This window comes from Limanda limanda, chromosome 2, assembly GCF_963576545.1.
Source record: "Limanda limanda chromosome 2, fLimLim1.1, whole genome shotgun sequence".
Taxonomy (NCBI): domain Eukaryota; kingdom Metazoa; phylum Chordata; class Actinopteri; order Pleuronectiformes; family Pleuronectidae; genus Limanda; species Limanda limanda.
The window spans coordinates 33,628,458-33,916,815 of NC_083637.1; positions in this window are offsets into that span (position 1 = coordinate 33,628,458).

Below are 288,358 nucleotides of genomic sequence, written 5' to 3' on the forward strand. Positions count from 1 at the left end.
GTAGGCTCTACCCCCACTAAATGGGGTAGCGCGCATCGATCGGTACCATCCTTGAGCTTCTCCGACTTTCGGAAGGGTTAGGGTTAGGGTTAGGGATGAAAGCACATAGGAGAAAGAGATATTCTTGAATAACTTTTTTTGTGAAGGTCGGAGAGACTTGCAAGTAGGCTCTACCCCCACTAAATGGGGTAGCGCGCATCGATCGGTACCATCCTTGAGCTTCTCCGACTTTCGGAAGGGTTAGGGTTAGGGTTAGGGATGAAAGCACATAGGAGAAAGAGATATTCTTGAATAACTTTTTTTGTGAAGGTCGGAGAGACTTGCAAGTAGGCTCTACCCCCACTAAATGGGGTAGCGCGCATCGATCGGTACCATCCTTGAGCTTCTCCGACTTTCGGAAGGGTTAGGGTTAGGGGTAGGGATGAAAGCACATAGGAGAAAGAGATATTCTTGAATAACTTTTTTTGTGAAGGTCGGAGAGACTTGGAAAGTGGTTGCATCTGGACTAATTTGGGTCCTGCAGATCGATTGGTACCATCCCCGAGCTTGTACGACCTTCGGAAGAGGTCGACCGACGAAATTCCCCCAAATCTGAGGAGATATTCTTGAATAACTTTTTTTGTGAAGGTCGGAGAGACTTGCAAGTAGGCTCTACCCCCACTAAATGGGGTTGCGCGCATCGATCGGTACCATCCTTGAGCTTCTCCGACTTTCGGAAGGGTTAGGGTTAGGGTTAGGGATGAAAGCACATAGGAGAAAGAGATATTCTTGAATAACTTTTTTTGTGAAGGTCGGAGAGACTTGCAAGTAGGCTCTACCCCCACTAAATGGGGTAGCGCGCATCGATCGGTACCATCCTTGAGCTTCTCCGACTTTCGGAAGGGTTAGGGTTAGGGTTAGGGATGAAAGCACATAGGAGAAAGAGATATTCTTGAATAACGTTTTTTGTGAAGGTCGGAGAGACTTGCAAGTAGGCTCTACCCCCACTAAATGGGGTAGCGCGCATCGATCGGTACCATCCTTGAGCTTCTCCGACTTTCGGAAGGGTTAGGGTTAGGGTTAGGGATGAAAGCACATAGGAGAAAGAGATATTCTTGAATAACTTTTTTTGTGAAGGTCGGAGAGACTTGCAAGTAGGCTCTACCCCCACTAAATGGGGTAGCGCGCATCGATCGGTACCATCCTTGAGCTTCTCCGACTTTCGGAAGGGTTAGGGTTAGGGTTAGGGATGAAAGCACATAGGAGAAAGAGATATTCTTGAATAACTTTTTTTGTGAAGGTCGGAGAGACTTGGAAAGTGGTTGCATCTGGACTAATTTGGGTCCTGCGGATCGATTGGTACCATCCCCGAGCTTGTACGACCTTCGAAAGAGGTCGACCGACGAAATTCCCCCAAATCTGAGGAGATATTCTTGAATAACTTTTTTTGTGAAGGTCGGAGAGACTTGCAAGTAGGCTCTACCCCCACTAAATGGGGTAGCGCGCATCGATCGGTACCATCCTTGAGCTTCTCCGACTTTCGGAAGGGTTAGGGTTAGGGTTAGGGATGAAAGCACATAGGAGAAAGAGATATTCTTGAATAACGTTTTTTGTGAAGGTCGGAGAGACTTGGAAAGTGGTTGCATCTGGACTAATTTGGGTCCTGCGGATCGATTGGTACCATCCCCGAGCTTGTACGACCTTCGGAAGAGGTCGACCGACGAAATTCCCCCAAATCTGAGGAGATATTCTTGAATAACTTTTTTTGTGAAGGTCGGAGAGACTTGCAAGTAGGCTCTACCCCCACTAAATGGGGTAGCGCGCATCGATCGGTACCATCCTTGAGCTTCTCCGACTTTCGGAAGGGTTAGGGTTAGGGATGAAAGCACATAGGAGAAAGAGATATTCTTGAATAACTTTTTTTGTGAAGGTCGGAGAGACTTGCAAGTAGGCTCTACCCCCACTAAATGGGGTAGCGCGCATCGATCGGTACCATCCTTGAGCTTCTCCGACTTTCGGAAGGGTTAGGGTTAGGGTTAGGGATGAAAGCACATAGGAGAAAGAGATATTCTTGAATAACTTTTTTTGTGAAGGTCCGAGAGACTTGCAAGTAGGCTCTACCCCCACTAAATGGGGTAGCGCGCATCGATCGGTACCATCCTTGAGCTTCTCCGACTTTCGGAAGGGTTAGGGTTAGGGTTAGGGATGAAAGCACATAGGAGAAAGAGATATTCTTGAATAACTTTTTTTGTGAAGGTCGGAGAGACTTGTAAGTAGGCTCTACCCCCACTAAATGGGGTAGCGCGCATCGATCGGTACCATCCTTGAGCTTCTCCGACTTTCGGAAGGGTTAGGGTTAGGGTTAGGGATGAAAGCACATAGGAGAAAGAGATATTCTTGAATAACTTTTTTTGTGAAGGTCGGAGAGACTTGCAAGTAGGCTCTACCCCCACTAAATGGGGTAGCGCGCATCGATCGGTACCATCCTTGAGCTTCTCCGACTTTCGGAAGGGTTAGGGTTAGGGGTAGGGATGAAAGCACATAGGAGAAAGAGATATTCTTGAATAACTTTTTTTGTGAAGGTCGGAGAGACTTGGAAAGTGGTTGCATCTGGACTAATTTGGGTCCTGCAGATCGATTGGTACCATCCCCGAGCTTGTACGACCTTCGGAAGAGGTCGACCGACGAAATTCCCCCAAATCTGAGGAGATATTCTTGAATAACTTTTTTTGTGAAGGTCGGAGAGACTTGCAAGTAGGCTCTACCCCCACTAAATGGGGTTGCGCGCATCGATCGGTACCATCCTTGAGCTTCTCCGACTTTCGGAAGGGTTAGGGTTAGGGTTAGGGATGAAAGAACATAGGAGAAAGAGATATTCTTGAATAACTTTTTTTGTGAAGGTCGGAGAGACTTGCAAGTAGGCTCTACCCCCACTAAATGGGGTAGCGCGCATCGATCGGTACCATCCTTGAGCTTCTCCGACTTTCGGAAGGGTTAGGGTTAGGGTTAGGGATGAAAGCACATAGGAGAAAGAGATATTCTTGAATAACGTTTTTTGTGAAGGTCGGAGAGACTTGCAAGTAGGCTCTACCCCCACTAAATGGGGTAGCGCGCATCGATCGGTACCATCCTTGAGCTTCTCCGACTTTCGGAAGGGTTAGGGTTAGGGTTAGGGATGAAAGCACATAGGAGAAAGAGATATTCTTGAATAACTTTTTTTGTGAAGGTCGGAGAGACTTGCAAGTAGGCTCTACCCCCACTAAATGGGGTAGCGCGCATCGATCGGTACCATCCTTGAGCTTCTCCGACTTTCGGAAGGGTTAGGGTTAGGGTTAGGGATGAAAGCACATAGGAGAAAGAGATATTCTTGAATAACTTTTTTTGTGAAGGTCGGAGAGACTTGGAAAGTGGTTGCATCTGGACTAATTTGGGTCCTGCGGATCGATTGGTACCATCCCCGAGCTTGTACGACCTTCGGAAGAGGTCGACCGACGAAATTCCCCCAAATCTGAGGAGATATTCTTGAATAACTTTTTTTGTGAAGGTCGGAGAGACTTGCAAGTAGGCTCTACCCCCACTAAATGGGGTTGCGCGCATCGATCGGTACCATCCTTGAGCTTCTCCGACTTTCGGAAGGGTTAGGGTTAGGGTTAGGGATGAAAGCACATAGGAGAAAGAGATATTCTTGAATAACTTTTTTTGTGAAGGTCGGAGAGACTTGCAAGTAGGCTCTACCCCCACTAAATGGGGTTGCGCGCATCGATCGGTACCATCCTTGAGCTTCTCCGACTTTCGGAAGGGTTAGGGTTAGGGTTAGGGATGAAAGCACATAGGAGAAAGAGATATTCTTGAATAACTTTTTTTGTGAAGGTCGGAGAGACTTGCAAGTAGGCTCTACCCCCACTAAATGGGGTAGCGCGCATCGATCGGTACCATCCTTGAGCTTCTCCGACTTTCGGAAGGGTTAGGGTTAGGGTTAGGGATGAAAGCACATAGGAGAAAGAGATATTCTTGAATAACTTTTTTTGTGAAGGTCGGAGAGACTTGCAAGTAGGCTCTACCCCCACTAAATGGGGTAGCGCGCATCGATCGGTACCATCCTTGAGCTTCTCCGACTTTCGGAAGGGTTAGGGTTAGGGTTAGGGATGAAAGCACATAGGAGAAAGAGATATTCTTGAATAACTTTTTTTGTGAAGGTCGGAGAGACTTGGAAAGTGGTTGCATCTGGACTAATTTGGGTCCTGCGGATCGATTGGTACCATCCCCGAGCTTGTACGACCTTCGGAAGAGGTCGACCGACGAAATTCCCCCAAATCTGAGGAGATATTCTTGAATAACTTTTTTTGTGAAGGTCGGAGAGACTTGCAAGTAGGCTCTACCCCCACTAAATGGGGTAGCGCGCATCGATCGGTACCATCCTTGAGCTTCTCCGACTTTCGGAAGGGTTAGGGTTAGGGTTAGGGATGAAAGCACATAGGAGAAAGAGATATTCTTGAATAACGTTTTTTGTGAAGGTCGGAGAGACTTGGAAAGTGGTTGCATCTGGACTAATTTGGGTCCTGCGGATCGATTGGTACCATCCCCGAGCTTGTACGACCTTCGGAAGAGGTCGACCGACGAAATTCCCCCAAATCTGAGGAGATATTCTTGAATAACTTTTTTTGTGAAGGTCGGAGAGACTTGCAAGTAGGCTCTACCCCCACTAAATGGGGTAGCGCGCATCGATCGGTACCATCCTTGAGCTTCTCCGACTTTCGGAAGGGTTAGGGTTAGGGTTAGGGATGAAAGCACATAGGAGAAAGAGATATTCTTGAATAACTTTTTTTGTGAAGGTCGGAGAGACTTGCAAGTAGGCTCTACCCCCACTAAATGGGGTAGCGCGCATCGATCGGTACCATCCTTGAGCTTCTCCGACTTTCGGAAGGGTTAGGGTTAGGGGTAGGGATGAAAGCACATAGGAGAAAGAGATATTCTTGAATAACTTTTTTTGTGAAGGTCGGAGAGACTTGGAAAGTGGTTGCATCTGGACTAATTTGGGTCCTGCAGATCGATTGGTACCATCCCCGAGCTTGTACGACCTTCGGAAGAGGTCGACCGACGAAATTCCCCCAAATCTGAGGAGATATTCTTGAATAACTTTTTTTGTGAAGGTCGGAGAGACTTGCAAGTAGGCTCTACCCCCACTAAATGGGGTTGCGCGCATCGATCGGTACCATCCTTGAGCTTCTCCGACTTTCGGAAGGGTTAGGGTTAGGGTTAGGGATGAAAGCACATAGGAGAAAGAGATATTCTTGAATAACTTTTTTTGTGAAGGTCGGAGAGACTTGCAAGTAGGCTCTACCCCCACTAAATGGGGTAGCGCGCATCGATCGGTACCATCCTTGAGCTTCTCCGACTTTCGGAAGGGTTAGGGTTAGGGTTAGGGATGAAAGCACATAGGAGAAAGAGATATTCTTGAATAACGTTTTTTGTGAAGGTCGGAGAGACTTGGAAAGTGGTTGCATCTGGACTAATTTGGGTCCTGCGGATCGATTGGTACCATCCCCGAGCTTGTACGACCTTCGGAAGAGGTCGACCGACGAAATTCCCCCAAATCTGAGGAGATATTCTTGAATAACTTTTTTTGTGAAGGTCGGAGAGACTTGCAAGTAGGCTCTACCCCCACTAAATGGGGTAGCGCGCATCGATCGGTACCATCCTTGAGCTTCTCCGACTTTCGGAAGGGTTAGGGTTAGGGTTAGGGATGAAAGCACATAGGAGAAAGAGATATTCTTGAATAACTTTTTTTGTGAAGGTCCGAGAGACTTGCAAGTAGGCTCTACCCCCACTAAATGGGGTAGCGCGCATCGATCGGTACCATCCTTGAGCTTCTCCGACTTTCGGAAGGGTTAGGGTTAGGGTTAGGGATGAAAGCACATAGGAGAAAGAGATATTCTTGAATAACTTTTTTTGTGAAGGTCGGAGAGACTTGCAAGTAGGCTCTACCCCCACTAAATGGGGTAGCGCGCATCGATCGGTACCATCCTTGAGCTTCTCCGACTTTCGGAAGGGTTAGGGTTAGGGTTAGGGATGAAAGCACATAGGAGAAAGAGATATTCTTGAATAACTTTTTTTGTGAAGGTCGGAGAGACTTGCAAGTAGGCTCTACCCCCACTAAATGGGGTAGCGCGCATCGATCGGTACCATCCTTGAGCTTCTCCGACTTTCGGAAGGGTTAGGGTTAGGGGTAGGGATGAAAGCACATAGGAGAAAGAGATATTCTTGAATAACTTTTTTTGTGAAGGTCGGAGAGACTTGGAAAGTGGTTGCATCTGGACTAATTTGGGTCCTGCAGATCGATTGGTACCATCCCCGAGCTTGTACGACCTTCGGAAGAGGTCGACCGACGAAATTCCCCCAAATCTGAGGAGATATTCTTGAATAACTTTTTTTGTGAAGGTCGGAGAGACTTGCAAGTAGGCTCTACCCCCACTAAATGGGGTTGCGCGCATCGATCGGTACCATCCTTGAGCTTCTCCGACTTTCGGAAGGGTTAGGGTTAGGGTTAGGGATGAAAGCACATAGGAGAAAGAGATATTCTTGAATAACTTTTTTTGTGAAGGTCGGAGAGACTTGCAAGTAGGCTCTACCCCCACTAAATGGGGTAGCGCGCATCGATCGGTACCATCCTTGAGCTTCTCCGACTTTCGGAAGGGTTAGGGTTAGGGTTAGGGATGAAAGCACATAGGAGAAAGAGATATTCTTGAATAACGTTTTTTGTGAAGGTCGGAGAGACTTGCAAGTAGGCTCTACCCCCACTAAATGGGGTAGCGCGCATCGATCGGTACCATCCTTGAGCTTCTCCGACTTTCGGAAGGGTTAGGGTTAGGGTTAGGGATGAAAGCACATAGGAGAAAGAGATATTCTTGAATAACTTTTTTTGTGAAGGTCGGAGAGACTTGCAAGTAGGCTCTACCCCCACTAAATGGGGTAGCGCGCATCGATCGGTACCATCCTTGAGCTTCTCCGACTTTCGGAAGGGTTAGGGTTAGGGTTAGGGATGAAAGCACATAGGAGAAAGAGATATTCTTGAATAACTTTTTTTGTGAAGGTCGGAGAGACTTGGAAAGTGGTTGCATCTGGACTAATTTGGGTCCTGCGGATCGATTAGTACCATCCCCGAGCTTGTACGACCTTCGGAAGAGGTCGACCGACGAAATTCCCCCAAATCTGAGGAGATATTCTTGAATAACTTTTTTTGTGAAGGTCGGAGAGACTTGCAAGTAGGCTCTACCCCCACTAAATGGGGTTGCGCGCATCGATCGGTACCATCCTTGAGCTTCTCCGACTTTCGGAAGGGTTAGGGTTAGGGTTAGGGATGAAAGCACATAGGAGAAAGAGATATTCTTGAATAACTTTTTTTGTGAAGGTCGGAGAGACTTGCAAGTAGGCTCTACCCCCACTAAATGGGGTTGCGCGCATCGATCGGTACCATCCTTGAGCTTCTCCGACTTTCGGAAGGGTTAGGGTTAGGGTTAGGGATGAAAGCACATAGGAGAAAGAGATATTCTTGAATAACTTTTTTTGTGAAGGTCGGAGAGACTTGCAAGTAGGCTCTACCCCCACTAAATGGGGTAGCGCGCATCGATCGGTACCATCCTTGAGCTTCTCCGACTTTCGGAAGGGTTAGGGTTAGGGTTAGGGATGAAAGCACATAGGAGAAAGAGATATTCTTGAATAACTTTTTTTGTGAAGGTCGGAGAGACTTGCAAGTAGGCTCTACCCCCACTAAATGGGGTAGCGCGCATCGATCGGTACCATCCTTGAGCTTCTCCGACTTTCGGAAGGGTTAGGGTTAGGGTTAGGGATGAAAGCACATAGGAGAAAGAGATATTCTTGAATAACTTTTTTTGTGAAGGTCGGAGAGACTTGGAAAGTGGTTGCATCTGGACTAATTTGGGTCCTGCGGATCGATTGGTACCATCCCCGAGCTTGTACGACCTTCGGAAGAGGTCGACCGACGAAATTCCCCCAAATCTGAGGAGATATTCTTGAATAACTTTTTTTGTGAAGGTCGGAGAGACTTGCAAGTAGGCTCTACCCCCACTAAATGGGGTAGCGCGCATCGATCGGTACCATCCTTGAGCTTCTCCGACTTTCGGAAGGGTTAGGGTTAGGGTTAGGGATGAAAGCACATAGGAGAAAGAGATATTCTTGAATAACGTTTTTTGTGAAGGTCGGAGAGACTTGCAAGTAGGCTCTACCCCCACTAAATGGGGTAGCGCGCATCGATCGGTACCATCCTTGAGCTTCTCCGACTTTCGGAAGGGTTAGGGTTAGGGTTAGGGATGAAAGCACATAGGAGAAAGAGATATTCTTGAATAACTTTTTTTGTGAAGGTCGGAGAGACTTGGAAAGTGGTTGCATCTGGACTAATTTGGGTCCTGCGGATCGATTGGTACCATCCCCGAGCTTGTAAGACCTTCGGAAGAGGTCGACCGACGAAATTCCCCCAAATCTGAGGAGATATTCTTGAATAACGTTTTTTGTGAAGGTCGGAGAGACTTGCAAGTAGGCTCTACCCCCACTAAATGGGGTTGCGCGCATCGATCGGTACCATCCTTGAGCTTCTCCGACTTTCGGAAGGGTTAGGGTTAGGGTTAGGGATGAAAGCACATAGGAGAAAGAGATATTCTTGAATAACTTTTTTTGTGAAGGTCGGAGAGACTTGCAAGTTGGCTCTACCCCCACTAAATGGGGTAGCGCGCATCGATCGGTACCATCCTTGAGCTTCTCCGACTTTCGGAAGGGTTAGGGTTAGGGTTAGGGATGAAAGCACATAGGAGAAAGAGATATTCTTGAATAACTTTTTTTGTGAAGGTCGGAGAGACTTGCAAGTAGGCTCTACCCCCACTAAATGGGGTAGCGCGCATCGATCGGTACCATCCTTGAGCTTCTCCGACTTTCGGAAGGGTTAGGGTTAGGGGTAGGGATGAAAGCACATAGGAGAAAGAGATATTCTTGAATAACTTTTTTTGTGAAGGTCGGAGAGACTTGGAAAGTGGTTGCATCTGGACTAATTTGGGTCCTGCAGATCGATTGGTACCATCCCCGAGCTTGTACGACCTTCGGAAGAGGTCGACCGACGAAATTCCCCCAAATCTGAGGAGATATTCTTGAATAACTTTTTTTGTGAAGGTCGGAGAGACTTGCAAGTAGGCTCTACCCCCACTAAATGGGGTTGCGCGCATCGATCGGTACCATCCTTGAGCTTCTCCGACTTTCGGAAGGGTTAGGGTTAGGGTTAGGGATGAAAGCACATAGGAGAAAGAGATATTCTTGAATAACTTTTTTTGTGAAGGTCGGAGAGACTTGCAAGTAGGCTCTACCCCCACTAAATGGGGTAGCGCGCATCGATCGGTACCATCCTTGAGCTTCTCCGACTTTCGGAAGGGTTAGGGTTAGGGTTAGGGATGAAAGCACATAGGAGAAAGAGATATTCTTGAATAACGTTTTTTGTGAAGGTCGGAGAGACTTGCAAGTAGGCTCTACCCCCACTAAATGGGGTAGCGCGCATCGATCGGTACCATCCTTGAGCTTCTCCGACTTTCGGAAGGGTTAGGGTTAGGGTTAGGGATGAAAGCACATAGGAGAAAGAGATATTCTTGAATAACTTTTTTTGTGAAGGTCGGAGAGACTTGCAAGTAGGCTCTACCCCCACTAAATGGGGTAGCGCGCATCGATCGGTACCATCCTTGAGCTTCTCCGACTTTCGGAAGGGTTAGGGTTAGGGTTAGGGATGAAAGCACATAGGAGAAAGAGATATTCTTGAATAACTTTTTTTGTGAAGGTCGGAGAGACTTGGAAAGTGGTTGCATCTGGACTAATTTGGGTCCTGCGGATCGATTAGTACCATCCCCGAGCTTGTACGACCTTCGGAAGAGGTCGACCGACGAAATTCCCCCAAATCTGAGGAGATATTCTTGAATAACTTTTTTTGTGAAGGTCGGAGAGACTTGCAAGTAGGCTCTACCCCCACTAAATGGGGTTGCGCGCATCGATCGGTACCATCCTTGAGCTTCTCCGACTTTCGGAAGGGTTAGGGTTAGGGATGAAAGCACATAGGAGAAAGAGATATTCTTGAATAACTTTTTTTGTGAAGGTCGGAGAGACTTGCAAGTAGGCTCTACCCCCACTAAATGGGGTTGCGCGCATCGATCGGTACCATCCTTGAGCTTCTCCGACTTTCGGAAGGGTTAGGGTTAGGGTTAGGGATGAAAGCACATAGGAGAAAGAGATATTCTTGAATAACTTTTTTTGTGAAGGTCGGAGAGACTTGCAAGTAGGCTCTACCCCCACTAAATGGGGTAGCGCGCATCGATCGGTACCATCCTTGAGCTTCTCCGACTTTCGGAAGGGTTAGGGTTAGGGTTAGGGATGAAAGCACATAGGAGAAAGAGATATTCTTGAATAACGTTTTTTGTGAAGGTCGGAGAGACTTGCAAGTAGGCTCTACCCCCACTAAATGGGGTAGCGCGCATCGATCGGTACCATCCTTGAGCTTCTCCGACTTTCGGAAGGGTTAGGGTTAGGGGTAGGGATGAAAGCACATAGGAGAAAGAGATATTCTTGAATAACTTTTTTTGTGAAGGTCGGAGAGACTTGGAAAGTGGTTGCATCTGGACTAATTTGGGTCCTGCAGATCGATTGGTACCATCCCCGAGCTTGTACGACCTTCGGAAGAGGTCGACCGACGAAATTCCCCCAAATCTGAGGAGATATTCTTGAATAACTTTTTTTGTGAAGGTCGGAGAGACTTGCAAGTAGGCTCTACCCCCACTAAATGGGGTTGCGCGCATCGATCGGTACCATCCTTGAGCTTCTCCGACTTTCGGAAGGGTTAGGGTTAGGGTTAGGGATGAAAGAACATAGGAGAAAGAGATATTCTTGAATAACTTTTTTTGTGAAGGTCGGAGAGACTTGCAAGTAGGCTCTACCCCCACTAAATGGGGTAGCGCGCATCGATCGGTACCATCCTTGAGCTTCTCCGACTTTCGGAAGGGTTAGGGTTAGGGTTAGGGATGAAAGCACATAGGAGAAAGAGATATTCTTGAATAACGTTTTTTGTGAAGGTCGGAGAGACTTGCAAGTAGGCTCTACCCCCACTAAATGGGGTAGCGCGCATCGATCGGTACCATCCTTGAGCTTCTCCGACTTTCGGAAGGGTTAGGGTTAGGGTTAGGGATGAAAGCACATAGGAGAAAGAGATATTCTTGAATAACTTTTTTTGTGAAGGTCGGAGAGACTTGCAAGTAGGCTCTACCCCCACTAAATGGGGTAGCGCGCATCGATCGGTACCATCCTTGAGCTTCTCCGACTTTCGGAAGGGTTAGGGTTAGGGTTAGGGATGAAAGCACATAGGAGAAAGAGATATTCTTGAATAACTTTTTTTGTGAAGGTCGGAGAGACTTGGAAAGTGGTTGCATCTGGACTAATTTGGGTCCTGCGGATCGATTGGTACCATCCCCGAGCTTGTACGACCTTCGGAAGAGGTCGACCGACGAAATTCCCCCAAATCTGAGGAGATATTCTTGAATAACTTTTTTTGTGAAGGTCGGAGAGACTTGCAAGTAGGCTCTACCCCCACTAAATGGGGTTGCGCGCATCGATCGGTACCATCCTTGAGCTTCTCCGACTTTCGGAAGGGTTAGGGTTAGGGTTAGGGATGAAAGCACATAGGAGAAAGAGATATTCTTGAATAACTTTTTTTGTGAAGGTCGGAGAGACTTGCAAGTAGGCTCTACCCCCACTAAATGGGGTTGCGCGCATCGATCGGTACCATCCTTGAGCTTCTCCGACTTTCGGAAGGGTTAGGGTTAGGGTTAGGGATGAAAGCACATAGGAGAAAGAGATATTCTTGAATAACTTTTTTTGTGAAGGTCGGAGAGACTTGCAAGTAGGCTCTACCCCCACTAAATGGGGTAGCGCGCATCGATCGGTACCATCCTTGAGCTTCTCCGACTTTCGGAAGGGTTAGGGTTAGGGTTAGGGATGAAAGCACATAGGAGAAAGAGATATTCTTGAATAACTTTTTTTGTGAAGGTCGGAGAGACTTGCAAGTAGGCTCTACCCCCACTAAATGGGGTAGCGCGCATCGATCGGTACCATCCTTGAGCTTCTCCGACTTTCGGAAGGGTTAGGGTTAGGGTTAGGGATGAAAGCACATAGGAGAAAGAGATATTCTTGAATAACTTTTTTTGTGAAGGTCGGAGAGACTTGGAAAGTGGTTGCATCTGGACTAATTTGGGTCCTGCGGATCGATTGGTACCATCCCCGAGCTTGTACGACCTTCGGAAGAGGTCGACCGACGAAATTCCCCCAAATCTGAGGAGATATTCTTGAATAACTTTTTTTGTGAAGGTCGGAGAGACTTGCAAGTAGGCTCTACCCCCACTAAATGGGGTAGCGCGCATCGATCGGTACCATCCTTGAGCTTCTCCGACTTTCGGAAGGGTTAGGGTTAGGGTTAGGGATGAAAGCACATAGGAGAAAGAGATATTCTTGAATAACGTTTTTTGTGAAGGTCGGAGAGACTTGGAAAGTGGTTGCATCTGGACTAATTTGGGTCCTGCGGATCGATTGGTACCATCCCCGAGCTTGTACGACCTTCGGAAGAGGTCGACCGACGAAATTCCCCCAAATCTGAGGAGATATTCTTGAATAACTTTTTTTGTGAAGGTCGGAGAGACTTGCAAGTAGGCTCTACCCCCACTAAATGGGGTAGCGCGCATCGATCGGTACCATCCTTGAGCTTCTCCGACTTTCGGAAGGGTTAGGGTTAGGGTTAGGGATGAAAGCACATAGGAGAAAGAGATATTCTTGAATAACTTTTTTTGTGAAGGTCCGAGAGACTTGCAAGTAGGCTCTACCCCCACTAAATGGGGTAGCGCGCATCGATCGGTACCATCCTTGAGCTTCTCCGACTTTCGGAAGGGTTAGGGTTAGGGTTAGGGATGAAAGCACATAGGAGAAAGAGATATTCTTGAATAACTTTTTTTGTGAAGGTCGGAGAGACTTGCAAGTAGGCTCTACCCCCACTAAATGGGGTAGCGCGCATCGATCGGTACCATCCTTGAGCTTCTCCGACTTTCGGAAGGGTTAGGGTTAGGGTTAGGGATGAAAGCACATAGGAGAAAGAGATATTCTTGAATAACTTTTTTTGTGAAGGTCGGAGAGACTTGCAAGTAGGCTCTACCCCCACTAAATGGGGTAGCGCGCATCGATCGGTACCATCCTTGAGCTTCTCCGACTTTCGGAAGGGTTAGGGTTAGGGGTAGGGATGAAAGCACATAGGAGAAAGAGATATTCTTGAATAACTTTTTTTGTGAAGGTCGGAGAGACTTGGAAAGTGGTTGCATCTGGACTAATTTGGGTCCTGCAGATCGATTGGTACCATCCCCGAGCTTGTACGACCTTCGGAAGAGGTCGACCGACGAAATTCCCCCAAATCTGAGGAGATATTCTTGAATAACTTTTTTTGTGAAGGTCGGAGAGACTTGCAAGTAGGCTCTACCCCCACTAAATGGGGTTGCGCGCATCGATCGGTACCATCCTTGAGCTTCTCCGACTTTCGGAAGGGTTAGGGTTAGGGTTAGGGATGAAAGCACATAGGAGAAAGAGATATTCTTGAATAACTTTTTTTGTGAAGGTCGGAGAGACTTGCAAGTAGGCTCTACCCCCACTAAATGGGGTAGCGCGCATCGATCGGTACCATCCTTGAGCTTCTCCGACTTTCGGAAGGGTTAGGGTTAGGGTTAGGGATGAAAGCACATAGGAGAAAGAGATATTCTTGAATAACGTTTTTTGTGAAGGTCGGAGAGACTTGCAAGTAGGCTCTACCCCCACTAAATGGGGTAGCGCGCATCGATCGGTACCATCCTTGAGCTTCTCCGACTTTCGGAAGGGTTAGGGTTAGGGTTAGGGATGAAAGCACATAGGAGAAAGAGATATTCTTGAATAACTTTTTTTGTGAAGGTCGGAGAGACTTGCAAGTAGGCTCTACCCCCACTAAATGGGGTAGCGCGCATCGATCGGTACCATCCTTGAGCTTCTCCGACTTTCGGAAGGGTTAGGGTTAGGGTTAGGGATGAAAGCACATAGGAGAAAGAGATATTCTTGAATAACTTTTTTTGTGAAGGTCGGAGAGACTTGGAAAGTGGTTGCATCTGGACTAATTTGGGTCCTGCGGATCGATTAGTACCATCCCCGAGCTTGTACGACCTTCGGAAGAGGTCGACCGACGAAATTCCCCCAAATCTGAGGAGATATTCTTGAATAACTTTTTTTGTGAAGGTCGGAGAGACTTGCAAGTAGGCTCTACCCCCACTAAATGGGGTTGCGCGCATCGATCGGTACCATCCTTGAGCTTCTCCGACTTTCGGAAGGGTTAGGGTTAGGGTTAGGGATGAAAGCACATAGGAGAAAGAGATATTCTTGAATAACTTTTTTTGTGAAGGTCGGAGAGACTTGCAAGTAGGCTCTACCCCCACTAAATGGGGTTGCGCGCATCGATCGGTACCATCCTTGAGCTTCTCCGACTTTCGGAAGGGTTAGGGTTAGGGTTAGGGATGAAAGCACATAGGAGAAAGAGATATTCTTGAATAACTTTTTTTGTGAAGGTCGGAGAGACTTGCAAGTAGGCTCTACCCCCACTAAATGGGGTAGCGCGCATCGATCGGTACCATCCTTGAGCTTCTCCGACTTTCGGAAGGGTTAGGGTTAGGGTTAGGGATGAAAGCACATAGGAGAAAGAGATATTCTTGAATAACTTTTTTTGTGAAGGTCGGAGAGACTTGCAAGTAGGCTCTACCCCCACTAAATGGGGTAGCGCGCATCGATCGGTACCATCCTTGAGCTTCTCCGACTTTCGGAAGGGTTAGGGTTAGGGTTAGGGATGAAAGCACATAGGAGAAAGAGATATTCTTGAATAACTTTTTTTGTGAAGGTCGGAGAGACTTGGAAAGTGGTTGCATCTGGACTAATTTGGGTCCTGCGGATCGATTGGTACCATCCCCGAGCTTGTACGACCTTCGGAAGAGGTCGACCGACGAAATTCCCCCAAATCTGAGGAGATATTCTTGAATAACTTTTTTTGTGAAGGTCGGAGAGACTTGCAAGTAGGCTCTACCCCCACTAAATGGGGTAGCGCGCATCGATCGGTACCATCCTTGAGCTTCTCCGACTTTCGGAAGGGTTAGGGTTAGGGTTAGGGATGAAAGCACATAGGAGAAAGAGATATTCTTGAATAACGTTTTTTGTGAAGGTCGGAGAGACTTGCAAGTAGGCTCTACCCCCACTAAATGGGGTAGCGCGCATCGATCGGTACCATCCTTGAGCTTCTCCGACTTTCGGAAGGGTTAGGGTTAGGGTTAGGGATGAAAGCACATAGGAGAAAGAGATATTCTTGAATAACTTTTTTTGTGAAGGTCGGAGAGACTTGGAAAGTGGTTGCATCTGGACTAATTTGGGTCCTGCGGATCGATTGGTACCATCCCCGAGCTTGTAAGACCTTCGGAAGAGGTCGACCGACGAAATTCCCCCAAATCTGAGGAGATATTCTTGAATAACGTTTTTTGTGAAGGTCGGAGAGACTTGCAAGTAGGCTCTACCCCCACTAAATGGGGTTGCGCGCATCGATCGGTACCATCCTTGAGCTTCTCCGACTTTCGGAAGGGTTAGGGTTAGGGTTAGGGATGAAAGCACATAGGAGAAAGAGATATTCTTGAATAACTTTTTTTGTGAAGGTCGGAGAGACTTGCAAGTTGGCTCTACCCCCACTAAATGGGGTAGCGCGCATCGATCGGTACCATCCTTGAGCTTCTCCGACTTTCGGAAGGGTTAGGGTTAGGGTTAGGGATGAAAGCACATAGGAGAAAGAGATATTCTTGAATAACTTTTTTTGTGAAGGTCGGAGAGACTTGCAAGTAGGCTCTACCCCCACTAAATGGGGTAGCGCGCATCGATCGGTACCATCCTTGAGCTTCTCCGACTTTCGGAAGGGTTAGGGTTAGGGTTAGGGATGAAAGCACATAGGAGAAAGAGATATTCTTGAATAACTTTTTTTGTGAAGGTCGGAGAGACTTGCAAGTAGGCTCTACCCCCACTAAATGGGGTAGCGCGCATCGATCGGTACCATCCTTGAGCTTCTCCGACTTTCGGAAGGGTTAGGGTTAGGGTTAGGGATGAAAGCACATAGGAGAAAGAGATATTCTTGAATAACTTTTTTTGTGAAGGTCGGAGAGACTTGGAAAGTGGTTGCATCTGGACTAATTTGGGTCCTGCGGATCGATTGGTACCATCCCCGAGCTTGTACGACCTTCGGAAGAGGTCGACCGACGAAATTCCCCCAAATCTGAGGAGATATTCTTGAATAACTTTTTTTGTGAAGGTCGGAGAGACTTGCAAGTAGGCTCTACCCCCACTAAATGGGGTAGCGCGCATCGATCGGTACCATCCTTGAGCTTCTCCGACTTTCGGAAGGGTTAGGGTTAGGGTTAGGGATGAAAGCACATAGGAGAAAGAGATATTCTTGAATAACGTTTTTTGTGAAGGTCGGAGAGACTTGCAAGTAGGCTCTACCCCCACTAAATGGGGTAGCGCGCATCGATCGGTACCATCCTTGAGCTTCTCCGACTTTCGGAAGGGTTAGGGTTAGGGTTAGGGATGAAAGCACATAGGAGAAAGAGATATTCTTGAATAACTTTTTTTGTGAAGGTCGGAGAGACTTGGAAAGTGGTTGCATCTGGACTAATTTGGGTCCTGCGGATCGATTGGTACCATCCCCGAGCTTGTAAGACCTTCGGAAGAGGTCGACCGACGAAATTCCCCCAAATCTGAGGAGATATTCTTGAATAACGTTTTTTGTGAAGGTCGGAGAGACTTGCAAGTAGGCTCTACCCCCACTAAATGGGGTTGCGCGCATCGATCGGTACCATCCTTGAGCTTCTCCGACTTTCGGAAGGGTTAGGGTTAGGGTTAGGGATGAAAGCACATAGGAGAAAGAGATATTCTTGAATAACTTTTTTTGTGAAGGTCGGAGAGACTTGCAAGTTGGCTCTACCCCCACTAAATGGGGTAGCGCGCATCGATCGGTACCATCCTTGAGCTTCTCCGACTTTCGGAAGGGTTAGGGTTAGGGTTAGGGATGAAAGCACATAGGAGAAAGAGATATTCTTGAATAACTTTTTTTGTGAAGGTCGGAGAGACTTGCAAGTAGGCTCTACCCCCACTAAATGGGGTAGCGCGCATCGATCGGTACCATCCTTGAGCTTCTCCGACTTTCGGAAGGGTTAGGGTTAGGGGTAGGGATGAAAGCACATAGGAGAAAGAGATATTCTTGAATAACTTTTTTTGTGAAGGTCGGAGAGACTTGGAAAGTGGTTGCATCTGGACTAATTTGGGTCCTGCAGATCGATTGGTACCATCCCCGAGCTTGTACGACCTTCGGAAGAGGTCGACCGACGAAATTCCCCCAAATCTGAGGAGATATTCTTGAATAACTTTTTTTGTGAAGGTCGGAGAGACTTGCAAGTAGGCTCTACCCCCACTAAATGGGGTTGCGCGCATCGATCGGTACCATCCTTGAGCTTCTCCGACTTTCGGAAGGGTTAGGGTTAGGGTTAGGGATGAAAGCACATAGGAGAAAGAGATATTCTTGAATAACTTTTTTTGTGAAGGTCGGAGAGACTTGCAAGTAGGCTCTACCCCCACTAAATGGGGTAGCGCGCATCGATCGGTACCATCCTTGAGCTTCTCCGACTTTCGGAAGGGTTAGGGTTAGGGTTAGGGATGAAAGCACATAGGAGAAAGAGATATTCTTGAATAACGTTTTTTGTGAAGGTCGGAGAGACTTGCAAGTAGGCTCTACCCCCACTAAATGGGGTAGCGCGCATCGATCGGTACCATCCTTGAGCTTCTCCGACTTTCGGAAGGGTTAGGGTTAGGGTTAGGGATGAAAGCACATAGGAGAAAGAGATATTCTTGAATAACTTTTTTTGTGAAGGTCGGAGAGACTTGCAAGTAGGCTCTACCCCCACTAAATGGGGTAGCGCGCATCGATCGGTACCATCCTTGAGCTTCTCCGACTTTCGGAAGGGTTAGGGTTAGGGTTAGGGATGAAAGCACATAGGAGAAAGAGATATTCTTGAATAACTTTTTTTGTGAAGGTCGGAGAGACTTGGAAAGTGGTTGCATCTGGACTAATTTGGGTCCTGCGGATCGATTAGTACCATCCCCGAGCTTGTACGACCTTCGGAAGAGGTCGACCGACGAAATTCCCCCAAATCTGAGGAGATATTCTTGAATAACTTTTTTTGTGAAGGTCGGAGAGACTTGCAAGTAGGCTCTACCCCCACTAAATGGGGTTGCGCGCATCGATCGGTACCATCCTTGAGCTTCTCCGACTTTCGGAAGGGTTAGGGTTAGGGTTAGGGATGAAAGCACATAGGAGAAAGAGATATTCTTGAATAACTTTTTTTGTGAAGGTCGGAGAGACTTGCAAGTAGGCTCTACCCCCACTAAATGGGGTTGCGCGCATCGATCGGTACCATCCTTGAGCTTCTCCGACTTTCGGAAGGGTTAGGGTTAGGGTTAGGGATGAAAGCACATAGGAGAAAGAGATATTCTTGAATAACTTTTTTTGTGAAGGTCGGAGAGACTTGCAAGTAGGCTCTACCCCCACTAAATGGGGTAGCGCGCATCGATCGGTACCATCCTTGAGCTTCTCCGACTTTCGGAAGGGTTAGGGTTAGGGTTAGGGATGAAAGCACATAGGAGAAAGAGATATTCTTGAATAACTTTTTTTGTGAAGGTCGGAGAGACTTGCAAGTAGGCTCTACCCCCACTAAATGGGGTAGCGCGCATCGATCGGTACCATCCTTGAGCTTCTCCGACTTTCGGAAGGGTTAGGGTTAGGGTTAGGGATGAAAGCACATAGGAGAAAGAGATATTCTTGAATAACTTTTTTTGTGAAGGTCGGAGAGACTTGGAAAGTGGTTGCATCTGGACTAATTTGGGTCCTGCGGATCGATTGGTACCATCCCCGAGCTTGTACGACCTTCGGAAGAGGTCGACCGACGAAATTCCCCCAAATCTGAGGAGATATTCTTGAATAACTTTTTTTGTGAAGGTCGGAGAGACTTGCAAGTAGGCTCTACCCCCACTAAATGGGGTAGCGCGCATCGATCGGTACCATCCTTGAGCTTCTCCGACTTTCGGAAGGGTTAGGGTTAGGGTTAGGGATGAAAGCACATAGGAGAAAGAGATATTCTTGAATAACGTTTTTTGTGAAGGTCGGAGAGACTTGCAAGTAGGCTCTACCCCCACTAAATGGGGTAGCGCGCATCGATCGGTACCATCCTTGAGCTTCTCCGACTTTCGGAAGGGTTAGGGTTAGGGTTAGGGATGAAAGCACATAGGAGAAAGAGATATTCTTGAATAACTTTTTTTGTGAAGGTCGGAGAGACTTGGAAAGTGGTTGCATCTGGACTAATTTGGGTCCTGCGGATCGATTGGTACCATCCCCGAGCTTGTAAGACCTTCGGAAGAGGTCGACCGACGAAATTCCCCCAAATCTGAGGAGATATTCTTGAATAACGTTTTTTGTGAAGGTCGGAGAGACTTGCAAGTAGGCTCTACCCCCACTAAATGGGGTTGCGCGCATCGATCGGTACCATCCTTGAGCTTCTCCGACTTTCGGAAGGGTTAGGGTTAGGGTTAGGGATGAAAGCACATAGGAGAAAGAGATATTCTTGAATAACTTTTTTTGTGAAGGTCGGAGAGACTTGCAAGTTGGCTCTACCCCCACTAAATGGGGTAGCGCGCATCGATCGGTACCATCCTTGAGCTTCTCCGACTTTCGGAAGGGTTAGGGTTAGGGTTAGGGATGAAAGCACATAGGAGAAAGAGATATTCTTGAATAACTTTTTTTGTGAAGGTCGGAGAGACTTGCAAGTAGGCTCTACCCCCACTAAATGGGGTAGCGCGCATCGATCGGTACCATCTTTGAGCTTCTCCGACTTTCGGAAGGGTTAGGGTTAGGGTTAGGGATGAAAGCACATAGGAGAAAGAGATATTCTTGAATAACGTTTTTTGTGAAGGTCGGAGAGACTTGGAAAGTGGTTGCATCTGGACTAATTTGGGTCCTGCGGATCGATTGGTACCATCCCCGAGCTTGTACGACCTTCGGAAGAGGTCGACCGACGAAATTCCCCCAAATCTGAGGAGATATTCTTGAATAACGTTTTTTGTGAAGGTCGGAGAGACTTGCAAGTAGGCTCTACCCCCACTAAATGGGGTTGCGCGCATCGATCGGTACCATCCTTGAGCTTCTCCGACTTTCGGAAGGGTTAGGGTTAGGGTTAGGGATGAAAGCACATAGGAGAAAGAGATATTCTTGAATAACTTTTTTTGTGAAGGTCGGAGAGACTTGCAAGTAGGCTCTACCCCCACTAAATGGGGTAACGCGCATCGATCGGTACCATCCTTGAGCTTCTCCGACTTTCGGAAGGGTTAGGGTTAGGGTTAGGGATGAAAGCACATAGGAGAAAGAGATATTCTTGAATAACTTTTTTTGTGAAGGTCGGAGAGACTTGCAAGTTGGCTCTACCCCCACTAAATGGGGTAGCGCGCATCGATCGGTACCATCCTTGAGCTTCTCCGACTTTCGGAAGGGTTAGGGTTAGGGTTAGGGATGAAAGCACATAGGAGAAAGAGATATTCTTGAATAACTTTTTTTGTGAAGGTCGGAGAGACTTGCAAGTAGGCTCTACCCCCACTAAATGGGGTAGCGCGCATCGATCGGTACCATCCTTGAGCTTCTCCGACTTTCGGAAGGGTTAGGGTTAGGGTTAGGGATGAAAGCACATAGGAGAAAGAGATATTCTTGAATAACGTTTTTTGTGAAGGTCGGAGAGACTTGCAAGTAGGCTCTACCCCCACTAAATGGGGTAGCGCGCATCGATCGGTACCATCCTTGAGCTTCTCCGACTTTCGGAAGGGTTAGGGTTAGGGTTAGGGATGAAAGCACATAGGAGAAAGAGATATTCTTGAATAACTTTTTTTGTGAAGGTCGGAGAGACTTGGAAAGTGGTTGCATCTGGACTAATTTGGGTCCTGCGGATCGATTGGTACCATCCCCGAGCTTGTACGACCTTCGAAAGAGGTCGACCGACGAAATTCCCCCAAATCTGAGGAGATATTCTTGAATAACTTTTTTTGTGAAGGTCGGAGAGACTTGCAAGTAGGCTCTACCCCCACTAAATGGGGTTGCGCGCATCGATCGGTACCATCCTTGAGCTTCTCCGACTTTCGGAAGGGTTAGGGTTAGGGTTAGGGATGAAAGCACATAGGAGAAAGAGATATTCTTGAATAACTTTTTTTGTGAAGGTCGGAGAGACTTGCAAGTAGGCTCTACCCCCACTAAATGGGGTAGCGCGCATCGATCGGTACCATCCTTGAGCTTCTCCGACTTTCGGAAGGGTTAGGGTTAGGGTTAGGGATGAAAGCACATAGGAGAAAGAGATATTCTTGAATAACTTTTTTTGTGAAGGTCGGAGAGACTTGCAAGTAGGCTCTACCCCCACTAAATGGGGTAGCGCGCATCGATCGGTACCATCCTTGAGCTTCTCCGACTTTCGGAAGGGTTAGGGTTAGGGTTAGGGATGAAAGCACATAGGAGAAAGAGATATTCTTGAATAACTTTTTTTGTGAAGGTCGGAGAGACTTGCAAGTAGGCTCTACCCCCACTAAATGGGGTAGCGCGCATCGATCGGTACCATCCTTGAGCTTCTCCGACTTTCGGAAGGGTTAGGGTTAGGGATGAAAGCACATAGGAGAAAGAGATATTCTTGAATAACTTTTTTTGTGAAGGTCGGAGAGACTTGGAAAGTGGTTGCATCTGGACTAATTTGGGTCCTGCGGATCGATTGGTACCATCCCCGAGCTTGTACGACCTTCGGAAGAGGTCGACCGACGAAATTCCCCCAAATCTGAGGAGATATTCTTGAATAACTTTTTTTGTGAAGGTCGGAGAGACTTGCAAGTAGGCTCTACCCCCACTAAATGGGGTAGCGCGCATCGATCGGTACCATCCTTGAGCTTCTCCGACTTTCGGAAGGGTTAGGGTTAGGGTTAGGGATGAAAGCACATAGGAGAAAGAGATATTCTTGAATAACGTTTTTTGTGAAGGTCGGAGAGACTTGCAAGTAGGCTCTACCCCCACTAAATGGGGTAGCGCGCATCGATCGGTACCATCCTTGAGCTTCTCCGACTTTCGGAAGGGTTAGGGTTAGGGTTAGGGATGAAAGCACATAGGAGAAAGAGATATTCTTGAATAACTTTTTTTGTGAAGGTCGGAGAGACTTGGAAAGTGGTTGCATCTGGACTAATTTGGGTCCTGCGGATCGATTGGTACCATCCCCGAGCTTGTACGACCTTCGAAAGAGGTCGACCGACGAAATTCCCCCAAATCTGAGGAGATATTCTTGAATAACGTTTTTTGTGAAGGTCGGAGAGACTTGCAAGTAGGCTCTACCCCCACTAAATGGGGTTGCGCGCATCGATCGGTACCATCCTTGAGCTTCTCCGACTTTCGGAAGGGTTAGGGTTAGGGTTAGGGATGAAAGCACATAGGAGAAAGAGATATTCTTGAATAACTTTTTTTGTGAAGGTCGGAGAGACTTGCAAGTAGGCTCTACCCCCACTAAATGGGGTAACGCACATCGATCGGTACCATCCTTGAGCTTCTCCGACTTTCGGAAGGGTTAGGGTTAGGGTTAGGGATGAAAGCACATAGGAGAAAGAGATATTCTTGAATAACTTTTTTTGTGAAGGTCGGAGAGACTTGCAAGTTGGCTCTACCCCCACTAAATGGGGTAGCGCGCATCGATCGGTACCATCCTTGAGCTTCTCCGACTTTCGGAAGGGTTAGGGTTAGGGATGAAAGCACATAGGAGAAAGAGATATTCTTGAATAACTTTTTTTGTGAAGGTCGGAGAGACTTGGAAAGTGGTTGCATCTGGACTAATTTGGGTCCTGCGGATCGATTGGTACCATCCCCGAGCTTGTACGACCTTCGGAAGAGGTCGACCGACGAAATTCCCCCAAATCTGAGGAGATATTCTTGAATAACTTTTTTTGTGAAGGTCGGAGAGACTTGCAAGTAGGCTCTACCCCCACTAAATGGGGTAGCGCGCATCGATCGGTACCATCCTTGAGCTTCTCCGACTTTCGGAAGGGTTAGGGTTAGGGTTAGGGATGAAAGCACATAGGAGAAAGAGATATTCTTGAATAACGTTTTTTGTGAAGGTCGGAGAGACTTGCAAGTAGGCTCTACCCCCACTAAATGGGGTAGCGCGCATCGATCGGTACCATCCTTGAGCTTCTCCGACTTTCGGAAGGGTTAGGGTTAGGGTTAGGGATGAAAGCACATAGGAGAAAGAGATATTCTTGAATAACTTTTTTTGTGAAGGTCGGAGAGACTTGGAAAGTGGTTGCATCTGGACTAATTTGGGTCCTGCGGATCGATTGGTACCATCCCCGAGCTTGTACGACCTTCGAAAGAGGTCGACCGACGAAATTCCCCCAAATCTGAGGAGATATTCTTGAATAACGTTTTTTGTGAAGGTCGGAGAGACTTGCAAGTAGGCTCTACCCCCACTAAATGGGGTTGCGCGCATCGATCGGTACCATCCTTGAGCTTCTCCGACTTTCGGAAGGGTTAGGGTTAGGGTTAGGGATGAAAGCACATAGGAGAAAGAGATATTCTTGAATAACTTTTTTTGTGAAGGTCGGAGAGACTTGCAAGTAGGCTCTACCCCCACTAAATGGGGTAGCGCGCATCGATCGGTACCATCCTTGAGCTTCTCCGACTTTCGGAAGGGTTAGGGTTAGGGTTAGGGATGAAAGCACATAGGAGAAAGAGATATTCTTGAATAACGTTTTTTGTGAAGGTCGGAGAGACTTGCAAGTAGGCTCTACCCCCACTAAATGGGGTAGCGCGCATCGATCGGTACCATCCTTGAGCTTCTCCGACTTTCGGAAGGGTTAGGGTTAGGGTTAGGGATGAAAGCACATAGGAGAAAGAGATATTCTTGAATAACTTTTTTTGTGAAGGTCGGAGAGACTTGGAAAGTGGTTGCATCTGGACTAATTTGGGTCCTGCGGATCGATTGGTACCATCCCCGAGCTTGTACGACCTTCGGAAGAGGTCGACCGACGAAATTCCCCCAAATCTGAGGAGATATTCTTGAATAACTTTTTTTGTGAAGGTCGGAGAGACTTGCAAGTAGGCTCTACCCCCACTAAATGGGGTAGCGCGCATCGATCGGTACCATCCTTGAGCTTCTCCGACTTTCGGAAGGGTTAGGGTTAGGGTTAGGGATGAAAGCACATAGGAGAAAGAGATATTCTTGAATAACGTTTTTTGTGAAGGTCGGAGAGACTTGCAAGTAGGCTCTACCCCCACTAAATGGGGTAGCGCGCATCGATCGGTACCATCCTTGAGCTTCTCCGACTTTCGGAAGGGTTAGGGTTAGGGTTAGGGATGAAAGCACATAGGAGAAAGAGATATTCTTGAATAACTTTTTTTGTGAAGGTCGGAGAGACTTGGAAAGTGGTTGCATCTGGACTAATTTGGGTCCTGCGGATCGATTGGTACCATCCCCGAGCTTGTACGACCTTCGGAAGAGGTCGACCGACGAAATTCCCCCAAATCTGAGGAGATATTCTTGAATAACGTTTTTTGTGAAGGTCGGAGAGACTTGCAAGTAGGCTCTACCCCCACTAAATGGGGTTGCGCGCATCGATCGGTACCATCCTTGAGCTTCTCCGACTTTCGGAAGGGTTAGGGTTAGGGTTAGGGATGAAAGCACATAGGAGAAAGAGATATTCTTGAATAACTTTTTTTGTGAAGGTCGGAGAGACTTGCAAGTAGGCTCTACCCCCACTAAATGGGGTAACGCGCATCGATCGGTACCATCCTTGAGCTTCTCCGACTTTCGGAAGGGTTAGGGTTAGGGTTAGGGATGAAAGCACATAGGAGAAAGAGATATTCTTGAATAACTTTTTTTGTGAAGGTCGGAGAGACTTGCAAGTTGGCTCTACCCCCACTAAATGGGGTAGCGCGCATCGATCAGTACCATCCTTGAGCTTCTCCGACTTTCGGAAGGGTTAGGGTTAGGGTTAGGGATGAAAGCACATAGGAGAAAGAGATATTCTTGAATAACTTTTTTTGTGAAGGTCGGAGAGACTTGCAAGTAGGCTCTACCCCCACTAAATGGGGTAACGCGCATCGATCGGTACCATCCTTGAGCTTCTCCGACTTTCGGAAGGGTTAGGGTTAGGGTTAGGGATGAAAGCACATAGGAGAAAGAGATATTCTTGAATAACTTTTTTTGTGAAGGTCGGAGAGACTTGCAAGTTGGCTCTACCCCCACTAAATGGGGTAGCGCGCATCGATCAGTACCATCCTTGAGCTTCTCCGACTTTCGGAAGGGTTAGGGTTAGGGTTAGGGATGAAAGCACATAGGAGAAAGAGATATTCTTGAATAACTTTTTTTGTGAAGGTCGGAGAGACTTGGAAAGTGGTTGCATCTGGACTAATTTGGGTCCTGCGGATCGATTGGTACCATCCCCGAGCTTGTACGACCTTCGGAAGAGGTCGACCGACGAAATTCCCCCAAATCTGAGGAGATATTCTTGAATAACGTTTTTTGTGAAGGTCGGAGAGACTTGCAAGTAGGCTCTACCCCCACTAAATGGGGTTGCGCGCATCGATCGGTACCATCCTTGAGCTTCTCCGACTTTCGGAAGGGTTAGGGTTAGGGTTAGGGATGAAAGCACATAGGAGAAAGAGATATTCTTGAATAACTTTTTTTGTGAAGGTCGGAGAGACTTGCAAGTAGGCTCTACCCCCACTAAATGGGGTAACGCGCATCGATCGGTACCATCCTTGAGCTTCTCCGACTTTCGGAAGGGTTAGGGTTAGGGTTAGGGATGAAAGCACATAGGAGAAAGAGATATTCTTGAATAACTTTTTTTGTGAAGGTCGGAGAGACTTGCAAGTTGGCTCTACCCCCACTAAATGGGGTAGCGCGCATCGATCAGTACCATCCTTGAGCTTCTCCGACTTTCGGAAGGGTTAGGGTTAGGGTTAGGGATGAAAGCACATAGGAGAAAGAGATATTCTTGAATAACTTTTTTTGTGAAGGTCGGAGAGACTTGCAAGTAGGCTCTACCCCCACTAAATGGGGTAGCGCGCATCGATCGGTACCATCCTTGAGCTTCTCCGACTTTCGGAAGGGTTAGGGTTAGGGTTAGGGATGAAAGCACATAGGAGAAAGAGATATTCTTGAATAACTTTTTTTGTGAAGGTCGGAGAGACTTGGAAAGTGGTTGCATCTGGACTAATTTGGGTCCTGCAGATCGATTGGTACCATCCCCGAGCTTGTACGACCTTCGGAAGAGGTCGACCGACGAAATTCCCCCAAATCTGAGGAGATATTCTTGAATAACTTTTTTTGTGAAGGTCGGAGAGACTTGCAAGTAGGCTCTACCCCCACTAAATGGGGTAGCGCGCATCGATCGGTACCATCCTTGAGCTTCTCCGACTTTCGGAAGGGTTAGGGTTAGGGTTAGGGATGAAAGCACATAGGAGAAAGAGATATTCTTGAATAACTTTTTTTGTGAAGGTCGGAGAGACTTGCAAGTAGGCTTTACCCCCACTAAATGGGGTAGCGCGCATCGATCGGTACCATCCTTGAGCTTCTCCGACTTTCGGAAGGGTTAGGGTTAGGGTTAGGGATGAAAGCACATAGGAGAAAGAGATATTCTTGAATAACTTTTTTTGTGAAGGTCGGAGAGACTTGGAAAGTGGTTGCATGTGGACTAATTTGGGTCCTGCGGATCGATTGGTACCATCCCCGAGCTTGTACGACCTTCGGAAGAGGTCGACCGACGAAATTCCCCCAAATCTGAGGAGATATTCTTGAATAACTTTTTTTGTGAAGGTCGGAGAGACTTGCAAGTAGGCTCTACCCCCACTAAATGGGGTTGCGCGCATCGACCAGTACCATCCTTGAGCTTCTCCGACTTTCGGAAGGGTTAGGGTTAGGGTTAGGGATGAAAGCACATAGGAGAAAGAGATATTCTTGAATAACTTTTTTTGTGAAGGTCGGAGAGACTTGCAAGTAGGCTCTACCCCCACTAAATGGGGTAGCGCACATCGATCGGTACCATCCTTGAGCTTCTCCGACTTTCGGAAGGGTTAGGGTTAGGGTTAGGGATGAAAGCACATAGGAGAAAGAGATATTCTTGAATAACTTTTTTTGTGAAGGTCGGAGAGACTTGCAAGTAGGCTCTACCCCCACTAAATGGGGTAGCGCGCATCGATCGGTACCATCTTTGAGCTTCTCCGACTTTCGGAAGGGTTAGGGTTAGGGTTAGGGATGAAAGCACATAGGAGAAAGAGATATTCTTGAATAACTTTTTTTGTGAAGGTCGGAGAGACTTGCAAGTAGGCTCTACCCCCACTAAATGGGGTAGCGCGCATCGATCAGTACCATCCTTGAGCTTCTCCGACTTTCGGAAGGATTAGGGTTAGGGTTAGGGATGAAAGCACATAGGAGAAAGAGATATTCTTGAATAACTTTTTTTGTGAAGGTCGGAGAGACTTGGAAAGTGGTTGCATCTGGACTAATTTGGGTCCTGCGGATCGATTGGTACCATCCCCGAGCTTGTACAACCTTCGGAAGAGGTCGACCGACGAAATTCCCCCAAATCTGAGGAGATATTCTTGAATAACTTTTTTTGTGAAGGTCGGAGAGACTTGCAAGTAGGCTCTACCCCCACTAAATGGGGTAGCGCGCATCGATCGGTACCATCCTTGAGCTTCTCCGACTTTCGGAAGGGTTAGGGTTAGGGTTAGGGATGAAAGCACATAGGAGAAAGAGATATTCTTGAATAACTTTTTTTGTGAAGGTCGGAGAGACTTGCAAGTAGGCTCTACCCCCACTAAATGGGGTAGCGCGCATCGATCGGTACCATCCTTGAGCTTCTCCGACTTTCGGAAGGGTTAGGGTTAGGGTTAGGGATGAAAGCACATAGGAGAAAGAGATATTCTTGAATAACTTTTTTTGTGAAGGTCGGAGAGACTTGGAAAGTGGTTGCATCTGGACTAATTTGGGTCCTGCGGATCGATTGGTACCATCCCCGAGCTTGTACGACCTTCGAAAGAGGTCGACCGACGAAATTCCCCCAAATCTGAGGAGATATTCTTGAATAACTTTTTTTGTGAAGGTCGGAGAGACTTGCAAGTAGGCTCTACCCCCACTAAATGGGGTTGCGCGCATCGATCGGTACCATCCTTGAGCTTCTCCGACTTTCGGAAGGGTTAGGGTTAGGGTTAGGGATGAAAGCACATAGGAGAAAGAGATATTCTTGAATAACTTTTTTTGTGAAGGTCGGAGAGACTTGCAAGTAGGCTCTACCCCCACTAAATGGGGTAGCGCGCATCGATCGGTACCATCCTTGAGCTTCTCCGACTTTCGGAAGGGTTAGGGTTAGGGTTAGGGATGAAAGCACATAGGAGAAAGAGATATTCTTGAATAACTTTTTTTGTGAAGGTCGGAGAGACTTGGAAAGTGGTTGCATCTGGACTAATTTGGGTCCTGCGGATCGATTGGTACCATCCCCGAGCTTGTACGACCTTCGGAAGAGGTCGACCGACGAAATTCCCCCAAATCTGAGGAGATATTCTTGAATAACTTTTTTTGTGAAGGTCGGAGAGACTTGCAAGTAGGCTCTACCCCCACTAAATGGGGTTGCGCACATCGATCGGTACCATCCTTGAGCTTCTCCGACTTTCGGAAGGGTTAGGGTTAGGGTTAGGGATGAAAGCACATAGGAGAAAGAGATATTCTTGAATAACTTTTTTTGTGAAGGTCGGAGAGACTTGCAAGTAGGCTCTACCCCCACTAAATGGGGTAGCGCGCATCGATCGGTACCATCCTTGAGCTTCTCCGACTTTCGGAAGGGTTAGGGTTAGGGTTAGGGATGAAAGCACATAGGAGAAAGAGATATTCTTGAATAACGTTTTTTGTGAAGGTCGGAGAGACTTGCAAGTAGGCTCTACCCCCACTAAATGGGGTAGCGCGCATCGATCGGTACCATCCTTGAGCTTCTCCGACTTTCGGAAGGGTTAGGGTTAGGGTTAGGGATGAAAGCACATAGGAGAAAGAGATATTCTTGAATAACTTTTTTTGTGAAGGTCGGAGAGACTTGGAAAGTGGTTGCATCTGGACTAATTTGGGTCCTGCGGATCGATTGGTACCATCCCCGAGCTTGTACGACCTTCGGAAGAGGTCGACCGACGAAATTCCCCCAAATCTGAGGAGATATTCTTGAATAACTTTTTTTGTGAAGGTCGGAGAGACTTGCAAGTAGGCTCTACCCCCACTAAATGGGGTAGCGCGCATCGATCGGTACCATCCTTGAGCTTCTCCGACTTTCGGAAGGGTTAGGGTTAGGGTTAGGGATGAAAGCACATAGGAGAAAGAGATATTCTTGAATAACCTTTTTTGTGAAGGTCGGAGAGACTTGCAAGTAGGCTCTACCCCCACTAAATGGGGTAGCGCGCATCGATCGGTACCATCCTTGAGCTTCTCCGACTTTCGGAAGGGTTAGGGTTAGGGTTAGGGATGAAAGCACATAGGAGAAAGAGATATTCTTGAATAACTTTTTTTGTGAAGGTCGGAGAGACTTGCAAGTAGGCTCTACCCCCACTAAATGGGGTTGCGCGCATCGATCGGTACCATCCTTGAGCTTCTCCGACTTTCGGAAGGGTTAGGGTTAGGGTTAGGGATGAAAGCACATAGGAGAAAGAGATATTCTTGAATAACTTTTTTTGTGAAGGTCGGAGAGACTTGGAAAGTGGTTGCATCTGGACTAATTTGGGTCCTGCGGATCGATTGGTACCATCCCCGAGCTTGTACGACCTTCGGAAGAGGTCGACCGACGAAATTCCCCCAAATCTGAGGAGATATTCTTGAATAACTTTTTTTGTGAAGGTCGGAGAGACTTGCAAGTAGGCTCTACCCCCACTAAATGGGGTAGCGCGCATCGATCGGTACCATCCTTGAGCTTCTCCGACTTTCGGAAGGGTTAGGGTTAGGGTTAGGGATGAAAGCACATAGGAGAAAGAGATATTCTTGAATAACTTTTTTTGTGAAGGTCGGAGAGACTTGGAAAGTGGTTGCATCTGGACTAATTTGGGTCCTGCGGATCGATTGGTACCATCCCCGAGCTTGTACGACCTTCGGAAGAGGTCGACCAACGAAATTCCCCCAAATCTGAGGAGATATTCTTGAATAACTTTTTTTGTGAAGGTCGGAGAGACTTGCAAGTAGGCTCTACCCCCACTAAATGGGGTTGCGCGCATCGACCAGTACCATCCTTGAGCTTCTCCGACTTTCGGAAGGGTTAGGGTTAGGGTTAGGGATGAAAGCACATAGGAGAAAGAGATATTCTTGAATAACTTTTTTTGTGAAGGTCGGAGAGACTTGCAAGTAGGCTCTACCCCCACTAAATGGGGTAGCGCGCATCGATCGGTACCATCCTTGAGCTTCTCCGACTTTCGGAAGGGTTAGGGTTAGGGATGAAAGCACATAGGAGAAAGAGATATTCTTGAATAACTTTTTTTGTGAAGGTCGGAGAGACTTGCAAGTAGGCTCTACCCCCACTAAATGGGGTAGCGCGCATCGATCGGTACCATCCTTGAGCTTCTCCGACTTTCGGAAGGGTTAGGGTTAGGGTTAGGGATGAAAGCACATAGGAGAAAGAGATATTCTTGAATAACTTTTTTTGTGAAGGTCGGAGAGACTTGCAAGTAGGCTCTACCCCCACTAAATGGGGTTGCGCGCATCGATCGGTACCATCCTTGAGCTTCTCCGACTTTCGGAAGGGTTAGGGTTAGGGTTAGGGATGAAAGCACATAGGAGAAAGAGATATTCTTGAATAACTTTTTTTGTGAAGGTCGGAGAGACTTGGAAAGTGGTTGCATCTGGACTAATTTGGGTCCTGCGGATCGATTGGTACCATCCCCGAGCTTGTACGACCTTCGGAAGAGGTCGACCGACGAAATTCCCCCAAATCTGAGGAGATATTCTTGAATAACTTTTTTTGTGAAGGTCGGAGAGACTTGCAAGTAGGCTCTACCCCCACTAAATGGGGTAGCGCGCATCGATCAGTACCATCCTTGAGCTTCTCCGACTTTCGGAAGGGTTAGGGTTAGGGTTAGGGATGAAAGCACATAGGAGAAAGAGATATTCTTGAATAACTTTTTTTGTGAAGGTCGGAGAGACTTGCAAGTAGGCTCTACCCCCACTAAATGGGGTAGCGCGCATCGATCGGTACCATCCTTGAGCTTCTCCGACTTTCGGAAGGGTTAGGGTTAGGGTTAGGGATGAAAGCACATAGGAGAAAGAGATATTCTTGAATAACTTTTTTTGTGAAGGTCGGAGAGACTTGCAAGTAGGCTCTACCCCCACTAAATGGGGTAGCGCACATCGATCGGTACCATCCTTGAGCTTCTCCGACTTTCGGAAGGGTTAGGGTTAGGGTTAGGGATGAAAGCACATAGGAGAAAGAGATATTCTTGAATAACTTTTTTTGTGAAGGTCGGAGAGACTTGGAAAGTGGTTGCATCTGGACTAATTTGGGTCCTGCGGATCGATTGGTACCATCCCCGAGCTTGTACGACCTTCGGAAGAGGTCGACCGACGAAATTCCCCCAAATCTGAGGAGATATTCTTGAATAACTTTTTTTGTGAAGGTCGGAGAGACTTGCAAGTAGGCTCTACCCCCACTAAATGGGGTAGCGCGCATCGATCAGTACCATCCTTGAGCTTCTCCGACTTTCGGAAGGGTTAGGGTTAGGGTTAGGGATGAAAGCACATAGGAGAAAGAGATATTCTTGAATAACTTTTTTTGTGAAGGTCGGAGAGACTTGCAAGTAGGCTCTACCCCCACTAAATGGGGTAGCGCGCATCGATCGGTACCATCCTTGAGCTTCTCCGACTTTCGGAAGGGTTAGGGTTAGGGTTAGGGATGAAAGCACATAGGAGAAAGAGATATTCTTGAATAACTTTTTTTGTGAAGGTCGGAGAGACTTGCAAGTAGGCTCTACCCCCACTAAATGGGGTAGCGCACATCGATCGGTACCATCCTTGAGCTTCTCCGACTTTCGGAAGGGTTAGGGTTAGGGTTAGGGATGAAAGCACATAGGAGAAAGAGATATTCTTGAATAACTTTTTTTGTGAAGGTCGGAGAGACTTGGAAAGTGGTTGCATCTGGACTAATTTGGGTCCTGCGGATCGATTGGTACCATCCCCGAGCTTGTACGACCTTCGGAAGAGGTCGACCGACGAAATTCCCCCAAATCTGAGGAGATATTCTTGAATAACTTTTTTTGTGAAGGTCGGAGAGACTTGCAAGTAGGCTCTACCCCCACTAAATGGGGTAGCGCGCATCGATCGGTACCATCCTTGAGCTTCTCCGACTTTCGGAAGGGTTAGGGTTAGGGTTAGGGATGAAAGCACATAGGAGAAAAAGATATTCTTGAATAACTTTTTTTGTGAAGGTCGGAGAGACTTGCAAGTAGGCTCTACCCCCACTAAATGGGGTAGCGCGCATCGATCGGTACCATCCTTGAGCTTCTCCGACTTTCGGAAGGGTTAGGGTTAGGGTTAGGGATGAAAGCACATAGGAGAAAGAGATATTCTTGAATAACTTTTTTTGTGAAGGTCGGAGAGACTTGCAAGTAGGCTCTACCCCCACTAAATGGGGTTGCGCGCATCGATCGGTACCATCTTTGAGCTTCTCCGACTTTCGGAAGGGTTAGGGTTAGGGTTAGGGATGAAAGCACATAGGAGAAAGAGATATTCTTGAATAACTTTTTTTGTGAAGGTCGGAGAGACTTGGAAAGTGGTTGCATCTGGACTAATTTGGGTCCTGCGGATCGATTGGTACCATCCCCGAGCTTGTACGACCTTCGGAAGAGGTCGACCGACGAAATTCCCCCAAATCTGAGGAGATATTCTTGAATAACTTTTTTTGTGAAGGTCGGAGAGACTTGCAAGTAGGCTCTACCCCCACTAAATGGGGTAGCGCGCATCGATCAGTACCATCCTTGAGCTTCTCCGACTTTCGGAAGGGTTAGGGTTAGGGTTAGGGATGAAAGCACATAGGAGAAAAAGATATTCTTGAATAACTTTTTTTGTGAAGGTCGGAGAGACTTGCAAGTAGGCTCTACCCCCACTAAATGGGGTAGCGCGCATCGATCGGTACCATCCTTGAGCTTCTCCGACTTTCGGAAGGGTTAGGGTTAGGGTTAGGGATGAAAGCACATAGGAGAAAGAGATATTCTTGAATAATTTTTTTGTGAAGGTCGGAGAGACTTGCAAGTAGGCTCTACCCCCACTAAATGGGGTTGCGCGCATCGATCGGTACCATCTTTGAGCTTCTCCGACTTTCGGAAGGGTTAGGGTTAGGGTTAGGGATGAAAGCACATAGGAGAAAGAGATATTCTTGAATAACTTTTTTTGTGAAGGTCGGAGAGACTTGGAAAGTGGTTGCATCTGGACTAATTTGGGTCCTGCGGATCGATTGGTACCATCCCCGAGCTTGTACGACCTTCGGAAGAGGTCGACAAACGAAATTCCCCCAAATCTGAGGAGATATTCTTGAATAACTTTTTTTGTGAAGGTCGGAGAGACTTGCAAGTAGGCTCTACCCCCACTAAATGGGGTAGCGCGCATCGATCGGTACCATCCTTGAGCTTCTCCGACTTTCGGAAGGGTTAGGGTTAGGGTTAGGGATGAAAGCACATAGGAGAAAAAGATATTCTTGAATAACTTTTTTTGTGAAGGTCGGAGAGACTTGCAAGTAGGCTCTACCCCCACTAAATGGGGTAGCGCGCATCGATCGGTACCATCCTTGAGCTTCTCCGACTTTCGGAAGGGTTAGGGTTAGGGTTAGGGATGAAAGCACATAGGAGAAAGAGATATTCTTGAATAACTTTTTTTGTGAAGGTCGGAGAGACTTGCAAGTAGGCTCTACCCCCACTAAATGGGGTTGCGCGCATCGATCGGTACCATCCTTGAGCTTCTCCGACTTTCGGAAGGGTTAGGGTTAGGGTTAGGGATGAAAGCACATAGGAGAAAGAGATATTCTTGAATAACTTTTTTTGTGAAGGTCGGAGAGACTTGGAAAGTGGTTGCATCTGGACTAATTTGGGTCCTGCGGATCGATTGGTACCATCCCCGAGCTTGTACGACCTTCGGAAGAGGTCGACCGACGAAATTCCCCCAAATCTGAGGAGATATTCTTGAATAACTTTTTTTGTGAAGGTCGGAGAGACTTGCAAGTAGGCTCTACCCCCACTAAATGGGGTAGCGCGCATCGATCGGTACCATCCTTGAGCTTCTCCGACTTTCGGAAGGGTTAGGGTTAGGGATGAAAGCACATAGGAGAAAGAGATATTCTTGAATAACTTTTTTTGTGAAGGTCGGAGAGACTTGCAAGTAGGCTCTACCCCCACTAAATGGGGTTGCGCGCATCGATCGGTACCATCCTTGAGCTTCTCCGACTTTCGGAAGGGTTAGGGTTAGGGTTAGGGATGAAAGCACATAGGAGAAAGAGATATTCTTGAATAACTTTTTTTGTGAAGGTCGGAGAGACTTGGAAAGTGGTTGCATCTGGACTAATTTGGGTCCTGCGGATCGATTGGTACCATCCTAGAGCTTGTACGACCTTCGGAAGAGGTCGACCGACGAAATTCCCCCAAATCTGAGGAGATATTCTTGAATAACTTTTTTTGTGAAGGTCGGAGAGACTTGCAAGTAGGCTCTACCCCCACTAAATGGGGTAGCGCGCATCGATCGGTACCATCCTTGAGCTTCTCCGACTTTCGGAAGGGTTAGGGTTAGGGTTAGGGATGAAAGCACATAGGAGAAAGAGATATTCTTGAATAACTTTTTTTGTGAAGGTCGGAGAGACTTGCAAGTAGGCTCTACCCCCACTAAATGGGGTAGCGCGCATCGATCGGTACCATCCTTGAGCTTCTCCGACTTTCGGAAGGGTTAGGGTTAGGGTTAGGGATGAAAGCACATAGGAGAAAGAGATATTCTTGAATAACTTTTTTTGTGAAGGTCGGAGAGACTTGGAAAGTGGTTGCATCTGGACTAATTTGGGTCCTGCGGATCGATTGGTACCATCCCCGAGCTTGTACGACCTTCGGAAGAGGTCGACCGACGAAATTCCCCCAAATCTGAGGAGATATTCTTGAATAACTTTTTTTGTGAAGGTCGGAGAGACTTGCAAGTAGGCTCTACCCCCACTAAATGGGGTAGCGCGCATCGATCGGTACCATCCTTGAGCTTCTCCGACTTTCGGAAGGGTTAGGGTTAGGGTTAGGGATGAAAGCACATAGGAGAAAGAGATATTCTTGAATAACGTTTTTTGTGAAGGTCGGAGAGACTTGGAAAGTGGTTGCATCTGGACTAATTTGGGTCCTGCGGATCGATTGGTACCATCCCCGAGCTTGTACGACCTTCGGAAGAGGTCGACCGACGAAATTCCCCCAAATCTGAGGAGATATTCTTGAATAACTTTTTTTGTGAAGGTCGGAGAGACTTGCAAGTAGGCTCTACCCCCACTAAATGGGGTAGCGCGCATCGATCGGTACCATCCTTGAGCTTCTCCGACTTTCGGAAGGGTTAGGGTTAGGGATAGGGATGAAAGCACATAGGAGAAAGAGATATTCTTGAATAACTTTTTTTGTGAAGGTCCGAGAGACTTGCAAGTAGGCTCTACCCACACTAAATGGGGTAGCGCGCATCGATCGGTACCATCCTTGAGCTTCTCCGACTTTCGGAAGGGTTAGGGTTAGGGTTAGGGATGAAAGCACATAGGAGAAAGAGATATTCTTGAATAACTTTTTTTGTGAAGGTCGGAGAGACTTGCAAGTAGGCTTTACCCCCACTAAATGGGGTAGCGCGCATCGATCGGTACCATCCTTGAGCTTCTCCGACTTTCGGAAGGGTTAGGGTTAGGGTTAGGGATGAAAGCACATAGGAGAAAGAGATATTCTTGAATAACTTTTTTTGTGAAGGTCGGAGAGACTTGCAAGTAGGCTCTACCCCCACTAAATGGGGTAGCGCGCATCGATCGGTACCATCCTTGAGCTTCTCCGACTTTCGGAAGGGTTAGGGTTAGGGTTAGGGATGAAAGCACATAGGAGAAAGAGATATTCTTGAATAACTTTTTTTGTGAAGGTCGGAGAGACTTGGAAAGTGGTTGCATCTGGACTAATTTGGGTCCTGCAGATCGATTGGTACCATCCCCGAGCTTGTACGACCTTCGGAAGAGGTCGACCGACGAAATTCCCCCAAATCTGAGGAGATATTCTTGAATAACTTTTTTTGTGAAGGTCGGAGAGACTTGCAAGTAGGCTCTACCCCCACTAAATGGGGTTGCGCGCATCGATCGGTACCATCCTTGAGCTTCTCCGACTTTCGGAAGGGTTAGGGTTAGGGTTAGGGATGAAAGCACATAGGAGAAAGAGATATTCTTGAATAACTTTTTTTGTGAAGGTCGGAGAGACTTGCAAGTAGGCTCTACCCCCACTAAATGGGGTAGCGCGCATCGATCGGTACCATCTTTGAGCTTCTCCGACTTTCGGAAGGGTTAGGGTTAGGGTTAGGGATGAAAGCACATAGGAGAAAGAGATATTCTTGAATAACTTTTTTTGTGAAGGTCGGAGAGACTTGGAAAGTGGTTGCATCTGGACTAATTTGGGTCCTGCGGATCGATTGGTACCATCCCCGAGCTTGTACGACCTTCGGAAGAGGTCGACCGACGAAATTCCCCCAAATCTGAGGAGATATTCTTGAATAACTTTTTTTGTGAAGGTCGGAGAGACTTGCAAGTAGGCTCTACCCCCACTAAATGGGGTAGCGCGCATCGATCGGTACCATCTTTGAGCTTCTCCGACTTTCGGAAGGGTTAGGGTTAGGGTTAGGGATGAAAGCACATAGGAGAAAGAGATATTCTTGAATAACTTTTTTTGTGAAGGTCGGAGAGACTTGGAAAGTGGTTGCATCTGGACTAATTTGGGTCCTGCGGATCGATTGGTACCATCCCCGAGCTTGTACGACCTTCGGAAGAGGTCGACCGACGAAATTCCCCCAAATCTGAGGAGATATTCTTGAATAACTTTTTTTGTGAAGGTCGGAGAGACTTGCAAGTAGGCTCTACCCCCACTAAATGGGGTTGCGCGCATCGATCGGTACCATCCTTGAGCTTCTCCGACTTTCGGAAGGGTTAGGGTTAGGGTTAGGGATGAAAGCACATAGGAGAAAGAGATATTCTTGAATAACTTTTTTTGTGAAGGTCGGAGAGACTTGCAAGTAGGCTCTACCCCCACTAAATGGGGTAGCGCGCATCGATCGGTACCATCCTTGAGCTTCTCCGACTTTCGGAAGGGTTAGGGTTAGGGTTAGGGATGAAAGCACATAGGAGAAAGAGATATTCTTGAATAACTTTTTTTGTGAAGGTCGGAGAGACTTGCAAGTAGGCTCTACCCCCACTAAATGGGGTAGCGCGCATCGATCGGTACCATCCTTGAGCTTCTCCGACTTTCGGAAGGGTTAGGGTTAGGGTTAGGGATGAAAGCACATAGGAGAAAGAGATATTCTTGAATAACTTTTTTTGTGAAGGTCGGAGAGACTTGCAAGTAGGCTCTACCCCCACTAAATGGGGTAGCGCGCATCGATCGGTACCATCCTTGAGCTTCTCCGACTTTCGGAAGGGTTAGGGTTAGGGTTAGGGATGAAAGCACATAGGAGAAAGAGATATTCTTGAATAACTTTTTTTGTGAAGGTCGGAGAGACTTGGAAAGTGGTTGCATCTGGACTAATTTGGGTCCTGCGGATCGATTGGTACCATCCCCGAGCTTGTACGACCTTCGGAAGAGGTCGACCGACGAAATTCCCCCAAATCTGAGGAGATATTCTTGAATAACGTTTTTTGTGAAGGTCGGAGAGACTTGCAAGTAGGCTCTACCCCCACTAAATGGGGTTGCGCGCATCGATCGGTACCATCCTTGAGCTTCTCCGACTTTCGGAAGGGTTAGGGTTAGGGTTAGGGATGAAAGCACATAGGAGAAAGAGATATTCTTGAATAACTTTTTTTGTGAAGGTCGGAGAGACTTGCAAGTTGGCTCTACCCCCACTAAATGGGGTAGCGCGCATCGATCGGTACCATCCTTGAGCTTCTCCGACTTTCGGAAGGGTTAGGGTTAGGGTTAGGGATGAAAGCACATAGGAGAAAGAGATATTCTTGAATAACTTTTTTTGTGAAGGTCGGAGAGACTTGCAAGTAGGCTCTACCCCCACTAAATGGGGTAGCGCGCATCGATCGGTACCATCCTTGAGCTTCTCCGACTTTCGGAAGGGTTAGGGTTAGGGTTAGGGATGAAAGCACATAGGAGAAAGAGATATTCTTGAATAACTTTTTTTGTGAAGGTCGGAGAGACTTGCAAGTAGGCTCTACCCCCACTAAATGGGGTAGCGCGCATCGATCGGTACCATCCTTGAGCTTCTCCGACTTTCGGAAGGGTTAGGGTTAGGGTTAGGGATGAAAGCACATAGGAGAAAGAGATATTCTTGAATAACTTTTTTTGTGAAGGTCGGAGAGACTTGGAAAGTGGTTGCATCTGGACTAATTTGGGTCCTGCGGATCGATTGGTACCATCCCCGAGCTTGTACGACCTTCGGAAGAGGTCGACCGACGAAATTCCCCCAAATCTGAGGAGATATTCTTGAATAACGTTTTTTGTGAAGGTCGGAGAGACTTGCAAGTAGGCTCTACCCCCACTAAATGGGGTTGCGCGCATCGATCGGTACCATCCTTGAGCTTCTCCGACTTTCGGAAGGGTTAGGGTTAGGGTTAGGGATGAAAGCACATAGGAGAAAGAGATATTCTTGAATAACTTTTTTTGTGAAGGTCGGAGAGACTTGCAAGTTGGCTCTACCCCCACTAAATGGGGTAGCGCGCATCGATCGGTACCATCCTTGAGCTTCTCCGACTTTCGGAAGGGTTAGGGTTAGGGATGAAAGCACATAGGAGAAAGAGATATTCTTGAATAACTTTTTTTGTGAAGGTCGGAGAGACTTGCAAGTAGGCTCTACCCCCACTAAATGGGGTAGCGCGCATCGATCGGTACCATCCTTGAGCTTCTCCGACTTTCGGAAGGGTTAGGGTTAGGGTTAGGGATGAAAGCACATAGGAGAAAGAGATATTCTTGAATAACGTTTTTTGTGAAGGTCGGAGAGACTTGGAAAGTGGTTGCATCTGGACTAATTTGGGTCCTGCAGATCGATTGGTACCATCCCCGAGCTTGTACGACCTTCGGAAGAGGTCGACCGACGAAATTCCCCCAAATCTGAGGAGATATTCTTGAATAACGTTTTTTGTGAAGGTCGGAGAGACTTGCAAGTAGGCTCTACCCCCACTAAATGGGGTTGCGCGCATCGATCGGTACCATCCTTGAGCTTCTCCGACTTTCGGAAGGGTTAGGGTTAGGGTTAGGGATGAAAGCACATAGGAGAAAGAGATATTCTTGAATAACTTTTTTTGTGAAGGTCGGAGAGACTTGCAAGTAGGCTCTACCCCCACTAAATGGGGTAACGCGCATCGATCGGTACCATCCTTGAGCTTCTCCGACTTTCGGAAGGGTTAGGGTTAGGGTTAGGGATGAAAGCACATAGGAGAAAGAGATATTCTTGAATAACTTTTTTTGTGAAGGTCGGAGAGACTTGCAAGTTGGCTCTACTCCCACTAAATGGGGTAGCGCGCATCGATCGGTACCATCCTTGAGCTTCTCCGACTTTCGGAAGGGTTAGGGTTAGGGTTAGGGATGAAAGCACATAGGAGAAAGAGATATTCTTGAATAACTTTTTTTGTGAAGGTCGGAGAGACTTGCAAGTAGGCTCTACCCCCACTAAATGGGGTAGCGCGCATCGATCGGTACCATCTTTGAGCTTTTCCGACTTTCGGAAGGGTTAGGGTTAGGGTTAGGGATGAAAGCACATAGGAGAAAGAGATATTCTTGAATAACGTTTTTTGTGAAGGTCGGAGAGACTTGCAAGTAGGCTCTACCCCCACTAAATGGGGTAGCGCGCATCGATCGGTACCATCCTTGAGCTTCTCCGACTTTCGGAAGGGTTAGGTTTAGGGTTAGGGATGAAAGCACATAGGAGAAAGAGATATTCTTGAATAACTTTTTTTGTGAAGGTCGGAGAGACTTGGAAAGTGGTTGCATCTGGACTAATTTGGGTCCTGCGGATCGATTGGTACCATCCCCGAGCTTGTACGACCTTCGGAAGAGGTCGACCGACGAAATTCCCCCAAATCTGAGGAGATATTCTTGAATAACTTTTTTTGTGAAGGTCGGAGAGACTTGCAAGTAGGCTCTACCCCCACTAAATGGGGTTGCGCGCATCGATCGGTACCATCCTTGAGCTTCTCCGACTTTCGGAAGGGTTAGGGTTAGGGTTAGGGATGAAAGCACATAGGAGAAAGAGATATTCTTGAATAACTTTTTTTGTGAAGGTCGGAGAGACTTGCAAGTAGGCTCTACCCCCACTAAATGGGGTAGCGCGCATCGATCGGTACCATCCTTGAGCTTCTCCGACTTTCGGAAGGGTTAGGGTTAGGGTTAGGGATGAAAGCACATAGGAGAAAGAGATATTCTTGAATAACTTTTTTTGTGAAGGTCGGAGAGACTTGCAAGTAGGCTCTACCCCCACTAAATGGGGTAGCGCGCATCGATCGGTACCATCCTTGAGCTTCTCCGACTTTCGGAAGGGTTAGGGTTAGGGTTAGGGATGAAAGCACATAGGAGAAAGAGATATTCTTGAATAACTTTTTTTGTGAAGGTCGGAGAGACTTGCAAGTAGGCTCTACCCCCACTAAATGGGGTAGCGCGCATCGATCGGTACCATCCTTGAGCTTCTCCGACTTTCGGAAGGGTTAGGGTTAGGGTTAGGGATGAAAGCACATAGGAGAAAGAGATATTCTTGAATAACTTTTTTTGTGAAGGTCGGAGAGACTTGGAAAGTGGTTGCATCTGGACTAATTTGGGTCCTGCGGATCGATTGGTACTATCCCCGAGCTTGTACGACCTTCGGAAGAGGTCGACCGACGAAATTCCCCCAAATCTGAGGAGATATTCTTGAATAACTTTTTTTGTGAAGGTCGGAGAGACTTGCAAGTAGGCTCTACCCCCACTAAATGGGGTAGCGCGCATCGATCGGTACCATCCTTGAGCTTCTCCGACTTTCGGAAGGGTTAGGGTTAGGGTTAGGGATGAAAGCACATAGGAGAAAGAGATATTCTTGAATAACGTTTTTTGTGAAGGTCGGAGAGACTTGCAAGTAGGCTCTACCCCCACTAAATGGGGTAGCGCGCATCGATCGGTACCATCCTTGAGCTTCTCCGACTTTCGGAAGGGTTAGGGTTAGGGTTAGGGATGAAAGCACATAGGAGAAAGAGATATTCTTGAATAACTTTTTTTGTGAAGGTCGGAGAGACTTGGAAAGTGGTTGCATCTGGACTAATTTGGGTCCTGCGGATCGATTGGTACCATCCCCGAGCTTGTACGACCTTCGGAAGAGGTCGACCGACGAAATTCCCCCAAATCTGAGGAGATATTCTTGAATAACGTTTTTTGTGAAGGTCGGAGAGACTTGCAAGTAGGCTCTACCCCCACTAAATGGGGTTGCGCGCATCGATCGGTACCATCCTTGAGCTTCTCCGACTTTCGGAAGGGTTAGGGTTAGGGTTAGGGATGAAAGCACATAGGAGAAAGAGATATTCTTGAATAACTTTTTTTGTGAAGGTCGGAGAGACTTGCAAGTAGGCTCTACCCCCACTAAATGGGGTAGCGCGCATCGATCGGTACCATCCTTGAGCTTCTCCGACTTTCGGAAGGGTTAGGGTTAGGGTTAGGGATGAAAGCACATAGGAGAAAGAGATATTCTTGAATAACGTTTTTTGTGAAGGTCGGAGAGACTTGCAAGTAGGCTCTACCCCCACTAAATGGGGTAGCGCGCATCGATCGGTACCATCCTTGAGCTTCTCCGACTTTCGGAAGGGTTAGGGTTAGGGATGAAAGCACATAGGAGAAAGAGATATTCTTGAATAACTTTTTTTGTGAAGGTCGGAGAGACTTGGAAAGTGGTTGCATCTGGACTAATTTGGGTCCTGCGGATCGATTGGTACCATCCTTGAGCTTGTACGACCTTCGGAAGAGGTCGACCGACGAAATTCCCCCAAATCTGAGGAGATATTCTTGAATAACTTTTTTTGTGAAGGTCGGAGAGACTTGCAAGTAGGCTCTACCCCCACTAAATGGGGTAGCGCGCATCGATCGGTACCATCCTTGAGCTTCTCCGACTTTCGGAAGGGTTAGGGTTAGGGTTAGGGATGAAAGCACATAGGAGAAAGAGATATTCTTGAATAACGTTTTTTGTGAAGGTCGGAGAGACTTGCAAGTAGGCTCTACCCCCACTAAATGGGGTAGCGCGCATCGATCGGTACCATCCTTGAGCTTCTCCGACTTTCGGAAGGGTTAGGGTTAGGGTTAGGGATGAAAGCACATAGGAGAAAGAGATATTCTTGAATAACTTTTTTTGTGAAGGTCGGAGAGACTTGGAAAGTGGTTGCATCTGGACTAATTTGGGTCCTGCGGATCGATTGGTACCATCCCCGAGCTTGTACGACCTTCGGAAGAGGTCGACCGACGAAATTCCCCCAAATCTGAGGAGATATTCTTGAATAACGTTTTTTGTGAAGGTCGGAGAGACTTGCAAGTAGGCTCTACCCCCACTAAATGGGGTTGCGCGCATCGATCGGTACCATCCTTGAGCTTCTCCGACTTTCGGAAGGGTTAGGGTTAGGGTTAGGGATGAAAGCACATAGGAGAAAGAGATATTCTTGAATAACTTTTTTTGTGAAGGTCGGAGAGACTTGCAAGTAGGCTCTACCCCCACTAAATGGGGTAGCGCGCATCGATCGGTACCATCCTTGAGCTTCTCCGACTTTCGGAAGGGTTAGGGTTAGGGTTAGGGATGAAAGCACATAGGAGAAAGAGATATTCTTGAATAACTTTTTTTGTGAAGGTCGGAGAGACTTGCAAGTAGGCTCTACCCCCACTAAATGGGGTAGCGCGCATCGATCGGTACCATCCTTGAGCTTCTCCGACTTTCGGAAGGGTTAGGGTTAGGGTTAGGGATGAAAGCACATAGGAGAAAGAGATATTCTTGAATAACTTTTTTTGTGAAGGTCGGAGAGACTTGCAAGTAGGCTCTACCCCCACTAAATGGGGTAGCGCGCATCGATCGGTACCATCCTTGAGCTTCTCCGACTTTCGGAAGGGTTAGGGTTAGGGTTAGGGATGAAAGCACATAGGAGAAAGAGATATTCTTGAATAACTTTTTTTGTGAAGGTCGGAGAGACTTGGAAAGTGGTTGCATCTGGACTAATTTGGGTCCTGCGGATCGATTGGTACTATCCCCGAGCTTGTACGACCTTCGGAAGAGGTCGACCGACGAAATTCCCCCAAATCTGAGGAGATATTCTTGAATAACTTTTTTTGTGAAGGTCGGAGAGACTTGCAAGTAGGCTCTACCCCCACTAAATGGGGTAGCGCGCATCGATCGGTACCATCCTTGAGCTTCTCCGACTTTCGGAAGGGTTAGGGTTAGGGTTAGGGATGAAAGCACATAGGAGAAAGAGATATTCTTGAATAACGTTTTTTGTGAAGGTCGGAGAGACTTGCAAGTAGGCTCTACCCCCACTAAATGGGGTAGCGCGCATCGATCGGTACCATCCTTGAGCTTCTCCGACTTTCGGAAGGGTTAGGGTTAGGGTTAGGGATGAAAGCACATAGGAGAAAGAGATATTCTTGAATAACTTTTTTTGTGAAGGTCGGAGAGACTTGGAAAGTGGTTGCATCTGGACTAATTTGGGTCCTGCGGATCGATTGGTACCATCCCCGAGCTTGTACGACCTTCGGAAGAGGTCGACCGACGAAATTCCCCCAAATCTGAGGAGATATTCTTGAATAACGTTTTTTGTGAAGGTCGGAGAGACTTGCAAGTAGGCTCTACCCCCACTAAATGGGGTTGCGCGCATCGATCGGTACCATCCTTGAGCTTCTCCGACTTTCGGAAGGGTTAGGGTTAGGGTTAGGGATGAAAGCACATAGGAGAAAGAGATATTCTTGAATAACTTTTTTTGTGAAGGTCGGAGAGACTTGCAAGTAGGCTCTACCCCCACTAAATGGGGTAGCGCGCATCGATCGGTACCATCCTTGAGCTTCTCCGACTTTCGGAAGGGTTAGGGTTAGGGTTAGGGATGAAAGCACATAGGAGAAAGAGATATTCTTGAATAACGTTTTTTGTGAAGGTCGGAGAGACTTGCAAGTAGGCTCTACCCCCACTAAATGGGGTAGCGCGCATCGATCGGTACCATCCTTGAGCTTCTCCGACTTTCGGAAGGGTTAGGGTTAGGGATGAAAGCACATAGGAGAAAGAGATATTCTTGAATAACTTTTTTTGTGAAGGTCGGAGAGACTTGGAAAGTGGTTGCATCTGGACTAATTTGGGTCCTGCGGATCGATTGGTACCATCCTTGAGCTTGTACGACCTTCGGAAGAGGTCGACCGACGAAATTCCCCCAAATCTGAGGAGATATTCTTGAATAACTTTTTTTGTGAAGGTCGGAGAGACTTGCAAGTAGGCTCTACCCCCACTAAATGGGGTAGCGCGCATCGATCGGTACCATCCTTGAGCTTCTCCGACTTTCGGAAGGGTTAGGGTTAGGGTTAGGGATGAAAGCACATAGGAGAAAGAGATATTCTTGAATAACGTTTTTTGTGAAGGTCGGAGAGACTTGCAAGTAGGCTCTACCCCCACTAAATGGGGTAGCGCGCATCGATCGGTACCATCCTTGAGCTTCTCCGACTTTCGGAAGGGTTAGGGTTAGGGTTAGGGATGAAAGCACATAGGAGAAAGAGATATTCTTGAATAACTTTTTTTGTGAAGGTCGGAGAGACTTGGAAAGTGGTTGCATCTGGACTAATTTGGGTCCTGCGGATCGATTGGTACCATCCCCGAGCTTGTACGACCTTCGGAAGAGGTCGACCGACGAAATTCCCCCAAATCTGAGGAGATATTCTTGAATAACGTTTTTTGTGAAGGTCGGAGAGACTTGCAAGTAGGCTCTACCCCCACTAAATGGGGTTGCGCGCATCGATCGGTACCATCCTTGAGCTTCTCCGACTTTCGGAAGGGTTAGGGTTAGGGTTAGGGATGAAAGCACATAGGAGAAAGAGATATTCTTGAATAACTTTTTTTGTGAAGGTCGGAGAGACTTGCAAGTAGGCTCTACCCCCACTAAATGGGGTAGCGCGCATCGATCGGTACCATCCTTGAGCTTCTCCGACTTTCGGAAGGGTTAGGGTTAGGGTTAGGGATGAAAGCACATAGGAGAAAGAGATATTCTTGAATAACTTTTTTTGTGAAGGTCGGAGAGACTTGCAAGTAGGCTCTACCCCCACTAAATGGGGTAGCGCGCATCGATCGGTACCATCCTTGAGCTTCTCCGACTTTCGGAAGGGTTAGGGTTAGGGATGAAAGCACATAGGAGAAAGAGATATTCTTGAATAACTTTTTTTGTGAAGGTCGGAGAGACTTGCAAGTAGGCTCTACCCCCACTAAATGGGGTAGCGCGCATCGATCGGTACCATCCTTGAGCTTCTCCGACTTTCGGAAGGGTTAGGGTTAGGGTTAGGGATGAAAGCACATAGGAGAAAGAGATATTCTTGAATAACTTTTTTTGTGAAGGTCGGAGAGACTTGGAAAGTGGTTGCATCTGGACTAATTTGGGTCCTGCGGATCGATTGGTACCATCCCCGAGCTTGTACGACCTTCGGAAGAGGTCGACCGACGAAATTCCCCCAAATCTGAGGAGATATTCTTGAATAACGTTTTTTGTGAAGGTCGGAGAGACTTGCAAGTAGGCTCTACCCCCACTAAATGGGGTTGCGCGCATCGATCGGTACCATCCTTGAGCTTCTCCGACTTTCGGAAGGGTTAGGGTTAGGGTTAGGGATGAAAGCACATAGGAGAAAGAGATATTCTTGAATAACTTTTTTTGTGAAGGTCGGAGAGACTTGCAAGTTGGCTCTACCCCCACTAAATGGGGTAGCGCGCATCGATCGGTACCATCCTTGAGCTTCTCCGACTTTCGGAAGGGTTAGGGTTAGGGTTAGGGATGAAAGCACATAGGAGAAAGAGATATTCTTGAATAACTTTTTTTGTGAAGGTCGGAGAGACTTGCAAGTAGGCTCTACCCCCACTAAATGGGGTAGCGCGCATCGATCGGTACCATCCTTGAGCTTCTCCGACTTTCGGAAGGGTTAGGGTTAGGGTTAGGGATGAAAGCACATAGGAGAAAGAGATATTCTTGAATAACTTTTTTTGTGAAGGTCGGAGAGACTTGCAAGTAGGCTCTACCCCCACTAAATGGGGTAGCGCGCATCGATCGGTACCATCCTTGAGCTTCTCCGACTTTCGGAAGGGTTAGGGTTAGGGTTAGGGATGAAAGCACATAGGAGAAAGAGATATTCTTGAATAACTTTTTTTGTGAAGGTCGGAGAGACTTGGAAAGTGGTTGCATCTGGACTAATTTGGGTCCTGCGGATCGATTGGTACCATCCCCGAGCTTGTACGACCTTCGGAAGAGGTCGACCGACGAAATTCCCCCAAATCTGAGGAGATATTCTTGAATAACGTTTTTTGTGAAGGTCGGAGAGACTTGCAAGTAGGCTCTACCCCCACTAAATGGGGTTGCGCGCATCGATCGGTACCATCCTTGAGCTTCTCCGACTTTCGGAAGGGTTAGGGTTAGGGTTAGGGATGAAAGCACATAGGAGAAAGAGATATTCTTGAATAACTTTTTTTGTGAAGGTCGGAGAGACTTGCAAGTTGGCTCTACCCCCACTAAATGGGGTAGCGCGCATCGATCGGTACCATCCTTGAGCTTCTCCGACTTTCGGAAGGGTTAGGGTTAGGGATGAAAGCACATAGGAGAAAGAGATATTCTTGAATAACTTTTTTTGTGAAGGTCGGAGAGACTTGCAAGTAGGCTCTACCCCCACTAAATGGGGTAGCGCGCATCGATCGGTACCATCCTTGAGCTTCTCCGACTTTCGGAAGGGTTAGGGTTAGGGTTAGGGATGAAAGCACATAGGAGAAAGAGATATTCTTGAATAACGTTTTTTGTGAAGGTCGGAGAGACTTGGAAAGTGGTTGCATCTGGACTAATTTGGGTCCTGCAGATCGATTGGTACCATCCCCGAGCTTGTACGACCTTCGGAAGAGGTCGACCGACGAAATTCCCCCAAATCTGAGGAGATATTCTTGAATAACGTTTTTTGTGAAGGTCGGAGAGACTTGCAAGTAGGCTCTACCCCCACTAAATGGGGTTGCGCGCATCGATCGGTACCATCCTTGAGCTTCTCCGACTTTCGGAAGGGTTAGGGTTAGGGTTAGGGATGAAAGCACATAGGAGAAAGAGATATTCTTGAATAACTTTTTTTGTGAAGGTCGGAGAGACTTGCAAGTAGGCTCTACCCCCACTAAATGGGGTAACGCGCATCGATCGGTACCATCCTTGAGCTTCTCCGACTTTCGGAAGGGTTAGGGTTAGGGTTAGGGATGAAAGCACATAGGAGAAAGAGATATTCTTGAATAACTTTTTTTGTGAAGGTCGGAGAGACTTGCAAGTTGGCTCTACCCCCACTAAATGGGGTAGCGCGCATCGATCGGTACCATCCTTGAGCTTCTCCGACTTTCGGAAGGGTTAGGGTTAGGGTTAGGGATGAAAGCACATAGGAGAAAGAGATATTCTTGAATAACTTTTTTTGTGAAGGTCGGAGAGACTTGCAAGTAGGCTCTACCCCCACTAAATGGGGTAGCGCGCATCGATCGGTACCATCTTTGAGCTTTTCCGACTTTCGGAAGGGTTAGGGTTAGGGTTAGGGATGAAAGCACATAGGAGAAAGAGATATTCTTGAATAACGTTTTTTGTGAAGGTCGGAGAGACTTGCAAGTAGGCTCTACCCCCACTAAATGGGGTAGCGCGCATCGATCGGTACCATCCTTGAGCTTCTCCGACTTTCGGAAGGGTTAGGTTTAGGGTTAGGGATGAAAGCACATAGGAGAAAGAGATATTCTTGAATAACTTTTTTTGTGAAGGTCGGAGAGACTTGGAAAGTGGTTGCATCTGGACTAATTTGGGTCCTGCGGATCGATTGGTACCATCCCCGAGCTTGTACGACCTTCGGAAGAGGTCGACCGACGAAATTCCCCCAAATCTGAGGAGATATTCTTGAATAACTTTTTTTGTGAAGGTCGGAGAGACTTGCAAGTAGGCTCTACCCCCACTAAATGGGGTTGCGCGCATCGATCGGTACCATCCTTGAGCTTCTCCGACTTTCGGAAGGGTTAGGGTTAGGGTTAGGGATGAAAGCACATAGGAGAAAGAGATATTCTTGAATAACTTTTTTTGTGAAGGTCGGAGAGACTTGCAAGTAGGCTCTACCCCCACTAAATGGGGTAGCGCGCATCGATCGGTACCATCCTTGAGCTTCTCCGACTTTCGGAAGGGTTAGGGTTAGGGTTAGGGATGAAAGCACATAGGAGAAAGAGATATTCTTGAATAACTTTTTTTGTGAAGGTCGGAGAGACTTGCAAGTAGGCTCTACCCCCACTAAATGGGGTAGCGCGCATCGATCGGTACCATCCTTGAGCTTCTCCGACTTTCGGAAGGGTTAGGGTTAGGGTTAGGGATGAAAGCACATAGGAGAAAGAGATATTCTTGAATAACTTTTTTTGTGAAGGTCGGAGAGACTTGCAAGTAGGCTCTACCCCCACTAAATGGGGTAGCGCGCATCGATCGGTACCATCCTTGAGCTTCTCCGACTTTCGGAAGGGTTAGGGTTAGGGTTAGGGATGAAAGCACATAGGAGAAAGAGATATTCTTGAATAACTTTTTTTGTGAAGGTCGGAGAGACTTGGAAAGTGGTTGCATCTGGACTAATTTGGGTCCTGCGGATCGATTGGTACTATCCCCGAGCTTGTACGACCTTCGGAAGAGGTCGACCGACGAAATTCCCCCAAATCTGAGGAGATATTCTTGAATAACTTTTTTTGTGAAGGTCGGAGAGACTTGCAAGTAGGCTCTACCCCCACTAAATGGGGTAGCGCGCATCGATCGGTACCATCCTTGAGCTTCTCCGACTTTCGGAAGGGTTAGGGTTAGGGTTAGGGATGAAAGCACATAGGAGAAAGAGATATTCTTGAATAACGTTTTTTGTGAAGGTCGGAGAGACTTGCAAGTAGGCTCTACCCCCACTAAATGGGGTAGCGCGCATCGATCGGTACCATCCTTGAGCTTCTCCGACTTTCGGAAGGGTTAGGGTTAGGGTTAGGGATGAAAGCACATAGGAGAAAGAGATATTCTTGAATAACTTTTTTTGTGAAGGTCGGAGAGACTTGGAAAGTGGTTGCATCTGGACTAATTTGGGTCCTGCGGATCGATTGGTACCATCCCCGAGCTTGTACGACCTTCGGAAGAGGTCGACCGACGAAATTCCCCCAAATCTGAGGAGATATTCTTGAATAACGTTTTTTGTGAAGGTCGGAGAGACTTGCAAGTAGGCTCTACCCCCACTAAATGGGGTTGCGCGCATCGATCGGTACCATCCTTGAGCTTCTCCGACTTTCGGAAGGGTTAGGGTTAGGGTTAGGGATGAAAGCACATAGGAGAAAGAGATATTCTTGAATAACTTTTTTTGTGAAGGTCGGAGAGACTTGCAAGTAGGCTCTACCCCCACTAAATGGGGTAGCGCGCATCGATCGGTACCATCCTTGAGCTTCTCCGACTTTCGGAAGGGTTAGGGTTAGGGTTAGGGATGAAAGCACATAGGAGAAAGAGATATTCTTGAATAACGTTTTTTGTGAAGGTCGGAGAGACTTGCAAGTAGGCTCTACCCCCACTAAATGGGGTAGCGCGCATCGATCGGTACCATCCTTGAGCTTCTCCGACTTTCGGAAGGGTTAGGGTTAGGGATGAAAGCACATAGGAGAAAGAGATATTCTTGAATAACTTTTTTTGTGAAGGTCGGAGAGACTTGGAAAGTGGTTGCATCTGGACTAATTTGGGTCCTGCGGATCGATTGGTACCATCCTTGAGCTTGTACGACCTTCGGAAGAGGTCGACCGACGAAATTCCCCCAAATCTGAGGAGATATTCTTGAATAACTTTTTTTGTGAAGGTCGGAGAGACTTGCAAGTAGGCTCTACCCCCACTAAATGGGGTAGCGCGCATCGATCGGTACCATCCTTGAGCTTCTCCGACTTTCGGAAGGGTTAGGGTTAGGGTTAGGGATGAAAGCACATAGGAGAAAGAGATATTCTTGAATAACTTTTATGTGAAGGTCGGAGAGACTTGCAAGTAGGCTCTACCCCCACTAAATGGGGTAGCGCGCATCGATCGGTACCATCCTTGAGCTTCTCCGACTTTCGGAAGGGTTAGGGTTAGGGTTAGGGATGAAAGCACATAGGAGAAAGAGATATTCTTGAATAACTTTTTTTGTGAAGGTCGGAGAGACTTGGAAAGTGGTTGCATCTGGACTAATTTGGGTCCTGCAGATCGATTGGTACCATCCCCGAGCTTGTACGACCTTCGGAAGAGGTCGACCGACGAAATTCCCCCAAATCTGAGGAGATATTCTTGAATAACTTTTTTTGTGAAGGTCGGAGAGACTTGCAAGTAGGCTCTACTCCCACTAAATGGGGTCGCGCGCATCGATCGGTACCATCCTTGAGCTTCTCCGACTTTCGGAAGGGTTAGGGTTAGGGTTAGGGATGAAAGCACATAGGAGAAAGAGATATTCTTGAATAACTTTTTTTGTGAAGGTCGGAGAGACTTGCAAGTAGGCTTTACCCCCACTAAATGGGGTAGCGCGCATCGATCGGTACCATCCTTGAGCTTCTCCGACTTTCGGAAGGGTTAGGGTTAGGGTTAGGGATGAAAGCACATAGGAGAAAGAGATATTCTTGAATAACTTTTTTTGTGAAGGTCGGAGAGACTTGGAAAGTGGTTGCATGTGGACTAATTTGGGTCCTGCGGATCGATTGGTACCATCCCCGAGCTTGTACGACCTTCGGAAGAGGTCGACCGACGAAATTCCCCCAAATCTGAGGAGATATTCTTGAATAACTTTTTTTGTGAAGGTCGGAGAGACTTGCAAGTAGGCTCTACCCCCACTAAATGGGGTTGCGCGCATCGACCAGTACCATCCTTGAGCTTCTCCGACTTTCGGAAGGGTTAGGGTTAGGGTTAGGGATGAAAGCACATAGGAGAAAGAGATATTCTTGAATAACTTTTTTTGTGAAGGTCGGAGAGACTTGCAAGTAGGCTCTACCCCCACTAAATGGGGTAGCGCACATCGATCGGTACCATCCTTGAGCTTCTCCGACTTTCGGAAGGGTTAGGGTTAGGGTTAGGGATGAAAGCACATAGGAGAAAGAGATATTCTTGAATAACTTTTTTTGTGAAGGTCGGAGAGACTTGCAAGTAGGCTCTACCCCCACTAAATGGGGTAGCGCGCATCGATCGGTACCATCTTTGAGCTTCTCCGACTTTCGGAAGGGTTAGGGTTAGGGTTAGGGATGAAAGCACATAGGAGAAAGAGATATTCTTGAATAACTTTTTTTGTGAAGGTCGGAGAGACTTGCAAGTAGGCTCTACCCCCACTAAATGGGGTAGCGCGCATCGATCAGTACCATCCTTGAGCTTCTCCGACTTTCGGAAGGATTAGGGTTAGGGTTAGGGATGAAAGCACATAGGAGAAAGAGATATTCTTGAATAACTTTTTTTGTGAAGGTCGGAGAGACTTGGAAAGTGGTTGCATCTGGACTAATTTGGGTCCTGCGGATCGATTGGTACCATCCCCGAGCTTGTACAACCTTCGGAAGAGGTCGACCGACGAAATTCCCCCAAATCTGAGGAGATATTCTTGAATAACTTTTTTTGTGAAGGTCGGAGAGACTTGCAAGTAGGCTCTACCCCCACTAAATGGGGTAGCGCGCATCGATCGGTACCATCCTTGAGCTTCTCCGACTTTCGGAAGGGTTAGGGTTAGGGTTAGGGATGAAAGCACATAGGAGAAAGAGATATTCTTGAATAACTTTTTTTGTGAAGGTCGGAGAGACTTGCAAGTAGGCTCTACCCCCACTAAATGGGGTAGCGCACATCGATCGGTACCATCCTTGAGCTTCTCCGACTTTCGGAAGGGTTAGGGTTAGGGTTAGGGATGAAAGCACATAGGAGAAAGAGATATTCTTGAATAACTTTTTTTGTGAAGGTCGGAGAGACTTGGAAAGTGGTTGCATCTGGACTAATTTGGGTCCTGCGGATCGATTGGTACCATCCCCGAGCTTGTACGACCTTCGAAAGAGGTCGACCGACGAAATTCCCCCAAATCTGAGGAGATATTCTTGAATAACTTTTTTTGTGAAGGTCGGAGAGACTTGCAAGTAGGCTCTACCCCCACTAAATGGGGTTGCGCGCATCGATCGGTACCATCCTTGAGCTTCTCCGACTTTCGGAAGGGTTAGGGTTAGGGTTAGGGATGAAAGCACATAGGAGAAAGAGATATTCTTGAATAACTTTTTTTGTGAAGGTCGGAGAGACTTGCAAGTAGGCTCTACCCCCACTAAATGGGGTAGCGCGCATCGATCGGTACCATCCTTGAGCTTCTCCGACTTTCGGAAGGGTTAGGGTTAGGGTTAGGGATGAAAGCACATAGGAGAAAGAGATATTCTTGAATAACTTTTTTTGTGAAGGTCGGAGAGACTTGGAAAGTGGTTGCATCTGGACTAATTTGGGTCCTGCGGATCGATTGGTACCATCCCCGAGCTTGTACGACCTTCGGAAGAGGTCGACCGACGAAATTCCCCCAAATCTGAGGAGATATTCTTGAATAACTTTTTTTGTGAAGGTCGGAGAGACTTGCAAGTAGGCTCTACCCCCACTAAATGGGGTTGCGCACATCGATCGGTACCATCCTTGAGCTTCTCCGACTTTCGGAAGGGTTAGGGTTAGGGTTAGGGATGAAAGCACATAGGAGAAAGAGATATTCTTGAATAACTTTTTTTGTGAAGGTCGGAGAGACTTGCAAGTAGGCTCTACCCCCACTAAATGGGGTAGCGCGCATCGATCGGTACCATCCTTGAGCTTCTCCGACTTTCGAAAGGGTTAGGGTTAGGGTTAGGGATGAAAGCACATAGGAGAAAGAGATATTCTTGAATAACTTTTTTTGTGAAGGTCGGAGAGACTTGCAAGTAGGCTCTACCCCCACTAAATGGGGTAGCGCGCATCGATCGGTACCATCCTTGAGCTTCTCCGACTTTCGGAAGGGTTAGGGTTAGGGTTAGGGCTGAAAGCACATAGGAGAAAGAGATATTCTTGAATAACTTTTTTTGTGAAGGTCGGAGAGACTTGCAAGTAGGCTCTACCCCCACTAAATGGGGTAGCGCGCATCGCTCGGTACCATCCTTGAGCTTCTCCGACTTTCGGAAGGGTTAGGGTTAGGGTTAGGGATGAAAGCACATAGGAGAAAGAGATATTCTTGAATAACTTTTTTTGTGAAGGTCGGAGAGACTTGGAAAGTGGTTGCATCTGGACTAATTTGGGTCCTGCGGATCGATTGGTACCATCCCCGAGCTTGTACGACCTTCGGAAGAGGTCGACCGACGAAATTCCCCCAAATCTGAGGAGATATTCTTGAATAACTTTTTTTGTGAAGGTCGGAGAGACTTGCAAGTAGGCTCTACCCCCACTAAATGGGGTAGCGCGCATCGATCGGTACCATCCTTGAGCTTCTCCGACTTTCGGAAGGGTTAGGGTTAGGGTTAGGGATGAAAGCACATAGGAGAAAGAGATATTCTTGAATAACGTTTTTTGTGAAGGTCGGAGAGACTTGCAAGTAGGCTCTACCCCCACTAAATGGGGTAGCGCGCATCGATCAGTACCATCCTTGAGCTTCTCCGACTTTCGGAAGGGTTAGGGTTAGGGTTAGGGATGAAAGCACATAGGAGAAAGAGATATTCTTGAATAACTTTTTTTGTGAAGGTCGGAGAGACTTGCAAGTAGGCTCTACCCCCAGTAAATGGGGTAGCGCGCATCGATCGGTACCATCCTTGAGCTTCTCCGACTTTCGGAAGGGTTAGGGTTAGGGTTAGGGATGAAAGCACATAGGAGAAAGAGATATTCTTGAATAACTTTTTTTGTGAAGGTCGGAGAGACTTGCAAGTAGGCTCTACCCCCACTAAATGGGGTAGCGCGCATCGATCGGTACCATCCTTGAGCTTCTCCGACTTTCGGAAGGGTTAGGGTTAGGGTTAGGGATGAAAGCACATAGGAGAAAGAGATATTCTTGAATAACTTTTTTTGTGAAGGTCGGAGAGACTTGCAAGTAGGCTCTACCCCCACTAAATGGGGTAGCGCGCATCGATCGGTACCATCCTTGAGCTTCTCCGACTTTCGGAAGGGTTAGGGTTAGGGTTAGGGATGAAAGCACATAGGAGAAAGAGATATTCTTGAATAACTTTTTTTGTGAAGGTCGGAGAGACTTGCAAGTAGGCTGTACCCCCACTAAATGGGGTAGCGCGCATCGATCGGTACCATCATTGAGCTTCTCCGACTTTCGGAAGGGTTAGGGTTAGGGTTAGGGATGAAAGCACATAGGAGAAAGAGATATTCTTGAATAACGTTTTTTGTGAAGGTCGGAGAGACTTGCAAGTAGGCTCTACCCCCACTAAATGGGGTAGCGCGCATCGATCGGTACCATCCTTGAGCTTCTCCGACTTTCGGAAGGGTTAGGGTTAGGGTTAGGGATGAAAGCACATAGGAGAAAGAGATATTCTTGAATAACTTTTTTTGTGAAGGTCGGAGAGACTTGGAAAGTGGTTGCATCTGGACTAATTTGGGTCCTGCGGATCGATTGGTACCATCCCCGAGCTTGTACGACCTTCGGAAGAGGTCGACCGACGAAATTCCCCCAAATCTGAGGAGATATTCTTGAATAACTTTTTTTGTGAAGGTCGGAGAGACTTGCAAGTAGGCTCTACCCCCACTAAATGGGGTAGCGCGCATCGATCGGTACCATCCTTGAGCTTCTCCGACTTTCGGAAGGGTTAGGGTTAGGGTTAGGGATGAAAGCACATAGGAGAAAGAGATATTCTTGAATAACTTTTTTTGTGAAGGTCCGAGAGACTTGCAAGTAGGCTCTACCCCCACTAAATGGGGTAGCGCACATCGATCGGTACCATCCTTGAGCTTCTCCGACTTTCGGAAGGGTTAGGGTTAGGGTTAGGGATGAAAGCACATAGGAGAAAGAGATATTCTTGAATAACTTTTTTTGTGAAGGTCGGAGAGACTTGGAAAGTGGTTGCATCTGGACTAATTTGGGTCCTGCGGATCGATTGGTACCATCCCCGAGCTTGTACGACCTTCGGAAGAGGTCGACCGACGAAATTCCCCCAAATCTGAGGAGATATTCTTGAATAACTTTTTTTGTGAAGGTCAGAGAGACTTGCAAGTAGGCTCTACCCCCACTAAATGGGGTTGCGCGCATCGACCAGTACCATCCTTGAGCTTCTCCGACTTTCGGAAGGGTTAGGGTTAGGGTTAGGGATGAAAGCACATAGGAGAAAGAGATATTCTTGAATAACTTTTTTTGTGAAGGTCGGAGAGACTTGCAAGTAGGCTCTACCCCCACTAAATGGGGTAGCGCGCATCGATCGGTACCATCCTTGAGCTTCTCCGACTTTCGGAAGGGTTAGGGTTAGGGATGAAAGCACATAGGAGAAAGAGATATTCTTGAATAACTTTTTTTGTGAAGGTCGGAGAGACTTGCAAGTAGGCTCTACCCCCACTAAATGGGGTAGCGCACATCGATCGGTACCATCCTTGAGCTTCTCCGACTTTCGGAAGGGTTAGGGTTAGGGTTAGGGATGAAAGCACATAGGAGAAAGAGATATTCTTGAATAACTTTTTTTGTGAAGGTCGGAGAGACTTGGAAAGTGGTTGCATCTGGACTAATTTGGGTCCTGCGGATCGATTGGTACCATCCCCGAGCTTGTACGACCTTCGGAAGAGGTCGACCGACGAAATTCCCCCAAATCTGAGGAGATATTCTTGAATAACTTTTTTGTGAAGGTCAGAGAGACTTGCAAGTAGGCTCTACCCCCACTAAATGGGGTTGCGCGCATCGACCAGTACCATCCTTGAGCTTCTCCGACTTTCGGAAGGGTTAGGGTTAGGGTTAGGGATGAAAGCACATAGGAGAAAGAGATATTCTTGAATAACTTTTTTTGTGAAGGTCGGAGAGACTTGCAAGTAGGCTCTACCCCCACTAAATGGGGTAGCGCGCATCGATCGGTACCATCCTTGAGCTTCTCCGACTTTCGGAAGGGTTAGGGTTAGGGTTAGGGATGAAAGCACATAGGAGAAAGAGATATTCTTGAATAACTTTTTTTGTGAAGGTCGGAGAGACTTGCAAGTAGGCTCTACCCCCACTAAATGGGGTAGCGCGCATCGATCGGTACCATCCTTGAGCTTCTCCGACTTTCGGAAGGGTTAGGGTTAGGGTTAGGGATGAAAGCACATAGGAGAAAGAGATATTCTTGAATAACTTTTTTTGTGAAGGTCGGAGAGACTTGGAAAGTGGTTGCATCTGGACTAATTTGGGTCCTGCGGATCGATTGGTACCATCCCCGAGCTTGTACGACCTTCGAAAGAGGTCGACCGACGAAATTCCCCCAAATCTGAGGAGATATTCTTGAATAACTTTTTTTGTGAAGGTCGGAGAGACTTGCAAGTAGGCTCTACCCCCACTAAATGGGGTTGCGCGCATCGATCAGTACCATCCTTGAGCTTCTCCGACTTTCGGAAGGGTTAGGGTTAGGGTTAGGGATGAAAGCACATAGGAGAAAGAGATATTCTTGAATAACTTTTTTTGTGAAGGTCGGAGAGACTTGGAAAGTGGTTGCATCTGGACTAATTTGGGTCCTGCGGATCGATTGGTACCATCCCCGAGCTTGTACGACCTTCGGAAGAGGTCGACCGACGAAATTCCCCCAAATCTGAGGAGATATTCTTGAATAACTTTTTTTGTGAAGGTCGGAGAGACTTGCAAGTAGGCTCTACCCCCACTAAATGGGGTAGCGCGCATCGATCGGTACCATCCTTGAGCTTCTCCGACTTTCGGAAGGGTTAGGGTTAGGGTTAGGGATGAAAGCACATAGGAGAAAGAGATATTCTTGAATAACTTTTTTTGTGAAGGTCGGAGAGACTTGCAAGTAGGCTCTACCCCCACTAAATGGGGTAGCGCGCATCGATCGGTACCATCCTTGAGCTTCTCCGACTTTCGGAAGGGTTAGGGTTAGGGTTAGGGATGAAAGCACATAGGAGAAAGAGATATTCTTGAATAACTTTTTTTGTGAAGGTCGGAGAGACTTGGAAAGTGGTTGCATCTGGACTAATTTGGGTCCTGCAGATCGATTGGTACCATCCCCGAGCTTGTACGACCTTCGGAAGAGGTCGACCGACGAAATTCCCCCAAATCTGAGGAGATATTCTTGAATAACTTTTTTTGTGAAGGTCGGAGAGACTTGCAAGTAGGCTCTACTCCCACTAAATGGGGTAGCGCGCATCGATCGGTACCATCCTTGAGCTTCTCCGACTTTCGGAAGGGTTAGGGTTAGGGTTAGGGATGAAAGCACATAGGAGAAAGAGATATTCTTGAATAACTTTTTTTGTGAAGGTCGGAGAGACTTGCAAGTAGGCTTTACCCCCACTAAATGGGGTAGCGCGCATCGATCGGTACCATCCTTGAGCTTCTCCGACTTTCGGAAGGGTTAGGGTTAGGGTTAGGGATGAAAGCACATAGGAGAAAGAGATATTCTTGAATAACTTTTTTTGTGAAGGTCGGAGAGACTTGGAAAGTGGTTGCATGTGGACTAATTTGGGTCCTGCGGATCGATTGGTACCATCCCCGAGCTTGTACGACCTTCGGAAGAGGTCGACCGACGAAATTCCCCCAAATCTGAGGAGATATTCTTGAATAACTTTTTTTGTGAAGGTCGGAGAGACTTGCAAGTAGGCTTTACCCCCACTAAATGGGGTTGCGCGCATCGACCAGTACCATCCTTGAGCTTCTCCGACTTTCGGAAGGGTTAGGGTTAGGGTTAGGGATGAAAGCACATAGGAGAAAGAGATATTCTTGAATAACTTTTTTTGTGAAGGTCGGAGAGACTTGCAAGTAGGCTCTACCCCCACTAAATGGGGTAGCGCACATCGATCGGTACCATCCTTGAGCTTCTCCGACTTTCGGAAGGGTTAGGGTTAGGGTTAGGGATGAAAGCACATAGGAGAAAGAGATATTCTTGAATAACTTTTTTTGTGAAGGTCGGAGAGACTTGCAAGTAGGCTCTACCCCCACTAAATGGGGTAGCGCGCATCGATCGGTACCATCTTTGAGCTTCTCCGACTTTCGGAAGGGTTAGGGTTAGGGTTAGGGATGAAAGCACATAGGAGAAAGAGATATTCTTGAATAACTTTTTTTGTGAAGGTCGGAGAGACTTGCAAGTAGGCTCTACCCCCACTAAATGGGGTAGCGCGCATCGATCAGTACCATCCTTGAGCTTCTCCGACTTTCGGAAGGATTAGGGTTAGGGTTAGGGATGAAAGCACATAGGAGAAAGAGATATTCTTGAATAACTTTTTTTGTGAAGGTCGGAGAGACTTGGAAAGTGGTTGCATCTGGACTAATTTGGGTCCTGCAGATCGATTGGTACCATCCCCGAGCTTGTACAACCTTCGGAAGAGGTCGACCGACGAAATTCCCCCAAATCTGAGGAGATATTCTTGAATAACTTTTTTTGTGAAGGTCGGAGAGACTTGCAAGTAGGCTCTACCCCCACTAAATGGGGTAGCGCGCATCGATCGGTACCATCCTTGAGCTTCTCCGACTTTCGGAAGGGTTAGGGTTAGGGTTAGGGATGAAAGCACATAGGAGAAAGAGATATTCTTGAATAACTTTTTTTGTGAAGGTCGGAGAGACTTGCAAGTAGGCTCTACCCCCACTAAATGGGGTAGCGCGCATCGATCGGTACCATCCTTGAGCTTCTCCGACTTTCGGAAGGGTTAGGGTTAGGGTTAGGGATGAAAGCACATAGGAGAAAGAGATATTCTTGAATAACTTTTTTTGTGAAGGTCGGAGAGACTTGGAAAGTGGTTGCATCTGGACTAATTTGGGTCCTGCGGATCGATTGGTACCATCCCCGAGCTTGTACGACCTTCGAAAGAGGTCGACCGACGAAATTCCCCCAAATCTGAGGAGATATTCTTGAATAACTTTTTTTGTGAAGGTCGGAGAGACTTGCAAGTAGGCTCTACCCCCACTAAATGGGGTTGCGCGCATCGATCGGTACCATCCTTGAGCTTCTCCGACTTTCGGAAGGGTTAGGGTTAGGGTTAGGGATGAAAGCACATAGGAGAAAGAGATATTCTTGAATAACTTTTTTTGTGAAGGTCGGAGAGACTTGCAAGTAGGCTCTACCCCCACTAAATGGGGTAGCGCGCATCGATCGGTACCATCCTTGAGCTTCTCCGACTTTCGGAAGGGTTAGGGTTAGGGTTAGGGATGAAAGCACATAGGAGAAAGAGATATTCTTGAATAACTTTTTTTGTGAAGGTCGGAGAGACTTGGAAAGTGGTTGCATCTGGACTAATTTGGGTCCTGCGGATCGATTGGTACCATCCCCGAGCTTGTACGACCTTCGAAAGAGGTCGACCGACGAAATTCCCCCAAATCTGAGGAGATATTCTTGAATAACTTTTTTTGTGAAGGTCGGAGAGACTTGCAAGTAGGCTCTACCCCCACTAAATGGGGTTGCGCGCATCGATCAGTACCATCCTTGAGCTTCTCCGACTTTCGGAAGGGTTAGGGTTAGGGTTAGGGATGAAAGCACATAGGAGAAAGAGATATTCTTGAATAACTTTTTTTGTGAAGGTCGGAGAGACTTGGAAAGTGGTTGCATCTGGACTAATTTGGGTCCTGCGGATCGATTGGTACCATCCCCGAGCTTGTACGACCTTCGGAAGAGGTCGACCGACGAAATTCCCCCAAATCTGAGGAGATATTCTTGAATAACTTTTTTTGTGAAGGTCGGAGAGACTTGCAAGTAGGCTCTACCCCCACTAAATGGGGTAGCGCGCATCGATCGGTACCATCCTTGAGCTTCTCCGACTTTCGGAAGGGTTAGGGTTAGGGTTAGGGATGAAAGCACATAGGAGAAAGAGATATTCTTGAATAACTTTTTTTGTGAAGGTCGGAGAGACTTGCAAGTAGGCTCTACCCCCACTAAATGGGGTAGCGCGCATCGATCGGTACCATCCTTGAGCTTCTCCGACTTTCGGAAGGGTTAGGGTTAGGGTTAGGGATGAAAGCACATAGGAGAAAGAGATATTCTTGAATAACTTTTTTTGTGAAGGTCGGAGAGACTTGGAAAGTGGTTGCATCTGGACTAATTTGGGTCCTGCAGATCGATTGGTACCATCCCCGAGCTTGTACGACCTTCGGAAGAGGTCGACCGACGAAATTCCCCCAAATCTGAGGAGATATTCTTGAATAACTTTTTTTGTGAAGGTCGGAGAGACTTGCAAGTAGGCTCTACTCCCACTAAATGGGGTAGCGCGCATCGATCGGTACCATCCTTGAGCTTCTCCGACTTTCGGAAGGGTTAGGGTTAGGGTTAGGGATGAAAGCACATAGGAGAAAGAGATATTCTTGAATAACTTTTTTTGTGAAGGTCGGAGAGACTTGCAAGTAGGCTTTACCCCCACTAAATGGGGTAGCGCGCATCGATCGGTACCATCCTTGAGCTTCTCCGACTTTCGGAAGGGTTAGGGTTAGGGTTAGGGATGAAAGCACATAGGAGAAAGAGATATTCTTGAATAACTTTTTTTGTGAAGGTCGGAGAGACTTGGAAAGTGGTTGCATGTGGACTAATTTGGGTCCTGCGGATCGATTGGTACCATCCCCGAGCTTGTACGACCTTCGGAAGAGGTCGACCGACGAAATTCCCCCAAATCTGAGGAGATATTCTTGAATAACTTTTTTTGTGAAGGTCGGAGAGACTTGCAAGTAGGCTTTACCCCCACTAAATGGGGTTGCGCGCATCGACCAGTACCATCCTTGAGCTTCTCCGACTTTCGGAAGGGTTAGGGTTAGGGTTAGGGATGAAAGCACATAGGAGAAAGAGATATTCTTGAATAACTTTTTTTGTGAAGGTCGGAGAGACTTGCAAGTAGGCTCTACCCCCACTAAATGGGGTAGCGCACATCGATCGGTACCATCCTTGAGCTTCTCCGACTTTCGGAAGGGTTAGGGTTAGGGTTAGGGATGAAAGCACATAGGAGAAAGAGATATTCTTGAATAACTTTTTTTGTGAAGGTCGGAGAGACTTGCAAGTAGGCTTTACCCCCACTAAATGGGGTAGCGCGCATCGATCGGTACCATCTTTGAGCTTCTCCGACTTTCGGAAGGGTTAGGGTTAGGGTTAGGGATGAAAGCACATAGGAGAAAGAGATATTCTTGAATAACTTTTTTTGTGAAGGTCGGAGAGACTTGCAAGTAGGCTCTACCCCCACTAAATGGGGTAGCGCGCATCGATCAGTACCATCCTTGAGCTTCTCCGACTTTCGGAAGGATTAGGGTTAGGATTAGGGATGAAAGCACATAGGAGAAAGAGATATTCTTGAATAACTTTTTTTGTGAAGGTCGGAGAGACTTGGAAAGTGGTTGCATCTGGACTAATTTGGGTCCTGCGGATCGATTGGTACCATCCCCGAGCTTGTACAACCTTCGGAAGAGGTCGACCGACGAAATTCCCCCAAATCTGAGGAGATATTCTTGAATAACTTTTTTTGTGAAGGTCGGAGAGACTTGCAAGTAGGCTCTACCCCCACTAAATGGGGTAGCGCGCATCGATCGGTACCATCCTTGAGCTTCTCCGACTTTCGGAAGGGTTAGGGTTAGGGTTAGGGATGAAAGCACATAGGAGAAAGAGATATTCTTGAATAACTTTTTTTGTGAAGGTCGGAGAGACTTGCAAGTAGGCTCTACCCCCACTAAATGGGGTAGCGCGCATCGATCGGTACCATCCTTGAGCTTCTCCGACTTTCGGAAGGGTTAGGGTTAGGGTTAGGGATGAAAGCACATAGGAGAAAGAGATATTCTTGAATAACTTTTTTTGTGAAGGTCGGAGAGACTTGGAAAGTGGTTGCATCTGGACTAATTTGGGTCCTGCGGATCGATTGGTACCATCCCCGAGCTTGTACGACCTTCGAAAGAGGTCGACCGACGAAATTCCCCCAAATCTGAGGAGATATTCTTGAATAACTTTTTTTGTGAAGGTCGGAGAGACTTGCAAGTAGGCTCTACCCCCACTAAATGGGGTTGCGCGCATCGATCGGTACCATCCTTGAGCTTCTCCGACTTTCGGAAGGGTTAGGGTTAGGGTTAGGGATGAAAGCACATAGGAGAAAGAGATATTCTTGAATAACTTTTTTTGTGAAGGTCGGAGAGACTTGCAAGTAGGCTCTACCCCCACTAAATGGGGTAGCGCGCATCGATCGGTACCATCCTTGAGCTTCTCCGACTTTCGGAAGGGTTAGGGTTAGGGTTAGGGATGAAAGCACATAGGAGAAAGAGATATTCTTGAATAACTTTTTTTGTGAAGGTCGGAGAGACTTGGAAAGTGGTTGCATCTGGACTAATTTGGGTCCTGCGGATCGATTGGTACCATCCCCGAGCTTGTACGACCTTCGGAAGAGGTCGACCGACGAAATTCCCCCAAATCTGAGGAGATATTCTTGAATAACTTTTTTTGTGAAGGTCGGAGAGACTTGCAAGTAGGCTCTACCCCCACTAAATGGGGTTGCGCGCATCGATCGGTACCATCCTTGAGCTTCTCCGACTTTCGGAAGGGTTAGGGTTAGGGTTAGGGATGAAAGCACATAGGAGAAAGAGATATTCTTGAATAACTTTTTTTGTGAAGGTCGGAGAGACTTGCAAGTAGGCTCTACCCCCACTAAATGGGGTAGCGCGCATCGATCGGTACCATCCTTGAGCTTCTCCGACTTTCGGAAGGGTTAGGGTTAGGGTTAGGGATGAAAGCACATAGGAGAAAGAGATATTCTTGAATAACTTTTTTTGTGAAGGTCGGAGAGACTTGGAAAGTGGTTGCATCTGGACTAATTTGGGTCCTGCGGATCGATTGGTACCATCCCCGAGCTTGTACGACCTTCGGAAGAGGTCGACCGACGAAATTCCCCCAAATCTGAGGAGATATTCTTGAATAACTTTTTTTGTGAAGGTCGGAGAGACTTGCAAGTAGGCTCTACCCCCACTAAATGGGGTTGCGCACATCGATCGGTACCATCCTTGAGCTTCTCCGACTTTCGGAAGGGTTAGGGTTAGGGTTAGGGATGAAAGCACATAGGAGAAAGAGATATTCTTGAATAACTTTTTTTGTGAAGGTCGGAGAGACTTGCAAGTAGGCTCTACCCCCACTAAATGGGGTAGCGCGCATCGCTCGGTACCATCCTTGAGCTTCTCCGACTTTCGGAAGGGTTAGGGTTAGGGTTAGGGATGAAAGCACATAGGAGAAAGAGATATTCTTGAATAACTTTTTTTGTGAAGGTCGGAGAGACTTGCAAGTAGGCTCTACCCCCACTAAATGGGGTAGCGCGCATCGCTCGGTACCATCCTTGAGCTTCTCCGACTTTCGGAAGGGTTAGGGTTAGGGTTAGGGATGAAAGCACATAGGAGAAAGAGATATTCTTGAATAACTTTTTTTGTGAAGGTCGGAGAGACTTGCAAGTAGGCTCTACCCCCACTAAATGGGGTAGCGCGCATCGATCGGTACCATCCTTGAGCTTCTCCGACTTTCGGAAGGGTTAGGGTTAGGGTTAGGGCTGAAAGCACATAGGAGAAAGAGATATTCTTGAATAACTTTTTTTGTGAAGGTCGGAGAGACTTGCAAGTAGGCTCTACCCCCACTAAATGGGGTAGCGCGCATCGCTCGGTACCATCCTTGAGCTTCTCCGACTTTCGGAAGGGTTAGGGTTAGGGTTAGGGATGAAAGCACATAGGAGAAAGAGATATTCTTGAATAACTTTTTTTGTGAAGGTCGGAGAGACTTGGAAAGTGGTTGCATCTGGACTAATTTGGGTCCTGCGGATCGATTGGTACCATCCCCGAGCTTGTACGACCTTCGGAAGAGGTCGACCGACGAAATTCCCCCAAATCTGAGGAGATATTCTTGAATAACGTTTTTTGTGAAGGTCGGAGAGACTTGCAAGTAGGCTCTACCCCCACTAAATGGGGTAGCGCGCATCGATCAGTACCATCCTTGAGCTTCTCCGACTTTCGGAAGGGTTAGGGTTAGGGTTAGGGATGAAAGCACATAGGAGAAAGAGATATTCTTGAATAACTTTTTTTGTGAAGGTCGGAGAGACTTGCAAGTAGGCTCTACCCCCACTAAATGGGGTAGCGCGCATCGATCGGTACCATCCTTGAGCTTCTCCGACTTTCGGAAGGGTTAGGGTTAGGGTTAGGGATGAAAGCACATAGGAGAAAGAGATATTCTTGAATAACTTTTTTTGTGAAGGTCGGAGAGACTTGCAAGTAGGCTCTACCCCCACTAAATGGGGTAGCGCGCATCGATCGGTACCATCCTTGAGCTTCTCCGACTTTCGGAAGGGTTAGGGTTAGGGTTAGGGATGAAAGCACATAGGAGAAAGAGATATTCTTGAATAACTTTTTTTGTGAAGGTCGGAGAGACTTGCAAGTAGGCTCTACCCCCACTAAATGGGGTAGCGCGCATCGATCGGTACCATCCTTGAGCTTCTCCGACTTTTGGAAGGGTTAGGGTTAGGGTTAGGGATGAAAGCACATAGGAGAAAGAGATATTCTTGAATAACTTTTTTTGTGAAGGTCGGAGAGACTTGCAAGTAGGCTGTACCCCCACTAAATGGGGTAGCGCGCATCGATCGGTACCATCATTGAGCTTCTCCGACTTTCGGAAGGGTTAGGGTTAGGGTTAGGGATGAAAGCACATAGGAGAAAGAGATATTCTTGAATAACTTTTTTTGTGAAGGTCGGAGAGACTTGGAAAGTGGTTGCATCTGGACTAATTTGGGTCCTGCGGATCGATTGGTACCATCCCCGAGCTTGTACGACCTTCGGAAGAGGTCGACCGACGAAATTCCCCCAAATCTGAGGAGATATTCTTGAATAACTTTTTTTGTGAAGGTCGGAGAGACTTGCAAGTAGGCTCTACCCCCACTAAATGGGGTAGCGCGCATCGATCGGTACCATCTTTGAGCTTCTCCGACTTTCGGAAGGGTTAGGGTTAGGGTTAGGGATGAAAGCACATAGGAGAAAGAGATATTCTTGAATAACGTTTTTTGTGAAGGTCGGAGAGACTTGCAAGTAGGCTCTACCCCCACTAAATGGGGTAGCGCGCATCGATCGGTACCATCCTTGAGCTTCTCCGACTTTCGGAAGGGTTAGGGTTAGGGTTAGGGATGAAAGCACATAGGAGAAAGAGATATTCTTGAATAACTTTTTTTGTGAAGGTCGGAGAGACTTGGAAAGTGGTTGCATCTGGACTAATTTGGGTCCTGCGGATCGATTGGTACCATCCCCGAGCTTGTACGACCTTCGGAAGAGGTCGACCGACGAAATTCCCCCAAATCTGAGGAGATATTCTTGAATAACTTTTTTTGTGAAGGTCGGAGAGACTTGCAAGTAGGCTCTACCCCCACTAAATGGGGTAGCGCGCATCGATCGGTACCATCCTTGAGCTTCTCCGACTTTCGGAAGGGTTAGGGTTAGGGTTAGGGATGAAAGCACATAGGAGAAAGAGATATTCTTGAATAACTTTTTTTGTGAAGGTCCGAGAGACTTGCAAGTAGGCTCTACCCCCACTAAATGGGGTAGCGCACATCGATCGGTACCATCCTTGAGCTTCTCCGACTTTCGGAAGGGTTAGGGTTAGGGTTAGGGTTAGGGATGAAAGCACATAGGAGAAAGAGATATTCTTGAATAACTTTTTTTGTGAAGGTCGGAGAGACTTGGAAAGTGGTTGCATCTGGACTAATTTGGGTCCTGCGGATCGATTGGTACCATCCCCGAGCTTGTACGACCTTCGGAAGAGGTCGACCGACGAAATTCCCCCAAATCTGAGGAGATATTCTTGAATAACTTTTTTTGTGAAGGTCAGAGAGACTTGCAAGTAGGCTCTACCCCCACTAAATGGGGTTGCGCGCATCGACCAGTACCATCCTTGAGCTTCTCCGACTTTCAGAAGGGTTAGGGTTAGGGTTAGGGATGAAAGCACATAGGAGAAAGAGATATTCTTGAATAACTTTTTTTGTGAAGGTCGGAGAGACTTGCAAGTAGGCTCTACCCCCACTAAATGGGGTAGCGCGCATCGATCGGTACCATCCTTGAGCTTCTCCGACTTTCGGAAGGGTTAGGGTTAGGGATGAAAGCACATAGGAGAAAGAGATATTCTTGAATAACGTTTTTTGTGAAGGTCGGAGAGACTTGCAAGTAGGCTCTACCCCCACTAAATGGGGTAGCGCGCATCGATCGGTACCATCCTTGAGCTTCTCCGACTTTCGGAAGGGTTAGGGTTAGGGTTAGGGATGAAAGCACATAGGAGAAAGAGATATTCTTGAATAACTTTTTTTGTGAAGGTCGGAGAGACTTGGAAAGTGGTTGCATCTGGACTAATTTGGGTCCTGCGGATCGATTGGTACCATCCCCGAGCTTGTACGACCTTCGGAAGAGGTCGACCGACGAAATTCCCCCAAATCTGAGGAGATATTCTTGAATAACTTTTTTTGTGAAGGTCGGAGAGACTTGCAAGTAGGCTCTACCCCCACTAAATGGGGTAGCGCGCATCGATCGGTACCATCCTTGAGCTTCTCCGACTTTCGAAAGGGTTAGGGTTAGGGTTAGGGATGAAAGCACATAGGAGAAAGAGATATTCTTGAATAACTTTTTTTGTGAAGGTCCGAGAGACTTGCAAGTAGGCTCTACCCCCACTAAATGGGGTAGCGCACATCGATCGGTACCATCCTTGAGCTTCTCCGACTTTCGGAAGGGTTAGGGTTAGGGTTAGGGATGAAAGCACATAGGAGAAAGAGATATTCTTGAATAACTTTTTTTGTGAAGGTCGGAGAGACTTGGAAAGTGGTTGCATCTGGACTAATTTGGGTCCTGCGGATCGATTGGTACCATCCCCGAGCTTGTACGACCTTCGGAAGAGGTCGACCGACGAAATTCCCCCAAATCTGAGGAGATATTCTTGAATAACTTTTTTTGTGAAGGTCAGAGAGACTTGCAAGTAGGCTCTACCCCCACTAAATGGGGTTGCGCGCATCGACCAGTACCATCCTTGAGCTTCTCCGACTTTCGGAAGGGTTAGGGTTAGGGTTAGGGATGAAAGCACATAGGAGAAAGAGATATTCTTGAATAACTTTTTTTGTGAAGGTCGGAGAGACTTGCAAGTAGGCTCTACCCCCACTAAATGGGGTAACGCGCATCGATCGGTACCATCCTTGAGCTTCTCCGACTTTCGGAAGGGTTAGGGTTAGGGTTAGGGATGAAAGCACATAGGAGAAAGAGATATTCTTGAATAACTTTTTTTGTGAAGGTCGGAGAGACTTGCAAGTAGGCTCTACCCCCACTAAATGGGGTAGCGCGCATCGATCGGTACCATCCTTGAGCTTCTCCGACTTTCGGAAGGGTTAGGGTTAGGGTTAGGGATGAAAGCACATAGGAGAAAGAGATATTCTTGAATAACTTTTTTTGTGAAGGTCGGAGAGACTTGGAAAGTGGTTGCATCTGGACTAATTTGGGTCCTGCGGATCGATTGGTACCATCCCCGAGCTTGTACGACCTTCGAAAGAGGTCGACCGACGAAATTCCCCCAAATCTGAGGAGATATTCTTGAATAACTTTTTTTGTGAAGGTCGGAGAGACTTGCAAGTAGGCTCTACCCCCACTAAATGGGGTTGCGCGCATCGATCAGTACCATCCTTGAGCTTCTCCGACTTTCGGAAGGGTTAGGGTTAGGGTTAGGGATGAAAGCACATAGGAGAAAGAGATATTCTTGAATAACTTTTTTTGTGAAGGTCGGAGAGACTTGGAAAGTGGTTGCATCTGGACTAATTTGGGTCCTGCGGATCGATTGGTACCATCCCCGAGCTTGTACGACCTTCGGAAGAGGTCGACCGACGAAATTCCCCCAAATCTGAGGAGATATTCTTGAATAACTTTTTTTGTGAAGGTCGGAGAGACTTGCAAGTAGGCTCTACCCCCACTAAATGGGGTAGCGCGCATCGATCGGTACCATCCTTGAGCTTCTCCGACTTTCGGAAGGGTTAGGGTTAGGGTTAGGGATGAAAGCACATAGGAGAAAGAGATATTCTTGAATAACGTTTTTTGTGAAGGTCGGAGAGACTTGCAAGTAGGCTCTACCCCCACTAAATGGGGTAGCGCGCATCGATCGGTACCATCCTTGAGCTTCTCCGACTTTCGGAAGGGTTAGGGTTAGGGTTAGGGATGAAAGCACATAGGAGAAAGAGATATTCTTGAATAACTTTTTTTGTGAAGGTCGGAGAGACTTGGAAAGTGGTTGCATCTGGACTAATTTGGGTCCTGCGGATCGATTGGTACCATCCCCGAGCTTGTACGACCTTCGGAAGAGGTCGACCGACGAAATTCCCCCAAATCTGAGGAGATATTCTTGAATAACTTTTTTTGTGAAGGTCGGAGAGACTTGCAAGTAGGCTCTACACCCACTAAATGGGGTAGCGCGCATCGATCGGTACCATCCTTGAGCTTCTCCGACTTTCGGAAGGGTTAGGGTTAGGGTTAGGGATGAAAGCACATAGGAGAAAGAGATATTCTTGAATAACTTTTTTTGTGAAGGTCCGAGAGACTTGCAAGTAGGCTCTACCCCCACTAAATGGGGTAGCGCACATCGATCGGTACCATCCTTGAGCTTCTCCGACTTTCGGAAGGGTTAGGGTTAGGGTTAGGGATGAAAGCACATAGGAGAAAGAGATATTCTTGAATAACTTTTTTTGTGAAGGTCGGAGAGACTTGCAAGTAGGCTCTACCCCCACTAAATGGGGTAGCGCGCATCGATCGGTACCATCCTTGAGCTTCTCCGACTTTCGGAAGGGTTAGGGTTAGGGTTAGGGATGAAAGCACATAGGAGAAAGAGATATTCTTGAATAACTTTTTTTGTGAAGGTCGGAGAGACTTGCAAGTAGGCTGTACCCCCACTAAATGGGGTAGCGCGCATCGATCGGTACCATCATTGAGCTTCTCCGACTTTCGGAAGGGTTAGGGTTAGGGTTAGGGATGAAAGCACATAGGAGAAAGAGATATTCTTGAATAACTTTTTTTGTGAAGGTCGGAGAGACTTGGAAAGTGGTTGCATCTGGACTAATTTGGGTCCTGCGGATCGATTGGTACCATCCCCGAGCTTGTACGACCTTCGGAAGAGGTCGACCGACGAAATTCCCCCAAATCTGAGGAGATATTCTTGAATAACTTTTTTTGTGAAGGTCGGAGAGACTTGCAAGTAGGCTCTACCCCCACTAAATGGGGTAGCGCGCATCGATCGGTACCATCCTTGAGCTTCTCCGACTTTCGGAAGGGTTAGGGTTAGGGTTAGGGATGAAAGCACATAGGAGAAAGAGATATTCTTGAATAACGTTTTTTGTGAAGGTCGGAGAGACTTGCAAGTAGGCTCTACCCCCACTAAATGGGGTAGCGCGCATCGATCGGTACCATCCTTGAGCTTCTCCGACTTTCGGAAGGGTTAGGGTTAGGGTTAGGGATGAAAGCACATAGGAGAAAGAGATATTCTTGAATAACTTTTTTTGTGAAGGTCGGAGAGACTTGCAAGTAGGCTCTACCCCCACTAAATGGGGTAGCGCGCATCGATCGGTACCATCCTTGAGCTTCTCCGACTTTCGGAAGGGTTAGGGTTAGGGTTAGGGATGAAAGCACATAGGAGAAAGAGATATTCTTGAATAACTTTTTTTGTGAAGGTCCGAGAGACTTGCAAGTAGGCTCTACCCCCACTAAATGGGGTAGCGCACATCGATCGGTACCATCCTTGAGCTTCTCCGACTTTCGGAAGGGTTAGGGTTAGGGTTAGGGATGAAAGCACATAGGAGAAAGAGATATTCTTGAATAACTTTTTTTGTGAAGGTCGGAGAGACTTGGAAAGTGGTTGCATCTGGACTAATTTGGGTCCTGCGGATCGATTGGTACCATCCCCGAGCTTGTACGACCTTCGGAACGGGTCGACCGACGAAATTCCCCCAAATCTGAGGAGATATTCTTGAATAACTTTTTTTGTGAAGGTCAGAGAGACTTGCAAGTAGGCTCTACCCCCACTAAATGGGGTTGCGCGCATCGACCAGTACCATCCTTGAGCTTCTCCGACTTTCGGAAGGGTTAGGGTTAGGGTTAGGGATGAAAGCACATAGGAGAAAGAGATATTCTTGAATAACTTTTTTTGTGAAGGTCGGAGAGACTTGCAAGTAGGCTCTACCCCCACTAAATGGGGTAGCGCGCATCGATCGGTACCATCCTTGAGCTTCTCCGACTTTCGGAAGGGTTAGGGTTAGGGATGAAAGCACATAGGAGAAAGAGATATTCTTGAATAACGTTTTTTGTGAAGGTCGGAGAGACTTGCAAGTAGGCTCTACCCCCACTAAATGGGGTAGCGCGCATCGATCGGTACCATCCTTGAGCTTCTCCGACTTTCGGAAGGGTTAGGGTTAGGGTTAGGGATGAAAGCACATAGGAGAAAGAGATATTCTTGAATAACTTTTTTTGTGAAGGTCGGAGAGACTTGGAAAGTGGTTGCATCTGGACTAATTTGGGTCCTGCGGATCGATTGGTACCATCCCCGAGCTTGTACGACCTTCGGAAGAGGTCGACCGACGAAATTCCCCCAAATCTGAGGAGATATTCTTGAATAACTTTTTTTGTGAAGGTCGGAGAGACTTGCAAGTAGGCTCTACCCCCACTAAATGGGGTAGCGCGCATCGATCGGTACCATCCTTGAGCTTCTCCGACTTTCGGAAGGGTTAGGGTTAGGGTTAGGGATGAAAGCACATAGGAGAAAGAGATATTCTTGAATAACTTTTTTTGTGAAGGTCCGAGAGACTTGCAAGTAGGCTCTACCCCCACTAAATGGGGTAGCGCACATCGATCGGTACCATCCTTGAGCTTCTCCGACTTTCGGAAGGGTTAGGGTTAGGGTTAGGGATGAAAGCACATAGGAGAAAGAGATATTCTTGAATAACTTTTTTTGTGAAGGTCGGAGAGACTTGGAAAGTGGTTGCATCTGGACTAATTTGGGTCCTGCGGATCGATTGGTACCATCCCCGAGCTTGTACGACCTTTGGAAGAGGTCGACCGACGAAATTCCCCCAAATCTGAGGAGATATTCTTGAATAACTTTTTTTGTGAAGGTCAGAGAGACTTGCAAGTAGGCTCTACCCCCACTAAATGGGGTTGCGCGCATCGACCAGTACCATCCTTGAGCTTCTCCGACTTTCGGAAGGGTTAGGGTTAGGGTTAGGGATGAAAGCACATAGGAGAAAGAGATATTCTTGAATAACTTTTTTTGTGAAGGTCGGAGAGACTTGCAAGTAGGCTCTACCCCCACTAAATGGGGTAGCGCGCATCGATCGGTACCATCCTTGAGCTTCTCCGACTTTCGGAAGGGTTAGGGTTAGGGTTAGGGATGAAAGCACATAGGAGAAAGAGATATTCTTGAATAACTTTTTTTGTGAAGGTCGGAGAGACTTGCAAGTAGGCTCTACCCCCACTAAATGGGGTAGCGCGCATCGATCGGTACCATCCTTGAGCTTCTCCGACTTTCGGAAGGGTTAGGGTTAGGGATGAAAGCACATAGGAGAAAGAGATATTCTTGAATAACTTTTTTTGTGAAGGTCGGAGAGACTTGGAAAGTGGTTGCATCTGGACTAATTTGGGTCCTGCGGATCGATTGGTACCATCCCCGAGCTTGTACGACCTTCGGAAGAGGTCGACCGACGAAATTCCCCCAAATCTGAGGAGATATTCTTGAATAACTTTTTTTGTGAAGGTCGGAGAGACTTGCAAGTAGGCTCTACCCCCACTAAATGGGGTTGCGCACATCGATCGGTACCATCCTTGAGCTTCTCCGACTTTCGGAAGGGTTAGGGTTAGGGTTAGGGATGAAAGCACATAGGAGAAAGAGATATTCTTGAATAACTTTTTTTGTGAAGGTCGGAGAGACTTGCAAGTAGGCTCTACCCCCACTAAATGGGGTAGCGCGCATCGATCAGTACCATCCTTGAGCTTCTCCGACTTTCGAAAGGGTTAGGGTTAGGGTTAGGGATGAAAGCACATAGGAGAAAGAGATATTCTTGAATAACTTTTTTTGTGAAGGTCGGAGAGACTTGCAAGTAGGCTCTACCCCCACTAAATGGGGTAGCGCGCATCGATCGGTACCATCCTTGAGCTTCTCCGACTTTCGGAAGGGTTAGGGTTAGGGTTAGGGCTGAAAGCACATAGGAGAAAGAGATATTCTTGAATAACTTTTTTTGTGAAGGTCGGAGAGACTTGCAAGTAGGCTCTACCCCCACTAAATGGGGTAGCGCGCATCGCTCGGTACCATCCTTGAGCTTCTCCGACTTTCGGAAGGGTTAGGGTTAGGGTTAGGGATGAAAGCACATAGGAGAAAGAGATATTCTTGAATAACTTTTTTTGTGAAGGTCGGAGAGACTTGGAAAGTGGTTGCATCTGGACTAATTTGGGTCCTGCGGATCGATTGGTACCATCCCCGAGCTTGTACGACCTTCGGAAGAGGTCGACCGACGAAATTCCCCCAAATCTGAGGAGATATTCTTGAATAACTTTTTTTGTGAAGGTCGGAGAGACTTGCAAGTAGGCTCTACCCCCACTAAATGGGGTAGCGCGCATCGATCGGTACCATCCTTGAGCTTCTCCGACTTTCGGAAGGGTTAGGGTTAGGGTTAGGGATGAAAGCACATAGGAGAAAGAGATATTCTTGAATAACGTTTTTTGTGAAGGTCGGAGAGACTTGCAAGTAGGCTCTACCCCCACTAAATGGGGTAGCGCGCATCGATCAGTACCATCCTTGAGCTTCTCCGACTTTCGGAAGGGTTAGGGTTAGGGTTAGGGATGAAAGCACATAGGAGAAAGAGATATTCTTGAATAACTTTTTTTGTGAAGGTCGGAGAGACTTGCAAGTAGGCTCTACCCCCACTAAATGGGGTAGCGCGCATCGATCGGTACCATCCTTGAGCTTCTCCGACTTTCGGAAGGGTTAGGGTTAGGGTTAGGGATGAAAGCACATAGGAGAAAGAGATATTCTTGAATAACTTTTTTTGTGAAGGTCGGAGAGACTTGCAAGTAGGCTCTACCCCCACTAAATGGGGTAGCGCGCATCGATCGGTACCATCCTTGAGCTTCTCCGACTTTCGGAAGGGTTAGGGTTAGGGTTAGGGATGAAAGCACATAGGAGAAAGAGATATTCTTGAATAACTTTTTTTGTGAAGGTCGGAGAGACTTGGAAAGTGGTTGCATCTGGACTAATTTGGGTCCTGCGGATCGATTGGTACCATCCCCGAGCTTGTACGACCTTCGGAAGAGGTCGACCGACGAAATTCCCCCAAATCTGAGGAGATATTCTTGAATAACTTTTTTTGTGAAGGTCGGAGAGACTTGCAAGTAGGCTCTACCCCCACTAAATGGGGTAGCGCGCATCGATCGGTACCATCCTTGAGCTTCTCCGACTTTCGGAAGGGTTAGGGTTAGGGTTAGGGATGAAAGCACATAGGAGAAAGAGATATTCTTGAATAACGTTTTTTGTGAAGGTCGGAGAGACTTGCAAGTAGGCTCTACCCCCACTAAATGGGGTAGCGCGCATCGATCGGTACCATCCTTGAGCTTCTCCGACTTTCGGAAGGGTTAGGGTTAGGGTTAGGGATGAAAGCACATAGGAGAAAGAGATATTCTTGAATAACTTTTTTTGTGAAGGTCGGAGAGACTTGGAAAGTGGTTGCATCTGGACTAATTTGGGTCCTGCGGATCGATTGGTACCATCCCCGAGCTTGTACGACCTTCGGAAGAGGTCGACCGACGAAATTCCCCCAAATCTGAGGAGATATTCTTGAATAACTTTTTTTGTGAAGGTCGGAGAGACTTGCAAGTAGGCTCTACCCCCACTAAATGGGGTAGCGCACATCGATCGGTACCATCCTTGAGCTTCTCCGACTTTCGGAAGGGTTAGGGTTAGGGTTAGGGATGAAAGCACATAGGAGAAAGAGATATTCTTGAATAACTTTTTTTGTGAAGGTCCGAGAGACTTGCAAGTAGGCTCTACCCCCACTAAATGGGGTAGCGCACATCGATCGGTACCATCCTTGAGCTTCTCCGACTTTCGGAAGGGTTAGGGTTAGGGTTAGGGATGAAAGCACATAGGAGAAAGAGATATTCTTGAATAACTTTTTTTGTGAAGGTCGGAGAGACTTGGAAAGTGGTTGCATCTGGACTAATTTGGGTCCTGCGGATCGATTGGTACCATCCCCGAGCTTGTACGACCTTCGGAAGAGGTCGACCGACGAAATTCCCCCAAATCTGAGGAGATATTCTTGAATAACTTTTTTTGTGAAGGTCAGAGAGACTTGCAAGTAGGCTCTACCCCCACTAAATGGGGTTGCGCGCATCGACCAGTACCATCCTTGAGCTTCTCCGACTTTCGGAAGGGTTAGGGTTAGGGTTAGGGATGAAAGCACATAGGAGAAAGAGATATTCTTGAATAACTTTTTTTGTGAAGGTCGGAGAGACTTGCAAGTAGGCTCTACCCCCACTAAATGGGGTAGCGCGCATCGATCGGTACCATCCTTGAGCTTCTCCGACTTTCGGAAGGGTTAGGGTTAGGGATGAAAGCACATAGGAGAAAGAGATATTCTTGAATAACGTTTTTTGTGAAGGTCGGAGAGACTTGCAAGTAGGCTCTACCCCCACTAAATGGGGTAGCGCGCATCGATCGGTACCATCCTTGAGCTTCTCCGACTTTCGGAAGGGTTAGGGTTAGGGTTAGGGATGAAAGCACATAGGAGAAAGAGATATTCTTGAATAACTTTTTTTGTGAAGGTCGGAGAGACTTGAAAAGTGGTTGCATCTGGACTAATTTGGGTCCTGCGGATCGATTGGTACCATCCCCGAGCTTGTACGACCTTCGGAAGAGGTCGACCGACGAAATTCCCCCAAATCTGAGGAGATATTCTTGAATAACTTTTTTTGTGAAGGTCGGAGAGACTTGCAAGTAGGCTCTACCCCCACTAAATGGGGTAGCGCGCATCGATCGGTACCATCCTTGAGCTTCTCCGACTTTCGGAAGGGTTAGGGTTAGGGTTAGGGATGAAAGCACATAGGAGAAAGAGATATTCTTGAATAACTTTTTTTGTGAAGGTCCGAGAGACTTGCAAGTAGGCTCTACCCCCACTAAATGGGGTAGCGCACATCGATCGGTACCATCCTTGAGCTTCTCCGACTTTCGGAAGGGTTAGGGTTAGGGTTAGGGATGAAAGCACATAGGAGAAAGAGATATTCTTGAATAACTTTTTTTGTGAAGGTCGGAGAGACTTGGAAAGTGGTTGCATCTGGACTAATTTGGGTCCTGCGGATCGATTGGTACCATCCCCGAGCTTGTACGACCTTCGGAAGAGGTCGACCGACGAAATTCCCCCAAATCTGAGGAGATATTCTTGAATAACTTTTTTTGTGAAGGTCAGAGAGACTTGCAAGTAGGCTCTACCCCCACTAAATGGGGTTGCGCGCATCGACCAGTACCATCCTTGAGCTTCTCCGACTTTCGGAAGGGTTAGGGTTAGGGTTAGGGATGAAAGCACATAGGAGAAAGAGATATTCTTGAATAACTTTTTTTGTGAAGGTCGGAGAGACTTGCAAGTAGGCTCTACCCCCACTAAATGGGGTAGCGCGCATCGATCGGTACCATCCTTGAGCTTCTCCGACTTTCGGAAGGGTTAGGGTTAGGGTTAGGGATGAAAGCACATAGGAGAAAGAGATATTCTTGAATAACTTTTTTTGTGAAGGTCGGAGAGACTTGCAAGTAGGCTCTACCCCCACTAAATGGGGTAGCGCGCATCGATCGGTACCATCCTTGAGCTTCTCCGACTTTCGGAAGGGTTAGGGTTAGGGTTAGGGATGAAAGCACATAGGAGAAAGAGATATTCTTGAATAACTTTTTTTGTGAAGGTCGGAGAGACTTGCAAGTAGGCTCTACCCCCACTAAATGGGGTAGCGCGCATCGATCGGTACCATCCTTGAGCTTCTCCGACTTTCGGAAGGGTTAGGGTTAGGGTTAGGGATGAAAGCACATAGGAGAAAGAGATATTCTTGAATAACTTTTTTTGTGAAGGTCGGAGAGACTTGGAAAGTGGTTGCATCTGGACTAATTTGGGTCCTGCGGATCGATTGGTACCATCCCCGAGCTTGTACGACCTTCGAAAGAGGTCGACCGACGAAATTCCCCCAAATCTGAGGAGATATTCTTGAATAATTTTTTTGTGAAGGTCGGAGAGACTTGCAAGTAGGCTCTACCCCCACTAAATGGGGTTGCGCGCATCGATCAGTACCATCCTTGAGCTTCTCCGACTTTCGGAAGGGTTAGGGTTAGGGTTAGGGATGAAAGCACATAGGAGAAAGAGATATTCTTGAATAACTTTTTTTGTGAAGGTCGGAGAGACTTGGAAAGTGGTTGCATCTGGACTAATTTGGGTCCTGCGGATCGATTGGTACCATCCCCGAGCTTGTACGACCTTCGGAAGAGGTCGACCGACGAAATTCCCCCAAATCTGAGGAGATATTCTTGAATAACTTTTTTTGTGAAGGTCGGAGAGACTTGCAAGTAGGCTCTACCCCCACTAAATGGGGTAGCGCGCATCGATCGGTACCATCCTTGAGCTTCTCCGACTTTCGGAAGGGTTAGGGTTAGGGTTAGGGATGAAAGCACATAGGAGAAAGAGATATTCTTGAATAACGTTTTTTGTGAAGGTCGGAGAGACTTGCAAGTAGGCTCTACCCCCACTAAATGGGGTAGCGCACATCGATCGGTACCATCCTTGAGCTTCTCCGACTTTCGGAAGGGTTAGGGTTAGGGTTAGGGATGAAAGCACATAGGAGAAAGAGATATTCTTGAATAACTTTTTTTGTGAAGGTCGGAGAGACTTGGAAAGTGGTTGCATCTGGACTAATTTGGGTCCTGCGGATCGATTGGTACCATCCCCGAGCTTGTACGACCTTCGGAAGAGGTCGACCGACGAAATTCCCCCAAATCTGAGGAGATATTCTTGAATAACTTTTTTTGTGAAGGTCGGAGAGACTTGCAAGTAGGCTCTACCCCCACTAAATGGGGTAGCGCGCATCGATCGGTACCATCCTTGAGCTTCTCCGACTTTCGGAAGGGTTAGGGTTAGGGTTAGGGATGAAAGCACATAGGAGAAAGAGATATTCTTGAATAACTTTTTTTGTGAAGGTCCGAGAGACTTGCAAGTAGGCTCTACCCCCACTAAATGGGGTAGCGCACATCGATCGGTACCATCCTTGAGCTTCTCCGACTTTCGGAAGGGTTAGGGTTAGGGTTAGGGATGAAAGCACATAGGAGAAAGAGATATTCTTGAATAACTTTTTTTGTGAAGGTCGGAGAGACTTGGAAAGTGGTTGCATCTGGACTAATTTGGGTCCTGCGGATCGATTGGTACCATCCCCGAGCTTGTACGACCTTCGGAAGAGGTCGACCGACGAAATTCCCCCAAATCTGAGGAGATATTCTTGAATAACTTTTTTTGTGAAGGTCAGAGAGACTTGCAAGTAGGCTCTACCCCCACTAAATGGGGTTGCGCGCATCGACCAGTACCATCCTTGAGCTTCTCCGACTTTCGGAAGGGTTAGGGTTAGGGTTAGGGATGAAAGCACATAGGAGAAAGAGATATTCTTGAATAACTTTTTTTGTGAAGGTCGGAGAGACTTGCAAGTAGGCTCTACCCCCACTAAATGGGGTAGCGCGCATCGATCGGTACCATCCTTGAGCTTCTCCGACTTTCGGAAGGGTTAGGGTTAGGGTTAGGGATGAAAGCACATAGGAGAAAGAGATATTCTTGAATAACTTTTTTTGTGAAGGTCGGAGAGACTTGCAAGTAGGCTCTACCCCCACTAAATGGGGTAGCGCGCATCGATCGGTACCATCCTTGAGCTTCTCCGACTTTCGGAAGGGTTAGGGTTAGGGTTAGGGATGAAAGCACATAGGAGAAAGAGATATTCTTGAATAACTTTTTTTGTGAAGGTCGGAGAGACTTGGAAAGTGGTTGCATCTGGACTAATTTGGGTCCTGCGGATCGATTGGTACCATCCCCGAGCTTGTACGACCTTCGGAAGAGGTCGACCGACGAAATTCCCCCAAATCTGAGGAGATATTCTTGAATAACTTTTTTTGTGAAGGTCGGAGAGACTTGCAAGTAGGCTCTACCCCCACTAAATGGGGTAGCGCGCATCGATCGGTACCATCCTTGAGCTTCTCCGACTTTCGGAAGGGTTAGGGTTAGGGTTAGGGATGAAAGCACATAGGAGAAAGAGATATTCTTGAATAACGTTTTTTGTGAAGGTCGGAGAGACTTGCAAGTAGGCTCTACCCCCACTAAATGGGGTAGCGCGCATCGATCGGTACCATCCTTGAGCTTCTCCGACTTTCGGAAGGGTTAGGGTTAGGGTTAGGGATGAAAGCACATAGGAGAAAGAGATATTCTTGAATAACTTTTTTTGTGAAGGTCGGAGAGACTTGGAAAGTGGTTGCATCTGGACTAATTTGGGTCCTGCGGATCGATTGGTACCATCCCCGAGCTTGTACGACCTTCGGAAGAGGTCGACCGACGAAATTCCCCCAAATCTGAGGAGATATTCTTGAATAACTTTTTTTGTGAAGGTCGGAGAGACTTGCAAGTAGGCTCTACCCCCACTAAATGGGGTAGCGCGCATCGATCGGTACCATCCTTGAGCTTCTCCGACTTTCGGAAGGGTTAGGGTTAGGGTTAGGGATGAAAGCACATAGGAGAAAGAGATATTCTTGAATAACTTTTTTTGTGAAGGTCCGAGAGACTTGCAAGTAGGCTCTACCCCCACTAAATGGGGTAGCGCACATCGATCGGTACCATCCTTGAGCTTCTCCGACTTTCGGAAGGGTTAGGGTTAGGGTTAGGGATGAAAGCACATAGGAGAAAGAGATATTCTTGAATAACTTTTTTTGTGAAGGTCGGAGAGACTTGGAAAGTGGTTGCATCTGGACTAATTTGGGTCCTGCGGATCGATTGGTACCATCCCCGAGCTTGTACGACCTTCGGAAGAGGTCGACCGACGAAATTCCCCCAAATCTGAGGAGATATTCTTGAATAACTTTTTTTGTGAAGGTCAGAGAGACTTGCAAGTAGGCTCTACCCCCACTAAATGGGGTTGCGCGCATCGACCAGTACCATCCTTGAGCTTCTCCGACTTTCGGAAGGGTTAGGGATAGGGTTAGGGATGAAAGCACATAGGAGAAAGAGATATTCTTGAATAACTTTTTTTGTGAAGGTCGGAGAGACTTGCAAGTAGGCTCTACCCCCACTAAATGGGGTAGCGCGCATCGATCGGTACCATCCTTGAGCTTCTCCGACTTTCGGAAGGGTTAGGGTTAGGGATGAAAGCACATAGGAGAAAGAGATATTCTTGAATAACGTTTTTTGTGAAGGTCGGAGAGACTTGCAAGTAGGCTCTACCCCCACTAAATGGGGTAGCGCGCATCGATCGGTACCATCCTTGAGCTTCTCCGACTTTCGGAAGGGTTAGGGTTAGGGTTAGGGATGAAAGCACATAGGAGAAAGAGATATTCTTGAATAACTTTTTTTGTGAAGGTCGGAGAGACTTGAAAAGTGGTTGCATCTGGACTAATTTGGGTCCTGCGGATCGATTGGTACCATCCCCGAGCTTGTACGACCTTCGGAAGAGGTCGACCGACGAAATTCCCCCAAATCTGAGGAGATATTCTTGAATAACTTTTTTTGTGAAGGTCGGAGAGACTTGCAAGTAGGCTCTACCCCCACTAAATGGGGTAGCGCGCATCGATCGGTACCATCCTTGAGCTTCTCCGACTTTCGGAAGGGTTAGGGTTAGGGTTAGGGATGAAAGCACATAGGAGAAAGAGATATTCTTGAATAACTTTTTTTGTGAAGGTCCGAGAGACTTGCAAGTAGGCTCTACCCCCACTAAATGGGGTAGCGCACATCGATCGGTACCATCCTTGAGCTTCTCCGACTTTCGGAAGGGTTAGGGTTAGGGTTAGGGATGAAAGCACATAGGAGAAAGAGATATTCTTGAATAACTTTTTTTGTGAAGGTCGGAGAGACTTGGAAAGTGGTTGCATCTGGACTAATTTGGGTCCTGCGGATCGATTGGTACCATCCCCGAGCTTGTACGACCTTCGGAAGAGGTCGACCGACGAAATTCCCCCAAATCTGAGGAGATATTCTTGAATAACTTTTTTTGTGAAGGTCAGAGAGACTTGCAAGTAGGCTCTACCCCCACTAAATGGGGTTGCGCGCATCGACCAGTACCATCCTTGAGCTTCTCCGACTTTCGGAAGGGTTAGGGTTAGGGTTAGGGATGAAAGCACATAGGAGAAAGAGATATTCTTGAATAACTTTTTTTGTGAAGGTCGGAGAGACTTGCAAGTAGGCTCTACCCCCACTAAATGGGGTAGCGCGCATCGATCGGTACCATCCTTGAGCTTCTCCGACTTTCGGAAGGGTTAGGGTTAGGGTTAGGGATGAAAGCACATAGGAGAAAGAGATATTCTTGAATAACTTTTTTTGTGAAGGTCGGAGAGACTTGCAAGTAGGCTCTACCCCCACTAAATGGGGTAGCGCGCATCGATCGGTACCATCCTTGAGCTTCTCCGACTTTCGGAAGGGTTAGGGTTAGGGTTAGGGATGAAAGCACATAGGAGAAAGAGATATTCTTGAATAACTTTTTTTGTGAAGGTCGGAGAGACTTGGAAAGTGGTTGCATCTGGACTAATTTGGGTCCTGCGGATCGATTGGTACCATCCCCGAGCTTGTACGACCTTCGAAAGAGGTCGACCGACGAAATTCCCCCAAATCTGAGGAGATATTCTTGAATAACTTTTTTTGTGAAGGTCGGAGAGACTTGCAAGTAGGCTCTACCCCCACTAAATGGGGTTGCGCGCATCGATCAGTACCATCCTTGAGCTTCTCCGACTTTCGGAAGGGTTAGGGTTAGGGTTAGGGATGAAAGCACATAGGAGAAAGAGATATTCTTGAATAACTTTTTTTGTGAAGGTCGGAGAGACTTGGAAAGTGGTTGCATCTGGACTAATTTGGGTCCTGCGGATCGATTGGTACCATCCCCGAGCTTGTACGACCTTCGGAAGAGGTCGACCGACGAAATTCCCCCAAATCTGAGGAGATATTCTTGAATAACTTTTTTTGTGAAGGTCGGAGAGACTTGCAAGTAGGCTCTACCCCCACTAAATGGGGTAGCGCGCATCGATCGGTACCATCCTTGAGCTTCTCCGACTTTCGGAAGGGTTAGGGTTAGGGTTAGGGATGAAAGCACATAGGAGAAAGAGATATTCTTGAATAACGTTTTTTGTGAAGGTCGGAGAGACTTGCAAGTAGGCTCTACCCCCACTAAATGGGGTAGCGCGCATCGATCGGTACCATCCTTGAGCTTCTCCGACTTTCGGAAGGGTTAGGGTTAGGGTTAGGGATGAAAGCACATAGGAGAAAGAGATATTCTTGAATAACTTTTTTTGTGAAGGTCGGAGAGACTTGGAAAGTGGTTGCATCTGGACTAATTTGGGTCCTGCGGATCGATTGGTACCATCCCCGAGCTTGTACGACCTTCGGAAGAGGTCGACCGACGAAATTCCCCCAAATCTGAGGAGATATTCTTGAATAACTTTTTTTGTGAAGGTCGGAGAGACTTGCAAGTAGGCTCTACCCCCACTAAATGGGGTAGCGCGCATCGATCGGTACCATCCTTGAGCTTCTCCGACTTTCGGAAGGGTTAGGGTTAGGGTTAGGGATGAAAGCACATAGGAGAAAGAGATATTCTTGAATAACTTTTTTTGTGAAGGTCCGAGAGACTTGCAAGTAGGCTCTACCCCCACTAAATGGGGTAGCGCACATCGATCGGTACCATCCTTGAGCTTCTCCGACTTTCGGAAGGGTTAGGGTTAGGGATGAAAGCACATAGGAGAAAGAGATATTCTTGAATAACTTTTTTTGTGAAGGTCGGAGAGACTTGCAAGTAGGCTCTACCCCCACTAAATGGGGTAGCGCGCATCGATCGGTACCATCCTTGAGCTTCTCCGACTTTCGGAAGGGTTAGGGTTAGGGTTAGGGATGATAGCACATAGGAGAAAGAGATATTCTTGAATAACTTTTTTTGTGAAGGTCGGAGAGACTTGCAAGTAGGCTGTACCCCCACTAAATGGGGTAGCGCGCATCGATCGGTACCATCATTGAGCTTCTCCGACTTTCGGAAGGGTTAGGGTTAGGGTTAGGGATGAAAGCACATAGGAGAAAGAGATATTCTTGAATAACTTTTTTTGTGAAGGTCGGAGAGACTTGGAAAGTGGTTGCATCTGGACTAATTTGGGTCCTGCGGATCGATTGGTACCATCCCCGAGCTTGTACGACCTTCGGAAGAGGTCGACCGACGAAATTCCCCCAAATCTGAGGAGATATTCTTGAATAACTTTTTTTGTGAAGGTCGGAGAGACTTGCAAGTAGGCTCTACCCCCACTAAATGGGGTAGCGCGCATCGATCGGTACCATCCTTGAGCTTCTCCGACTTTCGGAAGGGTTAGGGTTAGGGTTAGGGATGAAAGCACATAGGAGAAAGAGATATTCTTGAATAACGTTTTTTGTGAAGGTCGGAGAGACTTGCAAGTAGGCTCTACCCCCACTAAATGGGGTAGCGCGCATCGATCGGTACCATCCTTGAGCTTCTCCGACTTTCGGAAGGGTTAGGGTTAGGGATGAAAGCACATAGGAGAAAGAGATATTCTTGAATAACTTTTTTTGTGAAGGTCGGAGAGACTTGGAAAGTGGTTGCATCTGGACTAATTTGGGTCCTGCGGATCGATTGGTACCATCCCCGAGCTTGTACGACCTTCGGAAGAGGTCGACCGACGAAATTCCCCCAAATCTGAGGAGATATTCTTGAATAACTTTTTTTGTGAAGGTCGGAGAGACTTGCAAGTAGGCTCTACCCCCACTAAATGGGGTAGCGCGCATCGATCGGTACCATCCTTGAGCTTCTCCGACTTTCGGAAGGGTTAGGGTTAGGGTTAGGGATGAAAGCACATAGGAGAAAGAGATATTCTTGAATAACTTTTTTTGTGAAGGTCCGAGAGACTTGCAAGTAGGCTCTACCCCCACTAAATGGGGTAGCGCACATCGATCGGTACCATCCTTGAGCTTCTCCGACTTTCGGAAGGGTTAGGGTTAGGGATGAAAGCACATAGGAGAAAGAGATATTCTTGAATAACTTTTTTTGTGAAGGTCGGAGAGACTTGCAAGTAGGCTCTACCCCCACTAAATGGGGTAGCGCGCATCGATCGGTACCATCCTTGAGCTTCTCCGACTTTCGGAAGGGTTAGGGTTAGGGTTAGGGATGAAAGCACATAGGAGAAAGAGATATTCTTGAATAACTTTTTTTGTGAAGGTCGGAGAGACTTGCAAGTAGGCTGTACCCCCACTAAATGGGGTAGCGCGCATCGATCGGTACCATCATTGAGCTTCTCCGACTTTCGGAAGGGTTAGGGTTAGGGTTAGGGATGAAAGCACATAGGAGAAAGAGATATTCTTGAATAACTTTTTTTGTGAAGGTCGGAGAGACTTGGAAAGTGGTTGCATCTGGACTAATTTGGGTCCTGCGGATCGATTGGTACCATCCCCGAGCTTGTACGACCTTCGGAAGAGGTCGACCGACGAAATTCCCCCAAATCTGAGGAGATATTCTTGAATAACTTTTTTTGTGAAGGTCGGAGAGACTTGCAAGTAGGCTCTACCCCCACTAAATGGGGTAGCGCGCATCGATCGGTACCATCCTTGAGCTTCTCCGACTTTCGGAAGGGTTAGGGTTAGGGTTAGGGATGAAAGCACATAGGAGAAAGAGATATTCTTGAATAACGTTTTTTGTGAAGGTCGGAGAGACTTGCAAGTAGGCTCTACCCCCACTAAATGGGGTAGCGCGCATCGATCGGTACCATCCTTGAGCTTCTCCGACTTTCGGAAGGGTTAGGGTTAGGGTTAGGGATGAAAGCACATAGGAGAAAGAGATATTCTTGAATAACTTTTTTTGTGAAGGTCGGAGAGACTTGGAAAGTGGTTGCATCTGGACTAATTTGGGTCCTGCGGATCGATTGGTACCATCCCCGAGCTTGTACGACCTTCGGAAGAGGTCGACCGACGAAATTCCCCCAAATCTGAGGAGATATTCTTGAATAACTTTTTTTGTGAAGGTCGGAGAGACTTGCAAGTAGGCTCTACCCCCACTAAATGGGGTAGCGCGCATCGATCGGTACCATCCTTGAGCTTCTCCGACTTTCGGAAGGGTTAGGGTTAGGGTTAGGGATGAAAGCACATAGGAGAAAGAGATATTCTTGAATAACTTTTTTTGTGAAGGTCCGAGAGACTTGCAAGTAGGCTCTACCCCCACTAAATGGGGTAGCGCACATCGATCGGTACCATCCTTGAGCTTCTCCGACTTTCGGAAGGGTTAGGGTTAGGGTTAGGGATGAAAGCACATAGGAGAAAGAGATATTCTTGAATAACTTTTTTTGTGAAGGTCGGAGAGACTTGGAAAGTGGTTGCATCTGGACTAATTTGGGTCCTGCGGATCGATTGGTACCATCCCCGAGCTTGTACGACCTTCGGAACGGGTCGACCGACGAAATTCCCCCAAATCTGAGGAGATATTCTTGAATAACTTTTTTTGTGAAGGTCAGAGAGACTTGCAAGTAGGCTCTACCCCCACTAAATGGGGTTGCGCGCATCGACCAGTACCATCCTTGAGCTTCTCCGACTTTCGGAAGGGTTAGGGTTAGGGTTAGGGATGAAAGCACATAGGAGAAAGAGATATTCTTGAATAACTTTTTTTGTGAAGGTCGGAGAGACTTGCAAGTAGGCTCTACCCCCACTAAATGGGGTAGCGCGCATCGATCGGTACCATCCTTGAGCTTCTCCGACTTTCGGAAGGGTTAGGGTTAGGGATGAAAGCACATAGGAGAAAGAGATATTCTTGAATAACGTTTTTTGTGAAGGTCGGAGAGACTTGCAAGTAGGCTCTACCCCCACTAAATGGGGTAGCGCGCATCGATCGGTACCATCCTTGAGCTTCTCCGACTTTCGGAAGGGTTAGGGTTAGGGTTAGGGATGAAAGCACATAGGAGAAAGAGATATTCTTGAATAACTTTTTTTGTGAAGGTCGGAGAGACTTGGAAAGTGGTTGCATCTGGACTAATTTGGGTCCTGCGGATCGATTGGTACCATCCCCGAGCTTGTACGACCTTCGGAAGAGGTCGACCGACGAAATTCCCCCAAATCTGAGGAGATATTCTTGAATAACTTTTTTTGTGAAGGTCGGAGAGACTTGCAAGTAGGCTCTACCCCCACTAAATGGGGTAGCGCGCATCGATCGGTACCATCCTTGAGCTTCTCCGACTTTCGGAAGGGTTAGGGTTAGGGTTAGGGATGAAAGCACATAGGAGAAAGAGATATTCTTGAATAACTTTTTTTGTGAAGGTCCGAGAGACTTGCAAGTAGGCTCTACCCCCACTAAATGGGGTAGCGCACATCGATCGGTACCATCCTTGAGCTTCTCCGACTTTCGGAAGGGTTAGGGTTAGGGTTAGGGATGAAAGCACATAGGAGAAAGAGATATTCTTGAATAACTTTTTTTGTGAAGGTCGGAGAGACTTGGAAAGTGGTTGCATCTGGACTAATTTGGGTCCTGCGGATCGATTGGTACCATCCCCGAGCTTGTACGACCTTTGGAAGAGGTCGACCGACGAAATTCCCCCAAATCTGAGGAGATATTCTTGAATAACTTTTTTTGTGAAGGTCAGAGAGACTTGCAAGTAGGCTCTACCCCCACTAAATGGGGTTGCGCGCATCGACCAGTACCATCCTTGAGCTTCTCCGACTTTCGGAAGGGTTAGGGTTAGGGTTAGGGATGAAAGCACATAGGAGAAAGAGATATTCTTGAATAACTTTTTTTGTGAAGGTCGGAGAGACTTGCAAGTAGGCTCTACCCCCACTAAATGGGGTAGCGCGCATCGATCGGTACCATCCTTGAGCTTCTCCGACTTTCGGAAGGGTTAGGGTTAGGGTTAGGGATGAAAGCACATAGGAGAAAGAGATATTCTTGAATAACTTTTTTTGTGAAGGTCGGAGAGACTTGCAAGTAGGCTCTACCCCCACTAAATGGGGTAGCGCGCATCGATCGGTACCATCCTTGAGCTTCTCCGACTTTCGGAAGGGTTAGGGTTAGGGTTAGGGATGAAAGCACATAGGAGAAAGAGATATTCTTGAATAACTTTTTTTGTGAAGGTCGGAGAGACTTGGAAAGTGGTTGCATCTGGACTAATTTGGGTCCTGCGGATCGATTGGTACCATCCCCGAGCTTGTACGACCTTCGAAAGAGGTCGACCGACGAAATTCCCCCAAATCTGAGGAGATATTCTTGAATAACTTTTTTTGTGAAGGTCGGAGAGACTTGCAAGTAGGCTCTACCCCCACTAAATGGGGTTGCGCGCATCGATCAGTACCATCCTTGAGCTTCTCCGACTTTCGGAAGGGTTAGGGTTAGGGTTAGGGATGAAAGCACATAGGAGAAAGAGATATTCTTGAATAACTTTTTTTGTGAAGGTCGGAGAGACTTGGAAAGTGGTTGCATCTGGACTAATTTGGGTCCTGCGGATCGATTGGTACCATCCCCGAGCTTGTACGACCTTCGGAAGAGGTCGACCGACGAAATTCCCCCAAATCTGAGGAGATATTCTTGAATAACTTTTTTTGTGAAGGTCGGAGAGACTTGCAAGTAGGCTCTACCCCCACTAAATGGGGTAGCGCGCATCGATCGGTACCATCCTTGAGCTTCTCCGACTTTCGGAAGGGTTAGGGTTAGGGTTAGGGATGAAAGCACATAGGAGAAAGAGATATTCTTGAATAACGTTTTTTGTGAAGGTCGGAGAGACTTGCAAGTAGGCTCTACCCCCACTAAATGGGGTAGCGCGCATCGATCGGTACCATCCTTGAGCTTCTCCGACTTTCGGAAGGGTTAGGGTTAGGGTTAGGGATGAAAGCACATAGGAGAAAGAGATATTCTTGAATAACTTTTTTTGTGAAGGTCGGAGAGACTTGGAAAGTGGTTGCATCTGGACTAATTTGGGTCCTGCGGATCGATTGGTACCATCCCCGAGCTTGTACGACCTTCGGAAGAGGTCGACCGACGAAATTCCCCCAAATCTGAGGAGATATTCTTGAATAACTTTTTTTGTGAAGGTCGGAGAGACTTGCAAGTAGGCTCTACCCCCACTAAATGGGGTAGCGCGCATCGATCGGTACCATCCTTGAGCTTCTCCGACTTTCGGAAGGGTTAGGGTTAGGGTTAGGGATGAAAGCACATAGGAGAAAGAGATATTCTTGAATAACTTTTTTTGTGAAGGTCCGAGAGACTTGCAAGTAGGCTCTACCCCCACTAAATGGGGTAGCGCACATCGATCGGTACCATCCTTGAGCTTCTCCGACTTTCGGAAGGGTTAGGGTTAGGGTTAGGGATGAAAGCACATAGGAGAAAGAGATATTCTTGAATAACTTTTTTTGTGAAGGTCGGAGAGACTTGGAAAGTGGTTGCATCTGGACTAATTTGGGTCCTGCGGATCGATTGGTACCATCCCCGAGCTTGTACGACCTTTGGAAGAGGTCGACCGACGAAATTCCCCCAAATCTGAGGAGATATTCTTGAATAACTTTTTTTGTGAAGGTCAGAGAGACTTGCAAGTAGGCTCTACCCCCACTAAATGGGGTTGCGCGCATCGACCAGTACCATCCTTGAGCTTCTCCGACTTTCGGAAGGGTTAGGGTTAGGGTTAGGGATGAAAGCACATAGGAGAAAGAGATATTCTTGAATAACTTTTTTTGTGAAGGTCGGAGAGACTTGCAAGTAGGCTCTACCCCCACTAAATGGGGTAGCGCGCATCGATCGGTACCATCCTTGAGCTTCTCCGACTTTCGGAAGGGTTAGGGTTAGGGTTAGGGATGAAAGCACATAGGAGAAAGAGATATTCTTGAATAACTTTTTTTGTGAAGGTCGGAGAGACTTGCAAGTAGGCTCTACCCCCACTAAATGGGGTAGCGCGCATCGATCGGTACCATCCTTGAGCTTCTCCGACTTTCGGAAGGGTTAGGGTTAGGGTTAGGGATGAAAGCACATAGGAGAAAGAGATATTCTTGAATAACTTTTTTTGTGAAGGTCGGAGAGACTTGGAAAGTGGTTGCATCTGGACTAATTTGGGTCCTGCGGATCGATTGGTACCATCCCCGAGCTTGTACGACCTTCGAAAGAGGTCGACCGACGAAATTCCCCCAAATCTGAGGAGATATTCTTGAATAACTTTTTTTGTGAAGGTCGGAGAGACTTGCAAGTAGGCTCTACCCCCACTAAATGGGGTTGCGCGCATCGATCAGTACCATCCTTGAGCTTCTCCGACTTTCGGAAGGGTTAGGGTTAGGGTTAGGGATGAAAGCACATAGGAGAAAGAGATATTCTTGAATAACTTTTTTTGTGAAGGTCGGAGAGACTTGGAAAGTGGTTGCATCTGGACTAATTTGGGTCCTGCGGATCGATTGGTACCATCCCCGAGCTTGTACGACCTTCGGAAGAGGTCGACCGACGAAATTCCCCCAAATCTGAGGAGATATTCTTGAATAACTTTTTTTGTGAAGGTCGGAGAGACTTGCAAGTAGGCTCTACCCCCACTAAATGGGGTAGCGCGCATCGATCGGTACCATCCTTGAGCTTCTCCGACTTTCGGAAGGGTTAGGGTTAGGGTTAGGGATGAAAGCACATAGGAGAAAGAGATATTCTTGAATAACGTTTTTTGTGAAGGTCGGAGAGACTTGCAAGTAGGCTCTACCCCCACTAAATGGGGTAGCGCGCATCGATCGGTACCATCCTTGAGCTTCTCCGACTTTCGGAAGGGTTAGGGTTAGGGTTAGGGATGAAAGCACATAGGAGAAAGAGATATTCTTGAATAACTTTTTTTGTGAAGGTCGGAGAGACTTGGAAAGTGGTTGCATCTGGACTAATTTGGGTCCTGCGGATCGATTGGTACCATCCCCGAGCTTGTACGACCTTCGGAAGAGGTCGACCGACGAAATTCCCCCAAATCTGAGGAGATATTCTTGAATAACTTTTTTTGTGAAGGTCGGAGAGACTTGCAAGTAGGCTCTACCCCCACTAAATGGGGTAGCGCGCATCGATCGGTACCATCCTTGAGCTTCTCCGACTTTCGGAAGGGTTAGGGTTAGGGTTAGGGATGAAAGCACATAGGAGAAAGAGATATTCTTGAATAACTTTTTTTGTGAAGGTCCAAGAGACTTGCAAGTAGGCTCTACCCCCACTAAATGGGGTAGCGCACATCGATCGGTACCATCCTTGAGCTTCTCCGACTTTCGGAAGGGTTAGGGTTAGGGTTAGGGATGAAAGCACATAGGAGAAAGAGATATTCTTGAATAACTTTTTTTGTGAAGGTCGGAGAGACTTGCAAGTAGGCTCTACCCCCACTAAATGGGGTAGCGCGCATCGATCGGTACCATCCTTGAGCTTCTCCGACTTTCGGAAGGGTTAGGGTTAGGGTTAGGGATGAAAGCACATAGGAGAAAGAGATATTCTTGAATAACTTTTTTTGTGAAGGTCGGAGAGACTTGCAAGTAGGCTGTACCCCCACTAAATGGGGTAGCGCGCATCGATCGGTACCATCATTGAGCTTCTCCGACTTTCGGAAGGGTTAGGGTTAGGGTTAGGGATGAAAGCACATAGGAGAAAGAGATATTCTTGAATAACTTTTTTTGTGAAGGTCGGAGAGACTTGGAAAGTGGTTGCATCTGGACTAATTTGGGTCCTGCGGATCGATTGGTACCATCCCCGAGCTTGTACGACCTTCGGAAGAGGTCGACCGACGAAATTCCCCCAAATCTGAGGAGATATTCTTGAATAACTTTTTTTGTGAAGGTCGGAGAGACTTGCAAGTAGGCTCTACCCCCACTAAATGGGGTAGCGCGCATCGATCGGTACCATCCTTGAGCTTCTCCGACTTTCGGAAGGGTTAGGGTTAGGGTTAGGGATGAAAGCACATAGGAGAAAGAGATATTCTTGAATAACGTTTTTTGTGAAGGTCGGAGAGACTTGCAAGTAGGCTCTACCCCCACTAAATGGGGTAGCGCGCATCGATCGGTACCATCCTTGAGCTTCTCCGACTTTTGGAAGGGTTAGGGTTAGGGTTAGGGATGAAAGCACATAGGAGAAAGAGATATTCTTGAATAACTTTTTTTGTGAAGGTCGGAGAGACTTGGAAAGTGGTTGCATCTGGACTAATTTGGGTCCTGCGGATCGATTGGTACCATCCCCGAGCTTGTACGACCTTCGGAAGAGGTCGACCGACGAAATTCCCCCAAATCTGAGGAGATATTCTTGAATAACTTTTTTTGTGAAGGTCGGAGAGACTTGCAAGTAGGCTCTACCCCCACTAAATGGGGTAGCGCGCATCGATCGGTACCATCCTTGAGCTTCTCCGACTTTCGGAAGGGTTAGGGTTAGGGTTAGGGATGAAAGCACATAGGAGAAAGAGATATTCTTGAATAACTTTTTTTGTGAAGGTCCGAGAGACTTGCAAGTAGGCTCTACCCCCACTAAATGGGGTAGCGCACATCGATCGGTACCATCCTTGAGCTTCTCCGACTTTCGGAAGGGTTAGGGTTAGGGTTAGGGATGAAAGCACATAGGAGAAAGAGATATTCTTGAATAACTTTTTTTGTGAAGGTCGGAGAGACTTGGAAAGTGGTTGCATCTGGACTAATTTGGGTCCTGCGGATCGATTGGTACCATCCCCGAGCTTGTACGACCTTCGGAAGAGGTCGACCGACGAAATTCCCCCAAATCTGAGGAGATATTCTTGAATAACTTTTTTTGTGAAGGTCAGAGAGACTTGCAAGTAGGCTCTACCCCCACTAAATGGGGTTGCGCGCATCGACCAGTACCATCCTTGAGCTTCTCCGACTTTCGGAAGGGTTAGGGTTAGGGTTAGGGATGAAAGCACATAGGAGAAAGAGATATTCTTGAATAACTTTTTTTGTGAAGGTCGGAGAGACTTGCAAGTAGGCTCTACCCCCACTAAATGGGGTAGCGCGCATCGATCGGTACCATCCTTGAGCTTCTCCGACTTTCGGAAGGGTTAGGGTTAGGGATGAAAGCACATAGGAGAAAGAGATATTCTTGAATAACTTTTTTTGTGAAGGTCGGAGAGACTTGCAAGTAGGCTCTACCCCCACTAAATGGGGTAGCGCGCATCGATCGGTACCATCCTTGAGCTTCTCCGACTTTCGGAAGGGTTAGGGTTAGGGTTAGGGATGAAAGCACATAGGAGAAAGAGATATTCTTGAATAACTTTTTTTGTGAAGGTCGGAGAGACTTGGAAAGTGGTTGCATCTGGACTAATTTGGGTCCTGCGGATCGATTGGTACCATCCCCGAGCTTGTACGACCTTCGGAAGAGGTCGACCGACGAAATTCCCCCAAATCTGAGGAGATATTCTTGAATAACTTTTTTTGTGAAGGTCGGAGAGACTTGCAAGTAGGCTCTACCCCCACTAAATGGGGTAGCGCGCATCGATCGGTACCATCCTTGAGCTTCTCCGACTTTCGGAAGGGTTAGGGTTAGGGTTAGGGATGAAAGCACATAGGAGAAAGAGATATTCTTGAATAACTTTTTTTGTGAAGGTCCGAGAGACTTGCAAGTAGGCTCTACCCCCACTAAATGGGGTAGCGCACATCGATCGGTACCATCCTTGAGCTTCTCCGACTTTCGGAAGGGTTAGGGTTAGGGTTAGGGATGAAAGCACATAGGAGAAAGAGATATTCTTGAATAACTTTTTTTGTGAAGGTCGGAGAGACTTGGAAAGTGGTTGCATCTGGACTAATTTGGGTCCTGCGGATCGATTGGTACCATCCCCGAGCTTGTACGACCTTCGGAAGAGGTCGACCGACGAAATTCCCCCAAATCTGAGGAGATATTCTTGAATAACTTTTTTTGTGAAGGTCAGAGAGACTTGCAAGTAGGCTCTACCCCCACTAAATGGGGTTGCGCGCATCGACCAGTACCATCCTTGAGCTTCTCCGACTTTCGGAAGGGTTAGGGTTAGGGTTAGGGATGAAAGCACATAGGAGAAAGAGATATTCTTGAATAACTTTTTTTGTGAAGGTCGGAGAGACTTGGAAAGTGGTTGCATCTGGACTAATTTGGGTCCTGCGGATCGATTGGTACCATCCCCGAGCTTGTACGACCTTCGGAAGAGGTCGACCGACGAAATTCCCCCAAATCTGAGGAGATATTCTTGAATAACTTTTTTTGTGAAGGTCGGAGAGACTTGCAAGTAGGCTCTACCCCCACTAAATGGGGTAGCGCGCATCGATCGGTACCATCCTTGAGCTTCTCCGACTTTCGGAAGGGTTAGGGTTAGGGTTAGGGATGAAAGCACATAGGAGAAAGAGATATTCTTGAATAACGTTTTTTGTGAAGGTCGGAGAGACTTGCAAGTAGGCTCTACCCCCACTAAATGGGGTAGCGCGCATCGATCGGTACCATCCTTGAGCTTCTCCGACTTTCGGAAGGGTTAGGGTTAGGGTTAGGGATGAAAGCACATAGGAGAAAGAGATATTCTTGAATAACTTTTTTTGTGAAGGTCGGAGAGACTTGGAAAGTGGTTGCATCTGGACTAATTTGGGTCCTGCGGATCGATTGGTACCATCCCCGAGCTTGTACGACCTTCGGAAGAGGTCGACCGACGAAATTCCCCCAAATCTGAGGAGATATTCTTGAATAACTTTTTTTGTGAAGGTCGGAGAGACTTGCAAGTAGGCTCTACCCCCACTAAATGGGGTAGCGCGCATCGATCGGTACCATCCTTGAGCTTCTCCGACTTTCGGAAGGGTTAGGGTTAGGGTTAGGGATGAAAGCACATAGGAGAAAGAGATATTCTTGAATAACTTTTTTTGTGAAGGTCCGAGAGACTTGCAAGTAGGCTCTACCCCCACTAAATGGGGTAGCGCGCATCGATCGGTACCATCCTTGAGCTTCTCCGACTTTCGGAAGGGTTAGGGTTAGGGTTAGGGATGAAAGCACATAGGAGAAAGAGATATTCTTGAATAACTTTTTTTGTGAAGGTCGGAGAGACTTGGAAAGTGGTTGCATCTGGACTAATTTGGGTCCTGCGGATCGATTGGTACCATCCCCGAGCTTGTACGACCTTCGGAAGAGGTCGACCGACGAAATTCCCCCAAATCTGAGGAGATATTCTTGAATAACTTTTTTTGTGAAGGTCGGAGAGACTTGCAAGTAGGCTCTACCCCCACTAAATGGGGTAGCGCACATCGATCGGTACCATCCTTGAGCTTCTCCGACTTTCGGAAGGGTTAGGGTTAGGGTTAGGGATGAAAGCACATAGGAGAAAGAGATATTCTTGAATAACTTTTTTTGTGAAGGTCCGAGAGACTTGCAAGTAGGCTCTACCCCCACTAAATGGGGTAGCGCACATCGATCGGTACCATCCTTGAGCTTCTCCGACTTTCGGAAGGGTTAGGGTTAGGGATGAAAGCACATAGGAGAAAGAGATATTCTTGAATAACTTTTTTTGTGAAGGTCGGAGAGACTTGGAAAGTGGTTGCATCTGGACTAATTTGGGTCCTGCGGATCGATTGGTACTATCCCCGAGCTTGTACGACCTTCGGAAGAGGTCGACCGACGAAATTCCCCCAAATCTGAGGAGATATTCTTGAATAACTTTTTTTGTGAAGGTCAGAGAGACTTGCAAGTAGGCTCTACCCCCACTAAATGGGGTTGCGCGCATCGACCAGTACCATCCTTGAGCTTCTCCGACTTTCGGAAGGGTTAGGGTTAGGGTTAGGGATGAAAGCACATAGGAGAAAGAGATATTCTTGAATAACTTTTTTTGTGAAGGTCGGAGAGACTTGCAAGTAGGCTCTACCCCCACTAAATGGGGTAACGCGCATCGATCGGTACCATCCTTGAGCTTCTCCGACTTTCGGAAGGGTTAGGGTTAGGGTTAGGGATGAAAGCACATAGGAGAAAGAGATATTCTTGAATAACTTTTTTTGTGAAGGTCGGAGAGACTTGCAAGTAGGCTCTACCCCCACTAAATGGGGTAGCGCGCATCGATCGGTACCATCCTTGAGCTTCTCCGACTTTCGGAAGGGTTAGGGTTAGGGTTAGGGATGAAAGCACATAGGAGAAAGAGATATTCTTGAATAACTTTTTTTGTGAAGGTCGGAGAGACTTGGAAAGTGGTTGCATCTGGACTAATTTGGGTCCTGCGGATCGATTGGTACCATCCCCGAGCTTGTACGACCTTCGAAAGAGGTCGACCGACGAAATTCCCCCAAATCTGAGGAGATATTCTTGAATAACTTTTTTTGTGAAGGTCGGAGAGACTTGCAAGTAGGCTCTACCCCCACTAAATGGGGTTGCGCGCATCGATCAGTACCATCCTTGAGCTTCTCCGACTTTCGGAAGGGTTAGGGTTAGGGTTAGGGATGAAAGCACATAGGAGAAAGAGATATTCTTGAATAACTTTTTTTGTGAAGGTCGGAGAGACTTGGAAAGTGGTTGCATCTGGACTAATTTGGGTCCTGCGGATCGATTGGTACCATCCCCGAGCTTGTACGACCTTCGGAAGAGGTCGACCGACGAAATTCCCCCAAATCTGAGGAGATATTCTTGAATAACTTTTTTTGTGAAGGTCGGAGAGACTTGCAAGTAGGCTCTACCCCCACTAAATGGGGTAGCGCGCATCGATCGGTACCATCCTTGAGCTTCTCCGACTTTCGGAAGGGTTAGGGTTAGGGTTAGGGATGAAAGCACATAGGAGAAAGAGATATTCTTGAATAACGTTTTTTGTGAAGGTCGGAGAGACTTGCAAGTAGGCTCTACCCCCACTAAATGGGGTAGCGCGCATCGATCGGTACCATCCTTGAGCTTCTCCGACTTTCGGAAGGGTTAGGGTTAGGGTTAGGGATGAAAGCACATAGGAGAAAGAGATATTCTTGAATAACTTTTTTTGTGAAGGTCCGAGAGACTTGCAAGTAGGCTCTACCCCCACTAAATGGGGTAGCGCACATCGATCGGTACCATCCTTGAGCTTCTCCGACTTTCGGAAGGGTTAGGGTTAGGGTTAGGGATGAAAGCACATAGGAGAAAGAGATATTCTTGAATAACTTTTTTTGTGAAGGTCGGAGAGACTTGGAAAGTGGTTGCATCTGGACTAATTTGGGTCCTGCGGATCGATTGGTACCATCCCCGAGCTTGTACGACCTTCTGAAGAGGTCGACCGACGAAATTCCCCCAAATCTGAGGAGATATTCTTGAATAACTTTTTTTGTGAAGGTCAGAGAGACTTGCAAGTAGGCTCTACCCCCACTAAATGGGGTTGCGCGCATCGACCAGTACCATCCTTGAGCTTCTCCGACTTTCGGAAGGGTTAGGGTTAGGGTTAGGGATGAAAGCACATAGGAGAAAGAGATATTCTTGAATAACTTTTTTTGTGAAGGTCGGAGAGACTTGAAAAGTGGTTGCATCTGGACTAATTTGGGTCCTGCGGATCGATTGGTACCATCCCCGAGCTTGTACGACCTTCGGAAGAGGTCGACCGACGAAATTCCCCCAAATCTGAGGAGATATTCTTGAATAACTTTTTTTGTGAAGGTCGGAGAGACTTGCAAGTAGGCTCTACCCCCACTAAATGGGGTAGCGCGCATCGATCGGTACCATCATTGAGCTTCTCCGACTTTCGGAAGGGTTAGGGTTAGGGTTAGGGATGAAAGCACATAGGAGAAAGAGATATTCTTGAATAACGTTTTTTGTGAAGGTCGGAGAGACTTGCAAGTAGGCTCTACCCCCACTAAATGGGGTAGCGCGCATCGATCGGTACCATCCTTGAGCTTCTCCGACTTTCGGAAGGGTTAGGGTTAGGGTTAGGGATGAAAGCACATAGGAGAAAGAGATATTCTTGAATAACTTTTTTTGTGAAGGTCGGAGAGACTTGGAAAGTGGTTGCATCTGGACTAATTTGGGTCCTGCGGATCGATTGGTACCATCCCCGAGCTTGTACGACCTTCGGAAGAGGTCGACCGACGAAATTCCCCCAAATCTGAGGAGATATTCTTGAATAACTTTTTTTGTGAAGGTCGGAGAGACTTGCAAGTAGGCTCTACCCCCACTAAATGGGGTAGCGCGCATCGATCGGTACCATCCTTGAGCTTCTCCGACTTTCGGAAGGGTTAGGGTTAGGGTTAGGGATGAAAGCACATAGGAGAAAGAGATATTCTTGAATAACTTTTTTTGTGAAGGTCCGAGAGACTTGCAAGTAGGCTCTACTCCCACTAAATGGGGTAGCGCACATCGATCGGTACCATCCTTGAGCTTCTCCGACTTTCGGAAGGGTTAGGGTTAGGGTTAGGGATGAAAGCACATAGGAGAAAGAGATATTCTTGAATAACTTTTTTTGTGAAGGTCGGAGAGACTTGGAAAGTGGTTGCATCTGGACTAATTTGGGTCCTGCGGATCGATTGGTACCATCCCCGAGCTTGTACGACCTTCGGAAGAGGTCGACCGACGAAATTCCCCCAAATCTGAGGAGATATTCTTGAATAACTTTTTTTGTGAAGGTCAGAGAGACTTGCAAGTAGGCTCTACCCCCACTAAATGGGGTTGCGCGCATCGACCAGTACCATCCTTGAGCTTCTCCGACTTTCGGAAGGGTTAGGGTTAGGGTTAGGGATGAAAGCACATAGGAGAAAGAGATATTCTTGAATAACTTTTTTTGTGAAGGTCGGAGAGACTTGCAAGTAGGCTCTACCCCCACTAAATGGGGTAGCGCGCATCGATCGGTACCATCCTTGAGCTTCTCCGACTTTCGGAAGGGTTAGGGTTAGGGATGAAAGCACATAGGAGAAAGAGATATTCTTGAATAACTTTTTTTGTGAAGGTCGGAGAGACTTGCAAGTAGGCTCTACCCCCACTAAATGGGGTAGCGCGCATCGATCGGTACCATCCTTGAGCTTCTCCGACTTTCGGAAGGGTTAGGGTTAGGGTTAGGGATGAAAGCACATAGGAGAAAGAGATATTCTTGAATAACTTTTTTTGTGAAGGTCGGAGAGACTTGGAAAGTGGTTGCATCTGGACTAATTTGGGTCCTGCGGATCGATTGGTACCATCCCCGAGCTTGTACGACCTTCGAAAGAGGTCGACCGACGAAATTCCCCCAAATCTGAGGAGATATTCTTGAATAACTTTTTTTGTGAAGGTCGGAGAGACTTGCAAGTAGGCTCTACCCCCACTAAATGGGGTTGCGCGCATCGATCAGTACCATCCTTGAGCTTCTCCGACTTTCGGAAGGGTTAGGGTTAGGGTTAGGGATGAAAGCACATAGGAGAAAGAGATATTCTTGAATAACTTTTTTTGTGAAGGTCGGAGGGACTTGCAAGTAGGCTCTACCCCCACTAAATGGGGTAGCGCGCATCGATCGGTACCATCCTTGAGCTTCTCCGACTTTCGGAAGGGTTAGGGTTAGGGTTAGGGATGAAAGCACATAGGAGAAAGAGATATTCTTGAATAACTTTTTTTGTGAAGGTCGGAGAGACTTGGAAAGTGGTTGCATCTGGACTAATTTGGGTCCTGCAGATCGATTGGTACCATCCCCGAGCTTGTACGACCTTCGGAAGAGGTCGACCGACGAAATTCCCCCAAATCTGAGGAGATATTCTTGAATAACTTTTTTTGTGAAGGTCGGAGAGACTTGCAAGTAGGCTCTACCCCCACTAAATGGGGTTGCGCGCATCGATCGGTACCATCCTTGAGCTTCTCCGACTTTTGGAAGGGTTAGGGTTAGGGTTAGGGATGAAAGCACATAGGAGAAAGAGATATTCTTGAATAACATTTTTTGTGAAGGTCGGAGAGACTTGCAAGTAGGCTCTACCCCCACTAAATGGGGTAGCGCGCATCGATCGGTACCATCCTTGAGCTTCTCCGACTTTCGGAAGGGTTAGGGTTAGGGTTAGGGATGAAAGCACATAGGAGAAAGAGATATTCTTGAATAACTTTTTTTGTGAAGGTCGGAGAGACTTGCAAGTAGGCTCTACCCCCACTAAATGGGGTAGCGCGCATCGATCGGTACCATCCTTGAGCTTCTCCGACTTTCGGAAGGGTTAGGGTTAGGGTTAGGGATGAAAGCACATAGGAGAAAGAGATATTCTTGAATAACTTTTTTTGTGAAGGTCGGAGAGACTTGGAAAGTGGTTGCATCTGGACTAATTTGGGTCCTTCAGATCGATTGGTACCATCCCCGAGCTTGTACGACCTTCGGAAGAGGTCGACCGACGAAATTCCCCCAAATCTGAGGAGATATTCTTGAATAACTTTTTTTTTGAAGGTCGGAGAGACTTGCAAGTAGGCTCTACCCCCACTAAATGGGGTAGCGCGCATCGATCGGTACCATCCTTGAGCTTCTCCGACTTTCGGAAGGGTTAGGGTTAGGGTTAGGGATGAAAGCACATAGGAGAAAGAGATATTCTTGAATAACTTTTTTTGTGAAGGTCGGAGAGACTTGGAAAGTGGTTGCATCTGGACTAATTTGGGTCCTGCGGATCGATTGGTACCATCCCCGAGCTTGTACGACCTTCGGAAGAGGTCGACCGACGAAATTCCCCCATATCTGAGGAGATATTCTTGAATAACTTTTTTTGTGAAGGTCGGAGAGACTTGCAAGTAGGCTCTACCCCCACTAAATGGGGTAGCGCGCATCGATCGGTACCATCCTTGAGCTTCTCCGACTTTCGGAAGGGTTAGGGTTAGGGTTAGGGATGAAAGCACATAGGAGAAAGAGATATTCTTGAATAACTTTTTTTGTGAAGGTCCGAGAGACTTGCATGTAGGCTCTACCCCCACTAAATGGGGTAGCGCGCATCGATCGGTACCATCCTTGAGCTTCTCCGACTTTCGGAAGGGTTAGGGTTAGGGTTAGGGATGAAAGCACATAGGAGAAAGAGATATTCTTGAATAACTTTTTTTGTGAAGGTCGGAGAGACTTGCAAGTAGGCTCTACCCCCACTAAATGGGGTAGCGCGCATCGATCGGTACCATCCTTGAGCTTCTCCGACTTTCGGAAGGGTTAGGGTTAGGGTTAGGGATGAAAGCACATAGGAGAAAGAGATATTCTTGAATAACTTTTTTTGTGAAGGTCGGAGAGACTTGCAAGTAGGCTCTACCCCCACTAAATGGGGTAGCGCGCATCGATCGGTACCATCCTTGAGCTTCTCCGACTTTCGGAAGGGTTAGGGTTAGGGATGAAAGCACATAGGAGAAAGAGATATTCTTGAATAACTTTTTTTGTGAAGGTCGGAGAGACTTGGAAAGTGGTTGCATCTGGACTAATTTGGGTCCTGCAGATCGATTGGTACCATCCCCGAGCTTGTACGACCTTCGGATGAGGTCGACCGACGAAATTCCCCCAAATCTGAGGAGATATTCTTGAATAACTTTTTTTGTGAAGGTCGGAGAGACTTGCAAGTAGGCTCTACCCCCACTAAATGGGGTTGCGCTCATCGATCGGTACCATCCTTGAGCTTCTCCGACTTTCGGAAGGGTTAGGGTTAGGGTTAGGGATGAAAGCACATAGGAGAAAGAGATATTCTTGAATAACTTTTTTTGTGAAGGTCGGAGAGACTTGCAAGTAGGCTCTACCCCCACTAAATGGGGTAGCGCGCATCGATCGGTACCATCCTTGAGCTTCTCCGACTTTCGGAAGGGTTAGGGTTAGGGTTAGGGATGAAAGCACATAGGAGAAAGAGATATTCTTGAATAACTTTTTTTGTGAAGGTCGGAGAGACTTGCAAGTAGGCTCTACCCCCACTAAATGGGGTAGCGCGCATCGATCGGTACCATCCTTGAGCTTCTCCGACTTTCGGAAGGGTTAGGGTTAGGGTTAGGGATGAAAGCACATAGGAGAAAGAGATATTCTTGAATAACTTTTTTTGTGAAGGTCGGAGAGACTTGCAAGTAGGCTCTACCCCCACTAAATGGGGTAGCGCGCATCGATCGGTACCATCCTTGAGCTTCTCCGACTTTCGGAAGGGTTAGGGTTAGGGTTAGGGATGAAAGCACATAGGAGAAAGAGATATTCTTGAATAACTTTTTTTGTGAAGGTCGGAGAGACTTGGAAAGTGGTTGCATCTGGACTAATTTGGGTCCTGCAGATCGATTGGTACCATCCCCGAGCTTTTACGACCTTCGGAAGAGGTCGACCGACGAAATTCCCCCAAATCTGAGGAGATATTCTTGAATAACTTTTTTTGTGAAGGTCGGAGAGACTTGCAAGTAGGCTCTACCCCCACTAAATGGGGTTGCGCGCATCGATCGGTACCATCCTTGAGCTTCTCCGACTTTCGGAAGGGTTAGGGTTAGGGTTAGGGATGAAAGCACATAGGAGAAAGAGATATTCTTGAATAACATTTTTTGTGAAGGTCGGAGAGACTTGCAAGTAGGCTCTACCCCCACTAAATGGGGTAGCGCGCATCGATCGGTACCATCCTTGAGCTTCTCCGACTTTCGGAAGGGTTAGGGTTAGGGTTAGGGATGAAAGCACATAGGAGAAAGAGATATTCTTGAATAACTTTTTTTGTGAAGGTCGGAGAGACTTGCAAGTAGGCTCTACCCCCACTAAATGGGGTAGCGCGCATCGATCAGTACCATCCTTGAGCTTCTCCGACTTTCGGAAGGGTTAGGGTTAGGGTTAGGGATGAAAGCACATAGGAGAAAGAGATATTCTTGAATAACTTTTTTTGTGAAGGTCGGAGAGACTTGGAAAGTGGTTGCATCTGGACTAATTTGGGTCCTGCGGATCGATTGGTACCATCCCCGAGCTTGTACGACCTTCGAAAGAGGTCGACCGACGAAATTCCCCCAAATCTGAGGAGATATTCTTGAATAACTTTTTTTGTGAAGGTCGGAGAGACTTGCAAGTAGGCTCTACCCCCACTAAATGGGGTTGCGCGCATCGATCGGTACCATCCTTGAGCTTCTCCGACTTTCGGAAGGGTTAGGGTTAGGGTTAGGGATGAAAGCACATAGGAGAAAGAGATATTCTTGAATAACTTTTTTTGTGAAGGTCGGAGAGACTTGCAAGTAGGCTCTACCCCCACTAAATGGGGTAGCGCGCATCGATCGGTACCATCCTTGAGCTTCTCCGACTTTCGGAAGGGTTAGGGTTAGGGTTAGGGATGAAAGCACATAGGAGAAAGAGATATTCTTGAATAACTTTTTTTGTGAAGGTCGGAGAGACTTGGAAAGTGGTTGCATCTGGACTAATTTGGGTCCTGCAGATCGATTGGTACCATCCCCGAGCTTGTACGACCTTCGGAAGAGGTCGACCGACGAAATTCCCCCAAATCTGAGGAGATATTCTTGAATAACTTTTTTTGTGAAGGTCGGAGAGACTTGCAAGTAGGCTCTACCCCCACTAAATGGGGTAGCGCGCATCGATCGGTACCATCCTTGAGCTTCTCCGACTTTCGGAAGGGTTAGGGTTAGGGTTAGGGATGAAAGCACATAGGAGAAAGAGATATTCTTGAATAACTTTTTTTGTGAAGGTCGGAGAGACTTGGAAAGTGGTTGCATCTGGACTAATTTGGGTCCTGCGGATCGATTGGTACCATCCCCGAGCTTGTACGACCTTCGGAAGAGGTCGACCGACGAAATTCCCCCAAATCTGAGGAGATATTCTTGAATAACTTTTTTTGTGAAGGTCGGAGAGACTTGCAAGTAGGCTCTACCCCCACTAAATGGGGTAGCGCGCATCGATCGGTACCATCCTTGAGCTTCTCCGACTTTCGGAAGGGTTAGGGTTAGGGTTAGGGATGAAAGCACATAGGAGAAAGAGATATTCTTGAATAACTTTTTTTGTGAAGGTCCGAGAGACTTGCAAGTAGGCTCTACCCCCACTAAATGGGGTAGCGCGCATCGATCGGTACCATCTTTGAGCTTCTCCGACTTTCGGAAGGGTTAGGGTTAGGGTTAGGGATGAAAGCACATAGGAGAAAGAGATATTCTTGAATAACTTTTTTTGTGAAGGTCGGAGAGACTTGCCAGTAGGCTCTACCCCCACTAAATGGGGTAGCGCGCATCGATCGGTACCATCCTTGAGCTTCTCCGACTTTCGGAAGGGTTAGGGTTAGGGTTAGGGATGAAAGCACATAGGAGAAAGAGATATTCTTGAATAACTTTTTTTGTGAAGGTCGGAGAGACTTGCAAGTAGGCTCTACCCCCACTAAATGGGGTAGCGCGCATCGATCGGTACCATCCTTGAGCTTCTCCGACTTTCGGAAGGGTTAGGGTTAGGGTTAGGGATGAAAGCACATAGGAGAAAGAGATATTCTTGAATAACTTTTTTTGTGAAGGTCGGAGAGACTTGGAAAGTGGTTGCATCTGGACTAATTTGGGTCCTGCAGATCGATTGGTACCATCCCCGAGCTTGTACGACCTTCGGAAGAGGTCGACCGACGAAATTCCCCCAAATCTGAGGAGATATTCTTGAATAACTTTTTTTGTGAAGGTCGGAGAGACTTGCAAGTAGGCTCTACCCCCACTAAATGGGGTAGCGCGCATCGATCGGTACCATCCTTGAGCTTCTCCGACTTTCGGAAGGGTTAGGGTTAGGGTTAGGGATGAAAGCACATAGGAGAAAGAGATATTCTTGAATAACTTTTTTTGTGAAGGTCGGAGAGACTTGGAAAGTGGTTGCATCTGGACTAATTTGGGTCCTGCAGATCGATTGGTACCATCCCCGAGCTTGTACGACCTTCGGAAGAGGTCGACCGACGAAATTCCCCCAAATCTGAGGAGATATTCTTGAATAACTTTTTTTGTGAAGGTCGGAGAGACTTGCAAGTAGGCTCTACCCCCACTAAATGGGGTTGCGCGCATCGATCGGTACCATCCTTGAGCTTCTCCGACTTTCGGAAGGGTTAGGGTTAGGGTTAGGGATGAAAGCACATAGGAGAAAGAGATATTCTTGAATAACTTTTTTTGTGAAGGTCGGAGAGACTTGCAAGTAGGCTCTACCCCCACTAAATGGGGTAGCGCGCATCGATCGGTACCATCCTTGAGCTTCTCCGACTTTCGGAAGGGTTAGGGTTAGGGTTAGGGATGAAAGCACATAGGAGAAAGAGATATTCTTGAATAACTTTTTTTGTGAAGGTCGGAGAGACTTGCAAGTAGGCTCTACCCCCACTAAATGGGGTAGCGCGCATCGATCGGTACCATCCTTGAGCTTCTCCGACTTTCGGAAGGGTTAGGGTTAGGGTTAGGGATGAAAGCACATAGGAGAAAGAGATATTCTTGAATAACTTTTTTTGTGAAGGTCGGAGAGACTTGCAAGTAGGCTCTACCCCCACTAAATGGGGTAGCGCGCATCGATCGGTACCATCCTTGAGCTTCTCCGACTTTCGGAAGGGTTAGGGTTAGGGTTAGGGATGAAAGCACATAGGAGAAAGAGATATTCTTGAATAACTTTTTTTGTGAAGGTCGGAGAGACTTGGAAAGTGGTTGCATCTGGACTAATTTGGGTCCTGCAGATCGATTGGTACCATCCCCGAGCTTTTACGACCTTCGGAAGAGGTCGACCGACGAAATTCCCCCAAATCTGAGGAGATATTCTTGAATAACTTTTTTTGTGAAGGTCGGAGAGACTTGCAAGTAGGCTCTACCCCCACTAAATGGGGTTGCGCGCATCGATCGGTACCATCCTTGAGCTTCTCCGACTTTCGGAAGGGTTAGGGTTAGGGTTAGGGATGAAAGCACATAGGAGAAAGAGATATTCTTGAATAACATTTTTTGTGAAGGTCGGAGAGACTTGCAAGTAGGCTCTACCCCCACTAAATGGGGTAGCGCGCATCGATCGGTACCATCCTTGAGCTTCTCCGACTTTCGGAAGGGTTAGGGTTAGGGTTAGGGATGAAAGCACATAGGAGAAAGAGATATTCTTGAATAACTTTTTTTGTGAAGGTCGGAGAGACTTGCAAGTAGGCTCTACCCCCACTAAATGGGGTAGCGCGCATCGATCAGTACCATCCTTGAGCTTCTCCGACTTTCGGAAGGGTTAGGGTTAGGGTTAGGGATGAAAGCACATAGGAGAAAGAGATATTCTTGAATAACTTTTTTTGTGAAGGTCGGAGAGACTTGGAAAGTGGTTGCATCTGGACTAATTTGGGTCCTGCGGATTGATTGGTACCATCCCCGAGCTTGTACGACCTTCGAAAGAGGTCGACCGACGAAATTCCCCCAAATCTGAGGAGATATTCTTGAATAACTTTTTTTGTGAAGGTCGGAGAGACTTGCAAGTAGGCTCTACCCCCACTAAATGGGGTTGCGCGCATCGATCGGTACCATCCTTGAGCTTCTCCGACTTTCGGAAGGGTTAGGGTTAGGGTTAGGGATGAAATCACATAGGAGAAAGAGATATTCTTGAATAACTTTTTTTGTGAAGGTCGGAGAGACTTGCAAGTAGGCTCTACCCCCACTAAATGGGGTAGCGCGCATCGATCGGTACCATCCTTGAGCTTCTCCGACTTTCGGAAGGGTTAGGGTTAGGGTTAGGGATGAAAGCACATAGGAGAAAGAGATATTCTTGAATAACTTTTTTTGTGAAGGTCGGAGAGACTTGGAAAGTGGTTGCATCTGGACTAATTTGGGTCCTGCAGATCGATTGGTACCATCCCCGAGCTTGTACGACCTTCGGAAGAGGTCGACCGACGAAATTCCCCCAAATCTGAGGAGATATTCTTGAATAACTTTTTTTGTGAAGGTCGGAGAGACTTGCAAGTAGGCTCTACCCCCACTAAATGGGGTAGCGCGCATCGATCGGTACCATCCTTGAGCTTCTCCGACTTTCGGAAGGGTTAGGGTTAGGGTTAGGGATGAAAGCACATAGGAGAAAGAGATATTCTTGAATAACTTTTTTTGTGAAGGTCGGAGAGACTTGGAAAGTGGTTGCATCTGGACTAATTTGGGTCCTGCGGATCGATTGGTACCATCCCCGAGCTTGTACGACCTTCGGAAGAGGTCGACCGACGAAATTCCCCCAAATCTGAGGAGATATTCTTGAATAACTTTTTTTGTGAAGGTCGGAGAGACTTGCAAGTAGGCTCTACCCCCACTAAATGGGGTAGCGCGCATCGATCGGTACCATCCTTGAGCTTCTCCGACTTTCGGAAGGGTTAGGGTTAGGGTTAGGGATGAAAGCACATAGGAGAAAGAGATATTCTTGAATAACTTTTTTTGTGAAGGTCCGAGAGACTTGCAAGTAGGCTCTACCCCCACTAAATGGGGTAGCGCGCATCGATCGGTACCATCCTTGAGCTTCTCCGACTTTCGGAAGGGTTAGGGTTAGGGTTAGGGATGAAAGCACATAGGAGAAAGAGATATTCTTGAATAACTTTTTTTGTGAAGGTCGGAGAGACTTGCCAGTAGGCTCTACCCCCACTAAATGGGGTAGCGCGCATCGATCGGTACCATCCTTGAGCTTCTCCGACTTTCGGAAGGGTTAGGGTTAGGGTTAGGGATGAAAGCACATAGGAGAAAGAGATATTCTTGAATAACTTTTTTTGTGAAGGTCGGAGAGACTTGCAAGTAGGCTCTACCCCCACTAAATGGGGTAGCGCGCATCGATCGGTACCATCCTTGAGCTTCTCCGACTTTCGGAAGGGTTAGGGTTAGGGTTAGGGATGAAAGCACATAGGAGAAAGAGATATTCTTGAATAACTTTTTTTGTGAAGGTCGGAGAGACTTGGAAAGTGGTTGCATCTGGACTAATTTGGGTCCTGCAGATCGATTGGTACCATCCCCGAGCTTGTACGACCTTCGGAAGAGGTCGACCGACGAAATTCCCCCAAATCTGAGGAGATATTCTTGAATAACTTTTTTTGTGAAGGTCGGAGAGACTTGCAAGTAGGCTCTACCCCCACTAAATGGGGTTGCGCGCATCGATCGGTACCATCCTTGAGCTTCTCCGACTTTCGGAAGGGTTAGGGTTAGGGTTAGGGATGAAAGCACATAGGAGAAAGAGATATTCTTGAATAACTTTTTTTGTGAAGGTCGGAGAGACTTGCAAGTAGGCTCTACCCCCACTAAATGGGGTAGCGCGCATCGATCGGTACCATCCTTGAGCTTCTCCGACTTTCGGAAGGGTTAGGGTTAGGGATGAAAGCACATTGGAGAAAGAGATATTCTTGAATAACTTTTTTTGTGAAGGTCGGAGAGACTTGCAAGTAGGCTCTACCCCCACTAAATGGGGTAGCGCGCATCGATCGGTACCATCCTTGAGCTTCTCCGACTTTCGGAAGGGTTAGGGTTAGGGTTAGGGATGAAAGCACATAGGAGAAAGAGATATTCTTGAATAACTTTTTTTGTGAAGGTCGGAGAGACTTGCAAGTAGGCTCTACCCCCACTAAATGGGGTAGCGCGCATCGATCGGTACCATCCTTGAGCTTCTCCGACTTTCGGAAGGGTTAGGGTTATGGTTAGGGATGAAAGCACATAGGAGAAAGAGATATTCTTGAATAACTTTTTTTGTGAAGGTCGGAGAGACTTGGAAAGTGGTTGCATCTGGACTAATTTGGGTCCTGCGGATCGATTGGTACCATCCTTGAGCTTGTACGACCTTCGGAAGAGGTCGACCGACGAAATTCCCCCAAATCTGAGGAGATATTCTTGAATAACTTTTTTTGTGAAGGTCGGAGAGACTTGCAAGTAGGCTCTACCCCCACTAAATGGGGTAGTGCGCATCGATCGGTACCATCCTTGAGCTTCTCCGACTTTCGGAAGGGTTAGGGTTAGGGTTAGGGATGAAAGCACATAGGAGAAAGAGATATTCTTGAATAACGTTTTTTGTGAAGGTCGGAGAGACTTGCAAGTAGGCTCTACCCCCACTAAATGGGGTAGCGCGCATCGATCGGTACCATCCTTGAGCTTCTCCGACTTTCGGAAGGGTTAGGGTTAGGGTTAGGGATGAAAGCACATAGGAGAAAGAGATATTCTTGAATAACTTTTTTTGTGAAGGTCCGAGAGACTTGCAAGTAGGCTCTACCCCCACTAAATGGGGTAGCGCGCATCGATCGGTACCATCCTTGAGCTTCTCCGACTTTCGGAAGGGTTAGGGTTAGGGTTAGGGATGAAAGCACATAGGAGAAAGAGATATTCTTGAATAACTTTTTTTGTGAAGGTCGGAGAGACTTGCCAGTAGGCTCTACCCCCACTAAATGGGGTAGCGCGCATCGATCGGTACCATCCTTGAGCTTCTCCGACTTTCGGAAGGGTTAGGGTTAGGGTTAGGGATGAAAGCACATAGGAGAAAGAGATATTCTTGAATAACTTTTTTTGTGAAGGTCGGAGAGACTTGCAAGTAGGCTCTACCCCCACTAAATGGGGTAGCGCGCATCGATCGGTACCATCCTTGAGCTTCTCCGACTTTCGGAAGGGTTAGGGTTAGGGTTAGGGATGAAAGCACATAGGAGAAAGAGATATTCTTGAATAACTTTTTTTGTGAAGGTCGGAGAGACTTGGAAAGTGGTTGCATCTGGACTAATTTGGGTCCTGCAGATCGATTGGTACCATCCCCGAGCTTGTACGACCTTCGGAAGAGGTCGACCGACGAAATTCCCCCAAATCTGAGGAGATATTCTTGAATAACTTTTTTTGTGAAGGTCGGAGAGACTTGCAAGTAGGCTCTACCCCCACTAAATGGGGTTGCGCGCATCGATCGGTACCATCCTTGAGCTTCTCCGACTTTCGGAAGGGTTAGGGTTAGGGTTAGGGATGAAAGCACATAGGAGAAAGAGATATTCTTGAATAACTTTTTTTGTGAAGGTCTGAGAGACTTGCAAGTAGGCTCTACCCCCACTAAATGGGGTAGCGCGCATCGATCGGTACCATCCTTGAGCTTCTCCGACTTTCGGAAGGGTTAGGGTTAGGGATGAAAGCACATTGGAGAAAGAGATATTCTTGAATAACTTTTTTTGTGAAGGTCGGAGAGACTTGCAAGTAGGCTCTACCCCCACTAAATGGGGTAGCGCGCATCGATCGGTACCATCCTTGAGCTTCTCCGACTTTCGGAAGGGTTAGGGTTAGGGTTAGGGATGAAAGCACATAGGAGAAAGAGATATTCTTGAATAACTTTTTTTGTGAAGGTCGGAGAGACTTGCAAGTAGGCTCTACCCCCACTAAATGGGGTAGCGCGCATCGATCGGTACCATCCTTGAGCTTCTCCGACTTTCGGAAGGGTTAGGGTTATGGTTAGGGATGAAAGCACATAGGAGAAAGAGATATTCTTGAATAACTTTTTTTGTGAAGGTCGGAGAGACTTGGAAAGTGGTTGCATCTGGACTAATTTGGGTCCTGCGGATCGATTGGTACCATCCTTGAGCTTGTACGACCTTCGGAAGAGGTCGACCGACGAAATTCCCCCAAATCTGAGGAGATATTCTTGAATAACTTTTTTTGTGAAGGTCGGAGAGACTTGCAAGTAGGCTCTACCCCCACTAAATGGGGTAGTGCGCATCGATCGGTACCATCCTTGAGCTTCTCCGACTTTCGGAAGGGTTAGGGTTAGGGTTAGGGATGAAAGCACATAGGAGAAAGAGATATTCTTGAATAACGTTTTTTGTGAAGGTCGGAGAGACTTGCAAGTAGGCTCTACCCCCACTAAATGGGGTAGCGCGCATCGATCGGTACCATCCTTGAGCTTCTCCGACTTTCGGAAGGGTTAGGGTTAGGGTTAGGGATGAAAGCACATAGGAGAAAGAGATATTCTTGAATAACTTTTTTTGTGAAGGTCGGAGAGACTTGGAAAGTGGTTGCATCTGGACTAATTTGGGTCCTGCGGATCGATTGGTACCATCCCCGAGCTTGTACGACCTTCGGAAGAGGTCGACCGACGAAATTCCCCCAAATCTGAGGAGATATTCTTGAATAACTTTTTTTGTGAAGGTCGGAGAGACTTGCAAGTAGGCTCTACCCCCACTAAATGGGGTAGCGCGCATCGATCGGTACCATCCTTGAGCTTCTCCGACTTTCGGAAGGGTTAGGGTTAGGGTTAGGGATGAAAGCACATAGGAGAAAGAGATATTCTTGAATAACTTTTTTTGTGAAGGTCGGAGAGACTTGGAAAGTGGTTGCATCTGGACTAATTTGGGTCCTGCGGATCGATTGGTACCATCCCCGAGCTTGTACGACCTTCGGAAGAGGTCGACCGACGAAATTCCCCCAAATCTGAGGAGATATTCTTGAATAACTTTTTTTGTGAAGGTCGGAGAGACTTGCAAGTAGGCTCTACCCCCACTAAATGGGGTAGCGCGCATCGATCGGTACCATCCTTGAGCTTCTCCGACTTTCGGAAGGGTTAGGGTTAGGGTTAGGGATGAAAGCACATAGGAGAAAGAGATATTCTTGAATAACTTTTTTTGTGAAGGTCGGAGAGACTTGCCAGTAGGCTCTACCCCCACTAAATGGGGTAGCGCGCATCGATCGGTACCATCCTTGAGCTTCTCCGACTTTCGGAAGGGTTAGGGTTAGGGTTAGGGATGAAAGCACATAGGAGAAAGAGATATTCTTGAATAACTTTTTTTGTGAAGGTCGGAGAGACTTGCAAGTAGGCTCTACCCCCACTAAATGGGGTAGCGCGCATCGATCGGTACCATCCTTGAGCTTCTCCGACTTTCGGAAGGGTTAGGGTTAGGGTTAGGGATGAAAGCACATAGGAGAAAGAGATATTCTTGAATAACTTTTTTTGTGAAGGTCGGAGAGACTTGGAAAGTGGTTGCATCTGGACTAATTTGGGTCCTGCAGATCGATTGGTACCATCCCCGAGCTTGTACGACCTTCGGAAGAGGTCGACCGACGAAATTCCCCCAAATCTGAGGAGATATTCTTGAATAACTTTTTTTGTGAAGGTCGGAGAGACTTGCAAGTAGGCTCTACCCCCACTAAATGGGGTTGCGCGCATCGATCGGTACCATCCTTGAGCTTCTCCGACTTTCGGAAGGGTTAGGGTTAGGGTTAGGGATGAAAGCACATAGGAGAAAGAGATATTCTTGAATAACTTTTTTTGTGAAGGTCGGAGAGACTTGCAAGTAGGCTCTACCCCCACTAAATGGGGTAGCGCGCATCGATCGGTACCATCCTTGAGCTTCTCCGACTTTCGGAAGGGTTAGGGTTAGGGATGAAAGCACATTGGAGAAAGAGATATTCTTGAATAACTTTTTTTGTGAAGGTCGGAGAGACTTGCAAGTAGGCTCTACCCCCACTAAATGGGGTAGCGCGCATCGATCGGTACCATCCTTGAGCTTCTCCGACTTTCGGAAGGGTTAGGGTTAGGGTTAGGGATGAAAGCACATAGGAGAAAGAGATATTCTTGAATAACTTTTTTTGTGAAGGTCGGAGAGACTTGCAAGTAGGCTCTACCCCCACTAAATGGGGTAGCGCGCATCGATCGGTACCATCTTTGAGCTTCTCCGACTTTCGGAAGGGTTAGGGTTAGGGTTAGGGATGAAAGCACATAGGAGAAAGAGATATTCTTGAATAACTTTTTTTGTGAAGGTCGGAGAGACTTGGAAAGTGGTTGCATCTGGACTAATTTGGGTCCTGCGGATCGATTGGTACCATCCTTGAGCTTGTACGACCTTCGGAAGAGGTCGACCGACGAAATTCCCCCAAATCTGAGGAGATATTCTTGAATAACTTTTTTTGTGAAGGTCGGAGAGACTTGCAAGTAGGCTCTACCCCCACTAAATGGGGTAGTGCGCATCGATCGGTACCATCCTTGAGCTTCTCCGACTTTCGGAAGGGTTAGGGTTAGGGTTAGGGATGAAAGCACATAGGAGAAAGAGATATTCTTGAATAACGTTTTTTGTGAAGGTCGGAGAGACTTGCAAGTAGGCTCTACCCCCACTAAATGGGGTAGCGCGCATCGATCGGTACCATCCTTGAGCTTCTCCGACTTTCGGAAGGGTTAGGGTTAGGGTTAGGGATGAAAGCACATAGGAGAAAGAGATATTCTTGAATAACTTTTTTTGTGAAGGTCGGAGAGACTTGGAAAGTGGTTGCATCTGGACTAATTTGGGTCCTGCGGATCGATTGGTACCATCCCCGAGCTTGTACGACCTTCGGAAGAGGTCGACCGACGAAATTCCCCCAAATCTGAGGAGATATTCTTGAATAACTTTTTTTGTGAAGGTCGGAGAGACTTGCAAGTAGGCTCTACCCCCACTAAATGGGGTAGCGCGCATCGATCGGTACCATCCTTGAGCTTCTCCGACTTTCGGAAGGGTTAGGGTTAGGGTTAGGGATGAAAGCACATAGGAGAAAGAGATATTCTTGAATAACTTTTTTTGTGAAGGTCCGAGAGACTTGCAAGTAGGCTCTACCCCCACTAAATGGGGTAGCGCGCATCGATCGGTACCATCCTTGAGCTTCTCCGACTTTCGGAAGGGTTAGGGTTAGGGTTAGGGATGAAAGCACATAGGAGAAAGAGATATTCTTGAATAACTTTTTTTGTGAAGGTCCGAGAGACTTGCAAGTAGGCTCTACCCCCACTAAATGGGGTAGCGCGCATCGATCGGTACCATCCTTGAGCTTCTCCGACTTTCGGAAGGGTTAGGGTTAGGGTTAGGGATGAAAGCACATAGGAGAAAGAGATATTCTTGAATAACTTTTTTTGTGAAGGTCGGAGAGACTTGCAAGTAGGCTCTACCCCCACTAAATGGGGTTGCGCGCATCGATCGGTACCATCCTTGAGCTTCTCCGACTTTCGGAAGGGTTAGGGTTAGGGTTAGGGATGAAAGCACATAGGAGAAAGAGATATTCTTGAATAACTTTTTTTGTGAAGGTCGGAGAGACTTGGAAAGTGGTTGCATCTGGACTAATTTGGGTCCTGCAGATCGATTGGTACCATCCCCGAGCTTGTACGACCTTCGGAAGAGGTCGACCGACGAAATTCCCCCAAATCTGAGGAGATATTCTTGAATAACTTTTTTTGTGAAGGTCGGAGAGACTTGCAAGTAGGCTCTACCCCCACTAAATGGGGTTGCGCGCATCGATCGGTACCATCCTTGAGCTTCTCCGACTTTCGGAAGGGTTAGGGTTAGGGTTAGGGATGAAAGCACATAGGAGAAAGAGATATTCTTGAATAACTTTTTTTGTGAAGGTCGGAGAGACTTGGAAAGTGGTTGCATCTGGACTAATTTGGGTCCTGCAGATCGATTGGTACCATCCCCGAGCTTGTACGACCTTCGGAAGAGGTCGACCGACGAAATTCCCCCAAATCTGAGGAGATATTCTTGAATAACTTTTTTTGTGAAGGTCGGAGAGACTTGCAAGTAGGCTCTACCCCCACTAAATGGGGTTGCGCGCATCGATCGGTACCATCCTTGAGCTTCTCCGACTTTCGGAAGGGTTAGGGTTAGGGTTAGGGATGAAAGCACATAGGAGAAAGAGATATTCTTGAATAACTTTTTTTGTGAAGGTCGGAGAGACTTGCAAGTAGGCTCTACCCCCACTAAATGGGGTAGCGCGCATCGATCGGTACCATCCTTGAGCTTCTCCGACTTTCGGAAGGGTTAGGGTTAGGGTTAGGGATGAAAGCACATAGGAGAAAGAGATATTCTTGAATAACTTTTTTTGTGAAGGTCGGAGAGACTTGCAAGTAGGCTCTACCCCCACTAAATGGGGTAGCGCGCATCGATCGGTACCATCCTTGAGCTTCTCCGACTTTCGGAAGGGTTAGGGTTAGGGTTAGGGATGAAAGCACATAGGAGAAAGAGATATTCTTGAATAACTTTTTTTGTGAAGGTCGGAGAGACTTGCAAGTAGGCTCTACCCCCACTAAATGGGGTAGCGCGCATCGATCGGTACCATCCTTGAGCTTCTCCGACTTTCGGAAGGGTTAGGGTTAGGGTTAGGGATGAAAGCACATAGGAGAAAGAGATATTCTTGAATAACTTTTTTTGTGAAGGTCGGAGAGACTTGGAAAGTGGTTGCATCTGGACTAATTTGGGTCCTGCAGATCGATTGGTACCATCCCCGAGCTTGTACGACCTTCGGAAGAGGTCGACCGACGAAATTCCCCCAAATCTGAGGAGATATTCTTGAATAACTTTTTTTGTGAAGGTCGGAGAGACTTGCAAGTAGGCTCTACCCCCACTAAATGGGGTTGCGCGCATCGATCGGTACCATCCTTGAGCTTCTCCGACTTTCGGAAGGGTTAGGGTTAGGGTTAGGGATGAAAGCACATAGGAGAAAGAGATATTCTTGAATAACATTTTTTGTGAAGGTCGGAGAGACTTGCAAGTAGGCTCTACCCCCACTAAATGGGGTAGCGCGCATCGATCGGTACCATCCTTGAGCTTCTCCGACTTTCGGAAGGGTTAGGGTTAGGGATGAAAGCACATAGGAGAAAGAGATATTCTTGAATAACTTTTTTTGTGAAGGTCGGAGAGACTTGCAAGTAGGCTCTACCCCCACTAAATGGGGTAGCGCGCATCGATCAGTACCATCCTTGAGCTTCTCCGACTTTCGGAAGGGTTAGGGTTAGGGTTAGGGATGAAAGCACATAGGAGAAAGAGATATTCTTGAATAACTTTTTTTGTGAAGGTCGGAGAGACTTAGAAAGTGGTTGCATCTGGACTAATTTGGGTCCTGCGGATCGATTGGTACCATCCCCGAGCTTGTACGACCTTCGAAAGAGGTCGACCGACGAAATTCCCCCAAATCTGAGGAGATATTCTTGAATAACTTTTTTTGTGAAGGTCGGAGAGACTTGCAAGTAGGCTCTACCCCCACTAAATGGGGTTGCGCGCATCGATCGGTACCATCCTTGAGCTTCTCCGACTTTCGGAAGGGTTAGGGTTAGGGTTAGGGATGAAAGCACATAGGAGAAAGAGATATTCTTGAATAACTTTTTTTGTGAAGGTCGGAGAGACTTGCAAGTAGGCTCTACCCCCACTAAATGGGGTAGCGCGCATCGATCGGTACCATCCTTGAGCTTCTCCGACTTTCGGAAGGGTTAGGGTTAGGGTTAGGGATGAAAGCACATAGGAGAAAGAGATATTCTTGAATAACTTTTTTTGTGAAGGTCGGAGAGACTTGGAAAGTGGTTGCATCTGGACTAATTTGGGTCCTGCAGATCGATTGGTACCATCCCTGAGCTTGTACGACCTTCGGAAGAGGTCGACCGACGAAATTCCCCCAAATCTGAGGAGATATTCTTGAATAACTTTTTTTGTGAAGGTCGGAGAGACTTGCAAGTAGGCTCTACCCCCACTAAATGGGGTAGCGCGCATCGATCGGTACCATCCTTGAGCTTCTCCGACTTTCGGAAGGGTTAGGGTTAGGGTTAGGGATGAAAGCACATAGGAGAAAGAGATATTCTTGAATAACTTTTTTTGTGAAGGTCGGAGAGACTTGGAAAGTGGTTGCATCTGGACTAATTTGGGTCCTGCGGATCGATTGGTACCATCCCCGAGCTTGTACGACCTTCGGAAGAGGTCGACCGACGAAATTCCCCCAAATCTGAGGAGATATTCTTGAATAACTTTTTTTGTGAAGGTCGGAGAGACTTGCAAGTAGGCTCTACCCCCACTAAATGGGGTAGCGCGCATCGATCGGTACCATCCTTGAGCTTCTCCGACTTTCGGAAGGGTTAGGGTTAGGGTTAGGGATGAAAGCACATAGGAGAAAGAGATATTCTTGAATAACTTTTTTTGTGAAGGTCGGAGAGACTTGCCAGTAGGCTCTACCCCCACTAAATGGGGTAGCGCGCATCGATCGGTACCATCCTTGAGCTTCTCCGACTTTCGGAAGGGTTAGGGTTAGGGTTAGGGATGAAAGCACATAGGAGAAAGAGATATTCTTGAATAACTTTTTTTGTGAAGGTCGGAGAGACTTGCAAGTAGGCTCTACCCCCACTAAATGGGGTAGCGCGCATCGATCGGTACCATCCTTGAGCTTCTCCGACTTTCGGAAGGGTTAGGGTTAGGGTTAGGGATGAAAGCACATAGGAGAAAGAGATATTCTTGAATAACTTTTTTTGTGAAGGTCGGAGAGACTTGGAAAGTGGTTGCATCTGGACTAATTTGGGTCCTGCAGATCGATTGGTACCATCCCCGAGCTTGTACGACCTTCGGAAGAGGTCGACCGACGAAATTCCCCCAAATCTGAGGAGATATTCTTGAATAACTTTTTTTGTGAAGGTCGGAGAGACTTGCAAGTAGGCTCTACCCCCACTAAATGGGGTTGCGCGCATCGATCGGTACCATCCTTGAGCTTCTCCGACTTTCGGAAGGGTTAGGGTTAGGGTTAGGGATGAAAGCACATAGGAGAAAGAGATATTCTTGAATAACTTTTTTTGTGAAGGTCGGAGAGACTTGCAAGTAGGCTCTACCCCCACTAAATGGGGTAGCGCGCATCGATCGGTACCATCCTTGAGCTTCTCCGACTTTCGGAAGGGTTAGGGTTAGGGATGAAAGCACATTGGAGAAAGAGATATTCTTGAATAACTTTTTTTGTGAAGGTCGGAGAGACTTGCAAGTAGGCTCTACCCCCACTAAATGGGGTAGCGCGCATCGATCGGTACCATCCTTGAGCTTCTCCGACTTTCGGAAGGGTTAGGGTTAGGGTTAGGGATGAAAGCACATAGGAGAAAGAGATATTCTTGAATAACTTTTTTTGTGAAGGTCGGAGAGACTTGCAAGTAGGCTCTACCCCCACTAAATGGGGTAGCGCGCATCGATCGGTACCATCCTTGAGCTTCTCCGACTTTCGGAAGGGTTAGGGTTAGGGTTAGGGATGAAAGCACATAGGAGAAAGAGATATTCTTGAATAACTTTTTTTGTGAAGGTCGGAGAGACTTGGAAAGTGGTTGCATCTGGACTAATTTGGGTCCTGCGGATCGATTGGTACCATCCTTGAGCTTGTACGACCTTCGGAAGAGGTCGACCGACGAAATTCCCCCAAATCTGAGGAGATATTCTTGAATAACTTTTTTTGTGAAGGTCGGAGAGACTTGCAAGTAGGCTCTACCCCCACTAAATGGGGTAGTGCGCATCGATCGGTACCATCCTTGAGATTCTCCGACTTTCGGAAGGGTTAGGGTTAGGGTTAGGGATGAAAGCACATAGGAGAAAGAGATATTCTTGAATAACGTTTTTTGTGAAGGTCGGAGAGACTTGCAAGTAGGCTCTACCCCCACTAAATGGGGTAGCGCGCATCGATCGGTACCATCCTTGAGCTTCTCCGACTTTCGGAAGGGTTAGGGTTAGGGTTAGGGATGAAAGCACATAGGAGAAAGAGATATTCTTGAATAACTTTTTTTGTGAAGGTCGGAGAGACTTGGAAAGTGGTTGCATCTGGACTAATTTGGGTCCTGCGGATCGATTGGTACCATCCCCGAGCTTGTACGACCTTCGGAAGAGGTCGACCGACGAAATTCCCCCAAATCTGAGGAGATATTCTTGAATAACTTTTTTTGTGAAGGTCGGAGAGACTTGCAAGTAGGCTCTACCCCCACTAAATGGGGTAGCGCGCATCGATCGGTACCATCCTTGAGCTTCTCCGACTTTCGGAAGGGTTAGGGTTAGGGTTAGGGATGAAAGCACATAGGAGAAAGAGATATTCTTGAATAACTTTTTTTGTGAAGGTCCGAGAGACTTGCAAGTAGGCTCTACCCCCACTAAATGGGGTAGCGCGCATCGATCGGTACCATCCTTGAGCTTCTCCGACTTTCGGAAGGGTTAGGGTTAGGGTTAGGGATGAAAGCACATAGGAGAAAGAGATATTCTTGAATAACTTTTTTTGTGAAGGTCCGAGAGACTTGCAAGTAGGCTCTACCCCCACTAAATGGGGTAGCGCGCATCGATCGGTACCATCCTTGAGCTTCTCCGACTTTCGGAAGGGTTAGGGTTAGGGTTAGGGATGAAAGCACATAGGAGAAAGAGATATTCTTGAATAACTTTTTTTGTGAAGGTCGGAGAGACTTGCAAGTAGGCTCTACCCCCACTAAATGGGGTTGCGCGCATCGATCGGTACCATCCTTGAGCTTCTCCGACTTTCGGAAGGGTTAGGGTTAGGGTTAGGGATGAAAGCACATAGGAGAAAGAGATATTCTTGAATAACTTTTTTTGTGAAGGTCGGAGAGACTTGGAAAGTGGTTGCATCTGGACTAATTTGGGTCCTGCAGATCGATTGGTACCATCCCCGAGCTTGTACGACCTTCGGAAGAGGTCGACCGACGAAATTCCCCCAAATCTGAGGAGATATTCTTGAATAACTTTTTTTGTGAAGGTCGGAGAGACTTGCAAGTAGGCTCTACCCCCACTAAATGGGGTTGCGCGCATCGATCGGTACCATCCTTGAGCTTCTCCGACTTTCGGAAGGGTTAGGGTTAGGGTTAGGGATGAAAGCACATAGGAGAAAGAGATATTCTTGAATAACTTTTTTTGTGAAGGTCGGAGAGACTTGGAAAGTGGTTGCATCTGGACTAATTTGGGTCCTGCAGATCGATTGGTACCATCCCCGAGCTTGTACGACCTTCGGAAGAGGTCGACCGACGAAATTCCCCCAAATCTGAGGAGATATTCTTGAATAACTTTTTTTGTGAAGGTCGGAGAGACTTGCAAGTAGGCTCTACCCCCACTAAATGGGGTTGCGCGCATCGATCGGTACCATCCTTGAGCTTCTCCGACTTTCGGAAGGGTTAGGGTTAGGGTTAGGGATGAAAGCACATAGGAGAAAGAGATATTCTTGAATAACTTTTTTTGTGAAGGTCGGAGAGACTTGCAAGTAGGCTCTACCCCCACTAAATGGGGTAGCGCGCATCGATCGGTACCATCCTTGAGCTTCTCCGACTTTCGGAAGGGTTAGGGTTAGGGTTAGGGATGAAAGCACATAGGAGAAAGAGATATTCTTGAATAACTTTTTTTGTGAAGGTCGGAGAGACTTGCAAGTAGGCTCTACCCCCACTAAATGGGGTAGCGCGCATCGATCGGTACCATCCTTGAGCTTCTCCGACTTTCGGAAGGGTTAGGGTTAGGGTTAGGGATGAAAGCACATAGGAGAAAGAGATATTCTTGAATAACTTTTTTTGTGAAGGTCGGAGAGACTTGCAAGTAGGCTCTACCCCCACTAAATGGGGTAGCGCGCATCGATCGGTACCATCCTTGAGCTTCTCCGACTTTCGGAAGGGTTAGGGTTAGGGTTAGGGATGAAAGCACATAGGAGAAAGAGATATTCTTGAATAACTTTTTTTGTGAAGGTCGGAGAGACTTGGAAAGTGGTTGCATCTGGACTAATTTGGGTCCTGCAGATCGATTGGTACCATCCCCGAGCTTGTACGACCTTCGGAAGAGGTCGACCGACGAAATTCCCCCAAATCTGAGGAGATATTCTTGAATAACTTTTTTTGTGAAGGTCGGAGAGACTTGCAAGTAGGCTCTACCCCCACTAAATGGGGTTGCGCGCATCGATCGGTACCATCCTTGAGCTTCTCCGACTTTCGGAAGGGTTAGGGTTAGGGTTAGGGATGAAAGCACATAGGAGAAAGAGATATTCTTGAATAACATTTTTTGTGAAGGTCGGAGAGACTTGCAAGTAGGCTCTACCCCCACTAAATGGGGTAGCGCGCATCGATCGGTACCATCCTTGAGCTTCTCCGACTTTCGGAAGGGTTAGGGTTAGGGATGAAAGCACATAGGAGAAAGAGATATTCTTGAATAACTTTTTTTGTGAAGGTCGGAGAGACTTGCAAGTAGGCTCTACCCCCACTAAATGGGGTAGCGCGCATCGATCAGTACCATCCTTGAGCTTCTCCGACTTTCGGAAGGGTTAGGGTTAGGGTTAGGGATGAAAGCACATAGGAGAAAGAGATATTCTTGAATAACTTTTTTTGTGAAGGTCGGAGAGACTTAGAAAGTGGTTGCATCTGGACTAATTTGGGTCCTGCGGATCGATTGGTACCATCCCCGAGCTTGTACGACCTTCGAAAGAGGTCGACCGACGAAATTCCCCCAAATCTGAGGAGATATTCTTGAATAACTTTTTTTGTGAAGGTCGGAGAGACTTGCAAGTAGGCTCTACCCCCACTAAATGGGGTTGCGCGCATCGATCGGTACCATCCTTGAGCTTCTCCGACTTTCGGAAGGGTTAGGGTTAGGGTTAGGGATGAAAGCACATAGGAGAAAGAGATATTCTTGAATAACTTTTTTTGTGAAGGTCGGAGAGACTTGCAAGTAGGCTCTACCCCCACTAAATGGGGTAGCGCGCATCGATCGGTACCATCCTTGAGCTTCTCCGACTTTCGGAAGGGTTAGGGTTAGGGTTAGGGATGAAAGCACATAGGAGAAAGAGATATTCTTGAATAACTTTTTTTGTGAAGGTCGGAGAGACTTGGAAAGTGGTTGCATCTGGACTAATTTGGGTCCTGCAGATCGATTGGTACCATCCCTGAGCTTGTACGACCTTCGGAAGAGGTCGACCGACGAAATTCCCCCAAATCTGAGGAGATATTCTTGAATAACTTTTTTTGTGAAGGTCGGAGAGACTTGCAAGTAGGCTCTACCCCCACTAAATGGGGTAGCGCGCATCGATCGGTACCATCCTTGAGCTTCTCCGACTTTCGGAAGGGTTAGGGTTAGGGTTAGGGATGAAAGCACATAGGAGAAAGAGATATTCTTGAATAACTTTTTTTGTGAAGGTCGGAGAGACTTGGAAAGTGGTTGCATCTGGACTAATTTGGGTCCTGCGGATCGATTGGTACCATCCCCGAGCTTGTACGACCTTCGGAAGAGGTCGACCGACGAAATTCCCCCAAATCTGAGGAGATATTCTTGAATAACTTTTTTTGTGAAGGTCGGAGAGACTTGCAAGTAGGCTCTACCCCCACTAAATGGGGTAGCGCGCATCGATCGGTACCATCCTTGAGCTTCTCCGACTTTCGGAAGGGTTAGGGTTAGGGTTAGGGATGAAAGCACATAGGAGAAAGAGATATTCTTGAATAACTTTTTTTGTGAAGGTCTGAGAGACTTGCAAGTAGGCTCTACCCCCACTAAATGGGGTAGCGCGCATCGATCGGTACCATCCTTGAGCTTCTCCGACTTTCGGAAGGGTTAGGGTTAGGGTTAGGGATGAAAGCACATAGGAGAAAGAGATATTCTTGAATAACTTTTTTTGTGAAGGTCGGAGAGACTTGCCAGTAGGCTCTACCCCCACTAAATGGGGTAGCGCGCATCGATCGGTACCATCCTTGAGCTTCTCCGACTTTCGGAAGGGTTAGGGTTAGGGTTAGGGATGAAAGCACATAGGAGAAAGAGATATTCTTGAATAACTTTTTTTGTGAAGGTCGGAGAGACTTGCAAGTAGGCTCTACCCCCACTAAATGGGGTAGCGCGCATCGATCGGTACCATCCTTGAGCTTCTCCGACTTTCGGAAGGGTTAGGGTTAGGGTTAGGGATGAAAGCACATAGGAGAAAGAGATATTCTTGAATAACTTTTTTTGTGAAGGTCGGAGAGACTTGGAAAGTGGTTGCATCTGGACTAATTTGGGTCCTGCAGATCGATTGGTACCATCCCCGAGCTTGTACGACCTTCGGAAGAGGTCGACCGACGAAATTCCCCCAAATCTGAGGAGATATTCTTGAATAACTTTTTTTGTGAAGGTCGGAGAGACTTTCAAGTAGGCTCTACCCCCACTAAATGGGGTTGCGCGCATCGATCGGTACCATCCTTGAGCTTCTCCGACTTTCGGAAGGGTTAGGGTTAGGGTTAGGGATGAAAGCACATAGGAGAAAGAGATATTCTTGAATAACTTTTTTTGTGAAGGTCGGAGAGACTTGCAAGTAGGCTCTACCCCCACTAAATGGGGTAGCGCGCATCGATCGGTACCATCCTTGAGCTTCTCCGACTTTCGGAAGGGTTAGGGTTAGGGATGAAAGCACATAGGAGAAAGAGATATTCTTGAATAACTTTTTTTGTGAAGGTCGGAGAGACTTGCAAGTAGGCTCTACCCCCACTAAATGGGGTAGCGCGCATCGATCGGTACCATCCTTGAGCTTCTCCGACTTTCGGAAGGGTTAGGGTTAGGGTTAGGGATGAAAGCACATAGGAGAAAGAGATATTCTTGAATAACTTTTTTTGTGAAGGTCGGAGAGACTTGCAAGTAGGCTCTACCCCCACTAAATGGGGTAGCGCGCATCGATCGGTACCATCCTTGAGCTTCTCCGACTTTCGGAAGGGTTAGGGTTAGGGTTAGGGATGAAAGCACATAGGAGAAAGAGATATTCTTGAATAACTTTTTTTGTGAAGGTCGGAGAGACTTGGAAAGTGGTTGCATCTGGACTAATTTGGGTCCTGCGGATCGATTGGTACCATCCTTGAGCTTGTACGACCTTCGGAAGAGGTCGACCGACGAAATTCCCCCAAATCTGAGGAGATATTCTTGAATAACTTTTTTTGTGAAGGTCGGAGAGACTTGCAAGTAGGCTCTACCCCCACTAAATGGGGTAGTGCGCATCGATCGGTACCATCCTTGAGCTTCTCCGACTTTCGGAAGGGTTAGGGTTAGGGTTAGGGATGAAAGCACATAGGAGAAAGAGATATTCTTGAATAACTTTTTTTGTGAAGGTCGGAGAGACTTAGAAAGTGGTTGCATCTGGACTAATTTGGGTCCTGCGGATCGATTGGTACCATCCCCGAGCTTGTACGACCTTCGAAAGAGGTCGACCGACGAAATTCCCCCAAATCTGAGGAGATATTCTTGAATAACTTTTTTTGTGAAGGTCGGAGAGACTTGCAAGTAGGCTCTACCCCCACTAAATGGGGTTGCGCGCATCGATCGGTACCATCCTTGAGCTTCTCCGACTTTCGGAAGGGTTAGGGTTAGGGTTAGGGATGAAAGCACATAGGAGAAAGAGATATTCTTGAATAACTTTTTTTGTGAAGGTCGGAGAGACTTGCAAGTAGGCTCTACCCCCACTAAATGGGGTAGCGCGCATCGATCGGTACCATCCTTGAGCTTCTCCGACTTTCGGAAGGGTTAGGGTTAGGGTTAGGGATGAAAGCACATAGGAGAAAGAGATATTCTTGAATAACTTTTTTTGTGAAGGTCGGAGAGACTTGGAAAGTGGTTGCATCTGGACTAATTTGGGTCCTGCAGATCGATTGGTACCATCCCTGAGCTTGTACGACCTTCGGAAGAGGTCGACCGACGAAATTCCCCCAAATCTGAGGAGATATTCTTGAATAACTTTTTTTGTGAAGGTCGGAGAGACTTGCAAGTAGGCTCTACCCCCACTAAATGGGGTAGCGCGCATCGATCGGTACCATCCTTGAGCTTCTCCGACTTTCGGAAGGGTTAGGGTTAGGGTTAGGGATGAAAGCACATAGGAGAAAGAGATATTCTTGAATAACTTTTTTTGTGAAGGTCGGAGAGACTTGGAAAGTGGTTGCATCTGGACTAATTTGGGTCCTGCGGATCGATTGGTACCATCCCCGAGCTTGTACGACCTTCGGAAGAGGTCGACCGACGAAATTCCCCCAAATCTGAGGAGATATTCTTGAATAACTTTTTTTGTGAAGGTCGGAGAGACTTGCAAGTAGGCTCTACCCCCACTAAATGGGGTAGCGCGCATCGATCGGTACCATCCTTGAGCTTCTCCGACTTTCGGAAGGGTTAGGGTTAGGGTTAGGGATGAAAGCACATAGGAGAAAGAGATATTCTTGAATAACTTTTTTTGTGAAGGTCGGAGAGACTTGGAAAGTGGTTGCATCTGGACTAATTTGGGTCCTGCGGATCGATTGGTACCATCCTTGAGCTTGTACGACCTTCGGAAGAGGTCGACCGACGAAATTCCCCCAAATCTGAGGAGATATTCTTGAATAACTTTTTTTGTGAAGGTCGGAGAGACTTGCAAGTAGGCTCTACCCCCACTAAATGGGGTAGTGCGCATCGATCGGTACCATCCTTGAGCTTCTCCGACTTTCGGAAGGGTTAGGGTTAGGGTTAGGGATGAAAGCACATAGGAGAAAGAGATATTCTTGAATAACTTTTTTTGTGAAGGTCGGAGAGACTTAGAAAGTGGTTGCATCTGGACTAATTTGGGTCCTGCGGATCGATTGGTACCATCCCCGAGCTTGTACGACCTTCGAAAGAGGTCGACCGACGAAATTCCCCCAAATCTGAGGAGATATTCTTGAATAACTTTTTTTGTGAAGGTCGGAGAGACTTGCAAGTAGGCTCTACCCCCACTAAATGGGGTTGCGCGCATCGATCGGTACCATCCTTGAGCTTCTCCGACTTTCGGAAGGGTTAGGGTTAGGGTTAGGGATGAAAGCACATAGGAGAAAGAGATATTCTTGAATAACTTTTTTTGTGAAGGTCGGAGAGACTTGCAAGTAGGCTCTACCCCCACTAAATGGGGTAGCGCGCATCGATCGGTACCATCCTTGAGCTTCTCCGACTTTCGGAAGGGTTAGGGTTAGGGTTAGGGATGAAAGCACATAGGAGAAAGAGATATTCTTGAATAACTTTTTTTGTGAAGGTCGGAGAGACTTGGAAAGTGGTTGCATCTGGACTAATTTGGGTCCTGCAGATCGATTGGTACCATCCCTGAGCTTGTACGACCTTCGGAAGAGGTCGACCGACGAAATTCCCCCAAATCTGAGGAGATATTCTTGAATAACTTTTTTTGTGAAGGTCGGAGAGACTTGCAAGTAGGCTCTACCCCCACTAAATGGGGTAGCGCGCATCGATCGGTACCATCCTTGAGCTTCTCCGACTTTCGGAAGGGTTAGGGTTAGGGTTAGGGATGAAAGCACATAGGAGAAAGAGATATTCTTGAATAACTTTTTTTGTGAAGGTCGGAGAGACTTGGAAAGTGGTTGCATCTGGACTAATTTGGGTCCTGCGGATCGATTGGTACCATCCCCGAGCTTGTACGACCTTCGGAAGAGGTCGACCGACGAAATTCCCCCAAATCTGAGGAGATATTCTTGAATAACTTTTTTTGTGAAGGTCGGAGAGACTTGCAAGTAGGCTCTACCCCCACTAAATGGGGTAGCGCGCATCGATCGGTACCATCCTTGAGCTTCTCCGACTTTCGGAAGGGTTAGGGTTAGGGTTAGGGATGAAAGCACATAGGAGAAAGAGATATTCTTGAATAACTTTTTTTGTGAAGGTCTGAGAGACTTGCAAGTAGGCTCTACCCCCACTAAATGGGGTAGCGCGCATCGATCGGTACCATCCTTGAGCTTCTCCGACTTTCGGAAGGGTTAGGGTTAGGGTTAGGGATGAAAGCACATAGGAGAAAGAGATATTCTTGAATAACTTTTTTTGTGAAGGTCGGAGAGACTTGCCAGTAGGCTCTACCCCCACTAAATGGGGTAGCGCGCATCGATCGGTACCATCCTTGAGCTTCTCCGACTTTCGGAAGGGTTAGGGTTAGGGTTAGGGATGAAAGCACATAGGAGAAAGAGATATTCTTGAATAACTTTTTTTGTGAAGGTCGGAGAGACTTGCAAGTAGGCTCTACCCCCACTAAATGGGGTAGCGCGCATCGATCGGTACCATCCTTGAGCTTCTCCGACTTTCGGAAGGGTTAGGGTTAGGGTTAGGGATGAAAGCACATAGGAGAAAGAGATATTCTTGAATAACTTTTTTTGTGAAGGTCGGAGAGACTTGGAAAGTGGTTGCATCTGGACTAATTTGGGTCCTGCAGATCGATTGGTACCATCCCCGAGCTTGTACGACCTTCGGAAGAGGTCGACCGACGAAATTCCCCCAAATCTGAGGAGATATTCTTGAATAACTTTTTTTGTGAAGGTCGGAGAGACTTTCAAGTAGGCTCTACCCCCACTAAATGGGGTTGCGCGCATCGATCGGTACCATCCTTGAGCTTCTCCGACTTTCGGAAGGGTTAGGGTTAGGGTTAGGGATGAAAGCACATAGGAGAAAGAGATATTCTTGAATAACTTTTTTTGTGAAGGTCGGAGAGACTTGCAAGTAGGCTCTACCCCCACTAAATGGGGTAGCGCGCATCGATCGGTACCATCCTTGAGCTTCTCCGACTTTCGGAAGGGTTAGGGTTAGGGATGAAAGCACATAGGAGAAAGAGATATTCTTGAATAACTTTTTTTGTGAAGGTCGGAGAGACTTGCAAGTAGGCTCTACCCCCACTAAATGGGGTAGCGCGCATCGATCGGTACCATCCTTGAGCTTCTCCGACTTTCGGAAGGGTTAGGGTTAGGGTTAGGGATGAAAGCACATAGGAGAAAGAGATATTCTTGAATAACTTTTTTTGTGAAGGTCGGAGAGACTTGCAAGTAGGCTCTACCCCCACTAAATGGGGTAGCGCGCATCGATCGGTACCATCCTTGAGCTTCTCCGACTTTCGGAAGGGTTAGGGTTAGGGTTAGGGATGAAAGCACATAGGAGAAAGAGATATTCTTGAATAACTTTTTTTGTGAAGGTCGGAGAGACTTGGAAAGTGGTTGCATCTGGACTAATTTGGGTCCTGCGGATCGATTGGTACCATCCTTGAGCTTGTACGACCTTCGGAAGAGGTCGACCGACGAAATTCCCCCAAATCTGAGGAGATATTCTTGAATAACTTTTTTTGTGAAGGTCGGAGAGACTTGCAAGTAGGCTCTACCCCCACTAAATGGGGTAGTGCGCATCGATCGGTACCATCCTTGAGCTTCTCCGACTTTCGGAAGGGTTAGGGTTAGGGTTAGGGATGAAAGCACATAGGAGAAAGAGATATTCTTGAATAACGTTTTTTGTGAAGGTCGGAGAGACTTGCAAGTAGGCTCTACCCCCACTAAATGGGGTAGCGCGCATCGATCGGTACCATCCTTGAGCTTCTCCGACTTTCGGAAGGGTTAGGGTTAGGGTTAGGGATGAAAGCACATAGGAGAAAGAGATATTCTTGAATAACTTTTTTTGTGAAGGTCGGAGAGACTTGGAAAGTGGTTGCATCTGGACTAATTTGGGTCCTGCGGATCGATTGGTACCATCCCCGAGCTTGTACGACCTTCGGAAGAGGTCGACCGACGAAATTCCCCCAAATCTGAGGAGATATTCTTGAATAACTTTTTTTGTGAAGGTCGGAGAGACTTGCAAGTAGGCTCTACCCCCACTAAATGGGGTAGCGCGCATCGATCGGTACCATCCTTGAGCTTCTCCGACTTTCGGAAGGGTTAGGGTTAGGGTTAGGGATGAAAGCACATAGGAGAAAGAGATATTCTTGAATAACTTTTTTTGTGAAGGTCCGAGAGACTTGCAAGTAGGCTCTACCCCCACTAAATGGGGTAGCGCGCATCGATCGGTACCATCCTTGAGCTTCTCCGACTTTCGGAAGGGTTAGGGTTAGGGTTAGGGATGAAAGCACATAGGAGAAAGACATATTCTTGAATAACTTTTTTTGTGAAGGTCGGAGAGACTTGCAAGTAGGCTCTACCCCCACTAAATGGGGTAGCGCGCATCGATCAGTACCATCCTTGAGCTTCTCCGACTTTCGGAAGGGTTAGGGTTAGGGTTAGGGATGAAAGCACATAGGAGAAAGAGATATTCTTGAATAACTTTTTTTGTGAAGGTCGGAGAGACTTGCAAGTAGGCTCTACCCCCACTAAATGGGGTTGCGCGCATCGATCGGTACCATCCTTGAGCTTCTCCGACTTTCGGAAGGGTTAGGGTTAGGGTTAGGGATGAAAGCACATAGGAGAAAGAGATATTCTTGAATAACTTTTTTTGTGAAGGTCGGAGAGACTTGGAAAGTGGTTGCATCTGGACTAATTTGGGTCCTGCGGATCGATTGGTACCATCCCCGAGCTTGTACGACCTTCGGAAGAGGTCGACCGACGAAATTCCCCCAAATCTGAGGAGATATTCTTGAATAACTTTTTTTGTGAAGGTCGGAGAGACTTGCAAGTAGGCTTTACCCCCACTAAATGGGGTAGCGCGCATCGATCGGTACCATCCTTGAGCTTCTCCGACTTTCGGAAGGGTTAGGGTTAGGGTTAGGGATGAAAGCACATAGGAGAAAGAGATATTCTTGAATAACTTTTTTTGTGAAGGTCGGAGAGACTTGCAAGTAGGCTCTACCCCCACTAAATGGGGTAGCGCGCATCGATCGGTACCATCCTTGAGCTTCTCCGACTTTCGGAAGGGTTAGGGTTAGGGTTAGGGATGAAAGCACATAGGAGAAAGAGATATTCTTGAATAACTTTTTTTGTGAAGGTCGGAGAGACTTGCAAGTAGGCTCTACCCCCACTAAATGGGGTAGCGCGCATCGATCGGTACCATCCTTGAGCTTCTCCGACTTTCGGAAGGGTTAGGGTTAGGGTTAGGGATGAAAGCACATAGGAGAAAGAGATATTCTTGAATAACTTTTTTTGTGAAGGTCGGAGAGACTTGGAAAGTGGTTGCATCTGGACTAATTTGGGTCCTGCAGATCGATTGGTACCATCCCCGAGCTTGTACGACCTTCGGAAGAGGTCGACCGACGAAATTCCCCCAAATCTGAGGAGATATTCTTGAATAACTTTTTTTGTGAAGGTCAGAGAGACTTGCAAGTAGGCTCTACCCCCACTAAATGGGGTAGCGGGCATCGATCGGTACCATCCTTGAGCTTCTCCGACTTTCGGAAGGGTTAGGGTTAGGGATGAAAGCACATAGGAGAAAGAGATATTCTTGAATAACTTTTTTTGTGAAGGTCGGAGAGACTTGCAAGTAGGCTCTACCCCCACTAAATGGGGTAGCGCGCATCGATCGGTACCATCCTTGAGCTTCTCCGACTTTCGGAAGGGTTAGGGTTAGGGTTAGGGATGAAAGCACATAGGAGAAAGAGATATTCTTGAATAACTTTTTTTGTGAAGGTCGGAGAGACTTGCAAGTAGGCTCTACCCCCACTAAATGGGGTAGCGCGCATCGATCGGTACCATCCTTGAGCTTCTCCGACTTTCGGAAGGGTTAGGGTTAGGGTTAGGGATGAAAGCACATAGGAGAAAGAGATATTCTTGAATAACTTTTTTTGTGAAGGTCGGAGAGACTTGGAAAGTGGTTGCATCTGGACTAATTTGGGTCCTGCGGATCGATTGGTACCATCCTTGAGCTTGTACGACCTTCGGAAGAGGTCGACCGACGAAATTCCCCCAAATCTGAGGAGATATTCTTGAATAACTTTTTTTGTGAAGGTCGGAGAGACTTGCAAGTAGGCTCTACCCCCACTAAATGGGGTAGTGCGCATCGATCGGTACCATCCTTGAGCTTCTCCGACTTTCGGAAGGGTTAGGGTTAGGGTTAGGGATGAAAGCACATAGGAGAAAGAGATATTCTTGAATAACGTTTTTTGTGAAGGTCGGAGAGACTTGCAAGTAGGCTCTACCCCCACTAAATGGGGTAGCGCGCATCGATCGGTACCATCCTTGAGCTTCTCCGACTTTCGGAAGGGTTAGGGTTAGGGTTAGGGATGAAAGCACATAGGAGAAAGAGATATTCTTGAATAACTTTTTTTGTGAAGGTCGGAGAGACTTGGAAAGTGGTTGCATCTGGACTAATTTGGGTCCTGCGGATCGATTGGTACCATCCCCGAGCTTGTACGACCTTCGGAAGAGGTCGACCGACGAAATTCCCCCAAATCTGAGGAGATATTCTTGAATAACTTTTTTTGTGAAGGTCGGAGAGACTTGCAAGTAGGCTCTACCCCCACTAAATGGGGTAGCGCGCATCGATCGGTACCATCCTTGAGCTTCTCCGACTTTCGGAAGGGTTAGGGTTAGGGTTAGGGATGAAAGCACATAGGAGAAAGAGATATTCTTGAATAACTTTTTTTGTGAAGGTCCGAGAGACTTGCAAGTAGGCTCTACCCCCACTAAATGGGGTAGCGCGCATCGATCGGTACCATCCTTGAGCTTCTCCGACTTTCGGAAGGGTTAGGGTTAGGGTTAGGGATGAAAGCACATAGGAGAAAGACATATTCTTGAATAACTTTTTTTGTGAAGGTCGGAGAGACTTGCAAGTAGGCTCTACCCCCACTAAATGGGGTAGCGCGCATCGATCAGTACCATCCTTGAGCTTCTCCGACTTTCGGAAGGGTTAGGGTTAGGGTTAGGGATGAAAGCACATAGGAGAAAGAGATATTCTTGAATAACTTTTTTTGTGAAGGTCGGAGAGACTTGGAAAGTGGTTGCATCTGGACTAATTTGGGTCCTGCGGATCGATTGGTACCATCCCCGAGCTTGTACGACCTTCGGAAGAGGTCGACCGACGAAATTCCCCCAAATCTGAGGAGATATTCTTGAATAACTTTTTTTGTGAAGGTCGGAGAGACTTGCAAGTAGGCTTTACCCCCACTAAATGGGGTAGCGCGCATCGATCGGTACCATCCTTGAGCTTCTCCGACTTTCGGAAGGGTTAGGGTTAGGGTTAGGGATGAAAGCACATAGGAGAAAGAGATATTCTTGAATAACTTTTTTTGTGAAGGTCGGAGAGACTTGCAAGTAGGCTCTACCCCCACTAAATGGGGTAGCGCGCATCGATCGGTACCATCCTTGAGCTTCTCCGACTTTCGGAAGGGTTAGGGTTAGGGTTAGGGATGAAAGCACATAGGAGAAAGAGATATTCTTGAATAACTTTTTTTGTGAAGGTCGGAGAGACTTGCAAGTAGGCTCTACCCCCACTAAATGGGGTAGCGCGCATCGATCGGTACCATCCTTGAGCTTCTCCGACTTTCGGAAGGGTTAGGGTTAGGGTTAGGGATGAAAGCACATAGGAGAAAGAGATATTCTTGAATAACTTTTTTTGTGAAGGTCGGAGAGACTTGGAAAGTGGTTGCATCTGGACTAATTTGGGTCCTGCAGATCGATTGGTACCATCCCCGAGCTTGTACGACCTTCGGAAGAGGTCGACCGACGAAATTCCCCCAAATCTGAGGAGATATTCTTGAATAACTTTTTTTGTGAAGGTCAGAGAGACTTGCAAGTAGGCTCTACCCCCACTAAATGGGGTAGCGGGCATCGATCGGTACCATCCTTGAGCTTCTCCGACTTTCGGAAGGGTTAGGGTTAGGGTTAGGGATGAAAGCACATAGGAGAAAGAGATATTCTTGAATAACGTTTTTTGTGAAGGTCGGAGAGACTTGCAAGTAGGCTCTACCCCCACTAAATGGGGTAGCGCGCATCGATCGGTACCATCCTTGAGCTTCTCCGACTTTCGGAAGGGTTAGGGTTAGGGTTAGGGATGAAAGCACATAGGAGAAAGAGATATTCTTGAATAACTTTTTTTGTGAAGGTCGGAGAGACTTGGAAAGTGGTTGCATCTGGACTAATTTGGGTCCTGCAGATCGATTGGTACCATCCCCGAGCTTGTACGACCTTCGGAAGAGGTCGACCGACGAAATTCCCCCAAATCTGAGGAGATATTCTTGAATAACTTTTTTTGTGAAGGTCGGAGAGACTTGCAAGTAGGCTCTACCCCCACTAAATGGGGTAGCGCGCATCGATCGGTACCATCCTTGAGCTTCTCCGACTTTCGGAAGGGTTAGGGTTAGGGTTAGGGATGAAAGCACATAGGAGAAAGAGATATTCTTGAATAACTTTTTTTGTGAAGGTCCGAGAGACTTGCAAGTAGGCTCTACCCCCACTAAATGGGGTAGCGCGCATCGATCGGTACCATCCTTGAGCTTCTCCGACTTTCGGAAGGGTTAGGGTTAGGGTTAGGGATGAAAGCACATAGGAGAAAGACATATTCTTGAATAACTTTTTTTGTGAAGGTCGGAGAGACTTGCAAGTAGGCTCTACCCCCACTAAATGGGGTAGCGCGCATCGATCAGTACCATCCTTGAGCTTCTCCGACTTTCGGAAGGGTTAGGGTTAGGGTTAGGGATGAAAGCACATAGGAGAAAGAGATATTCTTGAATAACTTTTTTTGTGAAGGTCGGAGAGACTTGCAAGTAGGCTCTACCCCCACTAAATGGGGTTGCGCGCATCGATCGGTACCATCCTTGAGCTTCTCCGACTTTCGGAAGGGTTAGGGTTAGGGTTAGGGATGAAAGCACATAGGAGAAAGAGATATTCTTGAATAACTTTTTTTGTGAAGGTCGGAGAGACTTGGAAAGTGGTTGCATCTGGACTAATTTGGGTCCTGCGGATCGATTGGTACCATCCCCGAGCTTGTACGACCTTCGGAAGAGGTCGACCGACGAAATTCCCCCAAATCTGAGGAGATATTCTTGAATAACTTTTTTTGTGAAGGTCGGAGAGACTTGCAAGTAGGCTTTACCCCCACTAAATGGGGTAGCGCGCATCGATCGGTACCATCCTTGAGCTTCTCCGACTTTCGGAAGGGTTAGGGTTAGGGTTAGGGATGAAAGCACATAGGAGAAAGAGATATTCTTGAATAACTTTTTTTGTGAAGGTCGGAGAGACTTGCAAGTAGGCTCTACCCCCACTAAATGGGGTAGCGCGCATCGATCGGTACCATCCTTGAGCTTCTCCGACTTTCGGAAGGGTTAGGGTTAGGGTTAGGGATGAAAGCACATAGGAGAAAGAGATATTCTTGAATAACTTTTTTTGTGAAGGTCGGAGAGACTTGCAAGTAGGCTCTACCCCCACTAAATGGGGTAGCGCGCATCGATCGGTACCATCCTTGAGCTTCTCCGACTTTCGGAAGGGTTAGGGTTAGGGTTAGGGATGAAAGCACATAGGAGAAAGAGATATTCTTGAATAACTTTTTTTGTGAAGGTCGGAGAGACTTGGAAAGTGGTTGCATCTGGACTAATTTGGGTCCTGCAGATCGATTGGTACCATCCCCGAGCTTGTACGACCTTCGGAAGAGGTCGACCGACGAAATTCCCCCAAATCTGAGGAGATATTCTTGAATAACTTTTTTTGTGAAGGTCAGAGAGACTTGCAAGTAGGCTCTACCCCCACTAAATGGGGTAGCGGGCATCGATCGGTACCATCCTTGAGCTTCTCCGACTTTCGGAAGGGTTAGGGTTAGGGTTAGGGATGAAAGCACATAGGAGAAAGAGATATTCTTGAATAACGTTTTTTGTGAAGGTCGGAGAGACTTGCAAGTAGGCTCTACCCCCACTAAATGGGGTAGCGCGCATCGATCGGTACCATCCTTGAGCTTCTCCGACTTTCGGAAGGGTTAGGGTTAGGGTTAGGGATGAAAGCACATAGGAGAAAGAGATATTCTTGAATAACTTTTTTTGTGAAGGTCGGAGAGACTTGGAAAGTGGTTGCATCTGGACTAATTTGGGTCCTGCTGATTGATTGGTACCATCCCCGAGCTTGTACGACCTTCGGAAGAGGTCGACCGACGAAATTCCCCCAAATCTGAGGAGATATTCTTGAATAACTTTTTTTGTGAAGGTCGGAGAGACTTGCAAGTAGGCTCTACCCCCACTAAATGGGGTAGCGCACATCGATCGGTACCATCCTTGAGCTTCTCCGACTTTCGGAAGGGTTAGGGTTAGGGTTAGGGATGAAAGCACATAGGAGAAAGAGATATTCTTGAATAACGTTTTTTGTGAAGGTCGGAGAGACTTGCAAGTAGGCTCTACCCCCACTAAATGGGGTAGCGCGCATCGATCGGTACCATCCTTGAGCTTCTCCGACTTTCGGAAGGGTTAGGGTTAGGGATGAAAGCACATAGGAGAAAGAGATATTCTTGAATAACTTTTTTTGTGAAGGTCGGAGAGACTTGCAAGTAGGCTCTACCCCCACTAAATGGGGTAGCGCGCATCGATCGGTACCATCCTTGAGCTTCTCCGACTTTCGGAAGGGTTAGGGTTAGGGTTAGGGATGAAAGCACATAGGAGAAAGAGATATTCTTGAATAACTTTTTTTGTGAAGGTCGGAGAGACTTGGAAAGTGGTTGCATCTGGACTAATTTGGGTCCTGCGGATCGATTGGTACCATCCCCGAGCTTGTACGACCTTCGGAAGAGGTCGACCGACGAAATTCCCCCAAATCTGAGGAGATATTCTTGAATAACTTTTTTTGTGAAGGTCGGAGAGACTTGCAAGTAGGCTCTACCCCCACTAAATGGGGTTGCGCGCATCGATCGGTACCATCCTTGAGCTTCTCCGACTTTCGGAAGGGTTAGGGTTAGGGTTAGGGATGAAAGCACATAGGAGAAAGAGATATTCTTGAATAACATTTTTTGTGAAGGTCGGAGAGACTTGCAAGTAGGCTCTACCCCCACTAAATGGGGTAGCGCGCATCGATCGGTACCATCCTTGAGCTTCTCCGACTTTCGGAAGGGTTAGGGTTAGGGTTAGGGATGAAAGCACATAGGAGAAAGAGATATTCTTGAATAACTTTTTTTGTGAAGGTCGGAGAGACTTGCAAGTAGGCTCTACCCCCACTAAATGGGGTAGCGCGCATCGATCGGTACCATCCTTGAGCTTCTCCGACTTTCGGAAGGGTTAGGGTTAGGGTTAGGGATGAAAGCACATAGGAGAAAGAGATATTCTTGAATAACTTTTTTTGTGAAGGTCGGAGAGACTTGGAAAGTGGTTGCATCTGGACTAATTTGGGTCCTGCAGATCGATTGGTACCATCCCCGAGCTTGTACGACCTTCGGAAGAGGTCGACCGACGAAATTCCCCCAAATCTGAGGAGATATTCTTGAATAACTTTTTTTGTGAAGGTCGGAGAGACTTGCAAGTAGGCTCTACTCCCACTAAATGGGGTTGCGCGCATCGATCGGTACCATCCTTGAGCTTCTCCGACTTTCGGAAGGGTTAGGGTTAGGGATGAAAGCACATAGGAGAAAGAGATATTCTTGAATAACTTTTTTTGTGAAGGTCGGAGAGACTTGGAAAGTGGTTGCATCTGGACTAATTTGGGTCCTGCGGATCGATTGGTACCATCCCCGAGCTTGTACGACCTTCGAAAGAGGTCGACCGACGAAATTCCCCCAAATCTGAGGAGATATTCTTGAATAACTTTTTTTGTGAAGGTCGGAGAGACTTGCAAGTAGGCTCTACCCCCACTAAATGGGGTTGCGCGCATCGATCGGTACCATCCTTGAGCTTCTCCGACTTTCGGAAGGGTTAGGGTTAGGGTTAGGGATGAAAGCACATAGGAGAAAGAGATATTCTTGAATAACTTTTTTTGTGAAGGTCGGAGAGACTTGCAAGTAGGCTCTACCCCCACTAAATGGGGTAGCGCGCATCGATCGGTACCATCCTTGAGCTTCTCCGACTTTCGGAAGGGTTAGGGTTAGGGTTAGGGATGAAAGCACATAGGAGAAAGAGATATTCTTGAATAACGTTTTTTGTGAAGGTCGGAGAGACTTGCAAGTAGGCTCTACCCCCACTAAATGGGGTAGCGCGCATCGATCGGTACCATCCTTGAGCTTCTCCGACTTTCGGAAGGGTTAGGGTTAGGGTTAGGGATGAAAGCACATAGGAGAAAGAGATATTCTTGAATAACTTTTTTTGTGAAGGTCGGAGAGACTTGGAAAGTGGTTGCATCTGGACTAATTTGGGTCCTGCGGATCGATTGGTACCATCCCCGAGCTTGTACGACCTTCGGAAGAGGTCGACCGACGAAATTCCCCCAAATCTGAGGAGATATTCTTGAATATTTTTTTTTGTGAAGGTCGGAGAGACTTGCAAGTAGGCTCTACCCCCACTAAATGGGGTAGCGCGCATCGATCGGTACCATCCTTGAGCTTCTCCGACTTTCGGAAGGGTTAGGGTTAGGGTTAGGGATGAAAGCACATAGGAGAAAGAGATATTCTTGAATAACTTTTTTTGTGAAGGTCGGAGAGACTTGCAAGTAGGCTCTACCCCCACTAAATGGGGTAGCGCGCATCGATCGGTACCATCCTTGAGCTTCTCCGACTTTCGGAAGGGTTAGGGTTAGGGATGAAAGCACATAGGAGAAAGAGATATTCTTGAATAACTTTTTTTGTGAAGGTCGGAGAGACTTGCAAGTAGGCTCTACCCCCACTAAATGGGGTTGCGCGCATCGATCGGTACCATCCTTGAGCTTCTCCGACTTTCGGAAGGGTTAGGGTTAGGGTTAGGGATGAAAGCACATAGGAGAAAGAGATATTCTTGAATAACTTTTTTTGTGAAGGTCGGAGAGACTTGCAAGTAGGCTCTACCCCCACTAAATGGGGTAGCGCGCATCGATCGGTACCATCCTTGAGCTTCTCCGACTTTCGGAAGGGTTAGGGTTAGGGTTAGGGATGAAAGCACATAGGAGAAAGAGATATTCTTGAATAACTTTTTTTGTGAAGGTCGGAGAGACTTGGAAAGTGGTTGCATCTGGACTAATTTGGGTCCTGCGGATCGATTGGTACCATCCCCGAGCTTGTACGACCTTCGTAAGAGGTCGACCGACGAAATTCCCCCAAATCTGAGGAGATATTCTTGAATAACTTTTTTTGTGAAGGTCGGAGAGACTTGCAAGTAGGCTCTACCCCCACTAAATGGGGTAGCGCGCATCGATCGGTACTATCCTTGAGCTTCTCCGACTTTCGGAAGGGTTAGGGTTAGGGTTAGGGATGAAAGCACATAGGAGAAAGAGATATTCTTGAATAACTTTTTTTGTGAAGGTCCGAGAGACTTGCAAGTAGGCTCTACCCCCACTAAATGGGGTAGCGCGCATCGATCGGTACCATCCTTGAGCTTCTCCGACTTTCGAAAGGGTTAGGGTTAGGGTTAGGGATGAAAGCACATAGGAGAAAGAGATATTCTTGAATAACTTTTTTTGTGAAGGTCGGAGAGACTTGCAAGTAGGCTCTACCCCCACTAAATGGGGTAGCGCGCATCGATCGGTACCATCCTTGAGCTTCTCCGACTTTCGGAAGGGTTAGGGTTAGGGTTAGGGATGAAAGCACATAGGAGAAAGAGATATTCTTGAATAACTTTTTTTGTGAAGGTCGGAGAGACTTGCAAGTAGGCTCTACCCCCACTAAATGGGGTAGCGCGCATCGATCGGTACCATCCTTGAGCTTCTCCGACTTTCGGAAGGGTTAGGGTTAGGGTTAGGGATGAAAGCACATAGGAGAAAGAGATATTCTTGAATAACTTTTTTTGTGAAGGTCGGAGAGACTTGGAAAGTGGTTGCATCTGGACTAATTTGGGTCCTGCAGATCGATTGGTACCATCCCCGAGCTTGTACGACCTTCGGAAGAGGTCGACCGACGAAATTCCCCCAAATCTGAGGAGATATTCTTGAATAACTTTTTTTGTGAAGGTCGGAGAGACTTGCAAGTAGGCTCTACTCCCACTAAATGGGGTTGCGCGCATCGATCGGTACCATCCTTGAGCTTCTCCGACTTTCGGAAGGGTTAGGGTTAGGGATGAAAGCACATAGGAGAAAGAGATATTCTTGAATAACTTTTTTTGTGAAGGTCGGAGAGACTTGCAAGTAGGCTCTACCCCCACTAAATGGGGTAGCGCGCATCGATCGGTACCATCCTTGAGCTTCTCCGACTTTCGGAAGGGTTAGGGTTAGGGATGAAAGCACATAGGAGAAAGAGATATTCTTGAATAACTTTTTTTGTGAAGGTCGGAGAGACTTGCAAGTAGGCTCTACCCCCACTAAATGGGGTAGCGCGCATCGATCGGTACCATCCTTGAGCTTCTCCGACTTTCGGAAGGGTTAGGGTTAGGGTTAGGGATGAAAGCACATAGGAGAAAGAGATATTCTTGAATAACTTTTTTTGTGAAGGTCGGAGAGACTTGCAAGTAGGCTCTACCCCCACTAAATGGGGTAGCGCGCATCGATCGGTACCATCCTTGAGCTTCTCCGACTTTCGGAAGGGTTAGGGTTAGGGATGAAAGCACATAGGAGAAAGAGATATTCTTGAATAACTTTTTTTGTGAAGGTCGGAGAGACTTGGAAAGTGGTTGCATCTGGACTAATTTGGGTCCTGCGGATCGATTGGTACCATCCTTGAGCTTGTACGACCTTCGGAAGAGGTCGACCGACGAAATTCCCCCAAATCTGAGGAGATATTCTTGAATAACTTTTTTTGTGAAGGTCGGAGAGACATGCAAGTAGGCTCTACCCCCACTAAATGGGGTAGCGCGCATCGATCGGTACCATCCTTGAGCTTCTCCGACTTTCGGAAGGGTTAGGGTTAGGGTTAGGGATGAAAGCACATAGGAGAAAGAGATATTCTTGAATAACGTTTTTTGTGAAGGTCGGAGAGACTTGCAAGTAGGCTCTACCCCCACTAAATGGGGTAGCGCGCATCGATCGGTACCATCCTTGAGCTTCTCCGACTTTCGGAAGGGTTAGGGTTAGGGTTAGGGATGAAAGCACATAGGAGAAAGAGATATTCTTGAATAACTTTTTTTGTGAAGGTCGGAGAGACTTGGAAAGTGGTTGCATCTGGACTAATTTGGGTCCTGCGGATCGATTGGTACCATCCCCGAGCTTGTACGACCTTCGGAAGAGGTCGACCGACGAAATTCCCCCAAATCTGAGGAGATATTCTTGAATAACTTTTTTTGTGAAGGTCGGAGAGACTTGCAAGTAGGCTCTACCCCCACTAAATGGGGTAGCGCGCATCGATCGGTACCATCCTTGAGCTTCTCCGACTTTCGGAAGGGTTAGGGTTAGGGTTAGGGATGAAAGCACATAGGAGAAAGAGATATTCTTGAATAACTTTTTTTGTGAAGGTCGGAGAGACTTGCAAGTAGGCTCTACCCCCACTAAATGGGGTAGCGCGCATCGATCGGTACCATCCTTGAGCTTCTCCGACTTTCGGAAGGGTTAGGGTTAGGGTTAGGGATGAAAGCACATAGGAGAATGAGATATTCTTGAATAACTTTTTTTGTGAAGGTCGGAGAGACTTGCAAGTAGGCTCTACCCCCACTAAATGGGGTTGCGCGCATCGATCGGTACCATCCTTGAGCTTCTCCGACTTTCGGAAGGGTTAGGGTTAGGGTTAGGGATGAAAGCACATAGGAGAAAGAGATATTCTTGAATAACTTTTTTTGTGAAGGTCGGAGAGACTTGGAAAGTGGTTGCATCTGGACTAATTTGGGTCCTGCGGATCGATTGGTACCATCCCCGAGCTTGTACGACCTTCGGAAGAGGTCGACCGACGAAATTCCCCCAAATCTGAGGAGATATTCTTGAATAACTTTTTTTGTGAAGGTCGGAGAGACTTGCAAGTAGGCTCTACCCCCACTAAATGGGGTAGCGCGCATCGATCGGTACCATCCTTGAGCTTCTCCGACTTTCGGAAGGGTTAGGGTTAGGGTTAGGGATGAAAGCACATAGGAGAATGAGATATTCTTGAATAACTTTTTTTGTGAAGGTCGGAGAGACTTGCAAGTAGGCTCTACCCCCACTAAATGGGGTTGCGCGCATCGATCGGTACCATCCTTGAGCTTCTCCGACTTTCGGAAGGGTTAGGGTTAGGGTTAGGGATGAAAGCACATAGGAGAAAGAGATATTCTTGAATAACTTTTTTTGTGAAGGTCGGAGAGACTTGGAAAGTGGTTGCATCTGGACTAATTTGGGTCCTGCGGATCGATTGGTACCATCCCCGAGCTTGTACGACCTTCGGAAGAGGTCGACCGACGAAATTCCCCCAAATCTGAGGAGATATTCTTGAATAACTTTTTTTGTGAAGGTCGGAGAGACTTGCAAGTAGGCTCTACCCCCACTAAATGGGGTAGCGCGCATCGATCGGTACCATCCTTGAGCTTCTCCGACTTTCGGAAGGGTTAGGGTTAGGGTTAGGGATGAAAGCACATAGGAGAAAGAGATATTCTTGAATAACTTTTTTTGTGAAGGTCGGAGAGACTTGGAAAGTGGTTGCATCTGGACTAATTTGGGTCCTGCGGATCGATTGGTACCATCCCCGAGCTTGTACGACCTTCGGAAGAGGTCGACCGACGAAATTCCCCCAAATCTGAGGAGATATTCTTGAATAACTTTTTTTGTGAAGGTCGGAGAGACTTGCAAGTAGGCTCTACCCCCACTAAATGGGGTTGCGCGCATCGACCAGTACCATCCTTGAGCTTCTCCGACTTTCGGAAGGGTTAGGGTTAGGGTTAGGGATGAAAGCACATAGGAGAAAGAGATATTCTTGAATAACTTTTTTTGTGAAGGTCGGAGAGACTTGCAAGTAGGCTCTACCCCCACTAAATGGGGTAGCGCGCATCGATCGGTACCATCCTTGAGCTTCTCCGACTTTCGGAAGGGTTAGGGTTAGGGATGAAAGCACATAGGAGAAAGAGATATTCTTGAATAACTTTTTTTGTGAAGGTCGGAGAGACTTGCAAGTAGGCTCTATCCCCACTAAATGGGGTAGCGCGCATCGATCGGTACCATCCTTGAGCTTCTCCGACTTTCGGAAGGGTTAGGGTTAGGGTTAGGGATGAAAGCACATAGGAGAAAGAGATATTCTTGAATAACTTTTTTTGTGAAGGTCGGAGAGACTTGCAAGTAGGCTCTACCCCCACTAAATGGGGTTGCGCGCATCGATCGGTACCATCCTTGAGCTTCTCCGACTTTCGGAAGGGTTAGGGTTAGGGTTAGGGATGAAAGCACATAGGAGAAAGAGATATTCTTGAATAACTTTTTTTGTGAAGGTCGGAGAGACTTGGAAAGTGGTTGCATCTGGACTAATTTGGGTCCTGCGGATCGATTGGTACCATCCCCGAGCTTGTACGACCTTCGGAAGAGGTCGACCGACGAAATTCCCCCAAATCTGAGGAGATATTCTTGAATAACTTTTTTTGTGAAGGTCGGAGAGACTTGCAAGTAGGCTCTACCCCCACTAAATGGGGTAGCGCGCATCGATCGGTACCATCCTTGAGCTTCTCCGACTTTCGGAAGGGTTAGGGTTAGGGTTAGGGATGAAAGCACATAGGAGAAAGAGATATTCTTGAATAACTTTTTTTGTGAAGGTCGGAGAGACTTGCAAGTAGGCTTTACCCCCACTAAATGGGGTAGCGCGCATCGATCGGTACCATCCTTGAGCTTCTCCGACTTTCGGAAGGGTTAGGGTTAGGGTTAGGGATGAAAGCACATAGGAGAAAGAGATATTCTTGAATAACTTTTTTTGTGAAGGTCGGAGAGACTTGCAAGTAGGCTCTACCCCCACTAAATGGGGTAGCGCGCATCGATCGGTACCATCCTTGAGCTTCTCCGACTTTCGGAAGGGTTAGGGTTAGGGTTAGGGATGAAAGCACATAGGAGAAAGAGATATTCTTGAATAACTTTTTTTGTGAAGGTCGGAGAGACTTGCAAGTAGGCTCTACCCCCACTAAATGGGGTTGCGCGCATCGATCGGTACCATCCTTGAGCTTCTCCGACTTTCGGAAGGGTTAGGGTTAGGGTTAGGGATGAAAGCACATAGGAGAAAGAGATATTCTTGAATAACTTTTTTTGTGAAGGTCGGAGAGACTTGGAAAGTGGTTGCATCTGGACTAATTTGGGTCCTGCGGATCGATTGGTACCATCCCCGAGCTTGTACGACCTTCGGAAGAGGTCGACCGACGAAATTCCCCCAAATCTGAGGAGATATTCTTGAATAACTTTTTTTGTGAAGGTCGGAGAGACTTGCAAGTAGGCTCTACCCCCACTAAATGGGGTAGCGCGCATCGATCGGTACCATCCTTGAGCTTCTCCGACTTTCGGAAGGGTTAGGGTTAGGGTTAGGGTTAGGGATGAAAGCACATAGGAGAAAGAGATATTCTTGAATAACTTTTTTTGTGAAGGTCGGAGAGACTTGCAAGTAGGCTCTACCCCCACTAAATGGGGTAGCGCGCATCGATCGGTACCATCCTTGAGCTTCTCCGACTTTCGGAAGGGTTAGGGTTAGGGTTAGGGATGAAAGCACATAGGAGAAAGAGATATTCTTGAATAACTTTTTTTGTGAAGGTCGGAGAGACTTGCAAGTAGGCTCTACCCCCACTAAATGGGGTAGCGCGCATCGATCGGTACCATCCTTGAGCTTCTCCGACTTTCGGAAGGGTTAGGGTTAGGGTTAGGGATGAAAGCACATAGGAGAAAGAGATATTCTTGAATAACTTTTTTTGTGAAGGTCGGAGAGACTTGGAAAGTGGTTGCATCTGGACTAATTTGGGTCCTGCGGATCGATTGGTACCATCCCCGAGCTTGTACGACCTTCGGAAGAGGTCGACCGACGAAATTCCCCCAAATCTGAGGAGATATTCTTGAATAACTTTTTTTGTGAAGGTCGGAGAGACTTGCAAGTAGGCTCTACCCCCACTAAATGGGGTAGCGCGCATCGATCGGTACCATCCTTGAGCTTCTCCGACTTTCGGAAGGGTTAGGGTTAGGGTTAGGGATGAAAGCACATAGGAGAAAGAGATATTCTTGAATAACTTTTTTTGTGAAGGTCGGAGAGACTTGCAAGTAGGCTCTACCCCCACTAAATGGGGTAGCGCGCATCGATCGGTACCATCCTTGAGCTTCTCCGACTTTCGGAAGGGTTAGGGTTAGGGTTAGGGATGAAAGCACATAGGAGAAAGAGATATTCTTGAATAACTTTTTTTGTGAAGGTCGGAGAGACTTGCAAGTAGGCTCTACCCCCACTAAATGGGGTTGCGCGCATCGATCGGTACCATCCTTGAGCTTCTCCGACTTTCGGAAGGGTTAGGGTTAGGGTTAGGGATGAAAGCACATAGGAGAAAGAGATATTCTTGAATAACTTTTTTTGTGAAGGTCGGAGAGACTTGGAAAGTGGTTGCATCTGGACTAATTTGGGTCCTGCGGATCGATTGGTACCATCCCCGAGCTTGTACGACCTTCGGAAGAGGTCGACCGACGAAATTCCCCCAAATCTGAGGAGATATTCTTGAATAACTTTTTTTGTGAAGGTCGGAGAGACTTGCAAGTAGGCTCTACCCCCACTAAATGGGGTAGCGCATATCGATCGGTACCATCCTTGAGCTTCTCCGACTTTCGGAAGGGTTAGGGTTAGGGATGAAAGCACATAGGAGAAAGAGATATTCTTGAGTAACTTTTTTTATGAAGGTCGGAGAGACTTGCAAGTAGGCTCTACCCCCACTAAATGGGGTTGCGCGCATCGATCGGTACCATCCTTGAGCTTCTCCGACTTTCGGAAGGGTTAGGGTTAGGGTTAGGGATGAAAGCACATAGGAGAAAGAGATATTCTTGAATAACTTTTTTTGTGAAGGTCGGAGAGACTTGGAAAGTGGTTGCATCTGGACTAATTTGGGTCCTGCGGATCGATTGGTACCATCCCCGAGCTTGTACGACCTTCGGAAGAGGTCGACCGACGAAATTCCCCCAAATCTGAGGAGATATTCTTGAATAACTTTTTTTGTGAAGGTCGGAGAGACTTGCAAGTAGGCTCTACCCCCACTAAATGGGGTAGCGCGCATCGATCGGTACCATCCTTGAGCTTCTCCGACTTTCGGAAGGGTTAGGGTTAGGGTTAGGGATGAAAGCACATAGGAGAAAGAGATATTCTTGAATAACTTTTTTTGTGAAGGTCGGAGAGACTTGCAAGTAGGCTCTACCCCCACTAAATGGGGTAGCGCGCATCGATCGGTACCATCCTTGAGCTTCTCCGACTTTCGGAAGGGTTAGGGTTAGGGTTAGGGATGAAAGCACATAGGAGAAAGAGATATTCTTGAATAACTTTTTTTGTGAAGGTCGGAGAGACTTGCAAGTAGGCTCTACCCCCACTAAATGGGGTTGCGCGCATCGATCGGTACCATCCTTGAGCTTCTCCGACTTTCGGAAGGGTTAGGGTTAGGGTTAGGGATGAAAGCACATAGGAGAAAGAGATATTCTTGAATAACTTTTTTTGTGAAGGTCGGAGAGACTTGGAAAGTGGTTGCATCTGGACTAATTTGGGTCCTGCGGATCGATTGGTACCATCCCCGAGCTTGTACGACCTTCGGAAGAGGTCGACCGACGAAATTCCCCCAAATCTGAGGAGATATTCTTGAATAACTTTTTTTGTGAAGGTCGGAGAGACTTGCAAGTAGGCTCTACCCCCACTAAATGGGGTAGCGCGCATCGATCGGTACCATCCTTGAGCTTCTCCGACTTTCGGAAGGGTTAGGGTTAGGGATGAAAGCACATAGGAGAAAGAGATATTCTTGAATAACTTTTTTTGTGAAGGTCGGAGAGACTTGCAAGTAGGCTCTACCCCCACTAAATGGGGTTGCGCGCATCGATCGGTACCATCCTTGAGCTTCTCCGACTTTCGGAAGGGTTAGGGTTAGGGTTAGGGATGAAAGCACATAGGAGAAAGAGATATTCTTGAATAACTTTTTTTGTGAAGGTCGGAGAGACTTGCAAGTAGGCTCTACCCCCACTAAATGGGGTAGCGCGCATCGATCGGTACCATCCTTGAGCTTCTCCGACTTTCGGAAGGGTTAGGGTTAGGGTTAGGGATGAAAGCACATAGGAGAAAGAGATATTCTTGAATAACTTTTTTTGTGAAGGTCGGAGAGACTTGGAAAGTGGTTGCATCTGGACTAATTTGGGTCCTGCGGATCGATTGGTACCATCCCCGAGCTTGTACGACCTTCGAAAGAGGTCGACCGACGAAATTCCCCCAAATCTGAGGAGATATTCTTGAATAACTTTTTTTGTGAAGGTCGGAGAGACTTGCAAGTAGGCTCTACCCCCACTAAATGGGGTAGCGCGCATCGATCGGTACCATCCTTGAGCTTCTCCGACTTTCGGAAGGGTTAGGGTTAGGGTTAGGGATGAAAGCACATAGGAGAAAGAGATATTCTTGAATAACTTTTTTTGTGAAGGTCGGAGAGACTTGCAAGTAGGCTCTACCCCCACTAAATGGGGTAGCGCGCATCGATCGGTACCATCCTTGAGCTTCTCCGACTTTCGGAAGGGTTAGGGTTAGGGTTAGGGATGAAAGCACATAGGAGAAAGAGATATTCTTGAATAACTTTTTTTGTGAAGGTCGGAGAGACTTGGAAAGTGGTTGCATCTGGACTAATTTGGGTCCTGCAGATCGATTGGTACCATCCCCGAGCTTGTACGACCTTCGGAAGAGGTCGACCGACGAAATTCCCCCAAATCTGAGGAGATATTCTTGAATAACTTTTTTTGTGAAGGTCGGAGAGACTTGCAAGTAGGCTCTACCCCCACTAAATGGGGTAGCGCGCATCGATCGGTACCATCCTTGAGCTTCTCCGACTTTCGGAAGGGTTAGGGTTAGGGATGAAAGCACATAGGAGAAAGAGATATTCTTGAATAACTTTTTTTGTGAAGGTCGGAGAGACTTGGAAAGTGGTTGCATCTGGACTAATTTGGGTCCTGCGGATCGATTGGTACCATCCCCGAGCTTGTACGACCTTCGGAAAAGGTCGACCGACGAAATTCCCCCAAATCTGAGGAGATATTCTTGAATAACTTTTTTTGTGAAGGTCGGAGAGACTTGCAAGTAGGCTCTACCCCCACTAAATGGGGTAGCGCGCATCGATCGGTACCATCCTTGAGCTTCTCCGACTTTCGGAAGGGTTAGGGTTAGGGTTAGGGATGAAAGCACATAGGAGAAAGAGATATTCTTGAATAACTTTTTTTGTGAAGGTCGGAGAGACTTGCAAGTAGGCTCTACCCCCACTAAATGGGGTAGCGCGCATCGATCGGTACCATCCTTGAGCTTCTCCGACTTTCGGAAGGGTTAGGGTTAGGGTTAGGGATGAAAGCACATAGGAGAAAGAGATATTCTTGAATAACTTTTTTTGTGAAGGTCGGAGAGACTTGGAAAGTGGTTGCATCTGGACTAATTTGGGTCCTGCAGATCGATTGGTACCATCCCCGAGCTTGTACGACCTTCGGAAGAGGTCGACCGACGAAATTCCCCCAAATCTGAGGAGATATTCTTGAATAACTTTTTTTGTGAAGGTCGGAGAGACTTGCAAGTAGGCTCTACCCCCACTAAATGGGGTAGCGCGCATCGATCGGTACCATCCTTGAGCTTCTCCGACTTTCGGAAGGGTTAGGGTTAGGGTTAGGGATGAAAGCACATAGGAGAAAGAGATATTCTTGAATAACTTTTTTTGTGAAGGTCGGAGAGACTTGCAAGTAGGCTCTACCCCCACTAAATGGGGTTGCGCGCATCGATCGGTACCATCCTTGAGCTTCTCCGACTTTCGGAAGGGTTAGGGTTAGGGTTAGGGATGAAAGCACATAGGAGAAAGAGATATTCTTGAATAACTTTTTTTGTGAAGGTCGGAGAGACTTGGAAAGTGGTTGCATCTGGACTAATTTGGGTCCTGCGGATCGATTGGTACCATCCCCGAGCTTGTACGACCTTCGGAAGAGGTCGACCGACGAAATTCCCCCAAATCTGAGGAGATATTCTTGAATAACTTTTTTTGTGAAGGTCGGAGAGACTTGCAAGTAGGCTCTACCCCCACTAAATGGGGTAGCGCATATCGATCGGTACCATCCTTGAGCTTCTCCGACTTTCGGAAGGGTTAGGGTTAGGGATGAAAGCACATAGGAGAAAGAGATATTCTTGAGTAACTTTTTTTATGAAGGTCGGAGAGACTTGCAAGTAGGCTCTACCCCCACTAAATGGGGTTGCGCGCATCGATCGGTACCATCCTTGAGCTTCTCCGACTTTCGGAAGGGTTAGGGTTAGGGTTAGGGATGAAAGCACATAGGAGAAAGAGATATTCTTGAATAACTTTTTTTGTGAAGGTCGGAGAGACTTGGAAAGTGGTTGCATCTGGACTAATTTGGGTCCTGCGGATCGATTGGTACCATCCCCGAGCTTGTACGACCTTCGGAAGAGGTCGACCGACGAAATTCCCCCAAATCTGAGGAGATATTCTTGAATAACTTTTTTTGTGAAGGTCGGAGAGACTTGCAAGTAGGCTCTACCCCCACTAAATGGGGTAGCGCGCATCGATCGGTACCATCCTTGAGCTTCTCCGACTTTCGGAAGGGTTAGGGTTAGGGTTAGGGATGAAAGCACATAGGAGAAAGAGATATTCTTGAATAACTTTTTTTGTGAAGGTCGGAGAGACTTGCAAGTAGGCTCTACCCCCACTAAATGGGGTAGCGCGCATCGATCGGTACCATCCTTGAGCTTCTCCGACTTTCGGAAGGGTTAGGGTTAGGGTTAGGGATGAAAGCACATAGGAGAAAGAGATATTCTTGAATAACTTTTTTTGTGAAGGTCGGAGAGACTTGCAAGTAGGCTCTACCCCCACTAAATGGGGTTGCGCGCATCGATCGGTACCATCCTTGAGCTTCTCCGACTTTCGGAAGGGTTAGGGTTAGGGTTAGGGATGAAAGCACATAGGAGAAAGAGATATTCTTGAATAACTTTTTTTGTGAAGGTCGGAGAGACTTGGAAAGTGGTTGCATCTGGACTAATTTGGGTCCTGCGGATCGATTGGTACCATCCCCGAGCTTGTACGACCTTCGGAAGAGGTCGACCGACGAAATTCCCCCAAATCTGAGGAGATATTCTTGAATAACTTTTTTTGTGAAGGTCGGAGAGACTTGCAAGTAGGCTCTACCCCCACTAAATGGGGTAGCGCGCATCGATCGGTACCATCCTTGAGCTTCTCCGACTTTCGGAAGGGTTAGGGTTAGGGATGAAAGCACATAGGAGAAAGAGATATTCTTGAATAACTTTTTTTGTGAAGGTCGGAGAGACTTGCAAGTAGGCTCTACCCCCACTAAATGGGGTTGCGCGCATCGATCGGTACCATCCTTGAGCTTCTCCGACTTTCGGAAGGGTTAGGGTTAGGGTTAGGGATGAAAGCACATAGGAGAAAGAGATATTCTTGAATAACTTTTTTTGTGAAGGTCGGAGAGACTTGCAAGTAGGCTCTACCCCCACTAAATGGGGTAGCGCGCATCGATCGGTACCATCCTTGAGCTTCTCCGACTTTCGGAAGGGTTAGGGTTAGGGTTAGGGATGAAAGCACATAGGAGAAAGAGATATTCTTGAATAACTTTTTTTGTGAAGGTCGGAGAGACTTGGAAAGTGGTTGCATCTGGACTAATTTGGGTCCTGCGGATCGATTGGTACCATCCCCGAGCTTGTACGACCTTCGAAAGAGGTCGACCGACGAAATTCCCCCAAATCTGAGGAGATATTCTTGAATAACTTTTTTTGTGAAGGTCGGAGAGACTTGCAAGTAGGCTCTACCCCCACTAAATGGGGTAGCGCGCATCGATCGGTACCATCCTTGAGCTTCTCCGACTTTCGGAAGGGTTAGGGTTAGGGTTAGGGATGAAAGCACATAGGAGAAAGAGATATTCTTGAATAACTTTTTTTGTGAAGGTCGGAGAGACTTGCAAGTAGGCTCTACCCCCACTAAATGGGGTAGCGCGCATCGATCGGTACCATCCTTGAGCTTCTCCGACTTTCGGAAGGGTTAGGGTTAGGGTTAGGGATGAAAGCACATAGGAGAAAGAGATATTCTTGAATAACTTTTTTTGTGAAGGTCGGAGAGACTTGGAAAGTGGTTGCATCTGGACTAATTTGGGTCCTGCAGATCGATTGGTACCATCCCCGAGCTTGTACGACCTTCGGAAGAGGTCGACCGACGAAATTCCCCCAAATCTGAGGAGATATTCTTGAATAACTTTTTTTGTGAAGGTCGGAGAGACTTGCAAGTAGGCTCTACCCCCACTAAATGGGGTAGCGCGCATCGATCGGTACCATCCTTGAGCTTCTCCGACTTTCGGAAGGGTTAGGGTTAGGGTTAGGGATGAAAGCACATAGGAGAAAGAGATATTCTTGAATAACTTTTTTTGTGAAGGTCGGAGAGACTTGGAAAGTGGTTGCATCTGGACTAATTTGGGTCCTGCGGATCGATTGGTACCATCCCCGAGCTTGTACGACCTTCGGAAAAGGTCGACCGACGAAATTCCCCCAAATCTGAGGAGATATTCTTGAATAACTTTTTTTGTGAAGGTCGGAGAGACTTGCAAGTAGGCTCTACCCCCACTAAATGGGGTAGCGCGCATCGATCGGTACCATCCTTGAGCTTCTCCGACTTTCGGAAGGGTTAGGGTTAGGGTTAGGGATGAAAGCACATAGGAGAAAGAGATATTCTTGAATAACTTTTTTTGTGAAGGTCGGAGAGACTTGCAAGTAGGCTCTACCCCCACTAAATGGGGTAGCGCGCATCGATCGGTACCATCCTTGAGCTTCTCCGACTTTCGGAAGGGTTAGGGTTAGGGTTAGGGATGAAAGCACATAGGAGAAAGAGATATTCTTGAATAACTTTTTTTGTGAAGGTCGGAGAGACTTGGAAAGTGGTTGCATCTGGACTAATTTGGGTCCTGCAGATCGATTGGTACCATCCCCGAGCTTGTACGACCTTCGGAAGAGGTCGACCGACGAAATTCCCCCAAATCTGAGGAGATATTCTTGAATAACTTTTTTTGTGAAGGTCGGAGAGACTTGCAAGTAGGCTCTACCCCCACTAAATGGGGTTGCGCGCATCGATCGGTACCATCCTTGAGCTTCTCCGACTTTCGGAAGGGTTAGGGTTAGGGTTAGGGATGAAAGCACATAGGAGAAAGAGATATTCTTGAATAACTTTTTTTTTGAAGGTCGGAGAGACTTGCAAGTAGGCTCTACCCCCACTAAATGGGGTAGCGCGCATCGATCGGTACCATCCTTGAGCTTCTCCGACTTTCGGAAGGGTTAGGGTTAGGGATGAAAGCACATAGGAGAAAGAGATATTCTTGAATAACTTTTTTTGTGAAGGTCGGAGAGACTTGCAAGTAGGCTCTACCCCCACTAAATGGGGTAGCGCGCATCGATCGGTACCATCCTTGAGCTTCTCCGACTTTCGGAAGGGTTAGGGTTAGGGTTAGGGATGAAAGCACATAGGAGAAAGAGATATTCTTGAATAACTTTTTTTGTGAAGGTCGGAGAGACTTGCAAGTAGGCTCTACCCCCACTAAATGGGGTAGCGCGCATCGATCGGTACCATCCTTGAGCTTCTCCGACTTTCGGAAGGGTTAGGGTTAGGGTTAGGGATGAAAGCACATAGGAGAAAGAGATATTCTTGAATAACTTTTTTTGTGAAGGTCGGAGAGACTTGGAAAGTGGTTGCATCTGGACTAATTTGGGTCCTGCGGATCGATTGGTACCATCCTTGAGCTTGTACGACCTTCGGAAGAGGTCGACCGACGAAATTCCCCCAAATCTGAGGAGATATTCTTGAATAACTTTTTTTGTGAAGGTCGGAGAGACTTGCAAGTAGGCTCTACCCCCACTAAATGGGGTAGCGCGCATCGATCGGTACCATCCTTGAGCTTCTCCGACTTTCGGAAGGGTTAGGGTTAGGGTTAGGGATGAAAGCACATAGGAGAAAGAGATATTCTTGAATAACGTTTTTTGTGAAGGTCGGAGAGACTTGCAAGTAGGCTCTACCCCCACTAAATGGGGTAGCGCGCATCGATCGGTACCATCCTTGAGCTTCTCCGACTTTCGGAAGGGTTAGGGTTAGGGTTAGGGATGAAAGCACATAGGAGAAAGAGATATTCTTGAATAACTTTTTTTGTGAAGGTCGGAGAGACTTGGAAAGTGGTTGCATCTGGACTAATTTGGGTCCTGCGGATCGATTGGTACCATCCCCGAGCTTGTACGATCTTCGGAAGAGGTCGACCGACGAAATTCCCCCAAATCTGAGGAGATATTCTTGAATAACTTTTTTTGTGAAGGTCGGAGAGACTTGCAAGTAGGCTCTACCCCCACTAAATGGGGTAGCGCGCATCGATCGGTACCATCCTTGAGCTTCTCCGACTTTCGGAAGGGTTAGGGTTAGGGTTAGGGATGAAAGCACATAGGAGAAAGAGATATTCTTGAATAACTTTTTTTGTGAAGGTCGGAGAGACTTGCAAGTAGGCTCTACCCCCACTAAATGGGGTAGCGCGCATCGATCGGTACCATCCTTGAGCTTCTCCGACTTTCGGAAGGGTTAGGGTTAGGGATGAAAGCACATAGGAGAAAGAGATATTCTTGAATAACTTTTTTTGTGAAGGTCGGAGAGACTTGCAAGTAGGCTCTACCCCCACTAAATGGGGTTGCGCGCATCGATCGGTACCATCCTTGAGCTTCTCCGACTTTCGGAAGGGTTAGGGTTAGGGTTAGGGATGAAAGCACATAGGAGAAAGAGATATTCTTGAATAACTTTTTTTGTGAAGGTCGGAGAGACTTGCAAGTAGGCTCTACCCCCACTAAATGGGGTAGCGCGCATCGATCGGTACCATCCTTGAGCTTCTCCGACTTTCGGAAGGGTTAGGGTTAGGGTTAGGGATGAAAGCACATAGGAGAAAGAGATATTCTTGAATAACTTTTTTTGTGAAGGTCGGAGAGACTTGGAAAGTGGTTGCATCTGGACTAATTTGGGTCCTGCGGATCGATTGGTACCATCCCCGAGCTTGTACGACCTTCGAAAGAGGTCGACCGACGAAATTCCCCCAAATCTGAGGAGATATTCTTGAATAACTTTTTTTGTGAAGGTCGGAGAGACTTGCAAGTAGGCTCTACCCCCACTAAATGGGGTTGCGCGCATCGATCGGTACCATCTTTGAGCTTCTCCGACTTTCGGAAGGGTTAGGGTTAGGGTTAGGGATGAAAGCACATAGGAGAAAGAGATATTCTTGAATAACTTTTTTTGTGAAGGTCGGAGAGACTTGCAAGTAGGCTCTACCCCCACTAAATGGGGTAGCGCGCATCGATCGGTACCATCCTTGAGCTTCTCCGACTTTCGGAAGGGTTAGGGTTAGGGTTAGGGATGAAAGCACATAGGAGAAAGAGATATTCTTGAATAACTTTTTTTGTGAAGGTCGGAGAGACTTGGAAAGTGGTTGCATCTGGACTAATTTGGGTCCTGCAGATCGATTGGTACCATCCCCGAGCTTGTACGACCTTCGGAAGAGGTCGACCGACGAAATTCCCCCAAATCTGAGGAGATATTCTTGAATAACTTTTTTTGTGAAGGTCGGAGAGACTTGCAAGTAGGCTCTACCCCCACTAAATGGGGTAGCGCGCATCGATCGGTACCATCCTTGAGCTTCTCCGACTTTCGGAAGGGTTAGGGTTAGGGTTAGGGATGAAAGCACATAGGAGAAAGAGATATTCTTGAATAACTTTTTTTGTGAAGGTCGGAGAGACTTGGAAAGTGGTTGCATCTGGACTAATTTGGGTCCTGCGGATCGATTGGTACCATCCCCGAGCTTGTACGACCTTCGGAAGAGGTCGACCGACGAAATTCCCCCAAATCTGAGGAGATATTCTTGAATAACTTTTTTTGTGAAGGTCGGAGAGACTTGCAAGTAGGCTCTACCCCCACTAAATGGGGTAGCGCGCATCGATCGGTACCATCCTTGAGCTTCTCCGACTTTCGGAAGGGTTAGGGTTAGGGTTAGGGATGAAAGCACATAGGAGAAAGAGATATTCTTGAATAACTTTTTTTGTGAAGGTCGGAGAGACTTGCAAGTAGGCTCTACCCCCACTAAATGGGGTAGCGCGCATCGATCGGTACCATCCTTGAGCTTCTCCGACTTTCGGAAGGGTTAGGGTTAGGGTTAGGGATGAAAGCACATAGGAGAAAGAGATATTCTTGAATAACTTTTTTTGTGAAGGTCGGAGAGACTTGGAAAGTGGTTGCATCTGGACTAATTTGGGTCCTGCAGATCGATTGGTACCATCCCCGAGCTTGTACGACCTTCGGAAGAGGTCGACCGACGAAATTCCCCCAAATCTGAGGAGATATTCTTGAATAACTTTTTTTGTGAAGGTCGGAGAGACTTGCAAGTAGGCTCTACCCCCACTAAATGGGGTAGCGCGCATCGATCGGTACCATCCTTGAGCTTCTCCGACTTTCGGAAGGGTTAGGGTTAGGGTTAGGGATGAAAGCACATAGGAGAAAGAGATATTCTTGAATAACTTTTTTTGTGAAGGTCGGAGAGACTTGCAAGTAGGCTCTACCCCCACTAAATGGGGTAGCGCGCATCGATCGGTACCATCCTTGAGCTTCTCCGACTTTCGGAAGGGTTAGGGTTAGGGTTAGGGATGAAAGCACATAGGAGAAAGAGATATTCTTGAATAACTTTTTTTGTGAAGGTCGGAGAGACTTGGAAAGTGGTTGCATCTGGACTAATTTGGGTCCTGCAGATCGATTGGTACCATCCCCGAGCTTGTACGACCTTCGGAAGAGGTCGACCGACGAAATTCCCCCAAATCTGAGGAGATATTCTTGAATAACTTTTTTTGTGAAGGTCGGAGAGACTTGCAAGTAGGCTCTACCCCCACTAAATGGGGTAGCGCGCATCGATCGGTACCATCCTTGAGCTTCTCCGACTTTCGGAAGGGTTAGGGTTAGGGTTAGGGATGAAAGCACATAGGAGAAAGAGATATTCTTGAATAACTTTTTTTGTGAAGGTCGGAGAGACTTGGAAAGTGGTTGCATCTGGACTAATTTGGGTCCTGCGGATCGATTGGTACCATCCCCGAGCTTGTACGACCTTCGGAAGAGGTCGACCGACGAAATTCCCCCAAATCTGAGGAGATATTCTTGAATAACTTTTTTTGTGAAGGTCGGAGAGACTTGCAAGTAGGCTCTACCCCCACTAAATGGGGTAGCGCGCATCGATCGGTACCATCCTTGAGCTTCTCCGACTTTCGGAAGGGTTAGGGTTAGGGTTAGGGATGAAAGCACATAGGAGAAAGAGATATTCTTGAATAACTTTTTTTGTGAAGGTCGGAGAGACTTGGAAAGTGGTTGCATCTGGACTAATTTGGGTCCTGCAGATCGATTGGTACCATCCCCGAGCTTGTACGACCTTCGGAAGAGGTCGACCGACGAAATTCCCCCAAATCTGAGGAGATATTCTTGAATAACTTTTTTTGTGAAGGTCGGAGAGACTTGCAAGTAGGCTCTACCCCCACTAAATGGGGTAGCGCGCATCGATCGGTACCATCCTTGAGCTTCTCCGACTTTCGGAAGGGTTAGGGTTAGGGTTAGGGATGAAAGCACATAGGAGAAAGAGATATTCTTGAATAACTTTTTTTGTGAAGGTCGGAGAGACTTGGAAAGTGGTTGCATCTGGACTAATTTGGGTCCTGCGGATCGATTGGTACCATCCCCGAGCTTGTACGACCTTCGGAAGAGGTCGACCGACGAAATTCCCCCAAATCTGAGGAGATATTCTTGAATAACTTTTTTTGTGAAGGTCGGAGAGACTTGCAAGTAGGCTCTACCCCCACTAAATGGGGTAGCGCGCATCGATCGGTACCATCCTTGAGCTTCTCCGACTTTCGGAAGGGTTAGGGTTAGGGTTAGGGATGAAAGCACATAGGAGAAAGAGATATTCTTGAATAACTTTTTTTGTGAAGGTCGGAGAGACTTGGAAAGTGGTTGCATCTGGACTAATTTGGGTCCTGCAGATCGATTGGTACCATCCCTGAGCTTGTACGACCTTCGGAAGAGGTCGACCGACGAAATTCCCCCAAATCTGAGGAGATATTCTTGAATAACTTTTTTTGTGAAGGTCGGAGAGACTTGCAAGTAGGCTCTACCCCCACTAAATGGGGTAGCGCGCATCGATCGGTACCATCCTTGAGCTTCTCCGACTTTCGGAAGGGTTAGGGTTAGGGTTAGGGATGAAAGCACATAGGAGAAAGAGATATTCTTGAATAACTTTTTTTGTGAAGGTCGGAGAGACTTGGAAAGTGGTTGCATCTGGACTAATTTGGGTCCTGCGGATCGATTGGTACCATCCCCGAGCTTGTACGACCTTCGGAAGAGGTCGACCGACGAAATTCCCCCAAATCTGAGGAGATATTCTTGAATAACTTTTTTTGTGAAGGTCGGAGAGACTTGCAAGTAGGCTCTACCCCCACTAAATGGGGTAGCGCGCATCGATCGGTACCATCCTTGAGCTTCTCCGACTTTCGGAAGGGTTAGGGTTAGGGTTAGGGATGAAAGCACATAGGAGAAAGAGATATTCTTGAATAACTTTTTTTGTGAAGGTCGGAGAGACTTGCAAGTAGGCTCTACCCCCACTAAATGGGGTAGCGCGCATCGATCGGTACCATCCTTGAGCTTCTCCGACTTTCGGAAGGGTTAGGGTTAGGGTTAGGGATGAAAGCACATAGGAGAAAGAGATATTCTTGAATAACTTTTTTTGTGAAGGTCGGAGAGACTTGGAAAGTGGTTGCATCTGGACTAATTTGGGTCCTGCAGATCGATTGGTACCATCCCCGAGCTTGTACGACCTTCGGAAGAGGTCGACCGACGAAATTCCCCCAAATCTGAGGAGATATTCTTGAATAACTTTTTTTGTGAAGGTCGGAGAGACTTGCAAGTAGGCTCTACCCCCACTAAATGGGGTAGCGCGCATCGATCGGTACCATCCTTGAGCTTCTCCGACTTTCGGAAGGGTTAGGGTTAGGGTTAGGGATGAAAGCACATAGGAGAAAGAGATATTCTTGAATAACTTTTTTTGTGAAGGTCGGAGAGACTTGGAAAGTGGTTGCATCTGGACTAATTTGGGTCCTGCGGATCGATTGGTACCATCCCCGAGCTTGTACGACCTTCGGAAGAGGTCGACCGACGAAATTCCCCCAAATCTGAGGAGATATTCTTGAATAACTTTTTTTGTGAAGGTCGGAGAGACTTGCAAGTAGGCTCTACCCCCACTAAATGGGGTAGCGCGCATCGATCGGTACCATCCTTGAGCTTCTCCGACTTTCGGAAGGGTTAGGGTTAGGGTTAGGGATGAAAGCACATAGGAGAAAGAGATATTCTTGAATAACTTTTTTTGTGAAGGTCGGAGAGACTTGCAAGTAGGCTCTACCCCCACTAAATGGGGTAGCGCGCATCGATCGGTACCATCCTTGAGCTTCTCCGACTTTCGGAAGGGTTAGGGTTAGGGTTAGGGATGAAAGCACATAGGAGAAAGAGATATTCTTGAATAACTTTTTTTGTGAAGGTCGGAGAGACTTGGAAAGTGGTTGCATCTGGACTAATTTGGGTCCTGCAGATCGATTGGTACCATCCCCGAGCTTGTACGACCTTCGGAAGAGGTCGACCGACGAAATTCCCCCAAATCTGAGGAGATATTCTTGAATAACTTTTTTTGTGAAGGTCGGAGAGACTTGCAAGTAGGCTCTACCCCCACTAAATGGGGTTGCGCGCATCGATCGGTACCATCCTTGAGCTTCTCCGACTTTCGGAAGGGTTAGGGTTAGGGTTAGGGATGAAAGCACATAGGAGAAAGAGATATTCTTGAATAACTTTTTTTGTGAAGGTCGGAGAGACTTGCAAGTAGGCTCTACCCCCACTAAATGGGGTAGCGCGCATCGATCGGTACCATCCTTGAGCTTCTCCGACTTTCGGAAGGGTTAGGGTTAGGGATGAAAGCACATAGGAGAAAGAGATATTCTTGAATAACTTTTTTTGTGAAGGTCGGAGAGACTTGCAAGTAGGCTCTACCCCCATTAAATGGGGTAGCGCGCATCGATCGGTACCATCCTTGAGCTTCTCCGACTTTCGGAAGGGTTAGGGTTAGGGTTAGGGATGAAAGCACATAGGAGAAAGAGATATTCTTGAATAACGTTTTTTGTGAAGGTCGGAGAGACTTGCAAGTAGGCTCTACCCCCACTAAATGGGGTAGCGCGCATCGATCGGTACCATCCTTGAGCTTCTCCGACTTTCGGAAGGGTTAGGGTTAGGGTTAGGGATGAAAGCACATAGGAGAAAGAGATATTCTTGAATAACTTTTTTTGTGAAGGTCGGAGAGACTTGGAAAGTGGTTGCATCTGGACTAATTTGGGTCCTGCGGATCGATTGGTACCATCCTTGAGCTTGTACGACCTTCGGAAGAGGTCGACCGACGAAATTCCCCCAAATCTGAGGAGATATTCTTGAATAACTTTTTTTGTGAAGGTCGGAGAGACTTGCAAGTAGGCTCTACCCCCACTAAATGGGGTAGCGCGCATCGATCGGTACCATCCTTGAGCTTCTCCGACTTTCGGAAGGGTTAGGGTTAGGGTTAGGGATGAAAGCACATAGGAGAAAGAGATATTCTTGAATAACGTTTTTTGTGAAGGTCGGAGAGACTTGCAAGTAGGCTCTACCCCCACTAAATGGGGTAGCGCGCATCGATCGGTACCATCCTTGAGCTTCTCCGACTTTCGGAAGGGTTAGGGTTAGGGTTAGGGATGAAAGCACATAGGAGAAAGAGATATTCTTGAATAACTTTTTTTGTGAAGGTCGGAGAGACTTGGAAAGTGGTTGCATCTGGACTAATTTGGGTCCTGCAGATCGATTGGTACCATCCCCGAGCTTGTACGACCTTCGGAAGAGGTCGACCGACGAAATTCCCCCAAATCTGAGGAGATATTCTTGAATAACTTTTTTTGTGAAGGTCGGAGAGACTTGCAAGTAGGCTCTACCCCCACTAAATGGGGTAGCGCGCATCGATCGGTACCATCCTTGAGCTTCTCCGACTTTCGGAAGGGTTAGGGTTAGGGTTAGGGATGAAAGCACATAGGAGAAAGAGATATTCTTGAATAACTTTTTTTGTGAAGGTCGGAGAGACTTGCAAGTAGGCTCTACCCCCACTAAATGGGGTAGCGCGCATCGATCGGTACCATCCTTGAGCTTCTCCGACTTTCGGAAGGGTTAGGGTTAGGGTTAGGGATGAAAGCACATAGGAGAATGAGATATTCTTGAATAACTTTTTTTGTGAAGGTCGGAGAGACTTGCAAGTAGGCTCTACCCCCACTAAATGGGGTTGCGCGCATCGATCGGTACCATCCTTGAGCTTCTCCGACTTTCGGAAGGGTTAGGGTTAGGGTTAGGGATGAAAGCACATAGGAGAAAGAGATATTCTTGAATAACTTTTTTTGTGAAGGTCGGAGAGACCTGGAAAGTGGTTGCATCTGGACTAATTTGGGTCCTGCAGATCGATTGGTACTATCCCCGAGCTTGTACGACCTTCGGAAGAGGTCGACCGACGAAATTCCCCCAAATCTGAGGAGATATTCTTGAATAACTTTTTTTGTGAAGGTCGGAGAGACTTGCAAGTAGGCTCTACCCCCACTAAATGGGGTAGCGCGCATCGATCGGTACCATCCTTGAGCTTCTCCGACTTTCGGAAGGGTTAGGGTTAGGGTTAGGGATGAAAGCACATAGGAGAAAGAGATATTCTTGAATAACTTTTTTTGTGAAGGTCGGAGAGACTTGGAAAGTGGTTGCATCTGGACTAATTTGGGTCCTGCGGATCGATTGGTACCATCCCCGAGCTTGTACGACCTTCGGAAGAGGTCGACCGACGAAATTCCCCCAAATCTGAGGAGATATTCTTGAATAACTTTTTTTGTGAAGGTCGGAGAGACTTGCAAGTAGGCTCTACCCCCACTAAATGGGGTTGCGCGCATCGACCAGTACCATCCTTGAGCTTCTCCGACTTTCGGAAGGGTTAGGGTTAGGGTTAGGGATGAAAGCACATAGGAGAAAGAGATATTCTTGAATAACTTTTTTTGTGAAGGTCGGAGAGACTTGCAAGTAGGCTCTACCCCCACTAAATGGGGTAGCGCGCATCGATCGGTACCATCCTTGAGCTTCTCCGACTTTCGGAAGGGTTAGGGTTAGGGTTAGGGATGAAAGCACATAGGAGAAAGAGATATTCTTGAATAACTTTTTTTGTGAAGGTCGGAGAGACTTGCAAGTAGGCTCTACCCCCACTAAATGGGGTAGCGCGCATCGATCGGTACCATCCTTGAGCTTCTCCGACTTTCGGAAGGGTTAGGGTTAGGGATGAAAGCACATAGGAGAAAGAGATATTCTTGAATAACTTTTTTTGTGAAGGTCGGAGAGACTTGCAAGTAGGCTCTACCCCCACTAAATGGGGTAGCGCGCATCGATCGGTACCATCCTTGAGCTTCTCCGACTTTCGGAAGGGTTAGGGTTAGGGTTAGGGATGAAAGCACATAGGAGAAAGAGATATTCTTGAATAACTTTTTTTGTGAAGGTCGGAGAGACTTGCAAGTAGGCTCTACCCCCACTAAATGGGGTTGCGCGCATCGATCGGTACCATCCTTGAGCTTCTCCGACTTTCGGAAGGGTTAGGGTTAGGGTTAGGGATGAAAGCACATAGGAGAAAGAGATATTCTTGAAAAACTTTTTTTGTGAAGGTCGGAGAGACTTGGAAAGTGGTTGCATCTGGACTAATTTGGGTCCTGCGGATCGATTGGTACCATCCCCGAGCTTGTACGACCTTCGGAAGAGGTCGACCGACGAAATTCCCCCAAATCTGAGGAGATATTCTTGAATAACTTTTTTTGTGAAGGTCGGAGAGACTTGCAAGTAGGCTCTACCCCCACTAAATGGGGTAGCGCGCATCGATCGGTACCATCCTTGAGCTTCTCCGACTTTCGGAAGGGTTAGGGTTAGGGTTAGGGATGAAAGCACATAGGAGAAAGAGATATTCTTGAATAACTTTTTTTGTGAAGGTCGGAGAGACTTGCAAGTAGGCTCTACCCCCACTAAATGGGGTAGCGCGCATCGATCGGTACCATCCTTGAGCTTCTCCGACTTTCGGAAGGGTTAGGGTTAGGGTTAGGGATGAAAGCACATAGGAGAAAGAGATATTCTTGAATAACTTTTTTTGTGAAGGTCGGAGAGACTTGCAAGTAGGCTCTACCCCCACTAAATGGGGTAGCGCGCATCGATCGGTACCATCCTTGAGCTTCTCCGACTTTCGGAAGGGTTAGGGTTAGGGTTAGGGATGAAAGCACATAGGAGAAAGAGATATTCTTGAATAACTTTTTTTGTGAAGGTCGGAGAGACTTGCAAGTAGGCTCTACCCCCACTAAATGGGGTTGCGCGCATCGATCGGTACCATCCTTGAGCTTCTCCGACTTTCGGAAGGGTTAGGGTTAGGGTTAGGGATGAAAGCACATAGGAGAAAGAGATATTCTTGAATAACTTTTTTTGTGAAGGTCGGAGAGACTTGGAAAGTGGTTGCATCTGGACTAATTTGGGTCCTGCGGATCGATTGGTACCATCCCCGAGCTTGTACGACCTTCGGAAGAGGTCGACCGACGAAATTCCCCCAAATCTGAGGAGATATTCTTGAATAACTTTTTTTGTGAAGGTCGGAGAGACTTGCAAGTAGGCTCTACCCCCACTAAATGGGGTAGCGCGCATCGATCGGTACCATCCTTGAGCTTCTCCGACTTTCGGAAGGGTTAGGGTTAGGGTTAGGGATGAAAGCACATAGGAGAAAGAGATATTCTTGAATAACTTTTTTTGTGAAGGTCGGAGAGACTTGCAAGTAGGCTCTACCCCCACTAAATGGGGTAGCGCGCATCGATCGGTACCATCCTTGAGCTTCTCCGACTTTCGGAAGGGTTAGGGTTAGGGTTAGGGATGAAAGCACATAGGAGAAAGAGATATTCTTGAATAACTTTTTTTGTGAAGGTCGGAGAGACTTGCAAGTAGGCTCTACCCCCACTAAATGGGGTAGCGCGCATCGATCGGTACCATCCTTGAGCTTCTCCGACTTTCGGAAGGGTTAGGGTTAGGGTTAGGGATGAAAGCACATAGGAGAAAGAGATATTCTTGAATAACTTTTTTTGTGAAGGTCGGAGAGACTTGCAAGTAGGCTCTACCCCCACTAAATGGGGTAGCGCGCATCGATCGGTACCATCCTTGAGCTTCTCCGACTTTCGGAAGGGTTAGGGTTAGGGTTAGGGATGAAAGCACATAGGAGAAAGAGATATTCTTGAATAACTTTTTTTGTGAAGGTCGGAGAGACTTGCAAGTAGGCTCTACCCCCACTAAATGGGGTAGCGCGCATCGATCGGTACCATCCTTGAGCTTCTCCGACTTTCGGAAGGGTTAGGGTTAGGGTTAGGGATGAAAGCACATAGGAGAAAGAGATATTCTTGAATAACTTTTTTTGTGAAGGTCGGAGAGACTTGCAAGTAGGCTCTACCCCCACTAAATGGGGTTGCGCGCATCGATCGGTACCATCCTTGAGCTTCTCCGACTTTCGGAAGGGTTAGGGTTAGGGTTAGGGATGAAAGCACATAGGAGAAAGAGATATTCTTGAATAACTTTTTTTGTGAAGGTCGGAGAGACTTGGAAAGTGGTTGCATCTGGACTAATTTGGGTCCTGCGGATCGATTGGTACCATCCCCGAGCTTGTACGACCTTCGGAAGAGGTCGACCGACGAAATTCCCCCAAATCTGAGGAGATATTCTTGAATAACTTTTTTTGTGAAGGTCGGAGAGACTTGCAAGTAGGCTCTACCCCCACTAAATGGGGTAGCGCGCATCGATCGGTACCATCCTTGAGCTTCTCCGACTTTCGGAAGGGTTAGGGTTAGGGTTAGGGATGAAAGCACATAGGAGAAAGAGATATTCTTGAATAACTTTTTTTGTGAAGGTCGGAGAGACTTGCAAGTAGGCTCTACCCCCACTAAATGGGGTAGCGCGCATCGATCGGTACCATCCTTGAGCTTCTCCGACTTTCGGAAGGGTTAGGGTTAGGGTTAGGGATGAAAGCACATAGGAGAAAGAGATATTCTTGAATAACTTTTTTTGTGAAGGTCGGAGAGACTTGCAAGTAGGCTCTACCCCCACTAAATGGGGTAGCGCGCATCGATCGGTACCATCCTTGAGCTTCTCCGACTTTCGGAAGGGTTAGGGTTAGGGTTAGGGATGAAAGCACATAGGAGAAAGAGATATTCTTGAATAACTTTTTTTGTGAAGGTCGGAGAGACTTGGAAAGTGGTTGCATCTGGACTAATTTGGGTCCTGCGGATCGATTGGTACCATCCCCGAGCTTGTACAACCTTCGGAAGAGGTCGACCGACGAAATTCCCCCAAATCTGAGGAGATATTCTTGAATAACTTTTTTTGTGAAGGTCGGAGAGACTTGCAAGTAGGCTCTACCCCCACTAAATGGGGTAGCGCGCATCGATCGGTACCATCCTTGAGCTTCTCCGACTTTCGGAAGGGTTAGGGTTAGGGTTAGGGATGAAAGCACATAGGAGAAAGAGATATTCTTGAATAACTTTTTTTGTGAAGGTCGGAGAGACTTGCAAGTAGGCTCTACCCCCACTAAATGGGGTAGCGCGCATCGATCGGTACCATCCTTGAGCTTCTCCGACTTTCGGAAGGGTTAGGGTTAGGGTTAGGGATGAAAGCACATAGGAGAAAGAGATATTCTTGAATAACTTTTTTTGTGAAGGTCGGAGAGACTTGCAAGTAGGCTCTACCCCCACTAAATGGGGTTGCGCGCATCGATCGGTACCATCCTTGAGCTTCTCCGACTTTCGGAAGGGTTAGGGTTAGGGTTAGGGATGAAAGCACATAGGAGAAAGAGATATTCTTGAATAACTTTTTTTGTGAAGGTCGGAGAGACTTGGAAAGTGGTTGCATCTGGACTAATTTGGGTCCTGCAGATCGATTGGTACCATCCCCGAGCTTGTACGACCTTCGGAAGAGGTCGACCGACGAAATTCCCCCAAATCTGAGGAGATATTCTTGAATAACTTTTTTTGTGAAGGTCGGAGAGACTTGCAAGTAGGCTCTACCCCCACTAAATGGGGTAGCGCATATCGATCAGTACCATCCTTGAGCTTCTCCGACTTTCGGAAGGGTTAGGGTTAGGGATGAAAGCACATAGGAGAAAGAGATATTCTTGAGTAACTTTTTTTATGAAGGTCGGAGAGACTTGCAAGTAGGCTCTACCCCCACTAAATGGGGTTGCGCGCATCGATCGGTACCATCCTTGAGCTTCTCCGACTTTCGGAAGGGTTAGGGTTAGGGTTAGGGATGAAAGCACATAGGAGAAAGAGATATTCTTGAATAACTTTTTTTGTGAAGGTCGGAGAGACTTGGAAAGTGGTTGCATCTGGACTAATTTGGGTCCTGCGGATCGATTGGTACCATCCCCGAGCTTGTACGACCTTCGGAAGAGGTCGACCGACGAAATTCCCCCAAATCTGAGGAGATATTCTTGAATAACTTTTTTTGTGAAGGTCGGAGAGACTTGCAAGTAGGCTCTACCCCCACTAAATGGGGTAGCGCGCATCGATCGGTACCATCCTTGAGCTTCTCCGACTTTCGGAAGGGTTAGGGTTAGGGATGAAAGCACATAGGAGAAAGAGATATTCTTGAATAACTTTTTTTGTGAAGGTCGGAGAGACTTGCAAGTAGGCTCTACCCCCACTAAATGGGGTAGCGCGCATCGATCGGTACCATCCTTGAGCTTCTCCGACTTTCGGAAGGGTTAGGGTTAGGGTTAGGGATGAAAGCACATAGGAGAAAGAGATATTCTTGAATAACTTTTTTTGTGAAGGTCGGAGAGACTTGCAAGTAGGCTCTACCCCCACTAAATGGGGTTGCGCGCATCGATCGGTACCATCCTTGAGCTTCTCCGACTTTCGGAAGGGTTAGGGTTAGGGTTAGGGATGAAAGCACATAGGAGAAAGAGATATTCTTGAATAACTTTTTTTGTGAAGGTCGGAGAGACTTGGAAAGTGGTTGCATCTGGACTAATTTGGGTCCTGCGGATCGATTGGTACCATCCCCGAGCTTGTACGACCTTCGGAAGAGGTCGACCGACGAAATTCCCCCAAATCTGAGGAGATATTCTTGAATAACTTTTTTTGTGAAGGTCGGAGAGACTTGCAAGTAGGCTCTACCCCCACTAAATGGGGTAGCGCGCATCGATCGGTACCATCCTTGAGCTTCTCCGACTTTCGGAAGGGTTAGGGTTAGGGATGAAAGCACATAGGAGAAAGAGATATTCTTGAATAACTTTTTTTGTGAAGGTCGGAGAGACTTGCAAGTAGGCTCTACCCCCACTAAATGGGGTAGCGCGCATCGATCGGTACCATCCTTGAGCTTCTCCGACTTTCGGAAGGGTTAGGGTTAGGGTTAGGGATGAAAGCACATAGGAGAAAGAGATATTCTTGAATAACTTTTTTTGTGAAGGTCGGAGAGACTTGGAAAGTGGTTGCATCTGGACTAATTTGGGTCCTGCGGATCGATTGGTACCATCCCCGAGCTTGTACGATCTTCGGAAGAGGTCGACCGACGAAATTCCCCCAAATCTGAGGAGATATTCTTGAATAACTTTTTTTGTGAAGGTCGGAGAGACTTGCAAGTAGGCTCTACCCCCACTAAATGGGGTAGCGCGCATCGATCGGTACCATCCTTGAGCTTCTCCGACTTTCGGAAGGGTTAGGGTTAGGGTTAGGGATGAAAGCACATAGGAGAAAGAGATATTCTTGAATAACTTTTTTTGTGAAGGTCGGAGAGACTTGCAAGTAGGCTCTACCCCCACTAAATGGGGTAGCGCGCATCGATCGGTACCATCCTTGAGCTTCTCCGACTTTCGGAAGGGTTAGGGTTAGGGATGAAAGCACATAGGAGAAAGAGATATTCTTGAATAACTTTTTTTGTGAAGGTCGGAGAGACTTGCAAGTAGGCTCTACCCCCACTAAATGGGGTTGCGCGCATCGATCGGTACCATCCTTGAGCTTCTCCGACTTTCGGAAGGGTTAGGGTTAGGGTTAGGGATGAAAGCACATAGGAGAAAGAGATATTCTTGAATAACTTTTTTTGTGAAGGTCGGAGAGACTTGCAAGTAGGCTCTACCCCCACTAAATGGGGTAGCGCGCATCGATCGGTACCATCCTTGAGCTTCTCCGACTTTCGGAAGGGTTAGGGTTAGGGTTAGGGATGAAAGCACATAGGAGAAAGAGATATTCTTGAATAACTTTTTTTGTGAAGGTCGGAGAGACTTGGAAAGTGGTTGCATCTGGACTAATTTGGGTCCTGCGGATCGATTGGTACCATCCCCGAGCTTGTACGACCTTCGAAAGAGGTCGACCGACGAAATTCCCCCAAATCTGAGGAGATATTCTTGAATAACTTTTTTTGTGAAGGTCGGAGAGACTTGCAAGTAGGCTCTACCCCCACTAAATGGGGTTGCGCGCATCGATCGGTACCATCTTTGAGCTTCTCCGACTTTCGGAAGGGTTAGGGTTAGGGTTAGGGATGAAAGCACATAGGAGAAAGAGATATTCTTGAATAACTTTTTTTGTGAAGGTCGGAGAGACTTGCAAGTAGGCTCTACCCCCACTAAATGGGGTAGCGCGCATCGATCGGTACCATCCTTGAGCTTCTCCGACTTTCGGAAGGGTTAGGGTTAGGGTTAGGGATGAAAGCACATAGGAGAAAGAGATATTCTTGAATAACTTTTTTTGTGAAGGTCGGAGAGACTTGGAAAGTGGTTGCATCTGGACTAATTTGGGTCCTGCAGATCGATTGGTACCATCCCCGAGCTTGTACGACCTTCGGAAGAGGTCGACCGACGAAATTCCCCCAAATCTGAGGAGATATTCTTGAATAACTTTTTTTGTGAAGGTCGGAGAGACTTGCAAGTAGGCTCTACCCCCACTAAATGGGGTAGCGCGCATCGATCGGTACCATCCTTGAGCTTCTCCGACTTTCGGAAGGGTTAGGGTTAGGGTTAGGGATGAAAGCACATAGGAGAAAGAGATATTCTTGAATAACTTTTTTTGTGAAGGTCGGAGAGACTTGGAAAGTGGTTGCATCTGGACTAATTTGGGTCCTGCGGATCGATTGGTACCATCCCCGAGCTTGTACGACCTTCGGAAGAGGTCGACCGACGAAATTCCCCCAAATCTGAGGAGATATTCTTGAATAACTTTTTTTGTGAAGGTCGGAGAGACTTGCAAGTAGGCTCTACCCCCACTAAATGGGGTAGCGCGCATCGATCGGTACCATCCTTGAGCTTCTCCGACTTTCGGAAGGGTTAGGGTTAGGGTTAGGGATGAAAGCACATAGGAGAAAGAGATATTCTTGAATAACTTTTTTTGTGAAGGTCGGAGAGACTTGCAAGTAGGCTCTACCCCCACTAAATGGGGTAGCGCGCATCGATCGGTACCATCCTTGAGCTTCTCCGACTTTCGGAAGGGTTAGGGTTAGGGTTAGGGATGAAAGCACATAGGAGAAAGAGATATTCTTGAATAACTTTTTTTGTGAAGGTCGGAGAGACTTGGAAAGTGGTTGCATCTGGACTAATTTGGGTCCTGCAGATCGATTGGTACCATCCCCGAGCTTGTACGACCTTCGGAAGAGGTCGACCGACGAAATTCCCCCAAATCTGAGGAGATATTCTTGAATAACTTTTTTTGTGAAGGTCGGAGAGACTTGCAAGTAGGCTCTACCCCCACTAAATGGGGTAGCGCGCATCGATCGGTACCATCCTTGAGCTTCTCCGACTTTCGGAAGGGTTAGGGTTAGGGTTAGGGATGAAAGCACATAGGAGAAAGAGATATTCTTGAATAACTTTTTTTGTGAAGGTCGGAGAGACTTGCAAGTAGGCTCTACCCCCACTAAATGGGGTAGCGCGCATCGATCGGTACCATCCTTGAGCTTCTCCGACTTTCGGAAGGGTTAGGGTTAGGGTTAGGGATGAAAGCACATAGGAGAAAGAGATATTCTTGAATAACTTTTTTTGTGAAGGTCGGAGAGACTTGGAAAGTGGTTGCATCTGGACTAATTTGGGTCCTGCAGATCGATTGGTACCATCCCCGAGCTTGTACGACCTTCGGAAGAGGTCGACCGACGAAATTCCCCCAAATCTGAGGAGATATTCTTGAATAACTTTTTTTGTGAAGGTCGGAGAGACTTGCAAGTAGGCTCTACCCCCACTAAATGGGGTAGCGCGCATCGATCGGTACCATCCTTGAGCTTCTCCGACTTTCGGAAGGGTTAGGGTTAGGGTTAGGGATGAAAGCACATAGGAGAAAGAGATATTCTTGAATAACTTTTTTTGTGAAGGTCGGAGAGACTTGGAAAGTGGTTGCATCTGGACTAATTTGGGTCCTGCGGATCGATTGGTACCATCCCCGAGCTTGTACGACCTTCGGAAGAGGTCGACCGACGAAATTCCCCCAAATCTGAGGAGATATTCTTGAATAACTTTTTTTGTGAAGGTCGGAGAGACTTGCAAGTAGGCTCTACCCCCACTAAATGGGGTAGCGCGCATCGATCGGTACCATCCTTGAGCTTCTCCGACTTTCGGAAGGGTTAGGGTTAGGGTTAGGGATGAAAGCACATAGGAGAAAGAGATATTCTTGAATAACTTTTTTTGTGAAGGTCGGAGAGACTTGGAAAGTGGTTGCATCTGGACTAATTTGGGTCCTGCAGATCGATTGGTACCATCCCCGAGCTTGTACGACCTTCGGAAGAGGTCGACCGACGAAATTCCCCCAAATCTGAGGAGATATTCTTGAATAACTTTTTTTGTGAAGGTCGGAGAGACTTGCAAGTAGGCTCTACCCCCACTAAATGGGGTAGCGCGCATCGATCGGTACCATCCTTGAGCTTCTCCGACTTTCGGAAGGGTTAGGGTTAGGGTTAGGGATGAAAGCACATAGGAGAAAGAGATATTCTTGAATAACTTTTTTTGTGAAGGTCGGAGAGACTTGGAAAGTGGTTGCATCTGGACTAATTTGGGTCCTGCGGATCGATTGGTACCATCCCCGAGCTTGTACGACCTTCGGAAGAGGTCGACCGACGAAATTCCCCCAAATCTGAGGAGATATTCTTGAATAACTTTTTTTGTGAAGGTCGGAGAGACTTGCAAGTAGGCTCTACCCCCACTAAATGGGGTAGCGCGCATCGATCGGTACCATCCTTGAGCTTCTCCGACTTTCGGAAGGGTTAGGGTTAGGGTTAGGGATGAAAGCACATAGGAGAAAGAGATATTCTTGAATAACTTTTTTTGTGAAGGTCGGAGAGACTTGGAAAGTGGTTGCATCTGGACTAATTTGGGTCCTGCAGATCGATTGGTACCATCCCTGAGCTTGTACGACCTTCGGAAGAGGTCGACCGACGAAATTCCCCCAAATCTGAGGAGATATTCTTGAATAACTTTTTTTGTGAAGGTCGGAGAGACTTGCAAGTAGGCTCTACCCCCACTAAATGGGGTAGCGCGCATCGATCGGTACCATCCTTGAGCTTCTCCGACTTTCGGAAGGGTTAGGGTTAGGGTTAGGGATGAAAGCACATAGGAGAAAGAGATATTCTTGAATAACTTTTTTTGTGAAGGTCGGAGAGACTTGGAAAGTGGTTGCATCTGGACTAATTTGGGTCCTGCGGATCGATTGGTACCATCCCCGAGCTTGTACGACCTTCGGAAGAGGTCGACCGACGAAATTCCCCCAAATCTGAGGAGATATTCTTGAATAACTTTTTTTGTGAAGGTCGGAGAGACTTGCAAGTAGGCTCTACCCCCACTAAATGGGGTAGCGCGCATCGATCGGTACCATCCTTGAGCTTCTCCGACTTTCGGAAGGGTTAGGGTTAGGGTTAGGGATGAAAGCACATAGGAGAAAGAGATATTCTTGAATAACTTTTTTTGTGAAGGTCGGAGAGACTTGCAAGTAGGCTCTACCCCCACTAAATGGGGTAGCGCGCATCGATCGGTACCATCCTTGAGCTTCTCCGACTTTCGGAAGGGTTAGGGTTAGGGTTAGGGATGAAAGCACATAGGAGAAAGAGATATTCTTGAATAACTTTTTTTGTGAAGGTCGGAGAGACTTGGAAAGTGGTTGCATCTGGACTAATTTGGGTCCTGCAGATCGATTGGTACCATCCCCGAGCTTGTACGACCTTCGGAAGAGGTCGACCGACGAAATTCCCCCAAATCTGAGGAGATATTCTTGAATAACTTTTTTTGTGAAGGTCGGAGAGACTTGCAAGTAGGCTCTACCCCCACTAAATGGGGTAGCGCGCATCGATCGGTACCATCCTTGAGCTTCTCCGACTTTCGGAAGGGTTAGGGTTAGGGTTAGGGATGAAAGCACATAGGAGAAAGAGATATTCTTGAATAACTTTTTTTGTGAAGGTCGGAGAGACTTGGAAAGTGGTTGCATCTGGACTAATTTGGGTCCTGCGGATCGATTGGTACCATCCCCGAGCTTGTACGACCTTCGGAAGAGGTCGACCGACGAAATTCCCCCAAATCTGAGGAGATATTCTTGAATAACTTTTTTTGTGAAGGTCGGAGAGACTTGCAAGTAGGCTCTACCCCCACTAAATGGGGTAGCGCGCATCGATCGGTACCATCCTTGAGCTTCTCCGACTTTCGGAAGGGTTAGGGTTAGGGTTAGGGATGAAAGCACATAGGAGAAAGAGATATTCTTGAATAACTTTTTTTGTGAAGGTCGGAGAGACTTGCAAGTAGGCTCTACCCCCACTAAATGGGGTAGCGCGCATCGATCGGTACCATCCTTGAGCTTCTCCGACTTTCGGAAGGGTTAGGGTTAGGGTTAGGGATGAAAGCACATAGGAGAAAGAGATATTCTTGAATAACTTTTTTTGTGAAGGTCGGAGAGACTTGGAAAGTGGTTGCATCTGGACTAATTTGGGTCCTGCAGATCGATTGGTACCATCCCCGAGCTTGTACGACCTTCGGAAGAGGTCGACCGACGAAATTCCCCCAAATCTGAGGAGATATTCTTGAATAACTTTTTTTGTGAAGGTCGGAGAGACTTGCAAGTAGGCTCTACCCCCACTAAATGGGGTTGCGCGCATCGATCGGTACCATCCTTGAGCTTCTCCGACTTTCGGAAGGGTTAGGGTTAGGGTTAGGGATGAAAGCACATAGGAGAAAGAGATATTCTTGAATAACTTTTTTTGTGAAGGTCGGAGAGACTTGCAAGTAGGCTCTACCCCCACTAAATGGGGTAGCGCGCATCGATCGGTACCATCCTTGAGCTTCTCCGACTTTCGGAAGGGTTAGGGTTAGGGATGAAAGCACATAGGAGAAAGAGATATTCTTGAATAACTTTTTTTGTGAAGGTCGGAGAGACTTGCAAGTAGGCTCTACCCCCATTAAATGGGGTAGCGCGCATCGATCGGTACCATCCTTGAGCTTCTCCGACTTTCGGAAGGGTTAGGGTTAGGGTTAGGGATGAAAGCACATAGGAGAAAGAGATATTCTTGAATAACGTTTTTTGTGAAGGTCGGAGAGACTTGCAAGTAGGCTCTACCCCCACTAAATGGGGTAGCGCGCATCGATCGGTACCATCCTTGAGCTTCTCCGACTTTCGGAAGGGTTAGGGTTAGGGTTAGGGATGAAAGCACATAGGAGAAAGAGATATTCTTGAATAACTTTTTTTGTGAAGGTCGGAGAGACTTGGAAAGTGGTTGCATCTGGACTAATTTGGGTCCTGCGGATCGATTGGTACCATCCTTGAGCTTGTACGACCTTCGGAAGAGGTCGACCGACGAAATTCCCCCAAATCTGAGGAGATATTCTTGAATAACTTTTTTTGTGAAGGTCGGAGAGACTTGCAAGTAGGCTCTACCCCCACTAAATGGGGTAGCGCGCATCGATCGGTACCATCCTTGAGCTTCTCCGACTTTCGGAAGGGTTAGGGTTAGGGTTAGGGATGAAAGCACATAGGAGAAAGAGATATTCTTGAATAACGTTTTTTGTGAAGGTCGGAGAGACTTGCAAGTAGGCTCTACCCCCACTAAATGGGGTAGCGCGCATCGATCGGTACCATCCTTGAGCTTCTCCGACTTTCGGAAGGGTTAGGGTTAGGGTTAGGGATGAAAGCACATAGGAGAAAGAGATATTCTTGAATAACTTTTTTTGTGAAGGTCGGAGAGACTTGGAAAGTGGTTGCATCTGGACTAATTTGGGTCCTGCAGATCGATTGGTACCATCCCCGAGCTTGTACGACCTTCGGAAGAGGTCGACCGACGAAATTCCCCCAAATCTGAGGAGATATTCTTGAATAACTTTTTTTGTGAAGGTCGGAGAGACTTGCAAGTAGGCTCTACCCCCACTAAATGGGGTAGCGCGCATCGATCGGTACCATCCTTGAGCTTCTCCGACTTTCGGAAGGGTTAGGGTTAGGGTTAGGGATGAAAGCACATAGGAGAAAGAGATATTCTTGAATAACTTTTTTTGTGAAGGTCGGAGAGACTTGCAAGTAGGCTCTACCCCCACTAAATGGGGTAGCGCGCATCGATCGGTACCATCCTTGAGCTTCTCCGACTTTCGGAAGGGTTAGGGTTAGGGTTAGGGATGAAAGCACATAGGAGAATGAGATATTCTTGAATAACTTTTTTTGTGAAGGTCGGAGAGACTTGCAAGTAGGCTCTACCCCCACTAAATGGGGTTGCGCGCATCGATCGGTACCATCCTTGAGCTTCTCCGACTTTCGGAAGGGTTAGGGTTAGGGTTAGGGATGAAAGCACATAGGAGAAAGAGATATTCTTGAATAACTTTTTTTGTGAAGGTCGGAGAGACCTGGAAAGTGGTTGCATCTGGACTAATTTGGGTCCTGCAGATCGATTGGTACTATCCCCGAGCTTGTACGACCTTCGGAAGAGGTCGACCGACGAAATTCCCCCAAATCTGAGGAGATATTCTTGAATAACTTTTTTTGTGAAGGTCGGAGAGACTTGCAAGTAGGCTCTACCCCCACTAAATGGGGTAGCGCGCATCGATCGGTACCATCCTTGAGCTTCTCCGACTTTCGGAAGGGTTAGGGTTAGGGTTAGGGATGAAAGCACATAGGAGAAAGAGATATTCTTGAATAACTTTTTTTGTGAAGGTCGGAGAGACTTGGAAAGTGGTTGCATCTGGACTAATTTGGGTCCTGCGGATCGATTGGTACCATCCCCGAGCTTGTACGACCTTCGGAAGAGGTCGACCGACGAAATTCCCCCAAATCTGAGGAGATATTCTTGAATAACTTTTTTTGTGAAGGTCGGAGAGACTTGCAAGTAGGCTCTACCCCCACTAAATGGGGTTGCGCGCATCGACCAGTACCATCCTTGAGCTTCTCCGACTTTCGGAAGGGTTAGGGTTAGGGTTAGGGATGAAAGCACATAGGAGAAAGAGATATTCTTGAATAACTTTTTTTGTGAAGGTCGGAGAGACTTGCAAGTAGGCTCTACCCCCACTAAATGGGGTAGCGCGCATCGATCGGTACCATCCTTGAGCTTCTCCGACTTTCGGAAGGGTTAGGGTTAGGGTTAGGGATGAAAGCACATAGGAGAAAGAGATATTCTTGAATAACTTTTTTTGTGAAGGTCGGAGAGACTTGCAAGTAGGCTCTACCCCCACTAAATGGGGTAGCGCGCATCGATCGGTACCATCCTTGAGCTTCTCCGACTTTCGGAAGGGTTAGGGTTAGGGATGAAAGCACATAGGAGAAAGAGATATTCTTGAATAACTTTTTTTGTGAAGGTCGGAGAGACTTGCAAGTAGGCTCTACCCCCACTAAATGGGGTAGCGCGCATCGATCGGTACCATCCTTGAGCTTCTCCGACTTTCGGAAGGGTTAGGGTTAGGGTTAGGGATGAAAGCACATAGGAGAAAGAGATATTCTTGAATAACTTTTTTTGTGAAGGTCGGAGAGACTTGCAAGTAGGCTCTACCCCCACTAAATGGGGTTGCGCGCATCGATCGGTACCATCCTTGAGCTTCTCCGACTTTCGGAAGGGTTAGGGTTAGGGTTAGGGATGAAAGCACATAGGAGAAAGAGATATTCTTGAAAAACTTTTTTTGTGAAGGTCGGAGAGACTTGGAAAGTGGTTGCATCTGGACTAATTTGGGTCCTGCGGATCGATTGGTACCATCCCCGAGCTTGTACGACCTTCGGAAGAGGTCGACCGACGAAATTCCCCCAAATCTGAGGAGATATTCTTGAATAACTTTTTTTGTGAAGGTCGGAGAGACTTGCAAGTAGGCTCTACCCCCACTAAATGGGGTAGCGCGCATCGATCGGTACCATCCTTGAGCTTCTCCGACTTTCGGAAGGGTTAGGGTTAGGGTTAGGGATGAAAGCACATAGGAGAAAGAGATATTCTTGAATAACTTTTTTTGTGAAGGTCGGAGAGACTTGCAAGTAGGCTCTACCCCCACTAAATGGGGTAGCGCGCATCGATCGGTACCATCCTTGAGCTTCTCCGACTTTCGGAAGGGTTAGGGTTAGGGTTAGGGATGAAAGCACATAGGAGAAAGAGATATTCTTGAATAACTTTTTTTGTGAAGGTCGGAGAGACTTGCAAGTAGGCTCTACCCCCACTAAATGGGGTAGCGCGCATCGATCGGTACCATCCTTGAGCTTCTCCGACTTTCGGAAGGGTTAGGGTTAGGGTTAGGGATGAAAGCACATAGGAGAAAGAGATATTCTTGAATAACTTTTTTTGTGAAGGTCGGAGAGACTTGCAAGTAGGCTCTACCCCCACTAAATGGGGTTGCGCGCATCGATCGGTACCATCCTTGAGCTTCTCCGACTTTCGGAAGGGTTAGGGTTAGGGTTAGGGATGAAAGCACATAGGAGAAAGAGATATTCTTGAATAACTTTTTTTGTGAAGGTCGGAGAGACTTGGAAAGTGGTTGCATCTGGACTAATTTGGGTCCTGCGGATCGATTGGTACCATCCCCGAGCTTGTACGACCTTCGGAAGAGGTCGACCGACGAAATTCCCCCAAATCTGAGGAGATATTCTTGAATAACTTTTTTTGTGAAGGTCGGAGAGACTTGCAAGTAGGCTCTACCCCCACTAAATGGGGTAGCGCGCATCGATCGGTACCATCCTTGAGCTTCTCCGACTTTCGGAAGGGTTAGGGTTAGGGTTAGGGATGAAAGCACATAGGAGAAAGAGATATTCTTGAATAACTTTTTTTGTGAAGGTCGGAGAGACTTGCAAGTAGGCTCTACCCCCACTAAATGGGGTAGCGCGCATCGATCGGTACCATCCTTGAGCTTCTCCGACTTTCGGAAGGGTTAGGGTTAGGGTTAGGGATGAAAGCACATAGGAGAAAGAGATATTCTTGAATAACTTTTTTTGTGAAGGTCGGAGAGACTTGCAAGTAGGCTCTACCCCCACTAAATGGGGTAGCGCGCATCGATCGGTACCATCCTTGAGCTTCTCCGACTTTCGGAAGGGTTAGGGTTAGGGTTAGGGATGAAAGCACATAGGAGAAAGAGATATTCTTGAATAACTTTTTTTGTGAAGGTCGGAGAGACTTGCAAGTAGGCTCTACCCCCACTAAATGGGGTAGCGCGCATCGATCGGTACCATCCTTGAGCTTCTCCGACTTTCGGAAGGGTTAGGGTTAGGGTTAGGGATGAAAGCACATAGGAGAAAGAGATATTCTTGAATAACTTTTTTTGTGAAGGTCGGAGAGACTTGCAAGTAGGCTCTACCCCCACTAAATGGGGTAGCGCGCATCGATCGGTACCATCCTTGAGCTTCTCCGACTTTCGGAAGGGTTAGGGTTAGGGTTAGGGATGAAAGCACATAGGAGAAAGAGATATTCTTGAATAACTTTTTTTGTGAAGGTCGGAGAGACTTGCAAGTAGGCTCTACCCCCACTAAATGGGGTTGCGCGCATCGATCGGTACCATCCTTGAGCTTCTCCGACTTTCGGAAGGGTTAGGGTTAGGGTTAGGGATGAAAGCACATAGGAGAAAGAGATATTCTTGAATAACTTTTTTTGTGAAGGTCGGAGAGACTTGGAAAGTGGTTGCATCTGGACTAATTTGGGTCCTGCGGATCGATTGGTACCATCCCCGAGCTTGTACGACCTTCGGAAGAGGTCGACCGACGAAATTCCCCCAAATCTGAGGAGATATTCTTGAATAACTTTTTTTGTGAAGGTCGGAGAGACTTGCAAGTAGGCTCTACCCCCACTAAATGGGGTAGCGCGCATCGATCGGTACCATCCTTGAGCTTCTCCGACTTTCGGAAGGGTTAGGGTTAGGGTTAGGGATGAAAGCACATAGGAGAAAGAGATATTCTTGAATAACTTTTTTTGTGAAGGTCGGAGAGACTTGCAAGTAGGCTCTACCCCCACTAAATGGGGTAGCGCGCATCGATCGGTACCATCCTTGAGCTTCTCCGACTTTCGGAAGGGTTAGGGTTAGGGTTAGGGATGAAAGCACATAGGAGAAAGAGATATTCTTGAATAACTTTTTTTGTGAAGGTCGGAGAGACTTGCAAGTAGGCTCTACCCCCACTAAATGGGGTAGCGCGCATCGATCGGTACCATCCTTGAGCTTCTCCGACTTTCGGAAGGGTTAGGGTTAGGGTTAGGGATGAAAGCACATAGGAGAAAGAGATATTCTTGAATAACTTTTTTTGTGAAGGTCGGAGAGACTTGGAAAGTGGTTGCATCTGGACTAATTTGGGTCCTGCGGATCGATTGGTACCATCCCCGAGCTTGTACAACCTTCGGAAGAGGTCGACCGACGAAATTCCCCCAAATCTGAGGAGATATTCTTGAATAACTTTTTTTGTGAAGGTCGGAGAGACTTGCAAGTAGGCTCTACCCCCACTAAATGGGGTAGCGCGCATCGATCGGTACCATCCTTGAGCTTCTCCGACTTTCGGAAGGGTTAGGGTTAGGGTTAGGGATGAAAGCACATAGGAGAAAGAGATATTCTTGAATAACTTTTTTTGTGAAGGTCGGAGAGACTTGCAAGTAGGCTCTACCCCCACTAAATGGGGTAGCGCGCATCGATCGGTACCATCCTTGAGCTTCTCCGACTTTCGGAAGGGTTAGGGTTAGGGTTAGGGATGAAAGCACATAGGAGAAAGAGATATTCTTGAATAACTTTTTTTGTGAAGGTCGGAGAGACTTGCAAGTAGGCTCTACCCCCACTAAATGGGGTTGCGCGCATCGATCGGTACCATCCTTGAGCTTCTCCGACTTTCGGAAGGGTTAGGGTTAGGGTTAGGGATGAAAGCACATAGGAGAAAGAGATATTCTTGAATAACTTTTTTTGTGAAGGTCGGAGAGACTTGGAAAGTGGTTGCATCTGGACTAATTTGGGTCCTGCAGATCGATTGGTACCATCCCCGAGCTTGTACGACCTTCGGAAGAGGTCGACCGACGAAATTCCCCCAAATCTGAGGAGATATTCTTGAATAACTTTTTTTGTGAAGGTCGGAGAGACTTGCAAGTAGGCTCTACCCCCACTAAATGGGGTAGCGCATATCGATCAGTACCATCCTTGAGCTTCTCCGACTTTCGGAAGGGTTAGGGTTAGGGATGAAAGCACATAGGAGAAAGAGATATTCTTGAGTAACTTTTTTTATGAAGGTCGGAGAGACTTGCAAGTAGGCTCTACCCCCACTAAATGGGGTTGCGCGCATCGATCGGTACCATCCTTGAGCTTCTCCGACTTTCGGAAGGGTTAGGGTTAGGGTTAGGGATGAAAGCACATAGGAGAAAGAGATATTCTTGAATAACTTTTTTTGTGAAGGTCGGAGAGACTTGGAAAGTGGTTGCATCTGGACTAATTTGGGTCCTGCGGATCGATTGGTACCATCCCCGAGCTTGTACGACCTTCGGAAGAGGTCGACCGACGAAATTCCCCCAAATCTGAGGAGATATTCTTGAATAACTTTTTTTGTGAAGGTCGGAGAGACTTGCAAGTAGGCTCTACCCCCACTAAATGGGGTAGCGCGCATCGATCGGTACCATCCTTGAGCTTCTCCGACTTTCGGAAGGGTTAGGGTTAGGGATGAAAGCACATAGGAGAAAGAGATATTCTTGAATAACTTTTTTTGTGAAGGTCGGAGAGACTTGCAAGTAGGCTCTACCCCCACTAAATGGGGTAGCGCGCATCGATCGGTACCATCCTTGAGCTTCTCCGACTTTCGGAAGGGTTAGGGTTAGGGTTAGGGATGAAAGCACATAGGAGAAAGAGATATTCTTGAATAACTTTTTTTGTGAAGGTCGGAGAGACTTGCAAGTAGGCTCTACCCCCACTAAATGGGGTTGCGCGCATCGATCGGTACCATCCTTGAGCTTCTCCGACTTTCGGAAGGGTTAGGGTTAGGGTTAGGGATGAAAGCACATAGGAGAAAGAGATATTCTTGAATAACTTTTTTTGTGAAGGTCGGAGAGACTTGGAAAGTGGTTGCATCTGGACTAATTTGGGTCCTGCGGATCGATTGGTACCATCCCCGAGCTTGTACGACCTTCGGAAGAGGTCGACCGACGAAATTCCCCCAAATCTGAGGAGATATTCTTGAATAACTTTTTTTGTGAAGGTCGGAGAGACTTGCAAGTAGGCTCTACCCCCACTAAATGGGGTAGCGCGCATCGATCGGTACCATCCTTGAGCTTCTCCGACTTTCGGAAGGGTTAGGGTTAGGGATGAAAGCACATAGGAGAAAGAGATATTCTTGAATAACTTTTTTTGTGAAGGTCGGAGAGACTTGCAAGTAGGCTCTACCCCCACTAAATGGGGTAGCGCGCATCGATCGGTACCATCCTTGAGCTTCTCCGACTTTCGGAAGGGTTAGGGTTAGGGTTAGGGATGAAAGCACATAGGAGAAAGAGATATTCTTGAATAACTTTTTTTGTGAAGGTCGGAGAGACTTGCAAGTAGGCTCTACCCCCACTAAATGGGGTTGCGCGCATCGATCGGTACCATCCTTGAGCTTCTCCGACTTTCGGAAGGGTTAGGGTTAGGGTTAGGGATGAAAGCACATAGGAGAAAGAGATATTCTTGAAAAACTTTTTTTGTGAAGGTCGGAGAGACTTGGAAAGTGGTTGCATCTGGACTAATTTGGGTCCTGCGGATCGATTGGTACCATCCCCGAGCTTGTACGACCTTCGGAAGAGGTCGACCGACGAAATTCCCCCAAATCTGAGGAGATATTCTTGAATAACTTTTTTTGTGAAGGTCGGAGAGACTTGCAAGTAGGCTCTACCCCCACTAAATGGGGTAGCGCGCATCGATCGGTACCATCCTTGAGCTTCTCCGACTTTCGGAAGGGTTAGGGTTAGGGTTAGGGATGAAAGCACATAGGAGAAAGAGATATTCTTGAATAACTTTTTTTGTGAAGGTCGGAGAGACTTGCAAGTAGGCTCTACCCCCACTAAATGGGGTAGCGCGCATCGATCGGTACCATCCTTGAGCTTCTCCGACTTTCGGAAGGGTTAGGGTTAGGGTTAGGGATGAAAGCACATAGGAGAAAGAGATATTCTTGAATAACTTTTTTTGTGAAGGTCGGAGAGACTTGCAAGTAGGCTCTACCCCCACTAAATGGGGTAGCGCGCATCGATCGGTACCATCCTTGAGCTTCTCCGACTTTCGGAAGGGTTAGGGTTAGGGTTAGGGATGAAAGCACATAGGAGAAAGAGATATTCTTGAATAACTTTTTTTGTGAAGGTCGGAGAGACTTGCAAGTAGGCTCTACCCCCACTAAATGGGGTTGCGCGCATCGATCGGTACCATCCTTGAGCTTCTCCGACTTTCGGAAGGGTTAGGGTTAGGGTTAGGGATGAAAGCACATAGGAGAAAGAGATATTCTTGAATAACTTTTTTTGTGAAGGTCGGAGAGACTTGGAAAGTGGTTGCATCTGGACTAATTTGGGTCCTGCGGATCGATTGGTACCATCCCCGAGCTTGTACGACCTTCGGAAGAGGTCGACCGACGAAATTCCCCCAAATCTGAGGAGATATTCTTGAATAACTTTTTTTGTGAAGGTCGGAGAGACTTGCAAGTAGGCTCTACCCCCACTAAATGGGGTAGCGCGCATCGATCGGTACCATCCTTGAGCTTCTCCGACTTTCGGAAGGGTTAGGGTTAGGGTTAGGGATGAAAGCACATAGGAGAAAGAGATATTCTTGAATAACTTTTTTTGTGAAGGTCGGAGAGACTTGCAAGTAGGCTCTACCCCCACTAAATGGGGTAGCGCGCATCGATCGGTACCATCCTTGAGCTTCTCCGACTTTCGGAAGGGTTAGGGTTAGGGTTAGGGATGAAAGCACATAGGAGAAAGAGATATTCTTGAATAACTTTTTTTGTGAAGGTCGGAGAGACTTGCAAGTAGGCTCTACCCCCACTAAATGGGGTAGCGCGCATCGATCGGTACCATCCTTGAGCTTCTCCGACTTTCGGAAGGGTTAGGGTTAGGGTTAGGGATGAAAGCACATAGGAGAAAGAGATATTCTTGAATAACTTTTTTTGTGAAGGTCGGAGAGACTTGGAAAGTGGTTGCATCTGGACTAATTTGGGTCCTGCGGATCGATTGGTACCATCCCCGAGCTTGTACGACCTTCGGAAGAGGTCGACCGACGAAATTCCCCCAAATCTGAGGAGATATTCTTGAATAACTTTTTTTGTGAAGGTCGGAGAGACTTGCAAGTAGGCTCTACCCCCACTAAATGGGGTAGCGCGCATCGATCGGTACCATCCTTGAGCTTCTCCGACTTTCGGAAGGGTTAGGGTTAGGGTTAGGGATGAAAGCACATAGGAGAAAGAGATATTCTTGAATAACTTTTTTTGTGAAGGTCGGAGAGACTTGCAAGTAGGCTCTACCCCCACTAAATGGGGTAGCGCGCATCGATCGGTACCATCTTTGAGCTTCTCCGACTTTCGGAAGGGTTAGGGTTAGGGTTAGGGATGAAAGCACATAGGAGAAAGAGATATTCTTGAATAACTTTTTTTGTGAAGGTCGGAGAGACTTGCAAGTAGGCTCTACCCCCACTAAATGGGGTTGCGCGCATCGATCGGTACCATCCTTGAGCTTCTCCGACTTTCGGAAGGGTTAGGGTTAGGGTTAGGGATGAAAGCACATAGGAGAAAGAGATATTCTTGAATAACTTTTTTTGTGAAGGTCGGAGAGACTTGGAAAGTGGTTGCATCTGGACTAATTTGGGTCCTGCAGATCGATTGGTACCATCCCCGAGCTTGTACGACCTTCGGAAGAGGTCGACCGACGAAATTCCCCCAAATCTGAGGAGATATTCTTGAATAACTTTTTTTGTGAAGGTCGGAGAGACTTGCAAGTAGGCTCTACCCCCACTAAATGGGGTAGCGCATATCGATCAGTACCATCCTTGAGCTTCTCCGACTTTCGGAAGGGTTAGGGTTAGGGATGAAAGCACATAGGAGAAAGAGATATTCTTGAGTAACTTTTTTTATGAAGGTCGGAGAGACTTGCAAGTAGGCTCTACCCCCACTAAATGGGGTTGCGCGCATCGATCGGTACCATCCTTGAGCTTCTCCGACTTTCGGAAGGGTTAGGGTTAGGGTTAGGGATGAAAGCACATAGGAGAAAGAGATATTCTTGAATAACTTTTTTTGTGAAGGTCGGAGAGACTTGGAAAGTGGTTGCATCTGGACTAATTTGGGTCCTGCGGATCGATTGGTACCATCCCCGAGCTTGTACGACCTTCGGAAGAGGTCGACCGACGAAATTCCCCCAAATCTGAGGAGATATTCTTGAATAACTTTTTTTGTGAAGGTCGGAGAGACTTGCAAGTAGGCTCTACCCCCACTAAATGGGGTAGCGCGCATCGATCGGTACCATCCTTGAGCTTCTCCGACTTTCGGAAGGGTTAGGGTTAGGGATGAAAGCACATAGGAGAAAGAGATATTCTTGAATAACTTTTTTTGTGAAGGTCGGAGAGACTTGCAAGTAGGCTCTACCCCCACTAAATGGGGTAGCGCGCATCGATCGGTACCATCCTTGAGCTTCTCCGACTTTCGGAAGGGTTAGGGTTAGGGTTAGGGATGAAAGCACATAGGAGAAAGAGATATTCTTGAATAACTTTTTTTGTGAAGGTCGGAGAGACTTGCAAGTAGGCTCTACCCCCACTAAATGGGGTTGCGCGCATCGATCGGTACCATCCTTGAGCTTCTCCGACTTTCGGAAGGGTTAGGGTTAGGGTTAGGGATGAAAGCACATAGGAGAAAGAGATATTCTTGAATAACTTTTTTTGTGAAGGTCGGAGAGACTTGGAAAGTGGTTGCATCTGGACTAATTTGGGTCCTGCGGATCGATTGGTACCATCCCCGAGCTTGTACGACCTTCGGAAGAGGTCGACCGACGAAATTCCCCCAAATCTGAGGAGATATTCTTGAATAACTTTTTTTGTGAAGGTCGGAGAGACTTGCAAGTAGGCTCTACCCCCACTAAATGGGGTAGCGCGCATCGATCGGTACCATCCTTGAGCTTCTCCGACTTTCGGAAGGGTTAGGGTTAGGGATGAAAGCACATAGGAGAAAGAGATATTCTTGAATAACTTTTTTTGTGAAGGTCGGAGAGACTTGCAAGTAGGCTCTACCCCCACTAAATGGGGTAGCGCGCATCGATCGGTACCATCCTTGAGCTTCTCCGACTTTCGGAAGGGTTAGGGTTAGGGATGAAAGCACATAGGAGAAAGAGATATTCTTGAATAACTTTTTTTGTGAAGGTCGGAGAGACTTGCAAGTAGGCTCTACCCCCACTAAATGGGGTAGCGCGCATCGATCGGTACCATCCTTGAGCTTCTCCGACTTTCGGAAGGGTTAGGGTTAGGGTTAGGGATGAAAGCACATAGGAGAAAGAGATATTCTTGAATAACTTTTTTTGTGAAGGTCGGAGAGACTTGCAAGTAGGCTCTACCCCCACTAAATGGGGTTGCGCGCATCGATCGGTACCATCCTTGAGCTTCTCCGACTTTCGGAAGGGTTAGGGTTAGGGTTAGGGATGAAAGCACATAGGAGAAAGAGATATTCTTGAATAACTTTTTTTGTGAAGGTCGGAGAGACTTGGAAAGTGGTTGCATCTGGACTAATTTGGGTCCTGCGGATCGATTGGTACCATCCCCGAGCTTGTACGACCTTCGGAAGAGGTCGACCGACGAAATTCCCCCAAATCTGAGGAGATATTCTTGAATAACTTTTTTTGTGAAGGTCGGAGAGACTTGCAAGTAGGCTCTACCCCCACTAAATGGGGTAGCGCGCATCGATCGGTACCATCCTTGAGCTTCTCCGACTTTCGGAAGGGTTAGGGTTAGGGTTAGGGATGAAAGCACATAGGAGAAAGAGATATTCTTGAATAACTTTTTTTGTGAAGGTCGGAGAGACTTGCAAGTAGGCTCTACCCCCACTAAATGGGGTAGCGCGCATCGATCGGTACCATCCTTGAGCTTCTCCGACTTTCGGAAGGGTTAGGGTTAGGGTTAGGGATGAAAGCACATAGGAGAAAGAGATATTCTTGAATAACTTTTTTTGTGAAGGTCGGAGAGACTTGCAAGTAGGCTCTACCCCCACTAAATGGGGTAGCGCGCATCGATCGGTACCATCCTTGAGCTTCTCCGACTTTCGGAAGGGTTAGGGTTAGGGTTAGGGATGAAAGCACATAGGAGAAAGAGATATTCTTGAATAACTTTTTTTGTGAAGGTCGGAGAGACTTGGAAAGTGGTTGCATCTGGACTAATTTGGGTCCTGCGGATCGATTGGTACCATCCCCGAGCTTGTACGACCTTCGGAAGAGGTCGACCGACGAAATTCCCCCAAATCTGAGGAGATATTCTTGAATAACTTTTTTTGTGAAGGTCGGAGAGACTTGCAAGTAGGCTCTACCCCCACTAAATGGGGTAGCGCGCATCGATCGGTACCATCCTTGAGCTTCTCCGACTTTCGGAAGGGTTAGGGTTAGGGTTAGGGATGAAAGCACATAGGAGAAAGAGATATTCTTGAATAACTTTTTTTGTGAAGGTCGGAGAGACTTGCAAGTAGGCTCTACCCCCACTAAATGGGGTAGCGCGCATCGATCGGTACCATCTTTGAGCTTCTCCGACTTTCGGAAGGGTTAGGGTTAGGGTTAGGGATGAAAGCACATAGGAGAAAGAGATATTCTTGAATAACTTTTTTTGTGAAGGTCGGAGAGACTTGCAAGTAGGCTCTACCCCCACTAAATGGGGTTGCGCGCATCGATCGGTACCATCCTTGAGCTTCTCCGACTTTCGGAAGGGTTAGGGTTAGGGTTAGGGATGAAAGCACATAGGAGAAAGAGATATTCTTGAATAACTTTTTTTGTGAAGGTCGGAGAGACTTGGAAAGTGGTTGCATCTGGACTAATTTGGGTCCTGCAGATCGATTGGTACCATCCCCGAGCTTGTACGACCTTCGGAAGAGGTCGACCGACGAAATTCCCCCAAATCTGAGGAGATATTCTTGAATAACTTTTTTTGTGAAGGTCGGAGAGACTTGCAAGTAGGCTCTACCCCCACTAAATGGGGTAGCGCATATCGATCAGTACCATCCTTGAGCTTCTCCGACTTTCGGAAGGGTTAGGGTTAGGGATGAAAGCACATAGGAGAAAGAGATATTCTTGAGTAACTTTTTTTATGAAGGTCGGAGAGACTTGCAAGTAGGCTCTACCCCCACTAAATGGGGTTGCGCGCATCGATCGGTACCATCCTTGAGCTTCTCCGACTTTCGGAAGGGTTAGGGTTAGGGTTAGGGATGAAAGCACATAGGAGAAAGAGATATTCTTGAATAACTTTTTTTGTGAAGGTCGGAGAGACTTGGAAAGTGGTTGCATCTGGACTAATTTGGGTCCTGCGGATCGATTGGTACCATCCCCGAGCTTGTACGACCTTCGGAAGAGGTCGACCGACGAAATTCCCCCAAATCTGAGGAGATATTCTTGAATAACTTTTTTTGTGAAGGTCGGAGAGACTTGCAAGTAGGCTCTACCCCCACTAAATGGGGTAGCGCGCATCGATCGGTACCATCCTTGAGCTTCTCCGACTTTCGGAAGGGTTAGGGTTAGGGATGAAAGCACATAGGAGAAAGAGATATTCTTGAATAACTTTTTTTGTGAAGGTCGGAGAGACTTGCAAGTAGGCTCTACCCCCACTAAATGGGGTAGCGCGCATCGATCGGTACCATCCTTGAGCTTCTCCGACTTTCGGAAGGGTTAGGGTTAGGGTTAGGGATGAAAGCACATAGGAGAAAGAGATATTCTTGAATAACTTTTTTTGTGAAGGTCGGAGAGACTTGCAAGTAGGCTCTACCCCCACTAAATGGGGTTGCGCGCATCGATCGGTACCATCCTTGAGCTTCTCCGACTTTCGGAAGGGTTAGGGTTAGGGTTAGGGATGAAAGCACATAGGAGAAAGAGATATTCTTGAATAACTTTTTTTGTGAAGGTCGGAGAGACTTGGAAAGTGGTTGCATCTGGACTAATTTGGGTCCTGCGGATCGATTGGTACCATCCCCGAGCTTGTACGACCTTCGGAAGAGGTCGACCGACGAAATTCCCCCAAATCTGAGGAGATATTCTTGAATAACTTTTTTTGTGAAGGTCGGAGAGACTTGCAAGTAGGCTCTACCCCCACTAAATGGGGTAGCGCGCATCGATCGGTACCATCCTTGAGCTTCTCCGACTTTCGGAAGGGTTAGGGTTAGGGATGAAAGCACATAGGAGAAAGAGATATTCTTGAATAACTTTTTTTGTGAAGGTCGGAGAGACTTGCAAGTAGGCTCTACCCCCACTAAATGGGGTTGCGCGCATCGATCGGTACCATCCTTGAGCTTCTCCGACTTTCGGAAGGGTTAGGGTTAGGGTTAGGGATGAAAGCACATAGGAGAAAGAGATATTCTTGAATAACTTTTTTTGTGAAGGTCGGAGAGACTTGGAAAGTGGTTGCATCTGGACTAATTTGGGTCCTGCAGATCGATTGGTACCATCCCCGAGCTTGTACGACCTTCGGAAGAGGTCGACCGACGAAATTCCCCCAAATCTGAGGAGATATTCTTGAATAACTTTTTTTGTGAAGGTCGGAGAGACTTGCAAGTAGGCTCTACCCCCACTAAATGGGGTAGCGCGCATCGATCGGTACCATCCTTGAGCTTCTCCGACTTTCGGAAGGGTTAGGGTTAGGGTTAGGGATGAAAGCACATAGGAGAAAGAGATATTCTTGAATAACTTTTTTTGTGAAGGTCGGAGAGACTTGCAAGTAGGCTCTACCCCCACTAAATGGGGTAGCGCGCATCGATCGGTACCATCCTTGAGCTTCTCCGACTTTCGGAAGGGTTAGGGTTAGGGTTAGGGATGAAAGCACATAGGAGAAAGAGATATTCTTGAATAACTTTTTTTGTGAAGGTCGGAGAGACTTGCAAGTAGGCTCTACCCCCACTAAATGGGGTTGCGCGCATCGATCGGTACCATCCTTGAGCTTCTCCGACTTTCGGAAGGGTTAGGGTTAGGGTTAGGGATGAAAGCACATAGGAGAAAGAGATATTCTTGAATAACTTTTTTTGTGAAGGTCGGAGAGACTTGGAAAGTGGTTGCATCTGGACTAATTTGGGTCCTGCGGATCGATTGGTACCATCCCCGAGCTTGTACGACCTTCGGAAGAGGTCGACCGACGAAATTCCCCCAAATCTGAGGAGATATTCTTGAATAACTTTTTTTGTGAAGGTCGGAGAGACTTGCAAGTAGGCTCTACCCCCACTAAATGGGGTAGCGCGCATCGATCGGTACCATCCTTGAGCTTCTCCGACTTTCGGAAGGGTTAGGGTTAGGGATGAAAGCACATAGGAGAAAGAGATATTCTTGAATAACTTTTTTTGTGAAGGTCGGAGAGACTTGCAAGTAGGCTCTACCCCCACTAAATGGGGTTGCGCGCATCGATCGGTACCATCCTTGAGCTTCTCCGACTTTCGGAAGGGTTAGGGTTAGGGTTAGGGATGAAAGCACATAGGAGAAAGAGATATTCTTGAATAACTTTTTTTGTGAAGGTCGGAGAGACTTGGAAAGTGGTTGCATCTGGACTAATTTGGGTCCTGCAGATCGATTGGTACCATCCCCGAGCTTGTACGACCTTCGGAAGAGGTCGACCGACGAAATTCCCCCAAATCTGAGGAGATATTCTTGAATAACTTTTTTTGTGAAGGTCGGAGAGACTTGCAAGTAGGCTCTACCCCCACTAAATGGGGTAGCGCGCATCGATCGGTACCATCCTTGAGCTTCTCCGACTTTCGGAAGGGTTAGGGTTAGGGTTAGGGATGAAAGCACATAGGAGAAAGAGATATTCTTGAATAACTTTTTTTGTGAAGGTCGGAGAGACTTGGAAAGTGGTTGCATCTGGACTAATTTGGGTCCTGCGGATCGATTGGTACCATCCCCGAGCTTGTACGACCTTCGGAAGAGGTCGACCGACGAAATTCCCCCAAATCTGAGGAGATATTCTTGAATAACTTTTTTTGTGAAGGTCGGAGAGACTTGCAAGTAGGCTCTACCCCCACTAAATGGGGTAGCGCGCATCGATCGGTACCATCCTTGAGCTTCTCCGACTTTCGGAAGGGTTAGGGTTAGGGTTAGGGATGAAAGCACATAGGAGAAAGAGATATTCTTGAATAACTTTTTTTGTGAAGGTCGGAGAGACTTGCAAGTAGGCTCTACCCCCACTAAATGGGGTAGCGCGCATCGATCGGTACCATCCTTGAGCTTCTCCGACTTTCGGAAGGGTTAGGGTTAGGGTTAGGGATGAAAGCACATAGGAGAAAGAGATATTCTAGAATAACTTTTTTTGTGAAGGTCGGAGAGACTTGCAAGTAGGCTCTACCCCCACTAAATGGGGTTGCGCGCATCGATCGGTACCATCCTTGAGCTTCTCCGACTTTCGGAAGGGTTAGGGTTAGGGTTAGGGATGAAAGCACATAGGAGAAAGAGATATTCTTGAATAACTTTTTTTGTGAAGGTCGGAGAGACTTGGAAAGTGGTTGCATCTGGACTAATTTGGGTCCTGCAGATCGATTGGTACCATCCCCGAGCTTGTACGACCTTCGGAAGAGGTCGACCGACGAAATTCCCCCAAATCTGAGGAGATATTCTTGAATAACTTTTTTTGTGAAGGTCGGAGAGACTTGCAAGTAGGCTCTACCCCCACTAAATGGGGTAGCGCGCATCGATCGGTACCATCCTTGAGCTTCTCCGACTTTCGGAAGGGTTAGGGTTAGGGTTAGGGATGAAAGCACATAGGAGAAAGAGATATTCTTGAATAACTTTTTTTGTGAAGGTCGGAGAGACTTGCAAGTAGGCTCTACTCCCACTAAATGGGGTAGCGCGCATCGATCGGTACCATCCTTGAGCTTCTCCGACTTTCGGAAGGGTTAGGGTTAGGGTTAGGGATGAAAGCACATAGGAGAAAGAGATATTCTAGAATAACTTTTTTTGTGAAGGTCGGAGAGACTTGCAAGTAGGCTCTACCCCCACTAAATGGGGTTGCGCGCATCGATCGGTACCATCCTTGAGCTTCTCCGACTTTCGGAAGGGTTAGGGTTAGGGTTAGGGATGAAAGCACATAGGAGAAAGAGATATTCTTGAATAACTTTTTTTGTGAAGGTCGGAGAGACTTGGAAAGTGGTTGCATCTGGACTAATTTGGGTCCTGCGGATCGATTGGTACCATCCCCGAGCTTGTACGACCTTCGGAAGAGGTCGACCGACGAAATTCCCCCAAATCTGAGGAGATATTCTTGAATAACTTTTTTTGTGAAGGTCGGAGAGACTTGCAAGTAGGCTCTACCCCCACTAAATGGGGTAGCGCGCATCGATCGGTACCATCCTTGAGCTTCTCCGACTTTCGGAAGGGTTAGGGTTAGGGTTAGGGATGAAAGCACATAGGAGAAAGAGATATTCTTGAATAACTTTTTTTGTGAAGGTCGGAGAGACTTGCAAGTAGGCTCTACCCCCACTAAATGGGGTAGCGCGCATCGATCGGTACCATCCTTGAGCTTCTCCGACTTTCGGAAGGGTTAGGGTTAGGGTTAGGGATGAAAGCACATAGGAGAAAGAGATATTCTTGAATAACTTTTTTTGTGAAGGTCGGAGAGACTTGCAAGTAGGCTCTACCCCCACTAAATGGGGTAGCGCGCATCGATCGGTACCATCCTTGAGCTTCTCCGACTTTCGGAAGGGTTAGGGTTAGGGTTAGGGCTGAAAGCACATAGGAGAAAGAGATATTCTTGAATAACTTTTTTTGTGAAGGTCGGAGAGACTTGCAAGTAGGCTCTACCCCCACTAAATGGGGTTGCGCGCATCGATCGGTACCATCCTTGAGCTTCTCCGACTTTCGGAAGGGTTAGGGTTAGGGTTAGGGATGAAAGCACATAGGAGAAAGAGATATTCTTGAATAACTTTTTTTGTGAAGGTCGGAGAGACTTGGAAAGTGGTTGCATCTGGACTAATTTGGGTCCTGCGGATCGATTGGTACCATCCCCGAGCTTGTACGACCTTCGGAAGAGGTCGACCGACGAAATTCCCCCAAATCTGAGGAGATATTCTTGAATAACTTTTTTTGTGAAGGTCGGAGAGACTTGCAAGTAGGCTCTACCCCCACTAAATGGGGTAGCGCGCATCGATCGGTACCATCCTTGAGCTTCTCCGACTTTCGGAAGGGTTAGGGTTAGGGATGAAAGCACATAGGAGAAAGAGATATTCTTGAATAACTTTTTTTGTGAAGGTCGGAGAGACTTGCAAGTAGGCTCTACCCCCACTAAATGGGGTTGCGCGCATCGATCGGTACCATCCTTGAGCTTCTCCGACTTTCGGAAGGGTTAGGGTTAGGGTTAGGGATGAAAGCACATAGGAGAAAGAGATATTCTTGAATAACTTTTTTTGTGAAGGTCGGAGAGACTTGGAAAGTGGTTGCATCTGGACTAATTTGGGTCCTGCAGATCGATTGGTACCATCCCCGAGCTTGTACGACCTTCGGAAGAGGTCGACCGACGAAATTCCCCCAAATCTGAGGAGATATTCTTGAATAACTTTTTTTGTGAAGGTCGGAGAGACTTGCAAGTAGGCTCTACCCCCACTAAATGGGGTAGCGCGCATCGATCGGTACCATCCTTGAGCTTCTCCGACTTTCGGAAGGGTTAGGGTTAGGGTTAGGGATGAAAGCACATAGGAGAAAGAGATATTCTTGAATAACTTTTTTTGTGAAGGTCGGAGAGACTTGCAAGTAGGCTCTACCCCCACTAAATGGGGTAGCGCGCATCGATCGGTACCATCCTTGAGCTTCTCCGACTTTCGGAAGGGTTAGGGTTAGGGTTAGGGATGAAAGCACATAGGAGAAAGAGATATTCTTGAATAACTTTTTTTGTGAAGGTCGGAGAGACTTGCAAGTAGGCTCTACCCCCACTAAATGGGGTTGCGCGCATCGATCGGTACCATCCTTGAGCTTCTCCGACTTTCGGAAGGGTTAGGGTTAGGGTTAGGGATGAAAGCACATAGGAGAAAGAGATATTCTTGAATAACTTTTTTTGTGAAGGTCGGAGAGACTTGGAAAGTGGTTGCATCTGGACTAATTTGGGTCCTGCGGATCGATTGGTACCATCCCCGAGCTTGTACGACCTTCGGAAGAGGTCGACCGACGAAATTCCCCCAAATCTGAGGAGATATTCTTGAATAACTTTTTTTGTGAAGGTCGGAGAGACTTGCAAGTAGGCTCTACCCCCACTAAATGGGGTAGCGCGCATCGATCGGTACCATCCTTGAGCTTCTCCGACTTTCGGAAGGGTTAGGGTTAGGGATGAAAGCACATAGGAGAAAGAGATATTCTTGAATAACTTTTTTTGTGAAGGTCGGAGAGACTTGCAAGTAGGCTCTACCCCCACTAAATGGGGTTGCGCGCATCGATCGGTACCATCCTTGAGCTTCTCCGACTTTCGGAAGGGTTAGGGTTAGGGTTAGGGATGAAAGCACATAGGAGAAAGAGATATTCTTGAATAACTTTTTTTGTGAAGGTCGGAGAGACTTGGAAAGTGGTTGCATCTGGACTAATTTGGGTCCTGCAGATCGATTGGTACCATCCCCGAGCTTGTACGACCTTCGGAAGAGGTCGACCGACGAAATTCCCCCAAATCTGAGGAGATATTCTTGAATAACTTTTTTTGTGAAGGTCGGAGAGACTTGCAAGTAGGCTCTACCCCCACTAAATGGGGTAGCGCGCATCGATCGGTACCATCCTTGAGCTTCTCCGACTTTCGGAAGGGTTAGGGTTAGGGTTAGGGATGAAAGCACATAGGAGAAAGAGATATTCTTGAATAACTTTTTTTGTGAAGGTCGGAGAGACTTGGAAAGTGGTTGCATCTGGACTAATTTGGGTCCTGCGGATCGATTGGTACCATCCCCGAGCTTGTACGACCTTCGGAAGAGGTCGACCGACGAAATTCCCCCAAATCTGAGGAGATATTCTTGAATAACTTTTTTTGTGAAGGTCGGAGAGACTTGCAAGTAGGCTCTACCCCCACTAAATGGGGTAGCGCGCATCGATCGGTACCATCCTTGAGCTTCTCCGACTTTCGGAAGGGTTAGGGTTAGGGTTAGGGATGAAAGCACATAGGAGAAAGAGATATTCTTGAATAACTTTTTTTGTGAAGGTCGGAGAGACTTGCAAGTAGGCTCTACCCCCACTAAATGGGGTAGCGCGCATCGATCGGTACCATCCTTGAGCTTCTCCGACTTTCGGAAGGGTTAGGGTTAGGGTTAGGGATGAAAGCACATAGGAGAAAGAGATATTCTAGAATAACTTTTTTTGTGAAGGTCGGAGAGACTTGCAAGTAGGCTCTACCCCCACTAAATGGGGTTGCGCGCATCGATCGGTACCATCCTTGAGCTTCTCCGACTTTCGGAAGGGTTAGGGTTAGGGTTAGGGATGAAAGCACATAGGAGAAAGAGATATTCTTGAATAACTTTTTTTGTGAAGGTCGGAGAGACTTGGAAAGTGGTTGCATCTGGACTAATTTGGGTCCTGCAGATCGATTGGTACCATCCCCGAGCTTGTACGACCTTCGGAAGAGGTCGACCGACGAAATTCCCCCAAATCTGAGGAGATATTCTTGAATAACTTTTTTTGTGAAGGTCGGAGAGACTTGCAAGTAGGCTCTACCCCCACTAAATGGGGTAGCGCGCATCGATCGGTACCATCCTTGAGCTTCTCCGACTTTCGGAAGGGTTAGGGTTAGGGTTAGGGATGAAAGCACATAGGAGAAAGAGATATTCTTGAATAACTTTTTTTGTGAAGGTCGGAGAGACTTGGAAAGTGGTTGCATCTGGACTAATTTGGGTCCTGCGGATCGATTGGTACCATCCCCGAGCTTGTACGACCTTCGGAAGAGGTCGACCGACGAAATTCCCCCAAATCTGAGGAGATATTCTTGAATAACTTTTTTTGTGAAGGTCGGAGAGACTTGCAAGTAGGCTCTACCCCCACTAAATGGGGTAGCGCGCATCGATCGGTACCATCCTTGAGCTTCTCCGACTTTCGGAAGGGTTAGGGTTAGGGTTAGGGATGAAAGCACATAGGAGAAAGAGATATTCTTGAATAACTTTTTTTGTGAAGGTCGGAGAGACTTGCAAGTAGGCTCTACTCCCACTAAATGGGGTAGCGCGCATCGATCGGTACCATCCTTGAGCTTCTCCGACTTTCGGAAGGGTTAGGGTTAGGGTTAGGGATGAAAGCACATAGGAGAAAGAGATATTCTAGAATAACTTTTTTTGTGAAGGTCGGAGAGACTTGCAAGTAGGCTCTACCCCCACTAAATGGGGTTGCGCGCATCGATCGGTACCATCCTTGAGCTTCTCCGACTTTCGGAAGGGTTAGGGTTAGGGTTAGGGATGAAAGCACATAGGAGAAAGAGATATTCTTGAATAACTTTTTTTGTGAAGGTCGGAGAGACTTGGAAAGTGGTTGCATCTGGACTAATTTGGGTCCTGCGGATCGATTGGTACCATCCCCGAGCTTGTACGACCTTCGGAAGAGGTCGACCGACGAAATTCCCCCAAATCTGAGGAGATATTCTTGAATAACTTTTTTTGTGAAGGTCGGAGAGACTTGCAAGTAGGCTCTACCCCCACTAAATGGGGTAGCGCGCATCGATCGGTACCATCCTTGAGCTTCTCCGACTTTCGGAAGGGTTAGGGTTAGGGTTAGGGATGAAAGCACATAGGAGAAAGAGATATTCTTGAATAACTTTTTTTGTGAAGGTCGGAGAGACTTGCAAGTAGGCTCTACCCCCACTAAATGGGGTAGCGCGCATCGATCGGTACCATCCTTGAGCTTCTCCGACTTTCGGAAGGGTTAGGGTTAGGGTTAGGGATGAAAGCACATAGGAGAAAGAGATATTCTTGAATAACTTTTTTTGTGAAGGTCGGAGAGACTTGCAAGTAGGCTCTACCCCCACTAAATGGGGTAGCGCGCATCGATCGGTACCATCCTTGAGCTTCTCCGACTTTCGGAAGGGTTAGGGTTAGGGTTAGGGCTGAAAGCACATAGGAGAAAGAGATATTCTTGAATAACTTTTTTTGTGAAGGTCGGAGAGACTTGCAAGTAGGCTCTACCCCCACTAAATGGGGTTGCGCGCATCGATCGGTACCATCCTTGAGCTTCTCCGACTTTCGGAAGGGTTAGGGTTAGGGTTAGGGATGAAAGCACATAGGAGAAAGAGATATTCTTGAATAACTTTTTTTGTGAAGGTCGGAGAGACTTGGAAAGTGGTTGCATCTGGACTAATTTGGGTCCTGCGGATCGATTGGTACCATCCCCGAGCTTGTACGACCTTCGGAAGAGGTCGACCGACGAAATTCCCCCAAATCTGAGGAGATATTCTTGAATAACTTTTTTTGTGAAGGTCGGAGAGACTTGCAAGTAGGCTCTACCCCCACTAAATGGGGTAGCGCGCATCGATCGGTACCATCCTTGAGCTTCTCCGACTTTCGGAAGGGTTAGGGTTAGGGATGAAAGCACATAGGAGAAAGAGATATTCTTGAATAACTTTTTTTGTGAAGGTCGGAGAGACTTGCAAGTAGGCTCTACCCCCACTAAATGGGGTTGCGCGCATCGATCGGTACCATCCTTGAGCTTCTCCGACTTTCGGAAGGGTTAGGGTTAGGGTTAGGGATGAAAGCACATAGGAGAAAGAGATATTCTTGAATAACTTTTTTTGTGAAGGTCGGAGAGACTTGGAAAGTGGTTGCATCTGGACTAATTTGGGTCCTGCGGATCGATTGGTACCATCCCCGAGCTTGTACGACCTTCGGAAGAGGTCGACCGACGAAATTCCCCCAAATCTGAGGAGATATTCTTGAATAACTTTTTTTGTGAAGGTCGGAGAGACTTGCAAGTAGGCTCTACCCCCACTAAATGGGGTAGCGCGCATCGATCGGTACCATCCTTGAGCTTCTCCGACTTTCGGAAGGGTTAGGGTTAGGGTTAGGGATGAAAGCACATAGGAGAAAGAGATATTCTTGAATAACTTTTTTTGTGAAGGTCGGAGAGACTTGCAAGTAGGCTCTACCCCCACTAAATGGGGTAGCGCGCATCGATCGGTACCATCCTTGAGCTTCTCCGACTTTCGGAAGGGTTAGGGTTAGGGTTAGGGATGAAAGCACATAGGAGAAAGAGATATTCTTGAATAACTTTTTTTGTGAAGGTCGGAGAGACTTGGAAAGTGGTTGCATCTGGACTAATTTGGGTCCTGCGGATCGATTGGTACCATCCCCGAGCTTGTACGACCTTCGGAAGAGGTCGACCGACGAAATTCCCCCAAATCTGAGGAGATATTCTTGAATAACTTTTTTTGTGAAGGTCGGAGAGACTTGCAAGTAGGCTCTACCCCCACTAAATGGGGTAGCGCGCATCGATCGGTACCATCCTTGAGCTTCTCCGACTTTCGGAAGGGTTAGGGTTAGGGTTAGGGATGAAAGCACATAGGAGAAAGAGATATTCTTGAATAACGTTTTTTGTGAAGGTCGGAGAGAGTTGGAAAGTGGTTGCATCTGGACTAATTTGGGTCCTGCGGATCGATTGGTACCATCCCCGAGCTTGTACGACCTTCGGAAGAGGTCGACCGACGAAATTCCCCCAAATCTGAGGAGATATTCTTGAATAACTTTTTTTGTGAAGGTCGGAGAGACTTGCAAGTAGGCTCTACCCCCACTAAATGGGGTAGCGCGCATCGATCGGTACCATCCTTGAGCTTCTCCGACTTTCGGAAGGGTTAGGGTTAGGGTTAGGGATGAAAGCACATAGGAGAAAGAGATATTCTTGAATAACTTTTTTTGTGAAGGTCCGAGAGACTTGCAAGTAGGCTCTACCCCCACTAAATGGGGTAGCGCGCATCGATCGGTACCATCCTTGAGCTTCTCCGACTTTCGGAAGGGTTAGGGTTAGGGTTAGGGATGAAAGCACATAGGAGAAAGAGATATTCTTGAATAACTTTTTTTGTGAAGGTCGGAGAGACTTGCAAGTAGGCTCTACCCCCACTAAATGGGGTAGCGCGCATCGATCGGTACCATCCTTGAGCTTCTCCGACTTTCGGAAGGGTTAGGGTTAGGGTTAGGGATGAAAGCACATAGGAGAAAGAGATATTCTTGAATAACTTTTTTTGTGAAGGTCGGAGAGACTTGCAAGTAGGCTCTACCCCCACTAAATGGGGTAGCGCGCATCGATCGGTACCATCCTTGAGCTTCTCCGACTTTCGGAAGGGTTAGGGTTAGGGTTAGGGATGAAAGCACATAGGAGAAAGAGATATTCTTGAATAACTTTTTTTGTGAAGGTCGGAGAGACTTGGAAAGTGGTTGCATCTGGACTAATTTGGGTCCTGCAGATCGATTGGTACCATCCCCGAGCTTGTACGACCTTCGGAAGAGGTCGACCGACGAAATTCCCCCAAATCTGAGGAGATATTCTTGAATAACTTTTTTTGTGAAGGTCGGAGAGACTTGCAAGTAGGCTCTACCCCCACTAAATGGGGTTGCGCGCATCGATCGGTACCATCCTTGAGCTTCTCCGACTTTCGGAAGGGTTAGGGTTAGGGTTAGGGATGAAAGCACATAGGAGAAAGAGATATTCTTGAATAACTTTTTTTGTGAAGGTCGGAGAGACTTGCAAGTAGGCTCTACCCCCACTAAATGGGGTAGCGCGCATCGATCGGTACCATCCTTGAGCTTCTCCGACTTTCGGAAGGGTTAGGGTTAGGGATGAAAGCACATAGGAGAAAGAGATATTCTTGAATAACTTTTTTTGTGAAGGTCGGAGAGACTTGCAAGTAGGCTCTACCCCCACTAAATGGGGTAGCGCGCATCGATCGGTACCATCCTTGAGCTTCTCCGACTTTCGGAAGGGTTAGGGTTAGGGTTAGGGATGAAAGCACATAGGAGAAAGAGATATTCTTGAATAACTTTTTTTGTGAAGGTCGGAGAGACTTGCAAGTAGGCTCTACCCCCACTAAATGGGGTAGCGCGCATCGATCGGTACCATCCTTGAGCTTCTCCGACTTTCGGAAGGGTTAGGGTTAGGGATGAAAGCACATAGGAGAAAGAGATATTCTTGAATAACTTTTTTTGTGAAGGTCGGAGAGACTTGGAAAGTGGTTGCATCTGGACTAATTTGGGTCCTGCGGATCGATTGGTACCATCCTTGAGCTTGTACGACCTTCGGAAGAGGTCGACCGACGAAATTCCCCCAAATCTGAGGAGATATTCTTGAATAACTTTTTTTGTGAAGGTCGGAGAGACTTGCAAGTAGGCTCTACCCCCACTAAATGGGGTAGCGCGCATCGATCGGTACCATCCTTGAGCTTCTCCGACTTTCGGAAGGGTTAGGGTTAGGGTTAGGGATGAAAGCACATAGGAGAAAGAGATATTCTTGAATAACGTTTTTTGTGAAGGTCGGAGAGACTTGCAAGTAGGCTCTACCCCCACTAAATGGGGTAGCGCGCATCGATCGGTACCATCCTTGAGCTTCTCCGACTTTCGGAAGGGTTAGGGTTAGGGTTAGGGATGAAAGCACATAGGAGAAAGAGATATTCTTGAATAACTTTTTTTGTGAAGGTCGGAGAGACTTGGAAAGTGGTTGCATCTGGACTAATTTGGGTCCTGCGGATCGATTGGTACCATCCCCGAGCTTGTACGACCTTCGGAAGAGGTCGACCGACGAAATTCCCCCAAATCTGAGGAGATATTCTTGAATAACTTTTTCTGTGAAGGTCGGAGAGACTTGCAAGTAGGCTCTACCCCCACTAAATGGGGTAGCGCGCATCGATCGGTACCATCCTTGAGCTTCTCCGACTTTCGGAAGGGTTAGGGTTAGGGTTAGGGATGAAAGCACATAGGAGAAAGAGATATTCTTGAATAACTTTTTTTGTGAAGGTCGGAGAGACTTGCAAGTAGGCTCTACCCCCACTAAATGGGGTAGCGCGCATCGATCGTTACCATCCTTGAGCTTCTCCAACTTTCGGAAGGGTTAGGGTTAGGGTTAGGGATGAAAGCACATAGGAGAAAGAGATATTCTTGAATAACTTTTTTTGTGAAGGTCGGAGAGACTTGCAAGTAGGCTCTACCCCCACTAAATGGGGTTGCGCGCATCGATCGGTACCATCCTTGAGCTTCTCCGACTTTCGGAAGGGTTAGGGTTAGGGTTAGGGATGAAAGCACATAGGAGAAAGAGATATTCTTGAATAACTTTTTTTGTGAAGGTCGGAGAGACTTGGAAAGTGGTTGCATCTGGACTAATTTGGGTCCTGCAGATCGATTGGTACCATCCCCGAGCTTGTACGACCTTCGGAAGAGGTCGACCGACGAAATTCCCCCAAATCTGAGGAGATATTCTTGAATAACTTTTTTTGTGAAGGTCGGAGAGACTTGCAAGTAGGCTCTACCCCCACTAAATGGGGTAGCGCACATCGATCGGTACCATCCTTGAGCTTCTCCGACTTTCGGAAGGGTTAGGGTTAGGGTTAGGGATGAAAGCACATAGGAGAAAGAGATATTCTTGAATAACTTTTTTTGTGAAGGTCGGAGAGACTTGGAAAGTGGTTGCATCTGGACTAATTTGGGTCCTGCGGATCGATTGGTACTATCCCCGAGCTTGTACGACCTTCGGAAGAGGTCGACCGACGAAATTCCCCCAAATCTGAGGAGATATTCTTGAATAACTTTTTTTGTGAAGGTCGGAGAGACTTGCAAGTAGGCTCTACCCCCACTAAATGGGGTAGCGCGCATCGATCGGTACCATCCTTGAGCTTCTCCGACTTTCGGAAGGGTTAGGGTTAGGGTTAGGGATGAAAGCACATAGGAGAAAGAGATATTCTTGAATAACTTTTTTTGTGAAGGTCGGAGAGACTTGCAAGTAGGCTCTACCCCCACTAAATGGGGTAACGCGCATCGATCGGTACCATCCTTGAGCTTCTCCGACTTTCGGAAGGGTTAGGGTTAGGGTTAGGGATGAAAGCACATAGGAGAAAGAGATATTCTTGAATAACTTTTTTTGTGAAGGTCGGAGAGACTTGCAAGTAGGCTCTACCCCCACTAAATGGGGTTGCGCGCATCGATCGGTACCATCCTTGAGCTTCTCCGACTTTCGGAAGGGTTAGGGTTAGGGTTAGGGATGAAAGCACATAGGAGAAAGAGATATTCTTGAATAACTTTTTTTGTGAAGGTCGGAGAGACTTGGAAAGTGGTTGCATCTGGACTAATTTGGGTCCTGCGGATCGATTGGTACCATCCCCGAGCTTGTACGACCTTCGGAAGAGGTCGACCGACGAAATTCCCCCAAATCTGAGGAGATATTCTTGAATAACTTTTTTTGTGAAGGTCGGAGAGACTTGCAAGTAGGCTCTACCCCCACTAAATGGGGTAGCGCGCATCGATCGGTACCATCCTTGAGCTTCTCCGACTTTCGGAAGGGTTAGGGTTAGGGTTAGGGATGAAAGCACATAGGAGAAAGAGATATTCTTGAATAACTTTTTTTGTGAAGGTCGGAGAGACTTGCAAGTAGGCTCTACCCCCACTAAATGGGGTAACGCGCATCGATCGGTACCATCCTTGAGCTTCTCCGACTTTCGGAAGGGTTAGGGTTAGGGTTAGGGATGAAAGCACATAGGAGAAAGAGATATTCTTGAATAACTTTTTTTGTGAAGGTCGGAGAGACTTGCAAGTAGGCTCTACCCCCACTAAATGGGGTTGCGCGCATCGATCGGTACCATCCTTGAGCTTCTCCGACTTTCGGAAGGGTTAGGGTTAGGGTTAGGGATGAAAGCACATAGGAGAAAGAGATATTCTTGAATAACTTTTTTTGTGAAGGTCGGAGAGACTTGGAAAGTGGTTGCATCTGGACTAATTTGGGTCCTGCAGATCGATTGGTACCATCCCCGAGCTTGTACGACCTTCGGAAGAGGTCGACCGACGAAATTCCCCCAAATCTGAGGAGATATTCTTGAATAACTTTTTTTGTGAAGGTCGGAGAGACTTGCAAGTAGGCTCTACCCCCACTAAATGGGGTAGCGCGCATCGATCGGTACCATCCTTGAGCTTCTCCGACTTTCGGAAGGGTTAGGGTTAGGGTTAGGGATGAAAGCACATAGGAGAAAGAGATATTCTTGAATAACTTTTTTTGTGAAGGTCGGAGAGACTTGCAAGTAGGCTCTACCCCCACTAAATGGGGTAGCGCGCATCGATCGGTACCATCCTTGAGCTTCTCCGACTTTCGGAAGGGTTAGGGTTAGGGTTAGGGATGAAAGCACATAGGAGAAAGAGATATTCTTGAATAACTTTTTTTGTGAAGGTCGGAGAGACTTGGAAAGTGGTTGCATCTGGACTAATTTGGGTCCTGCGGATCGATTGGTACTATCCCCGAGCTTGTACGACCTTCGGAAGAGGTCGACCGACGAAATTCCCCCAAATCTGAGGAGATATTCTTGAATAACTTTTTTTGTGAAGGTCGGAGAGACTTGCAAGTAGGCTCTACCCCCACTAAATGGGGTAGCGCGCATCGATCGGTACCATCCTTGAGCTTCTCCGACTTTCGGAAGGGTTAGGGTTAGGGTTAGGGATGAAAGCACATAGGAGAAAGAGATATTCTTGAATAACTTTTTTTGTGAAGGTCGGAGAGACTTGCAAGTAGGCTCTACCCCCACTAAATGGGGTAACGCGCATCGATCGGTACCATCCTTGAGCTTCTCCGACTTTCGGAAGGGTTAGGGTTAGGGATGAAAGCACATAGGAGAAAGAGATATTCTTGAATAACTTTTTTTGTGAAGGTCGGAGAGACTTGCAAGTAGGCTCTACCCCCACTAAATGGGGTTGCGCGCATCGATCGGTACCATCCTTGAGCTTCTCCGACTTTCGGAAGGGTTAGGGTTAGGGTTAGGGATGAAAGCACATAGGAGAAAGAGATATTCTTGAATAACTTTTTTTGTGAAGGTCGGAGAGACTTGGAAAGTGGTTGCATCTGGACTAATTTGGGTCCTGCGGATCGATTGGTACCATCCCCGAGCTTGTACGACCTTCGGAAGAGGTCGACCGACGAAATTCCCCCAAATCTGAGGAGATATTCTTGAATAACTTTTTTTGTGAAGGTCGGAGAGACTTGCAAGTAGGCTCTACCCCCACTAAATGGGGTAGCGCGCATCGATCGGTACCATCCTTGAGCTTCTCCGACTTTCGGAAGGGTTAGGGTTAGGGTTAGGGATGAAAGCACATAGGAGAAAGAGATATTCTTGAATAACTTTTTTTGTGAAGGTCGGAGAGACTTGCAAGTAGGCTCTACCCCCACTAAATGGGGTAACGCGCATCGATCGGTACCATCCTTGAGCTTCTCCGACTTTCGGAAGGGTTAGGGTTAGGGTTAGGGATGAAAGCACATAGGAGAAAGAGATATTCTTGAATAACTTTTTTTGTGAAGGTCGGAGAGACTTGCAAGTAGGCTCTACCCCCACTAAATGGGGTTGCGCGCATCGATCGGTACCATCCTTGAGCTTCTCCGACTTTCGGAAGGGTTAGGGTTAGGGTTAGGGATGAAAGCACATAGGAGAAAGAGATATTCTTGAATAACTTTTTTTGTGAAGGTCGGAGAGACTTGGAAAGTGGTTGCATCTGGACTAATTTGGGTCCTGCAGATCGATTGGTACCATCCCCGAGCTTGTACGACCTTCGGAAGAGGTCGACCGACGAAATTCCCCCAAATCTGAGGAGATATTCTTGAATAACTTTTTTTGTGAAGGTCGGAGAGACTTGCAAGTAGGCTCTACCCCCACTAAATGGGGTAGCGCGCATCGATCGGTACCATCCTTGAGCTTCTCCGACTTTCGGAAGGGTTAGGGTTAGGGTTAGGGATGAAAGCACATAGGAGAAAGAGATATTCTTGAATAACTTTTTTTGTGAAGGTCGGAGAGACTTGCAAGTAGGCTCTACCCCCACTAAATGGGGTAGCGCGCATCGATCGGTACCATCCTTGAGCTTCTCCGACTTTCGGAAGGGTTAGGGTTAGGGTTAGGGATGAAAGCACATAGGAGAAAGAGATATTCTTGAATAACTTTTTTTGTGAAGGTCGGAGAGACTTGGAAAGTGGTTGCATCTGGACTAATTTGGGTCCTGCGGATCGATTGGTACCATCCCCGAGCTTGTACGACCTTCGGAAGAGGTCGACCGACGAAATTCCCCCAAATCTGAGGAGATATTCTTGAATAACTTTTTTTGTGAAGGTCGGAGAGACTTGCAAGTAGGCTCTACCCCCACTAAATGGGGTAGCGCGCATCGATCGGTACCATCCTTGAGCTTCTCCGACTTTCGGAAGGGTTAGGGTTAGGGTTAGGGATGAAAGCACATAGGAGAAAGAGATATTCTTGAATAACTTTTTTTGTGAAGGTCGGAGAGACTTGGAAAGTGGTTGCATCTGGACTAATTTGGGTCCTGCAGATCGATTGGTACCATCCCCGAGCTTGTACGACCTTCGGAAGAGGTCGACCGACGAAATTCCCCCAAATCTGAGGAGATATTCTTGAATAACTTTTTTTGTGAAGGACGGAGAGACTTGCAAGTAGGCTCTACCCCCACTAAATGGGGTAGCGCACATCGATCGGTACCATCCTTGAGCTTCTCCGACTTTCGGAAGGGTTAGGGTTAGGGTTAGGGATGAAAGCACATAGGAGAAAGACATATTCTTGAATAACTTTTTTTGTGAAGGTCGGAGAGACTTGGAAAGTGGTTGCATCTGGACTAATTTGGGTCCTGCGGATCGATTGGTACCATACCGGAGCTTGTACGACCTTCGGAAGAGGTCGACCGACGAAATTCCCCCAAATCTGAGGAGATATTCTTGAATAACTTTTTTTGTGAAGGTCGGAGAGACTTGCAAGTAGGCTCTACCCCCACTAAATGGGGTAGCGCATCGATCGGTACCATCCTTGAGCTTCTCCGACTTTCGGAAGGGTTAGGGTTAGGGTTAGGGATGAAAGCACATAGGAGAAAGAGATATTCTTGAATAACTTTTTTTGTGAAGGTCGGAGAGACTTGGAAAGTGGTTGCATCTGGACTAATTTGGGTCCTGCGGATCGATTGGTACCATCCCCGAGCTTGTACGACCTTCGGAAGAGGTCGACCGACGAAATTCCCCCAAATCTGAGGAGATATTCTTGAATAACTTTTTTTGTGAAGGTCGGAGAGACTTGCAAGTAGGCTCTACCCCCACTAAATGGGGTAGCGCGCATCGATCGGTACCATCCTTGAGCTTCTCCGACTTTCGGAAGGGTTAGGGTTAGGGTTAGGGATGAAAGCACATAGGAGAAAGAGATATTCTTGAATAACTTTTTTTGTGAAGGTCGGAGAGACTTGCAAGTAGGCTCTACCCCCACTAAATGGGGTAACGCGCATCGATCGGTACCATCCTTGAGCTTCTCCGACTTTCGGAAGGGTTAGGGTTAGGGTTAGGGATGAAAGCACATAGGAGAAAGAGATATTCTTGAATAACTTTTTTTGTGAAGGTCGGAGAGACTTGCAAGTAGGCTCTACCCCCACTAAATGGGGTTGCGCGCATCGATCGGTACCATCCTTGAGCTTCTCCGACTTTCGGAAGGGTTAGGGTTAGGGTTAGGGATGAAAGCACATAGGAGAAAGAGATATTCTTGAATAACTTTTTTTGTGAAGGTCGGAGAGACTTGGAAAGTGGTTGCATCTGGACTAATTTGGGTCCTGCGGATCGATTGGTACCATCCCCGAGCTTGTACGACCTTCGGAAGAGGTCGACCGACGAAATTCCCCCAAATCTGAGGAGATATTCTTGAATAACTTTTTTTGTGAAGGTCGGAGAGACTTGCAAGTAGGCTCTACCCCCACTAAATGGGGTAGCGCGCATCGATCGGTACCATCCTTGAGCTTCTCCGACTTTCGGAAGGGTTAGGGTTAGGGTTAGGGATGAAAGCACATAGGAGAAAGAGATATTCTTGAATAACTTTTTTTGTGAAGGTCGGAGAGACTTGCAAGTAGGCTCTACCCCCACTAAATGGGGTAACGCGCATCGATCGGTACCATCCTTGAGCTTCTCCGACTTTCGGAAGGGTTAGGGTTAGGGTTAGGGATGAAAGCACATAGGAGAAAGAGATATTCTTGAATAACTTTTTTTGTGAAGGTCGGAGAGACTTGCAAGTAGGCTCTACCCCCACTAAATGGGGTTGCGCGCATCGATCGGTACCATCCTTGAGCTTCTCCGACTTTCGGAAGGGTTAGGGTTAGGGTTAGGGATGAAAGCACATAGGAGAAAGAGATATTCTTGAATAACTTTTTTTGTGAAGGTCGGAGAGACTTGGAAAGTGGTTGCATCTGGACTAATTTGGGTCCTGCGGATCGATTGGTACCATCCCCGAGCTTGTACGACCTTCGGAAGAGGTCGACCGACGAAATTCCCCCAAATCTGAGGAGATATTCTTGAATAACTTTTTTTGTGAAGGTCGGAGAGACTTGCAAGTAGGCTCTACCCCCACTAAATGGGGTAGCGCGCATCGATCGGTACCATCCTTGAGCTTCTCCGACTTTCGGAAGGGTTAGGGTTAGGGTTAGGGATGAAAGCACATAGGAGAAAGAGATATTCTTGAATAACTTTTTTTGTGAAGGTCGGAGAGACTTGCAAGTAGGCTCTACCCCCACTAAATGGGGTAGCGCGCATCGATCGGTACCATCCTTGAGCTTCTCCGACTTTCGGAAGGGTTAGGGTTAGGGTTAGGGATGAAAGCACATAGGAGAAAGAGATATTCTTGAATAACTTTTTTTGTGAAGGTCGGAGAGACTTGGAAAGTGGTTGCATCTGGACTAATTTGGGTCCTGCGGATCGATTGGTACCATCCCCGAGCTTGTACGACCTTCGGAAGAGGTCGACCGACGAAATTCCCCCAAATCTGAGGAGATATTCTTGAATAACTTTTTTTGTGAAGGTCGGAGAGACTTGCAAGTAGGCTCTACCCCCACTAAATGGGGTAGCGCGCATCGATCGGTACCATCCTTGAGCTTCTCCGACTTTCGGAAGGGTTAGGGTTAGGGTTAGGGATGAAAGCACATAGGAGAAAGAGATATTCTTGAATAACTTTTTTTGTGAAGGTCGGAGAGACTTGCAAGTAGGCTCTACCCCCACTAAATGGGGTAGCGCGCATCGATCGGTACCATCTTTGAGCTTCTCCGACTTTCGGAAGGGTTAGGGTTAGGGTTAGGGATGAAAGCACATAGGAGAAAGAGATATTCTTGAATAACTTTTTTTGTGAAGGTCGGAGAGACTTGGAAAGTGGTTGCATCTGGACTAATTTGGGTCCTGCGGATCGATTGGTACCATCCCCGAGCTTGTACGACCTTCGGAAGAGGTCGACCGACGAAATTCCCCCAAATCTGAGGAGATATTCTTGAATAACTTTTTTTGTGAAGGTCGGAGAGACTTGCAAGTAGGCTCTACCCCCACTAAATGGGGTAGCGCGCATCGATCGGTACCATCCTTGAGCTTCTCCGACTTTCGGAAGGGTTAGGGTTAGGGTTAGGGATGAAAGCACATAGGAGAAAGAGATATTCTTGAATAACGTTTTTTGTGAAGGTCGGAGAGACTTGGAAAGTGGTTGCATCTGGACTAATTTGGGTCCTGCGGATCGATTGGTACCATCCCCGAGCTTGTACGACCTTCGGAAGAGGTCGACCGACGAAATTCCCCCAAATCTGAGGAGATATTCTTGAATAACTTTTTTTGTGAAGGTCGGAGAGACTTGCAAGTAGGCTCTACCCCCACTAAATGGGGTAGCGCGCATCGATCGGTACCATCCTTGAGCTTCTCCGACTTTCGGAAGGGTTAGGGTTAGGGTTAGGGATGAAAGCACATAGGAGAAAGAGATATTCTTGAATAACTTTTTTTGTGAAGGTCCGAGAGACTTGCAAGTAGGCTCTACCCCCACTAAATGGGGTAGCGCGCATCGATCGGTACCATCTTTGAGCTACTCCGACTTTCGGAAGGGTTAGGGTTAGGGTTAGGGATGAAAGCACATAGGAGAAAGAGATATTCTTGAATAACTTTTTTTGTGAAGGTCGGAGAGACTTGCAAGTAGGCTCTACCCCCACTAAATGGGGTAGCGCGCATCGATCGGTACCATCCTTGAGCTTCTCCGACTTTCGGAAGGGTTAGGGTTAGGGTTAGGGATGAAAGCACATAGGAGAAAGAGATATTCTTGAATAACTTTTTTTGTGAAGGTCGGAGAGACTTGCAAGTAGGCTCTACCCCCACTAAATGGGGTAGCGCGCATCGATCGGTACCATCCTTGAGCTTCTCCGACTTTCGGAAGGGTTAGGGTTAGGGATGAAAGCACATAGGAGAAAGAGATATTCTTGAATAACTTTTTTTGTGAAGGTCGGAGAGACTTGCAAGTAGGCTCTACCCCCACTAAATGGGGTAGCGCGCATCGATCGTTACCATCCTTGAGCTTCTCCAACTTTCGGAAGGGTTAGGGTTAGGGTTAGGGATGAAAGCACATAGGAGAAAGAGATATTCTTGAATAACTTTTTTTGTGAAGGTCGGAGAGACTTGCAAGTAGGCTCTACCCCCACTAAATGGGGTTGCGCGCATCGATCGGTACCATCCTTGAGCTTCTCCGACTTTCGGAAGGGTTAGGGTTAGGGTTAGGGATGAAAGCACATAGGAGAAAGAGATATTCTTGAATAACTTTTTTTGTGAAGGTCGGAGAGACTTGGAAAGTGGTTGCATCTGGACTAATTTGGGTCCTGCAGATCGATTGGTACCATCCCCGAGCTTGTACGACCTTCGGAAGAGGTCGACCGACGAAATTCCCCCAAATCTGAGGAGATATTCTTGAATAACTTTTTTTGTGAAGGTCGGAGAGACTTGCAAGTAGGCTCTACCCCCACTAAATGGGGTAGCGCGCATCGATCGGTACCATCCTTGAGCTTCTCCGACTTTCGGAAGGGTTAGGGTTAGGGTTAGGGATGAAAGCACATAGGAGAAAGAGATATTCTTGAATAACTTTTTTTGTGAAGGTCGGAGAGACTTGGAAAGTGGTTGCATCTGGACTAATTTGGGTCCTGCGGATCGATTGGTACCATCCCCGAGCTTGTACGACCTTCGGAAGAGGTCGACCGACGAAATTCCCCCAAATCTGAGGAGATATTCTTGAATAACTTTTTTTGTGAAGGTCGGAGAGACTTGCAAGTAGGCTCTACCCCCACTAAATGGGGTAGCGCGCATCGATCGGTACCATCCTTGAGCTTCTCCGACTTTCGGAAGGGTTAGGGTTAGGGTTAGGGATGAAAGCACATAGGAGAAAGAGATATTCTTGAATAACTTTTTTTGTGAAGGTCGGAGAGACTTGCAAGTAGGCTCTACCCCCACTAAATGGGGTAACGCGCATCGATCGGTACCATCCTTGAGCTTCTCCGACTTTCGGAAGGGTTAGGGTTAGGGTTAGGGATGAAAGCACATAGGAGAAAGAGATATTCTTGAATAACTTTTTTTGTGAAGGTCGGAGAGACTTGCAAGTAGGCTCTACCCCCACTAAATGGGGTTGCGCGCATCGATCGGTACCATCCTTGAGCTTCTCCGACTTTCGGAAGGGTTAGGGTTAGGGTTAGGGATGAAAGCACATAGGAGAAAGAGATATTCTTGAATAACTTTTTTTGTGAAGGTCGGAGAGACTTGGAAAGTGGTTGCATCTGGACTAATTTGGGTCCTGCGGATCGATTGGTACCATCCCCGAGCTTGTACGACCTTCGGAAGAGGTCGACCGACGAAATTCCCCCAAATCTGAGGAGATATTCTTGAATAACTTTTTTTGTGAAGGTCGGAGAGACTTGCAAGTAGGCTCTACCCCCACTAAATGGGGTAGCGCGCATCGATCGGTACCATCCTTGAGCTTCTCCGACTTTCGGAAGGGTTAGGGTTAGGGTTAGGGATGAAAGCACATAGGAGAAAGAGATATTCTTGAATAACTTTTTTTGTGAAGGTCGGAGAGACTTGCAAGTAGGCTCTACCCCCACTAAATGGGGTAGCGCGCATCGATCGGTACCATCCTTGAGCTTCTCCGACTTTCGGAAGGGTTAGGGTTAGGGTTAGGGATGAAAGCACATAGGAGAAAGAGATATTCTTGAATAACTTTTTTTGTGAAGGTCGGAGAGACTTGGAAAGTGGTTGCATCTGGACTAATTTGGGTCCTGCGGATCGATTGGTACTATCCCCGAGCTTGTACGACCTTCGGAAGAGGTCGACCGACGAAATTCCCCCAAATCTGAGGAGATATTCTTGAATAACTTTTTTTGTGAAGGTCGGAGAGACTTGCAAGTAGGCTCTACCCCCACTAAATGGGGTAGCGCGCATCGATCGGTACCATCCTTGAGCTTCTCCGACTTTCGGAAGGGTTAGGGTTAGGGTTAGGGATGAAAGCACATAGGAGAAAGAGATATTCTTGAATAACTTTTTTTGTGAAGGTTGGAGAGACTTGCAAGTAGGCTCTACCCCCACTAAATGGGGTAGCGCGCATCGATCGGTACCATCCTTGAGCTTCTCCGACTTTCGGAAGGGTTAGGGTTAGGGTTAGGGATGAAAGCACATAGGAGAAAGAGATATTCTTGAATAACTTTTTTTGTGAAGGTCGGAGAGACTTGGAAAGTGGTTGCATCTGGACTAATTTGGGTCCTGCGGATCGATTGGTACCATCCCCGAGCTTGTACGACCTTCGGAAGAGGTCGACCGACGAAATTCCCCCAAATCTGAGGAGATATTCTTGAATAACTTTTTTTGTGAAGGTCGGAGAGACTTGCAAGTAGGCTCTACCCCCACTAAATGGGGTAGCGCGCATCGATCGGTACCATCCTTGAGCTTCTCCGACTTTCGGAAGGGTTAGGGTTAGGGTTAGGGATGAAAGCACATAGGAGAAAGAGATATTCTTGAATAACGTTTTTTGTGAAGGTCGGAGAGACTTGGAAAGTGGTTGCATCTGGACTAATTTGGGTCCTGCGGATCGATTGGTACCATCCCCGAGCTTGTACGACCTTCGGAAGAGGTCGACCGACGAAATTCCCCCAAATCTGAGGAGATATTCTTGAATAACTTTTTTTGTGAAGGTCGGAGAGACTTGCAAGTAGGCTCTACCCCCACTAAATGGGGTAGCGCGCATCGATCGGTACCATCCTTGAGCTTCTCCGACTTTCGGAAGGGTTAGGGTTAGGGTTAGGGATGAAAGCACATAGGAGAAAGAGATATTCTTGAATAACTTTTTTTGTGAAGGTCCGAGAGACTTGCAAGTAGGCTCTACCCCCACTAAATGGGGTAGCGCGCATCGATCGGTACCATCTTTGAGCTTCTCCGACTTTCGGAAGGGTTAGGGTTAGGGTTAGGGATGAAAGCACATAGGAGAAAGAGATATTCTTGAATAACTTTTTTTGTGAAGGTCGGAGAGACTTGCAAGTAGGCTCTACCCCCACTAAATGGGGTAGCGCGCATCGATCGGTACCATCCTTGAGCTTCTCCGACTTTCGGAAGGGTTAGGGTTAGGGTTAGGGATGAAAGCACATAGGAGAAAGAGATATTCTTGAATAACTTTTTTTGTGAAGGTCGGAGAGACTTGCAAGTAGGCTCTACCCCCACTAAATGGGGTAGCGCGCATCGATCGGTACCATCCTTGAGCTTCTCCGACTTTCGGAAGGGTTAGGGTTAGGGATGAAAGCACATAGGAGAAAGAGATATTCTTGAATAACTTTTTTTGTGAAGGTCGGAGAGACTTGCAAGTAGGCTCTACCCCCACTAAATGGGGTAGCGCGCATCGATCGTTACCATCCTTGAGCTTCTCCAACTTTCGGAAGGGTTAGGGTTAGGGTTAGGGATGAAAGCACATAGGAGAAAGAGATATTCTTGAATAACTTTTTTTGTGAAGGTCGGAGAGACTTGCAAGTAGGCTCTACCCCCACTAAATGGGGTTGCGCGCATCGATCGGTACCATCCTTGAGCTTCTCCGACTTTCGGAAGGGTTAGGGTTAGGGTTAGGGATGAAAGCACATAGGAGAAAGAGATATTCTTGAATAACTTTTTTTGTGAAGGTCGGAGAGACTTGGAAAGTGGTTGCATCTGGACTAATTTGGGTCCTGCAGATCGATTGGTACCATCCCCGAGCTTGTACGACCTTCGGAAGAGGTCGACCGACGAAATTCCCCCAAATCTGAGGAGATATTCTTGAATAACTTTTTTTGTGAAGGTCGGAGAGACTTGCAAGTAGGCTCTACCCCCACTAAATGGGGTAGCGCGCATCGATCGGTACCATCCTTGAGCTTCTCCGACTTTCGGAAGGGTTAGGGTTAGGGTTAGGGATGAAAGCACATAGGAGAAAGAGATATTCTTGAATAACTTTTTTTGTGAAGGTCGGAGAGACTTGGAAAGTGGTTGCATCTGGACTAATTTGGGTCCTGCGGATCGATTGGTACCATCCCCGAGCTTGTACGACCTTCGGAAGAGGTCGACCGACGAAATTCCCCCAAATCTGAGGAGATATTCTTGAATAACTTTTTTTGTGAAGGTCGGAGAGACTTGCAAGTAGGCTCTACCCCCACTAAATGGGGTAGCGCGCATCGATCGGTACCATCCTTGAGCTTCTCCGACTTTCGGAAGGGTTAGGGTTAGGGTTAGGGATGAAAGCACATAGGAGAAAGAGATATTCTTGAATAACTTTTTTTGTGAAGGTCGGAGAGACTTGCAAGTAGGCTCTACCCCCACTAAATGGGGTAACGCGCATCGATCGGTACCATCCTTGAGCTTCTCCGACTTTCGGAAGGGTTAGGGTTAGGGTTAGGGATGAAAGCACATAGGAGAAAGAGATATTCTTGAATAACTTTTTTTGTGAAGGTCGGAGAGACTTGCAAGTAGGCTCTACCCCCACTAAATGGGGTTGCGCGCATCGATCGGTACCATCCTTGAGCTTCTCCGACTTTCGGAAGGGTTAGGGTTAGGGTTAGGGATGAAAGCACATAGGAGAAAGAGATATTCTTGAATAACTTTTTTTGTGAAGGTCGGAGAGACTTGGAAAGTGGTTGCATCTGGACTAATTTGGGTCCTGCGGATCGATTGGTACCATCCCCGAGCTTGTACGACCTTCGGAAGAGGTCGACCGACGAAATTCCCCCAAATCTGAGGAGATATTCTTGAATAACTTTTTTTGTGAAGGTCGGAGAGACTTGCAAGTAGGCTCTACCCCCACTAAATGGGGTAGCGCGCATCGATCGGTACCATCCTTGAGCTTCTCCGACTTTCGGAAGGGTTAGGGTTAGGGTTAGGGATGAAAGCACATAGGAGAAAGAGATATTCTTGAATAACTTTTTTTGTGAAGGTCGGAGAGACTTGCAAGTAGGCTCTACCCCCACTAAATGGGGTAGCGCGCATCGATCGGTACCATCCTTGAGCTTCTCCGACTTTCGGAAGGGTTAGGGTTAGGGTTAGGGATGAAAGCACATAGGAGAAAGAGATATTCTTGAATAACTTTTTTTGTGAAGGTCGGAGAGACTTGGAAAGTGGTTGCATCTGGACTAATTTGGGTCCTGCGGATCGATTGGTACTATCCCCGAGCTTGTACGACCTTCGGAAGAGGTCGACCGACGAAATTCCCCCAAATCTGAGGAGATATTCTTGAATAACTTTTTTTGTGAAGGTCGGAGAGACTTGCAAGTAGGCTCTACCCCCACTAAATGGGGTAGCGCGCATCGATCGGTACCATCCTTGAGCTTCTCCGACTTTCGGAAGGGTTAGGGTTAGGGTTAGGGATGAAAGCACATAGGAGAAAGAGATATTCTTGAATAACTTTTTTTGTGAAGGTTGGAGAGACTTGCAAGTAGGCTCTACCCCCACTAAATGGGGTAGCGCGCATCGATCGGTACCATCCTTGAGCTTCTCCGACTTTCGGAAGGGTTAGGGTTAGGGTTAGGGATGAAAGCACATAGGAGAAAGAGATATTCTTGAATAACTTTTTTTGTGAAGGTCGGAGAGACTTGGAAAGTGGTTGCATCTGGACTAATTTGGGTCCTGCGGATCGATTGGTACCATCCCCGAGCTTGTACGACCTTCGGAAGAGGTCGACCGACGAAATTCCCCCAAATCTGAGGAGATATTCTTGAATAACTTTTTTTGTGAAGGTCGGAGAGACTTGCAAGTAGGCTCTACCCCCACTAAATGGGGTAGCGCGCATCGATCGGTACCATCCTTGAGCTTCTCCGACTTTCGGAAGGGTTAGGGTTAGGGTTAGGGATGAAAGCACATAGGAGAAAGAGATATTCTTGAATAACGTTTTTTGTGAAGGTCGGAGAGACTTGGAAAGTGGTTGCATCTGGACTAATTTGGGTCCTGCGGATCGATTGGTACCATCCCCGAGCTTGTACGACCTTCGGAAGAGGTCGACCGACGAAATTCCCCCAAATCTGAGGAGATATTCTTGAATAACTTTTTTTGTGAAGGTCGGAGAGACTTGCAAGTAGGCTCTACCCCCACTAAATGGGGTAGCGCGCATCGATCGGTACCATCCTTGAGCTTCTCCGACTTTCGGAAGGGTTAGGGTTAGGGTTAGGGATGAAAGCACATAGGAGAAAGAGATATTCTTGAATAACTTTTTTTGTGAAGGTCCGAGAGACTTGCAAGTAGGCTCTACCCCCACTAAATGGGGTAGCGCGCATCGATCGGTACCATCTTTGAGCTTCTCCGACTTTCGGAAGGGTTAGGGTTAGGGTTAGGGATGAAAGCACATAGGAGAAAGAGATATTCTTGAATAACTTTTTTTGTGAAGGTCGGAGAGACTTGCAAGTAGGCTCTACCCCCACTAAATGGGGTAGCGCGCATCGATCGGTACCATCCTTGAGCTTCTCCGACTTTCGGAAGGGTTAGGGTTAGGGTTAGGGATGAAAGCACATAGGAGAAAGAGATATTCTTGAATAACTTTTTTTGTGAAGGTCGGAGAGACTTGCAAGTAGGCTCTACCCCCACTAAATGGGGTAGCGCGCATCGATCGGTACCATCCTTGAGCTTCTCCGACTTTCGGAAGGGTTAGGGTTAGGGATGAAAGCACATAGGAGAAAGAGATATTCTTGAATAACTTTTTTTGTGAAGGTCGGAGAGACTTGCAAGTAGGCTCTACCCCCACTAAATGGGGTAGCGCGCATCGATCGGTACCATCCTTGAGCTTCTCCGACTTTCGGAAGGGTTAGGGTTAGGGTTAGGGATGAAAGCACATAGGAGAAAGAGATATTCTTGAATAACTTTTTTTGTGAAGGTCGGAGAGACTTGCAAGTAGGCTCTACCCCCACTAAATGGGGTAGCGCGCATCGATCGGTACCATCCTTGAGCTTCTCCGACTTTCGGAAGGGTTAGGGTTAGGGTTAGGGATGAAAGCACATAGGAGAAAGAGATATTCTTGAATAACTTTTTTTGTGAAGGTCGGAGAGACTTGGAAAGTGGTTGCATCTGGACTAATTTGGGTCCTGCGGATCGATTGGTACCATCCTTGAGCTTGTACGACCTTCGGAAGAGGTCGACCGACGAAATTCCCCCAAATCTGAGGAGATATTCTTGAATAACTTTTTTTGTGAAGGTCGGAGAGACTTGCAAGTAGGCTCTACCCCCACTAAATGGGGTAGCGCGCATCGATCGGTACCATCCTTGAGCTTCTCCGACTTTCGGAAGGGTTAGGGTTAGGGTTAGGGATGAAAGCACATAGGAGAAAGAGATATTCTTGAATAACGTTTTTTGTGAAGGTCGGAGAGACTTGCAAGTAGGCTCTACCCCCACTAAATGGGGTAGCGCGCATCGATCGGTACCATCCTTGAGCTTCTCCGACTTTCGGAAGGGTTAGGGTTAGGGTTAGGGATGAAAGCACATAGGAGAAAGAGATATTCTTGAATAACTTTTTTTGTGAAGGTCGGAGAGACTTGGAAAGTGGTTGCATCTGGACTAATTTGGGTCCTGCGGATCGATTGGTACCATCCCCGAGCTTGTACGACCTTCGGAAGAGGTCGACCGACGAAATTCCCCCAAATCTGAGGAGATATTCTTGAATAACTTTTTCTGTGAAGGTCGGAGAGACTTGCAAGTAGGCTCTACCCCCACTAAATGGGGTAGCGCGCATCGATCGGTACCATCCTTGAGCTTCTCCGACTTTCGGAAGGGTTAGGGTTAGGGTTAGGGATGAAAGCACATAGGAGAAAGAGATATTCTTGAATAACTTTTTTTGTGAAGGTCGGAGAGACTTGCAAGTAGGCTCTACCCCCACTAAATGGGGTAGCGCGCATCGATCGTTACCATCCTTGAGCTTCTCCGACTTTCGGAAGGGTTAGGGTTAGGGTTAGGGATGAAAGCACATAGGAGAAAGAGATATTCTTGAATAACTTTTTTTGTGAAGGTCGGAGAGACTTGCAAGTAGGCTCTACCCCCACTAAATGGGGTTGCGCGCATCGATCGGTACCATCCTTGAGCTTCTCCGACTTTCGGAAGGGTTAGGGTTAGGGTTAGGGATGAAAGCACATAGGAGAAAGAGATATTCTTGAATAACTTTTTTTGTGAAGGTCGGAGAGACTTGGAAAGTGGTTGCATCTGGACTAATTTGGGTCCTGCAGATCGATTGGTACCATCCCCGAGCTTGTACGACCTTCGGAAGAGGTCGACCGACGAAATTCCCCCAAATCTGAGGAGATATTCTTGAATAACTTTTTTTGTGAAGGTCGGAGAGACTTGCAAGTAGGCTCTACCCCCACTAAATGGGGTAGCGCGCATCGATCGGTACCATCCTTGAGCTTCTCCGACTTTCGGAAGGGTTAGGGTTAGGGTTAGGGATGAAAGCACATAGGAGAAAGAGATATTCTTGAATAACTTTTTTTGTGAAGGTCGGAGAGACTTGGAAAGTGGTTGCATCTGGACTAATTTGGGTCCTGCGGATCGATTGGTACCATCCCCGAGCTTGTACGACCTTCGGAAGAGGTCGACCGACGAAATTCCCCCAAATCTGAGGAGATATTCTTGAATAACTTTTTTTGTGAAGGTCGGAGAGACTTGCAAGTAGGCTCTACCCCCACTAAATGGGGTAGCGCGCATCGATCGGTACCATCCTTGAGCTTCTCCGACTTTCGGAAGGGTTAGGGTTAGGGTTAGGGATGAAAGCACATAGGAGAAAGAGATATTCTTGAATAACTTTTTTTGTGAAGGTCGGAGAGACTTGCAAGTAGGCTCTACCCCCACTAAATGGGGTAGCGCGCATCGATCGGTACCATCCTTGAGCTTCTCCGACTTTCGGAAGGGTTAGGGTTAGGGTTAGGGATGAAAGCACATAGGAGAAAGAGATATTCTTGAATAACTTTTTTTGTGAAGGTCGGAGAGACTTGCAAGTAGGCTCTACCCCCACTAAATGGGGTTGCGCGCATCGATCGGTACCATCCTTGAGCTTCTCCGACTTTCGGAAGGGTTAGGGTTAGGGTTAGGGATGAAAGCACATAGGAGAAAGAGATATTCTTGAATAACTTTTTTTGTGAAGGTCGGAGAGACTTGGAAAGTGGTTGCATCTGGACTAATTTGGGTCCTGCGGATCGATTGGTACCATCCCCGAGCTTGTACGACCTTCGGAAGAGGTCGACCGACGAAATTCCCCCAAATCTGAGGAGATATTCTTGAATAACTTTTTTTGTGAAGGTCGGAGAGACTTGCAAGTAGGCTCTACCCCCACTAAATGGGGTAGCGCGCATCGATCGGTACCATCCTTGAGCTTCTCCGACTTTCGGAAGGGTTAGGGTTAGGGTTAGGGATGAAAGCACATAGGAGAAAGAGATATTCTTGAATAACTTTTTTTGTGAAGGTCGGAGAGACTTGCAAGTAGGCTCTACCCCCACTAAATGGGGTAGCGCGCATCGATCGGTACCATCCTTGAGCTTCTCCGACTTTCGGAAGGGTTAGGGTTAGGGTTAGGGATGAAAGCACATAGGAGAAAGAGATATTCTTGAATAACTTTTTTTGTGAAGGTCGGAGAGACTTGCAAGTAGGCTCTACCCCCACTAAATGGGGTAGCGCGCATCGATCGGTACCATCCTTGAGCTTCTCCGACTTTCGGAAGGGTTAGGGTTAGGGTTAGGGATGAAAGCACATAGGAGAAAGAGATATTCTTGAATAACTTTTTTTGTGAAGGTCGGAGAGACTTGGAAAGTGGTTGCATCTGGACTAATTTGGGTCCTGCGGATCGATTGGTACCATCCTTGAGCTTGTACGACCTTCGGAAGAGGTCGACCGACGAAATTCCCCCAAATCTGAGGAGATATTCTTGAATAACTTTTTTTGTGAAGGTCGGAGAGACTTGCAAGTAGGCTCTACCCCCACTAAATGGGGTAGCGCGCATCGATCGGTACCATCCTTGAGCTTCTCCGACTTTCGGAAGGGTTAGGGTTAGGGTTAGGGATGAAAGCACATAGGAGAAAGAGATATTCTTGAATAACGTTTTTTGTGAAGGTCGGAGAGACTTGCAAGTAGGCTCTACCCCCACTAAATGGGGTAGCGCGCATCGATCGGTACCATCCTTGAGCTTCTCCGACTTTCGGAAGGGTTAGGGTTAGGGTTAGGGATGAAAGCACATAGGAGAAAGAGATATTCTTGAATAACTTTTTTTGTGAAGGTCGGAGAGACTTGGAAAGTGGTTGCATCTGGACTAATTTGGGTCCTGCGGATCGATTGGTACCATCCCCGAGCTTGTACGACCTTCGGAAGAGGTCGACCGACGAAATTCCCCCAAATCTGAGGAGATATTCTTGAATAACTTTTTCTGTGAAGGTCGGAGAGACTTGCAAGTAGGCTCTACCCCCACTAAATGGGGTAGCGCGCATCGATCGGTACCATCCTTGAGCTTCTCCGACTTTCGGAAGGGTTAGGGTTAGGGTTAGGGATGAAAGCACATAGGAGAAAGAGATATTCTTGAATAACTTTTTTTGTGAAGGTCGGAGAGACTTGCAAGTAGGCTCTACCCCCACTAAATGGGGTAGCGCGCATCGATCGTTACCATCCTTGAGCTTCTCCGACTTTCGGAAGGGTTAGGGTTAGGGTTAGGGATGAAAGCACATAGGAGAAAGAGATATTCTTGAATAACTTTTTTTGTGAAGGTCGGAGAGACTTGCAAGTAGGCTCTACCCCCACTAAATGGGGTTGCGCGCATCGATCGGTACCATCCTTGAGCTTCTCCGACTTTCGGAAGGGTTAGGGTTAGGGTTAGGGATGAAAGCACATAGGAGAAAGAGATATTCTTGAATAACTTTTTTTGTGAAGGTCGGAGAGACTTGGAAAGTGGTTGCATCTGGACTAATTTGGGTCCTGCAGATCGATTGGTACCATCCCCGAGCTTGTACGACCTTCGGAAGAGGTCGACCGACGAAATTCCCCCAAATCTGAGGAGATATTCTTGAATAACTTTTTTTGTGAAGGTCGGAGAGACTTGCAAGTAGGCTCTACCCCCACTAAATGGGGTAGCGCGCATCGATCGGTACCATCCTTGAGCTTCTCCGACTTTCGGAAGGGTTAGGGTTAGGGTTAGGGATGAAAGCACATAGGAGAAAGAGATATTCTTGAATAACTTTTTTTGTGAAGGTCGGAGAGACTTGGAAAGTGGTTGCATCTGGACTAATTTGGGTCCTGCGGATCGATTGGTACCATCCCCGAGCTTGTACGACCTTCGGAAGAGGTCGACCGACGAAATTCCCCCAAATCTGAGGAGATATTCTTGAATAACTTTTTTTGTGAAGGTCGGAGAGACTTGCAAGTAGGCTCTACCCCCACTAAATGGGGTAGCGCGCATCGATCGGTACCATCCTTGAGCTTCTCCGACTTTCGGAAGGGTTAGGGTTAGGGTTAGGGATGAAAGCACATAGGAGAAAGAGATATTCTTGAATAACTTTTTTTGTGAAGGTCGGAGAGACTTGCAAGTAGGCTCTACCCCCACTAAATGGGGTTGCGCGCATCGATCGGTACCATCCTTGAGCTTCTCCGACTTTCGGAAGGGTTAGGGTTAGGGTTAGGGATGAAAGCACATAGGAGAAAGAGATATTCTTGAATAACTTTTTTTGTGAAGGTCGGAGAGACTTGGAAAGTGGTTGCATCTGGACTAATTTGGGTCCTGCGGATCGATTGGTACCATCCCCGAGCTTGTACGACCTTCGGAAGAGGTCGACCGACGAAATTCCCCCAAATCTGAGGAGATATTCTTGAATAACTTTTTTTGTGAAGGTCGGAGAGACTTGCAAGTAGGCTCTACCCCCACTAAATGGGGTAGCGCGCATCGATCGGTACCATCCTTGAGCTTCTCCGACTTTCGGAAGGGTTAGGGTTAGGGTTAGGGATGAAAGCACATAGGAGAAAGAGATATTCTTGAATAACTTTTTTTGTGAAGGTCGGAGAGACTTGCAAGTAGGCTCTACCCCCACTAAATGGGGTAGCGCGCATCGATCGGTACCATCCTTGAGCTTCTCCGACTTTCGGAAGGGTTAGGGTTAGGGTTAGGGATGAAAGCACATAGGAGAAAGAGATATTCTTGAATAACTTTTTTTGTGAAGGTCGGAGAGACTTGCAAGTAGGCTCTACCCCCACTAAATGGGGTTGCGCGCATCGATCGGTACCATCCTTGAGCTTCTCCGACTTTCGGAAGGGTTAGGGTTAGGGTTAGGGATGAAAGCACATAGGAGAAAGAGATATTCTTGAATAACTTTTTTTGTGAAGGTCGGAGAGACTTGGAAAGTGGTTGCATCTGGACTAATTTGGGTCCTGCGGATCGATTGGTACCATCCCCGAGCTTGTACGACCTTCGGAAGAGGTCGACCGACGAAATTCCCCCAAATCTGAGGAGATATTCTTGAATAACTTTTTTTGTGAAGGTCGGAGAGACTTGCAAGTAGGCTCTACCCCCACTAAATGGGGTAGCGCGCATCGATCGGTACCATCCTTGAGCTTCTCCGACTTTCGGAAGGGTTAGGGTTAGGGTTAGGGATGAAAGCACATAGGAGAAAGAGATATTCTTGAATAACTTTTTTTGTGAAGGTCGGAGAGACTTGCAAGTAGGCTCTACCCCCACTAAATGGGGTTGCGCGCATCGATCGGTACCATCCTTGAGCTTCTCCGACTTTCGGAAGGGTTAGGGTTAGGGTTAGGGATGAAAGCACATAGGAGAAAGAGATATTCTTGAATAACTTTTTTTGTGAAGGTCGGAGAGACTTGGAAAGTGGTTGCATCTGGACTAATTTGGGTCCTGCGGATCGATTGGTACCATCCCCGAGCTTGTACGACCTTCGGAAGAGGTCGACCGACGAAATTCCCCCAAATCTGAGGAGATATTCTTGAATAACTTTTTTTGTGAAGGTCGGAGAGACTTGCAAGTAGGCTCTACCCCCACTAAATGGGGTAGCGCGCATCGATCGGTACCATCCTTGAGCTTCTCCGACTTTCGGAAGGGTTAGGGTTAGGGTTAGGGATGAAAGCACATAGGAGAAAGAGATATTCTTGAATAACTTTTTTTGTGAAGGTCGGAGAGACTTGCAAGTAGGCTCTACCCCCACTAAATGGGGTAGCGCGCATCGATCGGTACCATCCTTGAGCTTCTCCGACTTTCGGAAGGGTTAGGGTTAGGGTTAGGGATGAAAGCACATAGGAGAAAGAGATATTCTTGAATAACTTTTTTTGTGAAGGTCGGAGAGACTTGCAAGTAGGCTCTACCCCCACTAAATGGGGTTGCGCGCATCGATCGGTACCATCCTTGAGCTTCTCCGACTTTCGGAAGGGTTAGGGTTAGGGTTAGGGATGAAAGCACATAGGAGAAAGAGATATTCTTGAATAACTTTTTTTGTGAAGGTCGGAGAGACTTGGAAAGTGGTTGCATCTGGACTAATTTGGGTCCTGCGGATCGATTGGTACCATCCCCGAGCTTGTACGACCTTCGGAAGAGGTCGACCGACGAAATTCCCCCAAATCTGAGGAGATATTCTTGAATAACTTTTTTTGTGAAGGTCGGAGAGACTTGCAAGTAGGCTCTACCCCCACTAAATGGGGTAGCGCGCATCGATCGGTACCATCCTTGAGCTTCTCCGACTTTCGGAAGGGTTAGGGTTAGGGTTAGGGATGAAAGCACATAGGAGAAAGAGATATTCTTGAATAACTTTTTTTGTGAAGGTCGGAGAGACTTGCAAGTAGGCTCTACCCCCACTAAATGGGGTAGCGCGCATCGATCGGTACCATCCTTGAGCTTCTCCGACTTTCGGAAGGGTTAGGGTTAGGGTTAGGGATGAAAGCACATAGGAGAAAGAGATATTCTTGAATAACTTTTTTTGTGAAGGTCGGAGAGACTTGGAAAGTGGTTGCATCTGGACTAATTTGGGTCCTGCGGATCGATTGGTACCATCCCCGAGCTTGTACGACCTTCGGAAGAGGTCGACCGACGAAATTCCCCCAAATCTGAGGAGATATTCTTGAATAACTTTTTTTGTGAAGGTCGGAGAGACTTGCAAGTAGGCTCTACCCCCACTAAATGGGGTAGCGCGCATCGATCGGTACCATCCTTGAGCTTCTCCGACTTTCGGAAGGGTTAGGGTTAGGGTTAGGGATGAAAGCACATAGGAGAAAGAGATATTCTTGAATAACTTTTTTTGTGAAGGTCAGAGAGACTTGCAAGTAGGCTCTACCCCCACTAAATGGGGTAGCGCGCATCGATCGGTACCATCCTTGAGCTTCTCCGACTTTCGGAAGGGTTAGGGTTAGGGATGAAAGCACATAGGAGAAAGAGATATTCTTGAATAACTTTTTTTGTGAAGGTCGGAGAGACTTGGAAAGTGGTTGCATCTGGACTAATTTGGGTCCTGCGGATCGATTGGTACCATCCCCGAGCTTGTACGACCTTCGGAAGAGGTCGACCGACGAAATTCCCCCAAATCTGAGGAGATATTCTTGAATAACTTTTTTTGTGAAGGTCGGAGAGACTTGCAAGTAGGCTCTACCCCCACTAAATGGGGTAGCGCGCATCGATCGGTACCATCCTTGAGCTTCTCCGACTTTCGGAAGGGTTAGGGTTAGGGTTAGGGATGAAAGCACATAGGAGAAAGAGATATTCTTGAATAACGTTTTTTGTGAAGGTCGGAGAGACTTGGAAAGTGGTTGCATCTGGACTAATTTGGGTCCTGCGGATCGATTGGTACCATCCCCGAGCTTGTACGACCTTCGGAAGAGGACGACCGACGAAATTCCCCCAAATCTGAGGAGATATTCTTGAATAACTTTTTTTGTGAAGGTCGGAGAGACTTGCAAGTAGGCTCTACCCCCACTAAATGGGGTAGCGCGCATCGATCGGTACCATCCTTGAGCTTCTCCGACTTTCGGAAGGGTTAGGGTTAGGGTTAGGGATGAAAGCACATAGGAGAAAGAGATATTCTTGAATAACTTTTTTTGTGAAGGTCCGAGAGACTTGCAAGTAGGCTCTACCCCCACTAAATGGGGTAGCGCGCATCGATCGGTACCATCCTTGAGCTTCTCCGACTTTCGGAAGGGTTAGGGTTAGGGTTAGGGATGAAAGCACATAGGAGAAAGAGATATTCTTGAATAACTTTTTTTGTGAAGGTCGGAGAGACTTGCAAGTAGGCTCTACCCCCACTAAATGGGGTAGCGCGCATCGATCGGTACCATCCTTGAGCTTCTCCGACTTTCGGAAGGGTTAGGGTTAGGGTTAGGGATGAAAGCACATAGGAGAAAGAGATATTCTTGAATAACTTTTTTTGTGAAGGTCGGAGAGACTTGCAAGTAGGCTCTACCCCCACTAAATGGGGTTGCGCGCATCGATCGGTACCATCCTTGAGCTTCTCCGACTTTCGGAAGGGTTAGGGTTAGGGTTAGGGATGAAAGCACATAGGAGAAAGAGATATTCTTGAATAACTTTTTTTGTGAAGGTCGGAGAGACTTGAAAAGTGGTTGCATCTGGACTAATTTGGGTCCTGCAGATCGATTGGTACCATCCCCGAGCTTGTACGACCTTCGGAAGAGGTCGACCGACGAAATTCCCCCAAATCTGAGGAGATATTCTTGAATAACTTTTTTTGTGAAGGTCGGAGAGACTTGCAAGTAGGCTCTACCCCCACTAAATGGGGTTGCGCGCATCGATCGGTACCATCCTTGAGCTTCTCCGACTTTCGGAAGGGTTAGGGTTAGGGTTAGGGATGAAAGCACATAGGAGAAAGAGATATTCTTGAATAACTTTTTTTGTGAAGGTCGGAGAGACTTGCAAGTAGGCTCTACCCCCACTAAATGGGGTAGCGCGCATCGATCGGTACCATCCTTGAGCTTCTCCGACTTTCGGAAGGGTTAGGGTTAGGGTTAGGGATGAAAGCACATAGGAGAAAGAGATATTCTTGAATAACGTTTTTTGTGAAGGTCGGAGAGACTTGCAAGTAGGCTCTACCCCCACTAAATGGGGTAGCGCGCATCGATCGGTACCATCCTTGAGCTTCTCCGACTTTCGGAAGGGTTAGGGTTAGGGTTAGGGATGAAAGCACATAGGAGAAAGAGATATTCTTGAATAACTTTTTTTGTGAAGGTCGGAGAGACTTGGAAAGTGGTTGCATCTGGACTAATTTGGGTCCTGCGGATCGATTGGTACCATCCCCGAGCTTGTACGACCTTCGGAAGAGGTCGACCGACGAAATTCCCCCAAATCTGAGGAGATATTCTTGAATAACTTTTTTTGTGAAGGTCGGAGAGACTTGCAAGTAGGCTCTACCCCCACTAAATGGGGTTGCGCGCATCGATCGGTACCATCCTTGAGCTTCTCCGACTTTCGGAAGGGTTAGGGTTAGGGTTAGGGATGAAAGCACATAGGAGAAAGAGATATTCTTGAATAACTTTTTTTGTGAAGGTCGGAGAGACTTGCAAGTAGGCTCTACCCCCACTAAATGGGGTAGCGCGCATCGATCGGTACCATCCTTGAGCTTCTCCGACTTTCGGAAGGGTTAGGGTTAGGGATGAAAGCACATAGGAGAAAGAGATATTCTTGAATAACTTTTTTTGTGAAGGTCGGAGAGACTTGCAAGTAGGCTCTACCCCCACTAAATGGGGTAGCGCGCATCGATCGGTACCATCCTTGAGCTTCTCCGACTTTCGGAAGGGTTAGGGTTAGGGTTAGGGATGAAAGCACATAGGAGAAAGAGATATTCTTGAATAACTTTTTTTGTGAAGGTCGGAGAGACTTGCAAGTAGGCTCTACCCCCACTAAATGGGGTAGCGCGCATCGATCGGTACCATCCTTGAGCTTCTCCGACTTTCGGAAGGGTTAGGGTTAGGGTTAGGGATGAAAGCACATAGGAGAAAGAGATATTCTTGAATAACTTTTTTTGTGAAGGTCGGAGAGACTTGGAAAGTGGTTGCATCTGGACTAATTTGGGTCCTGCGGATCGATTGGTACCATCCCCGAGCTTGTACGACCTTCGGAAGAGGTCGACCGACGAAATTCCCCCAAATCTGAGGAGATATTCTTGAATAACTTTTTTTGTGAAGGTCGGAGAGACTTGCAAGTAGGCTCTACCCCCACTAAATGGGGTAGCGCGCATCGATCGGTACCATCCTTGAGCTTCTCCGACTTTCGGAAGGGTTAGGGTTAGGGTTAGGGATGAAAGCACATAGGAGAAAGAGATATTCTTGAATAACGTTTTTTGTGAAGGTCGGAGAGACTTGCAAGTAGGCTCTACCCCCACTAAATGGGGTAGCGCGCATCGATCGGTACCATCCTTGAGCTTCTCCGACTTTCGGAAGGGTTAGGGTTAGGGTTAGGGATGAAAGCACATAGGAGAAAGAGATATTCTTGAATAACTTTTTTTGTGAAGGTCGGAGAGACTTGGAAAGTGGTTGCATCTGGACTAATTTGGGTCCTGCGGATCGATTGGTACCATCCCCGAGCTTGTACGACCTTCGGAAGAGGTCGACCGACGAAATTCCCCCAAATCTGAGGAGATATTCTTGAATAACTTTTTTTGTGAAGGTCGGAGAGACTTGCAAGTAGGCTCTACCCCCACTAAATGGGGTAGCGCGCATCGATCGGTACCATCCTTGAGCTTCTCCGACTTTCGGAAGGGTTAGGGTTAGGGTTAGGGATGAAAGCACATAGGAGAAAGAGATATTCTTGAATAACGTTTTTTGTGAAGGTCGGAGAGACTTGCAAGTAGGCTCTACCCCCACTAAATGGGGTAGCGCGCATCGATCGGTACCATCCTTGAGCTTCTCCGACTTTCGGAAGGGTTAGGGTTAGGGTTAGGGATGAAAGCACATAGGAGAAAGAGATATTCTTGAATAACTTTTTTTGTGAAGGTCGGAGAGACTTGGAAAGTGGTTGCATCTGGACTAATTTGGGTCCTGCGGATCGATTGGTACCATCCCCGAGCTTGTACGACCTTCGGAAGAGGTCGACCGACGAAATTCCCCCAAATCTGAGGAGATATTCTTGAATAACTTTTTTTGTGAAGGTCGGAGAGACTTGCAAGTAGGCTCTACCCCCACTAAATGGGGTTGCGCGCATCGATCGGTACCATCCTTGAGCTTCTCCGACTTTCGGAAGGGTTAGGGTTAGGGTTAGGGATGAAAGCACATAGGAGAAAGAGATATTCTTGAATAACTTTTTTTGTGAAGGTCGGAGAGACTTGCAAGTAGGCTCTACCCCCACTAAATGGGGTAGCGCGCATCGATCGGTACCATCCTTGAGCTTCTCCGACTTTCGGAAGGGTTAGGGTTAGGGTTAGGGATGAAAGCACATAGGAGAAAGAGATATTCTTGAATAACTTTTTTTGTGAAGGTCGGAGAGACTTGGAAAGTGGTTGCATCTGGACTAATTTGGGTCCTGCGGATCGATTGGTACCATCCCCGAGCTTGTACGACCTTCGGAAGAGGTCGACCGACGAAATTCCCCCAAATCTGAGGAGATATTCTTGAATAACGTTTTTTGTGAAGGTCGGAGAGACTTGCAAGTAGGCTCTACCCCCACTAAATGGGGTAGCGCGCATCGATCGGTACCATCCTTGAGCTTCTCCGACTTTCGGAAGGGTTAGGGTTAGGGTTAGGGATGAAAGCACATAGGAGAAAGAGATATTCTTGAATAACTTTTTTTGTGAAGGTCGGAGAGACTTGCAAGTAGGCTCTACCCCCACTAAATGGGGTAGCGCGCATCGATCGGTACCATCCTTGAGCTTCTCCGACTTTCGGAAGGGTTAGGGTTAGGGTTAGGGATGAAAGCACATGGGAGAAAGAGATATTCTTGAATAACTTTTTTTGTGAAGGTCGGAGAGACTTGCAAGTAGGCTCTACCCCCACTAAATGGGGTAGCGCGCATCGATCGGTACCATCCTTGAGCTTCTCCGACTTTCGGAAGGGTTAGGGTTAGGGTTAGGGATGAAAGCACATAGGAGAAAGAGATATTCTTGAATAACGTTTTTTGTGAAGGTCGGAGAGACTTGGAAAGTGGTTGCATCTGGACTAATTTGGGTCCTGCGGATCGATTGGTACCATCCCCGAGCTTGTACGACCTTCGGAAGAGGTCGACCGACGAAATTCCCCCAAATCTGAGGAGATATTCTTGAATAACTTTTTTTGTGAAGGTCGGAGAGACTTGCAAGTAGGCTCTACCCCCACTAAATGGGGTTGCGCGCATCGATCGGTACCATCCTTGAGCTTCTCCGACTTTCGGAAGGGTTAGGGTTAGGGTTAGGGATGAAAGCACATAGGAGAAAGAGATATTCTTGAATAACTTTTTTTGTGAAGGTCGGAGAGACTTGCAAGTAGGCTCTACCCCCACTAAATGGGGTTGCGCGCATCGATCGGTACCATCCTTGAGCTTCTCCGACTTTCGGAAGGGTTAGGGTTAGGGTTAGGGATGAAAGCACATAGGAGAAAGAGATATTCTTGAATAACTTTTTTTGTGAAGGTCGGAGAGACTTGAAAAGTGGTTGCATCTGGACTAATTTGGGTCCTGCAGATCGATTGGTACCATCCCCGAGCTTGTACGACCTTCGGAAGAGGTCGACCGACGAAATTCCCCCAAATCTGAGGAGATATTCTTGAATAACTTTTTTTGTGAAGGTCGGAGAGACTTGCAAGTAGGCTCTACCCCCACTAAATGGGGTTGCGCGCATCGATCGGTACCATCCTTGAGCTTCTCCGACTTTCGGAAGGGTTAGGGTTAGGGTTAGGGATGAAAGCACATAGGAGAAAGAGATATTCTTGAATAACTTTTTTTGTGAAGGTCGGAGAGACTTGCAAGTAGGCTCTACCCCCACTAAATGGGGTAGCGCGCATCGATCGGTACCATCCTTGAGCTTCTCCGACTTTCGGAAGGGTTAGGGTTAGGGTTAGGGATGAAAGCACATAGGAGAAAGAGATATTCTTGAATAACGTTTTTTGTGAAGGTCGGAGAGACTTGCAAGTAGGCTCTACCCCCACTAAATGGGGTAGCGCGCATCGATCGGTACCATCCTTGAGCTTCTCCGACTTTCGGAAGGGTTAGGGTTAGGGTTAGGGATGAAAGCACATAGGAGAAAGAGATATTCTTGAATAACTTTTTTTGTGAAGGTCGGAGAGACTTGGAAAGTGGTTGCATCTGGACTAATTTGGGTCCTGCGGATCGATTGGTACCATCCCCGAGCTTGTACGACCTTCGGAAGAGGTCGACCGACGAAATTCCCCCAAATCTGAGGAGATATTCTTGAATAACTTTTTTTGTGAAGGTCGGAGAGACTTGCAAGTAGGCTCTACCCCCACTAAATGGGGTTGCGCGCATCGATCGGTACCATCCTTGAGCTTCTCCGACTTTCGGAAGGGTTAGGGTTAGGGTTAGGGATGAAAGCACATAGGAGAAAGAGATATTCTTGAATAACTTTTTTTGTGAAGGTCGGAGAGACTTGCAAGTAGGCTCTACCCCCACTAAATGGGGTAGCGCGCATCGATCGGTACCATCCTTGAGCTTCTCCGACTTTCGGAAGGGTTAGGGTTAGGGATGAAAGCACATAGGAGAAAGAGATATTCTTGAATAACTTTTTTTGTGAAGGTCGGAGAGACTTGCAAGTAGGCTCTACCCCCACTAAATGGGGTAGCGCGCATCGATCGGTACCATCCTTGAGCTTCTCCGACTTTCGGAAGGGTTAGGGTTAGGGTTAGGGATGAAAGCACATAGGAGAAAGAGATATTCTTGAATAACTTTTTTTGTGAAGGTCGGAGAGACTTGCAAGTAGGCTCTACCCCCACTAAATGGGGTAGCGCGCATCGATCGGTACCATCCTTGAGCTTCTCCGACTTTCGGAAGGGTTAGGGTTAGGGTTAGGGATGAAAGCACATAGGAGAAAGAGATATTCTTGAATAACTTTTTTTGTGAAGGTCGGAGAGACTTGGAAAGTGGTTGCATCTGGACTAATTTGGGTCCTGCGGATCGATTGGTACCATCCCCGAGCTTGTACGACCTTCGGAAGAGGTCGACCGACGAAATTCCCCCAAATCTGAGGAGATATTCTTGAATAACTTTTTTTGTGAAGGTCGGAGAGACTTGCAAGTAGGCTCTACCCCCACTAAATGGGGTAGCGCGCATCGATCGGTACCATCCTTGAGCTTCTCCGACTTTCGGAAGGGTTAGGGTTAGGGTTAGGGATGAAAGCACATAGGAGAAAGAGATATTCTTGAATAACGTTTTTTGTGAAGGTCGGAGAGACTTGCAAGTAGGCTCTACCCCCACTAAATGGGGTAGCGCGCATCGATCGGTACCATCCTTGAGCTTCTCCGACTTTCGGAAGGGTTAGGGTTAGGGTTAGGGATGAAAGCACATAGGAGAAAGAGATATTCTTGAATAACTTTTTTTGTGAAGGTCGGAGAGACTTGGAAAGTGGTTGCATCTGGACTAATTTGGGTCCTGCGGATCGATTGGTACCATCCCCGAGCTTGTACGACCTTCGGAAGAGGTCGACCGACGAAATTCCCCCAAATCTGAGGAGATATTCTTGAATAACTTTTTTTGTGAAGGTCGGAGAGACTTGCAAGTAGGCTCTACCCCCACTAAATGGGGTAGCGCGCATCGATCGGTACCATCCTTGAGCTTCTCCGACTTTCGGAAGGGTTAGGGTTAGGGTTAGGGATGAAAGCACATAGGAGAAAGAGATATTCTTGAATAACGTTTTTTGTGAAGGTCGGAGAGACTTGCAAGTAGGCTCTACCCCCACTAAATGGGGTAGCGCGCATCGATCGGTACCATCCTTGAGCTTCTCCGACTTTCGGAAGGGTTAGGGTTAGGGTTAGGGATGAAAGCACATAGGAGAAAGAGATATTCTTGAATAACTTTTTTTGTGAAGGTCGGAGAGACTTGGAAAGTGGTTGCATCTGGACTAATTTGGGTCCTGCGGATCGATTGGTACCATCCCCGAGCTTGTACGACCTTCGGAAGAGGTCGACCGACGAAATTCCCCCAAATCTGAGGAGATATTCTTGAATAACTTTTTTTGTGAAGGTCGGAGAGACTTGCAAGTAGGCTCTACCCCCACTAAATGGGGTTGCGCGCATCGATCGGTACCATCCTTGAGCTTCTCCGACTTTCGGAAGGGTTAGGGTTAGGGTTAGGGATGAAAGCACATAGGAGAAAGAGATATTCTTGAATAACTTTTTTTGTGAAGGTCGGAGAGACTTGCAAGTAGGCTCTACCCCCACTAAATGGGGTAGCGCGCATCGATCGGTACCATCCTTGAGCTTCTCCGACTTTCGGAAGGGTTAGGGTTAGGGTTAGGGATGAAAGCACATAGGAGAAAGAGATATTCTTGAATAACTTTTTTTGTGAAGGTCGGAGAGACTTGGAAAGTGGTTGCATCTGGACTAATTTGGGTCCTGCGGATCGATTGGTACCATCCCCGAGCTTGTACGACCTTCGGAAGAGGTCGACCGACGAAATTCCCCCAAATCTGAGGAGATATTCTTGAATAACGTTTTTTGTGAAGGTCGGAGAGACTTGCAAGTAGGCTCTACCCCCACTAAATGGGGTAGCGCGCATCGATCGGTACCATCCTTGAGCTTCTCCGACTTTCGGAAGGGTTAGGGTTAGGGTTAGGGATGAAAGCACATAGGAGAAAGAGATATTCTTGAATAACTTTTTTTGTGAAGGTCGGAGAGACTTGCAAGTAGGCTCTACCCCCACTAAATGGGGTAGCGCGCATCGATCGGTACCATCCTTGAGCTTCTCCGACTTTCGGAAGGGTTAGGGTTAGGGTTAGGGATGAAAGCACATGGGAGAAAGAGATATTCTTGAATAACTTTTTTTGTGAAGGTCGGAGAGACTTGCAAGTAGGCTCTACCCCCACTAAATGGGGTAGCGCGCATCGATCGGTACCATCCTTGAGCTTCTCCGACTTTCGGAAGGGTTAGGGTTAGGGTTAGGGATGAAAGCACATAGGAGAAAGAGATATTCTTGAATAACGTTTTTTGTGAAGGTCGGAGAGACTTGGAAAGTGGTTGCATCTGGACTAATTTGGGTCCTGCGGATCGATTGGTACCATCCCCGAGCTTGTACGACCTTCGGAAGAGGTCGACCGACGAAATTCCCCCAAATCTGAGGAGATATTCTTGAATAACTTTTTTTGTGAAGGTCGGAGAGACTTGCAAGTAGGCTCTACTCCCACTAAATGGGGTTGCGCGCATCGATCGGTACCATCCTTGAGCTTCTCCGACTTTCGGAAGGGTTAGGGTTAGGGTTAGGGATGAAAGCACATAGGAGAAAGAGATATTCTTGAATAACTTTTTTTGTGAAGGTCGGAGAGACTTGCAAGTAGGCTCTACCCCCACTAAATGGGGTAGCGCGCATCGATCGGTACCATCCTTGAGCTTCTCCGACTTTCGGAAGGGTTAGGGTTAGGGTTAGGGATGAAAGCACATAGGAGAAAGAGATATTCTTGAATAACTTTTTTTGTGAAGGTCGGAGAGACTTGGAAAGTGGTTGCATCTGGACTAATTTGGGTCCTGCGGATCGATTGGTACCATCCCCGAGCTTGTACGACCTTCGGAAGAGGTCGACCGACGAAATTCCCCCAAATCTGAGGAGATATTCTTGAATAACTTTTTTTGTGAAGGTCGGAGAGACTTGCAAGTAGGCTCTACCCCCACTAAATGGGGTTGCGCGCATCGATCGGTACCATCCTTGAGCTTCTCCGACTTTCGGAAGGGTTAGGGTTAGGGTTAGGGATGAAAGCACATAGGAGAAAGAGATATTCTTGAATAACTTTTTTTGTGAAGGTCGGAGAGACTTGCAAGTAGGCTCTACCCCCACTAAATGGGGTAGCGCGCATCGATCGGTACCATCCTTGAGCTTCTCCGACTTTCGGAAGGGTTAGGGTTAGGGTTAGGGATGAAAGCACATAGGAGAAAGAGATATTCTTGAATAACTTTTTTTGTGAAGGTCGGAGAGACTTGCAAGTAGGCTCTACCCCCACTAAATGGGGTAGCGCGCATCGATCGGTACCATCCTTGAGCTTCTCCGACTTTCGGAAGGGTTAGGGTTAGGGTTAGGGATGAAAGCACATAGGAGAAAGAGATATTCTTGAATAACTTTTTTTGTGAAGGTCGGAGAGACTTGCAAGTAGGCTCTACCCCCACTAAATGGGGTAGCGCGCATCGATCGGTACCATCCTTGAGCTTCTCCGACTTTCGGAAGGGTTAGGGTTAGGGTTAGGGATGAAAGCACATAGGAGAAAGAGATATTCTTGAATAACTTTTTTTGTGAAGGTCGGAGAGACTTGGAAAGTGGTTGCATCTGGACTAATTTGGGTCCTGCGGATCGATTGGTACCATCCCCGAGCTTGTACGACCTTCGGAAGAGGTCGACCGACGAAATTCCCCCAAATCTGAGGAGATATTCTTGAATAACTTTTTTTGTGAAGGTCGGAGAGACTTGCAAGTAGGCTCTACCCCCACTAAATGGGGTAGCGCGCATCGATCGGTACCATCCTTGAGCTTCTCCGACTTTCGGAAGGGTTAGGGTTAGGGTTAGGGATGAAAGCACATAGGAGAAAGAGATATTCTTGAATAACGTTTTTTGTGAAGGTCGGAGAGACTTGCAAGTAGGCTCTACCCCCACTAAATGGGGTAGCGCGCATCGATCGGTACCATCCTTGAGCTTCTCCGACTTTCGGAAGGGTTAGGGTTAGGGATGAAAGCACATAGGAGAAAGAGATATTCTTGAATAACTTTTTTTGTGAAGGTCGGAGAGACTTGGAAAGTGGTTGCATCTGGACTAATTTGGGTCCTGCGGATCGATTGGTACCATCCCCGAGCTTGTACGACCTTCGGAAGAGGTCGACCGACGAAATTCCCCCAAATCTGAGGAGATATTCTTGAATAACGTTTTTTGTGAAGGTCGGAGAGACTTGCAAGTAGGCTCTACCCCCACTAAATGGGGTTGCGCGCATCGATCGGTACCATCCTTGAGCTTCTCCGACTTTCGGAAGGGTTAGGGTTAGGGTTAGGGATGAAAGCACATAGGAGAAAGAGATATTCTTGAATAACGTTTTTTGTGAAGGTCGGAGAGACTTGCAAGTAGGCTCTACCCCCACTAAATGGGGTAGCGCGCATCGATCGGTACCATCCTTGAGCTTCTCCGACTTTCGGAAGGGTTAGGGTTAGGGTTAGGGATGAAAGCACATAGGAGAAAGAGATATTCTTGAATAACTTTTTTTGTGAAGGTCGGAGAGACTTGCAAGTAGGCTCTACCCCCACTAAATGGGGTAGCGCGCATCGATCGGTACCATCCTTGAGCTTCTCCGACTTTCGGAAGGGTTAGGGTTAGGGTTAGGGATGAAAGCACATAGGAGAAAGAGATATTCTTGAATAACGTTTTTTGTGAAGGTCGGAGAGACTTGCAAGTAGGCTCTACCCCCACTAAATGGGGTAGCGCGCATCGATCGGTACCATCCTTGAGCTTCTCCGACTTTCGGAAGGGTTAGGGTTAGGGTTAGGGATGAAAGCACATAGGAGAAAGAGATATTCTTGAATAACGTTTTTTGTGAAGGTCGGAGAGACTTGCAAGTAGGCTCTACCCCCACTAAATGGGGTAGCGCGCATCGATCGGTACCATCCTTGAGCTTCTCCGACTTTCGGAAGGGTTAGGGTTAGGGTTAGGGATGAAAGCACATAGGAGAAAGAGATATTCTTGAATAACTTTTTTTGTGAAGGTCGGAGAGACTTGGAAAGTGGTTGCATCTGGACTAATTTGGGTCCTGCGGATCGATTGGTACCATCCCCGAGCTTGTACGACCTTCGGAAGAGGTCGACCGACGAAATTCCCCCAAATCTGAGGAGATATTCTTGAATAACTTTTTTTGTGAAGGTCGGAGAGACTTGCAAGTAGGCTCTACCCCCACTAAATGGGGTTGCGCGCATCGATCGGTACCATCCTTGAGCTTCTCCGACTTTCGGAAGGGTTAGGGTTAGGGTTAGGGATGAAAGCACATAGGAGAAAGAGATATTCTTGAATAACTTTTTTTGTGAAGGTCGGAGAGACTTGCAAGTAGGCTCTACCCCCACTAAATGGGGTAGCGCGCATCGATCGGTACCATCCTTGAGCTTCTCCGACTTTCGGAAGGGTTAGGGTTAGGGTTAGGGATGAAAGCACATAGGAGAAAGAGATATTCTTGAATAACTTTTTTTGTGAAGGTCGGAGAGACTTGCAAGTAGGCTCTACCCCCACTAAATGGGGTAGCGCGCATCGATCGGTACCATCCTTGAGCTTCTCCGACTTTCGGAAGGGTTAGGGTTAGGGTTAGGGATGAAAGCACATAGGAGAAAGAGATATTCTTGAATAACGTTTTTTGTGAAGGTCGGAGAGACTTGCAAGTAGGCTCTACCCCCACTAAATGGGGTAGCGCGCATCGATCGGTACCATCCTTGAGCTTCTCCGACTTTCGGAAGGGTTAGGGTTAGGGTTAGGGATGAAAGCACATAGGAGAAAGAGATATTCTTGAATAACGTTTTTTGTGAAGGTCGGAGAGACTTGCAAGTAGGCTCTACCCCCACTAAATGGGGTAGCGCGCATCGATCGGTACCATCCTTGAGCTTCTCCGACTTTCGGAAGGGTTAGGGTTAGGGTTAGGGATGAAAGCACATAGGAGAAAGAGATATTCTTGAATAACTTTTTTTGTGAAGGTCGGAGAGACTTGGAAAGTGGTTGCATCTGGACTAATTTGGGTCCTGCGGATCGATTGGTACCATCCCCGAGCTTGTACGACCTTCGGAAGAGGTCGACCGACGAAATTCCCCCAAATCTGAGGAGATATTCTTGAATAACTTTTTTTGTGAAGGTCGGAGAGACTTGCAAGTAGGCTCTACCCCCACTAAATGGGGTTGCGCGCATCGATCGGTACCATCCTTGAGCTTCTCCGACTTTCGGAAGGGTTAGGGTTAGGGTTAGGGATGAAAGCACATAGGAGAAAGAGATATTCTTGAATAACTTTTTTTGTGAAGGTCGGAGAGACTTGCAAGTAGGCTCTACCCCCACTAAATGGGGTAGCGCGCATCGATCGGTACCATCCTTGAGCTTCTCCGACTTTCGGAAGGGTTAGGGTTAGGGTTAGGGATGAAAGCACATAGGAGAAAGAGATATTCTTGAATAACTTTTTTTGTGAAGGTCGGAGAGACTTGGAAAGTGGTTGCATCTGGACTAATTTGGGTCCTGCAGATCGATTGGTACCATCCCCGAGCTTGTACGACCTTCGGAAGAGGTCGACCGACGAAATTCCCCCAAATCTGAGGAGATATTCTTGAATAACTTTTTTTGTGAAGGTCGGAGAGACTTGCAAGTAGGCTCTACCCCCACTAAATGGGGTAGCGCGCATCGATCGGTACCATCCTTGAGCTTCTCCGACTTTCGGAAGGGTTAGGGTTAGGGTTAGGGATGAAAGCACATAGGAGAAAGAGATATTCTTGAATAACGTTTTTTGTGAAGGTCGGAGAGACTTGCAAGTAGGCTTTACCCCCACTAAATGGGGTAGCGCGCATCGATCGGTACCATCCTTGAGCTTCTCCGACTTTCGGAAGGGTTAGGGTTAGGGTTAGGGATGAAAGCACATAGGAGAAAGAGATATTCTTGAATAACTTTTTTTGTGAAGGTCGGAGAGACTTGGAAAGTGGTTGCATCTGGACTAATTTGGGTCCTGCGGATCGATTGGTACCATCCCCGAGCTTGTACGACCTTCGGAAGAGGTCGACCGACGAAATTCCCCCAAATCTGAGGAGATATTCTTGAATAACGTTTTTTGTGAAGGTCGGAGAGACTTGCAAGTAGGCTCTACCCCCACTAAATGGGGTTGCGCGCATCGATCGGTACCATCCTTGAGCTTCTCCGACTTTCGGAAGGGTTAGGGTTAGGGTTAGGGATGAAAGCACATAGGAGAAAGAGATATTCTTGAATAACTTTTTTTGTGAAGGTCGGAGAGACTTGCAAGTAGGCTGTACCCCCACTAAATGGGGTAGCGCGCATCGATCGGTACCATCCTTGAGCTTCTCCGACTTTCGGAAGGGTTAGGGTTAGGGTTAGGGATGAAAGCACATAGGAGAAAGAGATATTCTTGAATAACGTTTTTTGTGAAGGTCGGAGAGACTTGCAAGTAGGCTCTACCCCCACTAAATGGGGTAGCGCGCATCGATCGGTACCATCCTTGAGCTTCTCCGACTTTCGGAAGGGTTAGGGTTAGGGTTAGGGATGAAAGCACATAGGAGAAAGAGATATTCTTGAATAACTTTTTTTGTGAAGGTCGGAGAGACTTGGAAAGTGGTTGCATCTGGACTAATTTGGGTCCTGCAGATCGATTGGTACCATCCCCGAGCTTGTACGACCTTCGGAAGAGGTCGACCGACGAAATTCCCCCAAATCTGAGGAGATATTCTTGAATAACTTTTTTTGTGAAGGTCGGAGAGACTTGCAAGTAGGCTCTACCCCCACTAAATGGGGTAGCGCGCATCGATCGGTACCATCCTTGAGCTTCTCCGACTTTCGGAAGGGTTAGGGTTAGGGTTAGGGATGAAAGCACATAGGAGAAAGAGATATTCTTGAATAACGTTTTTTGTGAAGGTCGGAGAGACTTGCAAGTAGGCTCTACCCCCACTAAATGGGGTAGCGCGCATCGATCGGTACCATCCTTGAGCTTCTCCGACTTTCGGAAGGGTTAGGGTTAGGGTTAGGGATGAAAGCACATAGGAGAAAGAGATATTCTTGAATAACTTTTTTTGTGAAGGTCGGAGAGACTTGGAAAGTGGTTGCATCTGGACTAATTTGGGTCCTGCGGATCGATTGGTACCATCCCCGAGCTTGTACGACCTTCGGAAGAGGTCGACCGACGAAATTCCCCCAAATCTGAGGAGATATTCTTGAATAACGTTTTTTGTGAAGGTCGGAGAGACTTGCAAGTAGGCTCCACCCCCACTAAATGGGGTTGCGCGCATCGATCGGTACCATCCTTGAGCTTCTCCGACTTTCGGAAGGGTTAGGGTTAGGGTTAGGGATGAAAGCACATAGGAGAAAGAGATATTCTTGAATAACTTTTTTTGTGAAGGTCGGAGAGACTTGCAAGTAGGCTCTACCCCCACTAAATGGGGTAACGCGCATCGATCGGTACCATCCTTGAGCTTCTCCGACTTTCGGAAGGGTTAGGGTTAGGGTTAGGGATGAAAGCACATAGGAGAAAGAGATATTCTTGAATAACTTTTTTTGTGAAGGTCGGAGAGACTTGCAAGTTGGCTCTACCCCCACTAAATGGGGTAGCGCGCATCGATCGGTACCATCCTTGAGCTTCTCCGACTTTCGGAAGGGTTAGGGTTAGGGTTAGGGATGAAAGCACATAGGAGAAAGAGATATTCTTGAATAACTTTTTTTGTGAAGGTCGGAGAGACTTGCAAGTAGGCTCTACCCCCACTAAATGGGGTAGCGCGCATCGATCGGTACCATCCTTGAGCTTCTCCGACTTTCGGAAGGGTTAGGGTTAGGGTTAGGGATGAAAGCACATAGGAGAAAGAGATATTCTTGAATAACTTTTTTTGTGAAGGTCGGAGAGACTTGGAAAGTGGTTGCATCTGGACTAATTTGGGTCCTGCAGATCGATTGGTACCATCCCCGAGCTTGTACGACCTTCGGAAGAGGTCGACCGACGAAATTCCCCCAAATCTGAGGAGATATTCTTGAATAACTTTTTTTGTGAAGGTCGGAGAGACTTGCAAGTAGGCTCTACCCCCACTAAATGGGGTAGCGCGCATCGATCGGTACCATCCTTGAGCTTCTCCGACTTTCGGAAGGGTTAGGGTTAGGGTTAGGGATGAAAGCACATAGGAGAAAGAGATATTCTTGAATAACTTTTTTTGTGAAGGTCGGAGAGACTTGCAAGTAGGCTTTACCCCCACTAAATGGGGTAGCGCGCATCGATCGGTACCATCCTTGAGCTTCTCCGACTTTCGGAAGGGTTAGGGTTAGGGTTAGGGATGAAAGCACATAGGAGAAAGAGATATTCTTGAATAACTTTTTTTGTGAAGGTCGGAGAGACTTGGAAAGTGGTTGCATCTGGACTAATTTGGGTCCTGCGGATCGATTGGTACCATCCCCGAGCTTGTACGACCTTCGGAAGAGGTCGACCGACGAAATTCCCCCAAATCTGAGGAGATATTCTTGAATAACTTTTTTTGTGAAGGTCGGAGAGACTTGCAAGTAGGCTCTACCCCCACTAAATGGGGTTGCGCGCATCGACCAGTACCATCCTTGAGCTTCTCCGACTTTCGGAAGGGTTAGGGTTAGGGTTAGGGATGAAAGCACATAGGAGAAAGAGATATTCTTGAATAACTTTTTTTGTGAAGGTCGGAGAGACTTGCAAGTAGGCTCTACCCCCACTAAATGGGGTAGCGCACATCGATCGGTACCATCCTTGAGCTTCTCCGACTTTCGGAAGGGTTAGGGTTAGGGTTAGGGATGAAAGCACATAGGAGAAAGAGATATTCTTGAATAACTTTTTTTGTGAAGGTCGGAGAGACTTGCAAGTAGGCTCTACCCCCACTAAATGGGGTAGCGCGCATCGATCGGTACCATCTTTGAGCTTCTCCGACTTTCGGAAGGGTTAGGGTTAGGGTTAGGGATGAAAGCACATAGGAGAAAGAGATATTCTTGAATAACTTTTTTTGTGAAGGTCGGAGAGACTTGCAAGTAGGCTCTACCCCCACTAAATGGGGTAGCGCGCATCGATCAGTACCATCCTTGAGCTTCTCCGACTTTCGGAAGGATTAGGGTTAGGGTTAGGGATGAAAGCACATAGGAGAAAGAGATATTCTTGAATAACTTTTTTTGTGAAGGTCGGAGAGACTTGGAAAGTGGTTGCATCTGGACTAATTTGGGTCCTGCGGATCGATTGGTACCATCCCCGAGCTTGTACAACCTTCGGAAGAGGTCGACCGACGAAATTCCCCCAAATCTGAGGAGATATTCTTGAATAACTTTTTTTGTGAAGGTCGGAGAGACTTGCAAGTAGGCTCTACCCCCACTAAATGGGGTAGCGCGCATCGATCGGTACTATCCTTGAGCTTCTCCGACTTTCGGAAGGGTTAGGGTTAGGGTTAGGGATGAAAGCACATAGGAGAAAGAGATATTCTTGAATAACTTTTTTTGTGAAGGTCGGAGAGACTTGCAAGTAGGCTCTACCCCCACTAAATGGGGTAGCGCGCATCGATCGGTACCATCCTTGAGCTTCTCCGACTTTCGGAAGGGTTAGGGTTAGGGTTAGGGATGAAAGCACATAGGAGAAAGAGATATTCTTGAATAACTTTTTTTGTGAAGGTCGGAGAGACTTGCAAGTAGGCTCTACCCCCACTAAATGGGGTAGCGCGCATCGATAGGTACCATCCTTGAGCTTCTCCGACTTTCGGAAGGGTTAGGGTTAGGGTTAGGGATGAAAGCACATAGGAGAAAGAGATATTCTTGAATAACTTTTTTTGTGAAGGTCGGAGAGACTTGGAAAGTGGTTGCATCTGGACTAATTTGGGTCCTGCGGATCGATTGGTACCATCCCCGAGCTTGTACGACCTTCGAAAGAGGTCGACCGACGAAATTCCCCCAAATCTGAGGAGATATTCTTGAATAACTTTTTTTGTGAAGGTCGGAGAGACTTGCAAGTAGGCTCTACCCCCACTAAATGGGGTTGCGCGCATCGACCAGTACCATCCTTGAGCTTCTCCGACTTTCGGAAGGGTTAGGGTTAGGGTTAGGGATGAAAGCACATAGGAGAAAGAGATATTCTTGAATAACTTTTTTTGTGAAGGTCGGAGAGACTTGCAAGTAGGCTCTACCCCCACTAAATGGGGTAGCGCGCATCGATCGGTACCATCCTTGAGCTTCTCCGACTTTCGGAAGGGTTAGGGTTAGGGTTAGGGATGAAAGCACATAGGAGAAAGAGATATTCTTGAATAACTTTTTTTGTGAAGGTCGGAGAGACTTGGAAAGTGGTTGCATCTGGACTAATTTGGGTCCTGCAGATCGATTGGTACCATCCCCGAGCTTGTACGACCTTCGGAAGAGGTCGACCGACGAAATTCCCCCAAATCTGAGGAGATATTCTTGAATAACTTTTTTTGTGAAGGTCGGAGAGACTTGCAAGTAGGCTCTACCCCCACTAAATGGGGTAGCGCGCATCGATCGGTACCATCCTTGAGCTTCTCCGACTTTCGGAAGGGTTAGGGTTAGGGTTAGGGATGAAAGCACATAGGAGAAAGAGATATTCTTGAATAACTTTTTTTGTGAAGGTCGGAGAGACTTGCAAGTAGGCTTTACCCCCACTAAATGGGGTAGCGCGCATCGATCGGTACCATCCTTGAGCTTCTCCGACTTTCGGAAGGGTTAGGGTTAGGGTTAGGGATGAAAGCACATAGGAGAAAGAGATATTCTTGAATAACTTTTTTTGTGAAGGTCGGAGAGACTTGGAAAGTGGTTGCATCTGGACTAATTTGGGTCCTGCGGATCGATTGGTACCATCCCCGAGCTTGTACGACCTTCGGAAGAGGTCGACCGACGAAATTCCCCCAAATCTGAGGAGATATTCTTGAATAACTTTTTTTGTGAAGGTCGGAGAGACTTGCAAGTAGGCTCTACCCCCACTAAATGGGGTTGCGCGCATCGACCAGTACCATCCTTGAGCTTCTCCGACTTTCGGAAGGGTTAGGGTTAGGGTTAGGGATGAAAGCACATAGGAGAAAGAGATATTCTTGAATAACTTTTTTTGTGAAGGTCGGAGAGACTTGCAAGTAGGCTCTACCCCCACTAAATGGGGTAGCGCACATCGATCGGTACCATCCTTGAGCTTCTCCGACTTTCGGAAGGGTTAGGGTTAGGGTTAGGGATGAAAGCACATAGGAGAAAGAGATATTCTTGAATAACTTTTTTTGTGAAGGTCGGAGAGACTTGCAAGTAGGCTCTACCCCCACTAAATGGGGTAGCGCGCATCGATCGGTACCATCTTTGAGCTTCTCCGACTTTCGGAAGGGTTAGGGTTAGGGTTAGGGATGAAAGCACATAGGAGAAAGAGATATTCTTGAATAACTTTTTTTGTGAAGGTCGGAGAGACTTGCAAGTAGGCTCTACCCCCACTAAATGGGGTAGCGCGCATCGATCAGTACCATCCTTGAGCTTCTCCGACTTTCGGAAGGATTAGGGTTAGGGTTAGGGATGAAAGCACATAGGAGAAAGAGATATTCTTGAATAACTTTTTTTGTGAAGGTCGGAGAGACTTGGAAAGTGGTTGCATCTGGACTAATTTGGGTCCTGCGGATCGATTGGTACCATCCCCGAGCTTGTACAACCTTCGGAAGAGGTCGACCGACGAAATTCCCCCAAATCTGAGGAGATATTCTTGAATAACTTTTTTTGTGAAGGTCGGAGAGACTTGCAAGTAGGCTCTACCCCCACTAAATGGGGTAGCGCGCATCGATCGGTACTATCCTTGAGCTTCTCCGACTTTCGGAAGGGTTAGGGTTAGGGTTAGGGATGAAAGCACATAGGAGAAAGAGATATTCTTGAATAACTTTTTTTGTGAAGGTCGGAGAGACTTGCAAGTAGGCTCTACCCCCACTAAATGGGGTAGCGCGCATCGATCGGTACCATCCTTGAGCTTCTCCGACTTTCGGAAGGGTTAGGGTTAGGGTTAGGGATGAAAGCACATAGGAGAAAGAGATATTCTTGAATAACTTTTTTTGTGAAGGTCGGAGAGACTTGCAAGTAGGCTCTACCCCCACTAAATGGGGTAGCGCGCATCGATAGGTACCATCCTTGAGCTTCTCCGACTTTCGGAAGGGTTAGGGTTAGGGTTAGGGATGAAAGCACATAGGAGAAAGAGATATTCTTGAATAACTTTTTTTGTGAAGGTCGGAGAGACTTGGAAAGTGGTTGCATCTGGACTAATTTGGGTCCTGCGGATCGATTGGTACCATCCCCGAGCTTGTACGACCTTCGAAAGAGGTCGACCGACGAAATTCCCCCAAATCTGAGGAGATATTCTTGAATAACTTTTTTTGTGAAGGTCGGAGAGACTTGCAAGTAGGCTCTACCCCCACTAAATGGGGTTGCGCGCATCGACCAGTACCATCCTTGAGCTTCTCCGACTTTCGGAAGGGTTAGGGTTAGGGTTAGGGATGAAAGCACATAGGAGAAAGAGATATTCTTGAATAACTTTTTTTGTGAAGGTCGGAGAGACTTGCAAGTAGGCTCTACCCCCACTAAATGGGGTAGCGCGCATCGATCGGTACCATCCTTGAGCTTCTCCGACTTTCGGAAGGGTTAGGGTTAGGGTTAGGGATGAAAGCACATAGGAGAAAGAGATATTCTTGAATAACTTTTTTTGTGAAGGTCGGAGAGACTTGGAAAGTGGTTGCATCTGGACTAATTTGGGTCCTGCAGATCGATTGGTACCATCCCCGAGCTTGTACGACCTTCGGAAGAGGTCGACCGACGAAATTCCCCCAAATCTGAGGAGATATTCTTGAATAACTTTTTTTGTGAAGGTCGGAGAGACTTGCAAGTAGGCTCTACCCCCACTAAATGGGGTAGCGCGCATCGATCGGTACCATCCTTGAGCTTCTCCGACTTTCGGAAGGGTTAGGGTTAGGGTTAGGGATGAAAGCACATAGGAGAAAGAGATATTCTTGAATAACTTTTTTTGTGAAGGTCGGAGAGACTTGCAAGTAGGCTTTACCCCCACTAAATGGGGTAGCGCGCATCGATCGGTACCATCCTTGAGCTTCTCCGACTTTCGGAAGGGTTAGGGTTAGGGTTAGGGATGAAAGCACATAGGAGAAAGAGATATTCTTGAATAACTTTTTTTGTGAAGGTCGGAGAGACTTGGAAAGTGGTTGCATCTGGACTAATTTGGGTCCTGCGGATCGATTGGTACCATCCCCGAGCTTGTACGACCTTCGGAAGAGGTCGACCGACGAAATTCCCCCAAATCTGAGGAGATATTCTTGAATAACTTTTTTTGTGAAGGTCGGAGAGACTTGCAAGTAGGCTCTACCCCCACTAAATGGGGTTGCGCGCATCGACCAGTACCATCCTTGAGCTTCTCCGACTTTCGGAAGGGTTAGGGTTAGGGTTAGGGATGAAAGCACATAGGAGAAAGAGATATTCTTGAATAACTTTTTTTGTGAAGGTCGGAGAGACTTGCAAGTAGGCTCTACCCCCACTAAATGGGGTAGCGCACATCGATCGGTACCATCCTTGAGCTTCTCCGACTTTCGGAAGGGTTAGGGTTAGGGTTAGGGATGAAAGCACATAGGAGAAAGAGATATTCTTGAATAACTTTTTTTGTGAAGGTCGGAGAGACTTGCAAGTAGGCTCTACCCCCACTAAATGGGGTAGCGCGCATCGATCGGTACCATCTTTGAGCTTCTCCGACTTTCGGAAGGGTTAGGGTTAGGGTTAGGGATGAAAGCACATAGGAGAAAGAGATATTCTTGAATAACTTTTTTTGTGAAGGTCGGAGAGACTTGCAAGTAGGCTCTACCCCCACTAAATGGGGTAGCGCGCATCGATCAGTACCATCCTTGAGCTTCTCCGACTTTCGGAAGGATTAGGGTTAGGGTTAGGGATGAAAGCACATAGGAGAAAGAGATATTCTTGAATAACTTTTTTTGTGAAGGTCGGAGAGACTTGGAAAGTGGTTGCATCTGGACTAATTTGGGTCCTGCGGATCGATTGGTACCATCCCCGAGCTTGTACAACCTTCGGAAGAGGTCGACCGACGAAATTCCCCCAAATCTGAGGAGATATTCTTGAATAACTTTTTTTGTGAAGGTCGGAGAGACTTGCAAGTAGGCTCTACCCCCACTAAATGGGGTAGCGCGCATCGATCGGTACCATCCTTGAGCTTCTCCGACTTTCGGAAGGGTTAGGGTTAGGGTTAGGGATGAAAGCACATAGGAGAAAGAGATATTCTTGAATAACTTTTTTTGTGAAGGTCGGAGAGACTTGCAAGTAGGCTCTACCCCCACTAAATGGGGTAGCGCGCATCGATCGGTACCATCTTTGAGCTTCTCCGACTTTCGGAAGGGTTAGGGTTAGGGTTAGGGATGAAAGCACATAGGAGAAAGAGATATTCTTGAATAACTTTTTTTGTGAAGGTCGGAGAGACTTGCAAGTAGGCTCTACCCCCACTAAATGGGGTAGCGCGCATCGATCGGTACCATCCTTGAGCTTCTCCGACTTTCGGAAGGGTTAGGGTTAGGGATGAAAGCACATAGGAGAAAGAGATATTCTTGAATAACTTTTTTTGTGAAGGTCGGAGAGACTTGGAAAGTGGTTGCATCTGGACTAATTTGGGTCCTGCGGATTGATTGGTACCATCCCCGAGCTTGTACGACCTTCGGAAGAGGTCGACCGACGAAATTCCCCCAAATCTGAGGAGATATTCTTGAATAACTTTTTTTGTGAAGGTCGGAGAGACTTGCAAGTAGGCTCTACCCCCACTAAATGGGGTAGCGCGCATCGATCGGTACCATCCTTGAGCTTCTCCGACTTTCGGAAGGGTTAGGGTTAGGGATGAAAGCACATAGGAGAAAGAGATATTCTTGAATAACGTTTTTTGTGAAGGTCGGAGAGACTTGCAAGTAGGCTCTACCCCCACTAAATGGGGTAGCGCGCATCGATCGGTACCATCCTTGAGCTTCTCCGACTTTCGGAAGGGTTAGGGTTAGGGTTAGGGATGAAAGCACATAGGAGAAAGAGATATTCTTGAATAACTTTTTTTGTGAAGGTCGGAGAGACTTGGAAAGTGGTTGCATCTGGACTAATTTGGGTCCTGCGGATCGATTGGTACCATCCCCGAGCTTGTACGACCTTCGGAAGAGGTCGACCGACGAAATTCCCCCAAATCTGAGGAGATATTCTTGAATAACGTTTTTTGTGAAGGTCGGAGAGACTTGCAAGTAGGCTCTACCCCCACTAAATGGGGTTGCGCGCATCGATCGGTACCATCCTTGAGCTTCTCCGACTTTCGGAAGGGTTAGGGTTAGGGTTAGGGATGAAAGCACATAGGAGAAAGAGATATTCTTGAATAACTTTTTTTGTGAAGGTCGGAGAGACTTGCAAGTAGGCTCTACCCCCACTAAATGGGGTAGCGCGCATCGATCGGTACCATCCTTGAGCTTCTCCGACTTTCGGAAGGGTTAGGGTTAGGGTTAGGGATGAAAGCACATAGGAGAAAGAGATATTCTTGAATAACGTTTTTTGTGAAGGTCGGAGAGACTTGCAAGTAGGCTCTACCCCCACTAAATGGGGTAGCGCGCATCGATCGGTACCATCCTTGAGCTTCTCCGACTTTCGGAAGGGTTAGGGTTAGGGTTAGGGATGAAAGCACATAGGAGAAAGAGATATTCTTGAATAACTTTTTTTGTGAAGGTCGGAGAGACTTGGAAAGTGGTTGCATCTGGACTAATTTGGGTCCTGCAGATCGATTGGTACCATCCCCGAGCTTGTACGACCTTCGGAAGAGGTCGACCGACGAAATTCCCCCAAATCTGAGGAGATATTCTTGAATAACTTTTTTTGTGAAGGACGGAGAGACTTGCAAGTAGGCTCTACCCCCACTAAATGGGGTAGCGCACATCGATCGGTACCATCCTTGAGCTTCTCCGACTTTCGGAAGGGTTAGGGTTAGGGTTAGGGATGAAAGCACATAGGAGAAAGAGATATTCTTGAATAACGTTTTTTGTGAAGGTCGGAGAGACTTGCAAGTAGGCTCTACCCCCACTAAATGGGGTAGCGCGCATCGATCGGTACCATCCTTGAGCTTCTCCGACTTTCGGAAGGGTTAGGGTTAGGGTTAGGGATGAAAGCACATAGGAGAAAGAGATATTCTTGAATAACTTTTTTTGTGAAGGTCGGAGAGACTTGGAAAGTGGTTGCATCTGGACTAATTTGGGTCCTGCGGATCGATTGGTACCATCCCCGAGCTTGTACGACCTTCGGAAGAGGTCGACCGACGAAATTCCCCCAAATCTGAGGAGATATTCTTGAATAACGTTTTTTGTGAAGGTCGGAGAGACTTGCAAGTAGGCTCTACCCCCACTAAATGGGGTTGCGCGCATCGATCGGTACCATCCTTGAGCTTCTCCGACTTTCGGAAGGGTTAGGGTTAGGGTTAGGGATGAAAGCACATAGGAGAAAGAGATATTCTTGAATAACTTTTTTTGTGAAGGTCGGAGAGACTTGCAAGTAGGCTCTACCCCCACTAAATGGGGTAGCGCGCATCGATCGGTACCATCCTTGAGCTTCTCCGACTTTCGGAAGGGTTAGGGTTAGGGTTAGGGATGAAAGCACATAGGAGAAAGAGATATTCTTGAATAACGTTTTTTGTGAAGGTCGGAGAGACTTGCAAGTAGGCTCTACCCCCACTAAATGGGGTAGCGCGCATCGATCGGTACCATCCTTGAGCTTCTCCGACTTTCGGAAGGGTTAGGGTTAGGGTTAGGGATGAAAGCACATAGGAGAAAGAGATATTCTTGAATAACTTTTTTTGTGAAGGTCGGAGAGACTTGGAAAGTGGTTGCATCTGGACTAATTTGGGTCCTGCAGATCGATTGGTACCATCCCCGAGCTTGTACGACCTTCGGAAGAGGTCGACCGACGAAATTCCCCCAAATCTGAGGAGATATTCTTGAATAACTTTTTTTGTGAAGGACGGAGAGACTTGCAAGTAGGCTCTACCCCCACTAAATGGGGTAGCGCACATCGATCGGTACCATCCTTGAGCTTCTCCGACTTTCGGAAGGGTTAGGGTTAGGGTTAGGGATGAAAGCACATAGGAGAAAGAGATATTCTTGAATAACGTTTTTTGTGAAGGTCGGAGAGACTTGCAAGTAGGCTCTACCCCCACTAAATGGGGTAGCGCGCATCGATCGGTACCATCCTTGAGCTTCTCCGACTTTCGGAAGGGTTAGGGTTAGGGTTAGGGATGAAAGCACATAGGAGAAAGAGATATTCTTGAATAACTTTTTTTGTGAAGGTCGGAGAGACTTGCAAGTAGGCTCTACCCCCACTAAATGGGGTAGCGCGCATCGATCGGTACCATCCTTGAGCTTCTCCGACTTTCGGAAGGGTTAGGGTTAGGGTTAGGGATGAAAGCACATAGGAGAAAGAGATATTCTTGAATAACGTTTTTTGTGAAGGTCGGAGAGACTTGCAAGTAGGCTCTACCCCCACTAAATGGGGTTGCGCGCATCGACCAGTACCATCCTTGAGCTTCTCCGACTTTCGGAAGGGTTAGGGTTAGGGTTAGGGATGAAAGCACATAGGAGAAAGAGATATTCTTGAATAACTTTTTTTGTGAAGGTCGGAGAGACTTGGAAAGTGGTTGCATCTGGACTAATTTGGGTCCTGCGGATTGATTGGTACCATCCCCGAGCTTGTACGACCTTCGGAAGAGGTCGACCGACGAAATTCCCCCAAATCTGAGGAGATATTCTTGAATAACTTTTTTTGTGAAGGTCGGAGAGACTTGCAAGTAGGCTCTACCCCCACTAAATGGGGTAGCGCGCATCGATCGGTACCATCCTTGAGCTTCTCCGACTTTCGGAAGGGTTAGGGTTAGGGTTAGGGATGAAAGCACATAGGAGAAAGAGATATTCTTGAATAACGTTTTTTGTGAAGGTCGGAGAGACTTGCAAGTAGGCTCTACCCCCACTAAATGGGGTAGCGCGCATCGATCGGTACCATCCTTGAGCTTCTCCGACTTTCGGAAGGGTTAGGGTTAGGGTTAGGGATGAAAGCACATAGGAGAAAGAGATATTCTTGAATAACTTTTTTTGTGAAGGTCGGAGAGACTTGGAAAGTGGTTGCATCTGGACTAATTTGGGTCCTGCGGATCGATTGGTACCATCCCCGAGCTTGTACGACCTTCGGAAGAGGTCGACCGACGAAATTCCCCCAAATCTGAGGAGATATTCTTGAATAACGTTTTTTGTGAAGGTCGGAGAGACTTGCAAGTAGGCTCTACCCCCACTAAATGGGGTTGCGCGCATCGATCGGTACCATCCTTGAGCTTCTCCGACTTTCGGAAGGGTTAGGGTTAGGGTTAGGGATGAAAGCACATAGGAGAAAGAGATATTCTTGAATAACTTTTTTTGTGAAGGTCGGAGAGACTTGCAAGTAGGCTCTACCCCCACTAAATGGGGTAGCGCGCATCGATCGGTACCATCCTTGAGCTTCTCCGACTTTCGGAAGGGTTAGGGTTAGGGTTAGGGATGAAAGCACATAGGAGAAAGAGATATTCTTGAATAACGTTTTTTGTGAAGGTCGGAGAGACTTGCAAGTAGGCTCTACCCCCACTAAATGGGGTAGCGCGCATCGATCGGTACCATCCTTGAGCTTCTCCGACTTTCGGAAGGGTTAGGGTTAGGGTTAGGGATGAAAGCACATAGGAGAAAGAGATATTCTTGAATAACTTTTTTTGTGAAGGTCGGAGAGACTTGGAAAGTGGTTGCATCTGGACTAATTTGGGTCCTGCAGATCGATTGGTACCATCCCCGAGCTTGTACGACCTTCGGAAGAGGTCGACCGACGAAATTCCCCCAAATCTGAGGAGATATTCTTGAATAACTTTTTTTGTGAAGGACGGAGAGACTTGCAAGTAGGCTCTACCCCCACTAAATGGGGTAGCGCACATCGATCGGTACCATCCTTGAGCTTCTCCGACTTTCGGAAGGGTTAGGGTTAGGGTTAGGGATGAAAGCACATAGGAGAAAGAGATATTCTTGAATAACGTTTTTTGTGAAGGTCGGAGAGACTTGCAAGTAGGCTCTACCCCCACTAAATGGGGTAGCGCGCATCGATCGGTACCATCCTTGAGCTTCTCCGACTTTCGGAAGGGTTAGGGTTAGGGTTAGGGATGAAAGCACATAGGAGAAAGACATATTCTTGAATAACTTTTTTTGTGAAGGTCGGAGAGACTTGGAAAGTGGTTGCATCTGGACTAATTTGGGTCCTGCGGATCGATTGGTACCATACCGGAGCTTGTACGACCTTCGGAAGAGGTCGACCGACGAAATTCCCCCAAATCTGAGGAGATATTCTTGAATAACGTTTTTTGTGAAGGTCGGAGAGACTTGCAAGTAGGCTCTACCCCCACTAAATGGGGTTGCGCGCATCGATCGGTACCATCCTTGAGCTTCTCCGACTTTCGGAAGGGTTAGGGTTAGGGTTAGGGATGAAAGCACATAGGAGAAAGAGATATTCTTGAATAACTTTTTTTGTGAAGGTCGGAGAGACTTGCAAGTAGGCTCTACCCCCACTAAATGGGGTAGCGCGCATCGATCAGTACCATCCTTGAGCTTCTCCGACTTTCGGAAGGGTTAGGGTTAGGGTTAGGGATGAAAGCACATAGGAGAAAGAGATATTCTTGAATAACGTTTTTTGTGAAGGTCGGAGAGACTTGCAAGTAGGCTCTACCCCCACTAAATGGGGTAGCGCGCATCGATCGGTACCATCCTTGAGCTTCTCCGACTTTCGGAAGGGTTAGGGTTAGGGTTAGGGATGAAAGCACATAGGAGAAAGAGATATTCTTGAATAACTTTTTTTGTGAAGGTCGGAGAGACTTGGAAAGTGGTTGCATCTGGACTAATTTGGGTCCTGCGGATCGATTGGTACCATATCCGAGCTTGTACGACCTTCGGAAGAGGTCGACCGACGAAATTCCCCCAAATCTGAGGAGATATTCTTGAATAACGTTTTTTGTGAAGGTCGGAGAGACTTGCAAGTAGGCTCTACCCCCACTAAATGGGGTTGCGCGCATCGATCGGTACCATCCTTGAGCTTCTCCGACTTTCGGAAGGGTTAGGGTTAGGGTTAGGGATGAAAGCACATAGGAGAAAGAGATATTCTTGAATAACTTTTTTTGTGAAGGTCGGAGAGACTTGCAAGTAGGCTCTACCCCCACTAAATGGGGTAACGCGCATCGATCGGTACCATCCTTGAGCTTCTCCGACTTTCGGAAGGGTTAGGGTTAGGGTTAGGGATGAAAGCACATAGGAGAAAGAGATATTCTTGAATAACTTTTTTTGTGAAGGTCGGAGAGACTTGCAAGTTGGCTCTACCCCCACTAAATGGGGTAGCGCGCATCGATCGGTACCATCCTTGAGCTTCTCCGACTTTCGAAAGGGTTAGGGTTAGGGTTAGGGATGAAAGCACATAGGAGAAAGAGATATTCTTGAATAACTTTTTTTGTGAAGGTCGGAGAGACTTGCAAGTAGGCTCTACCCCCACTAAATGGGGTAGCGCGCATCGATCGGTACCATCCTTGAGCTTCTCCGACTTTCGGAAGGGTTAGGGTTAGGGATGAAAGCACATAGGAGAAAGAGATATTCTTGAATAACTTTTTTTGTGAAGGTCGGAGAGACTTGGAAAGTGGTTGCATCTGGACTAATTTGGGTCCTGCAGATCGATTGGTACCATCCCCGAGCTTGTACGACCTTCGGAAGAGGTCGACCGACGAAATTCCCCCAAATCTGAGGAGATATTCTTGAATAACTTTTTTTGTGAAGGTCGGAGAGACTTGCAAGTAGGCTCTACCCCCACTAAATGGGGTAGCGCGCATCGAAGGGTACCATCCTTGAGCTTCTCCGACTTTCGGAAGGGTTAGGGTTAGGGTTAGGGATGAAAGCACATAGGAGAAAGAGATATTCTTGAATAACTTTTTTTGTGAAGGTCGGAGAGACTTGCAAGTAGGCTTTACCCCCACTAAATGGGGTAGCGCGCATCGATCGGTACCATCCTTGAGCTTCTCCGACTTTCGGAAGGGTTAGGGTTAGGGTTAGGGATGAAAGCACATAGGAGAAAGAGATATTCTTGAATAACTTTTTTTGTGAAGGTCGGAGAGACTTGCAAGTAGGCTTTACCCCCACTAAATGGGGTAGCGCGCATCGATCGGTACCATCCTTGAGCTTCTCCGACTTTCGGAAGGGTTAGGGTTAGGGTTAGGGATGAAAGCACATAGGAGAAAGAGATATTCTTGAATAACTTTTTTTGTGAAGGTCGGAGAGACTTGGAAAGTGGTTGCATCTGGACTAATTTGGGTCCTGCGGATCGATTGGTACCATCCCCGAGCTTGTACGACCTTCGGAAGAGGTCGACCGACGAAATTCCCCCAAATCTGAGGAGATATTCTTGAATAACTTTTTTTGTGAAGGTCGGAGAGACTTGCAAGTAGGCTCTACCCCCACTAAATGGGGTTGCGCGCATCGACCAGTACCATCCTTGAGCTTCTCCGACTTTCGGAAGGGTTAGGGTTAGGGTTAGGGATGAAAGCACATAGGAGAAAGAGATATTCTTGAATAACTTTTTTTGTGAAGGTCGGAGAGACTTGCAAGTAGGCTCTACCCCCACTAAATGGGGTAGCGCACATCGATCGGTACCATCCTTGAGCTTCTCCGACTTTCGGAAGGGTTAGGGTTAGGGTTAGGGATGAAAGCACATAGGAGAAAGAGATATTCTTGAATAACTTTTTTTGTGAAGGTCGGAGAGACTTGCAAGTAGGCTCTACCCCCACTAAATGGGGTAGCGCGCATCGATCGGTACCATCTTTGAGCTTCTCCGACTTTCGGAAGGGTTAGGGTTAGGGTTAGGGATGAAAGCACATAGGAGAAAGAGATATTCTTGAATAACTTTTTTTGTGAAGGTCGGAGAGACTTGCAAGTAGGCTCTACCCCCACTAAATGGGGTAGCGCGCATCGATCAGTACCATCCTTGAGCTTCTCCGACTTTCGGAAGGATTAGGGTTAGGGTTAGGGATGAAAGCACATAGGAGAAAGAGATATTCTTGAATAACTTTTTTTGTGAAGGTCGGAGAGACTTGGAAAGTGGTTGCATCTGGACTAATTTGGGTCCTGCGGATCGATTGGTACCATCCCCGAGCTTGTACAACCTTCGGAAGAGGTCGACCGACGAAATTCCCCCAAATCTGAGGAGATATTCTTGAATAACTTTTTTTGTGAAGGTCGGAGAGACTTGCAAGTAGGCTCTACCCCCACTAAATGGGGTAGCGCGCATCGATCGGTACCATCCTTGAGCTTCTCCGACTTTCGGAAGGGTTAGGGTTAGGGTTAGGGATGAAAGCACATAGGAGAAAGAGATATTCTTGAATAACTTTTTTTGTGAAGGTCGGAGAGACTTGCAAGTAGGCTCTACCCCCACTAAATGGGGTAGCGCGCATCGATCGGTACCATCCTTGAGCTTCTCCGACTTTCGGAAGGGTTAGGGTTAGGGTTAGGGATGAAAGCACATAGGAGAAAGAGATATTCTTGAATAACTTTTTTTGTGAAGGTCGGAGAGACTTGGAAAGTGGTTGCATCTGGACTAATTTGGGTCCTGCGGATCGATTGGTACCATCCCCGAGCTTGTACGACCTTCGAAAGAGGTCGACCGACGAAATTCCCCCAAATCTGAGGAGATATTCTTGAATAACTTTTTTTGTGAAGGTCGGAGAGACTTGCAAGTAGGCTCTACCCCCACTAAATGGGGTTGCGCGCATCGATCGGTACCATCCTTGAGCTTCTCCGACTTTCGGAAGGGTTAGGGTTAGGGTTAGGGATGAAAGCACATAGGAGAAAGAGATATTCTTGAATAACTTTTTTTGTGAAGGTCGGAGAGACTTGCAAGTAGGCTTTACCCCCACTAAATGGGGTAGCGCGCATCGATCGGTACCATCCTTGAGCTTCTCCGACTTTCGGAAGGGTTAGGGTTAGGGTTAGGGATGAAAGCACATAGGAGAAAGAGATATTCTTGAATAACTTTTTTTGTGAAGGTCGGAGAGACTTGCAAGTAGGCTCTACCCCCACTAAATGGGGTAGCGCGCATCGATCGGTACCATCCTTGAGCTTCTCCGACTTTCGGAAGGGTTAGGGTTAGGGTTAGGGATGAAAGCACATAGGAGAAAGAGATATTCTTGAATAACTTTTTTTGTGAAGGTCGGAGAGACTTGCAAGTAGGCTCTACCCCCACTAAATGGGGTAGCGCGCATCGATCGGTACCATCCTTGAGCTTCTCCGACTTTCGGAAGGGTTAGGGTTAGGGTTAGGGATGAAAGCACATAGGAGAAAGAGATATTCTTGAATAACTTTTTTTGTGAAGGTCGGAGAGACTTGGAAAGTGGTTGCATCTGGACTAATTTGGGTCCTGCGGATCGATTGGTACCATCCCCGAGCTTGTACGACCTTCGGAAGAGGTCGACCGACGAAATTCCCCCAAATCTGAGGAGATATTCTTGAATAACTTTTTTTGTGAAGGTCGGAGAGACTTGCAAGTAGGCTCTACCCCCACTAAATGGGGTAGCGCGCATCGATCGGTACCATCCTTGAGCTTCTCCGACTTTCGGAAGGGTTAGGGTTAGGGTTAGGGATGAAAGCACATAGGAGAAAGAGATATTCTTGAATAACGTTTTTTGTGAAGGTCGGAGAGACTTGCAAGTAGGCTCTACCCCCACTAAATGGGGTAGCGCGCATCGATCAGTACCATCCTTGAGCTTCTCCGACTTTCGGAAGGGTTAGGGTTAGGGTTAGGGATGAAAGCACATAGGAGAAAGAGATATTCTTGAATAACTTTTTTTGTGAAGGTCGGAGAGACTTGCAAGTAGGCTCTACCCCCACTAAATGGGGTAGCGCGCATCAATCGGTACCATCCTTGAGCTTCTCCGACTTTCGGAAGGGTTAGGGTTAGGGTTAGGGATGAAAGCACATAGGAGAAAGAGATATTCTTGAATAACTTTTTTTGTGAAGGTCGGAGAGACTTGGAAAGTGGTTGCATCTGGACTAATTTGGGTCCTGCGGATCGATTGGTACCATCCCCGAGCTTGTACGACCTTCGAAAGAGGTCGACCGACGAAATTCCCCCAAATCTGAGGAGATATTCTTGAATAACTTTTTTTGTGAAGGTCGGAGAGACTTGCAAGTAGGCTCTACCCCCACTAAATGGGGTTGCGCGCATCGATCGGTACCATCCTTGAGCTTCTCCGACTTTCGGAAGGGTTAGGGTTAGGGTTAGGGATGAAAGCACATAGGAGAAAGAGATATTCTTGAATAACTTTTTTTGTGAAGGTCGGAGAGACTTGCAAGTAGGCTCTACCCCCACTAAATGGGGTAGCGCTCATCGATCGGTACCATCCTTGAGCTTCTCCGACTTTCGGAAGGGTTAGGGTTAGGGTTAGGGATGAAAGCACATAGGAGAAAGAGATATTCTTGAATAACTTTTTTTGTGAAGGTCGGAGAGACTTGCAAGTAGGCTCTACCCCCACTAAATGGGGTAGCGCGCATCGATCGGTACCATCCTTGAGCTTCTCCGACTTTCGGAAGGGTTAGGGTTAGGGTTAGGGATGAAAGCACATAGGAGAAAGAGATATTCTTGAATAACTTTTTTTGTGAAGGTCGGAGAGACTTGCAAGTAGGCTCTACCTCCACTAAATGGGGTAGCGCGCATCGATCGGTACCATCCTTGAGCTTCTCCGACTTTCGGAAGGGTTAGGGTTAGGGTTAGGGATGAAAGCACATAGGAGAAAGAGATATTCTTGAATAACTTTTTTTGTGAAGGTCGGAGAGACTTGGAAAGTGGTTGCATCTGGACTAATTTGGGTCCTGCGGATCGATTGGTACCATCCCCGAGCTTGTACGACCTTCGGAAGAGGTCGACCGACGAAATTCCCCCAAATCTGAGGAGATATTCTTGAATAACTTTTTTTGTGAAGGTCGGAGAGACTTGCAAGTAGGCTCTACCCCCACTAAATGGGGTAGCGCGCATCGATCGGTACCATCCTTGAGCTTCTCCGACTTTCGGAAGGGTTAGGGTTAGGGTTAGGGATGAAAGCACATAGGAGAAAGAGATATTCTTGAATAACGTTTTTTGTGAAGGTCGGAGAGACTTGCAAGTAGGCTCTACCCCCACTAAATGGGGTAGCGCGCATCGATCAGTACCATCCTTGAGCTTCTCCGACTTTCGGAAGGGTTAGGGTTAGGGTTAGGGATGAAAGCACATAGGAGAAAGAGATATTCTTGAATAACTTTTTTTTTGAAGGTCGGAGAGACTTGCAAGTAGGCTCTACCCCCACTAAATGGGGTAGCGCGCATCGATCGGTACCATCCTTGAGCTTCTCCGACTTTCGGAAGGGTTAGGGTTAGGGTTAGGGATGAAAGCACATAGGAGAAAGAGATATTCTTGAATAACTTTTTTTGTGAAGGTCGGAGAGACTTGCAAGTAGGCTCTACCTCCACTAAATGGGGTAGCGCGCATCGATCGGTACCATCCTTGAGCTTCTCCGACTTTCGGAAGGGTTAGGGTTAGGGTTAGGGATGAAAGCACATAGGAGAAAGAGATATTCTTGAATAACTTTTTTTGTGAAGGTCGGAGAGACTTGGAAAGTGGTTGCATCTGGACTAATTTGGGTCCTGCGGATCGATTGGTACCATCCCCGAGCTTGTACGACCTTCGGAAGAGGTCGACCGACGAAATTCCCCCAAATCTGAGGAGATATTCTTGAATAACTTTTTTTGTGAAGGTCGGAGAGACTTGCAAGTAGGCTCTACCCCCACTAAATGGGGTAGCGCGCATCGATCGGTACCATCCTTGAGCTTCTCCGACTTTCGGAAGGGTTAGGGTTAGGGTTAGGGATGAAAGCACATAGGAGAAAGAGATATTCTTGAATAACGTTTTTTGTGAAGGTCGGAGAGACTTGCAAGTAGGCTCTACCCCCACTAAATGGGGTAGCGCGCATCGATCAGTACCATCCTTGAGCTTCTCCGACTTTCGGAAGGGTTAGGGTTAGGGTTAGGGATGAAAGCACATAGGAGAAAGAGATATTCTTGAATAACTTTTTTTTTGAAGGTCGGAGAGACTTGCAAGTAGGCTCTACCCCCACTAAATGGGGTAGCGCGCATCGATCGGTACCATCCTTGAGCTTCTCCGACTTTCGGAAGGGTTAGGGTTAGGGTTAGGGATGAAAGCACATAGGAGAAAGAGATATTCTTGAATAACTTTTTTTGTGAAGGTCGGAGAGACTTGCAAGTAGGCTCTACCCCCACTAAATGGGGTAGCGCGCATCGATCGGTACCATCCTTGAGCTTCTCCGACTTTCGGAAGGGTTAGGGTTAGGGTTAGGGATGAAAGCACATAGGAGAAAGAGATATTCTTGAATAACTTTTTTTGTGAAGGTCGGAGAGACTTGCAAGTAGGCTCTACCCCCACTAAATGGGGTAGCGCGCATCGATCGGTACCATCCTTGAGCTTCTCCGACTTTCGGAAGGGTTAGGGTTAGGGTTAGGGATGAAAGCACATAGGAGAAAGAGATATTCTTGAATAACTTTTTTTGTGAAGGTCGGAGAGACTTGCAAGTAGGCTGTACCCCCACTAAATGGGGTAGCGCGCATCGATCGGTACCATCATTGAGCTTCTCCGACTTTCGGAAGGGTTAGGGTTAGGGTTAGGGATGAAAGCACATAGGAGAAAGAGATATTCTTGAATAACTTTTTTTGTGAAGGTCGGAGAGACTTGGAAAGTGGTTGCATCTGGACTAATTTGGGTCCTGCGGATCGATTGGTACCATCCCCGAGCTTGTACGACCTTCGGAAGAGGTCGACCGACGAAATTCCCCCAAATCTGAGGAGATATTCTTGAATAACTTTTTTTGTGAAGGTCGGAGAGACTTGCAAGTAGGCTCTACCCCCACTAAATGGGGTAGCGCGCATCGATCGGTACCATCCTTGAGCTTCTCCGACTTTCGGAAGGGTTAGGGTTAGGGTTAGGGATGAAAGCACATAGGAGAAAGAGATATTCTTGAATAACGTTTTTTGTGAAGGTCGGAGAGACTTGCAAGTAGGCTCTACCCCCACTAAATGGGGTAGCGCGCATCGATCGGTACCATCCTTGAGCTTCTCCGACTTTCGGAAGGGTTAGGGTTAGGGTTAGGGATGAAAGCACATAGGAGAAAGAGATATTCTTGAATAACTTTTTTTGTGAAGGTCGGAGAGACTTGGAAAGTGGTTGCATTCGGACTAATTTGGGTCCTGCGGATCGATTGGTACCATCCCCGAGCTTGTACGACCTTCGGAAGAGGTCGACCGACGAAATTCCCCCAAATCTGAGGAGATATTCTTGAATAACTTTTTTTGTGAAGGTCGGAGAGACTTGCAAGTAGGCTCTACCCCCACTAAATGGGGTAGCGCGCATCGGTCGGTACCATCCTTGAGCTTCTCCGACTTTCGGAAGGGTTAGGGTTAGGGTTAGGGATGAAAGCACATAGGAGAAAGAGATATTCTTGAATAACTTTTTTTGTGAAGGTCCGAGAGACTTGCAAGTAGGCTCTACCCCCACTAAATGGGGTAGCGCACATCGATCGGTACCATCCTTGAGCTTCTCCGACTTTCGGAAGGGTTAGGGTTAGGGTTAGGGATGAAAGCACATAGGAGAAAGAGATATTCTTGAATAACTTTTTTTGTGAAGGTCGGAGAGACTTGGAAAGTGGTTGCATCTGGACTAATTTGGGTCCTGCGGATCGATTGGTACCATCCCCGAGCTTGTACGACCTTCGGAAGAGGTCGACCGACGAAATTCCCCCAAATCTGAGGAGATATTCTTGAATAACTTTTTTTGTGAAGGTCAGAGAGACTTGCAAGTAGGCTCTACCCCCACTAAATGGGGTTGCGCGCATCGACCAGTACCATCCTTGAGCTTCTCCGACTTTCGGAAGGGTTAGGGTTAGGGTTAGGGATGAAAGCACATAGGAGAAAGAGATATTCTTGAATAACTTTTTTTGTGAAGGTCGGAGAGACTTGCAAGTAGGCTCTACCCCCACTAAATGGGGTAGCGCGCATCGATCGGTACCATCCTTGAGCTTCTCCGACTTTCGGAAGGGTTAGGGTTAGGGTTAGGGATGAAAGCACATAGGAGAAAGAGATATTCTTGAATAACTTTTTTTGTGAAGGTCGGAGAGACTTGCAAGTAGGCTCTACCCCCACTAAATGGGGTAGCGCGCATCGATCGGTACCATCCTTGAGCTTCTCCGACTTTCGGAAGGGTTAGGGTTAGGGTTAGGGATGAAAGCACATAGGAGAAAGAGATATTCTTGAATAACTTTTTTTGTGAAGGTCGGAGAGACTTGGAAAGTGGTTGCATCTGGACTAATTTGGGTCCTGCGGATCGATTGGTACCATCCCCGAGCTTGTACGACCTTCGAAAGAGGTCGACCGACGAAATTCCCCCAAATCTGAGGAGATATTCTTGAATAACTTTTTTTGTGAAGGTCGGAGAGACTTGCAAGTAGGCTCTACCCCCACTAAATGGGGTTGCGCGCATCGATCAGTACCATCCTTGAGCTTCTCCGACTTTCGGAAGGGTTAGGGTTAGGGTTAGGGATGAAAGCACATAGGAGAAAGAGATATTCTTGAATAACTTTTTTTGTGAAGGTCGGAGAGACTTGGAAAGTGGTTGCATCTGGACTAATTTGGGTCCTGCGGATCGATTGGTACCATCCCCGAGCTTGTACGACCTTCGGAAGAGGTCGACCGACGAAATTCCCCCAAATCTGAGGAGATATTCTTGAATAACTTTTTTTGTGAAGGTCGGAGAGACTTGCAAGTAGGCTCTACCCCCACTAAATGGGGTAGCGCGCATCGATCGGTACCATCTTTGAGCTTCTCCGACTTTCGGAAGGGTTAGGGTTAGGGTTAGGGATGAAAGCACATAGGAGAAAGAGATATTCTTGAATAACGTTTTTTGTGAAGGTCGGAGAGACTTGCAAGTAGGCTCTACCCCCACTAAATGGGGTAGCGCGCATCGATCGGTACCATCCTTGAGCTTCTCCGACTTTCGGAAGGGTTAGGGTTAGGGTTAGGGATGAAAGCACATAGGAGAAAGAGATATTCTTGAATAACTTTTTTTGTGAAGGTCGGAGAGACTTGCAAGTAGGCTCTACCCCCACTAAATGGGGTAGCGCGCATCGATCGGTACCATCCTTGAGCTTCTCCGACTTTCGGAAGGGTTAGGGTTAGGGTTAGGGATGAAAGCACATAGGAGAAAGAGATATTCTTGAATAACTTTTTTTGTGAAGGTCGGAGAGACTTGGAAAGTGGTTGCATCTGGACTAATTTGGGTCCTGCGGATCGATTGGTACCATCCCCGAGCTTGTACGACCTTCGGAAGAGGTCGACCGACGAAATTCCCCCAAATCTGAGGAGATATTCTTGAATAACTTTTTTTGTGAAGGTCGGAGAGACTTGCAAGTAGGCTCTACCCCCACTAAATGGGGTAGCGCGCATCGATCGGTACCATCCTTGAGCTTCTCCGACTTTCGGAAGGGTTAGGGTTAGGGTTAGGGATGAAAGCACATAGGAGAAAGAGATATTCTTGAATAACTTTTTTTGTGAAGGTCGGAGAGACTTGGAAAGTGGTTGCATCTGGACTAATTTGGGTCCTGCAGATCGATTGGTACCATCCCCGAGCTTGTACGACCTTCGAAAGAGGTCGACCGACGAAATTCCCCCAAATCTGAGGAGATATTCTTGAATAACTTTTTTTGTGAAGGTCGGAGAGACTTGCAAGTAGGCTCTACCCCCACTAAATGGGGTTGCGCGCATCGATCGGTACCATCCTTGAGCTTCTCCGACTTTCGGAAGGGTTAGGGTTAGGGTTAGGGATGAAAGCACATAGGAGAAAGAGATATTCTTGAATAACTTTTTTTGTGAAGGTCGGAGAGACTTGCAAGTAGGCTCTACCCCCACTAAATGGGGTAGCGCGCATCGATCGGTACCATCCTTGAGCTTCTCCGACTTTCGGAAGGGTTAGGGTTAGGGTTAGGGATGAAAGCACATAGGAGAAAGAGATATTCTTGAATAACTTTTTTTGTGAAGGTCGGAGAGACTTGGAAAGTGGTTGCATCTGGACTAATTTGGGTCCTGCGGATCGATTGGTACCATCCCCGAGCTTGTACGACCTTCGGAAGAGGTCGACCGACGAAATTCCCCCAAATCTGAGGAGATATTCTTGAATAACTTTTTTTGTGAAGGTCGGAGAGACTTGCAAGTAGGCTCTACCCCCACTAAATGGGGTAGCGCGCATCGATCGGTACCATCCTTGAGCTTCTCCGACTTTCGGAAGGGTTAGGGTTAGGGTTAGGGATGAAAGCACATAGGAGAAAGAGATATTCTTGAATAACGTTTTTTGTGAAGGTCGGAGAGACTTGCAAGTAGGCTCTACCCCCACTAAATGGGGTAGCGCGCATCGATCAGTACCATCCTTGAGCTTCTCCGACTTTCGGAAGGGTTAGGGTTAGGGTTAGGGATGAAAGCACATAGGAGAAAGAGATATTCTTGAATAACTTTTTTTGTGAAGGTCGGAGAGACTTGCAAGTAGGCTCTACCCCCACTAAATGGGGTAGCGCGCATCGATCGGTACCATCCTTGAGCTTCTCCGACTTTCGGAAGGGTTAGGGTTAGGGTTAGGGATGAAAGCACATAGGAGAAAGAGATATTCTTGAATAACTTTTTTTGTGAAGGTCGGAGAGACTTGCAAGTAGGCTCTACCCCCACTAAATGGGGTAGCGCGCATCGATCGGTACCATCCTTGAGCTTCTCCGACTTTCGGAAGGGTTAGGGTTAGGGTTAGGGATGAAAGCACATAGGAGAAAGAGATATTCTTGAATAACTTTTTTTGTGAAGGTCGGAGAGACTTGCAAGTAGGCTCTACCCCCACTAAATGGGGTAGCGCGCATCGATCGGTACCATCCTTGAGCTTCTCCGACTTTCGGAAGGGTTAGGGTTAGGGTTAGGGATGAAAGCACATAGGAGAAAGAGATATTCTTGAATAACTTTTTTTGTGAAGGTCGGAGAGACTTGCAAGTAGGCTGTACCCCCACTAAATGGGGTAGCGCGCATCGATCGGTACCATCATTGAGCTTCTCCGACTTTCGGAAGGGTTAGGGTTAGGGTTAGGGATGAAAGCACATAGGAGAAAGAGATATTCTTGAATAACTTTTTTTGTGAAGGTCGGAGAGACTTGGAAAGTGGTTGCATCTGGACTAATTTGGGTCCTGCGGATCGATTGGTACCATCCCCGAGCTTGTACGACCTTCGGAAGAGGTCGACCGACGAAATTCCCCCAAATCTGAGGAGATATTCTTGAATAACTTTTTTTGTGAAGGTCGGAGAGACTTGCAAGTAGGCTCTACCCCCACTAAATGGGGTAGCGCGCATCGATCGGTACCATCCTTGAGCTTCTCCGACTTTCGGAAGGGTTAGGGTTAGGGTTAGGGATGAAAGCACATAGGAGAAAGAGATATTCTTGAATAACGTTTTTTGTGAAGGTCGGAGAGACTTGCAAGTAGGCTCTACCCCCACTAAATGGGGTAGCGCGCATCGATCGGTACCATCCTTGAGCTTCTCCGACTTTCGGAAGGGTTAGGGTTAGGGTTAGGGATGAAAGCACATAGGAGAAAGAGATATTCTTGAATAACTTTTTTTGTGAAGGTCGGAGAGACTTGGAAAGTGGTTGCATCTGGACTAATTTGGGTCCTGCGGATCGATTGGTACCATCCCCGAGCTTGTACGACCTTCGGAAGAGGTCGACCGACGAAATCCCCCCAAATCTGAGGAGATATTCTTGAATAACTTTTTTTGTGAAGGTCGGAGAGACTTGCAAGTAGGCTCTACCCCCACTAAATGGGGTAGCGCACATCGATCGGTACCATCCTTGAGCTTCTCCGACTTTCGGAAGGGTTAGGGTTAGGGTTAGGGATGAAAGCACATAGGAGAAAGAGATATTCTTGAATAACTTTTTTTGTGAAGGTCCGAGAGACTTGCAAGTAGGCTCTACCCCCACTAAATGGGGTAGCGCACATCGATCGGTACCATCCTTGAGCTTCTCCGACTTTCGGAAGGGTTAGGGTTAGGGTTAGGGATGAAAGCACATAGGAGAAAGAGATATTCTTGAATAACTTTTTTTGTGAAGGTCGGAGAGACTTGGAAAGTGGTTGCATCTGGACTAATTTGGGTCCTGCGGATCGATTGGTACCATCCCCGAGCTTGTACGACCTTCGGAAGAGGTCGACCGACGAAATTCCCCCAAATCTGAGGAGATATTCTTGAATAACTTTTTTTGTGAAGGTCAGAGAGACTTGCAAGTAGGCTCTACCCCCACTAAATGGGGTTGCGCGCATCGACCAGTACCATCCTTGAGCTTCTCCGACTTTCGGAAGGGTTAGGGTTAGGGTTAGGGATGAAAGCACATAGGAGAAAGAGATATTCTTGAATAACTTTTTTTGTGAAGGTCGGAGAGACTTGCAAGTAGGCTCTACCCCCACTAAATGGGGTAGCGCGCATCGATCGGTACCATCCTTGAGCTTCTCCGACTTTCGGAAGGGTTAGGGTTAGGGTTAGGGATGAAAGCACATAGGAGAAAGAGATATTCTTGAATAACTTTTTTTGTGAAGGTCGGAGAGACTTGCAAGTAGGCTCTACCCCCACTAAATGGGGTAGCGCGCATCGATCGGTACCATCCTTGAGCTTCTCCGACTTTCGGAAGGGTTAGGGTTAGGGTTAGGGATGAAAGCACATAGGAGAAAGAGATATTCTTGAATAACTTTTTTTGTGAAGGTCGGAGAGACTTGGAAAGTGGTTGCATCTGGACTAATTTGGGTCCTGCGGATCGATTGGTACCATCCCCGAGCTTGTACGACCTTCGAAAGAGGTCGACCGACGAAATTCCCCCAAATCTGAGGAGATATTCTTGAATAACTTTTTTTGTGAAGGTCGGAGAGACTTGCAAGTAGGCTCTACCCCCACTAAATGGGGTTGCGCGCATCGATCAGTACCATCCTTGAGCTTCTCCGACTTTCGGAAGGGTTAGGGTTAGGGTTAGGGATGAAAGCACATAGGAGAAAGAGATATTCTTGAATAACGTTTTTTGTGAAGGTCGGAGAGACTTGCAAGTAGGCTCTACCCCCACTAAATGGGGTAACGCGCATCGATCAGTACCATCCTTGAGCTTCTCCGACTTTCGGAAGGGTTAGGGTTAGGGTTAGGGATGAAAGCACATAGGAGAAAGAGATATTCTTGAATAACTTTTTTTGTGAAGGTCGGAGAGACTTGCAAGTAGGCTCTACCCCCACTAAATGGGGTAGCGCGCATCGATCGGTACCATCCTTGAGCTTCTCCGACTTTCGGAAGGGTTAGGGTTAGGGTTAGGGATGAAAGCACATAGGAGAAAGAGATATTCTTGAATAACTTTTTTTGTGAAGGTCGGAGAGACTTGCAAGTAGGCTCTACCCCCACTAAATGGGGTAGCGCGCATCGATCGGTACCATCCTTGAGCTTCTCCGACTTTCGGAAGGGTTAGGGTTAGGGTTAGGGATGAAAGCACATAGGAGAAAGAGATATTCTTGAATAACTTTTTTTGTGAAGGTCGGAGAGACTTGCAAGTAGGCTCTACCCCCACTAAATGGGGTAGCGCGCATCGATCGGTACCATCCTTGAGCTTCTCCGACTTTCGGAAGGGTTAGGGTTAGGGTTAGGGATGAAAGCACATAGGAGAAAGAGATATTCTTGAATAACTTTTTTTGTGAAGGTCGGAGAGACTTGCAAGTAGGCTGTACCCCCACTAAATGGGGTAGCGCGCATCGATCGGTACCATCATTGAGCTTCTCCGACTTTCGGAAGGGTTAGGGTTAGGGTTAGGGATGAAAGCACATAGGAGAAAGAGATATTCTTGAATAACTTTTTTTGTGAAGGTCGGAGAGACTTGGAAAGTGGTTGCATCTGGACTAATTTGGGTCCTGCGGATCGATTGGTACCATCCCCGAGCTTGTACGACCTTCGGAAGAGGTCGACCGACGAAATTCCCCCAAATCTGAGGAGATATTCTTGAATAACTTTTTTTGTGAAGGTCGGAGAGACTTGCAAGTAGGCTCTACCCCCACTAAATGGGGTAGCGCGCATCGATCGGTACCATCCTTGAGCTTCTCCGACTTTCGGAAGGGTTAGGGTTAGGGTTAGGGATGAAAGCACATAGGAGAAAGAGATATTCTTGAATAACGTTTTTTGTGAAGGTCGGAGAGACTTGCAAGTAGGCTCTACCCCCACTAAATGGGGTAGCGCGCATCGATCGGTACCATCCTTGAGCTTCTCCGACTTTCGGAAGGGTTAGGGTTAGGGTTAGGGATGAAAGCACATAGGAGAAAGAGATATTCTTGAATAACTTTTTTTGTGAAGGTCGGAGAGACTTGGAAAGTGGTTGCATCTGGACTAATTTGGGTCCTGCGGATCGATTGGTACCATCCCCGAGCTTGTACGACCTTCGGAAGAGGTCGACCGACGAAATCCCCCCAAATCTGAGGAGATATTCTTGAATAACTTTTTTTGTGAAGGTCGGAGAGACTTGCAAGTAGGCTCTACCCCCACTAAATGGGGTAGCGCACATCGATCGGTACCATCCTTGAGCTTCTCCGACTTTCGGAAGGGTTAGGGTTAGGGTTAGGGATGAAAGCACATAGGAGAAAGAGATATTCTTGAATAACTTTTTTTGTGAAGGTCCGAGAGACTTGCAAGTAGGCTCTACCCCCACTAAATGGGGTAGCGCACATCGATCGGTACCATCCTTGAGCTTCTCCGACTTTCGGAAGGGTTAGGGTTAGGGTTAGGGATGAAAGCACATAGGAGAAAGAGATATTCTTGAATAACTTTTTTTGTGAAGGTCGGAGAGACTTGGAAAGTGGTTGCATCTGGACTAATTTGGGTCCTGCGGATCGATTGGTACCATCCCCGAGCTTGTACGACCTTCGGAAGAGGTCGACCGACGAAATTCCCCCAAATCTGAGGAGATATTCTTGAATAACTTTTTTTGTGAAGGTCAGAGAGACTTGCAAGTAGGCTCTACCCCCACTAAATGGGGTTGCGCGCATCGACCAGTACCATCCTTGAGCTTCTCCGACTTTCGGAAGGGTTAGGGTTAGGGTTAGGGATGAAAGCACATAGGAGAAAGAGATATTCTTGAATAACTTTTTTTGTGAAGGTCGGAGAGACTTGCAAGTAGGCTCTACCCCCACTAAATGGGGTAGCGCGCATCGATCGGTACCATCCTTGAGCTTCTCCGACTTTCGGAAGGGTTAGGGTTAGGGTTAGGGATGAAAGCACATAGGAGAAAGAGATATTCTTGAATAACTTTTTTTGTGAAGGTCGGAGAGACTTGCAAGTAGGCTCTACCCCCACTAAATGGGGTAGCGCGCATCGATCGGTACCATCCTTGAGCTTCTCCGACTTTCGGAAGGGTTAGGGTTAGGGTTAGGGATGAAAGCACATAGGAGAAAGAGATATTCTTGAATAACTTTTTTTGTGAAGGTCGGAGAGACTTGGAAAGTGGTTGCATCTGGACTAATTTGGGTCCTGCGGATCGATTGGTACCATCCCCGAGCTTGTACGACCTTCGAAAGAGGTCGACCGACGAAATTCCCCCAAATCTGAGGAGATATTCTTGAATAACTTTTTTTGTGAAGGTCGGAGAGACTTGCAAGTAGGCTCTACCCCCACTAAATGGGGTTGCGCGCATCGATCAGTACCATCCTTGAGCTTCTCCGACTTTCGGAAGGGTTAGGGTTAGGGTTAGGGATGAAAGCACATAGGAGAAAGAGATATTCTTGAATAACTTTTTTTGTGAAGGTCGGAGAGACTTGGAAAGTGGTTGCATCTGGACTAATTTGTGTCCTGCGGATCGATTGGTACCATCCCCGAGCTTGTACGACCTTCGGAAGAGGTCGACCGACGAAATTCCCCCAAATCTGAGGAGATATTCTTGAATAACTTTTTTTGTGAAGGTCGGAGAGACTTGCAAGTAGGCTCTACCCCCACTAAATGGGGTAGCGCGCATCGATCGGTACCATCCTTGAGCTTCTCCGACTTTCGGAAGGGTTAGGGTTAGGGTTAGGGATGAAAGCACATAGGAGAAAGAGATATTCTTGAATAACGTTTTTTGTGAAGGTCGGAGAGACTTGCAAGTAGGCTCTACCCCCACTAAATGGGGTAGCGCGCATCGATCGGTACCATCCTTGAGCTTCTCCGACTTTCGGAAGGGTTAGGGTTAGGGTTAGGGATGAAAGCACATAGGAGAAAGAGATATTCTTGAATAACTTTTTTTGTGAAGGTCGGAGAGACTTGGAAAGTGGTTGCATCTGGACTAATTTGGGTCCTGCGGATCGATTGGTACCATCCCCGAGCTTGTACGACCTTCGGAAGAGGTCGACCGACGAAATTCCCCCAAATCTGAGGAGATATTCTTGAATAACTTTTTTTGTGAAGGTCGGAGAGACTTGCAAGTAGGCTCTACCCCCACTAAATGGGGTAGCGCGCATCGATCGGAACCATCCTTGAGCTTCTCCGACTTTCGGAAGGGTTAGGGTTAGGGTTAGGGATGAAAGCACATAGGAGAAAGAGATATTCTTGAATAACTTTTTTTGTGAAGGTCCGAGAGACTTGCAAGTAGGCTCTACCCCCACTAAATGGGGTAGCGCACATCGATCGGTACCATCCTTGAGCTTCTCCGACTTTCGGAAGGGTTAGGGTTAGGGTTAGGGATGAAAGCACATAGGAGAAAGAGATATTCTTGAATAACTTTTTTTGTGAAGGTCGGAGAGACTTGGAAAGTGGTTGCATCTGGACTAATTTGGGTCCTGCAGATCGATTGGTACCATCCCCGAGCTTGTACGACCTTCGGAAGAGGTCTACCGACGAAATTCCCCCAAATCTGAGGAGATATTCTTGAATAACTTTTTTTGTGAAGGTCAGAGAGACTTGCAAGTAGGCTCTACCCCCACTAAATGGGGTTGCGCGCATCGACCAGTACCATCCTTGAGCTTCTCCGACTTTCGGAAGGGTTAGGGTTAGGGTTAGGGATGAAAGCACATAGGAGAAAGAGATATTCTTGAATAACTTTTTTTGTGAAGGTCGGAGAGACTTGCAAGTAGGCTCTACCCCCACTAAATGGGGTAGCGCGCATCGATCGGTACCATCCTTGAGCTTCTCCGACTTTCGGAAGGGTTAGGGTTAGGGTTAGGGATGAAAGCACATAGGAGAAAGAGATATTCTTGAATAACTTTTTTTGTGAAGGTCGGAGAGACTTGCAAGTAGGCTCTACCCCCACTAAATGGGGTAGCGCGCATCGATCGGTACCATCCTTGAGCTTCTCCGACTTTCGGAAGGGTTAGGGTTAGGGTTAGGGATGAAAGCACATAGGAGAAAGAGATATTCTTGAATAACTTTTTTTGTGAAGGTCGGAGAGACTTGGAAAGTGGTTGCATCTGGACTAATTTGGGTCCTGCGGATCGATTGGTACCATCCCCGAGCTTGTACGACCTTCGAAAGAGGTCGACCGACGAAATTCCCCCAAATCTGAGGAGATATTCTTGAATAACTTTTTTTGTGAAGGTCGGAGAGACTTGCAAGTAGGCTCTACCCCCACTAAATGGGGTTGCGCACATCGATCAGTACCATCCTTGAGCTTCTCCGACTTTCGGAAGGGTTAGGGTTAGGGATGAAAGCACATAGGAGAAAGAGATATTCTTGAATAACTTTTTTTGTGAAGGTCGGAGAGACTTGCAAGTAGGCTCTACCCCCACTAAATGGGGTAGCGCGCATCGATCGGTACCATCCTTGAGCTTCTCCGACTTTCGGAAGGGTTAGGGTTAGGGTTAGGGATGAAAGCACATAGGAGAAAGAGATATTCTTGAATAACTTTTTTTGTGAAGGTCGGAGAGACTTGGAAAGTGGTTGCATCTGGACTAATTTGGGTCCTGCAGATCGATTGGTACCATCCCCGAGCTTGTACGACCTTCGGAAGAGGTCGACCGACGAAATTCCCCCAAATCTGAGGAGATATTCTTGAATAACTTTTTTTGTGAAGGTCGGAGAGACTTGCAAGTAGGCTCTACCCCCACTAAATGGGGTTGCGCGCATCGATCGGTACCATCCTTGAGCTTCTCCGACTTTTGGAAGGGTTAGGGTTAGGGTTAGGGATGAAAGCACATAGGAGAAAGAGATATTCTTGAATAACATTTTTTGTGAAGGTCGGAGAGACTTGCAAGTAGGCTCTACCCCCACTAAATGGGGTAGCGCGCATCGATCGGTACCATCCTTGAGCTTCTCCGACTTTCGGAAGGGTTAGGGTTAGGGTTAGGGATGAAAGCACATAGGAGAAAGAGATATTCTTGAATAACTTTTTTTGTGAAGGTCGGAGAGACTTGCAAGTAGGCTCTACCCCCACTAAATGGGGTAGCGCGCATCGATCGGTACCATCCTTGAGCTTCTCCGACTTTCGGAAGGGTTAGGGTTAGGGTTAGGGATGAAAGCACATAGGAGAAAGAGATATTCTTGAATAACTTTTTTTGTGAAGGTCGGAGAGACTTGGAAAGTGGTTGCATCTAGACTAATTTGGGTCCTGCAGATCGATTGGTACCATCCCCGAGCTTGTACGACCTTCGGAAGAGGTCGACCGACGAAATTCCCCCAAATCTGAGGAGATATTCTTGAATAACTTTTTTTGTGAAGGTCGGAGAGACTTTCAAGTAGGCTCTACCCCCACTAAATGGGGTAGCGCGCATCGATCGGTACCATCCTTGAGCTTCTCCGACTTTCGGAAGGGTTAGGGTTAGGGTTAGGGATGAAAGCACATAGGAGAAAGAGATATTCTTGAATAACTTTTTTTGTGAAGGTCGGAGAGACTTGGAAAGTGGTTGCATCTGGACTAATTTGGGTCCTGCGGATCGATTGGTACCATCCCCGAGCTTGTACGACCTTCGGAAGAGGTCGACCGACGAAATTCCCCCAAATCTGAGGAGATATTCTTGAATAACTTTTTTTGTGAAGGTCGGAGAGACTTGCAAGTAGGCTCTACCCCCACTAAATGGGGTAGCGCGCATCGATCGGTACCATCCTTGAGCTTCTCCGACTTTCGGAAGGGTTAGGGTTAGGGTTAGGGATGAAAGCACATAGGAGAAAGAGATATTCTTGAATAACTTTTTTTGTGAAGGTCGGAGAGACTTGCAAGTAGGCTCTACCCCCACTAAATGGGGTAGCGCGCATCGATCGGTACCATCCTTGAGCTTCTCCGACTTTCGGAAGGGTTAGGGTTAGGGTTAGGGATGAAAGCACATAGGAGAAAGAGATATTCTTGAATAACTTTTTTTGTGAAGGTCGGAGAGACTTGGAAAGTGGTTGCATCTGGACTAATTTGGGTCCTGCAGATCGATTGGTACCATCCCCGAGCTTGTACGACCTTCGGAAGAGGTCGACCGACGAAATTCCCCCAAATCTGAGGAGATATTCTTGAATAACTTTTTTTGTGAAGGTCGGAGAGACTTGCAAGTAGGCTCTACCCCCACTAAATGGGGTTGCGCGCATCGATCGGTACCATCCTTGAGCTTCTCCGACTTTTGGAAGGGTTAGGGTTAGGGTTAGGGATGAAAGCACATAGGAGAAAGAGATATTCTTGAATAACATTTTTTGTGAAGGTCGGAGAGACTTGCAAGTAGGCTCTACCCCCACTAAATGGGGTAGCGCGCATCGATCGGTACCATCCTTGAGCTTCTCCGACTTTCGGAAGGGTTAGGGTTAGGGTTAGGGATGAAAGCACATAGGAGAAAGAGATATTCTTGAATAACTTTTTTTGTGAAGGTCGGAGAGACTTGCAAGTAGGCTCTACCCCCACTAAATGGGGTAGCGCGCATCGATCGGTACCATCCTTGAGCTTCTCCGACTTTCGGAAGGGTTAGGGTTAGGGTTAGGGATGAAAGCACATAGGAGAAAGAGATATTCTTGAATAACTTTTTTTGTGAAGGTCGGAGAGACTTGCAAGTAGGCTCTACCCCCACTAAATGGGGTAGCGCGCATCGATCGGTACCATCCTTGAGCTTCTCCGACTTTCGGAAGGGTTAGGGTTAGGGTTAGGGATGAAAGCACATAGGAGAAAGAGATATTCTTGAATAACTTTTTTTGTGAAGGTCGGAGAGACTTGGAAAGTGGTTGCATCTGGACTAATTTGGGTCCTGCGGATCGATTGGTACCATCCCCGAGCTTGTACGACCTTCGAAAGAGGTCGACCGACGAAATTCCCCCAAATCTGAGGAGATATTCTTGAATAACTTTTTTTGTGAAGGTCGGAGAGACTTGCAAGTAGGCTCTACCCCCACTAAATGGGGTTGCGCGCATCGATCAGTACCATCCTTGAGCTTCTCCGACTTTCGGAAGGGTTAGGGTTAGGGTTAGGGATGAAAGCACATAGGAGAAAGAGATATTCTTGAATAACTTTTTTTGTGAAGGTCGGAGAGACTTGGAAAGTGGTTGCATCTGGACTAATTTGGGTCCTGCGGATCGATTGGTACCATCCCCGAGCTTGTACGACCTTCGGAAGAGGTCGACCGACGAAATTCCCCCAAATCTGAGGAGATATTCTTGAATAACTTTTTTTGTGAAGGTCGGAGAGACTTGCAAGTAGGCTCTACCCCCACTAAATGGGGTAGCGCGCATCGATCGGTACCATCCTTGAGCTTCTCCGACTTTCGGAAGGGTTAGGGTTAGGGTTAGGGATGAAAGCACATAGGAGAAAGAGATATTCTTGAATAACGTTTTTTGTGAAGGTCGGAGAGACTTGCAAGTAGGCTCTACCCCCACTAAATGGGGTAGCGCGCATCGATCGGTACCATCCTTGAGCTTCTCCGACTTTCGGAAGGGTTAGGGTTAGGGATGAAAGCACATAGGAGAAAGAGATATTCTTGAATAACTTTTTTTGTGAAGGTCGGAGAGACTTGGAAAGTGGTTGCATCTGGACTAATTTGGGTCCTGCGGATCGATTGGTACCATCCCCGAGCTTGTACGACCTTCGGAAGAGGTCGACCGACGAAATTCCCCCAAATCTGAGGAGATATTCTTGAATAACTTTTTTTGTGAAGGTCGGAGAGACTTGCAAGTAGGCTCTACCCCCACTAAATGGGGTAGCGCGCATCGATCGGTACCATCCTTGAGCTTCTCCGACTTTCGGAAGGGTTAGGGTTAGGGTTAGGGATGAAAGCACATAGGAGAAAGAGATATTCTTGAATAACTTTTTTTGTGAAGGTCCGAGAGACTTGCAAGTAGGCTCTACCCCCACTAAATGGGGTAGCGCACATCGATCGGTACCATCCTTGAGCTTCTCCGACTTTCGGAAGGGTTAGGGTTAGGGTTAGGGATGAAAGCACATAGGAGAAAGAGATATTCTTGAATAACTTTTTTTGTGAAGGTCGGAGAGACTTGGAAAGTGGTTGCATCTGGACTAATTTGGGTCCTGCAGATCGATTGGTACCATCCCCGAGCTTGTACGACCTTCGGAAGAGGTCGACCGACGAAATTCCCCCAAATCTGAGGAGATATTCTTGAATAACTTTTTTTGTGAAGGTCAGAGAGACTTGCAAGTAGGCTCTACCCCCACTAAATGGGGTTGCGCGCATCGACCAGTACCATCCTTGAGCTTCTCCGACTTTCGGAAGGGTTAGGGTTAGGGTTAGGGATGAAAGCACATAGGAGAAAGAGATATTCTTGAATAACTTTTTTTGTGAAGGTCGGAGAGACTTGCAAGTAGGCTCTACCCCCACTAAATGGGGTAGCGCGCATCGATCGGTACCATCCTTGAGCTTCTCCGACTTTCGGAAGGGTTAGGGTTAGGGTTAGGGATGAAAGCACATAGGAGAAAGAGATATTCTTGAATAACTTTTTTTGTGAAGGTCGGAGAGACTTGCAAGTAGGCTCTACCCCCACTAAATGGGGTAGCGCGCATCGATCGGTACCATCCTTGAGCTTCTCCGACTTTCGGAAGGGTTAGGGTTAGGGTTAGGGATGAAAGCACATAGGAGAAAGAGATATTCTTGAATAACTTTTTTTGTGAAGGTCGGAGAGACTTGCAAGTAGGCTCTACCCCCACTAAATGGGGTAGCGCGCATCGATCGGTACCATCCTTGAGCTTCTCCGACTTTCGGAAGGGTTAGGGTTAGGGTTAGGGATGAAAGCACATAGGAGAAAGAGATATTCTTGAATAACTTTTTTTGTGAAGGTCGGAGAGACTTGCAAGTAGGCTCTACCCCCACTAAATGGGGTAGCGCGCATCGATCGGTACCATCCTTGAGCTTCTCCGACTTTCGGAAGGGTTAGGGTTAGGGTTAGGGATGAAAGCACATAGGAGAAAGAGATATTCTTGAATAACTTTTTTTGTGAAGGTCGGAGAGACTTGGAAAGTGGTTGCATCTGGACTAATTTGGGTCCTGCGGATCGATTGGTACCATCCCCGAGCTTGTACGACCTTCGAAAGAGGTCGACCGACGAAATTCCCCCAAATCTGAGGAGATATTCTTGAATAACTTTTTTTGTGAAGGTCGGAGAGACTTGCAAGTAGGCTCTACCCCCACTAAATGGGGTTGCGCGCATCGATCAGTACCATCCTTGAGCTTCTCCGACTTTCGGAAGGGTTAGGGTTAGGGTTAGGGATGAAAGCACATAGGAGAAAGAGATATTCTTGAATAACTTTTTTTGTGAAGGTCGGAGAGACTTGGAAAGTGGTTGCATCTGGACTAATTTGGGTCCTGCGGATCGATTGGTACCATCCCCGAGCTTGTACGACCTTCGGAAGAGGTCGACCGACGAAATTCCCCCAAATCTGAGGAGATATTCTTGAATAACTTTTTTTGTGAAGGTCGGAGAGACTTGCAAGTAGGCTCTACCCCCACTAAATGGGGTAGCGCGCATCGATCGGTACCATCCTTGAGCTTCTCCGACTTTCGGAAGGGTTAGGGTTAGGGTTAGGGATGAAAGCACATAGGAGAAAGAGATATTCTTGAATAACGTTTTTTGTGAAGGTCGGAGAGACTTGCAAGTAGGCTCTACCCCCACTAAATGGGGTAGCGCGCATCGATCGGTACCATCCTTGAGCTTCTCCGACTTTCGGAAGGGTTAGGGTTAGGGTTAGGGATGAAAGCACATAGGAGAAAGAGATATTCTTGAATAACTTTTTTTGTGAAGGTCGGAGAGACTTGGAAAGTGGTTGCATCTGGACTAATTTGGGTCCTGCGGATCGATTGGTACCATCCCCGAGCTTGTACGACCTTCGGAAGAGGTCGACCGACGAAATTCCCCCAAATCTGAGGAGATATTCTTGAATAACTTTTTTTGTGAAGGTCGGAGAGACTTGCAAGTAGGCTCTACCCCCACTAAATGGGGTAGCGCGCATCGATCGGTACCATCCTTGAGCTTCTCCGACTTTCGGAAGAGTTAGGGTTAGGGTTAGGGATGAAAGCACATAGGAGAAAGAGATATTCTTGAATAACTTTTTTTGTGAAGGTCGGAGAGACTTGCAAGTAGGCTCTACCCCCACTAAATGGGGTAGCGCGCATCGATCGTTACCATCCTTGAGCTTCTCCGACTTTCGGAAGGGTTAGGGTTAGGGTTAGGGATGAAAGCACATAGGAGAAAGAGATATTCTTGAATAACTTTTTTTGTGAAGGTCGGAGAGACTTGCAAGTAGGCTCTACCCCCACTAAATGGGGTAGCGCGCATCGATCGGTACCATCCTTGAGCTTCTCCGACTTTCGGAAGGGTTAGGGTTAGGGTTAGGGATGAAAGCACATAGGAGAAAGAGATATTCTTGAATAACGTTTTTTGTGAAGGTCGGAGAGACTTGCAAGTAGGCTCTACCCCCACTAAATGGGGTAGCGCGCATCGATCGGTACCATCCTTGAGCTTCTCCGACTTTCGGAAGGGTTAGGGTTAGGGTTAGGGATGAAAGCACATAGGAGAAAGAGATATTCTTGAATAACTTTTTTTGTGAAGGTCGGAGAGACTTGGAAAGTGGTTGCATCTGGACTAATTTGGGTCCTGCGGATCGATTGGTACCATCCCCGAGCTTGTACGACCTTCGGAAGAGGTCGACCGACGAAATTCCCCCAAATCTGAGGAGATATTCTTGAATAACTTTTTTTGTGAAGGTCGGAGAGACTTGCAAGTAGGCTCTACCCCCACTAAATGGGGTAGCGCGCATCGATCGGTACCATCCTTGAGCTTCTCCGACTTTCGGAAGGGTTAGGGTTAGGGTTAGGGATGAAAGCACATAGGAGAAAGAGATATTCTTGAATAACTTTTTTTGTGAAGGTCGGAGAGACTTGCAAGTAGGCTCTACCCCCACTAAATGGGGTAGCGCGCATCGATCGTTACCATCCTTGAGCTTCTCCGACTTTCGGAAGGGTTAGGGTTAGGGTTAGGGATGAAAGCACATAGGAGAAAGAGATATTCTTGAATAACTTTTTTTGTGAAGGTCGGAGAGACTTGCAAGTAGGTTCTACCCCCACTAAATGGGGTAGCGCGCATCGATCGGTACCATCCTTGAGCTTCTCCGACTTTCGGAAGGGTTAGGGTTAGGGTTAGGGATGAAAGCACATAGGAGAAAGAGATATTCTTGAATAACTTTTTTTGTGAAGGTCGGAGAGACTTGGAAAGTGGTTGCATCTGGACTAATTTGGGTCCTGCGGATCGATTGGTACCATCCCCGAGCTTGTACGACCTTCGGAAGAGGTCGACCGACGAAATTCCCCCAAATCTGAGGAGATATTCTTGAATAACTTTTTTTGTGAAGGTCGGAGAGACTTGCAAGTAGGCTCTACCCCCACTAAATGGGGTAGCGCGCATCGATCGGTACCATCCTTGAGCTTCTCCGACTATCGGAAGGGTTAGGGTTAGGGTTAGGGATGAAAGCACATAGGAGAAAGAGATATTCTTGAATAACTTTTTTTGTGAAGGTCGGAGAGACTTGCAAGTAGGCTCTACCCCCACTAAATGGGGTAGCGCGCATCGATCGGTACCATCCTTGAGCTTCTCCGACTTTCGGAAGGGTTAGGGTTAGGGTTAGGGATGAAAGCACATAGGAGAAAGAGATATTCTTGAATAACTTTTTTTGTGAAGGTCGGAGAGACTTGGAAAGTGGTTGCATATGGACTAATTTGGGTCCTGCGGATCGATTGGTACCATCCCCGAGCTTGTACGACCTTCGGAAGAGGTCGACCGACGAAATTCCCCCAAATCTGAGGAGATATTCTTGAATAACTTTTTTTGTGAAGGTCGGAGAGACTTGCAAGTAGGCTCTACCCCCACTAAATGGGGTAGCGCGCATCGATCGGTACCATCCTTGAGCTTCTCCGACTTTCGGAAGGGTTAGGGTTAGGGTTAGGGATGAAAGCACATAGGAGAAAGAGATATTCTTGAATAACTTTTTTTGTGAAGGTCGGAGAGACTTGCAAGTAGGCTCTACCCCCACTAAATGGGGTAGCGCGCATCGATCGTTACCATCCTTGAGCTTCTCCGACTTTCGGAAGGGTTAGGGTTAGGGTTAGGGATGAAAGCACATAGGAGAAAGAGATATTCTTGAATAACTTTTTTTGTGAAGGTCGGAGAGACTTGCAAGTAGGCTCTACCCCCACTAAATGGGGTAGCGCGCATCGATCGGTACCATCCTTGAGCTTCTCCGACTTTCGGAAGGGTTAGGGTTAGGGTTAGGGATGAAAGCACATAGGAGAAAGAGATATTCTTGAATAACTTTTTTTGTGAAGGTCGGAGAGACTTGCAAGTAGGCTCTACCCCCACTAAATGGGGTAGCGCGCATCGATCGGTACCATCCTTGAGCTTCTCCGACTTTCGGAAGGGTTAGGGTTAGGGTTAGGGATGAAAGCACATAGGAGAAAGAGATATTCTTGAATAACTTTTTTTGTGAAGGTCGGAGAGACTTGCAAGTAGGCTCTACCCCCACTAAATGGGGTTGCGCGCATCGATCAGTACCATCCTTGAGCTTCTCCGACTTTCGGAAGGGTTAGGGTTAGGGTTAGGGATGAAAGCACATAGGAGAAAGAGATATTCTTGAATAACTTTTTTTGTGAAGGTCGGAGAGACTTGGAAAGTGGTTGCATCTGGACTAATTTGGGTCCTGCGGATCGATTGGTACCATCCCCGAGCTTGTACGACCTTCGGAAGAGGTCGACCGACGAAATTCCCCCAAATCTGAGGAGATATTCTTGAATAACTTTTTTTGTGAAGGTCGGAGAGACTTGCAAGTAGGCTCTACCCCCACTAAATGGGGTAGCGCGCATCGATCGGTACCATCCTTGAGCTTCTCCGACTTTCGGAAGGGTTAGGGTTAGGGTTAGGGATGAAAGCACATAGGAGAAAGAGATATTCTTGAATAACTTTTTTTGTGAAGGTCGGAGAGACTTGCAAGTAGGCTCTACCCCCACTAAATGGGGTAGCGCGCATCAATCGGTACCATACTTGAGCTTCTCCGACTTTCGGAAGGGTTAGGGTTAGGGTTAGGGATGAAAGCACATAGGAGAAAGAGATATTCTTGAATAACTTTTTTTGTGAAGGTTGGAGAGACTTGCAAGTAGGCTCTACCCCCACTAAATGGGGTAGCGCGCATCGATCGGTACCATCCTTGAGCTTCTCCGACTTTCGGAAGGGTTAGGGTTAGGGTTAGGGATGAAAGCACATAGGAGAAAGAGATATTCTTGAATAACTTTTTTTGTGAAGGTCGGAGAGACTTGGAAAGTGGTTGCATCTGGACTAATTTGGGTCCTGCGGATCGATTGGTACCATCCCCGAGCTTGTACGACCTTCGGAAGAGGTCGACCGACGAAATTCCCCCAAATCTGAGGAGATATTCTTGAATAACTTTTTTTGTGAAGGTCGGAGAGACTTGCAAGTAGGCTCTACCCCCACTAAATGGGGTAGCGCACATCGATCGGTACCATCCTTGAGCTTCTCCGACTTTCGGAAGGGTTAGGGTTAGGGTTAGGGATGAAAGCACATAGGAGAAAGAGATATTCTTGAATAACGTTTTTTGTGAAGGTCGGAGAGACTTGCAAGTAGGCTCTACCCCCACTAAATGGGGTAGCGCGCATCGATCGGTACCATCCTTGAGCTTCTCCGACTTTCGGAAGGGTTAGGGTTAGGGTTAGGGATGAAAGCACATAGGAGAAAGAGATATTCTTGAATAACTTTTTTTGTGAAGGTCGGAGAGACTTGGAAAGTGGTTGCATCTGGACTAATTTGGGTCCTGCGGATCGATTGGTACCATCCCCGAGCTTGTACGACCTTCGGAAGAGGTCGACCGACGAAATTCCCCCAAATCTGAGGAGATATTCTTGAATAACTTTTTTTGTGAAGGTCGGAGAGACTTGCAAGTAGGCTCTACCCCCACTAAATGGGGTAGCGCGCATCGATCGGTACCATCCTTGAGCTTCTCCGACTTTCGGAAGGGTTAGGGTTAGGGTTAGGGATGAAAGCACATAGGAGAAAGAGATATTCTTGAATAACTTTTTTTGTGAAGGTCGGAGAGACTTGCAAGTAGGCTCTACCCCCACTAAATGGGGTAGCGCGCATCGATCGTTACCATCCTTGAGCTTCTCCGACTTTCGGAAGGGTTAGGGTTAGGGTTAGGGATGAAAGCACATAGGAGAAAGAGATATTCTTGAATAACTTTTTTTGTGAAGGTCGGAGAGACTTGCAAGTAGGTTCTACCCCCACTAAATGGGGTAGCGCGCATCGATCGGTACCATCCTTGAGCTTCTCCGACTTTCGGAAGGGTTAGGGTTAGGGTTAGGGATGAAAGCACATAGGAGAAAGAGATATTCTTGAATAACTTTTTTTGTGAAGGTCGGAGAGACTTGGAAAGTGGTTGCATCTGGACTAATTTGGGTCCTGCGGATCGATTGGTACCATCCCCGAGCTTGTACGACCTTCGGAAGAGGTCGACCGACGAAATTCCCCCAAATCTGAGGAGATATTCTTGAATAACTTTTTTTGTGAAGGTCGGAGAGACTTGCAAGTAGGCTCTACCCCCACTAAATGGGGTAGCGCACATCGATCGGTAACATCCTTGAGCTTCTCCGACTTTCGGAAGGGTTAGGGTTAGGGTTAGGGATGAAAGCACATAGGAGAAAGAGATATTCTTGAATAACTTTTTTTGTGAAGGTCGGAGAGACTTGCAAGTAGGTTCTACCCCCACTAAATGGGGTAGCGCGCATCGATCGGTACCATCCTTGAGCTTCTCCGACTTTCGGAAGGGTTAGGGTTAGGGTTAGGGATGAAAGCACATAGGAGAAAGAGATATTCTTGAATAACTTTTTTTGTGAAGGTCGGAGAGACTTGGAAAGTGGTTGCATCTGGACTAATTTGGGTCCTGCGGATCGATTGGTACCATCCCCGAGCTTGTACGACCTTCGGAAGAGGTCGACCGCCGAAATTCCCCCAAATCTGAGGAGATATTCTTGAATAACTTTTTTTGTGAAGGTCGGAGAGACTTGCAAGTAGGCTCTACCCCCACTAAATGGGGTAGCGCGCATCGATCGGTACCATCCTTGAGCTTCTCCGACTTTCGGAAGGGTTAGGGTTAGGGTTAGGGATGAAAGCACATAGGAGAAAGAGATATTCTTGAATAACTTTTTTTGTGAAGGTCGGAGAGACTTGCAAGTAGGCTCTACCCCCACTAAATGGGGTAGCGCGCATCGATCGGTACCATCCTTGAGCTTCTCCGACTTTCGGAAGGGTTAGGGTTAGGGTTAGGGATGAAAGCACATAGGAGAAAGAGATATTCTTGAATAACTTTTTTTGTGAAGGTCGGAGAGACTTGCAAGTAGGCTCTACCCCCACTAAATGGGGTTGCGCGCATCGATCGGTACCATCCTTGAGCTTCTCCGACTTTCGGAAGGGTTAGGGTTAGGGTTAGGGATGAAAGCACATAGGAGAAAGAGATATTCTTGAATAACTTTTTTTGTGAAGGTCGGAGAGACTTGGAAAGTGGTTGCATCTGGACTAATTTGGGTCCTGCGGATCGATTGGTACCATCCCCGAGCTTGTACGACCTTCGGAAGAGGTCGACCGACGAAATTCCCCCAAATCTGAGGAGATATTCTTGAATAACTTTTTTTGTGAAGGTCGGAGAGACTTGCGAGTAGGCTTTACCCCCACTAAATGGGGTAGCGCACATCGATCGGTACCATCCTTGAGCTTCTCCGACTTTCGGAAGGGTTAGGGTTAGGGTTAGGGATGAAAGCACATAGGAGAAAGAGATATTCTTGAATAACTTTTTTTGTGAAGGTCGGAGAGACTTGCAAGTAGGCTCTACCCCCACTAAATGGGGTAGCGCGCATCGATCGGTACCATCCTTGAGCTTCTCCGACTATCGGAAGGGTTAGGGTTAGGGTTAGGGATGAAAGCACATAGGAGAAAGAGATATTCTTGAATAACTTTTTTTGTGAAGGTCGGAGAGACTTGCAAGTAGGCTCTACCCCCACTAAATGGGGTAGCGCGCATCGATCGGTACCATCCTTGAGCTTCTCCGACTTTCGGAAGGGTTAGGGTTAGGGTTAGGGATGAAAGCACATAGGAGAAAGAGATATTCTTGAATAACTTTTTTTGTGAAGGTCGGAGAGACTTGGAAAGTGGTTGCATCTGGACTAATTTGGGTCCTGCGGATCGATTGGTACCATCCCCGAGCTTGTACGACCTTCGGAAGAGGTCGACCGACGAAATTCCCCCAAATCTGAGGAGATATTCTTGAATAACTTTTTTTGTGAAGGTCGGAGAGACTTGCAAGTAGGCTCTACCCCCACTAAATGGGGTAACGCGCATCGATCGGTACCATCCTTGAGCTTCTCCGACTTTCGGAAGGGTTAGGGTTAGGGTTAGGGATGAAAGCACATAGGAGAAAGAGATATTCTTGAATAACTTTTTTTGTGAAGGTCGGAGAGACTTGCAAGTAGGCTCTACCCCCACTAAATGGGGTAGCGCGCATCGATCGGTACCATCCTTGAGCTTCTCCGACTTTCGGAAGGGTTAGGGTTAGGGTTAGGGATGAAAGCACATAGGAGAAAGAGATATTCTTGAATAACTTTTTTTGTGAAGGTCGGAGAGACTTGGAAAGTGGTTGCATCTGGACTAATTTGGGTCCTGCGGATCGATTGGTACCATCCCCGAGCTTGTACGACCTTCGAAAGAGGTCGACCAACGAAATTCCCCCAAATCTGAGGAGATATTCTTGAATAACTTTTTTTGTGAAGGTCGGAGAGACTTGCAAGTAGGCTCTACCCCCACTAAATGGGGTTGCGCGCATCGATCGGTACCATCCTTGAGCTTCTCCGACTTTCGGAAGGGTTAGGGTTAGGGTTAGGGATGAAAGCACATAGGAGAAAGAGATATTCTTGAATAACTTTTTTTGTGAAGGTCGGAGAGACTTGAAAAGTGGTTGCATCTGGACTAATTTGGGTCCTGCGGATCGATTGGTACCATCCCCGAGCTTGTACGACCTTCGGAAGAGGTCGACCGACGAAATTCCCCCAAATCTGAGGAGATATTCTTGAATAACTTTTTTTGTGAAGGTCGGAGAGACTTGCAAGTAGGCTCTACCCCCACTAAATGGGGTTGCGCGCATCGATCGGTACCATCCTTGAGCTTCTCCGACTTTCGGAAGGGTTAGGGTTAGGGTTAGGGATGAAAACACATAGGAAAAAGAGATATTCTTGAATAACTTTTTTTGTGAAGGTCGGAGAGACTTGCAAGTAGGCTCTACCCCCACTAAATGGGGTAGCGCGCATCGATCGGTACCATCCTTGAGCTTCTCCGACTTTCGGAAGGGTTAGGGTTAGGGTTAGGGATGAAAGCACATAGGAGAAAGAGATATTCTTGAATAACTTTTTTTGTGAAGGTCGGAGAGACTTGCAAGTAGGCTCTACCCCCACTAAATGGGGTAGCGCGCATCGATCGGTACCATCCTTGAGCTTCTCCGACTTTCGGAAGGGTTAGGGTTAGGGTTAGGGATGAAAGCACATAGGAGAAAGAGATATTCTTGAATAACTTTTTTTGTGAAGGTCGGAGAGACTTGCAAGTAGGCTCTACCCCCACTAAATGGGGTAGCGCGCATCGATCGGTACCATCCTTGAGCTTCTCCGACTTTCGGAAGGGTTAGGGTTAGGGTTAGGGATGAAAGCACATAGGAGAAAGAGATATTCTTGAATAACTTTTTTTGTGAAGGTCGGAGAGACTTGGAAAGTGGTTGCATCTGGACTAATTTGGGTCCTGCGGATCGATTGGTACCATCCCCGAGCTTGTACGACCTTTGGAAGAGGTCGACCGACGAAATTCCCCCAAATCTGAGGAGATATTCTTGAATAACTTTTTTTGTGAAGGTCGGAGAGACTTGCAAGTAGGCTCTACCCCCACTAAATGGGGTAGCGCGCATCGATCGGTACCATCCTTGAGCTTCTCCGACTTTCGGAAGGGTTAGGGTTAGGGTTAGGGATGAAAGCACATAGGAGAAAGAGATATTCTTGAATAACGTTTTTTGTGAAGGTCGGAGAGACTTGCAAGTAGGCTCTACCCCCACTAAATGGGGTAGCGCGCATCGATCGGTACCATCCTTGAGCTTCTCCGACTTTCGGAAGGGTTAGGGTTAGGGTTAGGGATGAAAGCACATAGGAGAAAGAGATATTCTTGAATAACTTTTTTTGTGAAGGTCGGAGAGACTTTGAAAGTGGTTGCATCTGGACTAATTTGGGTCCTGCGGATCGATTGGTACCATCCCCGAGCCTGTACGACCTTAGGAAGAGGTCGACCAACGAAATTCCCCCAAATCTGAGGAGATATTCTTGAATAACGTTTTTTGTGAAGGTCGGAGAGACTTGCAAGTAGGCTCTACCCCCACTAAATGGGGTAGCGCGCATCGATCGGTACCATCCTTGAGCTTCTCCGACTTTCGGAAGGGTTAGGGTTAGGGTTAGGGATGAAAGCACATAGGAGAAAGAGATATTCTTGAATAACTTTTTTTGTGAAGGTCGGAGAGACTTGCAAGTAGGCTTTACCCCCACTAAATGGGGTAGCGCGCATCGATCGGTACCATCCTTGAGCTTCTCCGACTTTCGGAAGGGTTAGGGTTAGGGTTAGGGATGAAAGCACATAGGAGAAAGAGATATTCTTGAATAACTTTTTTTGTGAAGGTCGGAGAGACTTGCAAGTAGGCTCTACCCCCACTAAATGGGGTAGCGCGCATCGATCGGTACCATCCTTGAGCTTCTCCGACTTTCGGAAGGGTTAGGGTTAGGGTTAGGGATGAAAGCACATAGGAGAAAGAGATATTCTTGAATAACTTTTTTTGTGAAGGTCGGAGAGACTTGGAAAGTGGTTGCATCTGGACTAATTTGGGTCCTGCGGATCGATTGGTACCATTCCCGAGCTTGTACGACCTTCGGAAGAGGTCGACCGACGAAATTCCCCCAAATCTGAGGAGATATTCTTGAATAACTTTTTTTGTGAAGTTCGGAGAGACTTGCAAGTAGGCTCTACCCCCACTAAATGGGGTAGCGCGCATCGATCGGTACCATCCTTGAGCTTCTCCGACTTTCGGAAGGGTTAGGGTTAGGGTTAGGGATGAAAGCACATAGGAGAAAGAGATATTCTTGAATAACTTTTTTTGTGAAGGTCGGAGAGACTTGGAAAGTGGTTGCATCTGGACTAATTTGGGTCCTGCGGATCGATTGGTACCATTCCCGAGCTTGTACGACCTTCGGAAGAGGTCGACCGACGAAATTCCCCCAAATCTGAGGAGATATTCTTGAATAACTTTTTTTGTGAAGTTCGGAGAGACTTGCAAGTAGGCTCTACCCCCACTAAATGGGGTAGCGCGCATCGATCGGTACCATCCTTGAGCTTCTCCGACTTTCGGAAGGGTTAGGGTTAGGGTTAGGGATGAAAGCACATAGGAGAAAGAGATATTCTTGAATAACTTTTTTTGTGAAGGTCGGAGAGACTTGCAAGTAGGCTCTACCCCCACTAAATGGGGTAGCGCGCATCGATCGGTACCATCCTTGAGCTTCTCCGACTTTCGGAAGGGTTAGGGTTAGGGTTAGGGATGAAAGCACATAGGAGAAAGAGATATTCTTGAATAACTTTTTTTGTGAAGGTCGGAGAGACTTGCAAGTAGGCTCTACCCCCACTAAATGGGGTTGCGCGCATCGATCGGTACCATCCTTGAGCTTCTCCGACTTTCGGAAGGGTTAGGGTTAGGGTTAGGGATGAAAGCACATAGGAGAAAGAGATATTCTTGAATAACTTTTTTTGTGAAGGTCGGAGAGACTTGGAAAGTGGTTGCATCTGGACTAATTTGGGTCCTGCGGATCGATTGGTACCATCCCCGAGCTTGTACGACCTTCGGAAGAGGTCGACCGACGAAATTCCCCCAAATCTGAGGAGATATTCTTGAATAACTTTTTTTGTGAAGGTCGGAGAGACTTGCAAGTAGGCTTTACCCCCACTAAATGGGGTAGCGCACATCGATCGGTACCATCCTTGAGCTTCTCCGACTTTCGGAAGGGTTAGGGTTAGGGTTAGGGATGAAAGCACATAGGAGAAAGAGATATTCTTGAATAACTTTTTTTGTGAAGGTCGGAGAGACTTGCAAGTAGGCTCTACCCCCACTAAATGGGGTAGCGCGCATCGATCGGTACCATCCTTGAGCTTCTCCGACTATCGGAAGGGTTAGGGTTAGGGTTAGGGATGAAAGCACATAGGAGAAAGAGATATTCTTGAATAACTTTTTTTGTGAAGGTCGGAGAGACTTGCAAGTAGGCTCTACCCCCACTAAATGGGGTAGCGCGCATCGATCGGTACCATCCTTGAGCTTCTCCGACTTTCGGAAGGGTTAGGGTTAGGGTTAGGGATGAAAGCACATAGGAGAAAGAGATATTCTTGAATAACTTTTTTTGTGAAGGTCGGAGAGACTTGGAAAGTGGTTGCATCTGGACTAATTTGGGTCCTGCGGATCGATTGGTACCATCCCCGAGCTTGTACGACCTTCGGAAGAGGTCGACCGACGAAATTCCCCCAAATCTGAGGAGATATTCTTGAATAACTTTTTTTGTGAAGGTCGGAGAGACTTGCAAGTAGGCTCTACCCCCACTAAATGGGGTAACGCGCATCGATCGGTACCATCCTTGAGCTTCTCCGACTTTCGGAAGGGTTAGGGTTAGGGTTAGGGATGAAAGCACATAGGAGAAAGAGATATTCTTGAATAACTTTTTTTGTGAAGGTCGGAGAGACTTGCAAGTAGGCTCTACCCCCACTAAATGGGGTAGCGCGCATCGATCGGTACCATCCTTGAGCTTCTCCGACTTTCGGAAGGGTTAGGGTTAGGGTTAGGGATGAAAGCACATAGGAGAAAGAGATATTCTTGAATAACTTTTTTTGTGAAGGTCGGAGAGACTTGGAAAGTGGTTGCATCTGGACTAATTTGGGTCCTGCGGATCGATTGGTACCATCCCCGAGCTTGTACGACCTTCGAAAGAGGTCGACCAACGAAATTCCCCCAAATCTGAGGAGATATTCTTGAATAACTTTTTTTGTGAAGGTCGGAGAGACTTGCAAGTAGGCTCTACCCCCACTAAATGGGGTTGCGCGCATCGATCGGTACCATCCTTGAGCTTCTCCGACTTTCGGAAGGGTTAGGGTTAGGGTTAGGGATGAAAGCACATAGGAGAAAGAGATATTCTTGAATAACTTTTTTTGTGAAGGTCGGAGAGACTTGAAAAGTGGTTGCATCTGGACTAATTTGGGTCCTGCGGATCGATTGGTACCATCCCCGAGCTTGTACGACCTTCGGAAGAGGTCGACCGACGAAATTCCCCCAAATCTGAGGAGATATTCTTGAATAACTTTTTTTGTGAAGGTCGGAGAGACTTGCAAGTAGGCTCTACCCCCACTAAATGGGGTTGCGCGCATCGATCGGTACCATCCTTGAGCTTCTCCGACTTTCGGAAGGGTTAGGGTTAGGGTTAGGGATGAAAACACATAGGAAAAAGAGATATTCTTGAATAACTTTTTTTGTGAAGGTCGGAGAGACTTGCAAGTAGGCTCTACCCCCACTAAATGGGGTAGCGCGCATCGATCGGTACCATCCTTGAGCTTCTCCGACTTTCGGAAGGGTTAGGGTTAGGGTTAGGGATGAAAGCACATAGGAGAAAGAGATATTCTTGAATAACTTTTTTTGTGAAGGTCGGAGAGACTTGCAAGTAGGCTCTACCCCCACTAAATGGGGTAGCGCGCATCGATCGGTACCATCCTTGAGCTTCTCCGACTTTCGGAAGGGTTAGGGTTAGGGTTAGGGATGAAAGCACATAGGAGAAAGAGATATTCTTGAATAACTTTTTTTGTGAAGGTCGGAGAGACTTGCAAGTAGGCTCTACCCCCACTAAATGGGGTAGCGCGCATCGATCGGTACCATCCTTGAGCTTCTCCGACTTTCGGAAGGGTTAGGGTTAGGGTTAGGGATGAAAGCACATAGGAGAAAGAGATATTCTTGAATAACTTTTTTTGTGAAGGTCGGAGAGACTTGGAAAGTGGTTGCATCTGGACTAATTTGGGTCCTGCGGATCGATTGGTACCATCCCCGAGCTTGTACGACCTTTGGAAGAGGTCGACCGACGAAATTCCCCCAAATCTGAGGAGATATTCTTGAATAACTTTTTTTGTGAAGGTCGGAGAGACTTGCAAGTAGGCTCTACCCCCACTAAATGGGGTAGCGCGCATCGATCGGTACCATCCTTGAGCTTCTCCGACTTTCGGAAGGGTTAGGGTTAGGGTTAGGGATGAAAGCACATAGGAGAAAGAGATATTCTTGAATAACGTTTTTTGTGAAGGTCGGAGAGACTTGCAAGTAGGCTCTACCCCCACTAAATGGGGTAGCGCGCATCGATCGGTACCATCCTTGAGCTTCTCCGACTTTCGGAAGGGTTAGGGTTAGGGTTAGGGATGAAAGCACATAGGAGAAAGAGATATTCTTGAATAACTTTTTTTGTGAAGGTCGGAGAGACTTTGAAAGTGGTTGCATCTGGACTAATTTGGGTCCTGCGGATCGATTGGTACCATCCCCGAGCCTGTACGACCTTAGGAAGAGGTCGACCAACGAAATTCCCCCAAATCTGAGGAGATATTCTTGAATAACGTTTTTTGTGAAGGTCGGAGAGACTTGCAAGTAGGCTCTACCCCCACTAAATGGGGTAGCGCGCATCGATCGGTACCATCCTTGAGCTTCTCCGACTTTCGGAAGGGTTAGGGTTAGGGTTAGGGATGAAAGCACATAGGAGAAAGAGATATTCTTGAATAACTTTTTTTGTGAAGGTCGGAGAGACTTGCAAGTAGGCTTTACCCCCACTAAATGGGGTAGCGCGCATCGATCGGTACCATCCTTGAGCTTCTCCGACTTTCGGAAGGGTTAGGGTTAGGGTTAGGGATGAAAGCACATAGGAGAAAGAGATATTCTTGAATAACTTTTTTTGTGAAGGTCGGAGAGACTTGCAAGTAGGCTCTACCCCCACTAAATGGGGTAGCGCGCATCGATCGGTACCATCCTTGAGCTTCTCCGACTTTCGGAAGGGTTAGGGTTAGGGTTAGGGATGAAAGCACATAGGAGAAAGAGATATTCTTGAATAACTTTTTTTGTGAAGGTCGGAGAGACTTGGAAAGTGGTTGCATCTGGACTAATTTGGGTCCTGCGGATCGATTGGTACCATTCCCGAGCTTGTACGACCTTCGGAAGAGGTCGACCGACGAAATTCCCCCAAATCTGAGGAGATATTCTTGAATAACTTTTTTTGTGAAGTTCGGAGAGACTTGCAAGTAGGCTCTACCCCCACTAAATGGGGTAGCGCGCATCGATCGGTACCATCCTTGAGCTTCTCCGACTTTCGGAAGGGTTAGGGTTAGGGTTAGGGATGAAAGCACATAGGAGAAAGAGATATTCTTGAATAACTTTTTTTGTGAAGGTCGGAGAGACTTGCAAGTAGGCTCTACCCCCACTAAATGGGGTAGCGCGCATCGATCGGTACCATCCTTGAGCTTCTCCGACTTTCGGAAGGGTTAGGGTTAGGGTTAGGGATGAAAGCACATAGGAGAAAGAGATATTCTTGAATAACTTTTTTTGTGAAGGTTGGAGAGACTTGCAAGTAGGCTCTACCCCCACTAAATGGGGTTGCGCGCATCGATCGGTACCATCCTTGAGCTTCTCCGACTTTCGGAAGGGTTAGGGTTAGGGTTAGGGATGAAAGCACATAGGAGAAAGAGATATTCTTGAATAACTTTTTTTGTGAAGGTCGGAGAGACTTGGAAAGTGGTTGCATCTGGACTAATTTGGGTCCTGCAGATCGATTGGTACCATCCCCGAGCTTGTACGACCTTCGGAAGAGGTCGACCGACGAAATTCCCCCAAATCTGAGGAGATATTCTTGAATAACTTTTTTTGTGAAGGTCGGAGAGACTTGCAAGTAGGCTCTACCCCCACTAAATGGGGTAGCGCGCATCGATCGGTACCATCCTTGAGCTTCTCCGACTTTCGGAAGGGTTAGGGTTAGGGTTAGGGATGAAAGCACATAGGAGAAAGAGATATTCTTGAATAACTTTTTTTGTGAAGGTCGGAGAGACTTGCAAGTAGGCTCTACCCCCACTAAATGGGGTAGCGCGCATCGATCGGTACCATCCTTGAGCTTCTCCGACTTTCGGAAGGGTTAGGGTTAGGGTTAGGGATGAAAGCACATAGGAGAAAGAGATATTCTTGAATAACTTTTTTTGTGAAGGTCGGAGAGACTTGCAAGTAGGCTCTACCCCCACTAAATGGGGTAGCGCGCATCGATCGGTACCATCCTTGAGCTTCTCCGACTTTCGGAAGGGTTAGGGTTAGGGTTAGGGATGAAAGCACATAGGAGAAAGAGATATTCTTGAATAACTTTTTTTGTGAAGGTCGGAGAGACTTGGAAAGTGGTTGCATCTGGACTAATTTGGGTCCTGCGGATCGATTGGTACCATTCCCGAGCTTGTACGACCTTCGGAAGAGGTCGACCGACGAAATTCCCCCAAATCTGAGGAGATATTCTTGAATAACTTTTTTTGTGAAGTTCGGAGAGACTTGCAAGTAGGCTCTACCCCCACTAAATGGGGTAGCGCGCATCGATCGGTACCATCCTTGAGCTTCTCCGACTTTCGGAAGGGTTAGGGTTAGGGTTAGGGATGAAAGCACATAGGAGAAAGAGATATTCTTGAATAACTTTTTTTGTGAAGGTCGGAGAGACTTGCAAGTAGGCTCTACCCCCACTAAATGGGGTAGCGCGCATCGATCGGTACCATCCTTGAGCTTCTCCGACTTTCGGAAGGGTTAGGGTTAGGGTTAGGGATGAAAGCACATAGGAGAAAGAGATATTCTTGAATAACTTTTTTTGTGAAGGTTGGAGAGACTTGCAAGTAGGCTCTACCCCCACTAAATGGGGTTGCGCGCATCGATCGGTACCATCCTTGAGCTTCTCCGACTTTCGGAAGGGTTAGGGTTAGGGATAGGGATGAAAGCACATAGGAGAAAGAGATATTCTTGAATAACTTTTTTTGTGAAGGTCGGAGAGACTTGGAAAGTGGTTGCATCTGGACTAATTTGGGTCCTGCAGATCGATTGGTACCATCCCCGAGCTTGTACGACCTTCGGAAGAGGTCGACCGACGAAATTCCCCCAAATCTGAGGAGATATTCTTGAATAACTTTTTTTGTGAAGGTCGGAGAGACTTGCAAGTAGGCTCTACCCCCACTAAATGGGGTAGCGCGCATCGATCGGTACCATCCTTGAGCTTCTCCGACTTTCGGAAGGGTTAGGGTTAGGGTTAGGGATGAAAGCACATAGGAGAAAGAGATATTCTTGAATAACTTTTTTTGTGAAGGTCGGAGAGACTTGCAAGTAGGCTCTACCCCCACTAAATGGGGTAGCGCGCATCGATCGGTACCATCCTTGAGCTTCTCCGACTTTCGGAAGGGTTAGGGTTAGGGTTAGGGATGAAAGCACATAGGAGAAAGAGATATTCTTGAATAACTTTTTTTGTGAAGGTCGGAGAGACTTGCAAGTAGGCTCTACCCCCACTAAATGGGGTAGCGCGCATCGATCGGTACCATCCTTGAGCTTCTCCGACTTTCGGAAGGGTTAGGGTTAGGGTTAGGGATGAAAGCACATAGGAGAAAGAGATATTCTTGAATAACTTTTTTTGTGAAGGTCGGAGAGACTTGGAAAGTGGTTGCATCTGGACTAATTTGGGTCCTGCGGATCGATTGGTACCATCCCCGAGCTTGTACGACCTTCGGAAGAGGTCGACCGACGAAATTCCCCCAAATCTGAGGAGATATTCTTGAATAACTTTTTTTGTGAAGGTCGGAGAGACTTGCAAGTAGGCTCTACCCCCACTAAATGGGGTAGCGCGCATCGATCGGTACCATCCTTGAGCTTCTCCGACTTTCGGAAGGGTTAGGGTTAGGGTTAGGGATGAAAGCACATAGGAGAAAGAGATATTCTTGAATAACGTTTTTTGTGAAGGTCGGAGGGACTTGCAAGTAGGCTCTACCCCCACTAAATGGGGTAGCGCGCATCGATCGGTACCATCCTTGAGCTTCTCCGACTTTTGGAAGGGTTAGGGTTAGGGATGAAAGCACATAGGAGAAAGAGATATTCTTGAATAACTTTTTTTGTGAAGGTCGGAGAGACTTGCAAGTAGGCTCTACCCCCACTAAATGGGGTAGCGCGCATCGATCGGTACCATCCTTGAGCTTCTCCGACTTTCGGAAGGGTTAGGGTTAGGGTTAGGGATGAAAGCACATAGGAGAAAGAGATATTCTTGAATAACTTTTTTTGTGAAGGTTGGAGAGACTTGCAAGTAGGCTCTACCCCCACTAAATGGGGTTGCGCGCATCGATCGGTACCATCCTTGAGCTTCTCCGACTTTCGGAAGGGTTAGGGTTAGGGTTAGGGATGAAAGCACATAGGAGAAAGAGATATTCTTGAATAACTTTTTTTGTGAAGGTCGGAGAGACTTGGAAAGTGGTTGCATCTGGACTAATTTGGGTCCTGCAGATCGATTGGTACCATCCCCGAGCTTGTACGACCTTCGGAAGAGGTCGACCGACGAAATTCCCCCAAATCTGAGGAGATATTCTTGAATAACTTTTTTTGTGAAGGTCGGAGAGACTTGCAAGTAGGCTCTACCCCCACTAAATGGGGTAGCGCGCATCGATCGGTACCATCCTTGAGCTTCTCCGACTTTCGGAAGGGTTAGGGTTAGGGTTAGGGATGAAAGCACATAGGAGAAAGAGATATTCTTGAATAACTTTTTTTGTGAAGGTCGGAGAGACTTGCAAGTAGGCTCTACCCCCACTAAATGGGGTAGCGCACATCGATCGGTACCATCCTTGAGCTTCTCCGACTTTCGGAAGGGTTAGGGTTAGGGTTAGGGATGAAAGCACATAGGAGAAAGAGATATTCTTGAATAACTTTTTTTGTGAAGGTCGGAGAGACTTGGAAAGTGGTTGCATCTGGACTAATTTGGGTCCTGCGGATCGATTGGTACCATCCCCGAGCTTGTACGACCTTCGGAAGAGGTCGACCGACGAAATTCCCCCAAATCTGAGGAGATATTCTTGAATAACTTTTTTTGTGAAGGTCGGAGAGACTTGCAAGTAGGCTCTACCCCCACTAAATGGGGTAGCGCGCATCGATCGGTACCATCCTTGAGCTTCTCCGACTTTCGGAAGGGTTAGGGTTAGGGTTAGGGATGAAAGCACATAGGAGAAAGAGATATTCTTGAATAACGTTTTTTGTGAAGGTCGGAGGGACTTGCAAGTAGGCTCTACCCCCACTAAATGGGGTAGCGCGCATCGATCGGTACCATCCTTGAGCTTCTCCGACTTTCGGAAGGGTTAGGGTTAGGGTTAGGGATGAAAGCACATAGGAGAAAGAGATATTCTTGAATAACTTTTTTTGTGAAGGTGGGAGAGACTTGCAAGTAGGCTCTACCCCCACTAAATGGGGTAGCGCGCATCGATCGGTACCATCCTTGAGCTTCTCCGACTTTCGGAAGGGTTAGGGTTAGGGTTAGGGATGAAAGCACATAGGAGAAAGAGATATTCTTGAATAACTTTTTTTGTGAAGGTCGGAGAGACTTGCAAGTAGGCTCTACCCCCACTAAATGGGGTAGCGCGCATCGATCGGTACCATCCTTGAGCTTCTCCGACTTTCGGAAGGGTTAGGGTTAGGGATGAAAGCACATAGGAGAAAGAGATATTCTTGAATAACTTTTTTTGTGAAGGTCGGAGAGACTTGCAAGTAGGCTCTACCCCCACTAAATGGGGTAGCGCGCATCGATCGGTACCATCTTTGAGCTTCTCCGACTTTCGGAAGGGTTAGGGTTAGGGTTAGGGATGAAAGCACATAGGAGAAAGAGATATTCTTGAATAACTTTTTTTGTGAAGGTCGGAGAGACTTGCAAGTAGGCTCTACCCCCACTAAATGGGGTTGCGCGCATCGATCGGTACCATCCTTGAGCTTCTCCGACTTTCGGAAGGGTTAGGGTTAGGGTTAGGGATGAAAGCACATAGGAGAAAGAGATATTCTTGAATAACTTTTTTTGTGAAGGTCGGAGAGACTTGGAAAGTGGTTGCATCTGGACTAATTTGGGTCCTGCGGATCGATTGGTACCATCCCCGAGCTTGTACGACCTTCGAAAGAGGTCGACCGACGAAATTCCCCCAAATCTGAGGAGATATTCTTGAATAACTTTTTTTGTGAAGGTCGGAGAGACTTGCAAGTAGGCTCTACCCCCACTAAATGGGGTAGCGCGCATCGATCGGTACTATCCT